Below are 247,329 nucleotides of genomic sequence, written 5' to 3'. Positions count from 1 at the left end.
AAGAAAAATTTTCAGTAATGGATTTTTAATGCAAATTAGATGGTGTGAGGAAAGTGTATTCATTTTAAGAAAGCTCAATCTAAAAAGATTGGACAAAAGACAAATGAACTATTTGTGTGCCTTGCTACTAGTATATTAGATTTTGTGCTCACCCTTCCCACACACACTATGTATATTTGTGATTGTGTGTGATGTTGAAGGGAGGGACAAACATGTTTTGTAGCTACTGTTCTTCCTATGCTGTCTCCTATGTTGTGAAATAATCGTATCTCCTGACTGACTTACTGGTAAAGCTCCTGAGCTATAGTTTTAGGAGTGTGTTACCTACCCTCCCTTTGAGATTGATTTTTAGTGGTTGCTTCTGGAGAAGTATCACAGCTCCAACTTCACCATCTCAAGGTGACATTATCTAGTCTAACACTTATTTTAGGAAGAAACTTAGTTTTAATATAGCATTTAGTCCAGTGCCTGGAACATAGTAGGCATCTAATATATATTGATTGACAAAGGTTTGACAAAGTGTTGAAAGTGTTGGTGATGAGGCAAAATAGGAGTGGTGATGTGTAATTGATTTGGGAGAGCACAATTGTAAAGAACATTACAAAAAGAGTATAATTGAGATTTGGTTGAATTAGATGGCCTCTAACAATCCCTTTGAGCTCTAGAATTACTAGCTTATGATTCCCTATGTCAAATGGAGATACCTGAAAGGGCTATTTCAAGGCTCAAATGAGATGCCACGTAAAGTGCCCAGAGTCAGTCACCAGTAAGTGGCAAGGTCAAGATTTCAATTCAGGTCTTCTAACTCCATATCTATAGTTCTTTCTATTAAAGAAGCTCTTCCCATGTCACCAACAGATCTATCTTCAATAGTTCATTTCTGTTTCTGAAGGTGAACACCAAGAATACATAAATGTCTTTGAGCACTGTCATTATTGTCTATCTTAGTTTTAGGTCTTAAGTCAAACTTTTAGGTCTTTGATGAAGGTCAACCTGTAGACTAGGCTTCAAAATAAAATAAAACTACTGACATCCTTAAAAAAAAAAAAAAAAAACAGAAATACAATCATCTTTAAGTGGAAACTAGCACCTGCCTCTGGCATTGCTCAACAGTATTGCTTCAGGATTGTATCAACATTTTGTCCTTAGGGATGACTAGTGAGCAATTAAGATTTTTTTGTACAAAGAAAACAGGAAAGCAGTGTAGGGACACAGAACATTAGAGCAACCTGCCTACATTCTGGCCAATAACATATCAGGGTCTTAGGCAACAAACTTTCTGGTCACTTTCTTCCCATCCATCAAAGTAGGAGGATGGGAGGCAGACTAGGGGATCTCTGACATCTCTAGGAATTCTGCATGATAAGCAAAGTCCTCCCTGAAATACAAGCTCCTACATTTCAACTAGAAATAAGATGTACAATAATCAAAACATTTAAATTTAGTGATATAAAGAGCATGATTTAAACCCAATTGTCAGATGAACTAAGTTCTAGATTTTTTTCAACCCTAACTAGCAATGTGACTTGGGTAAATCACTTAAATCCCTGAATTTTTTTTCTCCTGTAAAATAGGAGGATTAGATTACATATTCTATCTTATGGTTTAATGTGCTTGATGACCCTAAAACTCCCAAGAATCCTTCCAGTTCTGACATTCTATGAATTTATGAATAACATTTAGGCCCCCATTAAGAGGACTATTTGAATACCCAGAACTTGTATAAAAGAATCAGTGTATTAGACCTAAAGATTTCAGTGTTTATGCTTTTGAAATACTTCCGCCATTCATGATCTAAGGGATATTGTTGAAGTAAATGGATGGAAAATGATAGCTACAGTCAAGTTATTATTTATAACATCTAGATTTAGCTAGTCTGTAAGAGCCAAAAGCACTTTCCCATATTTTATTTATTTTAATAATAACCAGGGAGAGTAATTTGGAGCAGATATTAATATCTGCAGATTTCAAAAAGAGAAATACAAATGCAGGGTGGAAAAATAATTTGCTCAAGGGCATATAATGATTTTTTAGTAGAAGCAATCTTGGCACCCATTTTCATTTGTCATTCAGCAAGAAACTTGGCAAATTCAAACTGAAATTTGTTTTAAAAAGTTTCTTCTATCTAGAATCATAGAATCTCATAGCAAGAAGAGACTTTAGAGGTTATTTATTCAGTCTCTTGACCTTAGTTGAAATCCCCTTCATAACATTCAGACAAGAGTTCATCCAATCTTTGTTCGAACTCAATTAAATTCAATCAGCACTTCTTAAACACCTAATGCATATAAGCACAGTAATGCTAGATTCTGATGACACAAAATATGTACACACATATATAAAATATGCACAAGATAAAAGTAATTTTGATGTGACAGCACACTAACAATTGGAGAGATCAGCTAAAGCCTCATTAACAGAAGATGTAGCACTTATGAAAGCCTCAATTTTGGAGGAGATAGTTGAGTGGAGCTAGGGAGTCCAAAAAGCAGAAGTGTTGGAGAAACTATCACATGTGAAGTACAAACAAACAAAGGAATCAGAGCAGAAGATGGGAGTGTCGTGAACAGACAACATCAAGGAGACCAGTTTAGCTGAAATGGAGACTATGTGAGAGAGAGCCTGTAATGGGAAATCAATCAGGAAAGATAGGTTGGAGCCAGATTATGAAGAGCTTTAAAAACCAAAGAGAGTGAGGTTAACATTTGATCCTAAATGTATTATAGATTGCTTGCCCTCTAAAAGAGGGGATAGTGGGAAGGAGGGGAAAATCTGAAACACAAGGCTATGCAAGGGTCAATGTTAAAAAATTATCCATGCATATGTTTTGAAAATAAAAAGCTTAAAAAAAAAACATTTTATCCCAGAGGCAATATGGAAATACTAAAGTTCCTTGAATAAGGGAATGACATTTGTGCTTTAAAAATATCAAACATTCCAGTGAAAGTAGATCTTTATCTCTCCAGAAAGCAGACTATTGAGCCAGAGGTCAAGGAGATTTCTCAAGAATATGTGACTTAAGATGTTCAGAATAACTGTCAGTAGGATAAATATCATACCTATTCTATTATTCCAGAGGGGCATTTTTTCCCTCTTCTTTCTCTGGTGTCTATTCACCTACTATTTATTATTTGTTACCTCTACTCTCTCAAGACCTGGAGTCGGGAAGTCTCATCTTCCTGAGTTCAAATCTGGCTTTCAGAGGTGTCCTAGCTATGTGATCCTGGGCAAGGCACTTAATTCTGCATCAGTTTCTCATCTGTAAAATGAGCTGGAGAAGGAAATGGAAAACCACTTCATTACCTTTGCCAAGAAAACTCCAAATGAGATCACAAAGAGTTGCACTTGACTGAAAAAATGTTTGACTAACCAATAACCACACTCTTAATATTTTCCTTTCTGAATAATTTCTTCAATCACATTTAGGATCTCATCTTCTTTAATAGAGAATATTTCTAATAATAAAAATAGATAGCATTTATATAGATTTACAAAGCACTTTATCTTCACAATAACCATCAGAAGTAGATGCTATTATTATTATTCCCATTTTAGACTTGAGCCAGATAGAGAATGATTGATTTGACCAAATTAGCCTCTACTAAATGCCTGAGGCTAGATTTGAATTCACTTCTTCGATATTCAAAGTCTCTATTCACTATAGCAGGTGTTCCTAAAACTCTTTTAACTTCTCAATTCACAGAGAAAATATTATAAATGTAGCAGAAATAAATCATCATAGAGCTGATTTGGGCCTTAAAGATCATCCAGTCCAATGCTGCCATTTTATAAATGAGGAATGAGACCCAGACTGAGGAAGAAGCCTGCCAAAAGTATAATCCCAGTTCTACCAATAACTTGCTGTGTGACCCTGGGCAGTTGGCTGTTCCCCATTCCTGACCTCATTTTTCTTCAGAGAATTTGGTATCTAAAGTTCTTTCCACGTCTAAATCCTCAGAAAGAACCTGTGCCTTCAGATTCCTCAAGACTTTTCTGTTACATCACCATAACTGATGACTGCTTATATAAGGCAGAAACAAAAACATAGTATATGTTCTGCTAATCTTTTTTTATAATTCCTTTGCTCCCCTCCTAGAAACTTTCATCGGAACAAATGACAGAAATCGCTTACTTGCACACTTGTTTTGGGAAGGGCCACTTTTGAACCTGTTTAATCCTGCCCTTCTCCAACCTATTTGCTAATTTGTTGTTGCTGACTGATTAGCAATTAAAAAGCAAGTTCACAGGCCTCCTTAGAACAAGCTCACTTAGAACCTAATAGATTTCTTTCTACCCAAAATCCACACTGTAATAAGCAGCACAGGTAGTTTTCTGCCCATCCAGCCGCCCTATTTGTTTCTGTACCTGTTCAAAATGCCCCTAGACCAAGGATCAATTAGAAGGTGACTAATAAGAATTACTTTTTCCTCCCCTAGAAGAGCCAACCCTGGCCCCCCCTATCCCACCCAACCCCTTAGCCAGGGATTCCTGGGTACACTTATTAGAATAAGTGTTCTTCCATATTACTTAGGGCTGAAGAAAAACCAGTAGTTCCACAGCTGCTGTGGACCAGAGATTGTAGAACCCATGTGGAGGTTGAAACAGGCCAGGGCCCTGTAAGTTTAAAGTTAGAGAGGGATATGGGGGAGTCACCAGGAGCTCTGCAAACTTAAGAGCTACAGGTACTAAGGCAAATAAAAGTCATGATGATGATGAATTGTGGTAGGAAAGTAACAAGATGAAGTGTTGAGTGGAAGGCAGAGATTGATGGGGCAAGAAGTTGGAGCCATAGGAATTCGTGACCAGGAAAAAACAGGCGTCAAGGAAAGTTTGAGGAAAAGAAACTCCAACTTCACCCTTTGCTGGGATCCTGCAAAGATCCAAATAGTGGGTCCTGGGATTTGAACGGGCCCCTGGAAGGGTGGGATTCTACTGATTTTCTTTAAGCTAAGCACAGATCTATACTTCATTCTATAAATAAAATCTCCTCCATAGCTAATACCATGTTACCTTGATGGATATAAGGAAAATGCCCACTTTTGCAGGGAGTGTCATACATTAAAGATTCCAGTGTTCTGTACCTATAGGGGCAAATGTTCTATGGAGAAATTTTCAAAGGGGCTTAAACTTCTTTATGTTAAGAGGGAGCTTCTGACGACCCCTTGCAATCTTGACTTCATCATTCAACTGAAACTATTCTCTTCAAAGTTATGTTTTGAAGAATTATAAATCTTTTGCTTTCACTTCCCCTAAATTTCCACTTGAATATTCCTTCCACCTTTCCCAGAGAGCCATTTCATATTCAACGCATAATTTTTAAAGAAAAGAAAAAACAATCAGCAAAAATGATCAATGCATCCAAAAAATCTGAACACGCACTTTGCATTTTATACCTATATCCTTTCTAACTCCTCAAAGAAATGAGAGGAGGTATCTTCTCATATTTCTTTGCTGCCATGCTTGTTACTTAGCTACTTAACTACTAGGAAATGCTTTTGGCATGTATGTATACATATATATCTCTACACACACACACACACACCAGACACACATGCACATTCTATCCTATTTCATCTCACCTCCTCCAAAAGATTGTCCCCTTTGTCACTTTAACTCTATGGCTTTTTTTATCATCTCTATGCTGTTGACTATCAAATCTATCCTAACCTTGATGAGGTTTAGATTTGGGGACTCCAAATAAAATTAGGGTTTCTGGTGGAGAGGGAATTAAATGAGGTCTAGTGGCAGGTTCGGGGTGCAGGGTAGGTTTTGGCGCATGGGTAGGGAGTTTTGGAGACTCCCTTCTGGAGGCGCAGAGATTCTCTGCAAAGGAATTTACAGACCCAAAAACCTAGATAGATAAAAGAGGTTTATTATGGGGATTGGAAGTAAGGTTAAAGTCTGGTTAGGGAAATAGGTGAGGGTAAAGGGAAGATAGCACTGGAAAGAGTATTCCAGTGGGCAGAGGCTCCTTGGTATGCCAAGTATATATTGCTAGCATGTTTGGAACCTCTGCAAAGAGAAGATTTTAGTTTAGCTCTTTTTATAATGAGAGATTTAGCTAAAGGGGGCCTGAGGGTGGAATTTGAATTGAATTCAATGGGTTTAAGGACTGAACCAACTCCACCCAGATAACAAAGATGAAACTGTTTGTCCTTAGGGTAGGGTCCCTCCCTGAGGCAGAGTTGAAGGAGATTTTCTCCTTTAAGGATTTTCAGAGGTCCCCTCTTCATTCCCCCCTCAAGCAGTCAAAACAAATTCATTTAAGGGAAAAAAGACTTGGGGCATCAAGCCAGAATTGAAGGAGATTTTCTCCTTTAAGGATTTTCAGGGGTCCCCTCTTCATTCCCCCCTCAAGCAGTCAAAACTTAAATTCATTTAAGGGAAAAAGGACTTGGGGCATCAAGCCAGAATTGAAGGAGATTTTCTCCTTCAAGGATTTTCAGAGTTCCGGGGTCCCCTCTTCATTCACCCCTCAAGCAGTCACCTCCAAATGCATGTGGGCTAAAAGGGGTAACGCTCTCTTCTTAACTGCTTTGAGCTGGCAGGGGTCGTAGAGATTTTGGGGGGTTCATGCCAAGAGGTGAGGCGTGAGGTGTGGGGTTTGGGGATGGCAGCCAGGGCATCTAAGGGGTGTTTGTCCCAGTCAGTGGTCTCCAGTCAGTCATCCCATGTTCTTCCGGCTAAAGGGCAGTTGAGAATCCAAAGTTTGAAGCCTAGAGAAAACAGATCTTGGGAGAGGATTAAAGGTGGGGCATCATCCAGGGCTGAGATGGCAACATTCAGGAATGGGGCCTTCAGCAGGAAATGCATCAGTCCCTTCTGTGGGCTGCCTTAAGGATGCTGATGGCCCATCTAGCAATATCGAATCTCAAAGATAAGTAAAAGAAAAAATGCTAGGAGCAAAAGATTAGTAAAAGGTGTTGAGTAGCCTAGAGTTTAGCCCCTTCACTCTAAATTTTCAAGAAAGCTAATTTCTCCTGGGGTTGGTTCAGGGTGGCAGGGATTAAGGGTGTAGACTAAGAAGTCAGGGGAAACAGGAGGTCTTGATATCTAGTCAAGATAAGAATGCAGTTTAAGCTCTTAGAAATCTGTCTGTGCTTTTTTTTTTTTTTTTTTTTTTTTAAAATAAGAGAGTTGGTTCCTCAATCTCATCAGAAAAATAAGCAAAGATCCTGGGTCTTCCCTCCTACTATCCCCACTCTTTATAAGGGGGAGGGATGGAAGGGCCAGAGGGAGTGCAAAGTAGCAGCACTGTCTACCCAGTTTACCAGCCCCTAACATACTCGGACTGTGCTGGGATAAAAGAGGAAACAAGGCCAGAGCCCAAAGTCCTACCAGAGAGCAGGACGCGGAGGGGGGGGGGGGGGGGGGGGGGCCCAGTTCAGCGCCTGTGGGGTTCGCTGTCATGGTGGAAAGGCCAGTGTTCCTCCTGTTGGAACTCAGGACAGAGACTGGGGTCTCCTGGGACAGTTCCAGGGCACCTAAGGCCTAAGTCTGGGAAAGATTTGTATTAAAAAGGCACCTCTGCTCTGAGTGTCTTCAGGAGACAGAAGTTGCCCTGAGAAGAAGAGAGTCTCAGGTTTTTTTAGTTTAGGAAAACCAACAGCTGTTAGCAGCAGAGTAGGAGAAACATCCAGGGCTCAGAATGGGTTCCTCTAGTCTTGGCCTTAGTATATTGGCCTTGGAAATTGGGGAGGGGGTGGGGGGGTCCTAGGTCTCTCATCAGGCTGGGAGTTTTTTCAACTGTGAAAGATTCTACTGGGTGTATTTCAGCTCCCCGCTTTTTGGCAGAAATATTGGTCAGTCCCAGGATTAAAAAGAAAAAAAAAAGCATTTTTAAAATGCAAAGGAGTGGTGGATGGAGGGAGCCAGACAAATCTGAACTCCAGTGAGCTAGGGCTCCTGGGACGGTTTTGCCAGTGATCCTCGGGGGATTTGAACTGCCCCCCCCCCCCACTATAGAAGGGTGATGTGGTGGGCTTATCTCAGTGAAAAGGGAAAAACAAATAAATAAATAAACAAACCTCCTGGGAGGGCCACCAATGATGAGGGCAGGGTAGCGAAGGACAAGTATGGCAGGAATGGGTGGGACATTTCTTTGTTCTCCATTCAACAGCCCCTAACTCCAGACTGTATTCATATTCTATAGCCCCTGGGCCTTCTCTAGAGAAGGAAAAAACAAAATGCTCCTTGAGCTGCGATGCCAGAGAAACTGAGGCAGAACTGTGGCACAACAGAGCAAGGGAGAATCTGTCAGGGACCGGCTACAGAACAGAGAACAAGTCTAGAGAGAGGAATCCCCACAAGGGAATTCTGCAAACTTAGAGAAAAAGCAACAGGAAAGACCTCTTTCCTTTAAAGGTGTTCACTGAATTGAAAGCGGTTAAGGAGTTTTCAAATAGTTTCAGTCTCTCTAACTCATTTTCTGCTGCAGTCAGGGAATGAGAAAAGAAAGAAAGAAGCCGTCTCCACTCTCTTAACAATTTAATTTGTCCTGATTTGGAATTTTATTCCCTAGCCATCACTCCAAAAGTCTTTCTTGAAGTTACAACCTGGCCAGGGTTGGAGCCTAGAAAAGAAATCTTTAATTGTTGGCAGGGGCATAGAATGCCAAGCCAGAAAACTAGGAGAGAATGTGCTAAGAGCAAAAGGTCTTGGGACTGAGAAAATTAGGAGCGGAAAAAGTTCCCACCTGTAGGGTTAGGTAGGAAAATGAGAGCGAGAGAGAGACGAGCAGCTGAGGAAAGTTTAAGCAAATGCCCTGAGGTTTTAAGAGCAGTTTGGAATCCCCCGTCTTGGTAAGAGGCTGTGATGGGAGGCATTAGTCTAAGGCGGAATAAGCAAATCAGGTAAAATCCTGTTTTAAAATGTATGGGATGAGCTTTAAAATGTATGGGACTAGCAGGCTTCCTGAGGGCTGGAAGCTGGGCTCGTTTAAGAGCCAGGTAAAGGTCTGGGAGGAGCACGGCCCACTTGTCCAGATTGCCGGCAAAGTTCTGTTTTAAAGGTTAATGGGAAACTTTTCCAGAGATTTGAGAAGATTAAGATTGAATCCCCAATCTCCCCACTGTACAGTAACCCCAAGAAGGGGACAGGATAGGGGCATTTAAATGGCAGGTTGCCAAGCCACATGGGAGAGGTCTGAAATAGGCCTTGAGTTCTGTGATCCCCACTCCGTGGAAGAAGGGGGAGGAAAGGCCAGAGCGAGGGTGGGGGAGGAAGAGATGCCATCTTACCCAAATTGGTTCTGAGTTCCCTGAAAAAATTGGGGTTCCGTTCAGTCACCAAATTATGTCTAGTTTTCGAGGATTTTTCCCAATCAGGGAACCAAATGAAGAGGTTTAGATTTGGGGAACCCAAATAAAATTAGGGTTTCTGGGGGTCAGAGAGTTAAATAAGATCTAGTGGCAGGTTCCGGGTTCAGGGTAGGTTTTGGTGCAAGGGTAGGGAGTTTTGGGGACTCCCTTCTGGCGGCGCAGAAGTTCCCTGTAAATGAATTTACCGAAAACCTAGATTGATAAAAGAGGTTTATTATGGGGATTGGAAGTAAGGTTAAAGTCTGGTTAGGGAAATAGGTGAGGGTAAAGAGAGGAGGGCACTGGAAACAGTATTCCAGTGGACAGAGGCTCCTTGGGATGCCAAGTATATATTGCTAGCATGTTTGGAACCTCTGCAAAGAGAGGATTTTAGTTTAGCTCTTTTTATAATGAGAGATTTAGCTAAAGGGGCCCGTGGGTGGAAACCCAAGTTGGCTCCTCTTTGGTTTCAGCTAGGCTAGAATTTGAATTGAATTCAGTGAATTTCAGGATTGAGCCAACCTCACCCAGATAACAAAGATGAAACTGTCCTTGGAGCAGGATCTCTCTCTGAATTGAAGGAGATTTTCTCCTTCAAGGATTTTCAGAGTTCCAGGGTCCCCTCTTCAATCTCTCTGCTGATCTCTAATTCAATTCTAATGGTCCTGTCTCTTTTCAACTGCAAGGTGATTCAGGCCAGTTCCAATGGTCTTGTGATGGAAAGAGCCATCTGCACCCAGAAAAAAAAATGTGGGGACTGAGAGTGGATCACATCACAACATTTTCACTTTTTTATTATTTGCTTACATTTTGTTTTCTTTCTCATTTTTTTCCTTTTTGATCTGATTTTTCTTGTGTAGAATGATAATTGTGGAAATATGTATAGAAGAATTGCACATGTTGAACCTATATTGGATTACTTGCTGTCTTGGGAAGTAGCAGTAAGGGAGGAAAAAAAATTGAAACACAAGGTTTTGCAAAGGTGAATGTTGAAAACTATGCATATGGTTTTTTAAATTGTTTTTTATGTTTTTCATTTTTTAAATAATTATAACTTTTTATTGATAGAGCCCATGCCTGGGTAATTTTTTACAACATTATCCCTTGCACTCACTTCTGTTCTGACTTTTCCCCTCCCTCCCTCCACCCCCTCCCCCAGATGGCAAGCAATCCTTTACATGTTAAATAGATTACAGTATATCCTAGATACAATATATGTGTGCAGAACCAAACAAGTTCTCTTGTTGCACAGGGAGAATTGGATTCAGAAAGTAAAAATAACCTGGGAAGAAAAACAAAAATGCAAACAGTTTACATTCATTTTCCAGTGTTCTTTCTTTGGGTGTAGCTGCTTCTGTCCATCCTTGATCAATTGAAACTGAATTAGATTTTCTCTTTGTCAAAGAAATCCATTTCCATCAGAATACATCCTCATACAGTATCCTTGTTGAGGTGTATAATGATCTCCTGGTTCTGCTCATTTCACTCAGCATCAGTTCATGTAAGTCTCTCCAAGCCTCTCTGTAGTCATCCTGCTGGTCATTTCTTACAGAACAATAATATTCCATAACATTCATATACCACAATTTACCCAGCCATTCTCCAATTGATGGGCATCCATTCATTTTCCAGCTTCTAGCCACTACAAACAGGGCTGCCACAAACATTTTGGTACATACAGGTCCTTTTCCCTTCTTTAGTATCTCTTTGGGGTATAAGCCTAGTAGTAGCACTTATGCATATGTTTTTAAAATAAAAAGCTTAAAAAAAAAAGAAAGAAAAATACTCTATTGGACATTCAAAGACCTTTAAAACCTAACCCTCTCCCAACCTTTCTTATACCTTTCTCTCCAATGTGTACTCTTCAATCCAGTGATTCAATTCCCCTGACTATTCCATAAATAAGACACTCCATCTTCCTAGTCCCTAAGTCTGGGACTCTTCTCCCTCTTCTTCTCTTACTACTGATCTCCCTGGCTTCCTGTAAGTCTCAGCTAAAATCCCAGCTTCTAGAGGAAGACTTCCTTAACCCCTCTTAATTCCAATGCCTTCCCTGTGTTTAAAGTGATTTCTATTTATTTTCTATATAGCTTGCTTTGTATTTATGTCATCTCCCCCACTGGATCATAAGCACCCCAAGACCAAGAACTGTCTTTTTTGCCTTTTTAAAAAAATCTTCAACACTTAGCAAGAGCCTGGAATATAACAGGCACTTAATAAATGGTCATCGATCAGTTGATTGATATGTCACTCATACTTTTCAATTGTCTATTTATCTAAGATATCAAACCCTTATCTGAAATATTTGATACAAAGTTCTCCCCACCCTGGTAACTGTTTTGTTTCTTATCCTAGATGCATTAATTTTTTTATACAAAAGTTTTTCTCTTTAACGAAATAAAAATGATCTTTCCTACTTAAATCTATCCTTTGTTTGGTTAAGAATATAACTTCTTCCTGTAATTGTGAAAGGCATAGGACCTACTTTTTTTTTTAACTTTATTATGGTATAATCTTTAATATCCAGGATGCATATTCATTTTGACTTTTATTATGCAATATTTCTAATTTCTGCCAGACAGCTTTCCAACTTTCCCAGTAGTTTTGTCAAATAATATTTATGTTTTGGGGTGTATCAAATGCTGGATTATTCAGTTCCATTGTTTTTGATTCTTTCTTGTCTAGATTGTTACTGATAATCCCCTAATTGCCAAAACTGATGATCTTTTTTTACATTTTCATCCTTCTTGACCTCTATTCAGATTTGACTTTGAGCACCTTTTTCCCCTGGATATTCTTTACATTCTGTTTGCAGGGTTTGTTTGTTTTTAATTTGTGAAGATGCTTTCTCTTGATTCTCTACTTACCTGTGTGACCACTGCTTCTCACTGTTTTTTATTGGATCACTCTTTATATAGATTCAGGGTAAAGGCCAATGAAAGTACCCCTTTACATTCTGCACAGAGGGCTCATCTTTTCTCTGGAGCCCAAAACAACTATGACTGTGGTAGCTTCTGATGCTGGAGTGATCCCCTTCTATCTAGTCATTCAAGACCCAGAGCTAAGCAAATGAGATGCTGGGAAAGGGACTGGACAATAATAATATGGTCATTTACTACATCCCAGGCCATCTTGACTTCTGTCTTGTCCCTGAACTTTGATGACTCTGGAAGAGAGACGGATGACTTTGTGCAACTCTGCCTTATTTAAATCCAATTCACAAGTTCCAGAAATCACATCATGATGTCACTGGTTCTCTTTAAAACAAGGGTTGGACAACAACAAAAGGTCCCCACAGATCCAGGATTGCATATTGGTTAGGGATCCAGGATGACTGGACTCTCTTGGTCCAATAAGAAAGAGAATCATGGATTTGGAGTCAAAGGACCCAAGTTAAAATTAAATTCAGGGTCTGCAATTTAGCCACTTTGTGACCTTAGGCAAGTTACTCTTCCTCTGCCTATGTAAATTGAGTTGGAAAGTGTCCACCAACTCTAAATCCAAAAATCTTATGAACTGTTAGATTCTGTGATTCTAGACTCTGGCAAATCTCCTTCTTTCCATTGGCTTCAGGCCCAAGACAGACTGCAGTGGCCTCCATATTTCTTATTTATCTGGATAAAAGCCATACAGACTCATACCTGGCCTAAAACCAGAACTCACTGGCTCTAATAGCAAGAAACTCCAAAGTGATCTGCTCTGGTAGCTTTTACACTAATTTGTTCTGTAAGCATTCATTATTCTCCTTTGAACTAGTCTCATACATTACTCATAGATCAAGGACTCTTAACCTTGGATTTCTTGATAGATTTCAGAACATCCACAAAAGTGAATGGGGCAGAGGGGGAAATCACAATTATTTTTTCACTAAAAATCCATTTCTTTAATAATCCTATGTATCTTCTTCTCTTCTTCCTCCTCCTCCTCCTCTTCCTGCTCCTTTTTTTCCTTCTCTTCTTCCTCCTCTTCCTTTTTCTTCTATTTTTTTCTTCTTCTCCTTTTTCTCCTTCCTCCTTTCTCCTCTTCTTTCTCTTCCTCCTCCCCCTAATTCCTTCTTCTCTTTCATCCTTCTCTTCCTCCTCCTTCTCTTCTCCTTTCTTCTTCTTTCTTCTCCTCCTCCCCCTTCTTTTCTCCTGTTATTTAAAACATTATTTCTGAGATAGAGAAAGAGACCTCTGCCTGTATGCAATCATCTTGAGAGATACACCCACTAGAAGGGACACCTTTCCAACTCTGTGTCCTAGTCTCTCTCTCCCCTCTCTGTGTCTTTACCAAGCTGTATCTTTTGTTTTTGTCATGATCTCTTTGCCTCAGCTATTCACCTTGTCTCTGTCTTATTCTACTATTTATTGTATCTATTTCTCTTGTCTCTGTCTCTTTTTGCCATTTTCTTTGTTTCTTTTTCTCTCAGAGCTTTCCATCTCCATGCTGCTCCTGATATCATCACTGCTCCTATTGCTAAAATTGTAAAATTGCTAAGATAGTAGCTAAGGCTGCTCTACCTCGAGAAGCCAATGAATCTGAACTTCAGGGTTCAACCCATCAAACTGACATGAGGCTATGCTAGCCCCCAGAAAACCTGCCCAGTTTCAGGCTGAGGTACCATTTAGAGTTTATTGTCTGTTATCCCAGAACCCTCTGAGCTATCAAAATCAGCATCTTCTCTTTAAAAAAATGCAAAAATGCCTACCCAGGAGCTTTCTAATGAGACATGGTCTTTTTGGGAAAGAAAAGGGTAGAGGGGACTCCTGCCAGAGTGACTCTGGAGCCTCGTTGGTATTCGATGAGATCCTTTAGGATCTCATGTTCTGAGGCATGGAATATGTACCCTGGCCAAATATCCAAGTTTCCATACCAACCTGAGTCATTATCACACCTGGATCCAGAATGAAATAAAGAAACAACAGTGACACATTTCTTCCAACCCCAGAAAGGTTGCCTAGTCCCACCTGTCCCCAATTCTTCCCTCAGGGACAGATGATCTGAAACTTCAGTCCCAGATGTTCTGATTTCCTCAGGCCCTGATCTCTAATCAACCCATTTGACTTGCCTCTCACCCCAGGGATTTAAACATTCTGTCTCCTCTGAGAACCCATTTCCTCATCCCTATTTACAGCATGGATTCTAATGTATGTAAAGGAAATCAAAGATTTTAAGGATGGAAAGGACTTTAGGGTACAAAATAGCAAGGCCAGAAGAGACCTTTTGGAGAGACCATCTACTCCAATTAATTTTTTTTTCTCAATAGTATTTTATTATTCCAAATACACTTAAAGATTGTTTTCAGCATTCATTAATATTTTATATTCCACATGTTTACCCTCCTTCCCTAATCTTCCCTCTCCCCAAGATAGCAAGCAATCTGATATAGGTTAAATAGGTGCAATCCTTTTAAACATATTTCCATTAGTCATGTTGTCCATGAAAAATCAGACCAAAAAGGAAAAAACCATGATAAAGAAAAAGTAAACAAAGGAAAAAAAAGTGAAAATATTAGGCTTCAATCCACATTAAGTCTCCATAGTTCTCCAATTAATTTTTACAAATAGGGAAATTGAGTCATACCATCACATACCAGGATGTAGCAGAGCCAATTCAAAACAAATCCAGAATAATCAATAACTGAGCTGCGACCTCTGGGCCAGTCCTCCCCACACTCCATATAGTGGATAACAGACTTAAATTAATACAAACCTACCAAACTATATTTTTAAAACCCCATTATTCTGAGAAGGGCACACTTTAAAACAGTTAAGGAGATAAACTGAAGATCAAGGTTGGGTTTTTTTTTTTTTTTTTTTGCAAAAATACTCAACAAAGGTATAGTACCTTGTGATCCTCCATGAAATAATAAAAAAGCTGTGGATGTGTGATATTAGAGCTTTTGGAAGCATTACAGCTTAGTTTGAGGTCTATTTTCCTTAGAAATACTCATCTAACCTTGACATAGTTTAGACCCCACCTGACACAGTTTTGGAACCCGCTAAGGTGAGGTGATACAGGAGGTGGCTGAATTCTGATTTCTGTAGCCTCAGCCAGGAAATGTCACAAGTTTGACCCAATCAATCAGCCTTTAGCATTAAAGAGAGGCAGAATTCTAGGCAAGCATTTTAGTGTTCTGATGCAATCTCTCTGCAGAAGGAGGTGCTTTCAGGGATGTTAAAAGACAACCAGAGCATAAATAAAAACCAGTGGAGCACAGAGTAAAAAGCCAATTAGATTACAGAATTATGAACAACCACACAACACAGGAGGTAAGGGAAGCACCATCTGTGTTAAGGCAGGGGTCTTACTGGACCAGATGTGACATACAAACTTGAAAAGTCAGACCTTGTGGGCTACAGTTGGGGGGCAGAGTATCTCAGAGCACAAGAGCAATGAGAAAGCTGGGTCTCTGTGACTTGGAGATATTTGCAGTCCGAAAACAAAGACAATTTGTCACAAGCAAGTCCAATTGGCCTCTATGGTCAGTATTAGCCAGGTCCTCCATAATGGGCAAAAAGTGGTTAAAAATGAACTCCTAATTTTCCTCACAAACCCTTCTGGATACTAATTTTTGTTGAGGATACTATCATTCTCCCATTCATTCATTCTCCCAGGAACTCTCCTGGATATTAATTTCTGTGGAGGATACTATCATTCTCCCATTTTCCCATTCTCCCAGGAACTCTCCTGGATATTAATTTGTATTGAAAATAGTATGATTTTCTCATTTTCCCATTCTCCCAGGAACTCCTCTGGATATTAATTTCTGTTGAGGATATTATCATTCTCACATTCTCCCAGGAAATCTTCTGGGTAGTAATTTCTGTGGAGGATACTATCATTCTCCCATTCATTCATTCTCCCAGGAACTCTCCTGGATATTAACTTCTGTGGAGGATACTATCATTCTCACATTCTCCCAGAAAATCCTCTGGATAGTAATTTCTGTTGAAGATACTATCATTCTCCCATTTTCCCATTCTTCCAGAAACTCCTCTGGATATTAATTTCTTTTGTGGATATTATCATTCTCCCATTCTTCCAGGAACTCCTCTGGATATTAATTTGAGTCGAAAATAGTATGATTTTCTCATTTTCCCATTCTCCCAGGAACTCCTCTGAATATTTCTGTTGAGGATATTATCATTCTCCCAGGAACTCCTCTGGATATTAATTTCTGTTGAGGATACTAGCATTCTCCCATTTTCCCAGGTTCGATACTCTTATTCACAGCCGTAATTAGAAATTCTTATTTCTTAGGAAAGCCGCAAAAAAGATGACCTCAAATAAACTTTTATAAACAAATTCATTTGCATGGGAGTTAAGAGGAGAGAACTCAGACTGTAGGACATCACCCTGTAGGGAGGAGAGATATTCCAGGAAAGTATGAGGTCACTGCTGGGAAGGGAACACAGTGGGGCTGGAGGGAGCTGGGAAAGATTTCATCTAGGGAACAGCCACCATGGGAGGAAGCGGGCCATCTGGTAACTTCCTATTTTAACAAAATCTTCTTGCTCCTTAAGTGCTAAACTCAGCTGTTTTTACCTGCTGAAAAAATCTAAGTTCTGTCAGTAATCCTCTACATTTCAGTATCCTGGGGCAAAGATACAGTCACCTTCAGAGGATATATTATTGGCAAGAGGAATGATTTGAAGGGTAGTTTTTCCAAACTGGAAGGAGGAACTGAAGGATCATGGCTCTGACAGGGGAAGTCTAGGATTTTCTGCTTTCTACAGAGAACAGACATGTATTAGCAATAAGCTGAGAGGAAGGATATTTAATTTGCTGCTTCAAATTAAATAATTATCCTTCTCTATGTCACTGACCCCTTTACAGAATGATCTGCCGGCACAGAATTTGCCATTTCAGTGGGCATACCTGTGAGGCAAATGGTGAAATTATCTCCTTTCTACTCTCTCTCCATTGCCTAATCAAGAGGAATGAATACACTCAAGAGTGTCCTGTTTTGTTTATAATTTGCTCATTTTCTCTCATTTTTATAAGGGGTTTTGTTTCCATATAAAGATAAACTAATTTTTGTTTTATTCTGAGTCAATGTTTGGATAAAGGAATGGATTCAGGGAAAAAGAGGAACTAAGACAAAATCCTTAGATTTAACTTTGAGTTTGTATTAAGCTTCATTGATAAATAAACAAAAATAGGTCTCATATACAAAATACTTTGCAAATTGTAAAACACTCCATAAATGTTAGCTATTATTATTCCATAATTATGGCTCTGCTTTCATTCCCGTATTTAATCTATTTCCAATTGATATTGGTTTTATTCAGTGCAAGGGCATGATTTTGAACTCCAAAATGACAGAGACTTGACAAGGAGGAGAATGAAGGCAGATTGGGCCCAGTCCTTTCAATAAGTAAGAATATCTGAGAGGCTTTTGATCTGATTTTTCTTGAGCAGCATGACAAATATGGAAATAGGTTTAAAAGAACTGCAAATGTTTAATCCATATCAGGTTGCTTGCTGTCTTGGAGAGGGGTGGGAAGAAAGGAGAAAAATTTGGAACATAAAGTTCTGCAAAGGTGAACGCTGAAAACTATCTTTGCATATATTTGGAAAAATAAAATACTGTTAAGTCTGAAGCATTTATTATATAACATTGGCTCCTTATGACCTTGAGAATAAAATTTAAAATTGTCACACTGACTTGAGCTGTTGCTCGACCAAGACACGCCATCTGAATCAGACCATTGTTACTGGCTGTCCCCTTTGCCCAGAATTCTGTTCCTCCTCCTCTCTGACTCTTGGCTTCCTTGGAGTCTTTCAAATCCCAGCCAAAATCCCACCTACTGGACCTCTCAATAATTATGCCTTCCTTTTCTTGTTTCATTATCTCCAATTTATCATGTATTTGGATTGTTTGTATGCAGTTCTCAGGTAGTGTGTTTTCTCCCCAAGACTGTGAGCTCTTTCAGATCAGGGATTATTTTTTGCTTTTCTTTGTATTCTTAGTTCTTAGCACCATACATACAACATGTATGGCATACAATAGGCAATTAATAAATGCATCTTGACTGGTTGACTATTTTGTATTAAAGATATCTTTACAGGCCCTTCCTACATGGATTGTGATTTATCTAATCCCCTAACTCTCAATGATCACAGTGCATCTATACAGATAAATCATTTTTTGAAAAGATGAATTGGAAGGAGATCTGAACCAATGAGATAGCTATAGGTGGAGATGGATACAAGACATATATATACAGGTGGAAAAACAAGATTTTTTTTTTTTAATACTGGAGACGGAAGAGTTAAACATTTTCTGAATTACATAGAACTCTGTATTAGACTCTGTGATGGCTATAAAGATGAATGAACAATGGATATAAATACCTCTTTCATCTCATGTAGTTCATAATCTGATCGGAGGAGATTGAAGGCGAACAAAAATAACTATAATGCAAAATAAAATATGATACATGCCTAACCTAAGCACAAACTACTGTTGGCAAAGTACTTATTTCCACCTAGGGAAGAAAGACTAAATTACAATATTCATGACCTTCACTAAGCTCAAGATTTAAAATTAGTTGAACAAAGAGGACCTGAATTTGCCGGTGATTCCAGGGTTTTTTCAGATATTGGAGAAGGGAAGCAAGAAACCTGTTGTTTTGTTTTGTTTTATTTTATTTTGGCACTTTATGTATCAATTTTATTGTTAGTTCCTTAGTTCAATCTATTAGGCTTTATCTGATCATCATTATCAAGGGTTGTTTATCTTTCTGCTTTCTCTCCCACTCTTGAATATTTGCCTCTCAGTTCCTTAGCTTCTTTCTCCTTATATAGTCTCTTCTGCTGCTGGAGAGGTAGCAGTTCATGGACTGAGGTAGCTATGAGGGTATCAATTAGCCAGATAGTCTCAGCTTTTCAAAACCCGGTTGAACTCTAATACACAAGAGCTTCCAAACTGGATTCCACAAATCAACATTCTTGCATGTGAACCTTCTGTGAGATGCACACAATATCAAGGTTTTTATTTGATGGATGTTTTCACAGCTCAAAATACAGGCTCTTAATGCATGAGTTTAAAGTAAAAAATTTCCAGAACTGCTATTAATCTTGAGTAGTTTCAGAAAATCTAAATACCCATCACTTCTCTTCTCAATAACCCAATCCCTTAACACACATACACATGCACACACACATCCCTGTATATATATATATATAGATGTATAAAATAGAAGTTTATATTGATTTAATTTTATATAAATATACACATATATACATATATATACATATGTGTATTATGTATATGTATATATTTATATTTATATTACTTCATTCTCCACAATAAATGTTAGGGTCAAAGCTACAATTATTTTTATGGTGATCTTTTTGGAAATACTTATCACAAATACCAAAATACAAGATGACCAAATGTTTCACAAAATAACATTTCTTGCTGTTTTTGGATGCATGCTAATGTAAACTCCATCAATTCTTGTATTTTCTTCTTTAAGGAAAACCTACAAGCCATCCTTCCATTTAGCTACAATTACCTTATTCCTTCTAATTTCATTAATCAAGAGAATATCAATGTTAATGTAGTTCAGTTCTTCCATTACTGTGTCAATTCTTAGTCACTAGACTGATTTCACATTTATGGAAACTATAATGAAATTAATGTCTATAGACAGTCAAAAATTATAATTTTTAAAAACCATCTTCAGCCTCCCCCCTTTTTTTTTTGCCACCTCACTATAAATAGTTATCCACTGTCATTGCCTCCGATTCCTGCCTTGTCATTCTCTCTTAATTTTTTGCGACCAGGTTTCTGACCTTACTATTTAACCAAGACTGCTCTTTCCAAAGTCACCAACAATTTCTTCATTAAGAGATTTTAAAAAGAGGCTTTTACTATTGTAAAGTCTGTGGGTTTTTTTTTTTTTCTCCATCCTAAGCCTTTTTGAACTCTTTGCAGCATTTGAGACTTAACTATCTCCTTACTGTTCCTTTCTATCTGGTTTTTGTGACTTTATTCTTTTTTGCTTCTTTCCTTAGATGGTTGACCATTTCTTCTCAATATCCTTTGCTGGATTCTCATTCACATCATACCTCAACTTCTTCTTTTTAAAATTATACCTTTTTATTTTTTTAATAGATGCAAAGGTAATTTTCAACATTTGTTCTTGCAAAACGTTGTGTTCCAAATACCTTTCTCTCACCCCCTCCTCTGGACAGCAAATAATCCAATATATGTTAAACATGTGCAATTCTTCTATATGTATTTCCACATTTATTATGATGCACAAGAAAAATCAGATCACAAAGAAAAAAAAATGAGAGAAAACAAAAAGCAAGCAAACAACAAAAAGGTGGAAATACTATGTTGTGATCCACATTCAGTCCCCATAGTCCTTTTTCTGGATGCAGATGGTTCTCTACATCACAAGTCTATTGGAATTATGCTTTAACTCCTAATTAAAGATGTACCATTAGACTCTGTCCTGTGCCCTCTTCTTTCTCCCTCTGTGATATCATCTGTTCATATGGGTTCAATGACCATCATTATGCTGATGACTCTTAGATATTTCCATCTTTAGTTTCTCAGGTTCTAGTTCCATAATGCTAACTTCCTACTATTTAAAACTGGATAGCCTGTAGAAATTTTATTTTATTTGCCAATGAAATTAGGATTAAATGACTTGCTAAGGGTCATATAGTTAGTAAGTTCTCTCCTGATTGAATTTCTAAGTTAGACTTTGTCTAAGATCAATGATTACCAGCCCTACTTTTTTTCCCTAGAAAATTCTACTCCTGATCCTTGTGGTAGAATATCTATTTTTTCCTTATTTCCTAACCCTGCTAACTCTTCTACTTGAATTGTGCTCTTTAACTTGCCTTGCTATTATTTGATTTCCCCTCACCCATGGATCCTTCCCTTATCTTCTTACTCTATTCTTCCTTCCCTCTTTTATCCCATTTCCATTAATCTATATACTTTATCCCCTTAATCTAAACACCCTTCTCTATCCCCACCTTAATTTGTGCTTCCCTTCCCTCTTTTATCCCATTCCCATTACTCTACACACTTTATTCCCTTAATCTAAACACCCTTCTTTACTCCCACCTTAATTTATGCTACCTTTCCCTCTTTTATCCCATTCCCATTAATTTATACACCTTATCCCACTACATAACCTTCTGTGTCCCATCATAAATTATCCTTTATCCCTTGTCCATTAATCTACACAACTTGTTCCAGTGCCAAAAATTTACATATCCTTCTATATCTCACCCACCTTATCCTATTCCCTTCTCCCATCTGTTTCCCCTTATTTATTTATATATTTTGGAAGGTGCTATATCCTTCATGGTGTATATATAGATCTACATCTATACCTATATATAGTGCGTGTGCCTATTTAACCCATTCCTGATGTGATTAGGTTTTCAGAACTAGTTCTTCTCCCTACTCTAATGCCTCTGTGAATATTCTTCCTCTGCACTTCATTTGTATAACAATTATTATTTTTAATAATTTTCCTAAACAGTTTACTTTTTAAAGTCAAATCTTAGACAGTTCTGCCCCAATCTTTCTTTTGAGCTACCCAGTTACTATGTCAATCTTAAACATATGGTATACATTTCCATGTAAAAAACATAAACAACTTGTTCATGTTAATTAAGTTCCTTGAAATTAATCTTTGATATTGGTTCTTATATGTTAAATTTCCTATTAAGTTCAGGTTTGGGTGAAAGTTTTGGAAATCTATAAGTTTATGTTCTTTTTTTTCAATCAATAATATGGATAATTTTGGTGGATATGATATTTTTGGCTGCAGGCCTAGTTCTTTTGATTGCTGGTTTATATGATTCCAAGACCTGTAGTCTTTTATTGTGGCTGCTGCCAACTACTGTACAATTGTAATTGTAGCTCCAGCTTATTTGAGTTTTTTTTTCTTGTTTCTTGCAAAATTTTCTCTTTGATCTCTAAATTTGGCAATAATATTCCTATGTTTTCCACAACTGATTTTTTTGAGGTGGTGATTGATGGATTTTTTCTATTTCTACTTTCCCCTCAAGTTCTATCACTCCAGGACAATTTTTTTGGATTATTTCTTGCATTATTGTGTCAAAGTTCTTTATTTTGATCACAGTTTTCAGGTAATCCAATTATTCTTTTATTTCTCTTCTTGATTTGTTCTCCATATCTGTTGTTGTTTTTTAAAGATGTTTCATGTTCTTTTCTATTTTTTTATTCTTTACATTTTATTATTTTTTCCTTGGTATTTTATAGCTTCATTGGCTTCTACTTGCCCAATTCTATTTTCTCTTTCTTTCTTTCTTTAGTGAGTGAAATTTTGGCAATGCATTTATTTATTTTTGTTTTTGAAAATAGCTTATTTTTCTAAATACATGCAGTTTTCAACATTCACCTTTGCAAAATCTTGTATTCCAAATTTTTCTCCCCTTATCCTCACCCTTTCTCACACTTCCTTAAGTCAGCAAGCAATCCAATATAGGTTAAACATTCAATTCTTCTAAACATATTTCCATATTTGTCATACTGCACAAGAAAAAATAGATCAAAAAGTGAAAGAAAAAACACAAGAAAAAGACAACAAAAAGTGAAAATCCTATGCTTTGATCCATATTCAGTTTTCATAGTTCTCTCTCTGGATTCAGATGATTCTTTCCATCACAAGTCTATTGGAATTGCCTTGAACTACCTCAATTCTAAATTTCAAAGAATTATTTTCTTCTTTAAGTCTGTATCTCTTTTTCTAGTTGGTTATCTTTTTTTTTTTTTTCATAATCTTTTTGGGTTTTTTGGGTGGTTTTATTTATTTATTTAGCTTTTCCTCATTATCTCTCATTTGATTTTTAAATTCTTTTTTGAGTTCTATAAATTCTCTCTGGGCAGGGAGCCATGTCATATTACTCTTTGAGGCAGAAGAAGTTTTTTTTTAACTTTACTGTCCTCCTCTAAAGATGAACCCTGGTTTTTCCTATTCCCATAGTAAGTTTCTATGGTTGGGTTCTTTCTTCATTGCTTGTTCATTTTTTAAAAATGAGATGTGTTAGTGTAATCACCTCTAATCTCAGGGTGCAGGGGGATGGTGCCTCTAGCTTCACCTCAGCTCTCCCCTTTGACCTGGAACCCCAAACAAAAAGCTCCCCCCTCCTGCAAGTCCCCACCACCAGCAGCCTTTCTCCCCTCACCCCTCCTGCACTCACCACATGTGCTGGCTCCCAGGATTGCATCTCTGCAGCCCATCTGGGCCTGGTGTTCCTAATCTATTGAAATTCTTTCAGTATCCCCTAATTCCTCACTCTGTCTTGGAGGTGAAAGTTTCTGTGGTTCCTCTGAGGCTGCAGCCAAAGCCAGTTTGTCTCAGGGAACCCTGTTGGCTCAGCAAGAGCTAACCTGGAAGTGTTTACACTTCAGGTGTGTTAATCCTTGGCTTGGGGTCTCTCTTTGGGTCTTCTTGGGTTGTACTGGAGGATACCTGTTCTTCCCCAAGTCTTCTTTATGTTTCACCAGTATATGTTTGCCCTGAAGTGCAAAGTTCTTCTGTCGGTGGGGACTATCTTTTCAGGCATCTGGACCCAAAACCTCGATAATATCTTTCACTGCTCATTTATATTCATGCATACACTCATTCATATACACGTGTGTATGTATGTGTGTGTATATAAAACCTGTTGTCAAATCAATCTCTCCTCTATATCCCAGTTTCTTAAACTTGAGTCTGGGGTCATGTAAAAAATTTTTAGGCAAAAAAACGGTTGCAAGTGGAAAAGATTTAAGAAGGTCTGCCTGCATAATTGCCAAAATTATTTTTCTAAAGTATAACACTGACCACATCAACTAACTGCCTCCTTTCCACTGGTCAATAAGCTTTTGTGGCTCCTCCCTATTATTAGGTTCAAAACCAAATATCTTTACAACCTGATTCTACTTGACTTTTACGATCTTATAGATTTCTCCCACAAACATACACACCCAGAATTGACTTTCTTAAGGTTTCTCATATAAGATATTTCATATTTCACCTCGACTCCATTGCAATATCTATCCCTGAAAGGTGCAAATGGACTCTTAGCTCCCTTCAACTTTTCAGAATCTTTAGTATCTGTCAAGAGTCAGCTGAAGGGAGACTTCATGAAACCTTTCCTAATCCCATCAGCTGCTTAGTGACTCTCTTAAACCCAATTACCAATTGTATAAAGGGGTAAATCAAACATTTACCGATAATGAATCATAAAGAAATTTATTTTAAAACAATTTTTGGAATTCATATAATTTCCCCATTTATTAAAGGTGAAAGCAAATTTACATACTAATGAGACAGATGTTTATTTCTTTTTACATAAAGAATTGAATAAGTGAGTCAGTCAGTGAATAAAAATTTATCAAATACCTACTATAGAGAGCCATCTCTGGATACAAGAGAGTTATCCCTAGCAAACGAACAGACTCCAAGAACAGGGCTTCCAGGTCCTTTGGTCCCAGGAACTGTGAGGTACCTTTGTCACATGTAGCTAGAGATGGGCTTCATTATCATTGTTCTCTAGGTCTGAGTCCATCCTTCACATGGACCCCATTTATTTATGGGAGAATACATCCCAGCTCACCGAGCCCATGTTTTATAACAACTGTTTTTATCATCTATATTACTAAATGTCTTTGTAAGAGCTAATTATGTATGCTAGCTGATTAATAATGGAAAGCACACTGAAGGGAGGCAGTGAGTTGCAGGAAAAATGTGCCCTGAATTTGAAGTTAGAAATTCTGGGTTCAAATCTTAGTTCTTCCATTACTACCTATGTGATGCAGTGGTTAGAGAGTTGGGCCTGGTGTATGGAAGAACTGAGCTCAAATGTGGTCTCAGATACTTAGTAGTATGATCCTGGGCCAGTAACTTTACCCCTGTTTGCCTCAGTTTCCTCATCTCCAAAATAGGGAGAATAATAGCAGCTATTTCCCAGGGTTTTGGTGAGGATCAAATGAGAAAATAATTGGAAAGTGTTTTTCATAGTGCCCCCCACATAGAAATCACTATTCAAATGTTAGTTACTATTATTATTATCTGCTAGATGAGCAGTGGATTTGGAATCAGATAGATTTAATGTTCAACTCCAATCTGAGGCTCATAATAGTTGTGTAACTCTGAGCAAATTACTTAACTCTCTTGCCTCCATTTCTTTATCTGTAAAATGGGAATAATGCTAATACCAAACTCCCAGGACTGTTGTGGGGACCAAATGAGAATATATTTGTGAAGTGCATAGTTCAGTGCTTACTTTTTTGTTTCTCTTGTCTGTGAAAGGAAAGACTAAACTCTTAATTCTTTTCCTATTCTAAATCTAAGTGCAGAGTCCTGTGTTAGATTATAGGGTAGATATAAAGGCCTAGTAGGCTGGAACTTGGTAGTGGGAGAAAACGAATACTTCAGGGACACATTATTTTATCTTTTCACTGATTTAGATAGAAATTTCACTACTCTTTTTATGAGAGGCTGTAGTGGGGAAAAAAATTAATCTTCACATGGCTAAACCTCTAGTCATAAGAGACACCGTTTCCATTACTGATCCTGTGCTTTTTAAGTCTTTTCATATTTGTAGCAGGAAGTTGTGTTCCAAAAGCATTGCTTCTGAGGATCTAGGATTCCCTTTGTGCTGTGATAAGGACTCTAAGGACAAATAACTATAAAGATAATAATAATCAACAAATAATAAATTATATTTATGCAGTGCTTTAGGAGTTTATAAAGCATTTAAAGTAGAAAAGCTATTTTCCTCACCCAGTCCTGTTGGATAGCAAGTAAAAGGATTAGTATCTCCATTTTACAATTGAAGAAAATGAAACTCAGAGATGTTATGACATCTCTGAGTCAGTAAAGTATCAATGTCAGATGTCTAAAACAAAGGTCCTGGGAATCTAAACACAGTGCTTTTTTTTCTAGACTGGGGGACTCCCAACTGGACTCTGAAATCCACAGCCTCATTTCCTGGGTGATTGTGAGGCAGAAATTCAGCTCTAATCCCTATAGGAAGGAAGCCCAAATCAAATAGTAAAGCAGGGAATTGAAACACACTTGTATAACAAATGTCAGGCAAAACCAGGTAGGTAAGTCCTCTACAAACAAATGAGAAGGCTCTTTCTTGAACTTATGAAGGGTCAATAGGGGAAAGAAAAACATTCTCCCTAGGGAATTCGTCATTAAGATCAAGGTGTCAAATACAAGGCCCATGTATGAGTATAGGGGAAACTGATCCAAATGAGTTAGGAAATAACAACAAAAAAGAAAATACAATAAAACTGACAATATTATATTTTAAAACTAAGTCAATATACAGCCCTTCTAGTTGACTCTAATAAGATAGTCAAATACTGGGCCAACTCCTAAGTGCAACTCAGACCAGATTAAAATGTCATTGGAAGGCTCAATGTAATTGAAATCTAAGACAAGGGTGGTGTTCTTAATCTGGAATTCAGAACAATTTATTTCCTTTGTAATGTTATGTCTTTTATTTTATGCATTTAAAAATATAATTCCAAAAAGGGGTCCACAGCTTCATTAGGCTCCAAAGGGGGTCAAGAACCCTATTCCAAGATATGAGAAAGTTGTCTAATCTGTATTGTGTCCCTCAATCTGGGCATCCACAGCTGTCATTGCTGAAGTTCTACTTCCCTTTACCATTGTGGAAGACCCTTCTCTGCTACTGCTACCTCTTTTTTTCCTTCCACTGAAGCTCTGCCCCAAGTTATCATCCCTGTGATAAATTACATTTGTATAATCTTAAACTTTGAAAAGTGCTCTTTATAATGTCATCTTATCTAAGGAATAGATAGATTGATTTTGGGACTCGGTACAACAGATATGTTCTGAAACTGAAATTCATCAGGTTTGAGTGACTTGGCCATGGGCACATAGCAAGTAAATATTTGAGGAAGGAGGGGCCGGTTTGCTCCTGAGATGACCACTCTTGTCATTGTTATTATTGTGACAGTCAGATATCAATCAAATTCTTCCTGCCAACCTTTCATGGACTCAGAGCTCTGCTTCAAAGTAGCTAAAAGGGCTGCTTAGGGTTTATTTCCGTCATGCTCCTTCTAGACAGATGGCTCCCTTTCCCCGGGGCTCACCTCCATCCAGGTGAATGGTTTTCTTTGACTTTACTCCACTCTCAGAGGGAAGGTGTTAGTTGCTTCCTCACACCATCTATGCTCACAGGCCATATCCTTTTTTTTTTTTTTTTTTTTTAATTAAAGCTTTTTATTTTCAAAACATATACATGGATAATTTTCAACATTCGCCCTTGCAAAACTCTGTTCCAATTTTTTTCTCTCTCTTCCCCACACATCCTAGATGGCAAGCAATCCAATATAAACCAATTCTTCTATACATATTTCCACAAATATCATGTTGGAAAAAAAAATCAGATCAAAAAGGAAAAAAAATGAGAAGGAAAACAAAAATGCAAGCAAACAGTAACAAAAAAAGTGAAAATGCTATGTTGGGATTTGCACTCAGTTCCCACAAAGAGATCTGGGTGCATATCTCTATCACAAGATCACTGGAACTGGTCACAAGCCGTATCTCTCTGAGGTTGCGATAAACACATAAATCCCTCCTATCATTTCCTGCGTATATTTCAACAATGGCTCTGCCACATTAAGAAGGCAACAGAATAAAGAGATAGGGAGTGGTGATGGAGAGCATTTGCTTCTACAAGGAGTCCTAATACGGCAGCTTTTAACTCTTTTACACGCTCCTCCCCCCCAAAATACATCAATTAGCCAATCAATAATTGATCACCTCTTTCAAGGCAGGCTACGCTCGAGGATCCAAGAGGAAACGAGTCTCTGCCCTCAATGAGTTTACAATCTAAATAGAAACAAGCTAGCTGCAGGGTAGTGAAGGCAGCAAACCCAGATACTGTGGTACAATGCCTACTCTCCTGTCCCACGTGACACGGGTGCTCGTGCCCATCTCAGTTACACACCCAAGGGCTGGCGCAAAGGCAAGCCTTAATTGTTGCGCTGAATTGGGCTGCTTCCAAACGCAGGAGAGCTTTTTGGGCAGGAAGACTCCGGCTAAAGAACTGCATCCCGCAGGAGTAGACCCGGGTTCCAAGCCTGGTTTTGTGCCAATGCAACTTGTTGAGCCTCAGTTTCCACGGATGTGTGCCCTGGGAACTCCGGCACCAGCCCTAGATGCCTCAGGGGATTATTAGGTGGCCTCGAGCTCTCGGGAGAGAAGGGAGACTTGAAGACAGATTTGGCTTAGTCTCTTCCAGGGGCTGAGGAATAGACAAAATAGACAAAAAGAGTCCCTCTTCACCCGGGTACCTCTTAACCTGTCTTGACGTAGGAGATCGAAGTTCAACCTACATTGGCAGCGGCCAGCGCTACAGTAAGGCTCCGTCCCGGAGGGGGTGGGCGGGGCCTAGACCTGGCTCTCCTCTCTGATTGGTGGCCGCAGTTTCAGCTTCGCTGTCACTCTCCCCGGCGCCCCCTCTCGTCAGTGTCAGTGCCTCCTCCCGGCTCAACCCCGCGCCGAGGGCCGCTTCCCGTCGCGGGGGCTGCCGGGACAGTTCCAAGATGGCGGCGACGCTCCGCGCCGTCCCGGGTCTTTGCCAAGTGTTCCATTCATTTCCCCGCTGCTGACCTGGTCCAGGGAAAGGCGGGAGAGGCTGAGGGTCAGCGGGGAGAGCGCAGGAGCCACGTCGGGCCCGGGGCTGGCGCTGGGAGCTGCGAGGCCTCCCGCTGACCGGCCACCATGGCCACCCTGGAGAAGCTGATGAAGGCATTCGAGTCCCTTAAGTCCTTCCAACAGCAACAGCAGCCCCCGCCGCCGCCGGCGCAGCCTCCACAGCCACCCCAGGCGCAGCCTCCCCAGCAGCCGTCGCAGCAGCAGCCCCAGCAGCCGCCGCCGCCGCCGCCGCCGCCGCAACCCGGGCCGTCCGGGGTGGAGGAGCCGGCTCACCGACCGTGAGTGGCTAGCGCCGGCCGGGCGGGGACAGCGCGGCGCCCCAGCCCCTCCCGGGACCCCTTTGGGGCCGCCCTTTGACCCTCGAGGAAGTGGGACGGGTTAGGGGTTTCCCATCCTGCGTTCCCCTCCCCCCGCTGAGGGGAGGGCGGCCTGAGCACCTGTTGTCTGGGCTCGGGGAGAACTCTGGAACCCCAAAAGAGGGAAAACGGGGAGAAAGTCCTCGTCCCAACATATTACCAATCTGAAGGGGCATCAGGGGGACCCGCCGTCCTGGCCCCGACTGAACAAGGGGATCCTTCACTGGGTCACTCTCTGCCCTGGCTTTGGGGACTTTATAGAGACCCCTTATGTGAACCTTGAGCAAGGGAATAGGAAGTCCCCTCATTCTACCCCCTTCCCTCGCCTTCAATTAAGGGGGAAGCAAGGGCTCCCTTACTTTATTCTCTTTTTGGGCTGGGGCTCCCCTTGTCTTGTGGGAGGAGAAATCCTCACGCCCTCGGATCCCGGAACCGACGTCTTCGAAATGGACCTGTTTCTCTTCCCGTTAATTTCCTAGAAGACTTAAAAGTGTCCACACTTCCCATCCCCCGTCAGCCAGCTCTTCTACTTAAGGCCGGAGTCCTTGTCACTTTTCAGAGTTTGTATGAAATGTAGAAGTTGGGGTCAGTGAAAAAGGGTCATGTGGAGTTAGTTGTTCAAGCATTTAGAAACTCATGCGGTGGGTCCTAGTGGTGGTGGGAGGTGGGGCGAAGGATGCTCAGTAGGGGAAGAGGGATGTAGTGCAAAGAGAAACCTAGCAGTGACTCTTAGACCTGAACATTTCGGCTTCATTAGTAAATGCCATAGTGTCTGGTCAGGTCAATAAGATGATGGTGATGGGGAGTTCCAACTTCTCTCTTTCCGTGTGGATCTGTAAGAATTTGAATAAGTTGTACATAATGATAAAAATGACATTTGAACTAATTCGTAGTCCAGGAATTTTAATTTTGAATAAAGGAGAGAATAGTAGTGATAATATTTAGAAAAATTGTCTAAAGTCCATTACTCTCCCCCTCCCCCCCCCTTGGAAAAGAAAAATACTTCTGGATATCAGTAGTTAAATTGTTACAAGATTAATAAGGTAGTCTTGAATTCATCTTCCCTATCTTATTTGTAACTTGTTTAAACGTGGCACATATGATAATTCTGAGATGCAAACTCCATGTCAATTTGAATGAATGAAAAAGTATTTTAAGTGTTCAGTCTATCAAGCACCTGAGGAAGCAGATAGAAAAGTGACAGTCTCTGTTCCCAATGAGTTCACCTTCTAACATGGGAAGGCAACACATAGAAGAAAAAAATAAATAAGGCTGAACTTCATTAATGTCATTCTTTTATAGACTGTTTGCCTATTTGCTACTCTATTCTTGAAGACTAATTTAATCGAAATAAATGTATAGTCCACAATGAAAACTAAAGACTTGATGTGAAATTTTGGCTGTTTTTATCAGTAAGGATAAAGATGATGTCAGTGAATATTGGCTTAAATATAGTCTTTTAACTTTGTAGTAATATCATTGTAATTAATAAGAAAATAATTTGCTGAAAAATAATTCTGCAGAATTATTTTCATGCTTTTTCATATTGTAAATTTTTGTGTATTCACATAAATCCTCCTTAATAGAATCTGCCCAATATACTGAGAACTTGACTTTGGTTCTTAGTGTCTAAAGATACCAAGGGAGCAGTGTAATTATCATTTTTGGTCTCTCCATTTTGTCATATAATTGGCCCAACTTTTTGTCCTGTTACCTTAAAAAAACTATTTAAGATTATTTTTCCATAGATACAAAACATTTCAATATGGAAAAAAAAAACCCAAGAGATTTGCTTATGAAGTGGAATTTTCATTATGGTCAGTATACTGTGAAAAATAGTATTTATTAACTTTAACAAAATAGTAATAAATTACCCAGCTTGGATCCTAAAGAGTTTTGTTTTCTTCTGTATATTTAAAAATGTTATATTGATCCTCTTTTCTATTTTTGCATCTTTTTTCACCTAGACTTCTGCCTTCAGAAGATGAAGCTAGTCAAGTTTAGAGAAGCCAGCCTAACAATAATTAATTGTCCATAAACCTTTTGTTATATTTTTTGGGAGTAACTTGCAACTTCTTCCCCAAATAAAAGCCCTCACATGTAACAACAACAGACTAGTCAAGTAAAACACATCAACACATTGACCATGTCTAAAATTGACTCATTCTTCACCTCTAGTCCATCACCTCTTTTTTTGTAAATGTGGCATTTTTCTGAAATCATGATCTTTACTTGGTTCAGAGTTCTGAAGTCTTTCATTGTTTTCCTTAATATTATTGTAATAATCATATAAATAGGTTTTGGTTTTACTCATTTCACCCTGTACCAGATTCTAGAACTCTTACCAAGTTTCTCTGAATCTGTCTTATTTGTTTTTTCTCATACCACTGTGTTTTCCTATTATACTCATGTACCATGATGTGATAAATCATTCCCTTCATTTGTGTTTTTCCAGTTTTTTGCTCCAAGGAAAAGTGCTGCAATAATTATTTGTTCATAGGAATTTTTTCCTTCAATCTTTGTCCTATTTAGGGTATATGCCTAATAGTGGCATTGCTAGATTAGAGAATACATATATACATTGGTATGTGTTTTTAGTGATATTTTGAATTGAAGTGAAGGAGGGCTCAATTCATAGTTCCATCAACAATACATAGTGTTCCTGTTCTTCCATAACTCCATCAATGATTTCAATAACTTTGTGTCATTCTTGCTAATCTTATTTATGTGAGGTAGAATCTCCAAGTTTTAAAAATTACTTTTCGTATTGAAGTCATTGCTAGTAATATATTATTATCCCCACCATAAATTTTTCCATTGCTGTTAGGATTACTTAGAATTTGATTCTTCAAAGGTTTTGGCATATCATGATTTATAGACATGAGTTATCATTATTGATGTTAAAGGGAAAGATATTTGTAGTTGTAAGCAATTTGGAATACTTGATAGTATCTCAGATGTGAACTTGGCCAATCTCCTCATGTTCAATTGTGGGCTCAGTCATTTTTTGTCATAATTGGTGTTTCAAGTTCTGCATGTTGATGGGTTGTCAATCTGGCTTCATGCTTTAGACTGAGTAATAGATGTTTTCTATCTACTTTTGTTTTTCTGATATGGATGGTTAGAATAACTTTTTTTTTGCATTTTTTCTAGTTTCCCTATGGAGGCTCTCCCAGGAGGATTCTTTTGACCTTGATATAGTTAGTGTGATGCCATGTACAAAATGATGTTAGAGTGCACAGGTTTAAAAGTAAGATTTTGCCATGCAGAAATATGCCAAATTAAAGGAAACCAAATAAATGATGAAATTTTAGAATGGCAAACTAGAATCTTTTTAATCCTTATCATTATCCTTAATTCTGCAAACATTTAAGCAGTGTAAACTAGACCTATGGGGTGAGGCTTCATCAGAAAGATTAGACCAAAACTTTCCTTGCTTTATGGAAATTTACATGGTTGGGGGTGGGAGAGGTGGGGGGGAGGGGGAATACAGCTGGCATAAAGCTGTACCCCTAGGTATGTGGACTCTTAATTTCAGAAAGCTATGAGGATTAACAGATAATTATTACTTATATACCCTGGGAAAGTCACTTTACCCTGTTTGCCTCTGTTTTTTCACCTGAAAAATGAATTAGGGAAAGATGGCAAATCACTTCAGCATATCTTTTCCAAGGAAAATCTGAAAGAGGCTTGGGATGTGTGTGTACTCCCACCCGCTTCTTTTAAGATTCACCTTGATGTAGGTATAGATAAAGATTATGAGAGGGAGTGCCCATGGTTAGGGGCAAGAAATAGCATTCTGAATTTAGGAAATAACTAGTAGGACAATGTGGCTGAAAAGGAGAGTGTTAGATAAGTGAAATAATGGAAATATTTAGGTTACAAATTCCTTGAAGTAGGATTTAGTTTTAATTTTTGAATTTCAGCTTTGTAGATAGTGCCTTGCTATGCTACAGATGGAACATAATTTGAGATACAGATGAGGATAGAAAGATAGGCTAGAGTGAGATTGTTAAGGGACTTAAAGGCCAGACAAAGGGATTGGTATTTTGCCCTAGAGGCATTATGGGGTGAGCAAAGGTCTTTTGAGCCCAGTAGTGACTTGATCAATCAGATCTGTACTTTAGAAAGATGATTTTGGTAAGCTGTGTTTAGTATTTTTTGGGAGGCGAATAGAATTTTCATTTTATTGATGGAGGCAGTACTCATATTGTTTAAAAATATTTGTTAAGTATTGAAATAAACATGTAGTGGAAGGAATCCTAGATTTGCAGGATGGAGCACCTGGGTTCAAAATCTGGCTTTGCTGCTTAGGACTTAGATGAACTTCATTTAGTTCACTACCATCCTGAACCTCAGTTTCTTCATCCATCAAATCATTCTCATAACAATAACATTTATATAACACTTTAAAGTTTGCAAAGTACGTTATGTTTGACAGAGTGATGTGTAGTTTCCAAAATGGAGGAGGGTGGGAAGATGGGTCCTATTTTAGCCATAATCTTCAATAACTCTTTCTTCTTCTTCATCTGGTACCCCCAACATTATTCTACTCTGCCTCCTCCTACTATTGTGAAAATCATCATCCTTCCATTGACTCTGGCTTCCTTTGACCCTCATTCACTCATTTCATTGGTTATTCAGGTGCTTTCAGGAAAATTACCTTCTTCATGACAGGAAAAGATAATGATGAATGTTGGAGGGGATGGGGGAAAACTGGGACACTAATACAATTGTTGGTGGAATTGTGAGCAGATCCAACCATTCTGGAGAACAATTTGGAACTATGCTCAAAAAGTTATCAAACTGTGCTTACCATTTGATCCAGCAGTATTTCTGCTGGGCTTATATCCTAGAAAGATCTTATGGGGGGAAAGGGACCCACATGTGTAAAAATATTTCTGGCGGCCATTTTTGTAGTGGCTAGGAACTGGAAATTGAATGGATGCCCATCAGTCAGAGAATGGCTGAATAAATTATGGTATATGAATTAATGGAATGTTATTGTTCTGTAAGAAATGACCAACAGGATGATTTCAGAGAGTCCTGGAGAGACTTCCACGAACTGATGCTAAGTGAAATGAGCAGAAGCAGGAGATCATTATACACTTCAACAACAATATTATATGATGATCAATTCTGATGGACATGACTCTCTTCAACAATGAGATGAACCAAATCAGTTCCATTTGTTCAAAAATGAAGAGAACCAGCTACACCCAGCAAAAGAAGTATGGAAATGAATATGAACTACAACATAACATTTCCATTCCCTCTGTTTTTGTCTGCTTGCACTTTTTTATTTCCTTCTCAGGTTATTTTTTACCTTATTTCTAATAATTCAATTCTTCTTGTGCAGCAAAATAACTGTATGGATATGTATACATATATTGTATTTAACATATACTTTAACATATTTAACATGTATTGGTCTACCATCTAGGGGAGGGGGTGGGGGGAAGGAGGGGAAAAGTTGGAACAGAAGGTTTTGCAAGTGTCAGTACTGAAAAATTACCCATGCATATCTCTTGTAAATAAAAAACTATAACAAAAACATAAATAAATAAATCCTACCAAAAAAAAATTATCTTCCTTTTCACATCATATCTGTTACAAGTTCTCCAGACATCCTGAAAGCAAATACTCCCTGGTGTCTCTGTGCCCCTTGGCTGGCTCTGTTAGGGATGTATTGGAAGATCTTTATAATTTTTTTTCTCTCTAAATCCATTGCTTTTCTGAATTCTACTTACTGTTGAAAGTACCACCATGCTTTCAGAAGTCAGCCAAGTTGACAATCTTGTTATCCTCAGATCCTTAACTGTCACTCACATATTCAGTCAGCTACTAAATACATCTCCCACATCTTGCTCCCCTTCTTTATTGACATGATCACCACCATGGTTTAGGCCCTTATTCTTACCAGGATTGTTAGGATAACTTTCTATTTGGTTTTCCTATTTCAAACCTCTCCATTCTTATTCATCTTCTGCACAGCTGCCAAAATGATTGATCTTGTTATTTTGTCACTTCAGAAACTAGTAGCTCTTGATTGACTGCAGAAGAAAATAGTATTTCATCCTTATCCCCTTTAAATTTATATTTTGTGTGTAAGTTATATAATTTATACAAGTATTAATTTAGTATATGTGTGTGTGTGTGTGTGTGTGTGTGTGTGTGTGTGTGTATATATATATAAAAAAAAACTTATGAATAGGTAAATACAGATTGGGAGTGTGATTAAAAAAAGAAACTAATGGATTTAGATGATCTTTAAAGTCTCTTCCTACTCTTAATCTGTGATCCCATTATTTTAAACTGAGGAAGAAAGAGGCCAATGTAGATCAGGCATATTTACTTGCTTTCCCCTCCTTTCTCACTCCCTTAACTAAATTGAAAAAATTTAGAAATTTCTTTTGACTGAAATCTTCCATCAGTGGCTATTTTTTTTTTTTTTTAATTTTATGGCTGGTCTACTGGCAATCACTTCTGTGAGAAACATGCTTTGTTCCAAGTGGAAAGCAGAGTCTGAACAAACTCTGGGGAGGCTGATTTCCCTTTTCACATGCTTGTTACACACTCCTGTGTCTTGGTGATAAGGGGAAGGAGAGATGTTGGAAACTGGAAAAACCGTTGTTACTTCTGCTTCTGAGGAGACTAGTGGGGTTTAGGACATGGTACTAAGAAGAAGGTGGTTTTAGGCTGTTCTCAGATATTTTATGAGTAAGATTTGGGGAAATTGTGGTTTATATTTATACTAGTTAAATATATTTTAACATACTATCTTTTTCCTTTCAATTTGTATTTCATAAACCATTTATTTTTGGACATGATGTGGCTAGTGTCATAATGGCAGTCTTTTTAGAAAGAAGCATATCAGGAGGAACTGAGTTTACTATTGTTTGGCTCTGGCCAAGTCAATAAACCCTGACTGTCTACTCCCTCATCTCTCCCCCCCCCAAAAAAAAAAAAAAAAAAGTACTTCAAAGACCTTTCTTGAATATTGTATTGTGTGGATGTGTGATCCCTCTCTCCCTATTATTACATACAAATTAGAATTTTTCCTGCTGAGTGCTGGCTGAAAAGAATAGAAAACCTTAGAAAAAGAGAACTTTTTTTTTTAAAGGAAATTTGGTGTGTACATTTGCAGTTTGATTAATAAGCTACCTAGTCCATCTCTAAACTTTATTCTATTTCCTTAAAGGAAGTAAAAATCTTCTAGTGCAGAGTAGTCTAATAATGGACCAGAAAGCCTTATCTACTGTATATTCAATAGTTCAGATAAAATGTCTTTTTGATTTGAAAGCCTAACCTAAAAAGGACATCTTTCTTTTCTCCTGTCAATTTGACAAAACGTGAATTTTTTTTTTTTAACCTTTAGATATGGTACAAGAGATTGCCTTAAGGCTGTTTTTCTATAATGGATAGATTTAAATTATTTGAGAACAGATAATAATATTTTTGTAGAGTGTCAATTCATGTTTTAAAGACTCAACATATCCAAGGGGTATTGAATATTAGTTCTGGGAACTGAAATAAAATCAACAGGTTTTTTTTTTTTTAATTAAAGCTTTTTATTTTTTAAAATATATGTGTGGACAATTCTTCAACATTAGCCTTTGTAAAATCCCATGTCCCATTTCCCCCACCTTTCTTCACACTCTACCCTAGATGGCAAGTAGTCCAATATATGTTAAATGTGGTAGAAATATTTGTTCCAATATATGCATACATATTTATACAATTATCATGCTGTGCAAGGAAAAAAAAAAGAGGAGCAAAATAAAATTCCAGCAAACAGTAACAAAAAGAGTGAAAATGCTGTTGTGAACCACATTCAGTTCCCACAGATCTCTCCCTGGGTGTAAAATGGCTCTCTTCATCCCTGAACAATTGGAATTGGTTTGAATCATCTCATTGTTGAAGAGAGTCATGTCCATCAGAATTGATCATCATATAGTATTGTTGTTGAAGCAGATCTCCTGGTTCTGCTCATTTAATTTAGCATCAGTTTGTGGAAATCTCTCCAGGCCTCTCTGAAATCATCCTGTTGGTCATTTCTTACAGAACAGTAATATTCCATAATATTCATATACTATATAATTTATTCAGCCATTCTCTGATTGATGGGCATCCATTCAATTTCCAGTTCCTAGCCACTATAAAAAGGGCCACCACAAATATTCTTGCACATATGGGTTCCTTTTCCCCCATAAGATTTCCCTGGGATATAAGCCCAGCAGAAACACTGCTGGATCAAATGGTAAGCATAGTTTGATAACTTTTTGAGCATAGTTCCAAATTGTTCTCCAGAATGGTTGGATCTGTTCACAATTCCACCAACATTGTATTAGTGTCCCAGTTTCCTCCATCCCCTCCAACATTCATTATTATCTTTTCCTGTCATCTTAGCCAATCTGAGAGTTATGTAGTGGTAGCTCAAACTTGTTTTAATTTGCATTTCTCTTATTAATAATGATTTAGAACACCTTTTCATATGGCTAGAAATAGTTTCAATTTCTTCATCTGAAAGTTGTTGTTCATATCCTTTGACCATTTATCAATTGTAGAAGGGCTTGAATTCTTATAAATTTGAGCCATTTCTTTCTATATTTTAGAAATGAGGCCTTTATCAGAGCTTTTGAATGTAAAAATGCAAAATCAGCAATATTACAGTGGATTTATTTAATGTTTTTTACTGTTTGAAAACACAGACCATCAATAGAACAAACACAGAAATTTCCATCTATGTTCAAAAAGCTTAGAATCCTTAAATGTTTTATTCATCAGAGACCCTAGAAATTATCTAGTTCAACTCTCTTTAGTTGAGAGATATTATTTTCCAGATAGTTAACTTAGACTGTAAGAGGTCAAGTGGCTTGCAATGGTAAAGCAGCTAGCTAGTGGTTTGTTCTACCTTTCTCTAGACCACAACTGAATTCCTTACCTATAGATACCACAGCATTTTTTGTGAGTCACAAACTGATAACTCAATTTTTTTTTTTTTTTTTTTTTTTTTTAGTGTTTGTGTTTCTCTTGAAAGTCTGTCTTTGAAAATAAAATTCATCAAGGCCCTTTTAGAAAACGCCTGTTTTATGGGCTAGTCCTTTCTCTTGTTCAATGGTTGGCCATATGAAGGCCACAATCAGTTTTTTATTTCAAGTGTTTGAATATCAGTAAAAACTTTAACTCTTTACTAAATTTAAAGATATGACAGCTAAAGATATCACTGCTTTAGAATGTAAATTTGTTTGCAAACTCTTTGAGAGGCATGGGGGAAGAGTTTGCCTCATAACTGCCTCAAAGCAACAAGGAACGGGTGGAGGGATAAACAGGTAAATGGAGAGAGTGATGAAAAATTCATTTAAGATGGATTATCTTGGGAACATTTAAGAATAAAACCCAAAGGAGGACTAGAAACAGATGAAACCTGTTCTTCTATGAGTACTTCTATGAGTAACTATTTTTTGTCAGTAATAGGCGTCTGATATCAGAATCCCCAATGTACTGCATGAGAAAGTAGAACTAACACTAAAGAAAACAAAGGTGGAAACAGTAATCTTAATGAGACACTCATATACAGAGAAGATTTATGCTGCTGAGAGGGGGGATATAATTTTGAAGGTGTGAGTGAGTAATAATGATAACCAAAGGAGGGCAGGTATGAAACACTTGGAAACAATTTGAATGAATTATTATTATTGGAAAAAGGTAATCAAGATATTAGTAATTACTAACATATCTTCTTACCTTCCCATCTATATAGAATCTTTAGGGGCACCCATCTTTGATGAAGATATGAAAAAGAAATAGCCAGGCTTTTGCAAATGGTTGGTGCAGTGGATAGACACCTATCCTAGATACTGGAAGATACTTCTTAGTGAGTTCCAATTTGGTCTCAGACACTTCCTAGCTATGACCTTGGGCAGGTCACTTAACCCTGTTTGCCTTAATTTCTTCATCTGTAAAATAAGCAGAAGGAAATAAATAGCAAACTACATCAGGATCTTTACTAAAGAAATCCCAAATAGGATCATAGAATCAGACTTGATTAAACAAAATAGGGCAGCTAGGTGGAGCAATGGATAGAGGGTGGAGTCAGCAATCAGACCTGAGTTCAATTTGGTCTCATGTCTTTAGACTGTGTGACTCGGCAGGTCACCTATTTATCTCTGCTTTCTCTTCTGTAAATAAGCTGGAGAAGAAATATCAAACCACTTCAATATCTTTGGCAAGGAAACCTCACGTGGACCACAGGGGTTAGGACATGACTAAAATGACTAACCAAAAAAAAAAAAAATAAATTAAAAAAAATAAAATGACTAAACAACATTTACAGCCAATTAATTCTTTTCAGTTACATGATTAAATGAAAAGTCTACACTTTCAGATATAAGATCTCACAATGATGTGGGAAGACACTGTGCTTGTTGCTTCTTGATTGTTTATAACAAAGCATTTGATTCAGTAGAGAAAACTCTTTCCCCTAATAAGGAATGAACTTCCATACACATGTCAGAATCCTAGAAGATTCATTGAAGAATACAAAAGAGATTATGTCAAATGAGTCATAAAAAAGGAGCTATCCATGCTCACCAAAGATGTTTGCTGCTGTCAGGGAGGATATCAGGTACAAAGTTCTAATGATAGCAACTCCTATTCAGTGAGGCCCTGTGGATACTTCTGTTTGTGAATTAATGTTGTGCCGATTGCATCACCTGCCTACTGCCAAATATCCTAGAGTCTATTAAGAGAGATCTATCATCACTCAAAAGCCTTTGGTCAGCTAAGACAGATGGATATCTTATTCAGGAGAGAAAACAAGAAATGCTAATTATATCACATATAATAGACTCTACTCTGCATCCTGATAATAGTTTTTTTTTAAATTTGGTCCTACCTTTAAAGACGTTTATAATTTGTGACTAAATAGGACTTTGAATAGAAATCAGAATTTGAATTAAGGGGATTGAATCATGTTTGAATATTGCGATGTGTTTTCCTGACAATCATTACTCTGTATAGTTGAGATATATAATTACAAGTAGTTTATTTTGTTGATATTGAACTTCAGAATCATTGGAACTAATATTTAACCTACATAAAGAATTAACTTCTTATCATCTTTATTTTAAAGTTGAGGAAACTGAACCAAATACAGATTAATTGTAAGTATTTCAGGCTGTATTTGAACTAAGTCTTCTGATTCTAGGAACAGAATTCTAATAAAGAATTAAGTTCTAACAAAACTTATATTCTGAAAAAGTCCCAGTTCGGCTGGAATGCTTCCTTGTAATGTTCTCTGTTTGGGTTTCCTGGAGATCTCTGGGAGCAGCCTTCCTTTCAGTTCAGTAATCACCACACGAGTAGCCAGGGGTTAAAGTCCAAATCCTTTATTGTCTCCTTCAGAGTCCTATCTCCTTCACTTGGGGCTTGGCTAGTTTTCTGGAGGCCTTCTGGAGTCTTGGTTTCAATGGAGAAGCAAAGGAGGAGAGCCTGCCACCCACAATGCTGATGAAGATGGAAATGAATAGTCCAAGGGCCTGGGCTTCAGCCTCCAGCCTTCTGTCTTCTCTGGCCTCTGAATGAACCTAGCTGAGTTTATCTGAGCTTATATGCTCTCTCATCATAGGTGTGAATCTTGTGAAACTATATTAAGTTCTAAGTACCTGTACTGAACTAGAGAACTTATTAAGCACCATGCTAACCAACCGTTGTCTTTATCAAATCCACTGAGTTAGTACCTTGTAAGAATCCTTGTTTCAAATTCAGAGTTCTGGTCCATAACACTTCTTTATCACAAATGTATTTCTTCTAATATTAGTCAAGTAATTGGAGGATTTTCATTTGTTGTCTCAAGTAATCTAGGTTTTTTAACTATAGCACATCCTGTGATTCAAATGTTAGAGATCTATTTTTTACTCTTCTGCTGTTAAAACTTTTTGATGCTAACTTAATGTTGCAGTACCATTGAATAAAAATGACTTGAAGGGAAGGGCTTGATTTTACACATTGAGTGTATCTGTCTCTGTTTTTTGTTCCTTATCAGGAGATTCTTTTTTTCTTTTTTTGCTGAGGCAATTAGGGTTAAGTGACTTGCCCAGGATCACACAGCTAGGAAGTATTAAGTATCTGAGATCAGATTTGAACTCAGGTCCTCCTGAATTCAGGGCTAATGCACTACCTTGCTGCCCCCATGAGGATTCTTATATGATTTTTTTTCCCCTTAAATCTCCCATGTCTTCAGCTTTGAAATTAGGCAACTAGAATGGCATCTTATATAATCCATGGCTTTGAATAGGATAGAATGATGCTTTCTCTTTTGTTCATTGTGTTATTCCTAACAGTTTGCTCACTTTTAGCAGTTTTAAGGCATTTTTATTTTGTAGGGGTCATTGAGAGGTTACTCTCAATTCTAAGACTTGCCTAGGATTAAGTCAATATATGTGTGAGGTGAGGGTATCTTGGCTTTGAGTCTGAATCCATTCATCCACATCGTTACTCATTTTGTTTGACCATAAAGACTGCATTCCTTAGACTTCTACTACTTTGTTAGACACTTGGAGATTTATTAGCACATATAAATAAGATATTGTTCCTGTTCTCAAAATGCTTATAATTTACTAGATCAATAATGTGTTTTTAGAAAATTTTTACATTATTTATGAATTGATGAAAAATCCATAGCATCTTCATAAATAAAAATCTTTGTAATGTTTTTTACTGTTTTTTGCCAGCATCAACACAGACCTTTGTAGTACTTCTGACTTTTTTCGTTCTGTTCTTGTTACTTTCACATTTTTCCTGATACCTTTTTCTTTTAATATAGTCCATACCTTGTACATTTGTGCTATGTTTCATTTTTCTTTGCATAGCTGAGAGAATCATAAATCATGCTAAAATCTGCTTTTAATAAAAAGATGAGGATTACATTGAAAGTTGTCTTAATCAACCTAAACATTTTTTCTTTAATTTCACTTTTGAAATTAAGTTCTTTGGCCTCAGGGTAAGACATTACAAAATCTGTTTAGACTGGAGTTGTTTGATTCTGATGCTCACAGTGTCATTTATGGTAGTGGCTATCCTCCCAAAACAGTTGAGGAAGGGGGAAATTAATAATTAAGAGAAAAATTTTAAGCAGTGGTCATCAGTTTCAAGATAGAAAAATGGATGCATACTTGCAATTTTAGCTTTTTATTAAAATGATTGAACATTGTAAGAATAGAAGTAATTTTTTTTTTTAGTGCAGGCTTTAAAGTAGAAATCAATAGCCTTGTTGAATTATTAGTGGAATGGTGAAAATGGTTTTGTTGGTATTTTTGGTTTTTAAATTTGGGACTTCAGTATACAGTAGTTTTGTTGCATTAATTGATAAATAGAAAGAATTTCTTTCAGTCACATGAATAAAAGCGATGCAAGCCCTACTATTCTTTTCCCTGGCTTTACATCTTCTGAAGTATTTTGTCCATTTCTAGGTATACCTTTTAGGAAAAGAAATTGACAAGTTGGAACATGTCCAGAAGAGGGCAGCCAGGATGGTAAGGGAATGTTAGAACCTGGAGACAAGAAGACTGAGGGGTGACATTACTATCTTCATATATTTAAATATGTTTAAATTAGATTTGATCTTCATGATCCCAGAGGACAGACAATAAGTGAAGATTCAGGAGTCAGATTTGTCTAAATATAGGAAAATGTTTTCTAATTATTTTAGCTATCTAGTAAGAGAATGTGCCACTTGAAAAAGTAGTGGCTTCTAATTTCCTGAATATTTTCAAGTTAGAGGCTAGATGATCACTTGTTAGGTTTTTTTAATTGAATGGATTTGTATTTCAGTTGCAAGCTGAACTGGATGACCCAGCTCTTCCAACTCCAACTTTTTTCATTTTGTGAAATTTTACAAATATGATTTGTAGGGAGCCATTCTTTCAAGTCATATTAATAGTATACAAATAAAAGTTGCCTCAAATGATTTGCCTTACCAAATAAGAAATCTTAGCTCCTTATCTTGCATCTATTATCCAGATAACAATGGTCCTTTTCATAATTAAGCAATCCTATTCCTCTAATTTGTCTAAGGGGCTGGGGAATCTTTTTTCTGCCAAGAACCATTTGGATATTTATAACATCATTTGTGAGCCACACAAAATTATCAACTTATGGAACTCAAGCTGTGGGATATGGTTGTACCTAGCTTTCAGCTTATCTTTGCCAAGGTTGCCTTAGCAAATGATTTTGGGACCTTGTTCAGCCTGAATGTTCCCTATCCTTGCTCTAAATTAAACCTTCTTTTCTTTGCAATGACAGACCCAGCATTGATGACAAGATTGGATATTCTAGTGTGTTTAGATTTGTATGTTGTTTAAAGCATATACTGTTTATATTATGTTTATAAATATACACATATGTTCTATTAACTTACAACAAATAGCACCATTGGCTATGTCTGAAAAATGGATATCTTATATATATATCTTTTGAAACTAAGTGTGCAAAAAAAAAAAAAAAGAAAGAAAGAAACTAAGTGTGCAAGGGGCAGCTAGTTGGTGTAGTGGATAGAGCACCAGCTCTGAAGTCAGGAGGACCTCACACACTTAACACTTCCTAGCTGTGTGACCCTGGACAAGTCACTTGATTTCAATTGCCTCAGCAAAAAAAAACCCAAAATCAAAACAAACAACTAATTGTGCACCACGAAGTTTTACTAAACTTGATTTAGTAAAATTGATAGGAAAAGAAAGCAGTTAAGGGTGATAGTTGTTATTTATGCACCTACAGAACACTCACCTTCTTTTCTCAGTGAATTCAGTGCCTTGCTGACAAATTTTCCACCTCAGCTTTTGCTTCTGTATTGGGGAGTCTTCAACATACAAACTTATGCCCTCTCAACCACCCTAATTTCCTAGCTCCTCAGTCCACTTAGTTCCCATGTAACTACCGTCAATCAATTTTAGCTACATACAGAGATTCTCACATCCTTGAACTTATAACTTACGAGTATTGTATTTTCGTGATCATGAACTCTAAAATAACATTATCTGATGATAGTCTTTTATCATTTTAACTTTTCCTATTCCTTAAACCCCTAAACATTTTTTATCTTCATCAGGACCTCTGGGTCCTCCATTCCTTAATCCTTTTCCAGGTCATTTATCCTGTCTTATGTATATACTCCCCCCTTTTTCTGTATTGACCTCTTGGTGAATCATTTAAAGTCTATACTGTTCCCTACACTTGAATTCCTTGCCCCCTTATCCAGTCTTCATTAGACCTTGTTAACCCTGAATCTTAGGGTAAGTAGTATTCTGTACTCTTTCACTTGGCATCTTACCTGCTTTTGTGGAGTTATCATTTTGGTGCTTATGACTCTTGTTTCTTCCTGTCCCATCCCGATCCTCTGCTGACCTCCAGTCTCACATAAGATCTCTTTGGGATATAAGCCCAGTAGAGACACTCCTGGATCAAAGGGTATGCACAGTTTGATAGTCCTTTAGACATTGTTCCAAATTGCTCTCCAGAACAGTTGGATAATTTCACAACTCTACCAACAATGTATCAGTATCCCAGTTTTTCCATAGTCCCTACAAAACTTTATCATTTTTTTCTGTCATTTTAGCCAATCTGAGAGGTATTTAGTGGTACCTAAGAGTTGTTTTAATTTGCATTTCTCTCATGAATAGTGATTTAGAGCATTTTTTCATATGACTAGAAATGGTTTTAATTTCTTCATCTGAAAATTTTTTGTTTGCATCCTTTGACCATTTATCAATTGGAGAATGGCTTGCATTCTTTTAAGTTTGACTCAATGTAAAAATTGTTTCTCAGTTTTCTCCTTTCCTTCTAATCTTAGCTGGTTTTGTTTGTGTAAAAACTTTACTTTGATGTAATCAAAATTATCCTTTTTGCATTTCATAATATTTTCTATTTTTTGTTTAGTCATAAATTCTTCTCTCCTTCAAAGATCTGACGAACTATTCCTTGCTTTCCTAATTTGATAAGAGTATTATTATATCTAGATAACAAACCCAGTCTCATATCTCTAAAAGCCTTTCAGATGTCTTGAATTGGGTGTCCAATAGACATCTTAAATTAAAAATGTCTGGAAGTCGTTATTTTTCCTTCTGTCTTCGCTATTTCTGTAAGGGCCACATCATTCTCCCAGACTCACGGCCAGGCACATGGCATGCTGGGGTTCTTAGTGTCTTTCATCCCCAGATACAGTCCTTTGCTTAGGCCCATCTATTTCACCTTTGCAGTCTCTCTTGAAAGGGCACCCTTCTCTCTAATACTGCCACCACCTGGTGTAAGCCCTTATCCCTGGGTTATTGTAGTAGCTGCTGGTAGGTCTGCCTGCCTCAGTTCTCTCTCCACTCTCATCTGTTTTGTCCCTTAAGTGATTTCCCTAAAGTATCCGTCTGTTAGCCCCTTGCCATCCTTCTTCCCATAAACTAGTAGCTCCTTGTTACTTTCAGGAGCAAATACAAAACAATCTGTTGAGTATTCTCTCCCTAATTCATACATCTTGCTTTATGATCTCATCAGCTCCCCTAGGTCTACTTATCATCCCTATGCAGATGATGCCCATATCTATGTTTATAGTCCTAGCTTTCCTCCTAAACTTTGGTCCTGCCTCATCAGTTGCCTTTTGGACAAACAGAACTGGATGTCTTATGGTCATTTCATAGTCACATCCAAAACATTTCATTTTTTTTTCTTCTACTCTCATTCCTCTAATCCCCAGCTTTAATTTGTTTTTTAAACTCTGGATCTTTAAAGCCCAGGATGTAAGCATAGAAACAGCTTACAGTATTGATCTTCATGGAAACTTTTACCTGCTTCATTTCTGACTTGGGCTGTCTTGCTATTCATTGGGGATCCTGCATTGATTCAATACACTATAGCTGAGAACTTCAGAGTTCCAGGGAACCATTAGGTCAGCTTTCCTGGGTGCCAGGATTATAGTGTGCACAAGGTCTTCCTTCTTCCTAACTTTGTTATTCTTGAGAGCACTGCTATCTTCCCAGTTACTCAGGCTCAGCCTTGGTCTCATCCTGCAAAATTAACTTGTCAAATCTTAGTTCTGCATTCACATCATCTCTTATATGCACAATCAACTATCCTCATCACTTCTTGCCTGGATTACCAGTAGTCTTCTAGTTGGACTTTGTCTCAAATCTTTCCTTGATACAACCCCTCTATTTATTGTGACAATCATTTGTCCAGTAGGTTTGATCATCCCATCTCCTACTTAATGAACATAGTTATTTGCATATTGTCTCCCCATTTATGATGTGAGCTCTTTAAAGGCCAGAACTGTTTTTGCTTTTCTTTGTATCTCTATAACTCATCATAGTACTTAGCCCATTGTAAAAAGCCTGATTAAATTCTTGTTGAATGATTGTATATCAATCATCCCACTGAAGCACTTAACTCAGAGCTTTGGAAATAATTTGGGTTCAATGAATTTCAAATTAATAAAATGTATTGAGAAACAGTGTGGCTAACAAAGTTTTTTTATTTTATTTTCTTCTCTCTCTCTCTCTCTCTCTCTTTTTTTTTTTTAGAAAGAAAGAACTTTCAACTACTAAGAAAGACCGAGTTAATCATTGCCTGACAATATGTGAAAACATAGTGGCTCAGTCTCTCAGGTAATTAAAAACAATATATTTTTAATCTTTTATTTTCAAAAACTGTTTTGTTTCTTCCAAAGAACTTAAAATCTTCAAGACCTTAGATTTAAATTGAGTTTATCATCGGGAGGAAAAAGCCTTCAAAACATTGATGGCATTCACATTAATCCAACTTGTATTCATTGGCAAAAGTTTTGTTGCTATTTCCTTGTCGTTTTATACTAAACAGGTATAATCATTTTACTATTGTGATATTCAGTTATCTTATTTAAATTTATTCTATTTCAAATTGCTTTCATGTGATGGTAGGCATTGTAGGTACCTGTGTCTTTTTCTATTATAAAAAATGTTGTGAGGATAACATATTAGATAGTACATATTACTTGTGAAATAAAATTATCTTCTATGTGCATAGTTGTCATTTATCCCTAGTTTTTGTGCTTGAGGAACTATTTTCTGATGTACAAGAATTTACATTACAGAAACAGAAATAAAACCATTAACAAAGAAGGTTCTGTAATTGTTGTCCTTGCAGAATAATTCTATACACACATGCACACATGCACACACGCACATACACATACCCGTACCCCTAAAACCTACATACTTACATACACACATATATTTATGCATATATATATATATGTTTCAAGTTGCAGAACTTTTAAAGTGTCTGGCAGTCTATTTTAATTGTCTTTTGCCAAATTTGTAGAAACTAAAAGATGTCTGGATCTTTGAACTTTTGAGTTCTAGGTTTATGTTTGGGAGTTGTTTTATCTAGTTCTGGTTTACAGATTCTCTTAATTTAGAGCATGAAAAGATATTTTGTGCATTGATATGAAGGCTCTAGTGGTGTCTTTTTAATCATTATTTTCCCTTGATTTGACAGAATTTATAGGGTCATCCTACTGTGCTGTCCTAAGTTTGACTTTTTGGAAGGTTTGATTTGTGGAGGATTTCTGCCTCCCCAATATCTAAGGAGTCCCCATGGCATGTTGGGAAACTTGCTAAATGTGAAATCTGGAACATGGAGGTTCAGATTCATCCATGGACACTATTTGTGTGAGCATGCTTGAATCACCTTTGACTTCTCCAAGCCCTAGTTTTTCATCTGTAAAAATGCATATAAAGATAATTATACTGCCTACCTTAGAGTTGTTCTAGAGCTCAGACTAATATATAGTAACAGTTTGCAAGCCTTAAAGTTTTGGTCAAGTTTCGGTTAATATTATTATTATTATTATTATTATTATTTTTAATAACTTTTTTATTGATAGAACGCATGCCAGGGTAATTTTTTACAGCATTATCCCTTGCATTCACTTCTGTTCCGATTTTTCCCCTCCCTCCCTCCACCCCTTCCCCCAGATGGCAAGCAGTCCTTTACATGTTGAATGGGTTGCAGTATATCCTAGATACAACATATGTGTGCAGAACCGAACAGTTTTCTTGTTGCACAGGGAAAATTGAATTCAGAAGGTATAAATAACCCGGGAAGAAAAACAAAAATGCAAGCAGTTTATCGGTTAATATTATTTTTAATCTATTTCTAACTGGGGTCATTAAAGAGTACACTGAAAAATAATAGCCTGAAGCATTTAGCAAACTTTCATGAGACTGACCAGTTATCCATAGGCAAGTAGATGCTGTAATTCTTTAAATTAAAGATAGTTGCAGAAATTTATTGGGGACATAAGTTCATATGATAATAGCTAAATTGTCTTTTAAAAATTCCAAAGTAGAAGGGAACACCAAGATTTTTCTATAGGTTTCTTTTTTGGGAGTTGAGATGGTTTATATTTGTTCCTGATAGGTAGATTGTTTCAACTTTTCCTTTGTTTTCAGGCAAGAGGCCTGTGATTTCATCTTAGTTAGGTGAACTACTATCATGCAAACCATTTTCACTCATATATACATTAGTGCCCTGGGCTGCACTCACATCTGAGTCTCATAACTCTTTGTCAGAAGCAGGACTTGTATTTAGATCTTCCTGAAGCAAGATCATTATATGTCATGCTTGCATCTTTTGTTCTCTAATAAAGTATTACTAGTGAAAATTCTTTTCCATTCATGGGCATATGGTTTTATTTATTTGTTTATTTACCTTTTTTTTTTTTTTTTTTAGGTTAAACATGTACAATACTTTAAAACATATTTACATATTTGTCATGTTATACAAGAAAAATCAGACCAAAAAGGGAAAAAAAAAAACACAAGAAAGAAAAAGCAAACAAACAGAAATGTTGAAAATATTATGTTTCAAGCCACATTCAATCTCCATAGTTGTCTTTCTGGAGGCAGATGGCATTTTCCATCACAAGTTCATAGACACATTGTGAGAATAACATGCAATTTACAATTTTTACTGTAATGACAATTCACATAGTATTTGACAGTTTTTCCTACAATTCCTTGGGATTCTTTAACAATGCTGTAAGACAGATAATGGAAGTATTATTAGCTACATTTTGAAGGTGAAGAAACTGAAACTGAAGTTTGTTGATGACACAAGATTTTGAATTGTTTTCTAGTTCCAAGTCCAGTGGTGGACTTCTATTTTTTTCTATTTTCCTGTCCTGTCATTAATATCAAATATAGAGTTTACATGTAATAATCCCCATTACAGCATCATATTTTTCTTTTCAGTTGCTTTTGGATTAAAAGTTAAAGAAAGATCTTTCTAAAGTTGATATATTCATGAGATAAATTTAAGAGCAAAAAGAGACCTTTTCTCTTTCCTTTGATTACATATCTTTACAATCTAGCTTCTGAAACTGTGGTTTGCAACGCCATATGAGGTCTTGTAACTAAATGTGGGGGATTGTAAAATTATGCTTTATTATCAATAAATGTTTGATGTGTATACCTATTTTACATATTTGTATATTTTATTTACACATATACTTCATATGTATTTATATACATTTGTGTGTATGTGTGTGTGTGTGTGTGTGCGCGCCCAGAGTCATGTAAAGATTTCCTGGATGAAAAGGAGTTTCAAGTGGAAAAAGTTAAAGAAGCCCTGATCTACAGTATTTTATTCAAGTAAATTTTCCATGTAACTGAAATTTCCCTAAGTGCTTTTCTACTTAACTTTTTTAAAAAATCAGTTTTAGTTGAAAATGTTGTCTTATTATCCCTTCCCTTTTAAAATAGAATATCACTTAACATGGTTTGAACCTTTTCATGAAGGCTTATGTCCATCTGATGTACTTGTCATAGTACTTGTACTTGTTGTTGTACTTGGTCATCATTCTTTGTTTTTCTGGCCTGACTGAGTGGAAATGTCTGCTGTCTTTGTGCTGGCCAGCAGCTCTCTTCTGATCAAGAAATGGAGAAACTGAGTTGAATAAAATCAGAGTTGGATAGTTTATAGAATGTCTGACACATAAGTATCTTTAATAAATGATCTTCAGTGATCATTAATCCTCTTTAGGACTTTTAGGGATTTTGGATATCTTATTTGATCACTTTCCCTTTTTGGATTTTAATTTTCTTATCTGAAAAATGAAAAGGTTAGACTGAATGCCATCCAACCTGTTGTAATCCTATGAAACCAAATAACCAATGATATTAGAATTGTATATAAATTAAGACATAAGAAGTTTTGCAGCCCACACATCTTCTCCTACAGAATAAATTTAGAATAGAGATTTTAATATATCAGCTTCTCTGAATTCTTGGTATGTCATTTCTTATAATCAAATTATATTTCATTACGTTAATGTGTCACATTTTGTTCAACCACTGCCCAACGTTGAGCACCTACTCTAGTTCTTGGCTTCTACAAAATTATTTTGTTATTTATGTTTTTATACACACACACACACACACACACACACACACACACACATGCACTTACATATGGAGAGATAGAGAAGAAAAAAGACAGAGCATCTTTCTCCCTATTTTTTGTTTCCTTGGGTTTTATGCCTAATAATATTATTGCCAGCTTAAAAGGTAAGTGTAGTTCTTTTTTGTTGTTGTAGTTCCAAATGTATTTACATAGAATTAGGAGAGAAGCACTTAGTTGAGGAGAAAAACCTTTTCTGCAAATATCTTTTCTAAAACTTTAAAAATATATAGGGAAGTTATATAAATATATAAGAACAGAAGTCAATCCTAGATCAGGCACCTTGTATTTATTAAATTCCTATTAGATGCTAGGCATTGTGATATATAGGAGTACAACTAAGAAACGAAGCAATCTCTTCTAGCAAGAAGTTTATATTGTGACGAGGGAGACAATGAAGACATTGAGTATGTGCATGATAGGTAAAAAGAAAATAAGTATAAACAAATGTAAAAAGATATGGTAGTTAAGATATGACTTGGGCAATATTTAAAAAAAGAAATGGAAGCTTTCAACAACTCCATGAAAGAATATTCCAAGTCACTAATAATAAGAAAAGTAAAAAGTACAGTTGAAGTTTCATTTTATTATTCATCAGATTGACAAAGATGAATATGTAAATTTGGGAGAATTGTGTTAAGATAGACACACTAATGAATACAAATAGAGTTATGAATTTTTCCAGCTTTGCTGGAAAGATTTTGGAATCATATCTTTCCTCTCTTCTCCCCAATTTAAAAAAAAAAATCACTATAGCTTCTTTTGCTACTTTTGGTAGGGCATGATTGAGCTGTGGTTACTGCCAAGATTTAAAGGGAAATAATTCTTTCTTTCTTAGAGTATACTTAGAATTTGAGGCAGCCATTATGACATAATCTGATTTTGGTATTTCATCAGGTTTCGTCATTTTTTAGGGGGCATAATTTTATTCACATTCGACATGCAAAAAAGCCCCTTTCTACATATTTAGGAAATCGTTTCAGGTAGCCAGTTAGGTTCATCCAAATATATAATCAAATAAAGTTTTCAGATTTAAATAAATTGCTATTTTTGCGAGTCAATAATAGTGCTTCTTTCCTCATTGAATTTTGAAGCAATTATGTATGGATAGATTTGCTCATAATCTTACTAAGAACTTACTAAAATAAATATTGTTTAAAAACAAGGAATAAAATGATCATGTTAGGAAATTCTGATTTTCCAACTTTTTAGGAATATTATAGATAAAGTTAAAAGGAGTCTGTTATGAGGGAATATTAAATATTTGGATTTGAAGTTTCTGAGTTTGTTTCTTTAGGCACTATTTTTTATTTTTTAATCAATATGACTTACAACTACATTTTTTTCTTCTTTTATTTAGAAATTCTCCAGAATTTCAGAAACTTTTAGGCATTGCTATGGAACTCTTTCTTCTGTGCAGTGATGATGCAGAATCAGATGTCAGAATGGTAGCTGATGAATGTCTCAATAAAGTTATAAAAGTAAGAACTCTTTGTAATGTGTTTATATGTTCTTGAAGTCCACATAATCAAGAATTCTTAAAAATAGATAAATGAGACAATTCCTAATTTTTTTTGTTGATTTTGTTTGCCTTGGGTATGCCATATTGATGCCATTTATCAGGATATTGTAGGCACAGTGAATTATTGGGTGGTAATTTACCTTCCATAACATTTTTCAAAAGGGTGATTGAGACAGAATGCCCTTATGTTATTTCAAACAGATGTTATTGTATTTGTTGTATTTTTTAGGTTGATTGACCCAGATACAAATATGATGTTGTTCATATGGAATTGATACTATTATATAATTTATTTAATGGATCTCATTTCCTTGTTTTGATCTTTCTAATTTTGTTTACTACTACCATTTTGCTCTTGGTGATAACAATGTGTCTTTGAATTTCTGCAAAAAAAATTGAATTTGAAATCCTTCGATACTTCATATTGAATTTTAAGTTATCTCTTCTTATAAACTAATTTAATTTTTAAATATATTTGCAATGACATAAAGGTTCAGAGAGAATTATGAGCAAATTGATATACCTTTGCTACTGTTAAACAATTTTGTTGACATAATTTGAAATTCTCAGTTAAGACTAATTGCTTTTCCAAACAAGCATCATGTCTTGCAACTGAATACCATCTTAGTGATTTCTTTGGATGCTGGTTTTGAATGGGAAGATGGAAATATCTCATATTCTGCTATTACTATCCAGTTCCCAGTTATGTCTTGTGCTGAAGCTTACTATAGGACCTTTAGAATTGTTTTGCAGTATATATTTCATGTGAGAATGACATGAAGTATATCTGGTTTAACTAATAAAAAGAGAATGTTTTTTTTCCTTTTTCATCTTTCACTTACATAGATGATTTTGTGATAGTTTGGCAAATATCTGTTTACTCTTATTTTTTTCTAAATTGTTCCTTAAATATTTGTTGTTTCTTTCATGAAAAAGATTAACCCTTTTAATTATCTTTTTAGTTGTGTTCTCTGTAGCAGTTAATAAAACCCATCTTCTATATGTAGTTTAAATGTTATTTCTTTTATTTTTTTTAGGCTTTGATGGAATCCAATCTTCCCAGGTTACAGTTAGAACTCTACAAGGAAATAAAAAAGGTAAGGCTGTGGTTTTTTTTGGAGAGATTAAAATCAAGAATTCCTACAAATATGTGGACTCATATGTAGAAAGAAGAGCTTTGACCAAAAGGAAAAACTAGAAATTAAAACATATTTGTATATATTTAATTTGATAGTTGCCACTAATTTGTAATCTATATTTTACTTGTTAAATTTCATAGAATGGTGCTTCTCGCAGCCTGAGAGCTGCCCTTTGGAGGTTTGCTGAACTTGCCCATCTGGTTCGACCTCAAAAATGCAGGTAAACTTTTTCATTTTTTCATTTTAGTGTTCAATTTAGTTTATTTTGGCTTACTGTATTTCTCGTCAGAATTTATTTGGATGAATCCATGATTCAACATGGCTCTTCTTTCCACTACATCTTTTCATCCTATGTAATTCTTGTCCATGTCTCTGTAGAAATACTTATAACATTTTGTAGGGACTCAGCACTGTTAGCTTATAGAGGGCTGGAACTCTGGAAAAGTATACTTGAAACAAGGTGTTAACTCAGTAGAATTGATGAGTTGATGATTCTCTAGTTCACATATATACTTAGTAATTAGTATGGTGATATAATGGTTCTCTAGTTCACACATATTCAGTGTGCTGTAATGATATAATTATACTAAGGTATTTAAGGGCTGAGAAGGACTGGAAATGGGACATTCTGTTTTTGACCATCCTGCTGTTGGCTCTTCTGCCTCCTATACTCCTTAATTCCAGAAAGGTAGTCTGAACATTACATTAGCTTGTCTATATCTTATTATCATTTACTTCTACTAGATGAATTGCCTTCTTCTAGTTCTACATATCCTTGGTGATAACTTTTATGTCCTTTCTCTTAGATATAATATTGCAAAACTTAATTTATTTTATTTTTTAAAAAATTATTTTTCCTTTTTTTTTTTTTTTTTTTAAACATTTCCTTATGAATCATATTGGGAGAGAAAAATTAGAATAAAGGAAAAAAACCATGAGAAAAAAAACAAGAAAAAGAAAATAAAAGTGAACTTAACATGTATTAATTTACATTTAGTTTCCATATTTCTCTCTGTGGCTGAGGAAGGCATTTTCGGTCGAAAGTTTATTGACATTGCCTTGAATCACTCAGTCACTGAGAGGAATCAAGTCTATCATAGTTGATCATCTCATAAACTTGCTGTTGCTTTATACAATGTTTTCTTGGTTCTGCTTGTTTTGCTCAGTATCAATTCATGTAAATCTTTTCAGGCCTTTTTAAAATTATAATCTATTCATCGTTTTTTACAGAACAATAATATTCCATTGCTTTCATATACCATAGCTTATTCAGCCATTCCCCAAGTGATGGACATCTGTTTATTTTTCTAATTCTTTGCTACCATAAAAAGACCTGCTACAAAATTTTTGCTCATTTTCTCTCTTTATGATTTCTTTGGGATATAGACCCAGTAGTGGCACTGTTGGACCAGTTCTCTAGTCCTTTGGGCTTTGTTTCAAATTGCTCTCCAGAATGGTTGAATCAGTTCACAACTCTACCAACAATGCCCCATTGTTTTCCTTTACCACTCCAAAATTCTTCATTATCTTTTTCTATAATCTTAACCAATCTGAGAGGTGTGAGGTAGTACCTCAGAGTTGTTTTAATTTGCATTTCTCTAATCAATAGTGATTTAGAGCAGATGGTTTTAATTTCTTCATTGAAAATTGTCTGTTCTGTTCATATACTTTGATCATTTATCAATTGGGAAATGACTTGTATTCTTATAAATTTGACCCAGTTTTTTACATGTTTTAGAAATGAGGCCTTTATCAAAAAAACTGGCTGTAAAAAATTTTCTCCAGCTTTCTGCTTTTTTATTTTTTTTATTTTATTAAAGCTTTTTATTTACAAAACAAATGCATGGGTAATTTTTCAACACTGACTTTTGCAAAACTTTATATTCCAAATTTTCTCTTCCTTCCTCCCACTCTTCCCCTAGATGGCAGGTAGTCCAATACATGTTAAATATGTTAAAATATATGTTAAATCCAGTACATGTATACATATTTATACAGTTATCTTGCTGCACAAGAAAAATCAGATTGAGATGGGGGGGGGGGGAACCTGAGAAAGAAAACAAAATTAAAGCAAACAACAATAAAAAGAGTGAAAATTCTATGTTGTGGTCCACAATCAGTTTTCATGGTCCTCTCTGTGGGTGTAGATGGGCTCTCTTCATCACTGAACAATTGGAACTGGTTTGAATCATCTCATTGTTGAAGAGAACCACGTCTATCAGAACTGATCATTGTATAGTCTTCTTGTTGCTATGTATAATGATCTGCTGGTTCTGCTCATTTCATGTAAGTTCATATATAAGTCTGCTCAGTAAATATAAATCTCTCCAAGTCTCTCTGAAATCATCCTGTTGGTTGTTTCTTACAGAACAATAATATTCCATAACATTCATATACCATAATTTATTCAGCCATTCTCCAGTTGATGGAACATCCATTCAGTTTCCAGTTTCTTTCCACTGCAAAAAGGGCTGCCACAAACATTTTTTTGCTTTTTTTCTAATCTTTGTTGCATTGGTTTTGTTTGTACAAAAACTTTAATTTAATGCAAGCAGAGTTATCCATTTTGCATTTCAAAATGTTCTCTAGTTCTTCTTTGACCATACAGTGCTCCCTTCTCAAAGATCTGATAGGTAAACTATCCTTTGCTCTCCTAATTTGCTTAAAATATCACCCATTACATTTAAAGCATATACTTGTTTTGACTTTATTTTGGTATGGAGTGTGAGATGTAGGTCTATGCTGAGTTTCTGACATATTATTTTCCTTTTTTCCCAGTAGTTTTTGTGAAATAGTGAATACTTATTTGTCTCAGAAACTGGAGTTTTGGGTTTATCAAACACTAGATTATTATAGTTATTGATTATTGTGTCATGTTTATCTGATCTATTTAATTGATCCATTACTATTTGTATCATATGATTTTGATGACTAATAGTTTTAAGTTTGGTACATGAGGCCACTGTCCTTTGTATTTTTGTTATTGTTGTTAATTCCCTTGATATTCTTGACCTTTTGTTATTGTAGATGAATTTTGTTAATATTTTTTCTAATTCTATAAAACGGTTTTTTGGCAGTTTGATATGGCACTGGACAAGTAGACTAATTTAGGTTGAATTGTTATTTTGCAAAACTTACTTTAATTCTACTCTTTGCATTGTCTCCTAAATCAGTTGGAATCATGAACATAATATCTCCAGGAAAGTTTTTTTATTTGTATATTTTTTGGCTTAGACTTTCAAGATTTCATCAGTAAGGGAAAATCCCTCCATGTACATTTTAGTAGATTAGCACCTTGTTTTTTTTTTTTTTTTTAGTTATTTTGATCTTTATTTAACTCCAACAAAATATGCAGCATGACTCAGGATGATAAGTAATCATACCTCCTGTTGACTGAACAAATATTTCACATATGTATGTATTACTAATTTGTTTTCAAGTATTCAAGAAACTTTTGTAATTAAGATAAGGATAGAACTAGAAGGGAGATTTCATTTCTAAAGAGAATTCTTAGATGAGCAAATTCCCTCAAGAAATGCAAGTTTACACTTTAGAAACTTCTAAGACTTTGCAGATTAGTCTACATGATTAGATGGTAAGAATTTTGCCTACCCAGCTTCATATGGCTATTGTATGTGAGGTCAAACTCATGTCTTCCTGATTCCAAAGCCAGATGTAGCACCTTGTTTTTAACCATAGTCATTGAGCTATCTCAGGTACTTAGGACTTAATTATCTAATATCTGTCACAGAGCTACTGTGTATGAAAGACAGAACTTAAACTCATGTCTTCTTGACTCCCAGGCTAGCCTCTTTTTAATAGACCACATCACATCTCTCCAGGAGAACGTACAGTGGCCTGAAAGAAAAAAAAAACCAAGATAAAAATGCTATGTCTGTTTTTTAAGGGCAACCAAATACTCAGAATAGATAAGAAAACCCAATAGGAGTATTTTTAAAATCAATTAATTAATTTGCAAAGCATGTGCATGGGTAATTTTTCCAGCATTGGCCCTTGTAAAACCTTTTGTTCCAAACTTTCTCTTCTTTACTCTCATCCCTCCCTTGGCTGGCAGGAAGTCCAATACATGTTAAATATGTTAAAATACATCTTAAATCTAATATATGTATATATATTTATACATTTATAATGCTGCAAAAATAAGATCAAAAAGGAAGGAAAAGAAAAACAGAAAGCAAACAAAATGCAAGCAAATAACAGAGAAAGTGAGAATGCTATGCTGTGTTCCACAGTCAGTTCCCACGGTTCTCTCTCCGGGTGTAGATGGCTCTCTTCATCACTGAGCAAATGAAACTGGTTTGAATCATTTCATTGTTGAAAAGAGCCACGTCCATCAGAATTGATCATCATATAATCTTGTTGTTGCTGTGTATGATGATCTCCTGGTTCTACTCAGTTCATGTAAGTCTCTACAGGCTTCTCGGAAATCGTCCTGTTGGTCATTTCTTATAGAATAATAATATTCCATTCTCCAGTTGATGAGTATCCACTCAGTTTCCAGTTTCTTGCCACTACAAAGAGGGCTGCCACAAACATTTTGTACATGTGGGTCCTTTTCCCTCCTTTAAGATCTCTTTGGGATATAATCCCAATAGATTAAAGGATATGCACAGTTTGATAACTTTTTGAGCATAATTCCAGATTGCTCTCCAGAATGGTTGAATCCATTCACAATTCCACCAACAATGTATCAGTGTCCTAGTTTTCCCACATCCCCTCCAATATTCGTCATTATCATTTCCTGTCATCTTAGCCAATCTGACAGGTGTGTAGTGGCATCTCAGAGTTGTCTTAATTTGCATTTCTCTGGTCAATAGTGATTTGGAGCACCTTTTCATGTGACTACAATAGTTTCAGTTTCTTTATCTGAAAATTGTCTGTTCATTTTCTTTGACCACTTATCAGTTGGAGAATGGGTTAAACTATTATAAAATTTAGTCAATTCTCTATATATTTTAGAAATGAGGTCTTTATCAGAACCTTTGACTGTAAAAATGTTTTCCCAGTTTATTGCTTCCCTTCTAATCTTGTTTACATTAGTTTTATTTATACAAAACTTTTAAACTTAATATAATCAAAATTATCTATTTTGTGATCAATAGAGATAGCTAGTTCTTCTTTGGTCACAAATTCTTCCTCCTCCACTGGTCTGAGAGGTAAACTATCCTATGTTCTTCTAATTTGTTTATAATATCATTCTTTATGTCTAGATCATGAACCCATTTCAACCTTATCTTGGTATACAGTATTAGGTTTGGGTCAATGCCTAGTTTTTGCCATACTAGTTTCTAATTTCCCAGCAGTTTTTGTCAAAAGCGAATTCTTATTCTAAAAACTGGGGTTTTTGGATTTGTAAAACATTAGATTGCTATAGTTATTGACTGTTTAGTTCTGTGAACCTAACCTATTCCACTGATCAACTTCTCTATTTCTTAACCAGTACCAAATGGTTTTGATGACCGCTGCTTTAGTTTTAGATCTGGTACAGCTAAGCCACCTTCATTTGCTTTTCTTTTCATTAATTCCCTTGGAATTCTTGATCTTTTGTTCTTCCAGATGAATTTTGTTATTATTTTTCTAGGTCAGTAAAATAGTTTCTTGGGAATCTGATTGGTATAGCACTAAATAAATAGATTAATTTAGGTAGTATTGTCATCTTTATTATATTTGCTCTACCTATCCAAGAGTACTTGACATTTTTCCAATTGTTTAGCTCTGACTTTTGTTTTGCTTATATAGTTTTGTAAGTTTTGCTTATATAGTTCCTGACCTTCCCTTAGCAGATAGTGTTTTGTAGTTTTGCTTATATAGTTCCTGACCTTCCTTTAGCAGATAGATTCCCAAACATTTTATTCTGTCGACATGGAATTTCTCTTTGTATCTCTTGCTGTTGGATTTTATTAGAGATGCATATGAATGCTGATGGATTTATTTTGTATCCCGGAACTTTGCTATAGTTGTGGATTACTTCTGATAGTCTTTTAGTTGATTCTCTGGGGTTCTCTAAGCATACCATCTCATCTGCAAAGAGTGCAAATTTGGTTTCCTCATTATCTACTTTAATTCCTTTAAATATTTTCTTTTAATGGTTAACTTCTCTTTCTATTGCTTATATGGTATCAGTGTGAGATCCTTAGTTAATCTGATTGCTTTACTCTGGAAACTCTTCCATTTATCAATGGTTCTTACAAGGTAGTATCCAGGACAGATATTTTCTGAATGTTCCAGAATCCAGTAGTAGAATTGTTTCCTTGTTTCTGGAAGCTATGTGTTTCTTAATGTATCTGATTGAATGTGATTTTCAGGGGGGGGGAGGAGGAAGGGCTGCCATATCACACAGTTGACTCATTCTGAATTTGTAGTACATGCAAACGTTCATGTCTTCTAACTCTCCAACCAGGATTTTCCTATCTTGTACTTGTTGAGTTAATTAAATTTTTTTTAATTTTCTATTCCAAATTCTCTCCCTCTTCTTAACTTTTTCCCCACTCATTGAGAAGACAAGAAATAAAATAACTTCCATGAAGTTATGCAAAACATTTCTCCATTAGCCTTGTTTCCAAAAGCAAAAAATAAGAAAAATAAAGGGAAAAAATATACTTCGGTCCATACTCTAAATCTGTCAGTTCTCTATCTGATGGTGGATATCGTGGAATTAATTTTTTTTCCTTTTAAAAATTGTAATGTTTTATTTCCCCCAGTACATGAAAAACAATTTTAAACATTCTTTTTTCTTTTAATATTTTAGAATTTTAATTTTCTCCACTTAGACATTAATTTTTTTCATTTGCTTATTAAAACTTTGAGTTCCAGATTCACTCCCCTTCTCCTCACCTTCCATTAAGTCTTGTTGTAAAAGAAAGCAAGATTTCCCCCTCCTCCTCAAGAAAAATAAGGTTTAAAAAAAAGAGTATACATCAATCTGTATTCAGACATAATCAATTCTTTCTCTGGGTATGGATAGCATTTTTCATCAGAAGTTCTTCAGAGTAGTCAGGGATCATTGTATGGCTGAGAATAGCAAAGACATTCACAGCTAATCATCCCACAACATTGCTATTATTTTTCACTTTGCTTGAGTTCTTGGAGGACTTTTCACAGTTTTTTGAGAACATCCTGCTCATCATTTTTCATAGAAGAGTAATATTCCACCATAATTACATACTATCATTTATTCAGCATTCCTCAATTGATGGGCATTCCCCCATTTTCCAGTTTTTTGCCCTGAGAGGAAAGCTGCTATAAATATTTTTGCATAAGTTAGAATTCATGCCTAGTAGTGGTAATGTTAGGTTGAAGGATATGCATGATTTTTTACCTTTTATACACTCCTTTGGACATAGTTCATATCTTTTGATCATTTATCATTTGGAGAATGACTTTTTTTTTCCTTTTAAAATAAATTTCACAGGACAGTTAGGTGGTACAGTGGAGAGCACCAGCCCTGAAAGCAGGAAGAGCTGAGTTCAAATCTGGCCTCGGACACTTAACACTTCCTAGCTATGTGTTTGTGGGCAAGTCACTTAACCCCAATTACCTCAGCAAAAATAAAATAAAGTAAAAGAAATTTCACTCAAGTCTGTATACATTTGAGAAATGAGGTTTTCATCAGAGAAACTTGCTTCAGAATTCGTTTTCCCATGCTGTTTGTATTTCCCTCATTGTTTATTCTATTCTCTCTCTCCTTTTACCTTGATCCTTCTCAAAAGTATTTTGCTACTGACCACCCTTTCCCTTAGTATGCCCTCTCTTCTGTCATCCTCTCCCTTCCCATATTACCTTCCCCTCCTACTTTTCTGCAGGGTCAGGATAGATTTCTATATCCATACTGAGTGTGTATATTATTTCCTCTTTGAGCCAATTCTCATGAGAGACTTCTGTTCTTCTCCCCTCCTCCTTCCTTCTCCAGTACAAAAGCTTTTTCTTGCTTCTTTTTTGGCAGATAATTTGTATAGTTAATTTTTTGAATTCAATTGTAAGACTATATTTATCCTTGTTATACTTAATCTCATTAGATTTGATCTAACTTTTAAGCTTGTTGAGATATTTTTGGGTTCTGTTTATCATTCACTGAGTTAGTTTTGTCTTTTAGATTTGTGTCATATTCAGTTTTCTTAAACATATCTTCTATATGTTTACAGAAGTCATTGATAAAGATGTGAAGGAAGCATAAGATCAAGTAGAGATTAGTGGAATACTTCACTAGACACTGAACCATTAACCATTGGGTTCTGACTTTTCAGGCAATTCTAAATCAATGTAATTATGTTGTCTATAATGTAACAGTGTTGTCTAGTCAACATTGCTTCTTGTTTTCTTGAGACTTTGTGAAGTATTTTGTTAAAATCCAGACAAATTCTATCGGCAGCATCTTTGTGTTTCCTATTTAATTTGATCACAAAAGGAAAGTTGACATGATTTGTTTTGGATACATCCTTGCTGTCTCTTTGTAGTCCTTATTCCTTTTCTAGATATTCACCAACCACTCTCAGGAAGAATCAGGATCAGGCTAACAATTGGCCTACAATTTGCTTTTTCTAAGCTAACTTGTGTAAAATGAGAAATTTATCCTTATTCAATCTGGAGAATAGCATTTTGCCTCCTCTCCACAGTGTTTCAAAAATCACTGATGATGGCTGCATGATTATAAGTGCCTGTTCTTTGATTCCACTGGGTTGTAGTTCATTTAGTTCTGATGAAGAGCCAAGGGCCTCCTTATCCTCCTATTTATCTTTGTTACCAGCTTTCTTTTAATCATGTTTATTCTTTCATTTCCATCATTCTCCTTGGATAAAACAGAAGCATAATATAGATTAAGTAGATGTCTTTTTTTCCATCATCCATTATTTTGATCTTGTATACATGGTCACTGATGCTTTGAGCCTCTTTTTTAAATCTTGAAAATTAAAAAAAAATTTTTTTTATATTGTTTTGCCAGCTCAACTCATTCTGATTCTAAGTGTTCCTTATAATTTTTTTGTAGGATCCTGCTATATTTTTAAATTTGTTTTTCATTACCCATCTTTTGTTTATTTATTACTATTTTTAGGCTTTCTTGAAATGGAAATTTATTGCCTTATATTTTGAGTTCTCTTTCTTATAATAGCTTTTTATTTTTAAAATTCATGCAAAGATTGTTTTCAGCTTTCATCCCTACAAAACTTTGTGTTCCAAATTTTTTTCCCTCTCTTCTCACTTCACCCCTACCCTATATAGCAGATAATTCAATAGATTAAACATATAAAATTCTTCTATACATATTTCTACATTTATCATGCTGCACAATAAAAATCAAATGAAAAGGCGAAAAAATGAGAAAGAACCAAACTAAGTAAACATCAAAAAGGTAAAAATTCTATATTTCTAATTTTTTTTAATTTTATTTTTAAAATACACATTGCTTTATCAATCATTCTGGGAGAGAAAGAGCAGTACAATTTGGTTTCCTCATTTAGATTTTTTAAATCTAAATTTATTTAGATTATTCAATCTAAAATTTATTCAATCCAAAGGGATTGCTTTAGATCAGTGAATCATTTCGAAGATCCAAGTCTTTAATAGTTGATTATTGCACATTTGTTGTTACTGTGCACAATGTATTCCTGGTTCTGCTTGTTTTGGTCAGCATCAGTTCATCTAAATCTTTCCAGGCCTTTCTAAAATCAACTTGTTTATCATTTTTTATAGAACAGTAGTATTTCCTTATCTTCATATACCATAACTGATTCAGCCATTCCCCAATTGATGCGCATCTACACATTTTCTAATTCTTTGCTACCACAAAAAGAGCTGCTACAGATATTTTTGCACATGTGAGTCCTTTTCTCTCCTTTATGGGAAAATGGTATGTTGTGTTCCACACTCAGTTCCCACATTCCTCTCTCTGGGTGTAGATGTCTCTCTTCATCACAAGATCATTGAAACTGGCCTCAATCATCTCATTATTGGAAAGAGTTCCGTCCATTAGAATTGAATATGGTATAGCCTTGTCGTTGCTGTATATAATGGTTTCCTGGTTCTGCTCATTTCATATCAGTTCATGTAATAATAAAAAAAATAATAAAAATAATAAAAAATAATAATATTACCTTATCTTCATATACCATAACTTATTTAGCCGTTCCTCAACTGATGGGCATCCACTCAGCTTGTACTTTCTTGTACATGTGTGTCCCTTTCCCTCCTTTAAGATCTCTTTGGGATACAAGCCCAATAGAAACACTACTGGATCAAAAGATTTGCATCTTTTGGGCTCTTTGGGCATAGCTCTAAATTACTCTCCAGAATGGTTGGATCAATTCACTATTTCACCAACAATGTATCAGTTGGTCATTATCCTTTCCTGTCATTTTAACCAATCTGAGAGGTGTGAAGTTCATTACTCATCTTTAAAAAATCTAAATTGATTGATGTATCTACATGTGTATTCACCAATATCTTAGTCCTTTTAGATAATTAGCAGAATTTTGAGAATATTGGAAAATAGTTCCTTTCCTGCTCCTTGAAAAAGGACTAGACCTGGAGTTAGGAAGACTTCAGTTTGGATGTGGCCATGGATACTTACTAGCCGCATGGCTGAGGAAATTATTATCCAATTCAAGACATTATTAGTGTTTTTTGTTTTGGAGAGAAATGGAACTAGCAGATAAATAGATAATTGATTTGCCATTACTATGTTAGGCTTCTGTCCTCATCTGTTTCTCTTTTGTTTTGGAGGTGGGCAAGGGCCCATGTGATTCTGAAGACTACTCTAAAGACAATATTGCTTTTCTTCATGTCTCCTTTTATTTTTACTCAAATGTCCTCTATCATGCTTCACTCCTCTGTTTTTTTACATATGTATATCCTCAAAGCATATAATTTTGATTGTTCCTTTTTCTCTTTTTGTCTGTCCTTTTTCTTTTGAGTAATTTACAGCCTTTCAGAGATACATTCTAGTTATGGATCTCATATGACAGAATACATTATAATCTGGTGAAGGCAAATTTGTTTTCTTACATTAGAATCTCTAGCTATAAATAAATATCATAGAAGGCATTGTCTTTTTCCCAATTATGATGTGTTAAGATTTTTTCTTGTCAAAATTGTGCAGAAGGAATAATCCATATACTTTTCATGTTTACAGACCATATTTGGTAAATCTTTTGCCTTGTCTGACTCGAATAAGCAAGAGAACAGAAGAATCTGTACAAGAAACTTTGGCAGCTGCTATACCCAAAATTATGGCATCTTTTGGCAACTTTGCAAATGACAATGAAATTAAGGTACGCTTACTTTTTTCAAGTGCATGAACTTGAGACAAATTCTGTATAACGTTTTAGTTTGTAAGTAAGCAGCCTTTTGAGATTTGCTGCTAATGAATGTCTTAAGTTAAATAAAGTTGCTGGTGAAATTTCAAATTGTTTCCAAATTTTGTTAGTTTGAATTGAACTGATGGGAGCCTCATTAGAGCAGGAGCTTTTCACCTCTAAAATGTATATTTTTTTTAAGTATTACTCAAGTGTGCCATTTTAAGGCACAAAATGTGAAGGATATGTGATTTTTTTGTTTTATTTTGTTTTTAGCATTGAAGCACTTTTAATTAGTTAAGGATATTTCAATATCATATTAACCTCCCGTGTGGAGGATTTTTGAATTAGAGGACTTGAATTTGAATCCATGTTTGCTATCTTATTTAAGGTGATCATTTATTCTTTTTCCAACTTAGTTTCTGCAAAATAGAGAATTGAACTAGATTACTTGGTGGGTCATTTCTAGCTTTGATTATTATAACTTTTTAAAGGTATTTGACAACTCCTTTGTACGTGTAAGTACTGATTAATACTGGTCTTAGAGTCAGTTCTTCTAAAACTGATTGAAAATGTGGCCAAGGATTTGTGTTTGGATTCTGGGTCTGCTACAAGTACCATGTTCAATGAGTTGCTTTACCTTTCCCAGTTTTTTCATCTGTAAAATGGGAACCTAGAGAACATATTTTTTAGAGTTGTTATAATGAATAAGAGGAGATAATTTACAAACTTTAAAACATAGAAATGTCAGTTATTAATTGTCATTGTCTTTATCATCATCCTCATGATTCAAAGACTTTCTGACTTATGTGTTAATGTCTACCTAGATTTCTTGTTAGATCCCTTAAAAAGACTCTGAATTCTTCTTTATTTCTGATGCATAATATCTAGCAGAGAAAACATTTTGAATTCTTTGTTTCTTATTCTGATATTATTTCTTCTACTGGGTGTGTGTGTGTGTGTGTGTGTGTGTGTGTAAGTAAAATTTAGAGTCAAAGAGGAACTTAATGATGACATTTTTATCTTTGTGGGGAAGTGAATGGAGACCAATGGGAACTCCTGGGTCTTATTGTCCTTGGAGAACATATAATTTTCAGACATTTTTAAAGAATTATATTGTAGGAGCTTTGATAACAGGGAATTTAATTACTAAACCATTAGTTTATTTGGAATGGATAGTCAGGGATTATTCTCTGGTGGGGGCAGTTAAGAGTACTGGACTGGGAGCTGGGAGAACTTGGTGTCTGTTTCCTGCTCTAGTAGCAGTCTGTTTGGTCAGTCAGTTCTTTTTCCTTTTCTTTAGTGTTCTCATCTGTAAATAGGAGTGAATTGTGTATTAGATGATCTGTCAAGTCTCCTATAATGGTAACAATTTAGTTCTTATTCTTGCTAACTATTGATTGTGGAGAATTTAGTCTTTATTTTTTTGTCTTTCTGTTTTATTACCTTGAAGCATCTAGCCAAAAGTCTTTCATATAATAGGCACTCAGTGCACGTTTTCTGAACAAAGAGATGGCTTGGATGGTTTGGGACAGGGACATTTTAACCATAATTCATCTTTCTTATAGTGATTATTTCTTCTGTAGAACTTTTCGTTCTCAGTAGCCTTAGCACAGTTTGTTAATAGCCCCATTGTTTTCATTGTTATCAATAGCATGCATTTATAGAATCATGCTGTAGAAGCAGAGAGTTGGAAGAAAACTCTAGGGATCCTTTTGTCTGACTCTCTTATTTCATTAATGTACCCATTTGACTGTTTTGAGTTTTGGAGAGAGTAAGTGTCTTACCCTGTATTGTGATGACAGAGCTGGAACTTAATTCTAAGAATCACTTTTTTGGAAAGGAAATCAGCATGGTGAAGAATTTTAAATCCTTAATGTCCCTGGGATTGTTGAAGAAACAAAGGGCTTTTTCTAGAGGCAAGGAAACCTAGGAAATTATATGATAGCATTCTATTTATTTAAAATTTCCAATACTGTTTTATTTTTCCAAATACATATAAAGATGATATAGGTTAAATATATGCAGTTCTTTTAAACATATTTCCATATTTATCATGTACAAGAAAAATCAGACCAAAATGGAAAAAAAAGTAATAATACTATGCTTTTATCCATATTCGGGCTCCATAGTTCTCTCTCTGAATGCAGATCACATTTTCCATTCCCAAGTCTTTTGGAATTGCCTTCTAAAACCACATTGTTGAGAAGACCCAAGTCCATCATCTAATCTTGTTTTTAATGTATACAATGTTCTCTTCATTCTGCTTCCATCAGTCAACAGCAGTTCATATACCGTATATACTTGAGTATAAGCCGAGTTTTTCTGCCCAATTTTTGGGTAGAAAATCCCCTCCTCGGCTTATACTCGAGTCACTAGATAAAACATGTGTAAATATCCCTTTGAATGTCCCCCTGCTGTGTAGTATACAGCGCGAGTGCTGACTGTGATACTACAGGGCCGCCCGTTGCTATGGTGATGCGGCTGTTCCTGTAGTATCACAGTGGGTAACCGGACTGTATACTAATGCTGGCAACTGCTCTATATACGTATACCGGCACCCGCTCTCCTCCTCTGCGGGCACCGGTGCGCTACCTAAACCTACTGATATAATAAGTTTTCCCGGGTTTTTGGTTTAAAATTAGGGCCTCAGCTTATATTCGTGTCGGCTTATACTCGAGTATATACGGTAAGTCTTTCCAGGCTTTTCTGAAAATATGATACCATTCTTTATGTTGGTAATTGTTGAGAAGGATCACTTTTTTTTTTTTTTTTTAAACTTTGGCTCTAGAGAGCACTGAGTAGAATTAGGTGTGGTAGTTAAAGACTTTGAAAAAGCAGAGTTTGACTCAGTATAAGTATTATATCAGTGTGATCCTGGAGAAGTTACTTAACCATTAGTTTGGAAACCTTAATTTCCTCATTTGGAAAATGAACTGAATAAGGAAGTGGCAAACCCCTCTAGGATTTTTGCCAAGAAAGTTGGACATGCTGAACTGAACAACAACAACAACAACATATACTAGTAGAGATATAAAGACAGAAATGAAACAGATCTTGGCATTGAGATGATATGTTACTAGAGTAAACAACATCTACAATTAAAAGTTGTGCAAAAAAACCATACATGAATACACATATACATAAAACACACAATAAATACAAGACAACTTTGAGAATGGAGGTCACACAAGTTGTGAAGATTAGGAAGAGCTTCATATAGCAGGGGATCTTTGAACTCAATTTGAAAGGAAAAAAGGGATTCTAGTAGGTGGAGATGAAGAGAGAGGCCATTTCAGTCATGATGAAACAAAATGTTCAGTTGGTGTACAGGTTGTTTTTAGATGAGAAAGCCAATTAATCAACAAGCATTTATTAAATGGCATGTGTGTGTGTGCGCATGCGTGCGCCAGATTCTGTAAATATAAAATGTAAAGAATGTAATAATTCCTTTTAAGGAGTTTGCATTTCGATGGAGGAGATAACAAATACATATTGTACATGTATGTACAAAAGAAGAAATATTCCCCAATGTGTGTGTATTTATGTATATGTGTGTGTGTGTATACACACACACACACACACACACACACACACACACACACAAGCCTGCCAGAAACAATTTTATTTAATTGTCATTATCCTGTATTCCAACCACTTCTAGTTTAGAGAGAGAAAGATAGAGAGAGAAAGAGAGAAGTCCAAATTGATTAAATTCCCTCTCCCTAGCCTTATTTTATCTTCTGCCTTCCCTCATACATGGCTTGATTTGAAGTAATGGAGGAATCTTGAACAAGGTAAAGAGGCATAATGTCTTAAAATACATTTCTTTCAACATTTCAAAAGAATACCTGTTCCTTTCTTGGCCATTACAGTCAAGTCATTCAGATGTTTTCCTGGAACAAACAGGACTTGCTCCCTGAGATCATTAATTCTTTCTCAGTGGAGAAGGATGTTTCATAGAGCCTTAGCTTCAGGGGTTGGGAAGAAGAGACTGTTCCCAGACGGATCAATAACCCAGTCACTTTAAGGGTTTGAAAGGAAATGATCTTAACAAGATAAGATATATTTTTTGCTCAAGGTTTGGTTTATTACACTTACTATATTTCCTTAAGAAGAAGTCTTTTTACCTAATCTTTTCAAATCTGGAAGTTTGGAAAGGGTATTTTTAGACCAGGGAAATTTCTTAATATTTCTACATGACATTAAAAAAATGTTTTTAATGTTTCCATAGGGACATCTAGTTTGAAATGTTTAATAGTAATTATTTATGTGTGGCTGAAACTCAAATTATCTGCATTGAGATAATAGCCCAATAAAAGAGTTAAACCCATAGACTAAAATAAGGTAATTAGTGCCTTGAGGAATACTCACAGATGAGCATGACATATAGGTGATTAACCAGAAAAGAAAACTTAAGACAGACAGTTCACACAGGTAAGGTGCAAACTATGTGAAGAAAAAATGTCATGAAAACCAAGAGAGGCGAGAGTATTTTGGAGGAGTAGGTGATTATCAGTATCAAATGAAGCAAAATAGGTTGAAAAGTATTAGGAATTGAGTTAAGATCATCAGGTTTGGTAATTAAGTAATTAGTGATAATTTTGGAGAGTCCCTGCATATTGCAGACTAATTTTTGTTGGTTTTTTAAGCACTTTTTTTCTTGAATGAATTTAGATTTGTATTTGAGGCATTCATAATTTTAGGCTCAGGTTGCCTTCTGCCATTTTCTCTTCCCTCAGCCACATGACATATATAGAAACAACCCTTTCCTTTACTCTCTCTGCAGACAAGTTTGTCCATTCCATCCTGTCTTTTCCATCAAATTGCTCCTATCATCCCTGCTTTCTTTCTTATCCCTAATTCCTCCCTATCTACTAGCAGTTACCTGCTTCTTACAAACATGCCTATGTCTACTCTATTCTCAAAAAATCCCGACTTGATGGAATCTTCTTGCCAGATAGCTGTTGTCCCCTATTACTCCTGTCTTTTGAGAAAAACTTCTTGAGAAGGCTGTATACAAGAGGGACCTCCTGTCTTGGTCTCTTCTTTACACTGCAGTCTGGCTCCTAGCCTAATCATTAAACTAAAACCACTCTTTATGGTTGCTAATGGTCTCTTAATTGCTAAATCCAAGGTCTTTTTCCAGTCCTAATCTTTGTTGGCTTTTGTGTAGCCTTTGCTTTTTGTTTAGTTGCCCTCTTCTCTTTTGTGCTGTCTTCTCTCTAGATTTCTGTAACACTAGTTCTCTGGTTCTCTTGCCTGTCTGACAGAACCTTCTTAGTCTCTTTTCCTGGATTTGCATCTAGGTCAAATCTATTAACTGTAGATGTCCTTTTGAGATCTTTTCTGGAGCCTCTTCTCTGGCAGTACTTTTTTTTTTTTTTAAATAACTTTTAATTGACAGAACCCATGCCAGGGTAATTTTTTTAAATAACTTTTTATTGATAGAATGCATGGCAGGGTAATTTTTTACAGCATTATCCCTTGCATTCACTTCTGTTCCGATTTTTCCCCTCCCTCCCTCCACCCCTTCCCCCAGATGGCAAGCAGTCCTTTACATGTTGAAGGGGTTGCAGTATATCCTATATACAATATATGTGTGCAGAACCGAACAGTTTTCTTGTTGCACAGGGAGAATTGAATTCAGAAGGTATAAATAACCCGGGAAGAAAAACAAAACTGCAAGCAGTTTATATTCATTTCCCAGTGTTCTTTCTCTGGGTATAGCTGCTTCTGTCCATCTTTGATCAATTAAGGCTCTCTTTATCAAAGAGATCCACTTCCATCAGAATACATCTTCAAACAGTATTGTTGTTGAGGTATATAATGATCTCCTGGTTCTGCTCATTTCACTTAGCATCAGTTCATGTAAGTCTCTCCAGTCCTCTCTGTATTCATCCTGCTGGTCATTTCTTACAGAACAATAATATTCCATAATGTTCATATACCACAATTTACTCAACCATTCTCCAATTGATGGGCATCCATTCATTTTCCAGTTTCTAGCTACTATAAACAGGGCTGCCACAAACATTTTGGCACATACAGGTCCCTTTCCCTCCTTTAGTATCTCTTTGGGGTATAAGCCCAGTAGAAACACTGCTGGATCAAAGGGTATGCACAGTTTGATAACTTTTTGAGCATAGTTCCAAATTGCTCTTCAGAATGGCTGGATGTGTTCACAATTCCACCAACAATGTATCAGTGTCCCTGTTTTCCCACGTCCCCTCCAACATTGCACATTATCTTTCCCTGTCACTCTAGCCAATCTGACAGGTGCGTAGTGGTATCTCAGAGTTGTCTTAATTTGCATTTCTCTGATTAATAATGATTTGGAGCATATTTTCATATGTCTATAAATAGTTTCAATTTCTTCATCTGAGAATTGTCTGTTCATATCCTTTGACCATTTATCAATTGGAGAATGGTTTGATTTCTTATAAATTAGAGTCAATTCTCTATATATTTTGGAAATGAGGCCTTTATCAGAACCTTTGACTGTAAAAATGTTTTCCCAGTTTATTGTTTCTCTTCTAATCTTGTCTGCATTTGTTTTGTTTGTACAAAACCTTTTCAATTTGATATAATCAAAATTTTCTATTTTGTAGTCAATAGTGATCTCTAGTTCTTCTTTGGTCATAAATTCCTCCCTCTTCCACAGGTCTGAGAGGTAAACTATCCTATGCTCTTCCAACTTATTTATAATCTCATTCTTTATGCCTAGATCATGAACCCATTTTGACCTTATCTTGGTGTTCGGTGTTAAGTGTGGGTCAATGTCTGGCAGCACTCTTTTACTTGGTGATCTTATCACTTTGTATTGATTCATTTCTTTATCCTTATAGAGATGATTTTCAGATTTTTTTTGTCCAGCTCAAACCTTTTTTCTGACTTCTAGTGTTGAAGTGTCTACTGGTAACTGCCTTTTGGACATCTTAAATTGAATGCCTCATAAACAACAAAAACTTACCTTATCCAAAATAAAATTCATTACATGCCTTGCTAAACTTTCCTCCTAATTTTTCTTCTATTATTGAAGGCACTAAATCTTCCGAGGCCCCTAGGCTCTCAACTTACATGTTATCATTAACATTAATTTTTTCTTACTCTGTTCTTCCTGCCTCATATCCCCTCAGTTGCAGCCTCTTATCATTTCCATCTTCTTTCACACCTTTTCTGTACCTTCCTTTGATATGGCACAATTCCTGTCCAGACCCTCTTCAGCTTGGACCTGGATTGTTGCAATAGACTGCTGATTAGTTTCCCTGCCTCAAGTTAGTACCTACTCCAGTTCATCCTCCCCTTATTTGTCAGGGTCATCTTCCTAAAAGACAAATATGACCATATCATTTTCCTGTATACACTCAATTTCAATGCCTTTCTATTACATCCAAGATCAAAAATAAAATTCTCTGTTTGGTTTGGGCTTTATCATCTAGTCCCTTTTTTTGTTTTTAGTTTTCTTATGCTTTACTTCGCACTATGTACTTTGAGATCTAGTGACACCAACCTCTTTGTTGTTTCTTGAACAAATCCCAGTTTGGATCATTTTGATCCTGTTTCTGTCTGGTCCCTATGCCTGAAACTTTCCCTCCCTAGATTTCCTGTCTTCCTTCAAGTCTCAGCTAAAATTTTGTCTTCTGTGAGAAACCCTTCCTGATCCCACTTCCTTTTGAGAGCATTTCCACTTTATCCTGTATATTTCTTTTTTGTACAGTGTATAGACTGTGAATTCCTTGAGCTTCTCTTTGTGCTTTTCTTTACATTCCTAACATTTATCATAGATCCTGGTATGTGGTAGAGACTTAATGAACGGCAGCAGGCTGATTGCAATTCCTATTGCATAATATAGATGGTATCCTGAGTTGCCATGTCCAAAAGAAGTCTCCATATTAATGTCAGTTGATTATCTCCCTTGTTGACAAATCTCTTTGTAGGTATTTTAGATAGGCCTCAGTTGACTGACTTTCAATTTGTCCCTTGAACCTTGAGAGTTTAGTACATCCTGCTGGAGGTAGAGTAGATTAAACAAACAAACAAAAACAACAAAAAACCCAGGATCAGCTCTCTCCTATGATGAAGCACTTAGCAGCGATTTGATTGAATATACTTAGAGATATCTAGGTGTTGCAATGGATGGAGAACTTTATTTGCCTTGAATCAAGATGACCTGAGTTCAAATATAACTTCAGATACTCACTAGTTGTATGAATTTGGACAACTCATTTAACTGATATCTCCATATAAAATTGGAATAATAATAAAAGCTATTTTCCAGGATTGCTGTGAAAACTAATTGAAATAATATTAATAAAGTGCTTAGCACATAATGGTGTTTAATAAATACTTATTTCCTTACCCACATCCTTTAAAAAATTGCTTGACTTCAACATTTTCAATTAACGATACCAAGGTGGTTAGTGGCTATTATTATATAGATGGATGCTATTTTGACTCATTTTTCAAATGCATTTATCTCTTTACAACTGTTTAAATTCAGAATTGCTTGGATTTACAAACTTTTAACTTTTATTATATTCTCAAAGTAATGGTTATATTGTAAAATTATGATTATTTGTTTATATTTCAAATGCAGTACTGGTTTTATGAAAGTAAGAAAGGAGAGTATGTCAAAAAAGAATACTCCAGTGTCAAATGCTAAAGAAAGATGTTTAGTGAAGATTGTCAAAGCTTGATAGTGAATAAGGAAAGTCGAGATAATGAGTTTTTTTACCTTTTGATCTGATTGTTTTTGTTCAGCATGATTAATGTGGATATGTTTACAATAATTGCACACATTTAACCCATATCATATTCCTGGCTCTCTTGGGGGGGACAGGTTGAGGGGAGGAGAGAGAGAAAAATTTGGAACAAAGGCTGAAGATGAATGTTGAAAATTATCTTTGTATGTACTTGGAAAAATAAAATACCATTAAAAAAAGTGAGATAGAATAGTGATGATTGTTGTGGAGGTGGTATTATGGCCACTATTTTTTTTTAAATTTATGAAACAAATTCTTTAATTTATGAATATGGAGTACTTATCTGTTTCTCCACTTATATCCTCTCCTTTCCTGCTCCTTATGTCGTCATTTATACTCTTCCAATTGTTATTTTAAGCTTCAAAATACAAATTAGTTTGGAAAATGCTAAGATAAATAAAGAAACTTATATCTTTGGTAATAACTATGCAAACTGAATTTAAAACAAAACTTCTGAATCACATTTCCCCTTGCTTCAGTGCATAAGAATAAACAGCTTTAGTAGCAATTTTTTTTTTTTTTTGCTTTTCAATATTTTATTGAAAGGTCCCTTTCTCAGTACCACAACATAATAATATTCAATAATAAATCTTAAAAAAAAATAACAATCCAAAAGAACAAAAGAGAGTAATGTTTTTGAGTGAATTTTGATGGGCTTAAATTCTGAATACATCATTATTTTCTCTTTTTTTTCTGTCACTAATTTGCCTTGGCATTAAATATTCTTCCTTCCTTTTCTCTCCTTTCCTCATATGAAAAATAAAGGTGGTTAGACCAAGTACCACCTATGGCATTTTTAAGCTTTAATTGTTAATATAGAAAAATATAGAAATGCATTTTACATTATTAACTTAATAAAAAAGTTACAATTACAATTGTGTTGTGAATTGTATTGATGTTATAAATTCAAGAAAAGACAAAATAGATTCATCAAGTTTCAGGAAAATTTCAAATACATAAAAATATTCCTTTGTCTTGGTATGATTTTTTCTAATTTCTCTTAATTTTGTCATCATAGGTTTTATTAAAAGCTTTCATAGCTAATCTCAAGTCAAGTTCTCCTACAATACGGCGAACAGCAGCTGGATCAGCAGTGAGCATCTGCCAGCATTCAAGGAGGACACAGTATTTTTATACCTGGTTACTTAATGTACTTTTAGGTAAGGTGGAAATAAAATTTCAAGGTATGATAGAGGCTCTGTAGTTTTTACATGGAGGGAAGAAAAAAAAATTAGTGAAAGAGTGGGAGGAAAAAACCAATTGAAAGTGACACTCTTAAAAACAGGATTTTATGAAAACTTTGCTAGATTTGTGTATCATAGTGCTTGCCATTTCCTGAATGGTTATAGTAAATCTGGTAATATCTTAGGATGGAGAAACAGAGCTGGCTTTGGATCCAGGAAACATGGGTACACGCCTGGCACTGAAACTGGCTGGGTGACTATGGGAAAATCCTGTCATTTCTCCTCATTGCTGGCTACTTTTTAAAACTAGAGGGATCAAAGAAAAATCTGACCTCTCTGTTGGGGGCTTTGTCATGGGAATGCCCTCTGCTATTGAAATCATGGGCATAGTTGCTATCCTTGTAGATGCTGCATTGTAAAATTCACAAGGGCTTAATGATGCCTCTGGCTTCCCTAGCATCACTTAAAGGTGGTTTTTTCCTGCTTGAAGACACTGCTTGTAATCCTTTTTTCTTATAGTTTTCTTTCAGTACTCAACTCAGGTGTCACCTGCTCTGTGAAAGGTTTCCTTGTCCCCAGGTTTCCAAATGTCCCCAGCTGAGAATAATTTCTTTCTCCTTCAGTTTTTCTAGCACACTTTGTCCAGATCTCTCTTTTGTTCTAATTGTATTCTACTTCTCTGTGTTCCTGTTATCTCTTACCTCATAGATGTAACCTCCTTGCAGGCAGGTATTTTTATTTTATCTTTATCACTCCAGTACCTAACAAAATTTTTAAAAATGTTTGTTGAATTGAATTTGTATAGTCATATATAGTGGCAACAGAAAATCCCAAATGGGAGAATGGAGATTTTAATTCTTTAATTAAAAATGTTTTTTGTTCAAGACCATATGCTATGCTTAGAACTCGTATTCAAAGAAGAATGAGGCATAGTCCTTAGCCTTATGGAGATTAAGGTCTAATTGGAAATATAAGATATATACACAATAAGCTACATTATAAGCAAGATTAGAAAGACTTAAGGTACAGAATTTTCATCTAGTTGTGGAGATGGAGAGATCACTTTCAGCTGGGGGAACTGGAAAACCTTTATAAAAATGGGATGATGTTTCATATAGGTCTTGAAGAATGGGGAGGAATTGAATAGTCAGTTGGTGGGGAAGGGCATAATAGTTGGAGAAAATTATGTATATATGTATATATAATATGAAAAGTTTTGTTCAGTTTACGAGCATGGTAAAACCCCTTTATGAAAAATCTAGACCCATACTATTAATGTGTTTTATGGTGAATCTAGTAATAATTCACATGTATATCAGAGATGTCAATTTGTAGAGAGGCCTGTAAAACTTTCAAGTCCCAACCAGAGTAAAATGTAATTGTGAAATATGTAGCAAAATAAGTAAATACAGAACACACCATAGATATTGTTAATTTATGCTTTTCTAAATCAATGTGAGGCTGTAAGGGATCCATTTCTATTTGAGTTTGACAGCACTCTCTTTTCAATGATAGGGATATTATTTTTATTGAATAATACCCTCCTTTAAATAGAATATTTCTGTATTTTAAGTCATTTAAAGTCACTCTCCTCTTGAAAGAGACATAGAACTGTTTGATAGTTAAACTATGAAGGAGATGCTAATAACTTTGCTTGCTATTTTATAGGCTTACTAGTTCCTGTTGAGGAGGAGCATTCTACTCTTTTTATTCTTGGAGTTTTGCTCACATTGAGGTATTTAATTCCCTTGCTCCAACAGCAAGTCAAGGACATGAGTTTGAAAGGGAGCTTTGGTGTCACTAGAAAAGAAACTGAAGTCTCACCTTCTGCAGACCAGCTCATCCAGGTAAAACATTAAAATTCCAAAATAACTATGAAAATTCAAAGTATTGACAGTCTGAATGACCAAGTAAAGAAAGACTTGAGTTATGTGACTAAGATTAAGGAACAATCAATCAAAAAGTATTTATTTGTATATAATTGTGTGTGTATGTGTGTGTGTGTATGTGTGTACACACTCATACTCACCCACCCACCCACTCTTCTAAATTCCTTCCTTTTCCATCTATGTCCCTATTGAGTGAAATGTATTTTTGTGGGATAATTTTCCCTAATCTTCTTTTCTCTTTCCTTCCAATGTATTCCTCTTTCTCTCCTTTTTTTTCTTAAAATTTTCAAGATTTAACTGAACGACCCATGGTTCATTTGTCTAATTAGACTTCCTCATGTCCCTTGAGGATGATAGAGTTAAGAGGAATCTTCCCCTCTTCTCCTTTGAATGTGAATAGTTTGTCCTTGTTTATTCTCATTTCATTATTTTTGTTTACCATTTTGCTTTCCAAATTCCTGTACTTCGGAGTTTCTACTTAGTTCTTGTTTTTTCATCTAGAATGCTTGGAAGTTCTTTTTTATTAAAGGTCCTTCTCTTACCTCCTTCCCCTCCCCAGTAAAGTTAGCACAGCATAATGACCATAGAAAGTCCTTAATAAATTGCTTTATTTGTTAATCTGTCAGCCTTTGTGTGTCTATCTCCCTCCTTTTCTTTCTGCTACATCTTCTCCCCGCCCGCGCGACATCCCCCCCCCCCCCCCCCCCCCGACTTAATCTGCAAAGCAAGTGGTGATCACAAAGAAGGGGTTACCTGACTCTATCCAAAATGTGATAGAAATATCTAATTTACCAGAAAGGGTTATAATTCAGAGTACCCTAACTCACTGAAAAACTACAGGATCTGTCAAATCATTGGATTTGAAATTGAATGTGAAATGGTGGGACAGTACAATTGGGCCCAATTACAACCAAAAAAAGATAGTTTGTTTTGTTTTTGTTTTTATACAACTTATGAAATATGACTTTTTTTTTTGACAAGTTTACTGAGCTGGTAGATCAAAGCATTGTATACTTATAGTTTATCTAGATTTTAATAAAGTTTTTGACAAAGTCTTTTTGTGTACAGATGTAGAGATGAATAATGAATTCTAAATAGATTTGGGAATATTAAAAAAAATTTTAAATTCTTAATTAAACAAGCCTTAGTTAAAAACAGCATTTCCCTTTATAAAAGATAGCTGATGATTGTATATGAAACAATAAGCCTGTGTAAGCTATTTTATTAGCAGTTTGCTTTTTTAAAAACATTTAATAAATGTGTTATCTTCAAAATGTTTACTTATTTATTGTCTGATTCCTTCTGAAATTTGTCTTTTTTCATTAGCATTTTTGAAGTGCTTCAGTGTCTATCCTTTTTTCTTATTTCTAATTTTCCTTTCATTTATGCTCAAATACTTCTTCCTTCCCTCCACATTTTGGAAAAAAGAAAATCCTTGTAATAAATATGAATTGGAAAACTTTCTTTACTTGTTGAGAGACGCAAACATGTCAGCAAAGGACCAGATGACTGTGGGTTAAAGATAGGCCACACTGAAGATAAAAAATTTTATTAGGGAATCTGTTCTACATAATAAAGCATTTCATAGCAGGGGAGGGCGATAGACTTAAGAGGTGGATTATTCACCAGAGAAATGGGGAGTAGTTATAATTTGAGTAGCAGAATTCATTGTAAGATTAATAGAATTCCTTCTTCTTCCCCAAAAAAGGCATGGAGAAGAGACCAGAGATAATAAAATTATAGTGTTCTTTTAGCCAAAGATGGCAAGTAATTGTACAGTAGTGGATAAGACTATCTTCTTTACTCCTTATTCTTGCATAGTGGGTGGATTTCCACATTAATAGTCCATTAAAATGTCACAAAATAATTGTAGAAAACTTTTCTCCCCTATATTCATAGTCGAGCAAAACAAATCCACATCTTGGCTGTGCTTGAAATTTTTCATTTTTCACCTTGAGACCATGTTTGTTATGAAGTTATATTTCATCAGGGTTCCCTGTAGATGTGGTTAGTTGACCAAATTTCTTAAATTTTTCCGATTTGCTTTTTAAAAATTACATTATCATTGTAAAAATAGGTTTTTTGCTTCTTTTCACTTTAATCTCCATCATTTCTTACAAATATTCTTTGATGCTATTGGAACTATTTTAATGGCCATATCCAAAATGTAATTATTAATGAACCTATGTCAGCTGGAAGGAGCTGTCCATTGGGGGTATCCAAGGAATCCATGCTTAGCTTTTTATTGTTTAACACTATTATCATTAAGGGCAAGTACAAGGACAGGACCTCTTATTTCATTAGTATAGGCAACTCTGGCAAGGAAACTTTCTTTACTAAGACAGGTCACATTTTTATGTTACTTACAGTCTTAGAGAATTTTCTAGAACATGGAGAGATTAAGTTACTTGCCCATGAGTCCAGATGGGTCAGAGGGTGGAACTTTTACCCAGACCTTCTTTTCAACTAAGTTTATCCATTGGGCTGTTATGCTTTTGTCATTATCAGTGACTTGGATAATATGTATGGTTTGTGTGTTTACCAAATTTAGAAATGATCTAATACTGGGAGGGACACACTGGATGAAAGTCAAGATTTAATAAACTTTTGACAGCCTGGAATGTTGGACTATATCAAACATTACATTTAAGAGGGATAAACATAAAGGCATCTAACAAGCAAATGATGAGGTATATCTGTTTAGATAATAATTTGTCTTTAAAATATATGTGGGTTTTAGATCATGGTGACTTATATGAATAAACAGTTTGTTGGGGTATCTAAGAAAACTAATGTGATCTTAGATTTTTGCAAAAAAGTGGTAGTATACTGTTTTATTCAGACCACACTGGAAATTTATGTTCAGTTTTGGGCATTGTATTCTAGAAAGGAATTTGGTATGATAACATCCAAAGGAGAAGGACCAGGGTAATGAATGGCTTTTTGCTCATTCTTTCAGAATGAATGAATGACAGAATATTAGGTCATTATGTGCCAAAGCATTGTACTGAATCCTGAGGTTACAAATAGAAAAAGTGAGACAGAGCCTACTATCTAGGCTGTTATCCTCTCATTTCAGGGAGACAGCCAGTAAAGCAAAGTCCTGTTTCAGAGCAGATGGATAGCCTTAAAGATCTTAAGGAAGGTGCAATAGAGTAGGTGGAAAGACTCAGAAATCTTAGAGGAGCAGCTGAGGATAAATAAGGCGTGGTGATTCAGCTTTGGAAAGAGAAGTGTTGACTTATCTTATCCAACCCCTGGGAAAATTGCCTGGAAAAAAAGAAATAAAGGTGGTCTAGTTTTCTCCTTTCTGGAGAAAGGGACCTTAAGGTAGGATTGTAAAAGGGAGGAGAACCTGGGAATATTTATCTTGGAGCAGAGATTTGCCTAGAGATTTGTGTTTGCTATCTTCAAGTATTTAAATTTGAAAGGCCACTGTGGAAAAGACTTCTGGAAAATTTTATTTGTCCCCCAGAGCAGAACTTGTAGCTATAGGTGGAAGTGCAAAGAGATAGAGATTCACTGAATGGAAACCATTCCTAAATGTTAGAGAAATCTGTTAATATTGTGGGTGCAATTTCTAATGAAGTGAGATGCCTCCTTCCTTCAAATTAAGCTTGGATGACTACTTTTTGCTTATGTTGTAAAGAAAATTCTTTTACTAGTAGAATTTGAACTAAATAATTACTAAGATTCCTTACAACTTTGAAATACTGTAGTTTTGTGATTTCTGGGATTGAACTATATAATCTTTAAAGATACACTCATAAAAATCTGATTCCTTTTTTCTATATTACAGGATATTAGGAACAAAATACTTAATTTTTTTGAGCTACATATTTTTCTTCATATAATTTTATTTAACAAATCATGCTCATAGTAATAATAAATAAGGTAATACCATTTCTAATTGAAGTGGTAGTATCTGAATGAAATCCTAATATTAATTTATATGACAAGAAGTCACTCCAAGTTAAGGGTTTTTGATTATCCGTGTTGCTTTCAGCTCTTAATAAAGTTTAGTTAACTGAAATTCCTGAATATAAGATTAACCTTCTTCTTTCAGGTCCTCCCTTCACCCCCACCCTTATCTCCTAATGAATGAATGAATATTCCAGGGTGGCTTTTTTGGTTCTTAGGTATATGAATTGACTTTGCATTACACCCAGCACCAAGATCACAATGTTGTAACTGGAGCATTAGAATTATTGCAACAACTTTTTAAAACACCTCCAGCTGAGCTTCTTCAAGCCCTGACCACTTCGGGTGGTATTGGACAGGTCAATGTGACCAAAGAAGAGTTTACTAGCAGAAGTCGCAGTGGAAGTATTGTGGAACTTATAGGTAAGTTATTTAGAATGCTAAGATTTTTAGTTAATATCTATATGCACAGTGCATTTTCCAATATTTCTTAATATGTATCAAGTACATCTCATTTTGTTAAGATTCTTTTAACTTGAAATCACAAGCACTTATATACTTTAATAATCATCAAAATTCCAATAAAATTGTCTTGCCACTCTGCCTGTTAATTGTTCTGACACACTCTTAATGATTTATATACTTTGGAAAAAATAATTCCAGAAGACTGGAGTTTTACTGGTAATTGTAATTCCTGTCTTTATAAAAATTTCAACTAAACAAAATTGTCGTCCTTATTATTCTTCTGCTCAATAAAACCCATTGTTTTTCCCTATTACCACTAAACATAAACGTACTCTTCTGTCACTTGGATGCTTTCACAATGTAGCTCCAGCTTACCTTTCTAGCCTTATTGTATTTTATTTCCTTTTAACATACTCTAGCTGGTAGCCAAACTGAACTTGCTATTCATTAAACATGACTTTTATCTCAGATCTTGTACTTTGAGCATTCTTAATGATAGAATATGATTGCTTTTTATGTCTGTTTCTTAGAATCTCTTACTTCCTTGACAGCTCAGCTTAAATGTTATTTCTTATATAAGAAATAAATATTTCTTATATTTCTTCATTCCCCTCAGCCTTCCTTTCAAAGTACTTTGTATTTATTTTGTATATTCTATATTCTTAAATGTATTCAATATAATATAAATTCCTTGAGGAGTGGGACTTTCATTTTTATATTCCAGTGTTAAGGCTTGTTGATTGATGGGTATATGTTGGTATCATTAATTTATGCTGTATTATCATCAGTTACCTGTGAAATAACTTCCAACTCTTAACACTTATTTAGGTATTGCTGACATTTGTATACCTTATTCACAGTGTTATCAGAATATTTCATTTTAGAAGTAGCAATTCTTTTAATCTATTTAGATTTATATAGTTATTCCTGTGGTCATTGTATCTGACTCTGGCCATCCATGAGAAGCCAGGCCCTTTGGTAAATGGCATATAGTCAAGGGCTATAGAAACAGGATTACATTCCCTTTGTAGTTTGGTTCTTTGTATTTATTTTGGGACCCTGTTTTACAAAGTTATTAAATGTTTTTTATTTAATCCCTATGAACTGGAGACAGGCCCAGTGTTGTCCAATATTTCAGTTTTCCTTTGTGACTTTACCATTTCCTTTTCTGTGCTTTAATATCATCTCTCTTTTTTTTTAAATCATCTTACTTTCTAACCCTTAAATCTATTTGCATTCTAAAATTATCTTGTTTTTCTCCCAAAAGAAAGTTATTATATGTTCTTACTAAAGTGGATCTCAGCTTGGTGCTGGGGAAAAGCAATCTGATGAAATGAATTTATTCAAGGATATTAGTAATTAATAACTTTTCACATATTTCATTCCATTTTACATTCCAAAAGGTGTTTTTAATTTTGCTTGTTGGAATTTTTGGGGTCTGTGACTTACTAAAGAATTTTGTATAATATAGATTAAACATTTTGTTGTTTAACCATTGCAAGGGAAGGAGTATCACTTTGAGTTATAGGGTTCTAGGAGTGTTGAGATGTTCAATAGTTGTGAAAACAAATGCACACTATTTTTGTAGTTGAGTACCTTCATTCATATCCTAGATCTACCATTTCCTTCTTGACTATGGGAAATGACTTTTCCTTAGGCTTCAATTTCTTTTCCTATAAAACTGATTTAGACTAAATAATCTGCCTCCTAGCCTTAAATCTTATCCTATCCTATCCACTCAATAATTCAGTGCAATTCAGTAAAAATTAATTTACCTTATTATGAACAAAGCATTGTGCTACAAATTTGGGATTCAACTACAAAAAGTTGGTTTCAGTCCTTAAGAAATTTGTATTTTGCTTGTATGTTCTCCTTTATCTCTTTTTTTTCCTCCCTGTTTTACCCGAAGTTCTTATTGTGTCTTGTTTGTTTTCTTGAATTTTGGCCTCAGGTCTCTGCTGTCTAGTTAAGTTCCAGGGTGATAGTCCTATCTTTGGGACATAAGTATAAAAACTCTCTCTAATCTGAAAATGCTTATCTCTTGGGTTCTGGCTATTGCCTTAACTATGTCTATCCACCTTATGTACCATCCTCAATAGCAACTACACTTTGTTCATTTATACTCGTCATTTTTTATTGTTCTGACAAGTTTAGGCAAATGAGAAGAAAATAGATTTGAATCCTAATAATTGCCAAATTTGAATGTACAGATCATTGTTCATTCTTCATTATAGTGGTGAATCATATAACAACAACAATAATAATAATAGCTAATATTTATATAGCACTTACAATGTATGGTCTGGGAATATGTTTTTATGTATGGAATGTTTATTTGCATGAACAATTAATTTGGAAGATTGTTAGAATTTGTGGGGTTTTTTTTAATCAAAGAAGATTTATTCTCCAGCTAATTATTCATATTGTATTTACCTGTTGGAGGTCAGACAAATACCTGACATTTCTGATATTTTATGAAATGGTCCTGTCATGTAATTAATTAGCTGGGTTTATATTTTGGGTCGCACCTTATTCATGTTCAGTACTTTGTTATGTTTTTATAAATAATCTTGGGATTCTCAAAATAGAGAACAATAATATTGATTATATCCTTGATTACAGTTTATGGATTATATTTGCTATATTCAAGTTTGCATGAAATTCAGCTTTTTTTGAAGCTATTGAAAATTCCTTCTTGATTTCAGCAGCCCATTTTCTTACTTTTGATCTTTTGCTCTCTATGATTTGCAGCTGGAGGGGGGTCTTCATGCAGCCCTGTTCTTTCAAGAAAACAAAAAGGTGATTATTTTTAAAAATCAGAGTCTTGTGTGATCTTATTATTTTCTTTTTTTTCCCATAACATATTGGACTCTATTTCCATCACTTATTTTCTTTCTCTATTTTCATAATACATTGGACTCTGTTTCTATGTCTGTTCTCAGGAATATTTTTTACCATTAAAAATATTGCTGAAACTCTTAATAATCGGGCCATAATTATGTAAATTTGCTTTTATTTTTGATTGCTTATGTTTATAGGTAATCTCCTTAATTTTATGTTGCACAGGTGTACCTGGCATAATTTGTGCCTATAGATTTGACCAAAGTAGTTAAACAATAACTAATTTAAGGTATCTTAAGTAGACAACTATCTTAAATTAGTTCTACTCAGCCCCAGTTAATTTCTGGGTGCTTCTGTCCCCCTGACCAAAATACCGTATCCAGTCTAATGTTCTTTGTCCTTTAACTTTGGCCTGGAATTTTGATTCCCTCTTTTAGTCTCAGGTGGCTGTACAAGTTTATTTGGAGTTTTTATAGTCTGAACTTTGTATTCCCAGGAACATTATTTCCCATTTGCAGAGCAGTTTTGCTTTGAAAATAACTGTTCTGTAATATCATTTCTCTTAAGGTAATGTTCTTGTGGAACTGATTATAATGTTAAGAAGATACCCTTCTGTGCTCTTAATTTCATTTTGTTTAGACAAATAACTTGAAATTTTTTTCCCCATTTAGAACACTCTATGCATTTACTTTTAAACTAGAGCCCTGTTATCTTTTTTTCAGTCATATTTTGGATACCAGATACCAAATCTTGTGCAGAATGTTAATTTAACTATGTCAACTAATGTACATCTAATCTATTGATTTGCTTGTACATTTTATAAATCTTTGAAATGCCATTCTCAGTTTCTTGTTCAGACTGAATGTCCTTTTATTTGAAGGGCATTCTGTCATCGTCTATTCTGAAATCTTGAAAGAATGACATTCCTTTTTTTTTCTCTTTCATTCATTTATTAATTAAAAACATTTATTAGGTAACTGTTGTGTGTAGTGGAGGATTCTTTTCATATGATATTTTTTAAGTCTTATTTTTCAGAGAAGGAGGTTATTTTAAATAAACGGTCTATGTATGGTAGGATGTGTATGGATTCTGAAAAGTTTTTTCCATTAGTAATCCAGATATTTCATAACCGTTGTACAAAGTCCTTGAGATTCATAATTTAATAGCTAACTTTAATATGCCACTTATTATGTGCCAATCATGCTAAAAAATTTATAATTATTATCTCTAAATCAAATCCTCACAACAATGCTGAGGTAGATATTATTATTATCTCTTTTACTGTTGAGGAAATTGAGACAAACAGGGTAAGTGTTTAGAATCATATAGTTAATGAGTGTTTAAGGTTGAATTTGAACTCGGATCTTCCTGACTCCAAGCCTGGCATTCTGTCTATTGTACCATCTAACAGTCAATTTAAAAGAATTTTAAACTCCTTGGCATATCTTAAGAATACTAGCACCCCTTCATTTTTTAAATATATATTTTATATTTTCTTTATTTACTAGGACATTGAAATTTTTTGTCTCCTAGTGAAACCAAATCATTTTGTTTGTCATTTGTTTATGTCTGAATTGATTAACTTTTTCCTGTCATGAAGAGCTGCAAAGTTAGCTAGAAAATAATGAGTAATTAGCAAACCTGTTACTAGTATTTGTTTGACTAATAGTATTTGAACTTGTTTAGGTTCATTGTTCTTGTCAGAAAGATTAGGATAAAAGAAGTTGTCCTAACCGTTTTCTTCGGAGGAATTAAAAAAAAAAATATATAATATGATTATCTTTTTTGGTTTCTGCTTTAGCAGTTCCCCCAGTTTGGCAAATTAAATGATTTATACTTTTCATAGGCACAAAGCCAATCATAACTACGTTTAATTAACTTTCATTTCTTTAATCACCTGAGTTGGGACTTCTCTACATTCTCCTCTCTAATAATGCCTTATTAAGAGCCTTATCACCAGGTTGCCAAAGGATAACAACTCTTTTTTGGCCTCAGCAGTCCTCAATGAAGGAAGTGTGCATATTGATTAAATCACGGGCCCCTTGGGGCAGCTAGGTGGTGCAGTGGATAGAGATCCAGTCCTGAAGTCAGGAGGACCTGAGTTCAAATGTGGCCTCAGACACTTAACACTTCCTAGCTGTGTGACCCTGGGCAAGTCATATAACCCCAATTGCCTCAGCAAAAAAATTTTTAAAAATCATAGGCCTCTGAAGTATTGAGAATTTTAAAATGTTTATTCTAACTCTAAATGATCTAAGCAAGTAAAGCTACATTTGCACTTATTTTCTCTTGAAAGTTAATTTCTACATCTATGACATCTTCTGTATTATTCCTGTCTTCCCCCTCTCTTTTTATTCATTTCTTTGTGTATATATGTATATGCATTTTTTGCTTATTAAGATTTTATAAAGCAGTTTTAAAGAAAGGAATTCTCACAATTATTTGGACAGTATCTGTTAAGGACATTGTAATGTATTATAATTATTAATATGGAATCTGTATAAAATTGATGAATTCATAGTATATAAAAGTATCTTGCAAACCTTAAGGATCTATATAAATATCAGATTTTATTATTATCATTATTATTATTTTATTCCTTGGGGATAGTAACGATAATGCACATAGTTTTGAGTATGTTTTTTGGATTCATGTTTTTTCCTGAAAAATAATTCATTGTCATGATTTATCTGAAAAATATTTTTAAATACTTTATGAAATCTGAAATCACATTTTATAATTTCACATTTCAGTTTTGAAGATATGTAGGTTCTGGCTGTTGTGGCTTAATACTTGGCAGAAATCAACTTAATTTATGGAGGTTACATTTTTATTTAGTGAAGAGAACTCTTAAAAAGTGACATTTTTAGGGCTAAGAGAATTGTATTTTTATCAGTGAATCCACATTTTATTATTTTAAAAAATTAAAAAAAATTATTGATGTCTTTTGTTTACATGTGACATACTCTTGTCTTCTCTTTTTTCACATCATTCCTTTGATCTTTTACTTGTAGCAAAGGATTCTTCATTCTTAGTTACCCAATTTTTCAAACAAAGTTGAGAGATGTATTACATCGTTTGATTATATCATCTCTGTGGCCAGCATTGGTCATTACACAGAAATTTAATTTAACAGTAATTTAGGTATTTTTCTAAGATAGCATACTCCATTAGTTGGGCACTATGGTATAAAACTGTTTTCTCAAATTGAATGGTATTCTACGATATTCCTTAAATGTCTTAGGTATATTCTTTTCACTACCAGTAGTAACAGTGGCTTAATTTTTTTAGTGCTCTAAAGTTTAAGAATTTTTTTTCCACAACAATTTGGTAATGCTATAAATATAATTATTCCCATTTTACAGAAAAGGAAATTCACCTCAGGGTCCCTTGTTGCTGTCTTCTTGTTTAATGGTAAAGGGGAAGAGATATGTTTACATTCTCATAGGAAATCTAAAATTAAACATATGCATTTAAGTTTTCCTGTCTCCAGTCTCAATGTAGTTTTTCAAATGTAGTTTTAATTGTAAATAGTGGTATTCATGGTGTCCTATGAGGAAATCATAAGCTCTCAAATTCTGTTTAAATATTAACTGTTTGAACGAAGGTAGTATGAAGAAGTGATTTAGATCTTCCTGTGATTTGACATTTAGAAAATTTTTTTTTTGTTTCAGAAAGCCTATTATATTTTTTAGGAAAACTAAAAAATAAACTATTACTATGAGGAAACCAAATTTCCAGTTTATAGTATATTGTGCTTAACACTTAGATACTTAATAAGTAATTGTTGAATTTAGTTGATTTTAATTACTACATTGTTTATCAGGTAAAGTGCTCTTAGGAGAAGAAGAAGGTTTAGAAGATGACCCAGAATCAAGGTCTGAAGTTAGCAGCACAGCATTTGCAGGTAATTCAGTATAGTTTTATTTAGAAGTTGGTTATCATTTTAATCTCCTACTGTTATTGCTGCATATTGATTTTATCAATTGTTACACTTGCTGTTAGAAAGAAATAATAAATCATTTTTCCCCAAAATATTCATTCATGTTTTCTTTCTTTTGGTTTAAATCTTCTGGGGAAGGATTTGTTAAATGCATGTGCTTATATATACCTTTCTCTAAAAATGTGAATTTTGAGGAAAAGTTTCAATAGTTAGTGGAGATCCTGCTTTTTTTTTTTTCCACCTTGAGATTCTGTGTTTCTGTCTTCCTGTTTAATATTTCCCTTTCTCCTAATGGTTGATATATACCTATTTCAGAATGACTTTGCCTTTCCAGAGTACGTCTTTGAATGGAAGGGTGATAAGTAATGATTGAAGGCTTTCTGGTAACAATGAAATTAAAATACAATTTCATGTAATTTACATAAAGTAGCATCCCTTGATACTTCTGTCATTCTGCATATCATTCAACTTATTCTCCTTCAATCAGCCAGCATGTTGACAGTAATGAAACCCTTACTATGTGCCAGTTATTAAACAAATGTTTATTAACATGTTCCTCTGGATCAGACACCATAGTAAGTCCTAGAGATACAAAGAAAAACAGCCTTCAAGGAGCTAACATTCTGGGGCAAAAAGGATGAAGTGACTTGCTCTGGGTCACATAATTAAGAAGTGTCTATGGCCCGATGAATCTTCTCCTTCTTCTTCTTCTTCTTCTTTTTTTATTTAATAACTTTTTATTGACAGAACCCATGCCAGGGTAATTTTTTACAACATTATCCCTTGCACTCACTTCTGTTCCGATTTTTCCCCGCCCTCCCTCCACCCCTCCCCCAGATGGCAAGCAGTCCTTTATATGTTAAATAGGTTACAGTATATCCTAGATACAATATATGTGTGCAGAACCGAACAGTTCTCTTGTTGCACAGGGATAATTGGATACAGAAGGTATAAATAACCTGGGAAGAAAAACAAAAATGCAAGCAGTTTATATTCATCTCCCAGTGTTCTTTCTCTGGGTGTAGCTGTTTCTGTCCATCTTTGATCAAATTAAGGCTCTCTTTATCAAAGAGATCCACTTCCATCAGAATACATCCTCATACAGTATCGTTGTTGAGGTATATAATGATCTCCCGGTTCTGCTCATTTCACTTAGCATCAGTTCATGTAAGTCTCGTCAATACTCTCTGTATTCATCCTGCTGGTCATTCCTTACAGAACAATAATATTCCATAACATTCATATACCACAATTTACTCAATCATTCTTTAATTGATGGACATCCACTCAGTTTCCAGCTTCTAGCCACTACAAACAGGGCTGCCACAAACATTTTGGCACATACAGGTCCCTTTCCCTTCTTTAGTATCTCTTTGGGGTATAAGCCCAGTAGAAACACTGCTGGATCAAAGAGTATGCACAGTTTGATAACTTTTTGAGCATAGTTCCAAATTGCTCTCCAGAATGGCTGGATGTGTTCACCATTCCACCAACAATGTATCAGTGACCCAGTTTTCCCACATTCCCTCCAACATTCCCATTATCTTTCCCTGTCATTCTAGCCAATCTGACAGGTGTGTAGTGGTATCTCAGAGTTGTCTTAATTTGCATTTCTCTGATTAATAATGATTTGGAGCATATTTTCATATGGCTAGAAATAGTTTCAATTTCTTTGAGAATTGTCTGTTCATATCTTTGACCATTTATCAATTGGAGAATGGCTTGATTTCTTATAGATTAGAGTCAATTCTCTGTATAGTTTGGAAATGAGGCCTTTATCAGAACCTTTGACTGTAAAAATGTTTTCCCAGTTTATTGTTTCCCTTCTAATCTTGTCTGCATTAGTTTTGTTTGTACAAAAACTTTTCAATTTGATATAATCAAAATTTTCTATTTTGTAGTCAATAGTGATCTCTAGTTCTTCTTTGGTCATAAATTCCTTCCTCTTCCACAGGTCTGAGAGGTAAACTATTCTATGCTCTTCCAATTTATTTATAACCTATGAGTCTTCTTGACTGGCACTTTATCACTACACCACCTACCTACCCTAACAACAACAGCAAAATGTGCCAGTTATTAAACTTTTATTTATGAGCATTTTATTTTTTTTCAATTCCATTAAAAAAAATCTAAATATTCATTTAAAAAAATGTGGGAGTTTCTCGTTCTTTCCCTTCTTCTTCCTTGTCTACCTTCCTGAGGTAGAAAATTAGATATAGATTATATATGCATAGTCATGCAATTAATTATGTGAAAAAAAATTAAAAATAAAGTAAAAAAAAAGTATGCTTTGATCTGCATTAAGATTACCATCAGTTCTTATGCTGGGTATAATTTTTCATCATAAGTGAGTTTGTGGTGCCAGTTGGACAGCCTTTTAAAGTATCCACAAGGCAGTTGGTGGGGAGGACCTGTGCTCAGAAGAAAGGTCAAGATTGGAAGTTCAGACCTGGGAGTCATCTTCATGGATGGAGGTGATGAGGTCTCTGACGTGGAAGAACAGACATTCTTCACTTTTTTTCATAGTCCCTTCTTCTGTCTAGTCAAACTTATCTTCCCCTTTGCACAATAATGTTTTAAAGTATATAAAATAACCTTCACAGAGTTACAGGGATGAGGCCAGAGCCTCGATAACACTAGGGTTAGTTCAGGAAACATGGGTCAAGAATCAACAACAGACTGAGCAATAGTGACAGGACAGCATCAGCTAAGATTTGTTAAAACACTTAATTATGCCCATGGGATATAAAGTAAAAGCTTTCAAGTATCTGACTTCATGATGAGGAAGAGAATGGTGTGTGTGGTACTAAAAATACCTTAAGTAGATACAAATTAACCTTGGATTTAAATAGCTCTGGCAGAAGGTTGCCTGGAGGCCTCCTTTAGAAACTTGTGCTTGTAGCTGCATGTGGCTTGAAAGAAGCCAAAGTCTGCAAAGTGAAATTGTGTAAGGAGAGCCTGCACTTTAGGAAGAATGTGGCCAGTGCAAAGAGAGGAGATGGAGCATCTCTTGTGGATCAGCAGAGAGGCCATGTTGTCCAGCCTACAGACTTGTAGAGCATGGTATAGCGTGAGAAGACAGAAGAGTAGGAAAAGGACAGCCTGGGAAGAGCTTTAAATGTCGCAGGAATTGAGACACTGGTTTGAGTAGAAGGGATCACATAAGTAGACTTAAGACTGGCATCTGTGGGTAGGATTGATCGAGGTGAGGAGACCAGATTGGGAGACTGATTCAGAATCTCTTGCCAGCAGTCCATCCATGAGATGGTGAGTACCTAAGCTAGACTAATGGTCTGTGCATGGAGAAAAGTAGACAAATATTGCAATATTTCATAAATAAAAAAGATGAAATTTGATCTATGGTTGGATATATGGGGTGAGGAGTCCTGGATAATATAAAGCTTGTTAATGTAGGTTCCTGGAAGGATGATGGTGCCCTCGGTAGAAATAAGGAAGTTATGAAGAAGAGAGGTGTTTTGGAAAGATTATTTTACTTTGAACATACTGAGTTTGAAATGTTTATAGGACATCCAATTCAAAAAATCCAAAAGGCATTTGAGGAGGTGATACTGAGGCTTAGATATGTGGACCTGGAAAAAATCCATATAAAAATGACGATTATATCCATAGAAGCTAATCAGCTAACCAACCACCTTAGAGAATATAGAGAGAAAAGAACTCAAAGTGGAGCCCAGGGAGGGGGCTGATACGTTAGAGATTTGGAATGAGCAATCAGTTATTTGCAGGAGAATCAAGGTAAAACAGTGTCAGAAAAACCTCATATAGCATTCTTTTCTTTCAGCCTCAATGAAGAGTGAAATTACAGGTGAATTGGCTTCTTCATCAGGTGTATCTACTCCTGTCTCCACAAGTTCTGCTGCTGATTCCACAGGTCATGATATCATCACTGAGCAGCCCAGGTCACAACATACTTTACAGTCAGATCCTGTTGATCTGGCTGGCTGTGACTTGACAAGTGCAGCCACAGATGGGGATGAAGAGGATATGCTTAGTCGCAGTTCAAGCCAAATCAGTGCTGTCCCTTCTGATCCTACTATGGACATGAATGATGGGACCCAGGCTTCATCACCAATTAGTGATAGTTCACAGACAACTACAGAAGGTCCAGATTCGGCTGTGACTCCTTCAGACAGTTCTGAAATTGTAAGTGTGCAGTGGACAAAGGTCTGAAGACCTAGTCTTTTGTGGGGTTTCACATGTCTCACACCTCCTTCATGGAGGCCAATAACAGTGAAGATGTCGGTCAGTTATACCTTTTATTTTATTTTATTTTTTTAATTTTTAATAGATTTTATTTACAAGTTATATGCATGGGTAATTTTATAGCATTGACAAACCAACTTTTTGTTCCAATTTTCCCCTCCTTCCCCCACCCCCCTACCCTAGATGGCAGAATGACCAATACATGTTAAATATATTAAAGTATAAATTAAATACAAAATAAGTATACATGTCCAAACCGTTATTTTGCTGTACAAAAAGAATTGGGCTCTGAAATATTGTACAATTAACCTCTGAAGGAAATCCAAAAATGGAAGCGGGCAAAAATATAGGGATTGGGAATTCAATATAATGGTTCTTAGTCATCTCCCAGAGTTCTTTTGCTGGGTGTAGCTGGTTCAGTTCATTACTGCTCCATTGGAACTGATTTGGTTCACCTCATTGTTGAGGATGGCCGGATCCATCAGAATTGATCATCATATAGTATTGTTGTTGAAATATATAATGATCTCCTGGTCCTGCTCATTTCACTCAGCATCAGTTTGTCTAAGGTTCTCCAGGCCTTTCTGAAATCATCCTATGGGTCATTTCTTACTGAACAATAATATTCCATAATATTCATATACCACAATTTATTCAGTCATTCTCCAATTGATGGGCATCTTCTCAGTTTCCAATTTCTTGCCACTACAAAGAGGGCTGCCACAAACATTCTTGCACATACAGGTCCCTTTCCCTTCTTCAGATCTCTTTGAGATATAAGTCTAGTAGTAACACTGCTAGATCAAAGTTTGATAACTTTTTGAGCATAGTTCCAAATTGCTCTCTAGAATGGTTGGTTGTATTCACAATTTCAGCAATAAAATATTAGTGTCTCTGTTTTCCCACATCCCCTCCAACATTCCGCATTATCTTTCCCTGTCATTCTAGCCAGTCTGACAGGTGTGTAGTGGTATCTCAGAGTTGTTTTAATTTGCATATCTCTGATTAATAATGACTTGGAGCATCTTTTCATATGGCTAGAAATAGTTTTAATTTCTTCGTCTGAGAATTGTCTGTTCATATCCTTTGACCATTTATTAATTGGAGGAGAATGGCTTGATTTCTTATAAATTAAGAGTCAATTCTCTATATATTTTGGAAATGAGGCCTTTATCAGAGTCTTTGACTGTATAAAAATGTTTTCCCAGTTTATTGCTTTCCTTCTAATCAGTTATACCTTTTAGAACTTGTCCTTATTTTTTACCTTCACTGTAGAAATCAGCTCATTTTTGATCTGTAGATAATGAACTTCTAATAGCCTGTCATAATAATTTGAATTGGATGAATGCTATTAAAAATGGAATGTATTATATATTAATAGGAATATACTCTTTAGACCTTCGTGGATCTAAGTTAAGTGAAAAAAAAATTGTCAATACAATCTACAAATTGTCATTTGCATATTGCTTTTTTTTTTTAAGAGTGCTTTTAAATATTTTCTTTTATAAAACTGTTACAAGTGACAGTAACCTGTAAGTGTGAAAGCAAAATGAATACACTTACATTTGATAGCACAGTGGAAACAGTTACCCAAAGTCTGATGTTGAGTGAATCAGACTTAGAAACCATAGACTTCTAGCCCTTAGAAGCTGCATAAACCTTGAGCCAGAACCATCATTTAGTTTACTTTATTCATTCTTATGATGTAGTTAGAATATGAGGTAGTACAATATATTGAGAAGGCTGACATTTTTAGTGTAATGATCTAGGAACCTTGCTTTGAATCCTGACTTTGCTGCCTAATATCTATGATTCAAATGAGTGTATCTTACTGAATTTTTTCATTTTATAACAATTTGTAAGTGGGAGTAAGGAATATAGGTATGGCTATGTGTCTTACCAAAGCTGTTGGTCCTGTTGGAGGCCAACTGAATAACAATAATCATAGCTAGCATTGATATAGAACTTCAAGGTTTGCATAGGGCTTTACAAATGTTTTTTTTTTTTATCCTCAGGAGTCAAATGCTATTTATTGTCCCTATTTTATAAGTAGAGAGACAAATAGAATTAAGTGATTTGTTGTTGAATAAAAGCTTGATCTTATAGTTTCAATAATATTTTTTAAAAGTTGAGTTAAACTTATCTACTGAATTATTCTGAGGAAAACCCTCATTAATTGTAATAACATAGTGATAAAGAGTGCTTTAATATTTGAATTTCAGCCAATCACTTTATTTCTTTAAATGCTAGTCCATTACTTTTTAGGGGAAATGCTGAAGTTAGAAGAAAATGTTTTCTTTTTTTTTCTTTAAATTCTGTCAATATTGCAGATAACATTTAGAAATACGTATTTCATTTTGTTTTAATTTTAATTAGATGTTAGAAGAATTTTACAGATTTTAAATTAAATAATAGAAAACAATTTTATAGTAATAACTGGCTGCAGATTTCAAGATAACATCATTCAACTTCATTGTTAACACTGTTAAATGTTATTTTACATTGTGCTAGATATCTAGGGAAATATGCTTAAATAAGATGTGGTCCTTGTCCTGGTGAAGCTAGTGTGAAGAGTCAGAGTCTCAAGGTTGTAAGGGATTTCATTGGGTATCTAATCTTCCCCATTAGTAGAATTTCCTTGTGTGATTTCCTTAACAAGTGGTACTAACCTTTACTTGAAGATCTTTTGTAAATATTAACCTCTTATAGCAACCCACTTAATTTCTTAACACTTCCATAGTTAGGAAGTTTTTTTTTTATTCAGAAGATGACTCGGGTTAAACCACCCTAAAAAGCTGAATGTTTTAATAAACTAAATTTAACTGATCATGAGACCCATAAGAAGAAAAAGTAACATCAGCTCATATATGTACAACAATTTGTACATTATGTCACAGAGTTGGTGAAATAGGCTGTCCATAAAGTATTAGTCTTATTTTGTAAATTAGAAAATTGAGGTTCACAAAAAGGGATTGTGCTTTACATTATATTAAAGCTAATCAGAAATGGAAACAGAACTTAAACCCTGGTTTTCTGCCTCCAAGTCACTTTCCATACTGTCATTCAGATGTCCTTAAGAATCAATAAGTACCCAATCCCTATATTTTTGCCTGCCTGAATTTTGGATTTCCTTCACAGGCTAATTGTACAATATTTCAGAGTCCGATTCTTTTTGTACAGCAAAATAACAGTTTGGTCATGTGTACTTATTTTGTATCTAATTTATACTTTAATATATTTAACATCTACTCGTCATCCTGCCATCTAGGAGAGGGGGTGGGGGGAAGAAAGGGAAAAATTAGAACAAAAGGTTTGGCAATTGTCAATGTTGTAAAATTACCCATGCATATAACTTGTAAATAAAAAGCTATTTAAAAAAAAATACTCTTTGCAAAAAAAAAAAAAAAAAAGGATCAATAAGTATTTATCATGCTCTTAGTATATTCTTGACATTGTATGTGTCTCTGGGGATACAAACACAGTGAATGAAACAATTTCTTCTACTTTTTTTTTTTTAAATTTGGCGAAGCTGTTGGGGGTATTGCCAAACCTTTTGTTCTAATTTTTCCCTTTCTTCCCCCCACCCCCTCTCCTAGATGGCAGGATGACGAGTAGATGTTAAATATATTAAAGTATAAATTAGATACACAATAAGTACACATGACCAAACCATTATTTTGCTGTACAAAAAGAATCGGACTCTGAAATATTGTACAATTAGCCTGTGAAGGAAATCCAAAATGCAGGCAGGCAAAAATATAGGGATTGGGTACTTATTAATTCTTAAGGACATCTGAATGACAATATGGAAAGTGACTTGGAGGCAGAAAACCAGGGTTCAAGTTCTGTTTCCATTTCTCATTAGCTTTAATATAATGTAAATTGCCCACGATTACACAACTGGGAGCTGGATTTGAACTCAGGTCTTTTTGACTCCAGAGCTAGTACTCTATCTAGTGCACCATCTACCTGCTCTGAAATAAATGAGTTTCCAGTAAAATGCCTTTTACTGAAAGGAGCTTATATCTTCCTGAGAGACAAGAACTTAAATGAACATATACAGAATACATGTAAATAGATAAAATATAAAGTTTTTTAGTTAATAAGTTAGTTCAGAACCTTGGTCTATTAAAGAGAGATTTCATGTAGACAATGACATTTAAAGTTAGAAAAGAAGCTTATGAAGTGGAGATGAGAAAGGAGAGTACTATATCTGGGTCACAAATGCAGGAGGAGGAGCCAGTGAGTCTGGGCAAATAGCGCAAATTCAGTAAAACTTTTAAAGCTAAAGAGAGGAATTTGTTATTTGAACATATAAGCAGTAAGGAACTTCTGTAATTTATTATGTACGGGAGTAATATGGTCAGGATTACATTCTATAAAAATTACTTTGGCAGCAGTATGCATTTGGGGAGAGGCTTGAGGAAATTTGGCTGTGACGACCTCGCTAGCACCCAGCATACCTTAGAATCAGCCGGAGTCAGGAGTGAAGGGGATCTTCCACAACCTCCTCCTTCCTAGTCCACCGCAAAAGTGACTCTGGCTAGTCTTACTCCAACCCACAATCCTCTGTATACACCAATCATTGAGCCAGCACAGGATAATGGGAAGAGCCATTTTCCAAGCATATGCCCATAGAGTATTGTCCAATCAGTAGTTAGCCTCAGGTGCTTGGCTGTCCTGACCTCAGTGCATCGACTCAAGAGTTTCAGCCCTCTACATTTAGTGATGAGGAGATGATCACCTCACCCAAGGTAGTTGAATGCATAGGAAGAAACAATTGTTTGAAATTGAAATTAGTCATTATAAAGTCTTCCTTTAAAAATTAGCTGGCTTATTAAAAAGCTTTATGTATATTCATCTAGAGATGAATTGCAAATAGGCTATGTTATAGTTTCAGTAAACTTGTAAGTTGGTGGGTTTTCCATTTCACTTGTAAAGTACACCTAAAGTCTTTTTTTTTGTGTGTGTGTGATTTTTTTTGCCTTTTAAAGAAAATAATAGTCTTTTATTTTCAAAATATATGAAAAGATAGCTTTTAACATTCACCCCTGGAAAACTCTGTGTTCCATATTTCTCTTCTTTCCTCTTTTTCTCCTCCTAGACAGTAAGCAGTCCCATATATGTTAAACATATGTAATTCTTCCACACCTACCTCCACACTCATCATGCTACACAAGAAAAGTCAGATCAAAAAGGAAAAAAGAAATGAGAAAGAAAACAAAAAGCAAGCAAACAACAACAAAAAAAGTGGAAATACTATGTCGTGATCCACATTCAATCCCCACAGTCCTCTTTCTGGATGCAAATGGCTCTCTCCATCTTTTTTGTGTTTTTGTATTTTGTGCTTTTGTGTAATGCTTTAAAAAATATTTTTGATTCATAATATATGAAGTGATTTTTTCTCCCCTTTTAAATAGAAGTATTTTTTGGTTTGGTGATATCCCCAACTGTAGAAGTTCAAATGTAGTCAAACTTATATTCATAATATCTCACAATTTTAAAGATTTTGACTTCTAGCTGATTGGTGGCAATAGCACAAGTATAATGGTTGTGGAAAGAGCACCAAATTCAGAGTCAGTATTTAGAAAAATAAATTTGGTGTTCTTTTTCACCTTAACTTTATTCATTTTATGTCACAAAATCTTATGAATTTGTATTTGTATAGTAGGTATACTCATTTTACACATGAGGAAATAGAGATTCCAATAGGTTAAGTGACTTGTTCAGTGTTACATAGTTATTTAATGGTAGAACTGTATCTAGACCTTGAATCACCTGTGTGTTCTTGTCACTACTCCACATTATATTACATATTAGATGAACATTCAAACTGGTTTGTCTTTGTGGCTATTCATGAGATATTTGATTTTTCGTTAGGATCCATAATATTGAATTCTGAAGTTATCTTCTTGAACATTATAGGTATTAGATGGAACTGAAAGCCAGTATTCAGGAATGCAAATTGGACAATTACAGGATGAAGATGATGAATCATCAAATGTTCTTCCTGATGAGACTGCAGACAATTTCAGAAACTCTACTATTGGTATGTTAATTTCATCTGATAGAAAAGTGAAAACAGCAACCTATACATTTTGTATCATCTTTCAGGTTTCAGGAAGAAATCTTTTGGAATTAATGTTTCATAACTTATTTATTATTCTTTGGTCAATAAATCAACAAATAGAACATATTGTTTACTAGACATTTTAATTGTCAGGGATACATAGTCAAAAATGAAATAATCTCAGCCCTCAAGGGCTTCTAGGACAAGCCGTATATTTACACATACATGGGCACACACACAAATATATATACAAAATAAACACAAGGTAGTTTGGTTAGGAGCCACTAGAACCTGAAGGGTAGGAAAATTCTCATATGGCAGCTCCTTTTACTCAAGCTATTGGTATAGTGGAATCATTAAAAAAATCAACATGGTCTAATTTCTGAGTGTCAGTGAAAATTAGTACTTATATATTTTTCCACCATTTTTTTCTATGTTATTTTTTCTTTTAAAAAAAATATTTTTTTCCCAATTACATTTGAACAAAATTTTTTTTACATTTTTTTTACATTTGTTTTTTATAATTTTTGAGTTCTAGGTTCTCTTCCTTATCCTCACCCACAATTAAGAAACCATATGTAAAGTTATGCAAAACATTTCCATAAAAGTCAAGTTGTAAAAGTAAACATGGATCTCCTGCCTAATGAAAATAAAAATCCTCAAGAAAGATTAAATGTAAAAGGGGAGGGGGGAGGAGAGGGAGAGAGAGAAAAAAAAAAGAGTGAGAGAAAAGGAAGGAGAGAGGAAGAAAAAAGGAGAGCTTCAATCTGCATTCAGGTACAATCAGTTAAATGGATAGGATTTTTCAACATAAGTTCTTCAAAATAGTCTTGGATGATTCTGAGTAATACTTAAGAGTACTACTAAGAATAGCAACGTCATTTATAGCTGGTCATCCCAGAATATTATTGTTACTTTGTTTATAGTACATTTCACTTTGCTTTAGTTCATGATGGACTTTCTAATTTGTTTGATTTTTTTTTTGTCCTTGTTTTTGTTTTTTTGTTCGTCCTTGTTTTTGTTTTTTTGTTCTGAGAACATCCTGCTCATCATTTCCCATAGAACAATAATATAACATCACAAACACATACCACAGTTTATTGAACCATTCCCCAATTGATGGGCATCATCAATTCCAATTTTTTGTCTTGAGAGCTGCTATGAATGTTTTTTTTTTTTTAACTGGGTAAAAGAATCTTATTTTTTGTCTCATTTCTTTCTTATCCTTAATCAGTGAATGGATGTTGCCTCAGACAAATTGAGATCTGGAAAAAACCCTAGTTTAAAAAGGCCAAGGGTCCTCCCTTTAATTCAGGGCTATATCCTATTGTCCTGATATATATCTTGCTATTGGACCCGATGCTCTAGATGAAATAGTGAGGCAGTTCTGCTTCATTTAAATCCAATTCGTTTGCTAGTGAAGACAATCTTCCTGATGTCGTTGGTCCTTTTTGAGAATGAAGGATAAACATCAACAATGTAGGAGCTGAGCTTGAAGGAACTAGAGATTCTCTTTTAGATTTCATACATCCACACATATATATACATATATATATATTTACACACACATATATACACACACACGCACACATGTATATACATACATATAATGTGTGTGTATATATTTATGTGTTAGGTATACTTTTGTTTTACTTGTAAGTCACTGGTAAGGTTATTAGTTAATCATTATCTTTCTTTGAAGCACTTCAGCAGCCCCATCTCCTGAAAAACACAGGTCATAGCAGACAACCATCTGACAGCAGTGTTGACAGATTTTTGTCAAAAGATGAAACTGTGGAGCCGGGTGATCATGAAAATAAGGTGAGATATATTTTTTACTTTAAAATATGTAAATTATAATTTCAAACTGTTGAAAGGTGGATAGGTTTCTAACATTTTCATTAATTTATTTTCTTATTTTTTATTTTTAAAATTTCTTTAAAAATTGAATTTTATTATTTTTCTTAACAAATTTTTATTTTCATTCCCCTTTCCCCTCACTCTCTTGATTGAACAACAGCACCAGGAACAACAAAATGAAATCCTTATATAATAAAGATATATTATCAAGTGAGTCTTCCTTCATTGGCCATGTTTAAAAATTTATATCTCGTTCCACTTTCTAAGACTATCACTTCTGCCTAGAAGTAGGTAGTATGCTTTATTTTCATTCCTTTATAATATCAATTTCATTGATTGATCAGAGTTCTAAAATATTTCAGAGTTGTTTCCTTTTATATTGATGTTTAAATTGTTCTCTTGGTTTGGTTCATTTCTCTTTGTATTGGTTCTTAGAGGTCTTTCCAATTTCTTTTGAAATTCTTTTTTGTCATTTCTTATAATGCAGTGAAATTCCATTGCATTCAAGTACAATTTATACCTTCACTAGTTCAAGCAAATATTCTATGTTTTCTGCCACTTTCTTTTGTTTGTATCATTCTTCAATCTAGAAAATTTTTCATTTTGTCATTTCTTATAATGCACTGAAATTCCATTTCATTCAAGTACAATTTATACCTTTACTAGTTCACAGCAAGTATTCTATGTTTTCTGACACTTTCTTTTGTTTGTATCATTTTTCAATATAGAAAATTTTTCTCTTTTCTTTCTGCCTAATCAACTATTTCCCATTTTTTAGAAGTAAAAACATAGCCTTCCTACTCTACCATTTCTCTCTAGAATACTCCCAAGTGATCTTTCTCTTTTCTATACTATGGCAATTAGTCATGTATAATCTTGTGTTTTTTTTCTTATTTTATTTAATCAACAGCCATTTATTAAATATATATTATTTTTTAGGCACTGTACTTAAATGATTGATAGAAATTGAATCTATCAATTATACTTTTGAATGACCTTTTCAGATACTTTTACTGTATGTTGAACCAATTTGTAGAAATCCATTGAAGATATAATTTTTTATTTTTCTTTTCTACACAGTACTGAAAATATTTACTGGTTGGTTTGCTTTATAGAGTAGATTAAAAGTGATATTTTTTTCTTTGTTATAGCCTTCTAGAATAAAAGGAGATATCGGACACTTTACTGATGCTGATTTGCCACCTCTAGTCCATTGTGTTCGGTTGTTATCTGCTTCCTTTTTGCTGACTGGAGAAAAAGGTGGTAAGTTTAATTATAAATTGCTACAGAATCTTTCTGTAGTCCTTCTTTTGGTGGAGCTACCCTGGAAAAGGCTAAGCTAGTACAGCAGAAACTCTGGCAGGTACCGTGATGCTGGAAGGGTTTGAAGCGTGGTCTTGGCAGAAGACTGCTGCTTTCCAAAAGCCAGCCTTGGAAGGCACAGAGAGGATCATTAAGACATAGATCATGACAGCCCATAAAATAAAGGACAATACAAAATTCTGTGTTCTGTGTAGTCCCTTAAATGTTTTCATGGTGGTAGTAATTTTACAGGGAAAAGGAAAGAAGGCTTTTTGGACTATCATCAACTTGAACCTCATTAACTTGACACTCAACACATAAGCTCTTAGTAAGATGACCACTAAGTAGACATATTATTGGAGAAAGCTCAGTCATATCAATCTACATTCTTGCCACAAATGAAACCAGAAGAACAAAAGACATTGTGACTCCAAGGGAGCACAGCTCAGAGATAATATTTTTAGAAGCAAAGAAAGGAGATATTTTTATTATGTGCCCAAAGGCAACAAAAAATGATTTAATGGGATATTTGATTATCATGTGAACAAATTAACGATAATGTTTTGGAAAAAGAGTGCTACAAAAACAGTTGTAGCTTATGCACCAATTTTAGTTGCTGAGAATGAAGAGGTAGAAAAATTTTATGAAGATCTTGTTAAGACTCTCCAAATTAGAATTCATAATTTTTTTGAGTCATGTACTTTGACATTTTTATGGTCTTTTTCTCACAATAATTTTTTTAGATAATTGGAGGGAAAATTGTTAGAATATTAAGCTGTTTACAAAATCTTTTATTATTGTGAGAAAGGAAGCAAAACCAGTTTAAAAGAAACTTTGCAAGACATTCAACTAATAAAAAAAAACTCTGTTAAAAATAAAAAGATATTCAACTAGTATAAGTAATCCTAAGAGCAATGTAGCACAAAAATGTAGTGGACAAAAATAGAATTTAAATGGAAAAGATTTTCAAAAATCATTGTAGCAAAGTGTTTTTTATGCTTCAGACAGTGGATCCAAAACTCTTTATCTGTAATTTTATAGTCCTAGATATGTTTATACCCAAAGTAAAATGTCTGTTGAGACAAAAAAATAGAAAAAAACCTGAATTTGGACCAGGTGTATTGTAGAGTGCTACTGTGCTAGAAGGGTTAAAACTTTTAAGTTGTGAGTTATCTGAAGTATGGGAAGATACCAAAGATAGGGAAAAAATCTTAGAAATTATTGATATTTAGAGAGGACATCAGTCACTACTGATTGATATGCCTACTTTCTCATCTATGCAAAATCTTTATGGGTAGTCATTTATTGAGGATCTCTTAGATCAGAAAATGTTGAGGGAACTACATAGCTTTCTTAAATGATATTCAGCAGGCTCTTGTTAAGAATATAAGCTCCTTGGCGAAACTTACATGAACTGATGCTAAGTGAAATGAGCAGAACCAGGAAATCATTACATACCTCAACAATGATACTGTTTGAGGATGTATTCTGATGGAAGTGGATCTCTTCGATACAGAGAGCTAATTCAGTTTCAATTGATCAAGCTACAGAAGCTTGCTACAGCTACACCCAAAGAAAGAACACTGGGAAATGAATATAAACTGCTTGCATTTTTGTTTTTCTTCCTGGATTATTTCTACCTTCTGAATCCAATTCTCCCTGTGCAACAAGAGAACTGTTCGGTTCTGCACACATATATTGTATCTAGGATATACTGTAACCTATTCAACATGTATAGGACTGCTTGCCATCTGGGGGAGGGGATGGAGAGAGGGAGGAGAAAAATCGGAACAGAAGTGAGTGCAAGGGATAATGCTGTAAAAAATTACCCTGGCTTGGGTTCTGTCAATAAAAAGTAAAAAAAAAAAAAAAAGAATATAAGCTCTTATGTTAATTGTTATTATAAAAAAGGATTTGATTTATTATTTAAAATATGATACAGATCTCTCATTCACATATTAAAATCATTTAGAGTTCTTAAAAGATATAATTTATGAAATAACCCTGTTCAATTACTACTGATGATCAATATCAGGCAATGCATAAAACATGGAGATGTATGCTTGGTAGTGATATTAGCAACTGTAGAATATTCAATATAGAATGATTTCCTGCAGCTGCTGAGGTTCTCTAGGTGCTCCTATTTTTAGGTACCTTTGTTCTGGTCACTCCAGTTCCCAGAATGTTACAGAGCCTCCTCTGAGAAATCTATAATCTCTCAAAGGGGATTAGTTTGAATGCCCAACAAGAAAAAGATCAGATGCATAAATGTTATAATTTTTTAATGTGTCTTTGTATGGGTAACTTGTAAAGTTTGTCTGTTAGTAGAGTGCATCTGGAACAATTCAGGTAGACAATTTGCTTCACAGTTTAATAATATTAGATGAAGAGTTGCAAAACCTCTTTATTATCCTCAGCTTTTTGATAAAAGCAAAGGTCGAGGGTTTTTTTTTGTAATTACATTTTTAATTTTTATTCAATTACATGTTGAAGCAATTTTTAACATTTTTATTTTTCTTTTTTCAAATTTTAACCTGTTTTATTTCTCTCTCCCATTTCCCTTGCTTAAAAAAGGAAGCATTTGATATAAATTAAATATTTGCAGTAATGCTAAACATATTTTTTAAAATTTTAGTATTTTATTTTTTCCCAGTTTCATGTAAAAACAGTTTTCAACATTCGTTTCCAAAATTTTGAGCTCTAGCTTTTCTCTCCTTTTCCCTCCTTTTCTCTCTCCCCCTAAGAATGCAGGTAACACAGTATAGATTATACATGTATAGTCATGCAAAACATCTCCATTAACAGTCATATTGTGAAATTAAACACAGACTAAGGAAAAAAGCCTTCAAGAAAAATAAAGTTTAAAAAAATGTATGCTTCAGTCTGCATTTAGACATTTATCAGTTTCTTCTTTGAGTATGTATAGCATTTTTTCATAATAAATCTTGGATCATTGTATTACTGAGAATAGTTCATTTATAGCTGATTATCTTACAGTGTTTCTACAAAATATATATTCTTGTTAGCCATGTTGCAAAAAAAAAAAAAACAGACCAAAAAACCTCCAAAACCTTCAGGAAAAATGAAGCTTAAAAAAATATGCTTTAATTTACATTCAGACTCCAACAGCTTTTTCTTTATTGATGATGGCATTTTTCATAAGTTCTTTGGAATTTTCTTGGAACATTATATTGATGAAAATAGCTGAGTCACTCTTAGTTGATCATCTTACAATATTACTATTACTGTATACAATGTTCTCCTAGTTTTGCTCACTTCACTTTATATAAGTTCATATAAGTCTTTTAGATTTATGTAAGTTTCCAGATTTTTCTAAATTCATCTTAATTTTTTATAGCATAATAGAATTCCATTGCAATCCATAATTTGTTCAGTCATTCCTTGTTTGATCTCCTCAATTTCCAGTTCTTTGTCCCCACCAAAAGAACTGCTATAAATATTTTTATACACATAGATCCTTTTTCTTTTCTTTTTTTAAAAATCTCTTAGGGAGACAGATCCAGTAGTACTATGTGGGGTTAAAGAGCATACAGTTTTATGGCTTTTTGAGCATAGTTCCATAGTCTCCAGAATTATTGGATCAGTTCACAATTCTACCAGTAGAGTCTACCATTAGAGTCTCTATTTTTCCATAACCCCTCCTACATTTGTCATTTCCCTTTTCTGTCATATTAGCCAATCTGATAGGCATGAAGTAATACCTTGGAGTTGTTTTAATTTTGCATTTCTCTAATCATTTGATTTAGAGCATTTTTTTCATATGAGTATAGAGAACATTGGTTATGTGTATTCATATCTTTTGACCTTTTATCAATTCGGGATTGATTTATATTTTTAAAATTTAACTCAGTTTTATATATTTTTGAGAAATGAGACTCAAGGTCTGTCTTTTGAATACCTGAATTCCATTGATATTGCTGTATTGCAGGCAAATAGAATTCAGTAGTTTTTAGAAAATCATAAATATCACACAGGTCAATTAAAAATCATATGGTGGGTTGTCAACATGTTGCAAATTGGAACCACGGAGGCATTTTTAAGAATTGGAGTAAAAGATGTAAGGCAATTGTACCCTAGGAAGAGAAAAGACATTGGTCACATACTGACAGATGACAAGATGATTAGCCAGAGTTGCTTTGTTTTGTACCGTTATAAAGTGAGGAGAAAGCACAGCGTGCCTAGGAACTGGGCAGATCTAACTGTGGGAAACTTATGGAAGAACCAGCAAGAATCATCCAGCCTGGGCAAACATAAATAGGTTATGATCACTGGGAAACTTCCATATCAGTGAGATGACATCTATTTAAATATTTGAGATGAGGAACATGGTAGAGATGAGGGGAAATAAACATTAGCTTCTCTTAGCAGTCATTTACTGGGCAGTCATTCTTCATTCCCAATCCTTAAAAAGTGAATATGTAGGATCAGAGGGACTAGATTTTGTGACTGAGTTTTGTTTCAATAGATGTTGCTACTAAGGCTAGTTGTCATAGGTTTGGGCAGGGAGAAAATGCTAGAATAAAATGGTAATTTAGTGACAATAGTTTTGTTTCTTAAAATTAACATTTTAAGAAAGTCTTCTTAAATTGAATAAGGTTCATTTTGTCCTTTTGCAGCATTAGTTCCAGATAGAGAGGTAAGGGTAAGTGTGAAGGCTTTGGCAGTAAGTTGTGTTGGAGCAGCTGTGGCCCTTCATCCAGAATCTTTCTTCAGCAAACTTTACAAAACGCCTCTTGAGACCATGGAGCACCCCGGTATGTAAAGAGTTCCTTTTTTTATTTTAATCCTTATTTTGTAAAACATTTTAAGCATTCTGTTTCTATAAAACATTGTTGTATTTGGACAATTGGTACCTTACAGTTTGTATCCAAATACTTATAGTAACAGTGATAGGAATATTTTTAGTAACTTGTAACTGGGTATTATTCTAGCAGTCACATCGCTTTGTGAAAAATGTAAATGGAGTGGTCTTGAATTTTTGCATTTATCCAAAGTATTACTTGGAATATTGGGAAAATTTTTAAAAAGGAAATATAGTAACAAATTTTACACAATTGCCTTAAAAATAATAAGACTTTTTGAACAAAAAGCTAGGAAGATTCTGTATTATGTTTGAAATATCTAGAGTTTGGAACAAGGTAGTTCAGAGAAATGTGTGCCACTTTTGTGTGGTATATTCTAATAGCTTTTTATAACTTAAAATCATCAATTATTATAATTCTTCAAGTTTACATGCCTTTCTTATTCAAGTTTTCTTTGGTTTAGCTAATGTTCAATTTGTGTGTTTTAAAAAATGCTTTCTTTGAATATAAAAGCTTTAACTAGATTTAAAAAATTGATGATAAAGAAACTCCTATATAATAGTTATATATTTTATTTCTACAGAGGATCAGTATGTTTCAGATATTTTGAACTATATTGATCATGGAGACCCACAGATTCGAGGAGCTACTGCTATCCTTTGTGGGACCATTATCTATTCCATTCTTAATAAATCTCGTTTCAGTGTGGAAAACTGGTTAGCAGTTGTCAGGAGTTCAACAGGTAATAGTTGATTTCTAAAGTTGTTATCTATACCAAATGTCTCATTTTAAAATAACCTTGAATCTTTCATATTTATTTTCATCTTTTTTGTTTGTGTGTTGGTTTTGTTTTGTTTAGGTAATACCTTTTCACTAGTAGACTGCATCCCTTTATTGCAGAAAACTTTGAAAGATGAGTCTTCTGTTACCTGCAAGCTGGCTTGCACTGCTGTGAAGGTGAGCATTGCTCTTACTTCCCCTATTCTTTGAATATGCTCCATTGTCTACAGTAGGGTCTCATCATTCCAATGTTTCTCAGTGCTTGATCATTTCTTGCTATCTTTGGTATGTAGTATTGTTTATTAGAAAGAGCATTAGTTTGGATCCCAAAAGACAGAGTTTTGATTCTGATTCTGTCCTTTCTTAGCTGTGACTCTGAATAAATCACTTATATCTTTATATCTCTCTTCTGAAAAAAATGAGAATCTATGAAAATAATTGTTGTGATGTCCAAATGACATTGTTTTCTAGTACAGAAGTGTCAAATTGATTAAAATGTGATTGGGAAATGTTTAATAAAATAAAAATACAACATAATGTTATTTGTGCTTTCTAAGTCAGCATTTGGCAGAGATCTATTTCTTTTTGATATGAAACTGCTCTAGAGCATTGGTTATTAACCTGTTTAATATCACGGGCCTCATTTAGTCTTGTAAAACCTATGGACCTTTTCTCAGAATACTATTTTTATGTGCATAAAATACAATTACAGAGCAAACCAATTACATTGAACTACAGTTATCAAAATATTAAAATAACAAGATCATTGACTCCAGGTTAAGAACTTTTGGTCTAAAGGATTCTTAGTTATTGTAAAACCTTGTACAAATGTGAAGGTATGGTTGTTGGCCAGGGTTAATCCAGATGGGATGGAGTAGAAAAATCTTTATGGAGATAGCATAATTATAAAAAATACTTCAATTACTAAATATATTTGCCAATGTTAATTCTTAATAGATATTTTATTTATCCAATAGTGTACTACAAAAGTTATCCCAAACCATTGCTATTTGAACTGATTGTTTTAGAAATATTGTAGTGTTGTAAGTGGTGTTCTGTAAACATTGAAAACTCCTGTTTTTCAGCATTGTGTCATGAGTTTATGCAACAGTTGCTATAGTGAATTAGGATTACAATTGATCATTGATGTCTTGACTCTGAGAAATAGTTCCTACTGGTTGGTAAGAACAGAACTTTTGGAAACTCTTGCAGAAATTGACTTTAGGTAAGTGATTATGTTTTATGTAGTCTATTGATTTGCTCACTGATATACAGTGAGTGCACTTCTCCAGTAATTCTGGCATAAAAATGTGGAGTCTGTTTATTAAACCAACATTAAGAGCTGTTATAATTCTATGAGTATGTCAGGTTTATGTTTAGCTTTATATTTCACTAAAATTTTTGTAGTATTCCTTTTTCTTCTTCTACCAAAATGCCATGCCACATGACAAATAGTATTTTTTTTAAAGACAGAAAAGAGGAAAAAAAAATCAACATAATTGATTAATGAATAGTAAAAGTCGGAAAATATGTGCAACATTAAAACTTGGCACAGAGTCGATTGACAGTGTCTTGTCATATTTTTTCTTCATTTTTTTTTAAGAATTCAAACTTTTGTTTTTTTATTCCAATATCTCTCCTTTTCCTGCTGAACTTGAGAACTAAAGAAAATCAGATTGCATTACAAACATGTAAAATGAAACTGATATATAATGAAACAAATTTCTGCATTGGCTTTGCCCAAAAATTTTTTTTCTGATTTTATAGGAGTCCTTTATATAGGATTTATATAGGAGTCCTTTAACTTTTCTATGAAGAAGGGATAGTATATTTCCTTATTAGTCCTCTGGCACTGTGGTTGGTCATTATACTCATAAGAGATCCTATTTCTTTCAGAGATTTTTGCATTTGCCATATTGATATCATTGTGTAAACTGTTATGCTACTTCTATTCTATTCAATTACCATCTCTTCACAGAAGCCTTCCCAGGTTTCTTTGAAACCATTCCCTTCATCAGATCCTGTATCACATCTGTCTTCCATAATATTTCCATATCATAATCTTTTCACCTATTCATCAGTTTCTGGATAGTGCTTCAAATTCTTGTTCCTTGCCACCGCAGAAAGGCTATACCTATTTTTGTACATCCTTTCAGTTATGTTGGAATTTTTTTGTATGTTGTTTTTTGCTTAGAACTAATCCCTCTTTTAATTTCTCCCTCTTTTTTTTTTCCTACTTCCTGGGAGACTAAATGAGATATTAATCAAAAGCAAAAAACAAACAAATCCCAAAACAAAACATAACTCTAATGTGTTTTTTCTTTGACTTGGAAACTGGATTTTTTCTATAATATTCTTGAAAGTTTAAATTTTGGGGTTTCTTTCAAAAGATGAATCTGTTCAGTCCATTTTGCCCTTTTTTAAGAGATCTAGGATCTGAGAGATCTTCTTTTATGATAATTCATTTGAAATAGTGTATCAAGGTTCTTTTTTTTTTTTTTGTCTTGCTATTCAGATTGTCTATTGATTCTTAATTTTTTTCTTCTCAATCTGTTTTCCATGTCAGTTGTTTTTGCTGTAAGACATCTCACATTTTCTATTATATTTTCTGTCTTGTGGCTTTGTTCTATATTTTTGTTGCATCATGGAATCATTGCCTTCTATTTGTTTCATTCTGATTTTGCTTGGGAAGGATGTTCTACCTTTTGTGTCCAGTTGTTAATTCCTTTTCCAATTCTTTCTTTTAAAGCTCTCATTTCTTTTCCAATTTTCCCCTCAATTTGTCTCATTCCACTTAAAAAAATATTTTAAAACTTTCTTTTAATCCTTGCTTCATCTTTTCCATGTATTCTGTTTGAGTTTGTGCCTAAGCTGTGTTTTTTTTTTTTTCTGAAATTGCTTCTAAATGTTTTAGAGTTATTCTGTTCTGTATTTTGTCTTGAGTGTTCCTGTCAGTGTAATAAATTTATTATTATGTGATTCGTTTTTTATTTTCCCATTCTTCTGGCCTACTTCCTGCCTTAAGATTTGGTGCTTCTAGAAGTGCTAAGTGTTATTTTAAAAGGATTGCTCCCCTGCTCTGAACTCTGCAAATTCCTGACCTGGGTTTGGGGTCTGAGCAAGAGTAGATGCTGTTGGATTCAATTCTTGTTAGCCAACAAGGAAATTCTAATAATTCAGAGTAACAGAATTGAAGGCTTTCCTTTGGGCAGGGCTTCCTGCCGGGATTATTCTTCTGCTGGCATGTCTAGGTTCTAGAAATAAGATTTCATTGTGTACCCAAATTGCTGCTGATGCTGCCTTCTGAACTTCCTACTTTCTCAGTGAACCACCCAGGGCCTCCCTTACTGGGAACTATTTGCTGTGTGGGCTTGTGACTCAGAACCAGAGAGAGGGCAATAAAACTGCCAGTTGGCACTTGCCTGCATTGCAGGATCCTCAGTTGTCTCTGGTGGTTCTCTGCCGTGGTTGTTGGACCTCCTTTTGTCTTGGTGCATAGCCTTTTCCTGAATTCCATGATGCTCTGTGCTTGGCCTGTTCCCACCTCAATCTAGTCTTCTACATCAGCAGATCTATCTGTTTTCTCCTTATGTTAATCTGGTCTTGACAAAACACATTCTGTGACTTTTTTTGGATTTCTGCATCAGGATCTGTTTTGGTGCATTTTCTACATGTGTAGAGAAGAGTTTTGTGGTCAATAGCTTGGCTACTCTGTTTCTTGTTACTGTGCCATCTCTGAACCTCATAACTTTTATTTCTAGACTACTTGATATTTATAATTTTCTAATATTCACTTTTGATTGTTTTTTATATGGTTGTTCTTTCCATTCACATTTTTGTAATCATTCCTTAAGTTTTAGTTCTCCTTACTTCACTTTATATCAGTTCATATAGACTTCTCTGTATTCTCTGTTTATCCCATTTGTCATTTCTTGTATGTAGAACAGTAAATCTCCCAGTATTCAGTATTGTAATCCAATTATTGGGTATCTACTTTGTTTCTAATTGCTTTCACAAAAACTGCTACTATAAATATTTTGTTGTATGTGAGGATTTTTTTTTTTTAATCAATGGGGTATAAACTGCGTCAAGGGGTATGATTATTAAAACCACTTTATTTTCATAATTCTAAATTGATTTCCACAATGGTTGTGCGGATTCACAGCTTCATCAGCATTGCACTGCTGTGCCTATCTTCCTGCAATCCCTCTAACATCTTTTGTCATCTTTGTTACATGTTATGGCTTTCTTTACAGGAGATTTAATATTTTTGAGCAAAAGTAGGTATACTCAGTTGATTTTTCATAACTTTAAAAATTTAAATTTCTAATAAAAAGGGGAAAAAGACTAATTCTGTTTGCCCACTTTTCCTTTAATGAAATTATTTTTCTTCATTTAATTAATTTAATGCTATGAGAGTATCTCAGTTCTTATATTTAAAAAAATTCCCCTTAAGAAATTTCCTCTCGAATTGGAAATTGAGAGGATACCCATACATTGAGGAATGGCTGAATAACTTATGGTATAAAACTGTTATGGAATATTATTGTGCTATAAGAAATGATGAGCAGGCTCATTGATTGGAAAGACTTACATGAATTGATGCTGAGTGAAGTGAGCAGAATCCAGGAGAACATTGTACACAATAATAGCAAGATTGTGTGATAAGTTGTGTTATAAACAACTATGATAGACTTAGCTCTTCTTAGCAATACAGTGATCTAAGACAATTCCAATGGATTTAGGATGGAAAATGTCTTCCAGATTGATAGAGAACTTTGGAGGCTGAATATGGATTGAAGCAAACTAATTTCGTGTGTGTGTGTGTGTGTGTGTGTGTGTGTGTGTGTGTGTGCGCATTTTTTTTCTTGTGTTTTTTCCCTCTTTGGTTTGATTTTTCTTGTGCAATAGGACAAATATGGAAGTATGTTTAAAAGTATTGTACATGTGTAATCTATATCAGATTGCTTGTCTTGGGGAGGAAGAAGTAAGGGATAGAGGGAGAAAAAATTTGGATTACAAAATGGAATACAAAAATGAATGTTGAAAACTATTTGTACATGTAATTTGGAAAAATAAAATAGTATTGGGTGAAAAAAGAAATTTCCTTTCTCTTGAGAAAGAAAACCCTTTATTTTGCAAATGCTCTTCTTTTGTCCAGTTTTGTAAAGATTTAGAGCATATTTTTGAATAGTTCCAAAGAGATTGCCTCTGGGATTGTGGAAGCAGTTTGATATAAGGAATAATTTTTTATTAGTTGGAGCTCTCCATAAGTGAAATGAATTCTATTTAGAAGTTAGTAGGTTAAAAAAAAAAAGGTTATCTCTTACTACAGGTCTTCCAGTATAGGATAGATGCCCACATTGTGGAAGGATTATTCTTTGCGATAGGTTGGACTTGATAATCTCTAAAATCTCTTCTATCTCTAATTCTGAGTTAGGTTTTTAAAAAAATTATTATAGCTTTTTATTGACAGAACATATGCATGGGTAATTTTTCAACACTGATCCTTGCAAACACTTCTATTCCAATTTTTCCCTTCCTACTCTCTACTCCCTCCCTTAGATGGTAGACAGCCTCATGCATGTAAACATGTTAAAGTATATCTTAAATACAATATATGTGTACAGAATTTATCCAGTTCTCTTGTTGTACAAGAAAAATTGGATTTAGAAAGGTAAAAATAACCTGGGAAGAAAAACAAAAATATAAGCAGCCCACACTCATTTCATGTTTTGCTGGGTGTAGCTGGTTCTGTTCATCACTTATCAATTGGCACTGAATTGGATCTTCTTGTTGCTGAAGATAGCCACTTCCATCAAAGTTGATCCTCATATAGTATTGTTGTACTGTATATAATGATCTCCTGGTTCTGTTTATTTCATTTAGCATCAGTTCATGTAAGTCTCTCCAGGCCTCTCTGTTTTCATCCTGCTGATCGTTTCTTACAGAAAAATAATATTGCATAACATCCATATACCATAATTTACTCAGCCATTCTCCAGTTGATAGACATACATTCAGTTTCTAGTTTCTAGCTATTACAAAAAGGCTGCCACAAATATTTTTGTACATGTGGGTCCCTTTTCCTCCTTTAGTATCTCTTTGGGATATAAGCCGAGTAGAAACACTGCTGGATCAAAGGACATGCATAGTTTGATAACTTTTTGAGCATAGTTCCAAATTGCTCTCCAGAATGATTGGATCCGTTTACAACCCCACCAACAATGCATCAGTGTCCCAGTTTTCCCTCATCCTCTCCAACATTTGTCATTATCTTTTCCTGTCATCTTAGCCAATCTGACAGGTGTGTAGTGGTATCTCAGAGTTGTCTTAATTTGCATTTCTGAGTTAGGTTTTGAAAACAAGGAGTCTTATTTTCATTTTAAGTTGCTACCTGCAATTGTTTAATTGTTGAATCTTCTGTTCCTTATTAACTCTGTTATTCTTTCCTTTTTTAAGGTTAGTGAGCTTTTTGGAGGCAAGAGCAGACCATTTACACAAGGGATCTCATCATTATACTGGGGTAAGCAGACTATTTTTTGATGTGGTAGATTATTCATTTTACAAGAATTGGAATCATATGGTTTATCTTTAGTGTTTAAATTCTTTGAGTTACATACATACATACATTATTTGAATTTTATTTGAAAAGTGTCATCTTGTTTTCATTATTGAAACTATTTGATATTTAGAAAGTGTAGAATTTAGAGCACTGAGTTTGAAGTCAAGAAACCTTGAGTTTGAAAGCTGCTTCAAAAACTAGCTAAGTGATCCTAGATAAGTCTTTAACCTTAACCTCCATTTCCTCTTTTAAAATGGGGATAATTAATACCATTTACCCCCATAGGATTGTTGTGAGGGTAAAATGAGGTAACATTTGTAAAACGTTTTACAGATCTTAATAATAGCTATACGTGTGTGTGTGTGTGTGTGTGTGTGTAAGTAAAATCATAGTTTGTTATGGGGATTTTTTGCATGGTAATACATAATGCCCTGAATAATTAATTTAACAGTAATTTCATTAACATGCGACAAAATGTCCTCATCTCATTGTATTGCTATGAAACAATGTTTTAACTTTATCTAGCTGATTGTCTCTTAATAACAATAGCATTATTCACAGGAAACTGAAGTGATCCTTAGTAAAATTACTTACTATTACCATGTAATTTTAACATTTTTAAACATAATTAAAAATTAAAAATGTTTAATTTTAAAAATTGTTAAAATATTACGTATTTTGTATGTGCTTTGTCTAGATTTATGTCAGCCAGCAAGTCATTTATCCCCTGGAATTTCGAGGACTGGGATGTTTGGATTTTTCTTTTTCCAAACTATTATGAAAAGCATATTTTGTAAATATTGAAGTATGATTATTGCTTAATATTTCCTATCCTTTCCCTAAAGCTTTTAAAACTGCAGGATCGAGTGCTCAATAATGTTGTCATCTACTTACTTGGAGATGAAGATCCCCGGGTGAGGCATGTTGCTGCATCTTCATTAATAAGGTATGAGTTTCAAAGATGTGAGTCATAATCGAAATGGATTTAAATGTTCAATTCATGGGAACATCTGTGGACCATATATGGGCTTTTTTTGGGCTGAACTACTACTAATCCATCTAATTCAGATAGTGATTTATCCAGCATCTCAAGTAATTTTTAGAAATATATATGAAAAACTCATTTGGTTCCTTTGTTGGTAGTATATACAAAATTTTATCTCTTTCTAATCTGTCATGTTTATAGTTTGGCAAAATTTTCTTCTCAGTGCACAGTTATGGCAGTGTCATTCCTCTATAAAAAAACCCTCAGTGGTCCCTATTTTTTAGAGGAAAAAATATTTGTGTTCTGTAGCCTAGTATTCAGTGTCCCTCCTTATCTGTTTTGACCTGCCTTTGTAATTTGATCCAGTATTACTTCATTTTTGTACTCTATTCCACTGGATTACTGTTTCTAAATCATCTTTTTCTATTTTATATGTTTAGGAACGGGAGTGCCCTGTTCTTAATGTTCTTTCTTTATTCTTTATCTCTGCTTGTTTTTAGCTTTCTCTTCCTTAAAACTTTATAATATGCCATGCTCCATGCCTTTTTCTCTGAACTCTCAACTGAAAATGATCTCATGATCTTCCAGATTTCCTCAAGAACTTTATTTGAATTTTTTCTTTTTCCTTATGTTTGTCTCTTTTAATATATATTTCTTTTTTCTAGATGCTATATCTCCCTCAATATATTGATAATTCCTTGATGTCAAAATTTTCATTATTTTAATGTTTGTTACACAGTATTTTGCATACACCTTACATTTTTATTTGCCTTGATAGTGATTTTGATTTTTTTAAATTTTAAAATGTAAATAGAAAGTGGAAAAAAGCAAAAGAAAAAAAAAGCAGAAAAAGAAAAAAAATTGTTATGTGTGCAGGAGAACATACAAGAGGATTCAAAATATGTAAATACAATAAGTTTCCATTTCATGAAAGTATATATAATAATAAAACATGTTGTATTCTGAACTGTATCTTTTCTTTTCTACTTTGTGGGTTTTCTTTTGTTCTGTGTTGTGTATTTTTTATTTTATTCACTCTACTTCCCCCCTTCCCTTCTTGCACCTCTTATGAACAGGTTACAGTTAAGCATGGATATATTTATGTTTATGCTCCCTGACGTGTTCATATACCCACACAATACACACATATATTCACATATATTTTTACATATATATATATATATCTTGATAACTAAATCATTCTCTTATTGGATATAAATAAATATCTCCTGAAAGAATTTGAAAGTATTAACGATATGAAAGAATCCTTCACATTACTAACAATAATGATTTTAATAATTAGTACAAATATAATGCTTACAGTATGCTAGGCAACACATCAAGGAGTTTGTAATTATTATTTCATTTGATCTCCATAATGCCCTGAAAGATCAATTCCATTATTATCCCCATTTAAGGATGGGTAAACAGATTTAGTTATCCTGGGTTACATAACTAGTAAGTAACTCAGATTATATTTCAACTCATATTTTCCTGACTCTAGGCTGAGAGATCTATGCACAACACCAGCTTGCTGACCCTGTAAAAATAGTGTAAATCAAAATAACCTTGTGGCTTTAACTCATATACAGGAAATTGACAAAATTATCAAATTATAGTAAAAACATTGAAAAGGTTTTGGGAAAATAGATACATTAATGACTTGTTCATGGAACTATGGATGGGTATAAACATTTTAGAAAACAGTTTGAATATATGCAAATAAAATCATTACAATATTCATATTCTTTGACCCAGAAATTCCACTGCAAGGCATATGCCCCAAGGATGTTATTGGCAAAAGGAAATATTTGATATATACCCAAATATTTAGAGCAGCATCTTTGTGTAATAAAGTACTGGAAATGTAGTGGATGCTATTGACATAGAAATGGCTACACAAATTGTGGTACATAAATGTTGTAGAGTATGACTCTAGGGGAAGAAATGATGAATTCATGATGAAAAGTAAATTAAAGCCAAAAAACCAATATACACAATGATTGCACACATATAATAGAAAGAACATCAGTCACAAAGCAGTTGAATCATAAGACAATTGAACTTAAATGTTGTAAAATTCCAAAGAACACATTTATCTCTAAGTCAAAAATATACGAAGATACCTCTTCCTTTCATTCTTTTGCAGAACTGTTGCGATGTAATTTTGGAACATTGCATAAATTCTCAGATTTTTCTAATTTTTTTTCCCCCTCTTTTTTAAAGAAAACATTCTTTTGTTATAAGTGATGGCTCTCTGGAAGGATGCAAAAAACAGAAAAGTTTAGGCAATGTTTAAAAGATCGCAGTAGAAGCTTATTTTACAAATACACTGTATAAATATAACTAATAATAAAAGAATATATGAAGTAGTTAATCATGTTTAGTTTTGGGAAAGTCTTTGAAATGATCAGGAATTTCTTGTAGAAGATAGAATCTTAGCTGTATCTTAGAGAAGAGAGGACATAAAATGTGAGATGGACATAAAAAGGCAGTGTATTCCCGAAGAACATTGGCCAGTGTTAGCGGTATTAATGGACACTGGATTATTGTGTGTTAGAAAAAGAATGAGAAAATTGGGCAATAGAAAGTGGAAGAAATATCCAGTAAAGTTAGATAGGGAACTAGCTTCTGTATAGCTTTAGTCAGAGAAATTTTTATTTTATTGTAGAAGCAACAAGAAATCATTGGAGTTGGTTAAATTAGAAATCACATAGTCTAAGATGCTCTTACAAAAAATTAGTTTGGTAGCAATGTGTAGAACATATTGAATTGGTGATAGATGTCCCATATACTAGTGTGTTTATCTTTCCTGATTGCTAGGCATGTGCTTTTTTCCCCCCCTAACTCTTTGCTTCCATGAAAAATGTAACTATAAATATTTAGTGTATATCAATCTTTTCTTTTTTTTTTGTTACTTCCTTGGTGTATATGCCCAACAATGGAATCTCTGATTAAAGGTATGGGTATTTTGATTACTTTCTTTCCATAATTTGAAATTGCTTTCCAGAATGTTTGTATCAGTTTATTGCTCTCTGCCAAAAAACCATTCATACTTAATTGCGTTGTTATACTGAGAATATACAGAAATAGCATATGAATTTTGTTCTCATTAAGTGAGTGAATGAAATAATGAATGAATGATCATTTAGTATGCCAACCATTCTATTAATTGCTAGATAATAGATATCAAAAATGTGCGAGTTTGTTCCTGCTCTCAAGGAACTTCCTCATATTCTTATTGAAGGAGGCAATACCTGAAGAAAGTTTGACTTTAAAAATGGCAAACACCTAAAAAAACATTGGTGAGACAAATAGTAGGTCCAGCACTTCGTAGGTTATGTCATATGTAAGAGGACCCTGGGGAGATCATTGGTTGCAGGGATAGCAAGGCAGGAAAGGTATCTTCAGGAGTGGCTAGTTTTCATGGAATTAGGTAGGAGATAAAATATACATGAATACCATACAGGTTATAATATCCTAAATATTGAAAAGGAATATAAAGTATGTGAGATTAGTTAAGAAAAAAAGTCCTTTCTAGCTGTAAGGACTGAAGAAGTTTTCATGGAGGAGCTGTCATTTGAAATAGAGAAGGTGACCTAGAAAGGTGGTCAACAAATCAGAAACTGAAAGAGAGCTGATATGAGGGATAGTTTTAAATGAGAAACTTTATTAATGGAAGTGTAGAGGAAGAAGACTGATGATTAGAAGTAACTGTTGATGATTTTTAAATGAATAATATGTTAAGCTAAATGGGGATTTAATGATTCATTTATTTCATCAAATACTTAATTTTACATGTGCAGAAAATAGTTCTTGACTGTTTGGAGCTAAAGAATTAAGTAATTTTTCCCTGTCCTCATTGAAGTAAAAGGTTAGAACAAAACAACTAATTTCATAAGACAGTAAGATACAAGCCTTTGACTCTTTTATAAGAATGGAATCTGGTGGAAAGGGGGCTCTTGGTAGAGCTTTAGGAACCTCAATCAGTTTTTATAAAATGTATTATTATAACAACCTTAATTTGTTTTTATATTTTCAGTCTGTTTAAGAAGTCCATTGGTGAACAGTCTGGAAACTCATAGTCAACTTTATATGCATGAGTTCATAAGTGGTCTCAAGTCAGACAACATTAATGCATATTTTATTTAATAAGTGGTTTTGCTTTTTTCATGATTTTCATTTCCTTGTTGTATTCAAGGCTTGTTCCAAAGTTATTTTATAATTGTGACCAAGGACAGACCGATCCAGTTGTGGCAGTGGCAAGGGACCAAAGCAGTGTTTACCTGAAACTTCTAATGCATGAGACTCAGCCTCCCTCTCACTTTTCAGTCAGCACTATCACAAGGTATGGTATTTGACATTTGTTTTGTCTATAGTATACCTACCCTTACTGAATGATAATATTTGAAACTTTTTAATAAAGACAGTTTTTGGAAGAAAAAGACATTAATTTGAAGTGCAGCATGAAAAGAACACTGGATTTAGAGTCAGATGGCTTGGGCTTATGTTCTGTTGTGTAGCTCACTGATTCTTGTGTAGTTTTGAGCGTGCCACTTACTTCTTTTAACCTTTATTTCATCACATATAAAATGGGGATAGTAATACTTGAATTAAGCTCTAATACAGTATGTTAATATCAAGGACTTTTTTTTTTAAGTCTTCTTATAGAGCCTCTGAATTGTTAAATCAGTGAGCTTTTTACCTTTTTGGTAATCTGTTGCCACATTGACAGTTATGTTCTCTGTAGTAGAAGCATTTCCAGCTCTCTTTGAGTTATACCAGAGTGGGTGATTCTGGAGCTGATGAATCCAAAATTTCTGGGATTTTGAAATAGAGGTTGGTTGACCACTTGGGGTGTTGTCTAAATGGTTCTTAATCAGGGTAGGTTAGGTGACCTTTGGGGTTCCTTCCAAATATAAAGTCATGGAATTTGACCAAAAAAAAAAGTGGATGTACCTCCTTTGAAGAGGTAGTCCTAATGCACAGATTGATGATTATCAATGGGGCAGCCAGGTAGCATAGTGGATCGAGTTCTGGATTTGGAGTCAGGAAAATGTGAATTTGGAAGCTTTGAGTCCTAACAAATCATTTATATTCTTTGTTTCCTTTTCTTCACATATGAAATGGAATGATGATAACACCTATCTCACAGAGTTGTTGTGAGACTAGACTGAAATAATATGTAAAGAAAGAATTTTTTATAAATCTAAAAGTACTATTTAGATATAAGCTTATTATTGTTGTTATTTTTAGCACAGATTTAGAACAGTATAGATATTTTCATTATTATTCAGAGGGTAGTCATCCGTAATTCAAAATGTCAAGCAGATTATATTAACCAATTAACCCAGTTTGCTTTTTTCAGAAGAGTATTTGTAGAAAAAAGTATAGCAAGAATTGAAGTTCAGCACTCTCTCAATGTCTCAGGCACAGTCTTTGTAAATACAGATTCAAAAGGAGAGAGCGCTCGGACTGAGAACTCATGTGGCCAAAAGATAAAACCCATGGCTTCTAATTTCTGAAAGTCTTTTTGACTTTCCCTTGATGTCTCAGTCTTGGTCAGCCTCTAGAGTATAGTTCTGGAGCTTCTTTTCTTGTATCTACTTTGTTTTTTGCTGCTTATCCAAATGCACCTGGCATAAAGCTGTAACTTAAGACTGCAGAGTGATATTTTTTATGAAGTTCCACATTTCTGTTCAAAAGCTTAATTTTTTCAAAGAAATACTTGCAAAATTATTTTTTAAATCTCTCCCTTTAAAAAGCTATATTTTATTTCTCTAGCATAATGGCCTGCTACCAAGTGATAAGTTTTTTATTTAAAAAATTGACCAATAAAATGACTTGCATGCTTAAATAATTAAGTAATTATTGCAATAATTACTTGTAATTCTCTCTTGATTGAATAAAACCTTTGCCATATGGAGTGACAGGCATGATTCTTAAGTGGATTTTATTCTAATTTAAAAGGGTCAGTTAAAAATCTTGTACAAAAATTTCTTTGCCGTCTTCACATTTTCATTAAAGGTAGCTTTCTTTTTTTCCATTTTCCCAATTGTATTTTATTATTCCAAATACATGTAAAGAGTTTTCAACATTCATTTTTATAAGATTTGGTGTTGCAACTTTTTCTTCTTATTCCCTTACTTCCCCTTCCCCAAGACAGCAAGCAATCTGATAAAAATTAAATATAAGCAATCCCTTTAAACATATTTCCATGTTTGTCATGTTGTGTCAGAAAGGTCAGACCAAAAGGGGAAAAATCATGAGAAAGTAAAAAACAAACAAACAAACAAACAAAAAAAGGTGAAACTACTATGCTTCAATCCACATTCAGTCTCCATAGTTCTCTCTCTGGGTGCATATGGCACCCAGGTCTATTAGAATTGTCTTGAGGCACCGTATTGCTTAGAAGAGCCAGATTCATCATAGTTGACCATCATATAATCTTGCTGATACCATGTACAATGTTCTTCTGGTTCTGCTCACTTCACTCAGTATAAAGATAACTTTCTTTCAAATCAGTTGTATTTTCTCATTTTTTTTAGCAACTTGTTTTTCTTAAAGAGTATGTTCTTATCAGAAAAAAAAATTTATCAAAGATACTGGCTGAATACTGTTGTGAAATCAGAAATTAAATATTAAAGTGTTTATGATTTTCAAATAGAACCTTTTGATGTTTAGAATATAATTGCTCTTAAACATCAGGTTCTAAAGTGAAACTACTGAATACTTTTGTGTAATTTAACTTGGTTTTCAGCTGATAATTGATTTTTTTTTGTTATGTTAAGTTTTTAATCTCCTAAAAACCTCAATTCCTCATTTTGAATCTCTTTCTCTTGTCAAGTTGCATCAATTTGTGTCAAAATTACGTCAAACTTTGCATATAGTCTCAGTTATAGATGATTTCTCAGATTAGCTTGGCTAAATACAGAGAACTTTGTCAATAGATATCAGTTTTATAAGAGATCCATTTTTTTTTCTCTTTAGAAATTTCTGAAAGCAATGTAGAACTTTGACTTTTTTCAGCTTAATTTTGTTTACTCCCTGAAGTCAGTGTATTATGGTAGTGCATAGGTAGTAAAATCTGGCTTTTCAAGCAGACTTTGACATTCCTCAACTGATGTTTAGCAAGTCATATCTTTCATTTATAAAATGGTGATAATAAAATTTGTCCTGTCTTTCTCATAAGGTGGGGAGGGCCAAATGAGGGGAAGCCTTTTAAGTGTAATTTGCATATTTGTGAATTTAATCTGTATATTTTGAATTTAGTTGACTGCTTTCCAACAAGGGACATGAGACAGTGGAATATTATCTGAGATACCTACTATGAGCTATGATACTTCAGTTCTTATGCCATAGAATTGTTCAGATATTTTTGTAAGCAAATTAACCATTTGCAATATAGACAAATAGGAGCCACCAATATCCCTGAGTCATAAATACCATTATCAGAATGCATTTATAATTTTAACTTATAAGCAGATATTCATTTTGGTTTTTTACTTTTTAGAATATACAGAGGCTACAACTTGCTACCAAACATAACTGATGTAACTATGGAGAATAATCTTTCTAGAGTTATTGCAGCAGTTTCGCATGCCCTGACAATATCAACTACACGAGCACTTACAGTAAGTATTTTTTTAATTCAGTCATAATCTACTAATATAATTTATGGCATCTTGTAGAGTCCACTATTTCCTGTTAATTTGTTAATATCACAGCTTGTTTTCAAGTTTATATTGATCTATTTAAGTGTTTTCTTGGCAAATTTGATAATAAATTTGATGACAAAATCAATAAGAATTGGACCTTATTTAAAAAATATATTTATGTATATATATTTGCCCAAGATAAACTAATCACAACTACCGACAAACTCTTCCACTTTACAGTGAACATTGCCCTAGTATGTTTGGGTGATAATAGATAAGAGGGAAATATATTCTTTGTCTTTAATAGCATGGTGCTAATATTGACTTCAATTTGAAAAGAACTATTCATTGCCACTTAGTGTTGACTTCTTCATACAGAATTAAACATTGTAATTTTTCTGGGCTTCAGTTTCCTTATCTGTCAAATAAGAATATTGTCCTTCCCCACTAAAATGCCTTGGAGCTGGTGGTCATCATTTAAATAGACTTCTCCATTCTCCCATGTGAGAACTTGAAAATCTTGAAAGGAGTCTGTGAAATTGGTACTTTACATGATTTATTAATATTGTATGCAATAATGTAATATGAAGTGGGGAGGGAAAAAAAAAGAAAAGCTGGATAATTGTTGAGGTACACCTCAGTCAGCTTCATTTTAGTGCATATTATTAAGGGAGAGTAACGAGAGTCATGGTCCAAAAGAAAAATTGATATCTAGATTCTAACATAAGGGTCTTCTGTTAACTATCAGCAAGTTGTTACATTAGGTGATTCACTTCTTTGGTTCTTAGTTTCCTTTGTTAGACCTGGAAAGGATCTTAGGCATAATTGAGTTTAAGGTCTCCGTTTTCTAGATGAGACAACCAGGATCTCTTAAGGGGGTGAAATCATTTGCCACAGGTAGCACAGTTAAGCAAGTGACAGGGCTGTGCTTCAAGCTCATCTTTTCTGATTCCATATATAATGTTTGATGCACTAGAATAAAGCTGGCATTTATTCATGCTCTTTCTCAAAGTTTCTATAAAGAAGATCAAATGGAATCTTTGAAAATTCAAATGGCACACCATTGCAAGCTAGTTTTCTTTATTTTTTTTTTTTTGTTAAACTGTTGTTCATTGTCAGTTAAATATAGAGTTTTGCAAACAAGTTAAGAACCATTTTTCTAATATTAGTAATGTTGTATGGTTCTGCTTTATCTGCCCTATCTTGTATCGCCATTGGGATAATAATTTATTTTGAAAACTAGTTCTTTTGATTAGCTTTTGCTTCCAAAATGAATACACATATTAAGGCAGAAAATAATTCTTCAGGATAGATTTTTTTCATGTCTGTAATTTTCATTGTATCTAGGGATTTATTTGAATAAAAAATGAAAGAAAAGTTCATTTCATATTTTGTGATTGGTTCAATTCTTTGGTCCAGTATTTGATAGACATATTTTCTCTCTTTTCTCCCCCCAGTTTGGCTGTTGTGAAGCTTTGTGTATTCTTTCTACTGCCTTTCCAGTCTGCATTTGGAGTCTAGGGTGGCATTGTGGGTATGTTTCTTCTTTTGTTTCACAGACTATTAGATTTCATGCTTACAAAAGCAGTGCATTTTTACTTATATATTGGAGTCTATATTTGTCTGCTGTTAAATTTGTAAGCCATTTGAAATTTTAAAAGATCTACCTGTCTGAAATGAATTATTGAAAACTACCTATTTGATAGTTTGACAGAGATGCAGCTAATTTGAAGATTGGTGTCTATTGACTATTTATTCTGGGATAGACTTGAAGCATATTCTTAAGTGTCAGATGACCTGGGTTCAAATATTGACCACAATACTTAGCTGATCTGTGACCATAGGGAGATCATTTGATTTCTCTGAGTTTCACTCAGTTTCCTCATCTTTAAAATGAAGATATTAGTCATCCTACTTGGTAAATCTTATTTTATTTATTTATTTTTGCTGAGGCAATTGGGGCCAAGTGACTTGCCCAGGGCCACATAGCTGGGACTTATTAAGTATCTGAGACCAGATTTGAACTCAGGTCCTCCTGACTTCAGGGCTGGTGCTCTATCCACTGTGCCACCTAGATGCCCCTACTTGGTAAATCTTAAAGGTATTTTTAATCTTGTTTTTATTTTAGAATATGAAATAATTTATTCTGGGTATGCATGGTGCTCTCACATGTGATTCTCAAGTTTTTTATTTCATTTACTTGATGCGATTTACACTTTGAATTTGGGGAATCATTTCTCTCTTGTATGGAGAATGACTTTTCTAATTGAAAGAGTTTTATCCATTGTAAACCTTAATACAATAGTGATCTATTCTTTTGTTTGTTTTGGATTTTCTTGCTGATGCAAATCCTATTCCCTCAATAATTTTGCAGATGGGTCTCCTCCAAAAATGAATGATCCAGTGGCCAGCCTTGTGCTGATTACCTTTGTGCTTAGTTAGGCCTTCTTTTGGATGACAAGTACATTCTCTTTTCTAGCTTATATTTAAATAAAATCTTTTCAACCTAGTAGTTTGTATCAGAACTTGGGCTTGAATTTCTTAAGATCTTAAAATCCCAAACTACAGTGAGACATTACTGGGGAATTCATTTTATCATGCATACAAATTAAAAGTGTTTTAAGCTGTTATTAAATCTGAATTAGGACAATAAGCATTATTAGCTTCAGATACCTAAGTAAAGTTTGAGACCTGTTGGAGAGTTCTTCGTAGAATCTGTATTACTATGTGACTTGTACAGAATGTGGATTAATAATTGCTTATTCTTATAACTATTATTAGATGATTGGCTAGACATGTTTTACTAGATGAATATATTAAAATAATTACTAACATTCATTCCCCCTTATGAAATCATAATGACCTAATTCTGATTAGAATTTGAGTAGGGGTCCTCAATGAATCATTTCTCTCAAACCTTTTATAGTTTTTAATAGTTAGCATTCATTTTGTATTTTCATATCAATTTATTTGGTTGAGGGAAGACTTTTATGTGGGAAAATGTTCTTTTAGTGAAATATAAAGCTATACATTATGGTATTTTATGTTTGTAGGAATGTGTTTTCTTACCTGTAATTTTAAGTTTTACATGAAATGACTAATTGCTGTGTTTTTAAACTTGACTTTATTTGGTTAAAATAATTGTTTTATTTTAAGTATTTATACCACAGAAGTAATATGTGGTAACTTAAAAATTAAAAATGTGGCAACATAAAAGGTAAAGATATTAGTAGTATCTGTATTTTGAATTAAATTTGATCTTTTATTTTTAAATGTTATTATAGTGCTGTGTTTTATAGAAAAATATTTGACATATCATATATATGTACACATATATATTACATTTCTCTGTTTTGAAAAGAGAAGGAAATCTTACTGTTTTAGAAGACATTTTGGTGACTCTAATTTGTCATTTCAGGGTTCCTGTAGCGAGTCCCTCAGATGACTCGAGGAAGAGCTGTACAGTTGGAATGGCTACAACCATTCTTACCCTGTTGTCCTCAGCCTGGTTTCCCCTGGATTTGTCAGCACATCAAGATGCGATCATTTTAGCTGGGAATTTGCTTGCAGGTATTTCAAAATGATGCTAGACAGTCATTTTATATTTCTCCAAAGTAATTTTATCCATTGTATGAGTTTTCAGAGTTTTTTGTGTATTAAAAAAAGTAGTTCTGAAGTTATGCTGGAATAAGTCACTCCCTTAACTTATTTCTAATCTCCACAAATCTTATATGTTTGCACGTATTATTGTATCCATTTTGCAAGGGTAGTTTTAACCTGTTCCCTTTTTCCTATTCCTTTAACCACAAGTGTGTACTTCCAGTGTAGAATAGTGACTAGAAGACTAGCTTGAGAATTGGGAAAACCTGCGTTTAAGTCCCTCCCCTGACGTATATTAGCTGTGTGATAACTTTCTGGGACTACGGACAGAATAAATGCCTCTCTAGATTGGTGCTGAGAATTTTCTTCTCAGAAGCTCCTTAATTGATAAACTTACTTGTATGAATAATTATACTAATTTAAAAAAAGACAACACAAATTTAAACAGCTAGTATTCAAGACTTTATATAAATGGTATCTTTCCTTCTCTCCAGCCTTACTTTTTTTTTCTACTTTACTTGCATTAGATTCCAGCCGAATTAGATTATTCACTGTTCTCTATAAACATATTATACTTGCCCATGTCTGTGCTTTGTTTCACACTGGGTTCCTAAACCTGGAATACTTCCTCTCCTCCACTATCTTTTTTCCTGTGTTTTGAAATCTTCCCTATCCTTCATGATCCAATTTAAGTGTCATTTCTTGCAGAAAACCTTTGATCTCTGTTCCTACTCCCTATTTCCTTACCTCTTGCTTCAGTAGAAACTGTCTTTCTTTCCAATCATCTCCCATGGTACTTTCTGTTATATATAACATAATGACTTTATGTTATTACCTTATTCTATTTTTCTCTATTGGTATTATATAATTGCTATCTATTTAATGAATAGTGTTCAATAATTGCCATTTACTGAATCACCTTTAAATTTCATCTGGGAGGAGATCTTATCTTAATTGTCTTTTTCAATGATTAGTACTATTTGTGTATGAGTGTTTAGTGATGACTTGTAATGAGTAAACATTTATTAAAATTAAGTGACTACTTTGTCCCAGGTATCCAGCTCAATACTTGGGATACAATTGAAAATAGGTAGTCCCTGCCCTGAAGGAGTTTACAATCTAATAGGATAATCTCCTATTACATTACAATCTAACAGAAGAAGTCAGTGGTCCAAGGGAAGCTGAAAAACAGTGAGGTGGGGAAGGGCAGGAAGATAACCTAGTATGGGGATATAATGGAGAGTTTCTTGGAAGCCCCAAAGAAATGTAGCTGTTGAGAGATGGGGATTTAAAAAAAACTGCTAAATTACTTCCTTAAACTAAGGCCGTCGAGCCCCTGACCCTGCTCTCCGAATCAGATTCCCATTAGAAGGGCTGAGAGTACTGCTGAAAGGGGAGAACTAGCCAAATTCAATCTTGCAGCATGATGAAATTTCCCAGTGATGAGTTTCCTGAGGAAATAAGGGAAGTTGGAGAGTTCCATAGAAGTCCAGAAGCAGTGTAGATTGTGGGAAATGGAGAGAAAAACAGTGCTGGGCCTCTCCTTCAAGAAATATCCTGCAATTCCTGGCCCTGTCTTCCAGTTAAGTGAATGAATATGTATTCAAATTCCACTACCGTAAACATTGCTTTTATTTGTGAAGTAACAAGGCTGATGTGCTTGCAGCTAGTGCCCCCAAATCTTTGAAAAGTCCATGGACTACAGAAGATGAAACCAATCCAGGAGCTATGAAACAAGAAGAGCCATGGCCAGCTTTGGCAGATAGAACATTGGTTACAATGGTAGAGCAGCTCTTCTCTCATTTGCTGAAAGCCATTAACATCTGTGCCCATGTTTTGGATGATGTTACTCCTGGGCCAGCAATAAAGGTATATTTCTTGCAGTGTTGAATATAATGACAGACTTAATTGTTTTAATTATCAATAAATCATAAACATGATTTATTCCTTCTGTTCCAGTGTTGTAAAGTAGAAAAAACTGAGGGTTTGAAATTAGTTCAAATCTCAGATTTTCCACTGTATGTGGCCTTCAATTAGTCATCTTGCCTCTCTGGACTCCAGATTCTCTGTAGGTATAATGACCTTTTAAGTTTCTTTCAGCTTTAGATCTTTGGTACTATTTTAAATACATTTAATCAGAAATTAATTTGATAAAATGGTAAATTTAATAACTCTCTAATATTACTTTCTTTTTAAAAATTTCATCAATTTTATATTTTCTATTTAATACTATGGTCATTTTCTTCTACACACCTTTTCTTTTCCCCATCAAAACTTTCCTTGTAAAAATTAAAAATTGTTAAGCATGAGTGCCTTAGCAATTGAGTTTGAAAGACATCATTAACATTTTGTACTTAACAGATCTCTATGTCTTATAGCAAGAGGACAAAAGTATCCACAATTTAAACAATTTTTTTCAATTCATACATTTTGTTTTTACATCAATTGAATTTCCCATTGTATTTCTTTTCCCAACTTCTATCATTGATCCATTTTGTATAATAAAGAATAAAAAAGTGAATTCAGCAAAGCTAAGTAACATATGAAAAAAGTCTTAGTCTTCTGTATTCAAACTTTGTTTAATACTTAATACCATCACTACTTCAAAGAGGCAGAGGAACATGCAGAAATTATCTCTTTTTATGACCTGTGATTCTTACTTGAAATGTCTCCTGTTTATTGGAGGCTTTGTTAATTGCAAAGTACTCTCTTTGTAATAATCCAGGGATAGAGGTAATGTGGAATAATACACAGGATCATTGAGCTAGAGCTATAAACCTTGGACCTTGAGCTAGAACTATAGACCTTGGGAAATAATCTCCTCCAGACTCCTCATATTAGAAAACTGAGAATCAGGATGATGAAATGATTTTCTGAATGGCATGCTTTTTAAAAAGATCATTAACTGTTTAAATGTAACAGTAGAAAATTTTTTATATTTGTGAATGAGAATTTTTTTCTTCCTCTCATTAGTTTCTCTGAGTATTCTTTAGTCAACATTTCCCAATATATTTCATAGAACAATTGTGATTTTTAAAAGATGAATTTTAACTCGTCATTGGGTATAGAATTTTTGCAAAATAAATACTAGATTTTGAAAACTTAATGTTTGATTATAGATTATATAAAGTTGGCATAATATTTTTTGTTTTTCTGTTTTAGGCAGCCTTACCATCTCTAACCAACCCACCTTCTTTAAGTCCAATCCGTCGGAAAGGAAAAGAAAAAGAATCAGGAGAGCAGACTGTACCATTGAGTCCCAAAAAAGGCAATGAAGCTAGTCCAGGTATGGAGAAAGGTTTTGGGTTTGAAAGTATGACTTGTAAAAATTTAAGTTGTTCATCATAGTAATTTATGATATATTTATTTAAACTATAATGTGGAAATTAATTTTAAATAGTATTCAAATTAGGAACTTTCATATTTATGGTTTGGGGAAATAGCAGCAGTATTTTTTAAAAGTCTCTTTAGTTATTCTACTTGGACTCTTTAAGTAAATCTCATGTCCATTCTACCACTGTTTCCCAATATTCATTAAACTTTACATTATTAAAATAAATGTTATCTTTGAGAAAACTACCTGAATGTATATTTTTGTGTAGTGCAACTTTATATTTAACAATAATAATTACAATGATAATTATTATTTATATAGCTCCTATATCTATATCTATCTATCTATCTATATACTGTTAGGCACTGTGGTAGAGTTTTACAAATGTTATCTCTTTTGAGCCTCAAAATATCCTTGGAAGTAGGTACTATTATTCTTCTTCTCATTTTATAGTTGAGGAATGAGAGGAAATGAGATAGTATTTCTTGCCCAGGGTCATATCTAATGTCTGAGGCCCGATTTGAACTCAGGTCTTTCTGACTCTGGGACTGGCATTTAATTCACTGCTCTACTTCTCTTATATAATAATGTATAAATAAAGTAAATAATGATATTAATAATATAACATCAACTTTATTTACAGTATGCTGAGGCATCATCAAAGCCCTATGGCCTGGTTGGACAAAGGATTAATGAATTATTTGTATTTATGGAAACAGTAAAGGTCTTTATATGATTCAGCTTAGAATTTATTTGTTCATTTTTTTTTCTTTCATAACTTATCTTAGGTTTTAAATTAGCCACATTATTTTAGTTAATGTTTGTTTTCTAAAATTAAATTTAATGTCTAGCACATAGCATTTTACATGAGTACTTAATGAATAAATTTGTCATAAGTATGAAATGTGGGGCCCAAAGTTTAATCTTTGAAATTAATTTTAGATGGCAATATATGTTTTTGTGTTCTTTATTTTTTTTAATTCCTTTAGTTCTGTTTGCATTATTATTTCACGAATATATCATTTCATGAGGAGATGTGTGAGTGTATGTGTGTGTGTGTGAGATTACTTGTTTGGATCTTGCTACTTGTTTGATCATTACTCTTTTTGTCTTAACTAATGATTTCATAAGTTGTTGAGGCTAGAACAATTTATCCACACACCTCATGTGTGACATTCCTTTCTCTGCTATGATTTTGAGAAAAAAAGACCCATCACGTATCCCTCGACCTACAGAAGAAGTCTTTCCACCATGAACTTTGCTGGCATAAACGTCTAGAAGCCAGCTATTAACCTCCCTTAAGAGTTGGTCTTCCAAAAAAGGGACTGATCATCATTTGTGTTAACTCAGCAAATTAAAATAATGGCTTTAATTTTCATTTCACTCTCTACTTGAGCTTTACTTCATGTTGCATTATTTTTAATAGCTTCTAGGTCTTCTGATCCCTCTGGTCCTGCCATAACAAGTAAATCATCATCATTGGGAAGTTTCTATCATCTTCCTTCTTATCTCAAGTTATATGACGTTCTAAAAGCTACACATGCTAATTATAAGGTATAGTGTGCATGGCTTTTTTTCTGATTTGTGCTTCAAAGTATGAGAATCTTATTGTTGTATTCAGTTTTAAATCCCAGGAGTAATACGGTCATCATCATCATCATCATCATCATCATCATCATCGCTTCAATTTAATAGAGCTTTAGGTTTTTCAAAGCTCATTTCTTAAAGTCTTGTGAGATAGAACAGATGTTACTAATCCATTTTTACCAGTTGTTAAAACTTGAACTGCAGACATGTGGTGACTTTTCTAAAGATAAATGACTAGTATTCAGATTAGAATTCTGCTCTTCTGACCTTTGGTCTAGTGATCTTAAAAGCACTATATTGTAAATGTAAAAATAAATAGTAACATATGCAGAGATCAATTTTCTAATAACTGGGAAATAAGTAGAAAACTCTTAAATGCCAGGGTAACTGTCATAAAGTCTTTTCACTACTGTCCCAGTTACTCTTTCTCACTCAGACCTTTACCGTCTCTTGATAGAAAATTCTGTCACTTTTTTTTGGATGTTTATGCATGTTGTCATCTTAAAATTGTAAAAAAAATTTTGCCTTGTAGCTGATTAACATGAGATCTGCCTTATAATCTGAATGCAAAATCCTTAATCTTAACTTTGAGGTTTTGAAAATGATGTAATTCTTTAAAAAAAAGTGGGGGGGACCCTATATTAGCAATAGTGAATAAAAAAAACTTTCCGCCAAGACTTAACATGTCTAGACTTCGTAAAGGTTGCTAATATATTGGTTATATTTTTGTATCAGTTACAACCTGTGTCATGATACCTACAAAATGATGTTTAGGGTCTATTTGTAAGAACCTTGCTTTGTAATAAAAAAAAAAAAAAGCAGGGAGAAGGAAGAACTTCTTTAAAATAAAAATATTCTTGTATTATCCCCCTTAATATTTAAGAAATTTTATCAAAAACTTTTACTACAGAGATATAGAAGTTATATATGGGAAGGTAAGTTTATGTATCCAGCATTGAGCTTGGAATGGAAGGACATAGGTTTTGGTCCCACTTTTATTTAAAAGTTTTGTGACCTTTAGCAAGTCATTGATAGGATTTCCTAGTCTGACAGCTTAATTTTACAAGTGATGGATGGCTCTCAGGCCAGAATAATGATGTTATTTGTCTAGGATTATATAAAGAGCTTTAAGTCTCTTTTTTGAATCATTGATGGAAGGATTTGAATATTAGGGATAGGGATGTGTGGTGTTACTTACATAGAAAACTCCTACTACCAAATCTTACAGGTTAGCATCTTCTCTAGCTTAATATCTTAAAGAGTGAACCACCCAGCCAACATATGTCAGAAGTAGTATGTGATGCCCTGTTGCTTGTTAGTTTTAATATTTCCCTATAAATAATAGTATGTTCTTCCTACCTCCTAAGGTTACATTGGATCTTCAGAATAGCAATGAAAAATTTGGGGGGTTTCTTCGGGCTGCCTTGGATGTCCTTTCACAGATTCTTGAACTAGCAACTCTGCAGGATATTGGCAAGGTATGTACCCAGTTTCTTCTTTCCTTCCTCCCTCTCTCCTTCACTCCTTTGTTCTTGCTGCTTTTAGTACTCTGGGGTCAGCCTCATAGAAATAAAGAACACTGGAAGAAGGTATTTCCCACCCCCAAAAATGCCCTGGAGGAGAGTAAGGCTGCCTGGGGAGGAAGAATGCACAGAAGGAGCTCCCTATAGACACAGGGCGAAAGAAATGCCATCAGTTCTGGGACCTATTAGGGCTCCTGGAGGAGGTGAGAGTGTGACAAGACTGGCTGCAGAGCCATGGTTGAAGGCCAAGAGAGATGGGCCTGAACCATAGAATTGCTAGGGCTCTTTCTTCTTATTGGCCTTTTTCTGCTTCTGTTGCATCATCGCGAGTCCCTCTACTTTTGGGTAGTGGCCCACAATCCTGGCATTTTCCTTTGCCTGAGTCACTTTGCTTTTTCATGTTCTTCTAGTGGTTAAGCTCATGCTGGAATTCAGCCTTCTAGATGAATAAAAAATTTAGAAAAAAAAATGGAGAGAAAACAGACTCCTCTTCTATATGGTCAGTCATATATGAACAGACCAAGCCATTTTTTCATTACAACAATGTTTTGTCAGCTGGATTTATGCTTTATATCAATATTTAATTTAGATCTTAGGGGATTTCAATTTAATATATAGATTAAAATTTTTCTTAGAGATATAGGGAGTATCCTTATTTCCAATAACTCTCCTATAAACATCTTACCACTTTTCCAACCAATTCTTTTTTTATGTTACTTTCTAGTCGTTTAAATTAGCTTCTTAATTGAGCCCTGATATATTACTTTTAAATTTAACCTGTTGACTCTTTTCTTAATATCACTCATTACATAAAAATCTCAATTTTATTACATTATTTACATTTTTTTCGGACTGGTTAGGGTCCTACAACAGGATATTGCTGATGTCTTCCTGACTCTTTTTCCATTAGCATAGAAATTTGACACTGCATTTCCACACCAAAACTCAATATTATACGGTTCAAATGAGCATCTGAATCTCAAATACCTGAATCCTTGGAGAGGAGGGTACTTCAGTGCCATGATTAGTATGTGTAAAAATCTTTACAGGAACAAAGAGTAAATTAGAACTTGTGATTTCATTGATATAGGACTTCTCCCTCCATGAGTGTAGGTTGCCATTTTCTGAATATCTTAGTGTCTGAAAGGATTGCCTAGGAATTCAGGGGTTCACGATTATACAGCCAGCCAATCAGGAATAAGAATTTAAAATAGATTAGTATCACGAGGTTTATTTATGAGAGCAGTTATAATCAGAAAATCTCTTGCTTAATGCAGTCCAAAAAAAAGAAGTCTTTAAGCAGTCATTCATATCTGTGGGCAGTCGGATCATGAATTTTTAAGCCAAAACAATATTTAATTTTTGGATTCATAAAATTACATTGAAAAATGTATAACAGCTTTGAGTTTTTGATTAGTTGATTAGTGTGGTAGAGTTAGGTGAATGGACAAAAAGTGAACAGGTATGAAAGTTCAAGTCTATTAGGTTATTTTAAAAATCTTTGGAATTATGCTTATTCATTTCCTTTTTTGGTTTTCTTACATGGTCAAAAAAATGTATTGGAAAAATAATGTAACCAAATCAATAGCAAAGCCTTCTGAGTGTTAAAATCCAAAGTATTATCATCATTCAGTCAGCAGATGTTAAAAAACTTAACTATGCACAAGGTGCTTTCTCTATTGTGGTTTACTGTTAATCTTTTTGGTCTGTTGAAGTAATCACCATTTCTCATTTTTCTGCATTTAATATAGCAGCTAAATTTCACTTTTGCAATTTGTTATTCAGTAGACCGCTCAGTCCGGCAGGTTAATTGGGTAGCTTGCCTGTGGTAACTCATTGAGATTAATACAAATAAAATATATTTTGCCCTTGGTTCTTGTTGAATATTTTAACAGCAGATACTAGTCATTAGTATATGTTATGCTTTTTTTTGGGGATATGTAGTGTGTTGAAGAAATCTTGGGATACCTGAAATCCTGTTTCAATCGAGAACCTACAATGGCTACTGTTTGTGTTCAACAGGTAAGGAAATATATACTTTTTTCACCATCACATTCTTCCTTGTTCTTCTACTTCCATGACTGGGATGATGACTATAGTAGGCCAGCTATGATGCATAGATGTGCGAAGCCGTATCATTAATGTTCATAGGAGGGTGTTTTCCTGCTGTTAGCTACATGAATGATATGCTGCTTGATTAGAGGGCTGGGCTTGGAAGGACCAAGTTCAAATCCTGCACCAGAGATTTCAAAGCTATGTGATCCAGTCATATGATCTTTTTGAGTTTCATTTTCTTTTGTAAAATTTGTTGTGAAGATCAGAAGAGATAATTCACATAAAGCAATTTGCAGTCCTTAAAGCGTTATAAAAATATTAGTGATTATGATTCACTTAAAGCTAAGCCCCCTAAAAGATTGTGGCCTTAGTAGTGGTTACATTTGTTCCAAGGACAAATATTCTTTCAATTAGTGATATTTAATTACTACTGTTTACTCATTCACTCCAAGATGCTTTCTTAAGCTTGAATAGTCACCATTTCACATTTTTTTTCCCTCTGTGATTGGATGTATATTTATGACATTCATTTATTTTCTAATTCTATAGTAATAATCATAATAAACCTTTACTAGTTAATTGGTAGGCATTCATGTGATCTTTCCCCTCCTCCCTTTTCCCTTCCTCTTCATCCCTTCTCCTCTTTTCCTTCTTCCTACTTTTTTTCCTTTCTTTCTATTCATCTTCTCATTTTAGTTGTTTTTCCAGTAAACACTAGTCTTGTTGGCCTTAACAAGGCATCTGAACCATTAAAATCACATATCATCTTTTCTTCATTCTCCCATGACATTCTTAAGTTAAAATGGTAGTTTACCTGAATCCCTTTATTGATAATTTTTTCTCCATCATGTGTTGTTTTCAGCAGATCCCATCATTATACCTGCTTAAAAACTTCCCACAATATATCCTACCATTTATGAATTGCCTGGAAAGTAATCCCTGATTTTTCTTTTGCCCCTCTTTTCTTCCTTGTTTGTGTCATACTTATATACATATCATATTAAATTATAAACTTGCTAAGTAAAGATTGTGTTGTTTTTCATTTTTATATATCTAGTGCAAGTCCTTGCATCTAGATTCTTAATAGTTTATATTTGTTATGGAATTGGTCTCACCTCAGAGACCAGTGACCTATCTTCTTGAAGCTGCTGATTAGGGGTGGTGATGATTTATAGGCAGTTGGCTTGGAACACAGCAAAGCTTTGATCTTCAAGGAAGAAAACTCCTGAACTTGATCTTCTTAATACTATCTAAATACCTAAATATCCATAAACTCTTCTAGAATATAAACCTAAACAAGGTTACACACAGAGGTTAAACTCAGATCCAAAACATCCTAGATGTTCATAGTTTTAGATATGCTGTGGACCTTGGATAGCATTGAATCCAATACTTTACCCTCATTTTACAGATGAAGAAACTGAATTACAAAGCTTGCCTAGGGTCATAACTAGTTCTTCTTGACTTCAGTATCAATGCTCAAGCCTTATTGCCTCCCCCAAATTTTGTTGTCCTGTAATAATCCTGATTTGGATCATATGCTTATAAAATATTCAGATGATGCAAAGCTGGAAGGGATATATTGTTTATTGTATAAATCAGAATCCAAAAACATGGCAGGCTGCATCTAATAAAATGAGATTTAAAAGTAGATTCTACAGTATTGTTCAAATAAATCAGTGCTTCAATAGAATGGTTAAATAATAGTTTGGATGGAAAAGCTCTGGGGAATTTCAAGGCTATACTCATTTTGAATCAGCAGTTGGATGTGGTAGCCAAAAAAGTTACTGTGATCATTAGACTTCATTCAAGGAGATACTGTATCCATAACAAGGGAAGTCATAATCTTCCTTTCTTTTGTCATGATCAGATCATATTATGTTCAATTCTATCTGGCACATTTTAGGAAGGACATTGATGAGTTTGAGAGCATGAATGCATTAGGTGACCAGAATGGCAAAGGACCTGGAGATCATGCTATTTGAGGATTGGTTGAATGAAATACTGAAATCTAGCTTGGTAGAGAGAAAACTTAGGGCATATGTGCTTTAAAATCTTAAATGTTTTCAATTAAAATGGAAGATAAATTAGACTTGTTCTGCTGAACTTTAGAATGTAGAAGTAGGATTAATGAGTAAAGATTGCAATAAGGTAATTTTAAGCTTGTAATAAGCACAACTAATGAATTGATCTTTCTTAATTTGACACTTTTCTCCCCTTTGCCCTGTACTATTTTCAGTGTTGATTCTTCTTTTTCTTCTTATTGTCCTTTTAAAAAAATATCTCTTCTCATCATCTACTTTAATTCCCATCCTTTCTTTTTCTCACTTTTGAGCTCTTCTTTGCCATCAACTTTCTGATTACTGTTAGCTTTGAGAGAGTTAAAAAGAGCTGCAACTTCTTTTCTTTATCCTTCTACCCCATTATGTCCAAAACACTTTAGTCTGTGTTATGCAATATTTTATCAAAAGGCTGGTAGTAAAATTGCTTTAAATTCTACTATGTTTGGGAAATCATGATCACATGAAGAGATTTGTTGTCAGATGGGTTACAAAGGAGATAGTTTTCCAACAGCTTTTGGTTGGAAAGCTTTGGCTTACAACCAGTTTTCATTAGTGGAATGGGAGTAGGAAAGTTCATGATTCAGAACTAGACTGGTGGGATGTGTATATTATGGAAATAAAGGTAGTTTGGAAAAGATGTAAAGCTTGGACAAGATCCTTGACAAGACTCGCTAATTAAAATAGGATAAATGAGTTTGCTTTTATTCACTAGTCAAGATAGTCTTTTCCCAGGGCAGGAGTTCAAACGCCAAGTAAATTAATTTCTTCTGGCCATGATCTTTGAAAGTTCAGTAGTCTTAAGTGTATAACTACAGGGCATTTGGCACAAAGATGGCTGAGATAGACAGCTAAATGTCAGACTTGAATTATGTTTAGTATGAATCGGTTGTGTTAAACCATTTTAAGCATATATATAAATCCTAAAGCTTTATTAAGGAGATTAATCAAGGCTTAACTGAAGCTGAGCAAGTGATACTATGTGGGAGACTCTAGCCTAGAAATTAACAAAAACCTTAATTTGCTAATACCTTCCCTCCTAAAACCTAGTACTTTTATTTCTGTTTGTACATGTTGTCTCCTCAATAAAGTATAAGCTTCTTCAGGTCACAGATTGTTTTACTTTTATCTTTGTGTTTTTAGTGTTTAGCATAGTCCCTAATAAATGCTTACTGATAGATCAGTGTTTATAGATCCCTAAGAAAATCAACACAGCTAATTTGGGTTAAAAATGAATGCTCTATATATTTCCTCTGTGACCTTCACACTTTGCAGTAAAGTAAGGCTGCATCAACGCCTGATAACATAAAAATTTTGGTGGAAAGAAAGAGTCCTTACATTTACGTTTAGATTTAAGATGAAATTGAAATCTTCTCTGCAGTTTTACTACTCAGTTTAAGGTTTGAGTAGTCCTTTTTTTTTTGTTTTTGTTTTTGTTTTTGAAAAGAGGCTTAATAACTAGGTAAATGATCCTTTAGTATATAATATACTCAGGGGTAACTTGTATACTTTTAGAATGGGTTTCATGCTTGAGGATATTATAGAAAGTATTAATTGTGGTTTCTATTATTTTCCTTTAGTTGTTGAAGACTCTGTTTGGGACAAATCTGGCATCACAGTATGATGGCTTATCATCCAAACCCAGCAAATCTCAAGGAAAAGCCCAGCGTTTGGGTTCTTCTAGTTTGCGTCCTGGCCTTTATCATTATTGCTTCATGGCACCATATACACATTTTACACAGGCCTTGGCTGATGCTAGTTTGAGGAATATGGTCCAGGCAGAACAAGAACATGATACTTCTGGGTAATTTTTTTCAAAATAAACTATAAGTATTATAGAAAAATAACTTAGATTTTCTGGGGGGGAAAAACCTAATCCTCTAAGGTAAGTAGTACAAGTATCTTTATTCCCATTTTCTCAGTGCAGGAAACTGATCCTTAAAGATGGGGTGAATTTCTTAAGGTCACATAGCTAGTAATTGTTAGAGTTGAGACTTGAATGCTAAAATTTATGATTCCAAGTACATTTTATGTCTTCTGTGCAGTTATTGTCATATTTCAAGAATCCATGATTTTATTGGTGAATTTACTTCTTCTGTGATAGAAATTGCATTGGATTCATGGTCTTCATGGATTACTTTGGCTAAAAAATTTCCCATCAGATTTCGGCCAACTCTTTCTTTGCTAAAAAGCTTCTTCAAACTTTGCCTGATCTTCAGATGATTTTTGTCATGTGTATGTGGTTTTAAAAAAAAAAAAAAGGTTTTATTCTCTTTTTTATCTCTGTCATTTCCTAATTTCCTGCCTTCTTTCCCATATAGAACCTTTACCCCTACCAATTAAGTGTAGTCAGGCAAGGCAACCGATACACTGTCCATGTTTGAAAACATCCTTCATCCCATAGCTGAAGTGTACCAGTATCCCTCTTGAAATCGTGATTGAATATTGTATTTATCATAGTTCCAAAGTTCTTGTATATTTTTCTTTATGTTATTGTGGTCCTTTACATTATTGTGATCAATTGTTTTTTCCTGTTCTGCTTACTTTTGACTATATCAATTCATACAAGTCTTCTCAAATTTCTTAGAATTCTTCATATTCATTGTTTCTTATGGTGCAATAATATTTTGTTATATTCATATACCAAAATCATTTGGCACACTCTTTCCATTCTTTGCTTCCATAAGAATTGCTGCTATAAAGTTTTTATATAAATAGGACTTTTATCTCTGTCTTACATCGTACTTTATGCTACCTAGTGGTATCACAGGATCAAAGGATATATACAATTTAATGACTTCTATAGTATAATCACAAAGTATGCCCAGAATGATTGATCTAATTCAGTTCTCTACCAGCATTTCATTAGTATACCTGTTTATTTTCATAGTTTTCTCCAATGCCCCACCCCATCCAAACAGCTACTATTTTTATTGTCTTTTCTACTCTAATAGGTGTCTGAAAGTCTTTCTAGGTTGCTAGAAACAACCAGAGTTTGGGGTTTGTTGTCAAAGCCTAATGAATCATCTCCATGCCACAGAATGTTTTTAGATTAGCACTGTGGTAGAACTATTGTCATGTTCTTTATTAAAAACTGGCAAGATCATCAGAGAGCAAATAATATTTAAATATTTATTGTATGACTGATAGTAATCAATAGTATTAGAAAGCTGTTTAATATATTGAAGTTACATGAACATTTCAATTTCCAGACTATTACATTTTCCTTTATTTCTGTGTGATGTTGTGTGGTCTTATACTGGTTTCATGTTTTTGATAAATAAAGCTAGATAGAAATTCCAAGGAATACAACATTAAATAAATTATAGAGACATTTAAAGGAACTCTGTGTTTCGTAACTATGATGTTGTTTTATCATCATAAATGATATACGGGTTTTATTTTTCTCTCTTTTATTTGTGATCCTTCTTTATAGCCCTAGTGTCTTAACAATGCCTTTTACATAGGAGGTATCCTAAAAAAAAAATCTACCACCATCATATGTTCATAACAGCAGCTAACAATATATGGAACGTTAGCTTGTGATTCATTCATATTGGCAACTTCTAGATATAATATAACCTCCACCCATTCAGATTGGCATCTGGATTGAAGTTGATACTCTTAAAGAGCTTCTTGTGTGTAATGAGATACTAAACAAACTGCCCAGAGTCACATAGCTAGTATGTGTCAGAGCTCCTATGTTTGTGCCTGTCCTTTGTGGCTAAGGCCAGCATTCTCTCTTTGTCATATTGTCTCTTCATAGTGAGTTATAATTTACAAATAGTTTTCTTCACAATAACCTTGTGAACAACTAGTGTTGGAAATATGATATTTATGTTTAAAAAATGAGGAAGGACTCTCCCCTGAGATGTTCACTTACTTGCTATGTTCAACTGACTAGTGACAGGGTCCAACACCTAATCTGATCTAATGACACTGACTTCATTAATCTCACCACTTAAGTGTCCTGTATTTTTATTTATTGGGAGCTTATATATGGTATAAATGAAGTTTTTTAGTTGTATTTAATAATTAAATTATTAAAATAAACAGAACTAGACTAGGATATTCATGTAAATTGAGTTTTAGTATAACCCATAGTCCAGTTTTGCCTTGGAATTCATTATAGATTTGAAAAGCAAATCAAATTAATGTCAATCATTAAACATTTATTAAACTACTACAAGCTTAGGCACTGTTTTAAGTTATGGGTCTACAAAAAGTTTTAAGAAATAGTTCCTGCCCTCAAGGAGCTTCACAATCTTATGGGGGGTAGATTGATAAAAAAAATTATTATTTGATTTTTTTCAATGGTTTGATGAAAAAAGGGCATTGAAGTAGGAGTTAAGTCATCTTGAACCTAATTCTGTCAAATATGTTTTATAATTAACATAATTAACAGTTAATATATACATATAATATGTATGTCATGTTATATTCATAATACAATAACAAGTTTTATAATTCACATAATTCAGAAATCATACCAATTTTAGTCATTATAAAAATTATTCTTTTAGTGTGGTGGCAGGATGATACACTGGATAATTGACGTTGGAGGCAGGAAGATGTGTTTTTAATTCTCCCCTCTGATAGTAATTTAATCTTTAATTTTACTTAAAGGGGAAACTAGGTGTAATAGTGGAGGTCTGGAGTCTCAGATATGTTTTTAGACCCTAGCTGTGTGACCTGTGACAAATCACTTAAACCTCCTTTCTTCAGTTTCCTCATCTGTAAAATGAACTGGAGAAGGAAATGGCCAAGAAAACAGCAAATGAGGTTATGAAAAATGAGGAGGCTGAAATAAATGAACAAATTATTTAAATTCTTTTAGACTGTAAGTTGCAGGGTAGATGCTGATTTATGTTGGGGGAAGGAGGAAGAGGGAGATTTCTCCCTGGGAATTACCTATGCCAATGAAACCATAAGTCTAGTTTTAAAAAATAAAATTCTGTCACTGTGATACTGAATCCAAAATTGGTATGTGGGAAAGGAAGTAATATGAAATAGAAAAAGCATTGAACATGTATTAGAGGATTTGAATGGGAATAGTATTAGACCAGTCGCTTTTTAGTTGCATCACCTTATTTTCCTTATCTCTCTAATGGTGACAATAATCTTTGCATTTATTTTTCAGGATTTTTGTGAAAATTAGCTACATACCTGAATAGTCTCTACAAATATGGGCTTTTTAATGTATTGCTTGATGAGTTAAGAAATAGCTTCTTTATGAATGTTTCTTGGTTCAAATTTTTTTTAACAGGTGGTTTGATGTGCTCCAGAAAGTGTCTACGCAGTTGAAAACCAATCTTACAAATGTAACAAAACACCGTGCAGATAAGGTAAATACACAGTGCTATTTTTTTGATGGTACATGAGGAAATAGTGAGGTTTCTTAATACTAGATGTCATAATTGGATTAACAACTCTAAGCTTTGGAGAATCCCTGCCTCAAACTATCATTGTTTAGTTTCCATTAAAAACTGGATGATTACTCTAGTATAGGCCCCTTTTCTGCCTGAGATAACTCTATGGTATTCATGGTAACACTCTCATGGTAGATCAGTGGAGCAGTGACTAAAGCTCTGGACTTGGAGTTAGTGAGACTTGACTTCAAATTTGGTCTCAGACCCTTACTAATAAGGGAAATAACCTCTGTCTTAATGTATTCATCTGTAAAAATGAAGCTAAAAATAGCACTTATTTCCCAAAGTAAAGAGCAATTAAGATGATAATTGTAAATTATTTTACAAATCTTAAAGCATCACATAAATGCCAGTTATTGTGTGGTGGTTGTTGTTATTATTTTATTATTAGTTTGATACTTGATCCCATTAACCCGTTTTCAAGAGTCATTGATCAAGTACCATTTACAATGATCTTTAATGTCTACAGGGTTCATAAAGTCATCTTACCTTGATGGTCTGCTTTTTCTGTTGTCCACTCTATCATCTTCCTTTCCATCTGCTATGCAGCTAAAACTCCCTTTTATGTGTTGACTCACCTAATTATTAAATGAGCTTCCTGAAAGGTAGTTTTGATTTTCTAAATTGTAGCTCCCATGCTTGGTCAATGCTATTCATTTGTGCAGGAATTCTTTTTTTTATCCACCTATTTATCCGTTCATCTATTTATTCTAAGGACTTAATACTTTACTCTTTCCTTACAGTATATTTAAAGGAAAAATGTTTTTGAACTTAAAATAATTTAAGTATGGCTGTTCATTGCTTGGATTTGAAAGGTCCAATATAAATAATATGTTTGGTTTTTTTTTTTTTAACTAGAATGCTATTCACAATCATATTCGTTTGTTTGAGCCTCTTGTCATCAAGGCTTTAAAACAGTACACCACAACAACATCTGTGCAATTGCAGAGGCAGGTTCTAGATTTACTGGCGCAACTGGTTCAATTACGAGTTAACTACTGTCTTCTGGATTCTGATCAGGTTGGTCCATTTTATATACTAAAGTTCTTCACTTTGTACCTGTTTTTTATCATTCAGTAAAAATGATTTTTATAAAACACTAAAAATGTCTTTCGAAGAATTGTAAGTTATTTCTTCACCAATTGAATCCTTTAATTGCTTGTGTAACTAGACTGATAAGCTTTGGATGACTTTTATTTGACCATTTCTAATTTTTTTCAAAGTTAGGACTTATAAATATTACTAGATGTTTTCATTATACGCTTCAGATAAATTCTCTTAAAATTTGGGATGTATTTGCAAGATAAGATCAAGATTTTTCCTGTTGGTTATTATAATTTTTCAAAATATAAAGATATCTTTCTCAAGTACAGAATGAGTATTTTCATTTAAAAAATATTTGTTAAATACCTATTATATGCTGAGTACTGTGCTTGAAACTGCAGGAGATATGAAGTATAGTTAAGACCAGTCCTTGCCTTTGTGTAGCTTGTTACTTTTTTTTTTTTCGAAGTTTTTAAAAAAAAAACTTAACCTAGAGAGAGTAAATATGCAGGAGGAAAAGGTAGTCAATAGTGTCAGATTCCCTTTATAGTTCTTACATATATTCAGACTGAGGAAAGACCTAGAAATTTAAAAATTAAGAGTATAATGAGTCCTTATCATAATACTTGTGGTCTGAGTTTATTGAATAATTTTTCTTTTTAAAAAGTTTTACTGCTGTTTTATTTTTGTATTAAAAATATTTACAGATTACCTTTATTTTGTAAGAGGACTTATGTAACAAAATAAAACAGTTAAATAAACCTAATAATACAGTGAGTTTATTTGAGATTGCATGCACTATTCCACATTTGTGGAAAAAAGGAAAACAAATTCCTTATAACCAGTAGGCATAGTCAAGCAAAATAAATTTCCTAACTGTATGTAAAAATGCATGTGTCTTATTCCCCATTCTAAATCTAGCTACACTCTGTCAGGAGGCAAACAGTATGTTTCATCAATGATCCTTTGGGAACCATGGGTGGCACTTAGTAGTTTTTAAATGGAAATATGAAGTGGTTTAACAATTCTGGAATATAATTTGGGACTCTTTCTGAAAAATTATTAAATTGTTTATACCCTTTGATTCAGTGATACCATAAGAAGGAGGAAAAAGACCTATATATACAAAAATATTTTTAAAAGTTCTTTTCATGGTGGCAAAGAATTTGAAACTGAGGGGATGGTCATCTTGTATTGGGGAATTGGAAAACAAGTTATGTTATGGATATGATGGAATGTTATTGTATAATAAGAAATGGTAAAGAAGATGATTTTAGAAAAACCTGGGAAAACTCATGAACTGATGCAAAATGAAGTTAATAGAACCAGAAATTGAATTATTTATTTAGTGACAATAATGCTCTAAAGACTGGAAACTTTGAAAAACTAAGTGTCAGTGGTGAAACAACCACAGTTTTAGAGGCCTTATGGGAAGTATGTTACCCATTTTCAGATGAGGAAGAGATTGGGTCAGAAGGCATACTGAAGTGCATGGATATTTTTGGACTTGGCTAATGTGGGAATTTGTTTTGCATGATTGTATATTGTAATAGGGCATTTTTTTTTTTAATTTTCAGTTCAAATTTCTTCAAGTGTGTAGAAGGGGATATGAGAGAGAGAATTCAGAACTAAGATTAAAGTAGTATTTTTAAAGAGAGATATTGTAAATAGGAGAGCCAGGAAAATAGGTCTTATAATGGAGGGAAGGAAACATTACAAATCATTTCAAGTAAACTAGTTCAGGGCCTAAATGACTCAACTAGTGGGGTACTAGCTTGTAATGGCTGTAATGTAATGTCAGAGTTAGAGCAATGCTGTGTTTGGCCTTTGTGAAGCCAGAACTAGATGACTGCCATATTGTGTTCTTCACAAATATTGTTCCATATTCACTTGTCAGTGATGCAAGGAGCCAGGTTAGGCTCCTTCTTAGTCTCTGGAGCTACTTTTGCGGGGTGCAAATAGTAGGCATCCAAATCATAAGCCATCATAATTTGTCTCTCCAAGCCATTTGCTCTTTAACAGAAGAGATACTTTCTCCATTGATCTTGAAGTAAACAGCATTCTAAGCAGGGCCATAGGCTTTGCAGTTGTACAGTTAGGTAATTTGCTGTTAATTTTTTGTGTATAAATCTAGGTTGCTTTTCAGAATGGTTATATCCATTCTCAAGTCCATTTGTAATACATTATTTTGCTGTTTTTCCACAACCCCTCTAACATTTATCATTTTATGTTTTTGTCATTTTTAGGACTCTGATAAGTGTGAGGTAGAATCTCAGAATTTCTTTAATTTGCATTCCTCTAATAAGTAATGATTTGGAGCATTTTTTTCATATGACTTTAGAATGGATGCGTTTTTTCCTCTTAAGAACTATCTATTCTTATGCTTAAATCTTATGTCAAATGGGAATAGCTCTTATTCAACTAAATTTGAATCAATTCCTTATATGTTTTAGAAATGAGATTTTTATCAGAGAAATATTTTACAGATGTTTTCTCAGTTAATTCTTTTTCTTTTAATCTTATATTTGTGCAACAATTTAAAAAAAAAAATTATATAATCAAATTGTCCTGTGTCTGGTCATAAGTTTTTGTTCTTTACTTAAGTTTTCCAGATTATTTTTTTCCCTTGTTTTTATAATTTGTTTTTTGATGTGACCTTTTATATTTAGGTCAGATAGCCATCTGTAGCTCTAGTATAAGATATGAATTTTTGGTTAGAATCTAATCCCATGTGACTCTTTTGTTTTCCCAGAAGTTTTTGTCAAATAATAAGTCAGTAGTTTGGGTGTTTGTGTTTAATAAATATTAAGACAGAAGATGACATATTATTCTTTAAAATTTTATTTTACTTTAGTCTATTACTTAAATTAAAAAAAATAATAGCCTTTTATTTTCAAAATACATACAAAGATAATTTCAACATTCACCCATGCAAAACCTTGTGTTCTAAATTTTCCTCCCTTCCTTTCCCCCACTTAGACAGCAAGTAATCCAAAATAGATACATATTATTCTTTATGCTGTATATCTCTCAGTTTATCAATCAGATCAATATCGCTGTTTTAAAAACAATATCAAATTGTTTTGAGAATTCCTTCTTTATAATGTAGTTTGACATCTGTTACTACTGCAAGGCCCCTTTGGTTTTCACTTTTTATTTCTATTGAGGTTGTTGACCTTTTCTGCTTATATATGAATTTTGTTATTTTCTTTACTTTTATAAAGTAATTCCTTGACATTTGGTGTATATGTCAATTAATAAGTAAATTCATTTATGTACTGTTGTCATTTTTGTAATATTAACTTGTTCTGCTCTCACAAGCAATGAAAGTTTCCCCCATTATTTAACTCAGTATTTCTGCAAGCAGTGTTTTGTAGTTGTATTTATAAAGCTCTTATGTTTTCTTGGTAGCTAGACTCCCACATGTTTTATACATTCTGTAATTATTTGAAGTGGAATTTTCATGTTTTTTTTCTTCCTACTATTCTGTATTAAATAATAAAGGGTTGATAATGGATAAATACTTTATTTTGATCTTGTTGAAAAGGTATTTATCTAGTAATCTCCATTACATGTTGGCTCTTGGTTTTATATAGATACTATTGACTGTATTAAGGAAAAATGGGTATTTGTAATATTTTTAATGGAAGTAGAGCAGAATAATTCTTGTATTATGTCAGAAACTTTTTCATTTATTGATATGGTCATGTGACTTGTCTTATTATTAGCATGGTCATAATAATATTTACAATTTTCTTAACTATGTTCTTGATAATTGACTCTTTGCATTTCTGGTTTAAAAATCTGATCTGGCCATTGTGTAAAACATTTTTGAAATTCTAGGTAATTAAGTTTTCATTGATATTCATTAAAAATCTTGACTTATCATTCTCTTTCTTTGCTTTATTGTTAGTTTCAGAATCAAGATTATAGTTACGTAACAAGGAATTTGATAGGATCTTTTTTTTTTCCCCTTGCTTTTGCAAAGAGTTTATTTAATATCAGAGACAGCTAGGAGATGCAGTGGAAGGAGTACTGGGCCTTTAATCAAGAAAAGATGAATTCAAGCATGACCTCAGACATTTACTACCAATGTGACCTTAGGTAAAAGGTCTTAAACTCTTGTCTCACTTTCCTCAACCATAAAATGGGGAGAGTAACATTACCTACTTTCTAGGGTTCTTGGGACAATTGGATCAAATGAAATAATATTTGTAAAGATCTTAGCACAGTTTGGCAAATTATAGTCACTTAATAGTCATTCTCTTCTTGCTTTCCTAGTGGGAAATAAGTAATCTTCTGATATTACAATTAATTTTCAAATCCATCTAATAATTAATTTAAATTTTTTTTTTCCTTTGGAAGTTTCTTTATGCCATGTTTAATTTTATTTTCCTAATATTGGGCTATTTAAAATCTTGTTTTTTGTTTTGTTGATCTGGATATTTTATATTTTCTTAGATATTCATCCATTTTAATTAAGCTGTTGTTTTTATTAGCATATAATTGGACAAAATATTTTCTAATAACATTCTTTGTTTCTTATTAATTTGTTGTGAAAGAAGCAGTGGTGCTGACCTGGGTCACTTGGAGTTAAATTTGCTTCTGGATATATTGACCTGGGACCCATTTTGAGGCCTTTTTGGGCAAGAAAAATATAAAAGAAGACTTTAGGACTTCATTAGGAATGCTCAACACCCTAGGAAACTCACTTGTTAACTACTTTTAATCTCTTTGATGGTGGTTTTTATTTTCTTGAATTGCTTTTAACCTCCTTGGAAATTTATTCTTTTTGAGAGCGTTAGAATTTGTTATAAAACTGTTTGAACTTTTGTTGTTTTTTTTTCTCCTACTGGATCAGCTACTGGTCATAGAGACCAAGGCAATTCTTTATACCATATGCGGTTTTGCATTTCTGCTATCCCAGAGTTTGCAGTTCTGCTATAATAGTGTTTAGGAAACTTCTGCCATTTATGATACAGACTTCATTATTTTTACCTATTAATCTTTAACCACATGTTGTTTTTGAACTTTAATTCAAATATTTTCTGAAAAATACTCAACTCTCAGTATTAGTTTTAAACAAGTAGTTCTACACTCAAAAAATATTTTGCTAAATGAAATTAACATAGATATGTCAAAATAAGTACAAATGATTTATTTTCTGATTACTTAAGTTAAAATATTATGACATTATTGCTTGATATGTTTAACCTTTTATCTTTGTGCCCTTAGGTGTTTATTGGATTTGTGTTAAAGCAGTTTGAATACATTGAAGTTGGCCAGTTTAGGTAATAACAGTATTTTGGGGTTTCAGATTTAATTTCTGTTTACTAATGTCTAAAGCTCTATGCAGATGTCGTTTATTCTGATTATATATTTTTGGATTGGCAATTTCTTTTAAAAGCCAGTTGGTAATTAACCATTTTGTTATATAATTAGAAAATTTTTTTCCTAGCATGCTTTTATTTTTGAAAGAATGATCTTGGCCTTATTTGGAAGCAGTTCTGCATACTATAATTATATGCATTGTCAGTTTTTTATTTTCATATTTCTAAGCATATAATTATACTACCAAATTCTGAGGTACATTATTTGTGAGTGGTAGTTTTGGGTTTGTTTTTTTTTTTTCCAGAAAAAGAATTTTTTGTGAAGTTGTCTCTGTTGAAATTGAAACATTTTATTTTTACTGGTATTAGCAACAATTATTGATACTTAGAAATAGGGATAAGGGATTAGGTCTCTGATTCCATTGGTATAGAAAGTTCCCTTGAGAAAACTTCCTATCCAAAAGCATATTGGCACCTTTTCAGCAACCTAAAGTTATAGATTGCTCATTAGCTCAAACAGCAAGAGGTAAATGACTTGCCAAAGAGACACACAACTATTTTATGTAATAGGACTTGAATATAGCTCTTTTTGATTTTGAGGATAGCTATATCTTCTGTCTTGCCTCTTAATACATACTACTTTTATTATTTAGATAATATTCTATCTTTAGGAGGAATATTTTATTATATTTGTTAAAATTTGTAGGTAGTAGAATTTCAGTAACATTTGTATTGCCAATCACTAATTTACATAAATTATTAAACATGCATAACTCCCCAAATAAGTGAATATGACACAACTAAAGTCACATTTATAATTTTCTCCTGAAGAATAAGTTATTTTGTGTTTTACTTTTGGATATTTTTTTCTTCATTTGAAAAGGTCTACAATGACTGTCTTTTGTTTTTAGGGAATCAGAGGCAATTATTCCGAACATCTTTTTCTTCTTAGTATTGTTGTCTTATGAGCGCTATCACTCAAAGCAGATCATTGGAATTCCTAAAATCATTCAACTTTGTGATGGCATCATGGCCAGTGGGCGAAAAGCTGTAACACACGGTAACTGGAAAAACACTTTAAAGGGATAGTCTGTTCCAGTCATGATCTACTTTTGCAGCATTACTCTTTCTATATACTTAACATCAGAGGTTTATTAGGAATAACCTCAATTTAGTCAGTTTAATGAGTCTTGTTATTCTCAAACAAAGCTTATATATCAATGTTATTATGTATATAGTACATATAGCAAACACTTGGAAAAATCCATTATCTAATATAATAGTATGTTTAAATAATGATAGTTGTAATATAGTGGTGTTTTATTGAATCTGAATATGGCCTCCATTCTTTTGACTTAAAACTTTAAGTAAGTAATGCAAAAATCACAGAAACTTGTTTTTATTATGTTTTTTCCCCCCAGAGGATTTGGGTTTAAATTTACTTTCAAAAAGACCACTTATATGTACTTTCCATGTTTTATATCTTTATTTTCTCAGCCATACCAGCTCTGCAGCCCATAGTTCATGATCTCTTTGTATTAAGAGGAACAAACAAAGCAGATGCTGGAAAAGAGCTCGAGACACAAAAAGAGGTGGCTGTGTCCATGTTATTAAGACTTATTCAGTACCATCAGGTGAGAGAAGTGTACCATGTGGTGTTATTCTTTTTTTTAAAAAATTATCCATTTGGTTATTTGGATATCAATGATATTTAATTTTGAACCTATTATGATTTACATAGTCCATAAAAGTGTACCTATGTATGGCCCTTGTCAGTTTAGCAAACTATCATTGAATGTCTATTACATTCTAGGCCCTCTGAATAAGAAATATAATGATAAATGAGAATTGTTTCATGTGAGCATAATTATGGCCTATTAGGTAGTTTGAGGAATGTGTACAAAAAACTATAATACCAGAAATATTATGTGACTGGTAAGAAAAAAGATTTGGAAATTCTGAGAAGGAAAAAAAATTACTTTTCAGTGGGAATATTCAAAGAGTCTTTATGTTTCTTGCTAGGCATTACGCTTAAACAAGATGTTATTAAGCTGGGGAGAGTTTAAAATTAGACCTCTATAATGTGTCATAGAAAGGTTCCTTGAAAGAAGCAGAGATTAGTCCTAGTCAGTACAATGACCACCCATGATTCCAGAGAAATGCTCCCTGATACCTCCTAATAAAAAGGCGGTGGACCTAAGGTACAGAATGGAACACATGTTTTTTGGATATGATCAATACAGAAATTTGTGTTGGTTGCCTATATAAAGATTTTGTTATGGTAGTTTTTTCCCCCATTTAAATGACTTTTGATAATTGAAAAACAATTAAATTTTTTAACGTATCAGAGTTAAAAAAAATTACTTTAGAAAGAATTCCTTTTTTATATGAAGTAGTAAAACAATGGTGTGAAGTCCAAAAAATTAATGGCTCATCTGACCCCCATCTGACTGTAGAATTTCTGAGCAGAATTCTCCAGTGGAGAAAAAGTGGCAGAGTATTGGGGTGGAGGAAGAAGAGGAGGAAATGGTGAGAGTGTACATATGAGAGAGAGAGAGGAAAGAGTGCATGTGGTGAAAATGTAGCCTTATAATTTTAGATGGGAAATCACTTTGAGTCTAGTTTGTCTTCAGTTTTGATTACACAGAAGGGAGTAATATGAAACAGATCTGGCTGAGTGTGAGGGTTATTTTGTGGAGGGCCATTAGTGCCATGGGAATGAGTCTGTAAGAAGCAGCACAGTGCAGTGAGTGAGCAATGATTCAGGCCCTCTTAATGGTACATGCTTGCCTGTAACTGAGGGCAAGCCTTTAACCTCCCAGTACCTGGGACAACTCTAAAACTGTCAGTTGAAGAATAAAGATTAATATGCATTGATTATATCAAAAAAGTCACAAGGATTTTATATTTTATCCCAAAGGCAGTAATAAAGTTTTTCATTATGGAAGTGAGTTGGTCATAGTTTTTATTTAAATTAGTTGAACAGGTACAAGTGATGAGTTAGAGAAGTTACAATATAAAATCTGGATGTGTAGAATGGAGGGAATGGGGTGGTAGTGGGGAATGTATTCCAGTTAGGTTCTGCAGAAGTGCATCTAGGTTCCAGTCTTTCCTCTGATGTTTACTTCTTATATAATTTTAGATAAGTGAAGTAGGCTCCCTGGGCTGTGATTTCCTTAGGTAAGAATTTGGAGGTTAGACTCAGTGACCTTCAAAGTTTTTTCAGCTCTAAAGCTGTGACCCATATTATGTAGAAGAGTATTGAGTTGAAGGAGAATGTGTGTGTTAGCAGTTCAGCTAGCAATGTCTGGAATTTAATTTCAATTGGTGCTTCTGTAGTCCATTTGAATAGTTTTTCAATAGTTATGATTGGTTGGTTATTCTTATTTGTGTACATTAGCTTCGAATACCTTTACCAATGTGATGTTTTTATAAAACAGCTGAATAAGACTGACATCTATGGCTAGTGGTCAGGTTGAATCATAGCTATTTGATAGTGCATTGAATATTCCCTAGAGTTCACATAATATAAATGGAATGAATATTCTGTAGGGTATGGCATATGTTTGTAAATTTGAATTATTACTGAAACATATGCTGCTATAATTTCTTCAGTATTTCAGGGTATCCATGATTTGATCAGTATTCATACTGATCTTTATTGGGGCAGGTTTCAGCCCTTTCATGGCTTTTCTTTTTGGTCAATTCATCTTTCTTTAAATCCTTGATTGAATATGAATATTGACCCTATATTACCAACCTTTCTCTAGTTCTTTAAATATTTCATAGATACTACTCCGACACTCAGATTGTCTATTTGTTATGATTTAGCCACATCCTTTTCCTGTCAAAAATGTCCTTGATATATTTTAAACCAATTTTTGAGTGCAAGTCATTGTTGATAATCTGCTACTACCTTCTTGGTTCTTTGGGATTCTTTCCATTGCTCTTTGAACTACATGCATTTTTGAAGTTTTGATATCTTGATGTTTCTTTCTTCATTGTTATTAATAATGCACAAAAATGTAATGGTAAATTATGTGTACTAATACAATATTTGTATTATCCAGATATTTTTAACAGTACAAAAATACTTTTTAAGGTATTAGAGATGTTCATCCTGGTCCTACAGCAGTGTCACAAGGAGAATGAAGACAAATGGAAGAGATTATCTCGACAAGTAGCTGACATCATTCTCCCAATGTTAGCAAAACAACAGGTTTGTTCAAAATGTTTTAATTTTTAGGAGCTAATAATAGAATATTTGCATATATATTTTATAATCATACTTTATTTTAACTTCATTTAAAAATTTTTCAGTTCTTAATTCCTTTAGCCCCTCCCTCAGTCTATTGAGAAGGCAGTCATGTACAATGTATTTTCATATTAACCATATAATGTCATATATTTTGAGTTGAAGGCTTTCACTTGTAAAAGGTGATTGATTATCATTAGCTTTTATATTGACTAATCAATCTGTCAGTCAATCATTAAGCACTATGTTTCAGGCTCTGCTTAGGAATAGATAGGAGTACAGATAGTGAAATAATCCCTTTCTACTAAGGAATTTACCTTTTAATGGAGAAGACAACAAATACATATTCACACCATAAATACAGAGTGGATAAAAACATATAAAGAAAAAAAGTTAAATACAGAATAGTTTTAGAGGGAGGACACTAGCAGTATGAGGATAAGGAAAGGCTTTGAATAGAAGAAATTGCTAAATTTTTAAGGAAGCAAAGGACCTTATAAGAAAAAAGGAGAGAATGTATTCCAAGCATGTAGAAAATTTGATGTAAAAGTACAGATAGGAGATGGAGTGTTGTATTTGGAAAATAAAAACATGTCTAGATTCATGCTGACCGTTCTGTTACTTCCATTAGAATATTGGGTTCCTTTCTTCTGCCTCAGGTAGATGCTTGTTTAAAAGGAAAATATACTGCTTAACCTTCTTTAGCTTTGTGGAGGAGATGACATTTGAGTTAGACTTACTGGTATGGGTAAAGGAAAAGAACTTCCAGGGCATTGCAGGCAGGAAATCCCAAAATAACAACTCTTCTTAATAAAAATAGGATAAATACCATCTCAATATAGCAAGTATAGCAGCTCACACTGTGATCTTGTTCATAGTAAAGTGTGATATGTTAGGCTATAATTAAATAGAGAAAGAGATGACCACGTCTTCATTTTCTCTTCCAGTCTGGCTTTTATAATGCAACCATTCAAGTAAAATTTTATGTTGCACATAGAATGAAGGGTTCTATCAATAATCTTAATTGAATTATTATTATCTGTGATGACAGAAGAAATAAGAATTCTTATAGCATGAACAATAGATGAGCATTTGGATTAACTCAAAAGCTCCTCTTTACTTAGCCTCATGCATGAACCAAGCTAACAAGTAGTATTCTTGTCTTAAGTCCACTTAGGCAAGAAGGGAGAAAAGCCCTGTTTTGTGGTGAATAATTGATTACAAATTTTTGAGCTGATTATTTGAAATAGATTTCTGATAGCAGATCAGTAACTATTTTACAAAATTTTATTTCCTTTGTTATGTAACATTTTTTTCACAGTTGGAAGGAATATTTGAATTAAAGAATTGAATTTATGGTGGGTTGTCAAATTTCAAATTAGAAAACAGATTTTTTGACACAAGTTTATTTTTATTTTTATTTTTTTTTTTAAATTTAAATTTTATTTTATTTAATAATAACTTTGTATTGACAGAATCCATGCCAGACTAATTTTTTACAACATTATCCCTTGCACTCGCTTATATTTCGATTTTTCCCTTCCCTCCCTCCACCCCCCCCCCAAGATGGCAAGCAGTCCTATATATATTAAATATGTTGCAGTATATCCTAGATACAATACATATTTGCAGAACTGAACAGTTCTCCTGTTGCACAGGGAGAATTGGATTCAGAAGGTAAAAATAACTTGGGAAGAAAATCAAAAATGCAAATAGTTCACATTCGTTTCCCAGTGTTCCTTCTTTGGGTGTAGCTGTTTCTGTCCATCATTTATCCATTGAAACTCAGTTAGGTCTCTTTGTCATAGAAATCAACTTCCATCAGAATACATCCTCATACAATATCGTTGTCGAAGTGTATAATGATCTCCTGGTTCTGCTCATCTCACTTAGCATCAGTCCATGTAGGTTTGACACAAGTTTAATGTTTAAAATACTTATTTTAGTGTTGTTATTTTACCCTTGCAGATCACTAGGTTGAAAATCTCACTTTCAGAGGATGTCTTGATAAATTACTCAATTTACCTATTATGCTCAATATTCTACATGCATTATTGTTATGCTCTTGATCTTACTATAGCCTACATTTTTGCTCTAGATGTACCTCATAAAATTTGAATATAATGTTTGATCAGATTATTTTTACTCATTGATTTATTTATCTCTGAATTTCATGGAAGTTTCATTTCAGGAATATAGCTGATATTCAGGCATGACCTATATTGGAGTTGATGCAATAATAAGAAAATTGAAAACTTGAAGAATAGAGGTGTTGAAATGTTCTTCCCTTTATTTGATGTGATTGCTTTTTTTTTTTTTTTTGTAGACTGATTTTTGTAGCATTGCCACTTGACATATAAAAAAAATCTTATAAAAGTATTGATTTTTGCAGATGCATATTGATTCTCATGAAGCCCTTGGAGTATTGAACACTTTATTTGAAATATTAGCTCCTTCATCCCTCCGTCCTGTTGACATGCTTTTACGAAGTATGTTTATTACTCCCAATACAATGGTGAGTATACAAGTTACTGCATTTTTGCCATGTTGAAATACTTCTAAGATAGGTGATTAGGGTCAGATTCTCTTTCTAAAGTTTATTGGATATGTGACCTTGAGCAGGTCACTTCCCTGCATTGAAGTTCTGTCCTCATCTGTAAGGAGGATACATATTACCTATTTCACTGTGATATTGTGATGGAAGTGCAGTAAAATGCTAAAGTGAGTTTGTTGTTGGTTCAGTATAAATTATAATTATTGTGAAAATGTAAGTAGCTATTTGAAAATAGTATAAAAGCAAGCAATTTCTCTTAGAAGAAGAAACATTCTTCATAATATAGTAGAAGAGAAAAACCTACAAATTTACTTCATCTTTTTTCCTTGCTTTTCATAATGTTTTATTGTAATATTTCTATTCTTTTCTCTTTAGGCATCAGTGAGTACTGTTCAATTGTGGATATCAGGCATCTTAGCTATTCTGAGAGTGCTTATATCCCAGTCAACTGAAGACATTGTTCTTTCCCGGATTCAGGAACTCTCTTTTTCTCCTTATTTAATCTCATGTCAAGTAATTAAAAAATTAAGAGATGGAGGTAGTAGCTTGCCAACACCAGATGATCAAAGTGAAGTGAAACAAGTCAAATGTTTGCCAGAAGAAACATTTTCTAGGTAAGTGTTCAAGTCATGTAAGTATTATAAATGTGCCAGTGAAAGATAGTGTACTTATTAAGCAACACTTGAGTTCTGATTTCTATGCTTACTGCTATCAAAGAGGCCAAAATTTAGTAACATGCATTCCTTGCCCTCTCTAGGACTCTATGAGGGTTTGTTAGGTTATAGAGATCACTTAACTGAAATGGATCTTCTAGAGTAGAAGAACCAGTCTTTTAATTAATTCTTAGTATGAATTAATCTATAAAGATTTAAAATATTGATTTAATTATAATCAGTAGTCTCATACAAAGGCTTTCATTTCCTGTTTATATAAATCATGCTCTTTAGTTAAAAATACACAGAACTACCTTATTGTGTGCCATCTACTAAATAGCTCTGCAGTTGCTAATTTGCTGTGAAAATAAGAATTGTGGAGATAAGGTTATGAGAAGGAACCAAATATAGCTGAGTTGTTGATCAGGTACCTTTCAGATCTCCTCATTTTTCCTCTACTAAACTTACATATATAAATAAAATTCACAAGCATGTGTTCAGGAGCTTGTTCGACCTATTCTTCTTCTTGATATCATTTTTATTAGGGACACCATTATTCTTCTAGTGTCTTTCACTTGAAATCTCTGTAACACCTTGGATTTTTACTTTTCATTTTACTGCCACATCCAATGTGTGACCAAATACTGCCTCTTCTCCTTGTGTTCAGGCCCATGTCCCTTACTTTTGGTCAGGTCTGGATTCTTGTATTAACCTCCTCAGTACATACTCATTTGGGGGAAAGTGGGTTGTCTGTAATTTCCACATGATTTGGTAATAACCTTCTGGCCTAATCCACTCACTGTTCTTTCAAGATTCCTTTTACAGCTGGTGGGCATTCTTCTGGAGGATATTGTCACAAAGCAGCTTAAAGTGGAGATGACTGAACAACAGCACACGTTCTATTGCCAAGAACTGGGCACCCTGCTGATGTGCCTGATACACATCTTCAAGTCAGGTAGGGACCCCAGAGCAGCCCTTTGGTTGGCGCTCTTCTATGCACTCTCTCACATCATAGACTTCCTGGAGGCTGCACTGCAGATGGTAGTGCCTAACACTAGACATGCACAAGGAAACAATAATAATGAGAGAGCTTCCATTTTTATAGTATCTACCATGTGCCAGACACTGGGGTAAGTGTTTCACAAACATATCTCATGTAATCCTATGATTCTGTGGGAGGCAGGAGCTGGTATTACCTGCATTTTACAAATTGAGAGACTTGAGACAGCGATGAAATGACTCTGCCATGGTCACACAGCTTATAAATATCTTAGAGCAGATTTGCATTTAGGTTTTCTAATCAATGGACCCAGCTGTCTCCTAAGCACTTAGGAAATATTTGGCTGTTGCTAACATTGATGGCGGAATTCTTTATCTTCCATGCCAAAATGGAGAGTGTCTTACCATGAAGAGATGATAAGATTTCAAAAGACTGGAGTTTATTTTCTGACTCTGTCATTGACTACCTATTTCACTGAAGGCAAGGTATTTTGCCTTCTGTGCTTCAGGTTCCTCATCTGTAAAATGAGACTACTAATCCCCAAAGCACTGGCTATGCAAAATAGGCATTGTAAATGCAGTTGCAAAGAATTGTAGAAATATAAACTATTATAATTTGAATAATTTACCTATTTCTTGTTTGTAATAGTATTGAAAAATTAGAATGATTTAATAATGTATCTAATCCAGAATTGCTAATGATTAATTATTATATCCTTTACTTTGTAATCTTACGGGGTAAAATAAAAGTTTTTCATTATTTTTGCTTATAGTTCAATAATTGTATTGATGATTTCTCTCCCTCTCCTTTATACTTTTCAAACTTATAAAGTTATTTTTTTTTTTATCAAATTTACTAAAGATTTGTTTTCCAATAGGAATCCGTGAGGTTGGCACAAATTAAAAAAAAAAAGTTACATGCTCCATTTTTGTTTGAAAAACAAGAAACTGTCTGGAATTTTAGCTGTAGGTTAAATTATATAGAGGAGCAATGGATATAAAATTTGAAATGTTAGAGATTGACTTATAAAGGATTTTAAATGCTAAGCTGAGAGATTCCGATTCTATCTAGCAGGCTTGGGGAACTTTTGATGGTTTTTTAAATCCTGAATTGTGTTTTAAGAAGTTGAGTCTGGAAAAACCTATAGGATGATTTGGAAGAGAGAGACTATCCTATAAGTTGATTTGATAGACTAGGTAAAAGTTAATATGCACTTGAAAGAGGGTCTTGCCTATTGCTATGTGAGTGCAATGTCTATATCTACTGACAATGGTGCTCTGGTTTTGAAGTTCAGGTCTTATTTCTTGAAGTCTGGTAACTTCTTAAGTAGGTTGCTAAACCCTTAGATCAAAATTCTGTCCTTTTCTACTTTTTGTGTATTAAAAAATGAGAGCATTTTTCAAAAAGTACTGAGGTTATCATTAAGGACTGTTTTGATTTTTAAAAAATCCTTAAATAGGTATTTGTATAACTTTTTTAGGGGATATTGCTAAATATAAAAACCCTAAAATAAATCAGGGCCTGAGAGTTTTTTGAATACTTCAGAAGATATTTGTGAAATTGGAGTAATTTTTTTTATGCTTTTATATTTGTTTTATAAATTCTAGAATGTCTCTTCTGCAGAACACTAGATGGCAGAATTATTACAGACTTATAAAAAGTTGTCATAAATCTTGTTACACTTTCATATTCATGGGGTTCATTTGAGATGAGCTGTTGTTACAGAGGCTTCTGTTTCTCTCTTACAACCCTCTATCTATATATACATGTTTGAATCTGCCCTGCTTTACTTCTTTTGAAGCAGGGGCTGAGTTATTTATTTATTTATTTTTGGTCTTTGTTTCTTTAGTGCCTAGTGCAATGCTTCATTTGTAGTAGATATGTAATAAGTGCCTTGTTAAATGATCACCTTGCAAGGGGTTGCAGGATACAGTAGAAATTTAGAAGCATCAGCTATCAATAGCTTTTTCATAATTTCATAATTTACTCAAGTTTAGTTTCTGACCCCTTGGGCAAGAGACCTACAATATTGAAGAAAAAGACTTTTTGATCATATTCAAAGGATTAAAGAGCAATCATTTTATTGAGTTGGGTGAATAGTCATTCCATCCCAATCTTACCCTTACTTAGGTTATATGGTATGTGAGAGTTGTAGTAACTTCAGGACAAGAACTATTTGATGCCATAGCTGGGAGAACTAAAAACATTATTTAAACTGCATTTGTACTTTTGACAAAAAAGAGGACAAATGAAATCATTTAGTCCCTAGACGGGTTTTACCCCAAACACAGAGAAATCTGGCATGAAGTCTTGTTGAAATGGTTATTAGACACATTGCTCCAGTGCTGTTACTTTTCTGTTTTCTTAGGATGACTCATTGTTTGCCAAAGAGTTTTGAAGGGAACAGAAAATATTCTGGTAGCATGTCTTAAAAACTCATGTGCCCATGGCATGATGTTGGCCGCCATGTTTTTATTTTCTCTACTCTAGGGAATTTGTTATTTTGAACTATGTGGCTTTTGGGGAAATTTTTCTTCCTTTATTTTCATCAAGAATAGGATCTACCTATTATGAAAGGATTTCAGGGCATGGTGACCATGAATGGCACATGTGTTCTTTAACCAAGTGGCTTGCTTTATGTTGAGGAAGGGGTTGGCAAGGTTGGTATAAAATGTCATACTGTTCTCGGGGTTAGCCGAAATTAATGGCTGTTGTCCCGAGGCTCTTTAGGATCTTTAAGCCTTAGTGTGTTGGTGGTGTGGAGACAGAAGGATGAGGGGAGGAATAAGTTCTTTCTTTGGCTAGAAGAAGGCCAGTGTGCCGGTCTTGTTTTTAGCACTTCACTAATTATCATCATCATCACCATCACCATCATCATAATTGGCAATTTTATAGTACTTTAAAGTTTGCAAAGGACTTTAGATTTTATCTTAAATTAACCTCACAACAACATATGACATAGGTGCCACAGATCTGTCCCCATTTTATAGGTGAGTTGACTGAGACTCAGAGAGTTTGTCAGTTACTCACTCACATAGTTACTAGTATGTCTGAGGTGAGATTTGAGTCTTTGTAACTCTAAGACCAAATTTGTCTTTTACATTCAAATTTAGAATCCTTCATATAATATGTATAATATGACACCTCTGTTGATCAGTCACCAGTTTTCCCCAACAGGCATGCACAATCCCCCTCCCTGACACCCTCTCCATTCTTTAGTTCTGATCTCTGCACTGTCTTTTGCCTGTACTTCCAACTTTTCCAGCTGTGCTTGGCTAGCAAGAGGCTAGACTCAGAGCCTTTACAAATTGATGAACATCTTCATTGCATAGTAAAGTCTAAGAGGAAGATTTTAATAGAAATATAAATAAATGTTGATTAAGGATTCTGGAATCCTTTTATTGAAGTTCCATGTCCTTAAATACCTTGAATTTTTCAATGAAAGGAAATCTATCTTTTTTTTTTTTTTTAACCAACTTTTCTTTAGGTAGTTAGAAATTGAATTGCAATGAATATATAAGGGATCTCTTCCCCTAAATTGTTTAATTTTACTTTGGTTTCCAGGAATGTTCAGGAGAATCACTGCAGCTGCAACTAGACTCTTTACAGGAGATGGTTCTGATGGCAGTTTTTATACCTTGGAAAGCCTGAGTGAACTGGTCCGGTCTATGATTCCTACACATCCTTCTTTAGTGCTCCTGTGGTGTCAGATTCTCCTCCTTGTCAACTATACCAACTATAACTGGTGGTCCGAAGTGCATCAGACACCAAAGTAAGAATTTAAAACTAATTGTTGTTCTAGGTGATAGGTAGGCAGTTAGCATATAAAGCACTAGCATTTCAAAATATTCCTACACCCAGGTATGCCTATTTCAGGATTTGGGGAACTTTGTTGATTTCTACTTTACATGAATCTTTTACCATATAGTAGTTGGATCCTGTATATGCAATAGAACATGTCTTATGACAAGGTATTCAATGTAGCAGTTCCTTTTAAAGGGGGCTTTCATTTCTGAGGCTTTGTTTTGTGTGGTTTTTGACATTTTTCCATTAAATAGTTATTTTTGTAATGATGTTGCCATAATATCCCTCCTACTATGTTCTAGTTCTTAAATTGATTCCATAGTTAGGATATTTCACAATATCATAACTTCATTACTAGTTAAATGTTTAAGTATGGGGCTTGTTATGCTTAATAAAATAATTAGGTAGAAAACTTTTAAATAGTTTAGGAAAACTTCTTGTCAACATTGAAGAGCACAGGTTATATGGGCTACCTCAATTTATATTGATAGGTAGAAAGAAATCTAGACATGATAGGGTGATAGATCACCCACAATAGCACTCTTTTACTTAAAGTTACAGAATCTTCATGCATTAAATTTTAGAAGTTCAAGAATGAAAAGTCATCTCAATTTTTTTTTTGTCTCACTTTTATATTCAAAACTCTCCTTCCTTGCCTGTGGTCTGACATTCATACCAAAATTAAGTAGCTTGCCCAGGATTACACAGTTGGTAATTCTCTGAGCCAGATTTGATTTCAAGTCTTTCTGACTTGAGACTCGGTATTCTTGTGTGCTCAAAAAGGTGAGAGAATTTCTATCTCCTTAGAGAGTATTATACCTACTATTTTTTACAAAGGATATTGATTGCTCATAAAGAGATTTTAGGTATTATTACTTATTCTTTTACAAAAGAACTGAAAAGCAGTGCCAGTTATTTTCCTCTTGGTAAGTGGAACACTTCTCTCATCTTTTCTTTAAGAATCAGCAACAATAACACACTTCGCTCCCCAGAAGTGTTCCCAAATGAGAGCTTTGCTCAGCATGCTTATGAACTGGTCAGGTAAATACTGTTTGGAGCACTTTCTCTTATACCAGCTGGGAATTATGAATTCTGAAAATATTAATTAAGGCTCTTTGCATTTCTGTGCATGATCTTGGATAACTCACTTGCTTTCCCTCAGTTTTCTCCCCTTCCCCCACCCCGAAGATGCCCTTTTATGTTTTTGCATGCTTTGAGTTTTCTCTCACAATCATATTAGCCAAGCTAATTTTCTTAGATGTTCAGGTCACTGCATTTCAATTTCTAATACAAACTTAAATTCTCTTCCCTTTTCCTATTTCTTCTTCTTTTCCTCCTCTGTTCTCCATCCCCACCCCACCCCCAATCATGGGCTTTACTTTATAGTATATACATGTCTTGACTTAAGTGCTTATGTGCTTTCTGCTTTCTACCACCGGCTTTGTGGATGAGTTCACAGTTCTTTGTTCTTCATCCCTTTTGACTTTTAAATTCGTCTATAATCTCATTTTTTTGTCTGTTCCAGTGTTTTCTCATCCTAATGTATTGAAGTTCAGATAAAATGTGTTTTCAGAGGAAAGGTGATCTCATAGAGAGGGCATAGATTTAGAATGAGCAGTCTGGTGTTTCAATCATAATTCTACCATGCCCTAGCTGGTACCAACTCACTTTATCTTTCTATGATTCAGTTTCCTTATTTGTAAAATGGAAAAATCCCTTTTTTGATTTCTTTGACAAGGCAGAGAGTTAAAACATATGAAAAAACTTCTAAACAAAAAGTACCATACAAATGGTTTATTATTCCCTAATGAAGTCATTGACGTCTGTTTGATCTATTCTAATTTTCAAGGAGGTTTTGCTTGGGCAAAGCTGTATACCATTTGTACTAAGCCTTTAAATTTCCTTTCTTCCAAAGCCTTTGTTTCCTTTCTTTCCAAACTCTTATTCCTTTTTCTTTCTTTCTTTCTTTCTTTTTTTTTGGTTGAAATACTCTCATTCTACTTATATAAACATTTTTAAAACTCTTTCTTCATTTCTTCCAGGAATTCTTATTGTGTTTGTGCTCAGGCTGTGGTTTTCTCTAAGGTTTTACTTGTCAATGTTTTGGAGTTAATCTTTTTTTCTGCCTTTATGTCTTGTCCTTTCCTCATTATGGAGGACTTCCTTTTTGATTTGCTCATTATTTTAATTTACTTCCTGACTTTGGACTTGATGTTATAGCTGAGCTCTGCAGCACTTCTAGAAGGAATGTCTAGCTTGGTTTTGTTGTCTCTTCTTTGGATATCAAATATTGTGTTTTTCCAGAGTCTTGGTGACATTTTGGGGATCTTCAAACTTTCCGTTTTTTTAAGTGATCTAACCCAGGGCATATTTTGATTGCTGCTCCTTTGGTCTGAACTCTGTGAATTCATAACCTTATTTTGTGTCTGCACAAAGTAGGTTACTAATGGATTCCATCCCTAAAAGGAAGCTGGAAATCTCAGTTGGGTCAAAGAGCCAGGATTATAAGGTCTTCAACTGTTGCTTTGATTATTCCTTTGCAGGCTAGGCTAGATGGTAGAATTGAATTCCTACTCTGAGCTTGATGTTTGAGCCACACCTTTTCTGCTGCTGGCTTCTAAACCCAGGATCTCCTTACTTGGAACTTTTCTTTCAGTTCTAAATCTATGATCCTTTGACCAGGATGGTAAAAGCCACAGCAAACTCAGGGGTGCTTTGAGGTATTTAAATTTTTGAGGGAAAGACAGCAATACTTGAAATTTGCCAGACACTGCCTGAACTGTTAGTTCAATTTCACAGTTTCAGCTTAAAGTATGCTGCATTTCTTTTAGTGATGTTTTTGAATGTTTGAAATATATTTTTATTTATTTGTACTTTTGGCTTTGCCAGTAATTTCTCAAACTATTTTTTTTTATTTTGTATGTAATTGCCTATTAATTCTCTGGGTCTGTTAGTGATCAAAATGTTTAACCAAGTTACAATGTAAACTTGAATAATATAGAATTTGATCGAGTGTGAATTATAAAATGATACCAGGTCATATGCAAGCTACAGTTCAGTTAATATGATATGTATGAGCTAGTTGCAGGTTTTAATATGCCATTCCGTACATGGCTTAGCAATAGTTTAATTTTTTTTTTTTTTAAGAACCCTTAGCAAAATGGACAAAAGGAAGAGTACTTCCTAGAGAATCACTTTCAGCTGGAGAAAAGAAGAAACTTTGTTATTGCATGAGAAAAGAAACTTTGTTACATTAAAATAGTTTGATGCAATTGAATGGCATGAATGTGTTCATAGTAACTCTAAAATCGGAGATATCAGAACTCAGTGCCTGAATCTACTAAATGGAATAGAATAAAATACCCAGCAAAACAAAAGAAAAAGTCAATTCCATTTGGTTTTTTGGTGATTTTTAACAACTATAAGAAATAGAAATATTACAGTGCTAGAAGTGGAGAAACTTGTAGTTAAATTAAGTGAAGTAATCAGAAGTAATTCCTCTTAGCAGAGCAGCTATTAATAGAAAAGCTTCAAGTTTATTTAAGGCAGTGAAAGAAAATGGAAATGAAGTGGATAGTGAAGAAACTTTTATGACAAACATTGATTGCTTTAATAATTGTTTTAAAAATAGAGTTCAGTTGCATAATATTAAAATTACCAGAAAGGCAGCCAGTATGACTGGCTGCTAAATAGTCTGATATTTTGAATCCAAGAATCAAAGAAGGTGGATACATCAGCAAATTTGTAATATGGATGAAGCAGGCCTCTAGAACATATATTTCTAAGAAAACTCAACATTAAAAGTGTCTAAGCAAGGATTGCCTAACAATTTTATTGAGAGATAATACAGAAAGGGATTTTAAATTAAAGTCATTCCTTCTTAATTGGTCTCTGAGAGGTTACAATCATTGTTCAATTCTAGTTCTTTGTCACTTAATATGAGAAAGTATGTGCTACTTAAATTTTTTTGAAGAGTGGTGTTCAAGATATTTTAGCCCAGCTTTTGAAAATATTACAAAGACAAATGTGTTCCATTGAAGGAATTATTGATTTTTAGTTAAGGTCCCAGATCATCTAATAATACTTGGTTCATTTTATGAGAATGTGGGCATACAAATTCACTGTGATGTTTATAAAACTCTGCACCTAATAGTGTATATACAAAGACTTAAGAGAGAACATTTCAGTCTATCATGCTAAGATATTTAAATGACCATAATCATGTTAGGTATGATATTTGGTCATTTTTATTCTTTAAAGTTTGCTTTCTATAGTTTTCCTTTTTATGATAAACTTGAATCCAAAAATATTTTTCTTATGCTTTCCTTTTATACATTAAATGGATGAAAAACTTATTTTTAAGCATTTTCATTGAATATTTCCACTGAGCTGAACTAGTAACCATATTTTGTAGATTGTTATGAGTGCTATTTAAATAATGTGATTACTTTACCAGATTCATTATTTGTACTATTATGAATTTAGCTATATTGTGGACTTAAATATTTAATAATTTTTTTTAATCTAAATCTGTAATAAGGATTTTCCTTTAGCCTATGGCTACCTAGAAAAATTTATTGAGACCTGCATCTCACTGACCTGAAAGTTTTGGGAACCTCAGGTCAAGTTGTTAGAATTCACTCTTTCTTCATATTAAAATTTGACTTATCACTTTGCTTGTTGAAAATTTCTAGTTGGATACAGTCTTCTTTAACAGAGAAAGATCCCTCATACTATATCTTGATTTTAAAAAGATATGTATAAAACATGAAAGAAAAATGTGGCACATAAGATAGAAAGAATTATAGAGTTGTATGAATCCCCTGATGAGGGTGTTAATTGACTATCAGCTAAGTATGCATTCTGGTTTCTGAAAATACTAAATCAGTGTCCTGTATCTTTTGCAAGTTATTCCCTGGATAATGCGTTCAGTGTCATTGTGTAGATGTTACCATTGGAAATGTTCTATAGTCAGTAGCCACCATATGTCATTCTGGTGTCCCATAGGTCACTGGCAATTTTAATGATTTGGAGCTATGGCAGTCCCCAATTCAATACAGTATAACATCATTGGTGTTTAAAAGATAGAATGATGGTGGTGGGTGGGTGGGTTGAATTGTTGTTGTTGTTTTGTCTCGGAAATTTGAAATTTTGTGGAATTGTTCAAGTTATTCTTTAGTTCCAGAATGCAGTTTAGCCTCTCTTCATTCCTATTTAGTTGGTTGCCTAGTTAATTTTCTTATTTCCAGTTCTTGCCGAACATAAATTTTGTTGAGTAATTTTTACAGTTGTGTCTGACTCTTTTTGACCTCATGTGGGATTCTCTAAGCAAAGATACTGAAGTGGTTCACCACTTCCTTCTATAGCTCATTTTACAGATAAGGAAACTGAGGCAAACATGATTAAATGACTTACCCAGGGTCACAAAGCTAGTGTCTGAGATCAAATTTGAACTCATGAAGATGAATCTTTCTGACATTTGTATCCCCTGTGCCATCTAGCTGTCCTTGAACTCAGTGGTTCACCCATCCAACTGCATTATGTAATTTGTTTAAATCTTCATCTATTTGTTTTTCTTAAATGGATTAACTGGCTTCTATTTTTTAAGTGATTGTTGAACTTTATTGTGGATTTGTCTTTAGCCTACCTTGTAGCTCAGATTTGATGTGGGAGAATATAAAATACTATACTTAGTGTTTATTTTGTCCTAAAATAGAAAGGTTGTACAACAAAGACACAGTGGTACTACATCTTTATCTGAAAATGCATCTGATTGGTACATCATCAAGATTTGATGACTTGAATGGTCTCAGGTGTCCATCAACTCTGAAAGGCCCAGACTGCAGGAAGCTGAGATCTCTTTTATCCCAGTTTAGGAAGTTACATTAGGGAACCTGGGACCAACAAGGTCCTGTGGAGGAAGGAATCTTTATCAGAGAAGTTGCAACAAAAAGTGCTAGTCCTATCACAAAGTTCTTTCTTTAATTAAAAAAAATTTTTTTAATAATAACCTTTTATTTTCAAAAATACAAGCAAGGATAATTTTCAACATTTATCCTTACAAAACTCTGTGTTCCGCATTTTTCTCCTGGCCTTCTCCTTACCCCACTTACCTAGACAGTAAATAATCTAATGTAAGCTTAAACATGTGCAATTCTTTTAAGCATATTTTCACATTTATCATGCTGCACAAGAAAAATGTGATTAAAAAGGAAAAAAGTGAGAAAGAAAGAAAAAACAAGCAAACAACAAAAAAGATGAAAATACTATGTGATGATTCACATTCAATCCCCACAGTTCTCTCTTTGTATGCAGATGGCTCTCTTCATCACAAGTCTGTTGGAATTGACTTGAATTACCTTACTGCTGAAAAGAGCCACATTCATCAGAATTGATCATTGCACAATCTTGTTGCAATGTACCATTTTTTTCTTGGTTTTCCTCACTTAGCTTCTAGTTCCTTGCCACTACAGAAAGGGACTACTACAAGCATTTTTGTGCATATGGGTACTTTTCCTTTTTTGATGATCTCTTTGGGATACAATAGAGACACTACTGGATCAAAGAGTATGCCTTTTGTTTGCCCTAAGTTTTGAGGATGTTCTCAATGCTTTTAAAAGAAAAACCAAGTCTGAGTTGCATGGTGCCAAGGTCTAGTCAAGTCAATACACATTTATTAAGTGCCCACTGTGTTCCAGACTCTGATAAGCATTAAGGAAAGAAAGACAAAAATAATTCCCATACTCTAAAAATTCAGTCTTATTTGGAGAGAACATACAAACAGGAAGTTTGTGGAATAAATGTTAGAAATTACAGAGAAAGACATATTAAAACAGATTTAAAGAAGCTTCTTGCAGAAAGCGGATCTTAGCTGAGATTTGAAAGAAGCTGAGGAAGCTAGGAGGAATGGACAAGAAGGGAATGAATTTCATTAATGAAGTGCAGTCCAGTAAATACTTAGACATCGAAGATGGAATATCTTGTTGGAAAAAGAGCAAAGAGGTCAGTATCATTGGATGTAGAATATGTGTAAAAATAATTTTAGCTAGAATTTATATAATGTTATAACGTTTTCACACTACTTTCACAAATACTCTATCCTTTTATCCTCACAGCAATCCTGTGAGATAGGTGCTATTATGATTCCCATATTACTGCTGAAGCAGTCCTGTGTTAAGTGACTTGCTCAAGGTCATAAAGTGTCTGAGGCCACATTTGAACTGAAGTCTTCTTGACTCTAATTTTGTGCACTGTGATGTCCCTTAGCCAACTTGGGAGTAAGGTAGAAAGGTTGGAAGGGACCGATTTATGAAGGGCTTAAAAAGCCAAACAAAGCAGTTTATATTTGATTCTAGAAATGATAAATTAGCCTATTGCTTCCAGCACTGCAGGTTTTAAAATATAAAAGCATTTTACTTTACATATACCGTTACAGTTTATTTTATAAATAGTTACAAACTGTAATTGCTTGTTATTTTTATTATAACTTAAAGCTATTTTAAGACTTATGGGACACTCATATTATTACAAAATGTTCAAAAAAAAAACAAAAAAAACAAACTTGTGTCTTTTGCAAGTCTTGGTGTCAAAGCACCATTTCGTTTTCAGTATTCAGGTCAGTCCATACTTTATAGTATTCATGTTGATACATGACAGTATTTTTGAGAAAATATAAGATGTAATTGCTTATCCTTAATATATTATCACAGTTCCTTTCTTTTGTTTAAGTAGAGACTAGGCAATATAATTCATATTGCATCATCACAGGTTTTCACATCGTAGAAACTTACTTCATAAAAAGATCTAACCCTCTTCTCTTTGAAGAAATATCTTGGGAGCAGTTGTTGTCAGTGTTAACACTTACATTCCTCTTATAAGTTACTATTTGAAGTTACTTTTTTGTGTCCCTGAAATATGTTTAGTCATGCTCACTGTGAACAATATTGTACTTTCCAGAAGGCACAGTCTTTCCAGTACAAAGCTCCTCAGCCCTCAGATGTCTAGTGATGGCGAGGATTCCCACGTGGCATCTACACTTGGCGTGTGCAATAGAGAAATAGTACGAAGAGGCGCACTCATTCTTTTCTGTGATTATGTTGTAAGTTTTAGTTGAATGAATGATTGTTAAAACACCTGACTGTACCTACAATCAACTTTTATGTTATCTAGTTACAAATTCTCTGGTTTTGAGATCATATAATCTTTGAGCAATATTTAATTCTAGATTGTCTTTACTCTTCTGGTTTTTATGAGGGACAACTTTTTTTGTTGCTTATTTGGTATGTCCTTGGTCCCTGAATATTTGTTTTTGTACTTGTCCTAAAATAAAATTTATCTGGTAAGTATTTGCTCCCAAATAGTTCCTAAATAAGAAGGATTAGGGGAGTATTTGTTGAGTTGGATTATTACGGCATTTTCTCCCTCCACTGGTTTGGATAATAGAGAGTTGACTGTAGTGTACCTCCTTTTTATTTATTTATTTTTCCATCAGCAAAATAGATTCATGGTGCTTTGTTAAATATTGATAGCAAGTTAAGCAAATTTATTTAACTTGAAAAGTTTTTTTCATTGGTATGATTGGTGCCTTTTGATTTTGCTTTATACTTAGTTTTCATTCAGGTTAATATGTTTTCTTTCTAGCCTGTTCCACTCTCAAAACCCTTTCACTATCATTCTTTTAGATTTCCTATTCATAAAAATGTATTTAAAAAATACATAGAATGACAAATAAATTTAAGGAACACAAAAGATGGGGATTGGACAAACCACTTTTTACAATTTTATATAAATAGGTAGTTTTAAAATCTTAAAGGTCTAATTTTATAGTATCATATAAATATTGTTAAATGAAATAAGATCATGGATAACCTTTTATTTGTAGGTTATATTATCAAGCTAGTTTAGCAAATTGATTATTAAACTATCCCATTTTCTCTTAAATTCCCTTCATATAGATTGTGTCAAAAACTTGGCTATAAAAGTCTTAAGATGCTACTAGGCTTTTGGGCAGGGTAATTCTGGTCTTCTGAAGGACTATTGTCCTTAAGTTCTTTCAGCAAACTTTGTTTAAAAAGATTAAAAGAATTGTGAGCTCTGGGCTAGAATTCAGTGATGAAAAGCATAACATTTCTTGCCTTCAAGTAGCTTATAGTTTGATAAAGGGAATATTTCTTTTATACAGATGTAAGGCAGAATTTAATTGGGGCAAAGGAAAAATATAAAAAAATACATCGTTTTATCTGATAACATTTTTTTTTTCTGAATTGGAAAATTTACTTGAGAAACAAAATTAATTAACTCTTGCTGACAGTTTTCCAGCTTTCTAGGAAGCACAACTTATGCACTGTTTCTTGGTGATAATAGTGGGGAGAGACCATTGGATTTGGAATCCAGAGACTTGGGTTTAGATGGTACCCTCTTCCTTTCTCCCCTAATAACTTTGTGACCTTGATCAAGCTGTTTTAGCCTCTCTGAGCCTTACTCTTCATCATAACGTTGTAGTGATACAACTTAGCAGTTTCTATCTGCTTCACAAGGTTGTAATTAGCAAAGTGTTTGATAACTATAAAGTATTGAAACAGTGGGACTTATTTTAGCTCAGGGCTTCTTAAACTTTTTCCACTTGCTACTTCTTTTCACCTGGGAAATTTTTACATGACCCTGAATATATAGGTACATAAAATAGGTATGCAAATCAAACATTTACTGATAATAAATCATAATTGCTTGACCCCCGCATTCAATTATGAGACCCCATGTGGGATCAAGAACCATAGTTTAAGAGTCTGGACTCTATATCCAGAAGAAAAAGCATTGAAGGACTTGAAGGATTTAGATTTCTAATTTAAACCTTTTGAGGCTCTCTTTTCCATCCACACAATTTGTGGTCCAGGTGTGCTTGTTCCTCCTAGACAAAACCAAAGAGCCATGAATTTATTCTACTTAGAACCTATTTTGCATGAACCACAAGTTTGTCAGTCCAGCAAATAGTTACTGCCTTTTAACACGATCCTGTGACGCTTGTTTAGCTTCAAAATTGTTTGACCTTGAAACTTTAGATTTTGTAATTCTGTAACCCTGAAATCTTTTTGTTTTGTACTTAAGTGTTACTCATTAATAAAAATCTTCATTGTAATCCACAGTAAGTTTTTAAGAAATATAGTATTATAAATATGATCATTTTTGCTTTCATAATGAGTGAATTATTATTGTGCTCTTTCTTTAGTGTCAGAACCTTTATGATTCAGAACATTTAACTTGGCTTATTGTGAATCATATTCAAGATTTGATCAGTCTCTCCCATGAGCCTCCAGTACAAGACTTTATTAGTGCAGTCCACAGGAATTCAGCTGCTAGTGGACTTTTCATCCAGGCCATTCAGTCTCGCTGTGAAAACCTTTCATCTGTAAGTCTGTACTCGATATACTTATAACAAGAATAATGACATCACAGAACCAGAGGTTCTCACTAGAGATAATAAGAATGTATTTTTTTTTAAATTTCAGTTCTAATTGAATTCAGCAAACACTTATAAAATACTTTCTGAAAAGATATTATTGTGTTAGGATGATAAAGGAAAAGCAGGTTTAAAATGGAACATGGTCCCTGCCTTTATGAAACTTATAGCCTAGTTTGAAACATGGAATATATAAACAGATAATTATAATATATTAAAACCTGTGATAAATTGTTAGATATATTCAGAGCATAAAGCTAAATGAAGAGCAGTAGGGTGGGCTTGCCATATGTCTAGGGAGTTGAGGGACATCTTGGAGGAAGTGGCTTTAGAGTTATACTTGAGAGAATTGATAAGAATTTATCAGGCAAACAGTAGGGATGGGACGTGGGTGAGGGTGGACATTTTAGGGTCAGTGGAAAATGGGAGCAAAGACATTAAAGAGAGAGAACATATTGGGAACACAGAACATCCAACTCAGCTGGAACATGGAGTAGAAATAAAATATACAGTTGTAGAGGGCCCTGATCCCCTTAGGCCAAGCAGTAGAAAGCTGGTTATGACTTTTAACCAGTCATAATAACAAAATAATAAACAATAACAGTATTGGAGCAGTGGTGAAGTGTTTACCAAATGCGTACACAAGAAAAATCCTCTGTGGTCTTTTCTTCTTCCACAATTTAGCCAACAACGCTGAAGAAGACCCTGCAGTGCTTAGAGGGCATTCATCTCAGCCAGTCGGGGGCTGTGCTCATGTTGTATGTGGACAAGCTTTTGTGTACGCCATTCCGCGTGCTGGCTCGAATGGTAGACACGCTTGCTTGTCGGCGAGTAGAAATGCTTTTGGCTGCCAATTTACAGGTACAGAAACAAACCCTTGGTTTTAATAACTAATTTAAACTTGCCAGTGTAGTCAGTATGATTGCATGTTTTTATCCAGAGTATTTTCTTATTAATGGATAAACTACTAGCTGGGAAAAAGAAGTGTGTACTTTTCATTTCTCTTATGTTGGTTGTGTGTGTCGCTTCTGTTTTGGCCTGCCTTTTAAAAGATATCTCATGTAATGTTTTATTTGATCCTCTTAAAAGTAGAGGCATTTTGGTTCATGTATGTCCTTGTTTTCTACAGAATAGCATGTCACAGTTACCTGTGGAAGAGCTGAATAGAATTCAAGAGTATCTTCAAAAAAGTGGATTAGCTCAGAGGTAATACTTTTCAATGCAAGTGAATGCTTTAAGAAAAACCCAGGCTCTAAGCATAAAAAGCATTTAATTTGGATGGGGGGTGTTTAAGTAATTGTTGAAATGAAGGAGGACTATTTGTTTTGCAAAAGGTTCATTGTAGCATCTAATTCTATTTAAATTGTGTAGTCTCCAATTTAGTATCAGATTTACAAAAACATTCATTTAAAACTTAGAGAACTAGAAGAAAATTGTGTTAGAAGTGTTAGCTCATCTGGTTATTTCCTCTTCCCTATCCCTTTTCTCTTTCTTAGCCTCTCTCTTTCTCTTTGTTTCTCTCCCTGTTTCTTACTCCTTCTCCCACTCCTACTGTAATCTTTCCTTCTCCCTTAATCTCTCTCTTATCTTCTTCCTTTCCTCTCAGTTTCTTCATCTATAAACTATTGGAGGGAAATGACCTCTTTTCTGCCTCATCGTATTTTGTTTTAGAAACCTTAAAACACTATATAAATGTGAGAAGTTGTCGTTGATAGTATTTTTTAAAAAAAAAATTACTTTTTAAGAACAGCTATTGTACAAAGTGAGGAAGAAGACTTGGTCTTTTGATAAATATTTGATAACAGATGAAGCTACTCATTGTCAAAAAGTTGGATGAGAATTTGGAAATTATTTTTATCTTTCTGATAATTTGGAGTGATTGTCATCTAATTAATTACTACAGTAGTGAAATAGGAGTCAGAAAAACCAGACTTAGATGTTCTTGATAAATCTATTATTCAGTTTCTTGTAGAGTCCCTCAGCTAAATAGAAAAACTGTAAACAGTAAGGAAAACTACCCTATGCTTTCATTGAATTGTCTTTACAGAGTCCAATATAAAATATGTCATTCATATAAAAGTCAGCATTTTCAGACTTTAAAAAATACATTTACAATAACTTTTATTCATTTTCTTGAATATTTGCTTATATTTTGATACCATTAGCAAGTTTGTAAGTAGAGTATACTTGACTTCTAAAAACAATAGAAACAGCAGCAGCAGTAGTAGCAACAACAATAATAATTGTTATAACATAATAATAATAAATTTTTACACATTTTACATTTTACACAGTATTTTGCAAATATAAATAGAGCATTTGTTAAACCTTATTGTGTAGCAATCACTGAGTTAAGCCCTGGGAATTCAGACACAGGTAAGCAAGACCATCCCAGTTCCCCTGAAGCTTGCACTAGAATGTCAGTCAGCAAGTATTTATTAGGTACCTACTATGTGCCAAGCACTATGCTGGGTAATGGTGATACAAATAAAGGTCACTCCCCATAACAAAAATAACCTTAGCTCCTGCTTTTAAAGTTCACAGTCTGATAGAGATGACAAATGCTAAACAATCATGTACACAGAAAACATCCAATATAAAATGCAGATCAGAGAGAGAAGGATTAAAGGACCTTAGAAAAGGTTTCCTGTAAAAGGTGCATTTTAGTTTGTACTTGAAGAAAAATAAAGAATACTTGAGACTGAGGTAAGGAATGAAAAAATTGCAGGCATGGGTCCCTGCCTGTGAAAAAGTTGGGACTTGGGAGCTGACTTTTATGGAGAGAGGAACTGCAAGGCCAGTCTTACTTACAGAGGACAGAACTGTATAGTAAGTGGGACTGGGGAAGAGTGAGCAAAAGAAGGAGGGAGAAAGAAAAAGAGAGAGGGATAGAAGGAGAGAGAGAGAAAGAGAGTGAAAGAGGAGAAAGAGACAGACAGCTTATATATCAGAGGCTTGTATTCTGGAGGTAGAGACCAAGATTCTTATAGTAGGGCAGTGAAGATAATAGCTAGGATATAAATCTAGGAATTGAACATGCTTGGTCTTATTAATTTAATCTGAATAATTCAGTGATTCAAGTACTCTACATATTATTATTTATGTTTCACAGATTAGGAAACTGAGTCTAACCATTTGTAGTTTGTATATATTCACCTCAGCTTGTCTGATTCTTTAAGTCCTGTGTTGAGTTTATGCCACAGCCTTGGCGAACAGTTGAGGACAACTGCTAAAATTTTTGCTTTTTTGTTCTGAATTAGATTTTATTGTAATCTTTGAATTTGACATTCTTCTGGGCGTTGGTGAACTTGGACATTAGTCTGTTTCTTACTCCAAGGACATGAACCTTTCAGGACCTTGCAGTGTCCTGAAATTTTAGATTATGTTCAAATAGAAAATAGTTAAGAAAAGTCAAGCTTTCTGAACTTGTGATAGGCTGTCTATTTTTTGTGTCTGCATCTTTTTAATATTGCATAATAATGTACCGCATCTAAAATTTCAAGAGTTTTGGTGTTTCTTCCACCAGTGCAGTCCCAAACCCCTACATCTCTTTCTAAATGGTCTTAGTAAGCTGCTGTGTAGACGAGTGGATTCTGATGTCCAGACTCCTGCTTAAGAGTTTCTTGGAAATTAGGGATGCTAACCATTGAGTGATTCCAACAATTTGCTGCTAGACTTTATTAGTTTCTTTGGTATTGCAATAGGACTGTGATTTTTATTATGTCCCCCAGTCATCCTCTGAGACAAATAACACAATTCTTCTTATCCTTATTATTCAGATGAGGAAACTGAGGCCCATCAAGGTCAAGTGACTTTTCCAGAGTTAAATAGCTGAGAATCAACAGATGTCAGACCTTCCAGCTTCAGAGTTCATAGAATCATTTACATTGTCTGTTACAAACGTTCACTGAGAATATATTGTTAGAAAATTGTTCATTCTAATGGGAGTAAAAGATATAGTTATGATTTGGAATTGAAACCAGCATCAATTTCTATAATTGTGTTGTTTTTTAATCTGACTTGTCTCATTCTGATGGTATCTTAAATGCCACCTATATTCATAAGGTTACATGCTTATTCTCATTCTGTCCATGCTTTTACCATTTCACATAACTGTAGTCTGTTAATAATTTTCAGAATCCCTTATTTCTGTGTTCAAAACTACAATCTTCAAAAGATTGTTATTGGTAGACAGTCTTTAGGATCACTTGTACTCCAAGTTCCTGTGTTTTTATTTCAGACATCAAAGACTCTATTCCCTGCTGGACAGGTTTCGTCGTACAGTAGCACCAGAGACAGCTAGTCCTTCTCCTGTAGTCACTTCACACCCCCTGGATGGGGAAAATCATTTATCACTAGAGATGATAAATCCAGACCAAGTAAGTGAATGGAGCTTTTATTGACAAGTCTACACTGTCTTATCAAACAGTCTATATTGTAATATCCATGGGTACAGAGGAACATAGCAGAGCTAAAAAATCTTCTTGGGTTTTTAGAGCATATTCTCCTAAGCTTGTTTTAGATACCAGAATGTTGTGGTATAGGGAGAAGGAGGCTTAGAGATTTGACCAGTTAAAGCCTTAGAATTGTTTAGCTTTTTACTCTCTCAGTTAAAATGAGGTAGAAGAAGGCACAGTGATCTTCATTTTAAAAAAGAAAGTAGGATAGTCACTCTCCTGCTTTTTCCTACTTTTCGGTCTCGGATTAGGTTAGAAATACTTGGGAGGAAATGGAGGAGCTTTTCCTTGTGCAAAAAAATATTGGATGGTAACTCATTTGTTAGGATGCAAATTTAACTCAGAATTGGAAATGTGAGGCTATGAACTGAGAAGATGGCTAAATGGAGACAACAGTAGGATGAGTTACCTTCCAGCAGAGGCTATTGAAAATTAACAGAATGGTTTGGTTTTATGAGTGTTTTGTCCACATCCAGGGCTCATATCTCTTCTTTGATCCTTTGTGCATTATATTCTTTTACCTGGCTCTTTTCACCCTCATTAGCATCAGAGATTACTTTCTAACAATCATCTTCACTCTTCTCTGCTTATTTAATGGCATTGGGCATTTTGCCAATTACTATGTATGATGACAGTAGAACTCTCACTGAAGACCCAGCCCAAGTTGCTGTCATTATCTTCTAAAGGGAGCTCATTGGGAAGGGCACTTTCAGACAGAGCCTTGGCTAAAGGAGTTCAGGTTTTTTCTCTTTTTCTTTTGGAGAAAAAAGGAATTTACTGTCCCCCATGGACTCCAGACTTCTGGATGGGCATCTCTCCTTCCAGTGTTGGTTTAGCTGTTTGGTGATTGTCCCAGCCCTAAAGAAGTGAGCTGGTGATTGATGAGAGCAGGGGCCCTGCAGAGGATTCTACAATCCTCATGGAGAAACTTACTCTATAAGGGAGCTTGATTAGATAGCAATTCAGGCACTCACTATGAAGCTGTGTGGCTCTGGAGAAGTCACTTAAAATCTTTCGGTCTCAGTTTCTTTATCTGTAAAATGGAAGTGATCATAGCCCCCATCTTCCTGGATTGTCTAAAGTGTCAAATGAGATAACTCATGTAAAGTGCTTTGCAAATCTCATAGTGCAATATGAATGTTTAAAAATGTTAGTTATTGTTGTTGTTATTATTTCACTATCATCATTATTGTTTTGAAGATTTTTTGTGAAAAGGGATTTGCTACCTTTCACTTTCAATTAACACTTATTTTTAGATTGGGACAAAATGAATGTTTGTGATACTGCTTAATGATAATAGTTTTGTAGTTTGAATGAATGAATCTTGAAAGCATTTTCTTTATGCAAAGCACTGTGCTAAGTCCCAGTAGAAAAGTAAGACAATTTCTGCTCTTCAGGAGTTCACATTCTAATGGGGAATAGAACACATGGAAGGTTTTAGCAGCAAGTCAGATGGAAAAGTCCCTTGTTCCCTCCTACAGTGGCAAAACAGATGTAATTGCCTCTTCTTTAATGTCATTTATAGGAAAACAAATCTTTGGTTCAGATGTTGACTCATTTGGCCAAGGATTTTGGTGGCAAGAACTTTGATTTCTGGGTCACCAGTAGCTGTGGTTGTAGTCCCAAAGGAACAGTGGTCAGGGATTGATTCCCAGAATGAGGCCATTTGTCTAGAAGCATTTCTACTTCCTACTCTCTTGATTTGAGGACCTGAGGCTACCCCGCTCAGGGTCTGAGGGGAGATGGTGGTCAGAGATGTGGTTGTGGTGATATGTCTGTTTTGCCTGACATGTAGTGTGTTGTTCCTTCATCTCAAATGGCAACATGCCCTGTTAGTTGGCATTTAATGGAGGTAATGTTTGTTAAACTTTAAAATCAATTAATTCTTCATGGAATTAATTGAAATAGGAGTTAACTTCTACTTGGCAAAGGAAAAATTATTCTTGAGCATAGGAGAAATTGAGTGAATTTTAAAAGAAAGGATTTGTCTTTCAAACTGTCTTTTATACAGACCATTAAAATAAAAGTTAATCATTTTTTCTTTTAGGACTGGTATGTATCTCTGGTTAAATCTCAGTGTTGCACTAAGTCAGACTCAGCACTGCTGGAAGGTGCAGAGCTGGTAAATAGGATTCCTCCAGATGAACTGGCCCCCTTCATGATGAGTAAGGTAAGTATTCTTTGGCAGTACAAAGAAGGGGTAATCTGCTGCTCCATTTAGTTCCATTCACATTTGGTTCCATTTATTTAGTAGATAATATGCTATACTTGAAATATCTTTTCTAGTAGGCAATATACTATTCTTGCATTGTATAAAGAATATAACTGTTCTGTGTAAGAGTATTTCTTGTGGGAAGATTTATTATATCTTAAATACATATAAGGAATTTTACTAATCATATCAACATTAGCATATCATTGAATTATATTCAGCCATTCATATAATTAAAGAAAAATAAAGATTTTTCCAGAGCATCATGATTTTTTTGAGTGTCACCTATAGTGAAAACGAGTGAATCTTTAACATGACAAATTACATAAAAATCCAGATTAATGCTTGTCTTTAAAAAGTCTTTCACTTGATATGGATGTTTTGTGATGTATTTGGAGAATTCCCAAATATATAAAGGCAAAATAATGAAATATTCATTGAGCAAGATCATTGATTTTTTTTCTTGTTAAGTTTTTGAAGGAAAATAATATTTAGTGTCTTGGGATTTCATTTAAAAAATAGTAATAGATTTTTCTCAGGTGAATGTCATCTTAGAGATATACTTAAGTCCCATCCCTCATTCAGAAATCCCTTCTACAGTAACCAGTAAGGCTGGAATGTGATGATACAATTCATAAGGACTTGAGAGTATCTGGTTTGACTGTTATTTCTCTGTTTCCTGCAGTCACTTCCTACAGTTAATAGATTGTCCTTCCTTAGCTGTCTTTTAGGGTTCACCCAAACAAACTGCTCTCAATCTTTAATCTTGAAATCGCTGGAATATGGATATTTTAAGGAACTACCCCAAGTTATACAGATCAAAAACAAATATAACTTGTAGATTGTTAGCAAAGGCAGATATCAATATTTCAAGTAATTGTTATGTATTATAGATGTGAACTAATGATAAGCTTAAGAACAAAAGTTCCCTTGAATTACTTGATTTGGCTATATTGTAATGACTATTCCACATTTTGGTTCCAACTTACACAGTGTATAAATAAGAAAGCCTAAAATGACTGACAAGAATTTTTGAGATATGGAAATTGTTTTGTTCTTATCTGGATATGCAAAGAAAATATCAAGAACTTCCAGAAAAAGGCATGTGAGTTTTCAGGATCTTCTGGAGAAGAGAACATTGGTTCTGGTGGTCAAGGACTTCTAATTCAGATCCCCTCTCTGACATTAATGGAGTGACTGTAGTCAAGTCATTTGGCTCCTGAGGCTCCATTTCTTCAAATGTAGAATGATGTGGTTTGCCTAGTTGGTCTCCAGATCCCTTTATATGATCTATATAAATGATCCATTGCAATGAAATTGAGGAAGTAAAGAGGGAGATGAAGCATTTTTATTTGGGGTAGAGAGAATCCTTTATAATTAGCATTTTGATAATTTGTTACCCAAATATGTCTCAGGCTTGTTTTCTGTCACCCATTCTATTTGCTTTTCTTCTAGATATATCCTCATTTTTTACTTTTGACATTTTGTGATTTCAGGAGTTCAACTTATCCCTCTTAGCTCCTTGTTTAAGTCTTGGCATCCGTGAGATCTCTAGTGGTCAGAAAAGCAGCCTATTTGAGACAGCCCGGTCAGTGACCCTGGACCGTGTGGCCAGCCTGGTGAAGGAGCTTCCACCCAACCATCATGTTTTTGAGCCTCTTTTACCCATTGAGACTTCAGCCTATTGGAATCAACTAAGTGATCTCTTTGGTAATCATAAAAAAGCCACACTTGTTTAGCCCTTATTTGAAGTGCCTCCTTTAAGGTCCTGTGTTGTATGGGGAACAGCGATTCAGTTGGAAGGACAAAACCCTGCTTCAAGCTTGCCTTCCTAATCGTGGAATCCTTAGCCCAATTGTTCATCTTTTCTGAGTTCACATTTTCTTATATGTGAGATGAATGTAAGATGACACAATCTTTGCATGAGAGGATCAAAATAGATTACATAAAATGTGTCTCTACATTACAAAGCAGATGCAAATGTTTGGTGAATGTTCTTTGACTCATAGATTTTTAACTATTAATTGTTCTAGCTTGAGCAGCACTTCTAAACATTTTAATTAAAACTTAATATTTTTGGCACTTTTTTTTCTTTCTTTTTTTAATTATAATAAATTTTTATTGACAGAACCCATGCCAGGGTAATTTTTTACAATATTATCCCTTGCACTCACTTCTGTTCCGATTTTTCCCCTCTCTCCCTCCACTCCCTCCCCTAAATGGCAAGCAGTCCTATATATGTTAACTATGTCACAATATATCCTAGATACAATATATGTGTGCAGAACCGGCACTTGTTTTTTTCAAACTTGTTAACACTGTAATTGCATTTTTGTTAACCCTCTAGATTTCTCTGCCAATTAATTTTTCTTTTCAGGAAATGCTGTGATTTATCACTCAATTACTACACTGGCCTGTGCCCTTGCTCAGTACTTAGTACTCTTTTCTAAGTTACCAAGTCATCTTCAACTTCCCCCTGAGAAAGAGAGTGATGTTCTAAAATTTGTCGTTGTGGCACTTGAGGTAAGAGCATAGGAATGGTGAGAGACTTGGGAACCTATTTGCATTTCCTATTTCAAGATGTCATTGGATGAGGAAGTAGGAACTGGGCTGGATAATTATATGTAACTTGAAATAGAAAGATACATCAGTTTAAAAGACGTAGTAGGTTAGGATTTATTTCATAGAGTTCTTTCTCCATTTTGTCAATGGTTTATTTGGGGTAATTTTCAACAGTTGTACTTTTGTGGCGAGAAAAGCTCAAAATAATTTAATAGAGATAAGGATATGTTCTTCATTTCAAAAATGTCCCTTTAAATAGTCACTATGTTAGTTTGAAAAAGACATGGGCATTTTTCAGCAAGTGGAAGCAGACCATTCAGGAAAACACTATGTAGGGAGTAGAAGTTTGTCTTCCTGTGATATACATGTATATTGCCTGCTGTGAAGCATTTAGGGAGATGATGGTTCATAATAGGCAGATGTTATATTCTGACAGTGAAAACAAGAGGCAGATGCACAAATGACAGTTGAAGCTTAGAGACCCTGTAAAAGTTTGGTAAGGAAAAATTCTTAGAGTGAGTAGAATTTCTTATTAAATCTTTTTGGTTTTTAAACAGTTCACATCGTAGAAGTCATTAGAGTGTGAAGAATATTGTCTGAATACTTCAGGGAACGTCACTTCTACTGACTTATAATGGTAGATGAAAGGGACAAATGCCATTTGGGTCCAGACTATAAGTATTTTACTTTTAGGATTTCTCTGGCCCTGGTCAAGCAACTTACTTTAGAGTTTCCTATTCTCAGAGTAAATCCTGGGCTTTATTTATTTATTTTTATTTAAGCTTTTTTATTTTTCAAAATATGTGTGGACAATTCTTCAACATTAACCCTTGCAAAACCTTGTGTTCCAATTTTCCCCCCTTCCCCTGCCCCCAAATGCAAGTAGTCCAATACATGTTAAACATGGAAGAAGTATATGTTAATTCCAATATATATATTTATATTTATACAATTGTGCTGCATAAGAAAAATCAAATGAGAGAAGCAAAATAAAATGTAAGCAAACAACCACCAAAAGATTGAAAATGCTATATTGTTGTCTACACTCAGTTCCTACAGTTCTCTCTCTCAGTCATGGTGTAGGTGACTTTCTTCCTGACTGAACAATTGAAACTGGTTTGAATCATTTCAATGCTGAAGAGAGCCATGTCCATCAGACTTGATCATCATGTAATGCTGTTGCCATGTACAATGATCTCCTGGTTTTGCTCATTTCACTCAGCATCAGTTCATGGAAGTCTCTTCAGGCCTCTCTGAAATCATCCTGCTGGTCGTTTCTTACAGAACAATAATATTCCATAATATTCATATATTATTATTTATTCAGCCATTCTCCAATTGATAGGCATCCGTTCGGTTTCCAGTTTCTTGCCACTACAAAAAGGGTGCCACAAAATCTGGGTTTTAATAAAAGGCAAGATGGAATTTTTAAACTGTCTTTGATTTTCTTTAGTTAACAATAACCTTTCTTTTCCCATGTGTTTCCCATGTCTACAACATTTAATATTGTAGTTTAGAGTTTTATATTTATATCTTATAGTTTTATCTTTTTGACTTATCCTTGTCTTGAACTGTTCATTGTCATAAGGGTAGGGATGGTCTCTTCTCTCGACTTGATCTCCTTTCCTTGCACAGGACAGGGTCCCTTGTACACAGTGCTTTCATTATAAATGGTCATTGAATCAACAGTTCATACTAATACTCATATGTGACATGTTTTAAGCTTTACATAGAACAAAATTTAATGGAATTTTAAATTTACATTTTCCTATTTTAGGCCCTATCTTGGCACTTAATACATGAACAGATGCCATTAAGTATGGATCTACAGGCAGTTCTGGATTGTTGCTGTCTAACTTTGCATCTACCTGGTCTTTGGAATATGTTGTCATCAATAGAGTATGTCACCCACGTGTGTTCCCTAATACACTGTATTCGTTTTATTCTAGAAGCAAGTGAGTAAAACATATATCATTGGCTTTTTTCCTCTAATTTTTTCAGAAAAGATCTGGTATTGTTTAGTATTTTAGCAGTTAGGCCAGAAGTTGTACATTTCCTAGTATTGATTTAAAATTATAGTTAGATTTTTGATCCCTTTCTCTTCTTGGGTGTTTGGAGTTCCTAGTCTTAAATGAATATTAGATTAATAAAATCATATTTAAAAAATTACCTTTCCTCTACCTTCATTTATCACTAATGTTTCCAAATCATATTTTAATACTACTATATTATGAAAATAAAACAGCTTTTTTCTTTAAATAAAAAAATTTTTAAAAAAAAAAGCCCACTGAGAATCATTGGCCTACATTTTTAAGAATTGAATATTATTTAGTGGAACTTAGAGAATGCTTTAAATTTTACTTTCTAAAAGATTGAACTTTATAATAGTATTATTTTGAACTTTAATTGTATAAATTGTTTTAATTTGAGTATTTGTGATGCATAATTTGGAAATAAAGATTCAGGGATTATTATTCAAAGCTAAAATTTCCAGATCTTATAAATTGTGAAGGATATAGCCAGAATTTAAAATTCTGAAGAGTTTAAAGAATTCAGCTTTGTGTGGTCAACTCAAAGAAGTGCTGGTGTATGATTGGGACTTAATTGCTCATTGAGAAATCGATTTTGTTGCTTAGTCAAGTTATTGTTTTACCTAAGAACAGCAAATCTATACTATTATATTGACAGAAGATAGAGCCACTGCTTTGAATTCTCAAGGCTAAGAAAGTATGATAATTTATATAATTGTTAAACTGTATTGAAAAACATTTTCTGGTCTTTATGTAATTTTAGTTGCAGTTCAACCTGGAGACCAACTTCTTAGTCCAGAAAGAAGGAAGAATACTCCAAGAGGAATCAGTGAAGATGAAGTTGATTCAGATGTGCAAGGTGAGTTTTATAGCAGTTTTTTTTTCCTTACTCAAAAAATTTTTTCCATGTAAGAAGAAATTTCCTATTTTGGATCTTTGTTGGTGTGAAGCTTACTGGAAGGGAGGGATCATGAAATCTCACAGTTAACTGAAGTATCAAAAGTCATCTCGTCCAACCTACACTAGAATAAAAATTCTTTCTTATACAAAACTATCTTTTCTCAAAGACTTTTAGTAAAGTCATCTCTCTCCCTTTCTTAATCTCCTCTCTAATCCATTGAAAGGGCAAAAAATACAATACCCGTTATATATAAAAAGCCATGCAAAATGCATTTCCATATTAGTCATGGGAGGAAGGGAGTACGGAGTAGCAGAGGAGCAGAGAGGAATGTATTAAGAATAAAGAAAGGAGGAAAAGTGCTGCATTCTGCACCCTAATCTTTCAGTTCTCCATCTAGAGGTGGGTGACATTTTAACATCATGAGCTCTTTAAATACAATGAATCTCTGTATGATGTATGTTGCTATGTCAGACTACATAGTCTTAACTACATATTCCTCTTTCTGTTCTGGTCTTACTTTCGATTTTTCAGAGGTGAAAGTAACATTTCTGTGCTAGCTGAAGTCTGCAGCATTTTTTTTTGGGGGGGGGGGCGGTTGTTCCTTCTGTTTCTGTTGTGTTTTTCTTTCTGATAAGATTTTTTGTATTTGAATCAATAGAAATAGACATCTTTGGAACTTTACATGTATATCTTAGATACCTGCACCAGGACACCTTATTTTTAATTTCATGATAACATATTAATGGCTGCTATTTCTGTACTTTTCAGTGGACATCAAGCACAACTATTCAGTTCATCCTAGAATCCCAGAATATCAGTTCTAATGGACCAAAAGGGCATTCTATTTTAATCCAATGTATTTCTGAAAAAGAATCCCTTCTACAACATACCTAAAATTGATCATTCAACCTCTGCTTGAAAACATTGAATAAGGAAACGTAACACTTCCTAAAACTGTCTGTTCTGCTTTTGGAAAACTCAGATTGTTAGGAAATTTTCAGCTATCACAGACTTTTATTTAGCTCTCTGACTTCTTTCCATTGCACCTAGTTCTATTTTCTGGGCCCAAGTAGAACAAGTTTAATTGATTTTTCATATGTCAGCTCTTCAGGAGAGCCCAAAACATTTCATATATTATATTTTCTACAAGTGAAGCTTCCATGATTTTTTTAGTCATTACTCACATGTCATAATTTCACAGCCTTTCATCATCCTACTTGTCTTTTTCTGCATATTTTTTTCCTTAACAGCAGCTTTCCTTAACCATAGTGCTCCAGGCTGAGAACAATCATCTAGATGTGATCTGGACAGGTCAATATACAATATCATTTTCATCTCTCTGGTATATTCTTTCTTAATGCTGCAATGTCAAGCTTGTAATGCATATTGAATATAGTTTGGTAAGATCCTTTTGGGCTTTATTATCATCTGCCAATTGGATAACTGTGATGGCCTTTATCTAAATTTTTATTTATCTAGGTCATTGATTAAAATGTTAAGCAGTACAGAAGTCAAGCACAATTCCTAGGAAACATCACTAGAATTTCTTATCTGAATTGATATTAGACCCCTTTTTGGGTCTAGCCATTCAGCTCATTTTGAACTTACCTAATTCAGATAAAGACCACTACACTTATCTAATTGGCAGATGATTCAAAACCCCAAAAGAATAAATGGAAAGGCTTTTATATGGGTTTTAAAAAACCAGCTTCCAAAATAAAAGATGGGAAAAGCTAGTCAGAAACCATCTCATTTGGAAAAAATTTGGGGATTTTATCAGACTGCATATTCAATATGCCTCACAAGCATGATATAAGAGCTTTAAGAAGGAGTGTTGTCAGCATGAGAACATTGAGATACTTATGAAATATGAAATACTATTAATATAAATGGTAAGATGAAGTGGCAGCATAGGTAAGTAAATTTTAGACTCTCCAGATTTCTTCCACAAACAGAATAATTTTGTGCCTCAGGATAAACAAAGAGTAGTTAAAAATCAAGAACTCTTGGAGAAGAACAGGGATCCTCCTGGTACAATCCAAGAAGATCCAAAGAAAGATCTCAGGCCTGGATTAATTAGTGTAAAATGCAATGTAAACACCTCAGGACTAGTTCCAAAGAAATACTGGGAAGGAGGGATAAATGCTGCTGGCTGTAGGCATTTGCAGGAGGGAAGAGTTTTTGGTTTAGGGTTCCAGGTCAGAGGGGAGAACTGAAATGAAGCTAGAGGCACCATATTCTCACCTTGAGATTAGAGGTGCTTAACCTAATACTTCTCATTTTAAAAAAAATGAACAGGCAAAGAAGAAAGAAGCCAACCATAGAAACTTACTATGGGATCAGGGAAGATTGGGATTTATCTTCAAAGGAAGACACTGAAGTAAAAAAAAAAAAAAAGCTACCCCAAAGAGTAATGTTAAATGGTTCCCTGCCCAGAGAGAATTTATGGAAGAATTTAAAAATCAAATGAGACACATTGAGTAAAAACTTAAAAAAAAAAAAAAAAGTAAAAGCCAGCCAAGAAAAACAAGATTATGAAAAAAAGTTAATCAACTAGAAAAGGAGGTAGAGTCTTAAAGATGAAAGTAACTCTTTAAAAATAGAATTGGGCAAGGGGGAACCAGTGAAACTATGAGCAATCAAGAAAGAACAAAACAGATTATAAAGAATGAAAAAATAGGAAACCAACAGATCAAGAAGGAAAAAGTATAAGAATAATTGAACTAATGAAATGTGACCAAAACCAAAACAAACTAACAAAAAACCCTGACACAGTAATGCCAGAAATCATCCAAGAAAATTGTTCTGGAGTGATAAAGCATGAGGGGAAAGTAGAAATAGAAAAAAAAATCCACTGATTTTTTGATCTCCTCAGAGATCCTTTGTGGAAAACACATAGGAATATTATTGCTAAATTTCAAAATTCCCAGGTCAAAGAGAAAATTTTGCAAGAAGTAAGGAAAAAAAAAATTCAAATACACTAAATACAAGCTAAAATTAGAATTATACAGGAATTATTAGCAGCCACAATAAAAGACTGCAGGTACTGAAATCATATCATTGAGCAATCAAAATTACTAGACTTGTGATTAAAAAACATCATATCCAGCAAAATTATTCATAATATTGGATGAAAAAATGGACATTCAGCTAATTTGCACATTTTCAAAACTTTCAACCAAACCTGAACTCAATAGAAAATTTTACATCTAAGATTCAATATCAAAGATTAATTTCAATGAACTTACATTGACAAATTATTTGTTTTTTACATGGAAATATATACCATATCTTTAAGATTGATATTGTTAATTAGGTAGCTAAAAATTAAGATTGGAGCAGAGTTGAATATGATCTGACTGTAAGCAGCAAAACTGTCTAGGAAAAAGTAAAAATAGTAATTATGCTATACACATGAGTTACAGAGGTAGAATAGACCCAGAAGCATTAAAGGGGGGAGATGGGTTCATAGTTCTGAAAACCTAATGAACATAGGAATGGGTTAAAAAGGCAATACTGCATATATACCATGAAGAGGATAGCACCCTCCAAAATCTATAAAGAAATAAGGGAGGAAGGCGGGGAGAGAGTCAAGGGAGGGATTCCTGAATGAAGGATCCGTGCTAAGTAATAGCAGGCAAATTAAGGAGCAGAATAAAGTAAGAAGAGTTAACAGGGATAGGAAAGAAGAAATATGTGCATTCACTACAACAAGGATTAGGGGTAGAATTTATCAGAAAAAAATATATAACTAGTCATCATTGATCTTAGACAAAGTCAAACTTAAATATTTAATCAAGAGAGAAATCTATATTATATATCAGCCATACTAATACTGTTTTAGATGCATGTTTACATATGGATGGATGCATGTAAATATATATGTGTGAGTATATATAGATATGTATGTATGTAGCTCTACGTATGTATCTGTATAGCTATATATGAGTGTGTGTGTGTGTGTGTGTGTGTGTGTGTGTAAATATATCTTTGCTTAACTATAGCCTGCTTGGGAGATATGGGGGGATTAAAAGGGGGGAAAAAGGAATAAAAGTAAAAAAGTACACAGCAAAGAATTAAAATACAACTTTCAAGGAAGTAAACAAAAGATGGACACTTATGAATATAATTTCTTCTACCTACTATATATCCTTTCTTGAAATGGAAACTTATTGTTACAGATTTTGAATCTTCCCTCCTGTTCTTCTGGGCACATGACAATGTTTTGTTCTGTTTTATTTTTATTTTCCTTTTTTGTTTTTCTTTATTTTTTTCTTATTTTTTTATCTCATCTAAAATAAATAGAATTTTTTTTAAAAAGAAAAAAAATAAGTAAGTTAGTTTTATAAGATCTATTCTTGATGAAAATGGGGTTGCCCTTAGTGATTTCTTCTTATTTTCTTAGATATTCACTAACCTAACTATTGTAAGGAGAACAGTGTATGTATGGATTGCAATAACATTAAGAAAAATAATACAAAATAGAATTTGAACTCTTGAATAATTATAGAAATCGGTTTTGGTTCAGAAGAACTATTAATGAAACATGTTCATTTTCTGCAGATGCAGAATGCCTTTTTCATTCTCTTTCCTTTATGAAAATCCAGATAACATTTACCCTTTTATCATCATCTGGTAGTTTCCCTTTACTCAAGGTCCTTCCAATATTATGGACAAACTCTGCCCTGATATAGTCTAAATCTTTCAGGCTGTGAGTGTGTAGCTCATCCTCAACCTGATAAATGGAGCTTATCCAGTAGAGGAGAAGGTCATCTTAGTATCCTCCTGCTTCTCTTGCCTGGCAGCTCCTTGTTAAGTGTTTTGGTTCATTCTCATTCTCCTTAGCTGTGAGAGATGTCAAGAGGAATAAGGCAGCTTTGCCTGTTCTTTTTTTCTTGTTTCAGTCTCCCGCTGGCAGTGGTTATGGCCATTCTTTTCTCTAGTTTTTTAAAAACTTCATGGTTTTTTAAAACTTTCATTTTGTTGGGTGATAGTCTCCTTATGAATCCATCAGAAGCCTGGATAATTGGGATTTTTAACCGTTTATTATATCATGCCTCTTAGTCTTATGATTTGTTTCCAAAACTCCCAATTTATTTCCACTTTTTGTAGTATTCTGGATTATTCTGTAATGATTGTTTCTTTTGTTCCTGCTCCTGGAGATCTCCCATGGAATGTATGATGTTGTTCCATCCTCTTTTCCTCTCTATCTGTGGAAGGAGCCTCACGTGTATTATTTCATGCCAGTGGCTCTGCAGGTTCTATGTTACACTTGTCTGACTTCCTCATGTCATGATTTCCTTTTACCTCTTTATTCTTACTCTGTTTTGTTTTTGCCCTGAAGCTCCCTCACTTTTTAAAGGAACTACACTTTATTCTTCCCACTAACTGGGACAGTAAAAAGCAGTTTCGTAATTTATTTTTTCTTTTAGAAGAGAGAACACTTTGCTCTCTGACCTTACATATCAATTAGTTAATGTGTCAGCAAGACAAGCATGATACACCAGTGCTTTGTTGGCATCTTAAGCCAGATGTCACATGTGCATCTCAAATTCAACTCTTTCTCTTCTCAACTTTCCTATTAAAATTGGGGTCCCTGCCATTCTGCCAGTCACACAGACTCATAACTCCACATACTCAGTCTGTTGAGAAGTCTTTTCCTTTCTACCTTCACTCTACCTCTTTTATTTGTCTCATTCTCTCCAATCACAGCTGCCCCTGCCCCGGCACAAAGCTCTTCTTACTTCACACTGGTCTATTGCATTTTCTTATGCTCAAGGCCTCTGCCTTGGGTCTATTCGCACTCTCATCTCCTCAAAGTCCATTTTCCAAGGGCAGGGATCATGTCTCAAGCCTCCTCCCAACCAGATCTCCCTTCTCCATCTGCCACCCAGATCTCCTTCAAATTCAGCTTACACCTTCTCCAAGAAGTCTTTCCCAGAAATATAGCCCTCAACCCCTATCCTCCTCCTTCCTCCTGATGGTCCCTTCCATATGTATTATATAAATCGTTTTTACATATTTTTTTTTTAATTTTAAGCTTAAATACAACATGGAAAAGGGGGAAAAAATTGCCATGTACATGCCAGACATAAGAGAGGATTTAATATATTTAATATAAAACAATGACTTCATTTTCATAACTGCCCAACTTTTCTTTGCTTCCTTTTTGGTTTTTTGTTTGTTTGTTTTCTGCTGTGTACTTTTAAATTTTTTTCACTTTCCCTTCCTCCCTGCCCCCAAAGGCTAAAATTAAGTGTGGATATATATACTTATAAATAGATATCTATAAACTTACACACATATATACACACATATACTCATACACATATATGTACTATACTTTGCTTATTTCTACCAGTCATCTGTTTCTCTGAAGATGGACAACTTCCTTTATAAGTCTTAAGTCTTTCCAGATTTTTCTAATTTGACCAGCTCATCATTTACTACAATCATAGCATTATTCCAGCTTAATCACATCCTGCCTGAGAGATTGTCTATAAAAGGTTTCTGTTCCTCCAATTTTTTGCATTCCTTCTATTTTTGATTACATAGGTTTTATTTATCCAGGAAAATTTTATTTTATTTTTTTAATAGCTTTTTATTTACAAGATATATGCATGGATAATTTTTCAGCATTGACATTTGCAAAACCTTTTGTTCCAATTTCCCCCTCTTTCCCCCCACCCTCGCCTAGATGGCAGGTAGACCAATACATATTAAAGTATATTGCTTCTCAAGAAGAATTGGACTTTAAAATAATGTATAATTGACCTGTGAAGGAAATCAAAAATGCAGGTGGACAAAAACAGAGGGATTGGGAATTCTGTGTAGTGCTTCACACTCGTTTCCCAGAGTTCTTTCACTGGGTGTAGCTGGTTCTATTCATTATGGCTCTATTGGAACTGATTTGGTTCATCTCATTGTTGAAAAGAGCCATGTCCATCAGAATTGATCTTCATAATGATCTCCTGGTCCTCCTCTGTTCACTCAACATCAGTTAGTGTAAGTCTCTCCAGGTCTTTCTGAAATCATCCTGCTGGTCATTTCTTACAGAACAATAATACTCCATAATATTCATATACCACAGTTTATTTAGCCATTCTCCAATTGATGGTCATCTACTAACTTCTCAGTTTCTAGCCACTACAAAGAGGGCTGCCACAAACATTCTTGCACATACAGGTCCCTTTCCCTCCTTTAAGATCTCTTTGGGATATAAGCCCAGTAGTAACACTGCTGGATCAAAGGATATGCACAGTTTGATAACTTTTTGAGCATAGTTCCCAATCACTCTCCAGAATTGATGGATGTATTCACAGTTCCACCAACAATGTATCAATGTCCCAGTTTTCTCACATTGCTTCCAATAATCGTCATTATCTTTCCCTGTCTTTCTAGCCAATCTGACAGGTGTGTAGTGGTATCTCAGAGTTGGCTTTAGAGAAATTTGCATTTCTCTAATTAATAATGACTTGGAGCATCTTTTCATATGGTTAGAAATAGTTTCAATTTCTTCATTTGAGAATTATCTGTTCATATCCTTTGACCACTTATCAATTGGAAAATGGCTTGATTTCTTATAGAGTCAATTCTCTATATATTTTATCTAAGAAAATTTTAATTTAAAATAATCAAAATTATTGTTTTTCTACTTCAACAGAGCTCTTTCTTGTAATTTAAGTCCTACTACTTCTGAATCTATTTACTTTCCATCTTTTTTCTTTGAAATTCTTGACCTTTTGATCTTTCAAATGAACTTTATTATAATTTTTTCTAACTCAGTAAAATAATTTTTTAGTAATTTAATTCGGATGACAGTGAATAAATAGATTAAGTAAAGTTGTCATTTTAAAAATGATATTGGCTTTACTGACCCATGAACAATAAAATTACTTCAGTTATTTGAGCTTATTGGTATAAAATTTTTTTTTTTACATTTATGTTCGTGTAGTTAAATTCGCCCTATTCACATTCTGAACTACAATTACTTGTGTATTTTCCTCTTTCCCATTTTTCCTCATTATTCTTCTTTCCTCACTCTTCTGCTTGACTCTACCCACTACCTTGCCCTCTTCCTATTCCTTAACCTCTAAAGTTCTTCTCTTTGCCTTTCCCCCCACTTTCTCCCTTTGCTGTCTTATTTATTTCTAAATTCTAATGACTTTTATGGCCTTCTGGATTTAAATAGGTATAGATATGGAGATAGATATATTCCCCTTTTAGCAATTTCCAATGAAAATAAAGTTCCAGCACTACCCACCTTCCTATTAGTAAAGGTGCCTTGCTTCTGCCTTGCTTTTTCCCTTTATGCCTCATTTATGAGATAATTACTCTTTTTTTATCTCTCCCTATACAGTTTTATTTTAGAATCACTTCATCCTACTCAGCTCAGCCCAGAATCTTTCTCTCCAACCACCCAAATAATGATGACAATCATAAATACTGCTAATATTTTCACATATATGAAATAAACAATTTGACTTTATTTAGTCCCTTATAATTGTTCTTTCATCTTTACTTTGTATTTCTCTTAGGCATTATATCATATTTTCCCTTAAATGAAGTTTTTGTCACAAAGACCCTAAAGTCTTTGAGTTGATTAAATGTCCATTTTTTTTTAATCCACTCAGGATTATACTTAACTTTGCTGGGTAAGTTACCCTTAGTCATATCCTCAACTCTTGCTCTGTGGAATGTAATATTCTAAACATCTAGAGTACTTTAACATAGTAGTTGCTAGGTTTTGGATAATCCTTATTGTAGCCCCATGACATTTAAATTGTTGTTTCTTGTTTCTTCCAATATCTTCTTCTTAACCTGTGAGCTTTGAATTTCTCTTTTGTTTAAATCTTGTTTGTACCTTGTTGTTTGCATGTTTCCTTCTGTTTTAGAATTTGAGCCTCTTGAAACAGAGACTATGTTTTTGCCTTTTTCTGAATCTGTCCTCAGTGCTTAAAGCATAATGCTTTGTACATGATAAATGCATAATAAATTTCAGTTTACCTAATTAAATGAATATTTGTGGATGCCAAAAGTATCCATCATATTATTTTTTCTCACAGTATAATAATATTCTATTACAGCCATTTATTATAACTTGCTTCCTCCTTAATTGATGGGCACTTAGTTTTCAGTTCTTTGCCAACAGAAAAACTTGCTGTTCTAAATATTTGTTACCAAATATTATTTTACTGTATTGCTGCTACTACTTAGCTTGTTTCCTAGTGTGGGATTTGAAAATCTTAAGTCTGATAAGATAGTTGATAGGCTAGACTGTCATTCTTAGTAGAAAATGAATTATGTCTTTTCTCATCCTTATGCATGAATTTGTGAATAAAATTGTTTTGTACCAACTGTACTTGTTTCTTTCTTTAAGTTCCCAAGTATATTACCACTGCTTGTGAAATGATCGCAGAAATGGTGGCAGCATTACAGACTGTGTTGGCTTTGGGTCACAAGAGAAACAGTGGAATTCCAGCTTTCCTTACTCCTGTACTGAAAAACATTATCATCAGCCTTGCTAGGCTGCCACTGGTCAATAGCTATACTAGAGTGCCTCCGTTGGTGAGTAAAGTCTGTTTTCCACTTCCATGGGAGTACAATATCATGTATTTTGAAGTTTTGTGGCAGTTTCCTCAACTGAATAGTAACAGCACTGAACCTCCTGGGTTTGTTGTGAGGATTAAATGAGATAATGTTGGTAAAACATTTAGCACAAACCTAGTAAACCACAGGCCTTTAATCTTAACAAATGCTTGTTCGTTTCCCTGATCCCAAGACTCCTTTACTTCATTGGGTTGTTTTGTAGTTAATGCTTTAGAAGCTACAAATCAAAATGCAAATATAATTTGTTTTTAAAGCCCACTTCAGGTGCCATCTCCTCCCTTATATCTTCTGATTTTCCCAACTGTAGGCACATTCTCCATCATCTTAAATTTCTTATATCATTCAGTATATTTGGAACTCATATATGTACTCTTCACTTGTATTATATGTATCTTCTTATTGGAATGTCATCATCTTTAGGGAAAGGAATGTGTTTCATTTGAATTTTTTTATCCCCTTTGACTAATTCAGGTATATAGTCACATTTTAGGTGCTTAATAAACATGTGTTAAAGTTATTTGAATTATTAATGTTGCTAAATTTCATGGTGTAGTGACATAAATGCTTTATAAATTTAGGGCAGGTATGCCAATAGAACTGAGCCTAGTAGATTAGGTAGTGTTAACCTAGCTTGATATAATTTATCCATCAAGAACACAAGTAGGTTTTATCAAGACTTGATTATCATTATTGAAATCTCAAACCCTCTGAGTTCTTCTGTTCTCTCTGCGAAAAGCAGCAACAGTTTTATAAGATAATTTTATTTCATGTATTCCAACAGGTATGGAAATTAGGATGGTCACCTAAACCCGGAGGAGATTTTGGCACAACACTTCCTGAAATACCTGTAGAATTTCTTCAAGAAAAGGAGATCTTTAAAGAGTTCATCTATCGTATTAATACCTTAGGTATGTATCTTGGTAAAACATTTTGATTAAAATGATGAGATAATTTTGATTTTCAAGAATAGGAGCAGAAATGAGACACATTGATTCATATTTTGTAACATAGTTTTTCTTTTTACAGTTTTCCATAGGTAAGAATTAATTTAGCAAGTATTTATTGGTCTTCTACTATGGATGGATTATTATATTAAGTGCTCAAAAAAATAATTCCTAATTTCTTATAATATTCCCTTTTGTATATGAAACCTGAACGTTCCTTCACTTAGGGTTAATTAATTTAGCTTGAGTTTATTAGTTGTATAAAATTCTGCTTTTAACATTTTTAGGTTGGACAAGTCGTACGCAGTTTGAAGAAACCTGGGCTACTCTCCTTGGTGTCCTTGTAACTCAGCCTATTGTGATGGATCAGGAAGAAAGTCAACAGGAAGTAAGGCTACAGAGAAGCTATCTCCATTACATAAATATGATTCTTGACTTTGAGTTTGTTTTTAAGTTAAAGTTTGATAGATATTCAAAATTATAAATGTTTTAATAAATATTGGCAGGAAGCATAAAGCTGTGTTTTTGATGATATTACTCAGTTTCTAAAATGAGCAGATAATTTCTCCGTTTGTATTATAAATATGCACATTGGAGGAATATGGTCAATCCCATTCATTCTTCATGCAATACCACTGAAATTAAAGATTTTAAAATGTTATAGAAATCATAAAGATGTTAATATTGTTCTGCATATTCACATCTCTGAGTTTTGCATATTGTTCAAAATGAGAATTGTATAGAAGTTATTATGATAATGAAGATCAGTTAGAAAAAAGTTAAGAAAATACTTCTATGGTTTACTTTTCACAAGTCATTAAACTTCCTAACTGTGTCTATGAAATTTAACATGTTTAAGCATCTGTTATGTGCAATGTACTGTATTTGATGTTTTTAGAAGACATAATAGATATTCATGTTTGCTGGTCTCTACCTTCATGGAGCCTGTAGTCTAGTATGGGGATGTAACATATATGCAGAGAATCTTAAATGTACTACTAGTAAGAATGCATGAAGTGTATGAGAAATGTACAAATGATACTTTTAGAGTTTGAGAAAGGAAAGAGCAACTTTTGATTGGGGGATAAGGAAATGATCCATATAGAAAATGGTCTTTGAGAGAGATCTTTACTGGTAGATTTGAACGATTAGAGAGGATTTTAGTTAAGTTATAGTTAGGGGATAAGAAGGCATGCAGAGCAGCTTTAACAAAGGCCAACAAGTAGTAAATATCAGAAAGTCAGTGCATTGAAGTATTGATTATGTGCAAGTATGAAAAAATCAGAAAAGGATGGATGTTGCCCTATTGTGAAGGGTCCTAAATGTCAAAATAAGGAGTCATGATTATTTGATAGGCAGTTAGGAATTAATGAAAGGTTTTGAGCAGAAGAATACCATTATCAGAAATTATAGTATTCTGAGTCAGTTTCTAAGACTGTAGTCAGGCAAAGCAAAAAGGTATTAAAATGGGGAAACTTAAATATAATTAAAGATGAAAAAATAAAATATTGCAGTGTATAGACATATCCAAGCCTATCCTGGCATCTCTGATTTTAGTTATGTAGATTAATAATTAAACAGAGAAACCCAATAAAAGCATGTTTAGTAATGAGGGAATAGTACCTGTAAAGGCTATTTTACATTTTGTCATACTTGAGCAATCTTCGCTCTGAAAAATAGAGATAGTTATTAAATGGGGTTGTATATAAGTGGAAGCTTAATTGTGATGTCCTGTTCTTACTTGGACAAAATAAAAATAAATCTTACCCTTTCACAGTGAGATTGTTCTTTTCTTCTAAGTATAGTTCAAAGACCACTAGGGGACTCTGAGATCCTTTTAAAGGGGTTTATAAAGTAAGAATTCTTCATAATAATACTAAGACATTTTAATTTCTAATAGGATAAGTATCAATAGGTAACACCTACATAAAAATAAGCTTTTGAAAAAAAAAGCCCCCAGACATGTGAAGGAGTCCTGGACAATCACTGTTCTGAGTCACATCATTGTAGTCAGATCCCAGAATTCCTTGATGTTCCTGTTTTCAAGGCAAGCATGTCTTAGTCTCTCCTTTGTCTTCATTTATAACACAGACTCCTTCTTTTACAGGAAGATACTGAGAGGACCCAGATCAATGTTCTTGCAGTTCAAGCTATCACATCCTTGGTGCTGAGTGCAATGACCCTTCCTGTCGCAGGCAATCCCGCTGTGAGCTGTTTGGAGCAACAGCCCCGGAACAAAGCCCTTAAAGCCCTGGATACAAGGTACTGAGAGCCCCTGGAACAGGGGAGAGGTGAGGCCAGGCAAACTGGTAGAAATATCGCTGTTCTCATCCTAGGACTGGGAATTGGGGTACAAGAGGGATTAGAAGGATCACCTGGGCCAGCCCTCTCATCTACCTGCAGGGTCCTTTAAAGGGTTTACCTGAGGTGGCACAGGTGATAAAGAACAGAGCTGAAATTTGCATGCTGGCCCTCCTCATTGTTCTTTTATCTCACAGCCTCCTATGATCAAGGGCAGATCTTACAACTTCTCTGAACTTCTGCTTCCTTATCTTTAATGCAAATAATAAGTACTTTACAGGGTTACTGTGGGAAAGGCATTTCTAAACCTTAAAAAAACCATAGAGATGAGAATTTTTACAGTTTATATTTAAAGTCTGGGTGGGTTATTTTTTTTATTTTTTTTTAAATCGTAAACTTAATAATTGTTCATAAAAACAAGTAATTGGCAATGCATGGGTCAAAACCTTACCCCAACTTTCAGCATATACTTTGTATCTCCAGTACCAAACATGATAAAAAGAATGAAAAATAATATTATCCCTATCATAAGGAAACATATTCATAAGTGAGACAAGACATATAGTGGTTTTCTTTTTTAGTTCTCCCACCATTGATTGGCTTTCCTTTTTTCTTTTTTTTTCTTCTCTTATTAAAAATAGTTGTCAGTATTACACAATTCTGCTGCACGCATACTGATTTTGATGATTTCTCTTTGTATTATCTAATATAGGTTTCCTTATTTTCTTTATTTATACTCACCATGATATTCTATTACACTTATTTGCCATAATATTTTAGCTTTTTTACCATAATTATTCAGCATTTTTACAGTTGTTGGAGAATAAAGTTTTCCTCCAGGTTTTTGCTCTAATGAATAATGTAGCTATAAATATTTTCATATGGCTAGCTCCATGTTTCTTTTTATGTTTTTTTGCTTTTAAAACCCAGGCTTTATTTATTTGTTTGTTTGTTTATTTATTTATTTATTTTTATCATACTAGCATGAAATTTCAAGGAAATAGATTACTTTTGGCTCTGAAGGTGAGGGATAAAGTCGGTAGGAATAGGTAAAAGTTCAAAGAAACTTTGCATGTTTTCATTTCTATTTAGGGGAAATAAAATAATGGCTAATCTTGATGCTAAAAAATTCTTTTAGGTTTGGGAGGAAACTGAGTGTTATTAGGGGAATTGTTGAACAAGAAATTCAAGCAATGGTTTCAAAGAGAGACAACATTCCCACACATCACTTGTACCAGGCTTGGGATCCTGTCCCATCTCTGTCTCCAGCTATGTCAGGTATGTGTATAATAAATCTATTTCTCTGTGTGACCACTGTAATTTCTTACTAGCTGTATTTATTAAAGTTTTGCAAGTGTTAAACCTAATAATTTCCTCTGTGACTGAAAAACATTAGCTACAAGACTCTTCTGCATAGAAATTCTAAGAGTGGCCCATCAGAAATAATAAATAACTCTTCACTACCATTAATTCAGAAATATTGCTTAATCACACATAAGCCAAGATTTCCTTTATGCTTGAAATCTGGCTTTGCAAAGATTATTTTGTAAATAGTGAATATACATACACTCCTACCCACCTACTCTACCCCTGCCTCCATGGTGTTCCAAAACCCTCATTATAGTGCTTAAAACTTTGGGATACCATATGTGTATATTTATATACTGACACATATGCATGTGTATGCATATATATCCATATGTAGTGAGAGAGATCTATATACACACACTTCTATACACACAGACACATACAAATACAGAATATGTGTATTCCTAATACACACACATGCATGTACACTTTTTATGATTGTAATGGGACAAATACCAGAGACTTGCTAACCCTATTACAGCACCTCATGATCAAAAACTTAATGACTACTGAACATTATCTTCACTTTGCCTATCATGTGGCTAAGATTAAGTAGTTCGCTGACCATTTACCATGATATGTGCTTATCTTTGAATATAGAGTGTGTGTTTAAATTTTGTAAATTTAGAGTAACTCAGAAATTTGTAAATTTGGAATAACTCAAAATAATAATAAAGGAATAAATATGTTTTTTAAATGTTTCAAGGTTTATAAAGTGCTATATTTATAGCATTCTGTAACATGTTATCAACTATGATTTCTCAAATTTTACAATTGCAGAAGGAAAGAAATCAAGGTGGGTAGTGGACGGGGGATAAACTTAGGTTGACATAGGCGGACTCAATGTTGCAAGAAGAAATCAGAGCCTAAAGGACTGATGATAGAGCAACCAAACTGCTTTTAAACCACTTAGAGTCAGACATAGATGAGAGAAAAGGGAAAGGCTAAATTATATTGACCAAAATCAATGAAAATGATTTTCTATTTTTCTTGTCAGCTTTGGGAAGCGGTGTCATTTATACATCTGAGAAATGAGTAGGCAATAAATCATTATTGCTTTTCTTCATTCTTCTCCATGCTCTGATTCCATTTCTCTTCTAACCTGATAGTTATCAAAGATTTCAAAGGAATCGGATTAATCATATATATTATTTACATACTCTCCCAGAGAAGAGAGGAACTGTATAATCACATAATATATATATTCAGTGTTTTAAGTATCTAGAATTGATACATATGAATGATTATATTGAAATGTTATTTCAGATTGAATCTGTTATGTGTTAAGCAGAAAAGCTAGAAGAAGATAATGAATTTTTTTTTTAGGTACTCTTATCAGCCATGAAAAACTTCTGCTGCAGATCAACACTGAACGAGAAATGGGGAACATGAGTTATAATCTAGGACAGGTTAGTTGACATCCATACCATAAATTCAATTTTTTTTTCTCTTTTTTTTTCTCTCCAACTAATAATGACAATAAAAGCAACAATATTAATAGGTTGCATTATAAAATCACTTTAAGTTTGTAAAATTCTGTATTATATAATTTCATTTGCTCCTTACAATAACCTTTAGGGGTAGGTACTGTTATATTTATCCTCATTTTGCAGGTGAGAAAACTGCCCAGGATCACACAGGTGTTGGGTCTGGGATTTAAACTTAGGTCTTCCAGACTTCACCTTCAGTATGCTATGTACTGTCTACCTCATTGTCTATAACTTTGTTGTCTGTAATCAAACTTTAATTTCATTAACATTAAACTATAAACATAAACATAAAAAATGAACCAGATAAGCATATCTTTTAATATGGAAGGTCCATTACTTTACGACCTAGATGTTTATTTCCTTTCTTAAAAAACTGAATTTTCACTCAGAAAAATTTGTCTATGAGTAAACCTGTTCTGTTTTTTCAAGTATTTTTCATAAAAAATTGCAAGGGGCCTCATTTAACCTGCACCTCTGTCTAATAGAGGAATTCCTTCTATAGTGCCCCTGAAGAGGATTATCTAGCCTCTGTATGAAGAGAATGCATTCTATTTTTAGACAACTTAAATTTTTACAGAGTTTTTTACATTGTGCTAAAAGTTCCTTCCTATAAATTATACCCTGTGGTCCTAGTTCTTTGTTTAGGCCTGTACAGACTGCCTAATGCCTCAGAGAGTATTCCCTCTCCCTCCTAAATCCACCGGTGACTTCTACTTTGGAATGCTTACTCTATGTCCTTCTTTTGTTGATTGTTGTTAAATAATTACAACCTGCCTTCTGGGGTCCACCCCACCCCTCCTTACAATGCTCCCAATGACAAATGAGTTCAGATGTTCTCCACTACCTTTGTAAATGGGGCCATGTAGAAGTGTCCACAATGATTCTGATTAGCATTTTTGGCTGCCATGTCATAGCTTCAAGTCCTACCGGGAAAAAGAAAATAATATAATGGTGGTTAGGAGGAGAGTGAGATAAGGAAGAAGAAGGTCTGAGGACAGCAACAAGTACAGGGATGGGAATGGAGACTGCTATGTCCTGTGTACATCAGAGGCCTTAGTAAATGTTGGAATTTAAAAATTATTGATTTTTGAATTAGTTGCATTTTTGTGTTTATTAATTTTTTAGCAGGTAACTTTTGGCAATTAAAAATGTGTTTGCCTTTCAAATAGCAATAAAGACATTAGTACATACATTTATTTCGTGTGTGCATTTACACGCATATTAGTGAGCAAAATTGGATTGCAAACAATTATACAAATACCATAACAAGCATCGTCAAATAACATAATTGGAGCGAGTGTCATAAGCATATTGGTGGAACTGGTAAGGACAAATCATGGAACAGGACTGCAACCCATAGTACTTTTCTTTTTAGCAAATCAAAACTCATGATGGCACCATAGATAGGTAAATCGTGTCTTGAGGTATTCGAGAATGGAAGAGCCTGGTATACTTTGGTGCAAGGGCTCATAAAGAGTTGGATATGACAATGACTAAACAACAAAAATAAAACAAAAAGTTTATTTGTAAATATAAAAAAAAAGAAAATTGGCTCAAAAGAATTTTATGAAGTTTTGCTGCTGCTGTTATCCAGAATGGAACTTTCTTTTTTTCCCCCCTAGAATTTGTTATTGCTTTAGAAGTGCTATTTCCTTTTTTGATTTATTTTGTATACTCCCACTTTATTGAAGTTATCTTTGTTGTCTCAATTTGATTCTTTGTGGATTCACTAAGATTTTCTAAGTAAACTTTTGGGCTGTCAAAAAAATACTTAAAATAACATAGAACATATGAACATTTTTACTATTTTTTTTAACCACTTGCTTTGAATTTAAGTGAATTAGGCAGGAAAGTTAACACTGCATTCATTTTGACAAGTATCAACTTTTTTGTAAATAAAAGTTAAAGAAAATAAAGCTGGATATACTGGGAAGTTGCCTTTTCTTCCTTTGCTAACACTGCACTGTGCCTTGATTCATTGGGAGTGTGTTTGACAAACTGCTGTTACAAACACATTGTCCCCTAAAGCTTGAATGAGCCTGGTGTTTTTCATCATCCTTCAGCAATAAGAATTACGTGTTTCCCTATCTACCCCAGTCATTTTGGGTTCTGTAGTTTTTCTTTAGAATCCAAGGTGGCCAAAGAGGATGTTTTGGAAAACAACACGATAAAATCTTCAGATAACAGACACTTTTAAAACCCTGTGTATTCTAGAGGCATCAAGAGTCAGCACATTCTCCCCCTTAATGAAAGAAGTCAATATTTCTTTTAAATGATTATGAACCAATGCTAGTCCCCTTGTGCCCTCTAACATGCTCTGTGATTTTAGGCAAGTCATCTCTCCTGACTGGAGTTCTGTTTCCTCATCTGTAAAGTAAGGCTCATTCCCCCCTGAAAAAAGTGGGGGTGGCCACTCGGACTGCAGACCCCGAACAATGCACATACTGGTGTCCATCAGTTTTGTTTTATCTCTTTCTTTTCTTTCTTAAAAGGATGGGTTTTACTGGATATAGTAGTGGGATGAGCTGATTGTGGTGTAAAATACAGAAGACATAGTCAATACAACTTTTAAAAATGTTAAAACAAGGAGATTGAATTGATTAATTAATTTTTTAATCCCTTAAAGTTCCAAATTTAAACTCAAATATTTTCCTCATAACTAGTGAAGAAAGCTTTGCATTTGGAACCAGAATGAGAGTCTACTGGAAATAAAATTATCAGAGCTTACTATATAATTCATCTTAGAGATTTTGGTATAGTTATTGATGGATCATTAGTTTAAGAAATAATAGGATCTTAGAACTAAAAGCTGGAAGGGGCTTTAGACATCATGCCATTTTCTGAATAAGTGGTATCATCTTGAAAATTAAATTGTTAAGGTTGTTGGTATTTTTTAAATTTAGAACTATTTCTTTTCAAGTTGAAGGCCCAAGAAAAAAGTTTTGTTCAAAAAGACTTTAATATAGTAATTAGATCTGTGATTTATTAGTCTGTAGATCTTCCAAGAGAAAAGTTTAAACTTTTTCTGCAACTCATAGAATTAGTGGGTTGCTGAGGGTACCCAAATTAAGTGGCTGTCCTAGAGTCATCTGGCTATTATGTGAGGAGTTGGGGAAGATGTAAACTGGGATCTTCCTGTCCTCCAGGTGTGTTCTCAAACTATGCCTTTTGTACTTAGCATAGAACCAGGTAGTTAATAGATTATTGGAACCAGGAGAACATAAAGGCCTTTGGACTTAAGTATTTTTTTTCAACTTAGTTACTAAATCATAGTGTCCTCCGTGCCTGGAAATGTCCCTCCTCATCTCTGCCTCTTGACTTCAAGGCTAGCTAAAATCTCACCCTCCTCAGGAAACACTTCCTTATCCCTCTTAAAGCTAATGTCTTCCTGCTGTCAGTTATTTCCTGTTTATTCTATATACAACTTTGTTAGCACATATCTGTTTGCATGTTGTCTCCTCCATTGAATTATGAGTTCCTCAAAGACAGAAACTGTTTTTTGCCTTTCTTTCTATTTTCAGCAGTTTAGCATATTGCCTGGCAGTATATGTGCTTGATCAATGTTTATTGACTGACTGACTCACCCATCAGCACGGTCATACTTTGTATCCATCTCATCAACTAAATGTGTTCTACCTCTAAAATTATGAACTCTGAAATTCACTTCTACTTTCTCTCTTATTCCTTCTGAGCTTTTGAATTTTCACTGATTTCTAGTACCTATTTCTACTTTCCCAGGTTTTTAGCTTTATTCTCTATTCAGTTTGGACCTAGCGGCCTACTATTTTAATCATGCCTTTTCCATAGAATCCCTTTGCCTCTTGATTTCCATTTATGTTGCCATCTGCTAACTCAGGACCAGTTAGCTGGTACAGTAGATACAATAATGGACTTGAAATCAGAAACACTCATTTTCTTGAATTCACATGTGGTCTCAGACACTTACTTAGCTGTGTGACCCTGAGAAAGTGACTTCACCCTGTTCACCTGTTTCCTGTCTGTAAAATGAATAAGAAGAAAATGATCAACCACTCCAGTATCTTTGCAAAGAAAACCCCAAAGGGGTTTACAAAGAGTCAGACTGAAATGACTCCACAAAAACAGTAACAACAACAACTCCCGATTAACCACGATTAACTCCCTCTCAGCCTCTTTTTCCTCAGGTAATTTAGCATTATCATAGAAAGTCATGAATTTTTATTGTCTTAAGTCCTGTAAATCCATACTCAGTAACTATGTTCTGGGAAAGGTGGAGAGAGGAAATATACATTTTTTAATTTTAATTTTTTATTCATTTTGAACTTAAATTCTAAAGGACAAAAAAAAAAAAAAAGAACATCTCTATGTACACAGAACAACATAAAAAGATGATTTGTTATAAAACTGTGAATTTCTATTTCACAGTTTCCATTTTTTTGAAAATTATATAATAAAGTACTATATATTTTCAAAGCTGCTTTGCTTTTTTGTGCTTCCTTCTTTTCTCCCTCCCTCCCTCTCCTGCCCTAGAAAAGGCTACCATTACAAAAATGTGTGTGTGTGTGTGTGTGTGTGTGTGTAGTAAATGAATTGTCCAAGTTTTTTCATACCCTCTTCAACATTTGTCACTTTTTTCCTTTCTATCATTTTAGCCAATCTGATAGGTGTAAAATGATATCTCAAAGTTGTTTTAATTTGCAGTTTTGTAATCAATAGTGATTTAAAACATTTTTATAACTATAAAGTTTTGATTTCTTAAAAACTCTTCATATCCTTTGACCATTTATCATTTGGGAAATGACTTATATTATAAATTTGACAAAGTTCTTTAATATATTTTAAGATATGAACTTTTATTTGAAAAACTATGTTTAAAAATTTTTCCCAGTTTTAAAGTTTTTATACCCTTATGTATGGTCAGTTTTTATAAAGGTACTATGGACCACTGAGAAAAAAAGATGTATTTACTCCTATTGCTGCTCATTTCTCTTCACATATATATTATATCTAGATTTTGTTCACCTGCTTAACTTCTTTCTTATTTTTTTTGTTGTTGTATTTATCTAGTTCTGAGAGGAGAAGGTTAAGGTCCCCCACTGTTGTATCTTTCTATTTTCTTTCTATTTCTATTTCTTTTACTTTCTATTACTTTCTATTTTCACTTGTAATTCATTTAATTTGACCTTTAAAAATTTAGATGCTATAGCATTTAATGCATGTAAGTTTAGTTCTATTACTTCATTTTCCATGACAACTTTTATCATTGTGTAGTTTCTCTATTCATCACTTTTAATTAAATTTATTCAGGCTATGACTTTATCCAACATCATGATTGCTATCTCTGCTTTTTTTTTTTTTTTAAATCTTTAGCTGAAGTGTAACAAGTAAGTTAATTTGTTGGATCCTGGTTTTTAATCCATTCTACTATTCATTTCCATTTTATGGGTGAGTTAATCCCATTTACATTATTACTAATTGTATATCATTACCTCCCTTATCCACATCTTTAAGATTTCCTTCCTTATCATCTCCCCTTACTCTTCTATTTCTTAATCTAACCCCCCTCTAAAAATCCCTCTCTTTTTCTCTCCTTCCATTCTCCAACTTTTTGATTTATAACTCCTTCTAAAAGTCCTTCAGGTATCCTTTCTTCTTACCCTCTTATTTCATTGTAAACATTGAAGTCTTTTCAATTCTTCCCTCTTTAACTTAGTTCTGATGAGAATAAGGTTCCAACACTATCAGCTCTCCTTCCGTCTGCTCACATTGTAACAGTTCTTCCATCCATGCATCCTTTGTGTGAGATAAATAATCATAAGCATAATTTTACCTCTCCTTACTCAGTTTTATTTTTTAGAATCATCACATCATACTTAACCTCATACATGTATGTATGCTGTTTTAAACTACCCAACTTATAATATTTTTAATAGTACAGACATAATTTTCCCATATAAGAAGTAAACAGTTTGACCTTATTGAGTCCCTTATAATTATTTTTAGTGTTTGTCTTATATTTCTTCTAGATCTTATATGTCAGAATTTCCATTGAGTTTTGGTCTTTTTGCCACAAATACTTGAAAGTCTTTCAATTCATTAATATCCCCTTTTTTCCCCACTCAGCTTTGCTGGGTAAGTTATTTTTAGTTAGAGACCCAGCTGTTTTGCTCTTCAAAATATAATGCTCCAAATGCTTTGGTCTTTCAACATAGAACTTGCTAAATCTTGTGTTATGTGGATTGTAGCTCCACAATATTTATATAGATTTTTTTTTCCCTCATTGTTTGTAGTATTTACTTTTCAACCTAGGAACTTTGAAACTTGGCTGTGATGTTTCTGTGAGTTTTCAATTTTTTTTTTTGTTTTATTTTCTCATTCTAGAGCTTCAAGTCAATTTTCCTTAATAATTTTTATAATGCTGTTTCCAAACTTTTTTTTAAAATCATAGTTTTCAGGTAGGCCAACCCTTCTTAAATCTATCTCTGTCTATACTATTGTTCAATTGTTTTGCTAAAAAAGATGTTTCACATTCTCTTCTATTTATTAATTCTTACTATTGTGTTTTATTATTTCTTGGTGTCTTTTAATGTCATTAGCTTTTCCTTGCCCAGGTCTGCTTTTTAAGAAGTTAGTTTCTCCTCTAAGTTTTTGGGATCTCTTTTTTTTTTTCATAAGTTACTTGGTTTTCTTCAGCCTCTCTTTATTTGATTTTTAAAGTTCTTCCAAAAACTCTGTTTAGGCTTATGACCATCTGACATTTTTCTTGAACATTGGAATAGCTTTTAACATCACTGTCCTTTTTTTGATTATGAACCCAAATCTTCTGTTTCCATACTGGCCAGGTTCTTTCTCCTTTTCTTTTTTTAATTGTATTATTATTATATTTATATGTTTATTATATTATAATTATTTCTTATTATATTATTATCATCATTATCATTTATTTTTATTATTTTAGCAACTTATTATAATCAGGGACTAGTCCCAAGGTATGAGGGATCATGGCTTAGACTTTTAGGCATTATATAATTTTAAGCACTGTTTGGGGGCCAATCTTGGGTACTCTTCTTGCCCCTGCCACAGCTGGAGCCCCCAGCAGCACTGTCCTGCAATGCTCTTGCTCTCTGCCATCCCTCCTGGGGCTGCAAATTTCAGCTCTCTTCTCTGATCTGGAATTGAAACCAAGGACTCAGCTCTCCTGGCCCCTCTGCTGCTCCCTGTGGCCCGGGACCATATCTGGTTAGCACAGCTGAGCTTGTCTTCCGCTGCTCAGCTGTCAAACCCCCATTGTGTCTGGGGTTCCTGAGACCTGATCCAGCACCCTCTGGGCTTGTTATTTGTTGATTGGTGGATTCTGCCTAGAGGTTTTTGCCCTTCACTTGGGTAAAACTTCTGTTTCTGGAGGTCACATTTTCCTAAGGTCCTCCCAGCCTGTCAAGACAGGACAGTTTTTACTTGTTTCTGCCAAGTTTACCTTGAGGTGATATGTTGTCTTGTTAATGGGAAAGAGTTGAAGAGCCTGGTATTTTCTGCCATTTTCCCAAAACTCCTTCTGAGGTTATACTTTCTTGAGACCACCCTGACTAGAACAGAGCTTTTATATTGTAGAATGCCATGAAATGAGATCTTTCACTATTGTATAAGGATCCCTACAGAGAAACTAATCTCTAAACACTTGGCTAAAAATGACACATTTTCTCTGGTCAAAACTTCAGAAGAGTTGTGTCCTACAGTAGGGAAGAAGGTTGTCATTTATTTCCCTGGAAGGAAGGCTTATATTCAACATATTATGATGCTTCAAAAGTTATTCATCTGATCTTCTTGAAAATTGAGAGTTATTCAGGAAGTCTAAAACAAAATTGAATCACTATTAGCTCTAAAGCAATTTAATTTAGTATGATTTTTTTTAAATATGTAAATATCTTTTGCTTTCATGTCACTTTTATGTCTGTATATCTCTTCTCCTCCTTCTCTCAGTAAAGCATCCCCTGTAACAAACTGATGAGATTAGATTCAGGGAACCAAAATGATAAGATTAGGGTTCCTGGTAATCAGGGAGTTAAATGATGAGGTTAGTGATAGGTTCAGGGTTCAGGGAACCATATGAAGGGGTTTGGTTCCCATAAATCCCCTTGGAATTCTGTGCAAGGTAGGAGTTGTGGCAACCCCTTTCTGGCGGTGCAGAAGTAAAGGAATTTATAACCCAGAAAAGCTAGACTGTTAAAAAGAAGTTTATTATTAGCATTGGAAGTCAGCCTGTGCTGTGCTATGCATGAATAGAAAGACTGAATTCCTTAGTGGCTAGGTCCCAGCAGAAAAGTAAAGTTTCTAGTAGAGAAATCCCGACAGAGAGGTATAAAGTTTTATTAAGGAAAGAGGTGAGGGAGATAAAGAGAGGGTAACTCTGAAAGAGATTATCATTTCAGAAATTGCTGCTATGCCAGGGATGGCATATTAGGTCCTCTGCAAGGACTGAGTTTAAAATTGGCTCTTTTTATAATAGAAATCTTGGCTATAAGCTGGGATTTTTGCTCTTGATGGGGGCTGGGTTTCAGCTTGAGCTGGAATTTGAATAAAATTGAATGAATACCTTCAATTCAGTGGAAAGCTTAATCAGTAGTGAGTGTTGTGAGTGGGGATAGTGTTCATCTCTCAGGAAAACAGAATGAAGCTTTTAGGATATTTCCCTGTTGTGGGGTCCCCAACTGAGTCAGGATTCAAGGAGACTTTCTCCTTGCCAGAGTTTTCAGAGAGTTTTCCGAGAGTGTCAGGGTCCTATGCTTCATCAAAACTATTAATTAAAAAGTAAGAAGTAACTTTCCTCCTACCTTCCAACATAACAACTCTATCATACTGTAATATAATCTTCCATATTCAAATCCACTTCCACACAAAAAAGGGAAAGTACATTTTCTCAGCTCTTCTCTAAGACCAAACGTTTTGGTCATTACAATTAAATGACATTCTCTTTTTTTGTTTGTTTGCTTTGTTTCTTTGATTTTGGGTGGGGAGAGGGATTTTTATTTATATAATTTTCATTGTGGGGTTTTTTCTGGTTCTTTTATTTTACCTTTCTTTAGTTGATGTAAATCTTCCCATGAGTCCCTGATTTTTTTTTTTCATTATGTTATGGTACAGTAATATTCTGTGATTATTGTATAAAACAATGAATTTAACTATTCTCAGATCATAAACATCTACTTTGTTTTCAACTGTTTACTAACATCAAAAATGCTACTGTGAATATTTTGGAGTACATCAGGTATTTCTCTCTATCTTTGCGCTTTCTCATGTATACTCCAGCACTGAAAACCCATTTCTTCAACATGATTCCAAATCACTTTTCAGAGTAATTGGAGTTTTGAATTGTGGGATAGGTTTTAAAATATGTAGGATTCTATTATTTTAAGTGCTTTTTTACACAAGATTTTTCAGGAGTGAATGTTGAAAACCATCTCTGCATGTATTTCGATAAATAAAAAGCTGTTATTATTTTAAGAAATGTTTTTCCTGAATTTGTGGGGAAATTTCTTTTATTGAAGGTAGTGTGTTCTTATCATTTTTTATTTGTTAAAAAAAACAAAAAACAAACCAGCAAAATTTTTGAGTCTTGTATTTATGTTGTTTTAGTTTCAAAATAAATAAAAAATAAAAACACCTATGAATATGCCTGTCTTCCCACAACCTTTTAAATATCAGCCATTGTAAATGGCTTGCACAGAATTCCAAGGGGATTTATGGGAACCAAATGTAAAGACACTTCAGAGTTGTTTTGATTTACATTTCATTATTAATAACTTGGAGCAGTGTTTCACATGACATTGATGGACCTTATCAGAATTCCTTTGAGCACTTACTTTTTGAGGAATGGCTCTTGATCTTGTATATCTGCATTAATTCCCTCAGGGTCTCAAACCTCAGACTCTTCTTACCGTGTTTTCCCGATAATAAGACACTGTCTTATTAAAAAAAAATTTTGGACAGAAAACCACCAGAGGGCTTATTTTCAGGGGAAGGCTTATTTTAATGAACATTGACAGCAATTTTAATAAACAGGTAAATGTGAACCAAAAAAAGTACCTTTATTCAATAATGATCATGTCATCTTCTTCAACAACATCGTCATAAGTGTCCATACCCTGAATTCCGTCCTGGATGTCTTGCGCTTCTATTTCCTTCAGAAGAAGTGGACCCAATCTGTCATGTCCAGCAATATAGCTCTCTTTAAATGAACATGTCTTGTCCAGGTAACCTGCTCATAGTGCCTTGGCAACACAGCTGTCAGTAATTTTATCCCATGACTTCTTCACCAAGTCACGACTTCTTGCAGACAGGGCTTCACAAAGTTTCCACACTGATTTCTTTCCATTCTATTTACAATGTAGTCATTGACTTCCATGTGCAAATGGTCCTTGAATGGCTTGTTTATTGCAATATCAAGGGTCTAGAGATAGGCAGTCATTCCTGCAGGAATCATTACTTGATCTATTCTTCTCTCTGCAAGGAAGTTCTTCATTTCTTTAGCGTGGTGAGTGCTGGCTGAGTTCTTCTTTTATCCTCCATCATGCCCCCTGAGTTCTTCTTTTATCCTCCATCATGCCCCCTCAGTCCTGCTTACATATCGGGTTTTTATGTTGTCCTGCCTCAGCTCTCCTCCGCGGCACTGCTTTCAATGGCGCCAGCCAGCAAATCACTGGGGAAGAACAGGATGACGCGCTCACTGCTGCAGCTCTGATTGGATGCAGCTCGGAGCGCGGCGTGCGTTTCACTCGGGGGTATGGGGGAGGGAGAGACGGTGCATACAGAGGGTACCGTAATGTAGAGTGTAGCGCCGGGGATCACCTTCACTACAGTAGCAATCTCAATAGGGCTTATTTTCGGGGGAGGACTTATTTTCAGGATAGGTCTTATCAGGGAAACACGGTAGATATTTGATATAAAGTTCTCCTACAACAATTTCTTTTATTTTTAATTTTTAATAATAGTTTTTATTTTCAAAATATATTCAAAGACAGTTTTCAACATTCACCCTTGCAAAACCTTGTGTTCCACATTTTTCTCTCTCCTTTTCTCCTCCCCCCTTTTCTAGACCCTAAGTAATCCAATATATAGGTTAAATATTCCTGTAACAATCTTATCCCAGCCTCACTGGTTTTATTTGTGCAAAAGCAATATTCTTCTCTTGAAATTACCTGTTAATTTCCTTTGGTTAAAAAAATTTTTTTAATCAACTGCTTTCTAAATTTTCCTACTAAATTAACATAATTTTTTTAAAAATCCAAGTTTATTTTTCTTTAGAGTTCCAATTCTGTCCTTCCTTTTATCTTTTCCCCACCCATTGAGAATGTAAGAATTACAATATCTATTATAAATAATTTTTATTTTATAGAGAAATTTCTCTAATATTAAAGTTAACTTTTCTGAAAATTTTGCCTTGTGAAAATAGTACCTTTTTCATGGGAAATATGTACTTTTTAAAAATTCACTACCTTAATGAAGATTCATTGTTTGTACATCACACTTCAGGTACAGAATATTTTAGTTAAAATGTAGCTTTCTCATTCAATAAAAAGCCACAGGAAAGTAGACCAAAAAATAATTGGAAACTAAATAATCTCATACTAAAGAATGATTGGGTGAAACAGCAAATTATAGACATAATTAATAACTTCATCCAAGAAAACGATAATAATGAGACATCATACCAAAATGTATGGGATGCAGCCAAAGCGGTGATAAGGGGAAATTTCATATCTCTAGAGGCCTATTTGTATAAAATAGAGAAAGAGAAGGTCAATGAATTGGGCTTGCAACTAAAAATGCTAGAAAAGGAACAAATTAAAAACCCTCAATCAAACACTAAACTTGAAATTCTAAAAATAAAAGGAGAGATCAATAAAATTGAAAGTAAAAAAACTATTGAATTAATTAATAAAACTAAGAGTTGGTTCTATGAAAAAACCAACAAAATAGACAAACCCTTAGTAAATCTGATTTAAAAAAGGAAAGAGTAAAATGTAGCTTTCTTTTTTTTTTTTTTTTTTAATAACTTTTTATTGATGGAACCCATGCCAGGGTAATTTTTTACAGCATTATCCCTTGCATTCACTTCTGTTCCGATTTTCCCCTCCCTCCCTTCACCCCCTCCCCTAGATGGCAAGCAGTCCTTTACATGTTGAATAGGTTACAGTATATCCTAGATACAATATATGTGTGCAGAACCGAACAGTTTTCTCATTGCACAGGGAGAATTGGATTCAGAAAGTATAAATAACCCGGGAAGAAAAACAAAAATGCGAGCAGTTTATATTCATTTCCCAGTGTTCTTTCTTTGGGTGTAGCTGCTTCTGTCCATCTTTGATCAGTTGAAACTGAATTAGCTCTCATTATCGAAGAGATCCACTTCCATCAGAATACATCCTCAAACAGTATCGTTGTTGAGGTATATAATGATCTCTTGGTTCTGCTCATTTCACTTAGCATCAGTTCATGTAAGTCTCGCCAGTCCTCTCTGTATTCATCCTGCTGGTCATTCCTTACAGAACAATAATATTCCATAACGTTCATATACCACATTTACTCAACCATTCTCCAATTAATAGGCATCCATTCATAAAATGTAGCTTTCAAAGTATACTTTCATTAACCTGGGATCTCATTGATGTGACTGTCTGTGTCATACAGTTCAGTTTATCTTTCAAGGACTTAATCTTTGCAATAACAGAATTAATGTGGAGTTGGAGTCTGGAAAACTGTGTTTAAATCTCTACTCCAGGAATTTACCAGGTGTGGGGTCATGGCCTAGTCACTTCCCCCAAATTTTCTCACCGGTAAACAGGAAATAATAATATTTAGAATAGAGTTTGAGGCCTAGGTTTGAACTAAGGTCTTCCTGACTCCAGACCAGTGCTCTATGTACCTTGTGAGCTAGCTGCCTTGGGAAATCATCCAATGCCTAGTGAATCTTGATAGATCCACTTCCTAACATTTTATTGCTTCTGAAATTATTTTGAATGAAACTCTTATTCTTCCTTCTGGGCTCTTTTGGTATTATACAGGAATGCTTATGATTTATATGGATTTATTTGGTATCCTGCAACTTTGTTAGAATTATTGTTTCTAACTGTATACCAGCATTCTAAATCTATACCAACATATCTACCAGAAGTGATCATTTTATTTCTTCTTTACTCATTCTTATTTCTAAATTGTCCTATTTTAGTAAAAAGAATACATATAAATTTTTTTCAAGTGCTTAGTATTTTCTTTTTCACATTATTTTGAGATCAATCAAACAACCTTCAAATTATCTCACCTCTGATATGAATCTATTTTATATATTTATAACCTAGTCCAGATGTTCTTCCTATCTTTGGGTTATTGTATGTGTGTGTATATGTTCTTTTTCTGCTTTTTTGCAGCATGTACATTAAGAAATAGTAGCTATACTTTTATTAATGAAGAGAACAGTTGGTTATAGTATATATAGTATATAGTTGCTGAAGTGTTATGAGATCCTTTACTGTTGGGTGGCACGGGGATAAAGGAAAGAACTGATGTGAGAGATGCCCCAGAGGTCTGCTTAAAGAACAGCTGTCTGCTGTAGATGAGTTTGTCTTGAGGCTCAAATTGCATTCCAGGGATGCTAAAAGTATAGATTTGGTTGCAGATCTAGTATTAGTAATTTTTGAGAATCATAAAGAGAACAGTAGATGTGCCAGAAAATCAATAAATACTTTAATTGTTTTTTTAAAAAGTGAACAAAGACATATGCATACACCATAAGATTCTAGAAACTCCAGATTTGCTAGCTTGAATGATGCTCTCTGGCAAAACTATTATTAAATTACTAGACAAATATGAGAATTTGGCAAGGAAATCAATGAAGTCTAACTAACTTTAAACTAACTTTATTCCTTTGCTTTTAGTATGTCAGGCAGGATTTGCCCTGTATTGTCAGGGGTGATTGCACGCTTTCATCTTCTCCTTGTAGCAGTCAAGTAAAGTCTTTCCTCATAGATAACTATTAATATTATGTGCAAGGAAGATCTAAGATGATTTATTCTTGCTAGAATTTTTGTTTATTTCTGTCTAGAAGATAAAACAAAGAGATTTTAGCTTAAGAAAAGGCTTAATTTTCTAAAATTTAATGTTTTATTACATCATAATTAATTAATGAGGCCTTTTTACCTGATAATTTTCATCCAGAAGATGGATGACTCTAGCTTTGCTTGCCTTGAGATAGGATGCAAGCAACTTGAATTTTTTTTCCTTTTAAGAATTTGAGATTGTGTTTTGTAATTTATTCTTTCCCTTGGCATCTGCTTTCACACAGATATTAGAGTGCAGGTAATCTAAAAGAACGGATGCTATATATATAGCTTTGGAGGTGGAGGTCTAGCATTTCGGAAGATACAGAATGTATTTGTGCCTCTTCACTTGTATATACCTAAAAGCTTGGGAATTTGAATTAGGATCTTGAAGATTCCTTAGCCTCTTATTTGTTTTCTAGTTAGGTGGCTTCTCCCTAGAAATCACTATTTAGATGGAGAATAGGGCTTGGCATAACCACAGATGGTGGGCTTGGGGCATAAAAACCATGTGTCTTCTCTTTTTTTATTTTCCTATTGGTAGGTTTTTATAGCTGAGGAAAAATAGAAATGAGGCTAGAGTTTTTTAAAAGGCATTGTTTTACAGAATGCCCATTCAGAGGCCTGCAGGTGATCATCTTGGCCTATATTTTCCATCCTTGATTCCTACTCGAGCAGTTCTGAAAACTAGGGTCTAGAATTTTGCAGAAAACAGGTATCATACATCATCTTTCAAGAAATTTATCTTGGCTAAGATGACAGCAAAAGATAATGATGAATGTTGGAGGAAAACTGGGACACTAATACATTCTTGGTGGAATTGTGAATATATCCAGCCATTCTGGAGACCAATTTGGAACTGTGCCCGAAAAGTTATCAAACTGTGCATACTCTTTGATCCAACAGTGTTTCTACTGGGCTTATATCCCAAAGAGATCTTAAAGGAGGGAAAGGGATTCACATATGCAAAAAATGTTTGTGGCAGCCCTTTCTGTAGTGGCAAGAAACTGGAAGCTGAGTGAATGCCCATTAACTGGAGAATGGCTGAATAAATTGTGGTATATGAATGTTATGGAATATTATTGTTTGGTAAGAAACGACCAGCAGGATGATTTCAAAAAGGCCTAAAGAGACTTACATGAACTGATGCTAAGTGAAATGAGCAGAACCAGGAGATCATTATACACTTCAACAACAATACTATATGGGGATCAATTCTGATGGACGTGGCTCTCTTCAACAATGAGAAGATCCAACCCAGGTCCAATTCATCTGTGATGAACAGAACTAGCTACACCCAGTGAAAGAACACTGGGAAATGAGTGTGGGCTGCTTACATTTTTGCTTTTCTCCCCAGCTTATTTTTACCTTTCTAAATCCGATTTTTCTTGTACAACAAGAGAATTATATAAATATGTAACACATATATTGTATTTGAGATATACTTTAACATGTTTAACATATATGAGACTGCCTGCCATTTGGAGAAGGGGGTGTAGGGAAGGAAAGGAAAAGAAGTGGGGCAGAAGTGTTTGCAAGGGTCAGTGTTGAAAAATTACCCATACATATGTTGTCAGTAAAAAGCTATAATAAAAAAAATTATCAAGGAAAATATTCCTGGTATTCTAGAACCAGAAGATAAAATAGAAATTGAAAGAATCCACTAATTATCTCCAGAAAGAGATCCCAAAATGAAAACTCCCAGGAATGGTATAGCCATGTGAACTCCCATGTGAAGCAAAAAATATTGCACCCAGAAAGAAGTATAGTGGAGCCACAGTCAGAATCACACAAGATTTAGTGGCTTCTACTTTAAAGGATTGGAAAGCTTGGAATATGATATTCTGAAGAGCAGTGGAAGTAGGATTACAACCAAGAATCTTGTACCCAGCAAAACTGAGTATAATCTTTCTAGGGAAAAGGTGGAAATTTACTGAAATAGTATTTTCAAACATTTGTGATTAAAAAGTCCAGAACTGGTTGGAAAATTTGATTTTCAAATACAGGTCTCATGATAAGCATAAAGAGGTAATCAGGAAAGTGATATAAGGGACTTAATAAGGTTTCTTTATTTACATTCCTACATGAGTGTATGATACTTGTAAATCATTAGAATTTTCTCATTATTGTGGCTGTTTGAAGAAGTGTATGTAGACAGAGGGCATAGGTGTGAGTTGAATATGAAGATATAATATCTTTTTTTAAAATGATGAAACTAAGGAATGAGAGGAATGTACTGGGAAAAAGGGAAAGAGAGAAGTGGAACAGTGTAAATTATCTGCCATAAAAAAGAGGCAAGAAAAAGCTTTTACAGTCGAGGGAGAGAAGAGGATGAATGAGTGAACCTTATTCTTATCTTAATTGGCTCAAAGAGGAAATAACATTTACACTCAGTATGGGCATATAGAAATGTATCTTACCCTGCAGGAAAATAGGAAGGGAATGGGATATAGGAAGAGTGGAGGGTGACAAAAGAGAAGGCATATTAGAGTCAGCAAAACACTTGAAGATGGACAGAGTGAAAGGAGAGAGAGAATAGAAAGAATACAGTTAGCCGTAGTAATTGTATAAAGAATTTTGAAGCAAGTAAGACCTCATTTCTCAAATTTAGAGGGAACTGAATCAAATTTATAAAAATAAGAGCCATACTCCAATTGATAAATGATCAAAAGATATGATCTATGTCCAAAGGGCTATAAATTGATGCATATATTTTGACCTAATATCATGACTAGGCATGAATACCAAAAGAGATTTAAAAAGAAAAGAAAAGAAAAAAATATTTATTTTTGGTTTTTGGTTTTTATTTATTTAATATTTTCCTCCAGATACATTCAGAATTTTTTTAAAAAGTTTACATTTGTTTCTAAAGTTTTTGAGTTCTAGTTCTCTCCCTCATCCCCACTCACAATTAAGAAACTTCTAATGAATTTATGCAAAATATTTTCATAAAAGTCAAGTTGTTGGGGCAAAAAAACAGCTCTTCTACCCAATGAAAATAAAAACCCTCAAGAAAAATTAAGTTAAACAAGAGAGAGAGAATGTTTCCATCTGTATTCAGTCATAATCAGTTCCTTCTCTGGATATAGCTAGGATTTTTCATTATAAGTCCTTCAGAGTAGTTATGGATGATTTATATAAAAATATTTGTAGCAGCTCTCTTCTCAAGGCAAAAATTTGGAAATTGGGGGGATACCCATCTATTGGGGAATGGCTGAATAAATTGTGGTATGTGATTGTCATGGAATATTCTTGTTCTTTGGGAAATGATAAGCAGAATGTTCTCAGAAAAAAACTGGAAAGTCCTCTGTGAACTCAAGCAAAGTGAAATGTAGTGTATACAAAATAATAACAGTGTTTTGGGATGATCAGCTATAAATGACTTTACTATTCTCATATAGTGATTCAGGACTATTGTAAAGGACGTATGATGAAAAGTCCTATCCGTACCCAGAGAAGAAACTGATTGTGTTTGCATACAGATTGAAAACACACACACACACACACAATTTTTCTTGAGGATTTTTTTTTAATTAGGGTGGGAGATCTAGGTTTTCTTTTACAACATTACTTTTATGGAAATGTTTTGCATAATTTCACATGTGGTTTCTTTGTAGGAGTTGGGAGGGGGGATAAGGGAGAGAATCTGGAACTCAAATGTTTTAAAAACAAATGTTTAAAAATTGTTTTAAATTTAATGGGGGCAAATATTAAATAAATTAAAAAGATGTCATAAAAAGATAAGGAAGAAAATGGGTATTATTTTGAGCAAAATATTAATCTCTGTCTTTCATCATGGGCTGTATAGATGTCAGCTACAGAGTTTAACTACTCTGGTCCTTGTGTATCAGTTAGAAAGCAGATTCTTGAGGTTCATTATCTTTTAAAATATATATTGATTTTAATTTTTAAAATCATTTTCTATTTTTAGAATATTGTTTCCCTTTTTGCTCATAGATATTCTTCATCTTTTAAAGCCTAACCTAAATATGACTTTCTCCATGAAGCCCTTCTTGTTCCTGCCCCCCAACCTTACTTGATTTAATAATTCTCTACTGTGTCTGTCAAATAATATCATTCATTTTAATTAGCTATTTAGGTGTGGTCTCCCTTTACTAGATTTTAGGGCCTTCAGTGACCTACAGTTTAGAGACCATGTCTTCTCCAAATTTCATGTCTGCCACAGAGCTGAGCACAGTGCTCTACATGTAGTAATGCTCTGTTTAAATGCTTTTCATATTTTTCTGTTCAGGGAAAAAAACATTTTTCACTGTTACTTTATGTATTTTTAGGTCTCTATACACTCTGTGTGGCTGGGAAATAATATTACCCCATTGAGAGAAGAAGAATGGGATGAAGATGAAGAAGATGAGAGTGATCTTCCTGCCCCTTCTTCACCCCCAACATCTCCAATAAACTCCAGGTTTTCAACACAATTTTATTTTGTTTGAATATCAATTTCCTTAAACTGTGAGGACATCCATTTGTATGTAATTTGGCTGGGGGAGAAAGGGGAAGAGAAACAAACTCCCAAAACAAGATTTGGTAACATATTTAGAATTTGAGAGAATACTTAGAGTCTTGCTCTTTGCAGGAAACACCGGGCTGGAGTTGATATACATTCTTGTTCGCAGTTTTTGCTTGAATTATACAGTCAGTGGATACTCCCTTCAAGTTCAGCCAAAAGAACCCCAGTCATTTTGATCAGTGAAGTAGTGAGATCTGTAAGTTTTTTTTTTTCCTGAACATTTTCCCTAAATGTGACTCTCTTATTCCTGTCCTGGAACAGCAACAAAATGTAAACCTAAAAGAACAGCCAACCCTATCTTTTAATCTGGTGGGAAGAGCTCTGGATCAGGAGTAAGAAGGCTTCTTTGATTTCCATTTCTGTATTTGAGAGCTTAGCTTTGTGACTCTGGACAAGCCACATATCCTTGCTGACCTTTCATGTTTTCAAGGGTAAAATGTCTGCCAAACCTCTCTCATCAGGACAATCACATGCATCTAATGAAACCCAGCATGGGAAAACATCTTCTAAATTTTAAAGCATTCATTTGATTGCTATAGTTATTGCTATTAATATTGCTAACTCCTTGATTTTAGGATTCTTGATCTATAGGTTCAAATATTTGCTACCTTTTTCCTATTCTAATGGGCTTTCCCATTAATGGGGCAATTCTTTAATTATACTCAGCTACTTATGAAATACCATTGCTAGAATTGATGTATTGCACACCATTGTGCTAAATTGGTGTATTAAATATTATTAATACAAATGAGACTTTCTCCTTGGTGTAGTCAGAAGGATTGAAAAAAAAAATCATTTGAAAAGAGCTTTGCAGTGATTTTGAGCAGTTATCTAGTAGATAGGTCCTCTTTCCACATGAGGAAGATTTCCTGCTCCTGATAAAGCTCACTTTCTTCTTGCAGTGTTTCTATAGCCAAAATATAGATTTTTCTAACCTTTCAATCAATAGCTAAGGAAATATGAACTTAAAGATATTTTGAGAGATGACAGTAATAAGAGCTCATAGTTTCATGACACAATATAGTTCACAAAGTACTTGTAAAAAACTGTCTACAAAAAAAAAATTTAAAAAAAAATTGTCTACATTATCATTGTTCAGAGAATAGTATTTAGAGCTGAAAGAACATTTTAAAAATCACTTTACCCAGTCACTTCATTTTACAGATGAGAAACTGAGGCTTGGAGAAGAAGTGACATGTTCGGTATCATACTGAATGCCAAAAGCAGGGTTCAAGACTTCTGACTACAATCCAGCCTTCTTCCTTCTGTTTCCTGCTGGTCCTAACTACACCAAAAACTTCACAGTAGTTTGGTCTAGAAGATTTGTTTCATTTCTAAATCCTGAAAGCCCCCTTAGGCTTTGTTGTTCCCTCTATATTACCACTTGCAGATGAACATTTGTTCTCATTGGCAATATTTGTAGCTCTTGTTTTATATTCCTGATAACCTAATTCTCCCTCTGTGGGCATGGTATCTGTTTGTGTCCAGCTCCTGGCAGTCTCAGACTTGTTTACGGAGAGGAATCAATTTGAAATGATGTACTTAACACTGACAGAGCTTCGAAGGGTGCATCCTTCTGAAGATGAAATCCTCCTTCAGTATTTAGTACCAGCTACTTGTAAAGCAGCTGCTGTTCTGGGAATGGTAAGATATAAATACTTCTGGGTCCAGCCCTTTTTTAAAAAATTTTAAAATATGTAACAGCTTCCATGTATTTAATAATACTTTGGTGACTTTCTTAACTTGATCATGGCAGAAGAATGCTGAGTGAATTGCCAGTTCCTGGATCAGGAGTTAAATCAGAGTCAATGAAATAAGAAGCGTACTTTATTCTGCAGGTTCTGGGGAGCTACAAGGCTTTTGAGTAGGGGAATGACAAGGTCAGAGCTGGGAACTGGGAAGATTACTCAGGCAGCATGTGAAGGATATATTGAATAAGAGATATTATGGAGGCAGGAAGACCAATTAGGATACTGTTGTGAGCAAGACAAGAGGTAATGAAGTAGGGCCTGCATTTGGTGATGGGAGTAAAAGTGAGGAAATGCATATGTGTGAAAGCTGTGGGGAGATGAAGGAAACCAGAAAGCTATGGAACCCTCAGCAGAATTGGGAAAGTGGAGGAACAGGAAAAAGAGGAGGAATGCATGGCAAAGGGGGAAATGAGTTGAGTTAGACACAGGATCCTCTCATTCAGGGCTTCAGTGACAGAATGAGTAGTGTTACTCTCAGGAAGTCTGATCTGACTGAACAAATGCTCCTTATAAAGGCAGTTAATTTTATTGCCTCTCCAATCTTCACAGAATTATTGGCTTTTTGAACAGAAAGGGCTTGCAGAAGTCACTTAGCCTGTCATAAAGTCCAGGATTGCTCCACCACTGGAGCACTTCTAATTCAGCTTTTTGTTTTCCACCCATTGAGATGCTTTGAAGAAGCATCCTTGACTATTCGTAGAGCTGCAGAATGCTGGAGTTCAAAGAGACCTTAGGTCCCATCTAGACCTCCTCATACTTCATCTAATTTAAAACCTTTAGTCAGCCTTGGGAGGCCAGAATAGTGTATACTGTTCTCCCTACATCGTGACTGTCTACATGTCATTATTCTCTTAACTGGCAGTCCGTGATGACTTTTTTCCCTTCGTCTTCTGCCCTAAAGATTCAAAAGACTTACTGAATCCCCCATTTTTTTCCCTGATGTGATCCAGATCCCCTTTTGTTTCTCACTGCCCCCCTGATAGCAGTTCCCCTTCCTCGGACCATCCACATCATAGTCTCTGGCTGTGTCAGCTCCGTTTTCCTGCTTTCCAAGTCCAGAAGCTACAGTGTCTCTTTGTCATAAGATTCAGGCTGTTCCTCCTTTGAAGCTTTTCCCAATTCTGCTTCTTGTTTAACTCGGGATCCAATTTTGTCCATTTTTTTGCCTATATTTCTCCTCATGGAACATTATTAAATGAACACACAAAAAATGTACAATGTGGTGCCCTAGTTTTTTTTTTTTTTTTTGAAAGAAGATGAAGTAAACCCAGTCCTTGCCATCAGCATAGAGATTCAGCTGTTTTCAAACCCTTGTAGTTGGTGCCCTTCCTAATTTTAATTCATTAGCCATTTATTAACTGCCTCATTCGTACAAAACCCTATTCAAGGCCCTGGGAAGGATAAAAAGATTAAGAAAACATGGTCTCTGCCCATGTGAAGTTAACAGTCTGATTGAGAATCTAGTATCTAGACAGGTTCCATAAGCATACAATAGAGAGTACTGTTTTGTGTATGATAAAAGTGCTGTTCAAGGTCTGAGAAATGAGTTATTTCTAGCTAGACAAATCTGAGAAAGCTTCATGAAAATGATGTTGGACCTAGGCTTCAAAGCAGATGAATAGAATAAAAAGAGGTAGTGGTAGCAAAAAGGGAAGGGAGTTATTATCTATCCCATGATAATAGAACAGTTTGAAGTTCCAGGGGCAGGATGGTGCTGATGGTAGAGTAGCCCATTTTGTTTGGCATGTGTCCTGTGCTGGATAGAGTTGTGTGAGAGAAGGATGAAAAGCTTTGGATTTGGAGTTATCTGTGGCGTTCCTTCCACAAACTTGTATTAATTGCCAACTCCGTGCACTGCAATATGTTAGGTACTGGGGTTGATTTTTAAGACATGAACTTTGTATTATTGGAATATAGTTTGGTAAGGACAGAAAAAATACAATCACTTGTTTTTTCAATTTGAACTAGGTTTGGGGGTTAATAAAATAAAAAGTTCAAACTTCTCCCCTTCTACCTAGCATTCACAGGTTCTACAGTGACACCTTTCCAGCTGTTTTTCCATAAACTATCTTATATCCCAGCATTAACAGCATTTTGTCTCCTGAATAGACATTGTGCTCTGATGCCACTGTGCTTTAGCTCGGGTTGCTCTTGGTGCTTGGAGCACTTCCTACCCCTGTTTATGTATGGTGGGTGCCTCTAATCCTTTAAAATCCATCTCAGATACACCCTTTTCTTCCAGAAAGCCCTCCCTAGTTTTTCCTTGGTTAGTGATAAACATTCCCCTCAGACTTTTGTTGTAATGACTTATAGAATATTGCATGTGGTAATTATCTTTTCATGTGTCCTCCCCCTCCAAGTTCTCCTTGGGGTTTTGGACTGTGACTCAATTAAACTTGGACAAAGAATCACATTTTTTTGTACAGGGTAGATCCTTAATTGATATTTTTTGCTTTATAGATAAATATAATTCCTGCTTTAATAGAGTTTATCATCAATTTCTCTATTATTCTTTATCTAGTATCAATATAAAGGTACTACATCTTATCTATAAGTCTATATGTTCATCTATTTATATCTATTCATTCATCTATTCTTTCATTCAACAAATGTTTTTCTTCTATTTTAAAAACCCTGATCTTATTTTTGCAAGAGATAGGAATTTTAAATAAGGTCAAGTTCCAATGCTATTGTTTAGTAATGACTCATATGTCTCCCAGATTCCATTTGTTTTATGACAGCCCCAGAAGTTATTGGTGATTTTTGGATTGTGAATGTTGAAAACCCTTTTGTTTGTATTTTCCTTCTTTTCTCTCCAGAAGAAGATGGAGTCTATTAGATATTTCAAATATAAAATCAATTTTGTGTCAAGTACATGTATGTCTTCATTTTCCTATATGAACTATCCTTACATCTATATCAAGAATTTTGAGCAGAAGGTTTTTTAAAATTATTTCATTTATCTTCCGGCTGGGATAGCTTGTAGTTTCATAGCCACACTAATGTTTTTAGAAATTATTTAGAGAATAGACAGATAAATATAATAGCTTTTCTTTTGTAACCACAATTGCTCGAAGTTGCTACCCTCGGGGTCTTGTATGAACCATGTAAAAAGCAACTAAGACTTGTAAGGGGGCCCTTTTTCTTTGCAGAGACTTTCAGCTGTTAGATTAAATTTAATTGTAATTTTTTTTGTGTGCCCAGGCCTAAATATCCCTCAAGCAAATGCAGCATTGTCAATAAAGGGGGAAAAGCCATACAGACAAAAATGATCTTAAAGCAAGATGATTTATTATCACTTGACCACCCAATTTTTTTGTACATATGTATATACACATTATTCCTTAGCGATGAACATTTGTAGAGATTTTTGGCACCCTGCATTTGAACAGCATTAAGTTTTACTAATTTATGAATAAACATACCACAATTGAGTAGTGCATCTTAAGACCATAGATTTAGAGCTGAAAAGGACTATAGAAAGGGATACCTATTGTTCCAAATGGGGTCAGTTCTTCAAAGACTAAAACTGTCATAGGAGCCAAGGCAGTAGAGTACAAGGACAGTACAAAAGAGGGGAAGAAATATTCTCTTTATCCTTGAAATTAATAAAGCAAAAGATTCAGCATATTCATGCATTTTGGCACTGTGGCCATATTGATGAGTATTTTTCATTAAACAAAAAGAAAATTGTTACATCCAGGGATTCTTTATTTGTAGACTTTCCAGAATAGTCAGAAAGATTGCTGGTTTTTTTACTCTCTGGAATCTATATTTTGTATTTTCTGTGAACATCTAGGTTCCTAATCTTTTTTGTGTCATCAACCCTCTTGACTATCTGGTGATGGCTATGGTCCCTTCTGATAATATTGTCTTTAAATAAATAAAATAAAATATGTAAGAATTATTAAAATATTTTTAAGACCCAGTTTCATAGATCTCAGGTTAACTACCTCTTATGTAGAAGGACTTTCTTGAAGATGGGGAAGAAAGCCCTTATTAAAGAAACATTTTACTAATTTATGTCTGCCTCTCTACTTGAAGTATTTTGGGGTACCTTGTGAATCGATATGTATATTTAGTTCTGATTCTGATAGAATCAGTTAGATAGAAAACTAACTGACAGTTCCTCCTTGTAGATTCTAGATTAAATAGGTAGAACATGTCTTCTATATAATGCAGTGTTCATCTCTTCTGCAAATGATATGAAGCTTTAGATGGTAACTCAGTTTGGCGTGACATTCTCTTTTGTTGCTATTTTTTGTGCCTCAGGATAAAGCTGTGGCGGAGCCAGTGAGCAGACTGTTGGAGACCACACTCCGAAGCACCCATTTGCCAAGCAAGATTGGAGCACTGCATGGCATCCTCTATGTGCTCGAATGTGACTTACTTGATGAAACAGCAAAGCAGCTCATTCCAATTATCAGTGATTACCTCCTTTCTAATCTGAGAGGAATTGCTCAGTAAGTTACCAGAGGGAGTCCATTCAAGTCCTTTCTTGTTATGGGAAACATGTCTTTCTAATGACAAGCTAGCTTATGGTTACTTTGTTTTTCCAGGAGGGTTGATATGATTTTTTTTAATTAAAGATTTTATTTTCAAAATATATGCATGGAAAAGGGTTGATATTGTATTGGTATAATTTTTAAAGCAGTTTTCCTATAACTCTTAAGAGAAGAAGTGCAGGAATCAAAGGCTCAAGGAAGACTAGACAGGACCATGATTCAACTCTTCCCACTCTGCTACACTGTCTCTCCCAATAAATTAGGTAGAATAAACTGGAGCATTTCAAAATATTGAAGTTGACATTCTTATGCTTAGATAAATGGATTGCTTCAGGTGGGATATCCAGACTAAAATGAAGGCAGAAAAATTTCTCTTAGCAAGCCTCTCTTAACATCAGTTTCACACTCATAAAATTGGGGTCATGATGTTCAAACTCCCCATCATAGAAAGTTGTCAGGACCTTTTGGGCCTGTGGGACTGTGAAGTTCAATTAAAATGTGATCTATTATTTTCACTTTAATTCCACTATGAAATTTTGGGCCATTACTAGGGTTTGCTTTTTCAGCCTAATTAGTAAGGGTTTTCAAGCCAGTCACACACAGACGAAATTGTGCTCTAATGGGGTCCATCCTTTGGGTAATCATCACACTGAGGTCAGAGCACTTAAGATCTTTATCTAGCTAATCATAGTTTCGCCAAATGTAATGCTTCTCTAGTAAACATGAACTTTATTCTCTCTCATTGTTTAATTGCTTTGTCTCCTTAGAGAAGGGAAAATTTATCTATTTTGCCCTTGTCCTCAGCTAAAAAAAGTAGATTTTGGCCTTATAAAAAAGGCTCCAGTTGACTCAGTTGTACTCGAGTAAGTTAATCTCTCTGAAGGGTTGGAGGCATGTGGCAATAAACCTACAAGGAATACCACTCTGAAAATAAGTGAAATCATTAAAAGTTTCAAAAGTCTTGAGAGACATGGCCACCAGTTCTGCTTACCCAAATCAGGAAAACAGCACCTGTGCTTATCTCATCTTCTGGAAGTATGACTTTTGTCACTGTGGTTGTTTAGTTGTAATTTGGGGGGTGGGGGTGGAAGAGAGGAGACCTAGCATGTGTTCAGGGAAAACTAGTAACTGGTACAAGAGTCAAGCCCTTTTCAGGGCTGCTTTCCACCTTGGTGTCTCCCTGATGTACCTAACTCTTCCTTATGACTCCAAGAAGATGTTGCACGTACAGTGGCCATGGCCTAATCCAGGTTGAGGGTAATCAAGTGGTCTCAAACTCTTTGGTGAGTTAGTGGGGATGTCCTCTCAAACCTGTGAAACATTTCCCTGGTGGAAGAGGTTGAAGAGAACAGTTTGTTCCAGTGCCTAGAAGGCAGCAAAAGCAAGTACTGTGGAGTGCTTAGAGCTTGGTTAAACACTGAAGCCACCAGGGTCGGCTAGTGTGTCCTGAGCCGTCACCTGTCACCTTGACTTCATCTTGTCACTAGACATTTTTGGCTGTGGGAGAGAGAGTGAGTGAGGCTGATGGGTCTGAGCAACTGTGTGCAAATAAAAACACAAACCATAGCTTTTCTTCTTTTTACCTGTCTCAAACACCTGGCTACAGGCAAGTGATAAAGTAACAGAGATGGATACCCTGGGAGCTGAGTCACAAGTTACACTCAGAGTGACCCAGGCCACAAGTTTGTCTTCTCACTGGAAGCAGCAAGGGATTTGGGAGCCCCCTGGGAGTCTCAGCAGCCTTTTAAGAACCATAGGGCTTCAGCCCTAAAGTTGTCTGCATTACCCACCCCTGGCCTGCTTACTAAGACAGACAGGAACTCCACTGAGCGGGTGAAACACAAAAAAGGTACAGAGACTTCTACCAAGATGATCCCAGGCACCGCTGGTGCACAGAGTAGGGGCACGTTTATGGACAATGTGGATTCGGAAGACCTGGAAGACAAAGTAGTTCTTGTTACAGCAGCCTTGGGTGAAGCAGGCCTGGCAAATGAAGGCCAGCTGACTGGAGAGTGGCACAAAGCTGAAGCAGTCACAGTTAATGTAGTTAACAAGCTTGTTTCCGTACCAAGAGGAGTGAGCAACAGGCTTGTGACAATGTGGCGGCCACTTTGAGGAAAGTGCCCTGCCACTGTTTTCAGATTTTATGAGTAGCACAGAGTGCTGCACTGACCATAGACTTATTCACCCCGAGCTAAATACTTTTGTCCAACACAAGTGGTGGCCCCAAAGCAGACTACTGCCAGAAGACCCGAGGTTTAGTGTGCAGCTCTGCACTTGCTCCTCTGGGTCAGAACATTCACACGCATCAAGAAGATTGGTGTGATGAAAATGCTGAGGAAACTCAAAAGCTGTCGCATGAAAAACAAGAACTCCACAGGATTTACCAGCAGGGTAGTCGCCTATCTCAAAAACAGTAGTGTTGCACTCCAAAAGGAAAGTGCTGAGAGATTCAGGATTCTTGGCTCTGTGAGGAGGCTGTTGAGAGTCCCTTTGATGCTGATAGTAACAATCCAAAGTTCTTTTATGATGCCCTGAAGGCAGGATCAGAGACAGAAAAAGAGAAGATTGGAGGGGTGGGGAGGGCAGGACTTTTTTCTGCTAAGGGCTACTTGGAAATTTGAGGCCACACAAAATCATCCACTTAGGTACTCAAGCCTAGCCTTCAGCTGTTCCTGGCCTGCAGGTGCCAGAGGCCTTACGTGGCCTGTGGGGGTGGGAGTATTCTCCACCCCTGCGCCAGGGCTTGAGCCTTGGAGTAGGGTGGGTGAGACCAGCAGGACCAGAGGCTATGGGCTGGTGGCTGTGGGGGGAGGGGAGGGCAGCCAGAAAGATCTCCACGGCATCAGTTGATTGACAATACCAGGCTGAGGCATTGTGGGCCCATGTGGGAGAAGATAGAGTCCCTGGATGTTCTTAAGAGTCAAGGGATAAACTATCAGAATATACACAGGTGGGTCTGTGAGTGTAAAATCCTTTGACCCACTTTTGTTAGTACTGCCGCTCAGAATCGCTGCTCACCATGAGAAAGACTATCAGAATGGCCATTATTCAGAACTAAAGTGGCACTTTTAGAATTGTAGAGATGCTTAGAAATTTATTATCCTAAGTGTAGTTATCACAGAGAGAAACCGGTCTCAGCCCTTATGTAACAGTTGCCTGTTTGGTTGGTATTCGCAGTTGTGTGAATCTGCACAGCCAGCAGCATGTCCTGGTGACCTGTGCTGCTGCCTTCTACCTTATGGAGAATTATCCCCTGGATGTAGGCCCAGAGTTTTCTGCTGCAGTGATACAGGTGAGCTGAGACTGTGGAGCCAAAGGCTGAAGAGAATCCTTCTTTTAGGAAACTTCAGCATACAAAATAGCCCCTTTGTTTTTTTCTTTCCCATAAACTTTTTGTTAGTTGTATCATGTATGAGTTTTGATTTGTCTTCTGTCAAATTGGGAAAGAAGAGTTGACAAGAATTCAAATTGAGAGAGTGTGGACTATTTCCTGATCACCTTTCTTCCTGTTGTTTCAGATGTGTGGGGTGATGCTCTCTGCCAGTGAAGAATCCACTCCAGCCATTATTTATCATTGTGTCCTGAGAGGTTTGGAACGACTTCTTCTTTCAGAGCAGCTCTCCAGGCTGGATGGAGAATCCTTAGTTAAACTCAGCGTTGACCGAGTGAATGTGCACAGTCCTCACCGAGCCATGGCAGCCCTGGGCTTGATGTTAACTTGCATGTACACAGGTGTGGAGTTCATGATGAGCTTGCATGATTAATGTCTATCAAAGTAAGAGAGAGAGACCCTGAGGGAAAACTGAGTCTGGCTGAACTTTGCTGCTTCTTGAAGCTGATTTGCACAAAGCTCAGGTTCAGAGCTGAGGGGCTTTCTTTTTTTTACTTTTTTCTAAATTTCATTGATTTTTTTTTAAAACTCCAGCCTGACTACTTAACTTCTGGTTTTTTGGTCCCCAGTCCTTTTTGTATTCCTGGGAACATACAACTTATCATATATGATCCTTGATTACCATGAAGATCTAGATCTTGGGTTTGTTTATGAAGAAAAAAAGAAATAGTTAAATAGTAAAAATAAGGATTTCAGGATCTGAACATATATATAAAAGAAAACTACATGGCCCACATAAGCAGGGTGATACTTGTTCTTCCTAAGCTTCCTTTAGTTAATATTTCCTGAGGCCTGCCTGGGCCACTGTTTTCCTGGAACCAGACACACCATGCTATGGGATACTTGATGCTCTTCTGATCTTGGACAGGTTAACGTCTTTTAGTTCAGAATACTCATCCTTCCCCAATTGCTGTTGGCTTATTCAGGACCTCTAGACTAAGGGTCCTCAAACTTTTAAAATAGGGGGCCAGTTTACTGTTCCTCAGACAGTTGGAGGGCCAGACTATAGTAAAAACAAAAACTTTTTGTGGGCTTTTAAATAAATAAACTTTATAGCCCTGGGTGAGGGGGATGAACGTCCTCAGCTGCTGAATCTGGCCCGCGGGCCATAGTTTGAGGACCCCTGCTCTAGACTATGTTAGATCATAGAAGCTCATTTGTTTTTTTAGTCTATCTCAGCCAACCAGAAATTTTTGTGATTGCTGTTAGGTTTAGTGTGACCCTTCTGCTCAATCATTGATGAATTAAGTATTTCTCTTTTTTCAATGCAATGAGGAGAAAGGAAAAATAATTTTGTGCTCATTGACCCAGAATGAAGAAAAATTCATTGCCACTTCATTCCTCATGTTCCTTGTTGTGGTTCTATGTTGATTAGAAAAAAGAATGCTGGGCTTGAATTTGAAAAGCAAAAATTCTTGGCTCCTGTGATCTCAGTTTAACTTTTAGCATTGATACTTTCTAGCTTAGTTCTTCAGGCTCTAGTTCCTTCATTTGTGAAAAAAGGAAAATCTGCTCCCTGTACTTATCCCACTGTTGTGAGGAGCACATAAAAGAATGCACATCAACATTAGCTGCCCTCCATGTATTGGTATAAATGTGAAAATTTTCACATTCTCAACCACTTTATCTAAGTTCATTTAATAGATTTTGACTTGAGTACTTACTATGAACAAGGTCCTATAGGCAGGTCTACTTGGTTTTTCTTATTAATTAAGCTTATTCTGGAATAATTTTATTCTAGGGAAGGAGAAAATAAGCCCTGGCAGACCCTCCGATCCCAACCCCACTGCCCCAGACAGTGAGTCGGTTATTGTTGCAATGGAGCGGGTATCTGTTCTCTTTGATAGGTAAGCCATTCTAATGTGAATTTTGCCTTTTAATATATCTTTTATTCTTAAAGGCCCTGTCAGTTTAGCTAAGGAACGATGGCATTTGAATGTATTTATTCTTCTTGTTAGCATTTCTGTTGTAATAATGCTAATTCCTACTTGTATTCTGATTAGTCACTACTGTTTTCATGACCACCCACAGTATGCTTCCTCTGTCATAGAACTGTTAGTTGACAGGCCAGTTCTTGGGGCAGTTCAAAGGAAATCCCAAGGTTTCACCAAAACAAGCTTTATGACTAGTGTCTTAACTTGGTCGTCGTGTAATGCTGAGTGCTCAGTGCATCACTCATAGTGAGAGAGTTTGTACCCCATAATTGGGTGCCATGCCATCCTAGAGTGACACCATGCAGCAACTCACTTGACCTCATTCCAATAATAAAAATATTGGTTAAACAATTCTGTATTTCCTGAGAGAGAAAACCACACTGCATCAACAGCCTAGAATCCATCCCATATTTTTTTCTTATTGCTGGACATCTTCTAAAACCAAGGAGGAAATGCAGTGGAGCTTTTGAGACTGAGAAGGCAGCATTAATTATGTGAAGGAAGGTGTGCTAGGGGAGACTTCATTCACATTCCACCTCTGGTGCCGATTGACTGTTTGACCTTGGACAAGGTACTTCGCAGGCGTTTTCTAACTCAGTTTCCTCATCTGTCTGATGAGCATAGTCACGCTTGTGTTAGACACTTCCAGAGACTCTTGTGAAGAAAGCCCTTTGTAAACTCTGAAGTGCTCCGGGAGTTCAAGCTGTTTGGAAAGATCTTCGTTAGATGGAGGTAAAAGGCACAGTCCTGTCTGCACTTGAGCATTGTTCTTGGTTTTAAAGAATTTATTCTAAAAGACCTTGGATGCCAGTGCTGAGATGTCCATCAGCTCTCTCAGGTCACCGCTGTCCTCCGTGGAGCACAGTCCCGTATTATGCTATTCCGAGGTGGAACAGAGCCTTCAACACCTTCGACGTCATCTGGCGTACCCTCCTTTGTACGGAGGAGGAAGTGGGTTTGGTCACCCAGCTGGGGATCTGCTCTGCTGCTCTTTCCACTGCCTTGGGAGAACTAACCAGCCCCAGTGGCTGCCTTATTGAAGATGGATTTTGTAAAGCTGAAAGAAGCCTGAAGTTTTTCAAGGTACTGTAGGGTTGTTCATACTGTCTGGGTGTGCTCTGGTCATATTGAAGCCAAATCACAGTGTTGTCTAGGTAAGTAGCCAGATCTATACAGAGAATGTCTACTGACAATGTTAAACAAGTAACTTGAAGTTTACTGGGGAAATTGAACCTCGTAGAAGACTTCATTCTGGGGGAAGTATCCATATCTTCTTTGGACTGCTGTCTTTTACTCATTCCTTAGCCTTACTAAAGTGGCCCTGCCCTAGGTTGTAGAGCCCTGAAAGAGAAAGCTTTATAAGCATTTATTAAAGTTTGGGATGAGAGGGACAGCCAGGACATGCACCAGAACAGGTTAGGGCCTAATCCCAATCTAGAAGAATGAAAGTGGTAGCTGGGACAAGAGGATGACAGATAAACCCCCTTTCTGTGTCTGTTGTTTTGTTTTCCTTGGGACAAGATACATTATTCACTGATGAAAACTGTTACCTCCTTGATGCTTAAGAATTCTTGTGTTCTTTGCTGATGACAAATCCCCAGAGCTGGCTGTTGCCAATATTTTTAGTATCCGTAAACAGAAAGTGATGGAATGAACATCTGGGAGCTAGGAAACATATACTAGTCCAGGTTATGTTCCAACAAATTCTCTGGGTGATTTGGGGGTCCTTCCTCTCTCTGGGCCTTAGGTTCATCATCATGGGCATGGTTTAATATTCTTTCTAGTTCCTGAGCTCTGTGATTTTATGTTAACTATAAAGAGTTCATTTACCAGGTTTCTCTCATGGTCATTGCTTGATATTTAATTCTTTTCAGCTCAGTATTTGGCCAACCAGAAAAATGAATAATTACATTGTTGACGTTCCCAAAGGCATAGAAGAAAGTGAATATACTGAAAGTAGTTGCCATTTTTTTTCCAGTGTAGTCATCCTACTACACTTTGAGAGTATGAAATACACTGAGGGAGCTTATATTTGCTCTCCAGACCTTTTTGAGTATGGATATTCCCAACAAAGATAGAAGTTGGACTTTTGGAGTAAAATCGGACTTAACCAGACCTATTTTCTTTGAAGAAAGTTGTTGCATGTACTGTTGGTTTATAAGTAATTTCATAATATTGTAAAGAGAAAAAGATTGTCTTCTACCAGCATTTTTTTCATGTAACTCTTAGACACATCACATGAAACATCAGGATTCCATAGAGTACAATTTGAGAAATGCATTAGCAAATGGCTGCGTGTGTGTGTGTGTGTGTGTGTATGTGTGTATGTGTGTAAGTGTGTGTCTATGTCTATGTATTTCATCCCTAAATTATCCATATGTGGAAATATATCCTGTAACCCTAATTTTATGATGAACATGGTTTTCAGCCTTGTAGGTATTATACTTTATATTAAATTACTTGTGCACAAGCCATGCGTCTCACTGCTAGACTGTGATGAGTTCAAATAAATCTGTTGTAGCTCATGAAAACACATTTGGTAGTTCCTCGTCATATAGGTCCTCCGAAGGACAAGGACTCTTTCAACTTTGTACTTACAGATCAGGGTAAAATCCTGCCAGATGAGCTAGGATTATGAGCTGAATCATGCCATATTCCAAAAATCGATCTTCTGATTAGAATTTCATTTCCTCTCCACAACCCTGAAATCTCTTCTCTTCCTTCACTTAGGATCAGGAAAGGATTTCCCTGTGAAGCCAGAGTGGTGGCACGGATCCTGCCTCAGTTTCTAGATGATTTTTTCCCTCCCCAGGATGTAATGAATAAAGTTATTGGAGAATTTCTGTCAAACCAGCAGCCATACCCACAATTCATGGCAACTGTTGTATATAAGGTACTGTATTCTTAGTTATTTTCACAAGTCCAAAATTTAAATTTTTTTGAAAAATAGTTTTAAGAAATAAGTACCTTATATTATCCTGGTAAATGTACTAGAAAGGAAAAGCCTGTTTTCCATTCATGTAGAATAAATCCTGATATCTCTCTCCAGTGCATCACGATGTGGGAGTTTTGAGTTCTCAGAAGCTGTCAGGGGCACAAACTCTGGCAGTCCTCCTACCAAGCCAGAGGAGTTTTAAAAACAGGCTTCACAATATGCTTGTCTTAGGTCAACCTAGCTAAATGGAATGAGGTTCATCATCAGAGAGTTGGCTGCCAACAAATGAATTCTTTGGCTCTAGAAGTGTTTTAAGAGGGAAAGAGCTGCAGTCTGGATCAGTGGAGGAGGAACATCTCCCTTCCCCCACCCCACAATTAATGAAACCAAGTGTTCTGGAAAAGCTGAAAGGATGTTAAATCAGTCCAACTCATTAGAAGCAATGTGCAAGATTCTATTTGAACAGATCTTTTTCTTTTTTTTTATTTGGTTTTATTTCATGTCACTTATTTTATGTCTAAATCATTTGAGCTTATTTTGACATATGGTGATAAATGTTGGTCTATGCCTACTTTCTACCAGACTGCTTTCCAATTTTCCCAAGTTTTTGTCAAATAGTGCCTTCTTGCCGCAATAGCTAGAATCCTAGGTTTATCAGACACTGTGCTGTGCTCGTTTTTTCTGCATATTATATATCCAGCCCTAACAGGGTTTTTCCAGCACTTGTCTTTTAAGTATTCTCTCTTCTTTGGTTGTTCAGTTTTCCACTGAACTGTGTCGGATGCGTTGTTTTTCAGGTGTTTCAGACGTTGCACACCACAGGACAATCATCTATGGTCCGAGACTGGGTGATGCTCTCCCTCTCAAACTTCACTCAGAGGACCCCAGTGGCAATGGCTATGTGGAGTCTCTCCTGCTTTTTCGTCAGTGCTTCCACTAGTCAGTGGGTCTCAGCAATGTATCCTCTGCTCGGTTTCTACATTCATGTCATCAACTTCCACACTGATTTGCCCTCTTTCTGGTCCTCTCTTAGTACTCAGGGACCTGAAACACACATGGTTTCAGTATTTGAAGGGCTGGATCATTAGTGTTTAATCTCTCTTCTCCCTGGCTCCCTCCTCTCCTCTCTCAACCAAAGGAAAACCTGCACTCATTTTGAAGATGTTTGTTTTTTGTTAAGAAGATAAATGCTCTAAATGTCAGAAAAGAGGAAAGAGCACTTAGGATTGTTATATTAAAAGGAGTACCAATTTTGGAGCAGGTTTTAAAGCTCTAGTCTCCAAAGACAATTTTCAGTGCTTAGGATAGTGGGTTTGGTTTTTTTTTAACTGATGCTGCTTTTCATTATTTTTTTTGTCAGTGTGCCCCATTCTGCTTTCTTGGCCAAGATGCCAAGAAAAGAGTATTTGCTGGAATTCCCACCCTAAAAGCCAGAGTCGTCCTCCTGGCACCCTTCCCCTTCAGACAAACCACAATAGTCTTAAAGTAGTTGAGCTGCTCTAGCGATGACAGGGTGACATCACCCAGAGCAGTTGGAGTAGCCAACGGACTGAGGCCATGGCACTGCCCAGCACACATCCCACACGGAAAAAGTCAGAGCACCGAGAGGAAGCTCTGCTGAGGGAAGACGGGCCCTGGTAAGTCATCTCCCGGGGGGGCTTGTCCCGGCGCAGCTCGGGCTCTCTCAGAGCCTGCCTCCTAGTGCCCTCCCGACCTCTGACCTGGGAGCCCACATCAGGGCTCCCAGAGAGCAGAAAGTTTCCTTTGTAAAGGGAGAGATGTAGATTTTTCAGCTTAGCTTTGGTTGAACTTTGGTGGACTCTAAAGACATTTCTTCACTGAATATATTTTCCTTCTCGTTGATTAGTGGACATTTCCCTGCATAATCTGCTGCCCGAGGGAATCCACTATTGGCTCTCATGGTTGGAAAACAATCCCAGTGGGTCAAGAATGCCAGACTTTAAACCTTAGCATTGGTTTCCTTTTTTTCCCAGTAATTTGCCCTTAACTCTTTTCCCAGCCTTCCGCACATCATCAGCAGGATGGGGAAGTCGGAACAAGTGGACATTAATCTTTTCTGTCTGGTGGCCATAGACTTTTACAGACATCAAATAGATGAGGAGCTAGATCGGAGGGCCTTTCAGTCTGTGTTTGAGGTGGTAGCATCTCCAGGAAATCCCTACCACCGACTGCTGACTTGTTTGCAAAATGTCCACAAGATTGCAACATGTTGAAAGTTCGATGGCGCTGGACATTGCGGGGATTGGTAGCTTGGGCTGGAGTCCAGTGTGGACATAAGGCAAAACGGGAGGACCCTGATTTCACCTTGGATGGGAGTTGGGGAGAGGTCAAGTAAAAAAAAGTGGATCTGTGGGTTTCATGATTCTCCCATGCCAGTGTTTGCGTCTCTTTCACATTATAACAGAAGTGCTTGTTTGCAATGGGGTGGCCATGATAAAGGGACATCATTCACACGTCTTGGGTAATATTTGGGATTGAGATAGAGTTTTTACAAAAACAAAAAGCAAAGCCACAACAGCTGTTTTTGTTAATTCTGTATGATATGGGCTAGTACTCCATGCAAAGTAACCAGGTATCTCTATATTTTTCTAAGTGTTCAACCTGTTCAGTGTCAGTGGTTTGCAACTGATCCTGAATCTTTGACAGAAGTACTTCCTTCATGCAGGTTACTGACACTGGACACTTTCACATTTTTATGTAGCTATTATCTGGTATAATCAAGCTTTAGAAAGTGTTTCCTAATGTCTCTCTCAAGCAGAAAGGAAAAGGAAATCCCATTTCCATGATTAATACTCCCAGCATGTAATCCCCTTCTCTTGGACTTTGGTAGACTGTGGTGTGGGGAGGTATAAGGGAGGGGGATTTGACCCACACACACAGCCATGATATTTTTTTTCCTTTTTTCTTCTCAGGATTTAAAATTTGAGTATATCAGTAAAGAGATTAATTTTAACTTAAATATTTCTATATCCATGTAAAAAGTATGTACAATTGTAAAATCTGTACTGCATGATGGGCTGATTAGAAGCCACTTGCCTGAATGTTGTTACTGCTCCTGTATTGTCCTTGCTTTCTCCCTGGGTGCATCATCTCCCCTTCATTTTTCAGCCATCCTAACGTACGAGTCACATTTTGTTTCAGCTAGACACAAGTGGAACCTCAAGAGTTTGTGTTTGGAGGACTGCATTCAGATCATCCAAAATCGTTTTCCTCACAGCTCATGAAAACCTGCCCTCACACACAGATGAAGTCCCAGAGCTTAGTGGAACTTTCTGTTCATAGCAGCTGCTCTTGATGGTTTTCTTTGACCCAGTTTTCTTTAGGCAAAGATGTCTCCAACCCTCTCCTCCTGGTCCCCTGGCCCCCCGGCTTTCCAATGACTGACAAATTCTGTTGCTCTTTAAGAGTAGTGGCAAAGGTCCATTTGTATAGAAGCAGCCAAGAAACAATCTCCTTGGTCTGTTGAGTTAACAGTTCAAGCCCACTCAGGATTAGGGCTTTGCCTTCTTAGCTTTGATTACTTAATTAATGATCTGTTTTCCATCTCAGGGTGTGGGGTACCCACAAAGGCTCCACCAGTATCTAGGCTATCTCATTTCTTTAGTATAAGTCTGTCTTGTCTCCTGGTGTCTTTGCTATATTTAACTCTTTATTACACTTTTTCTGAGCATCTTTAGGGAAGGAGCAAACTTTGTTTTTTTACTACTTCCTGTCATCAACATCTATACACATTTCGGATCTGGTCCAAATGTAACCACAAGCATATTCTCATTTTATTTTGTATGGTTTAAAGAATAAAGTAGGGGTTTGGACTTTATTAAAAGCAGCACCAAAGTCATGAGCCAAAGAGGTTATCCACAAAGACTGGACACAGTAATTGTTCATAAATGTTTTGAGATTTTGGGGATGGGGGAAATGTTAATCTGTCTGGCTGTTTATTAGGATAATTCCATTTCATCTTACTTGGATCAGATTTCTCTTTGTGGCCATAATAGCCATATTGTTTTATTAAAGTGCATCTAGGAAGGATTTACTGACCTGGCATAGAGTTGTAGGTTTAGAATTGTGGTGTTATTTGTTTTTTTTATTGTTATTTTTATTTGTAAGGATCAGTGGTGTATTTGATTGAATGACTGACGAATATACTGATTTTTCCTCCATTTGAGGCAAAGAATTCCTCATGGCTGTTCCTACTCATTCCTGCTATGGTAGCGAGTTGTCCTGAACTCCAGACTTCAGTTAGTTCTTTCACATTTATGACAGTTTAAATGGAACTAGTAGTATCATAATCTCTTCCATAGTTTTGAGGAAGAACTTAGAGTACCTTGCTTTTAGTTAACCTTACAATAATATACCCTGAAATAACACTTAATAGGTTTCTTTTTTTTTTTTTTTTTGCTGAGGCAATTGAGTTTAAGTGACTTAGCTAGGGTCACACAGGCAGGAAATGTTAAGTGTACTCTATGCAAAGTAACCAGGAAGTAACCTGAAGTCATGCTCTATCCACTGCACCACCTAGCTGCCCTACTTAATAGGTTTCTAGGCCATATAAGGGGCTCTACTTCAAGCTGATTTTAGAAGCTGAGAGACCTTCAGACTGAAACTATCTCAAATATGCACAAAACTGACTCCTGCTCTGGGATGTCAGGCTCTGAGTGATGGCCCTACGACCCACCTCATCCTCCCTTCAATCATTTCCCTACTAAAAGAGCCTCCTTCTATTTGGCATACCAGTAGTACCAGCTGTCCCTTGCCCTGTTCTAACATTTAAAGAAGGAAAGTCTCTTCTAAGAGTCTAAAAAGAAAAACACTCAAGCTTTTGAGTAGTTCATATCAGGCCTTTTCCCCTCCCAGTGAAACATCTTTATCAAATCAAGACTCATGTTGTTTTCCTGTGTGTGGTAACTGGAGAATGATGGTGGTGCACACTATTAAGTATTGTGTGGGGCTTTTTTTTCCCCTTTTAATTTTAACAGCAGCCCTTAAGGCAGGAGAATAACTTCTCCCCTGTTAGTTTTGGTCTCCCACTTGGCAGACATGCTTTCCCCATAAAAAACCAACGTTAAGTAGTTGTGAAAAGTCATAATAATTATGAATATTGGCAAAGTTTTAGGAAAGAAGGCTTATGAATCTTTGGGGCCCTTCATGTTTGGTCACTGCTTTCTCATTTAAAAAGTATAGAACTCAACATTTATGCTGACTTAAATATTTAAATTCTCCCATAATAATATTGGCGATTTTTGAAGTAATGCAATTTAGAAATTTCCCCCTAACTGGAATTAAAATTATATGTGCCCATTCTGGATAGTAAGTGATTTTGTCCTTTTATTTTCTCCTGACAGAATTAAGAATAAAACCATTCACGTTGGTTCTTGAACCACGTTTTTCACCAGTAGCACTAAAAACATCAGGAAAAAACCCATAAGTATCATGACTGAAGTCCATGGGAAGAAATTTACTTTTTGAATATCCTAAACACACACAGAAAGATGAGTCCAACTAGCCATACACACTGTTGTTTATCTTAGAGTTATGAAGCAGAATCTCTTTTTATCTGCTGTGTCAAACTTGGTTATATATAATTGAGCAGCTGTTAGAAAAGTGGGACTTAATTTCATATTAAAAACCTACTTGGGGGAAAACAGCCTGACAAATCAAATTTCTGGAAGGAAAAATACACCTGGATTTATTAAGTTCCAGATATTTAAAGCAGATATTCAATCAAAATAAGTTTCAATAAAAATCATTTACCTCATAATATCCTCACTTTTTTTCCTATGGAAAATAATGAGAAATAGAGTGTATTGAGAATTAGGTAGAATGTTGCAGAAGTAAATTAAATATACCTGTTTGCAAAGGACATTCCTTCCTTTCCAATGTGATCTGGCTAATTTCTGAGGTTTCTTACTACCAGGACTAAAGAGCTTTCTCCTACTAATTGCAAATACATTCTCCCTTCCACCACCTCCCTCATCCTCCACTCATTTTACCTTTATGTTGGCAAATCCATTCTTTATAGAGAATAGAATTAACATGAAAAGCTTCCTGTCATTGTCAACAGGAATACAGAGCAGAGCAAAGCACCATGACTAAACTCAGAATCTACCTAACAAGAAGTCATTTAATTAGTCATCTCATAGCCTTCAAAATCATTTGTATTGAGTAAGCCCTTCCTGCCAGGGCATCAAAATGAACTTTATTTCATGCCAGATTATAAGACACAATGGCCCTGGTAAAAACCATTTTGTTTGCTGAACTGAGAAATGTGCTCAGGTGTGATGAATTATAAATATAGCAATATCTTTTCACTCACAATCCTCTACAAATTTCAGATCTTTTCTGTTTTGACAGACACCTCTTTCTTCTCCCACCTCCACCCCCCCCCCCCCCAACTATGACTAAAACGCCCTAGGCTTTGAAAGTCCTTACTGTGCAACACAGCTGGAAAAAAAAAAATCACCCTGACTGAGTGAGCTGAATGTGACTCTGGGAGGTACTAATTTTTGTATAATAGGAAAATGCTGGGGGGGAGATGGCAGGCTGGGATGAGGCCATTTTGTTGGCTGCCATTTTGAATTTGGGCTATTGATAGTTGTTAAGGTGGGAAAGGGAAATGTTGGCAACTCCCAGCTGGTGGACTCAGCAGTCTGATGAAGCAGGAGTTCCCACCAGATCCCTGAAGTTGACTTGAAGAAGGTAGATTCTACAAAGACCACTTTGTAAGCTCCTCTTCAGGCAGGCTCTGTTGCTTACCAGCTATTCTTACCCTGGAAGGAAGCTGTGGGTGAATTATTGGGTGAGTTTCAGCCGGAATTAGAATGAGCTGGGACGCCTCCCCCTATCCTTCCTCCCCCCCACTCCTTGAGAATGGAGTCAGCCAGTATCTTTCATGTGGGAAGGCAGTTTCTTTGGGGTATTTTACCCCCTCCTCTGCTTGTATGGATGGGCTTCTCTGTATTTCCATCAGCTCTTGCCCACAGAACAAGCCACTTGATGGGCAGGAGCTCGGTCGTCTGATCATCAGTGTCCTGTGACATCCCCATCCTTAGAACCAAGAGGGCTGTGATGGGTGAGACCTGGAGCCCCTACATGTGTAGCTGTGCCCATTGAATAGAGAAAATATTTAATTTAGACATATGTTCACATTTTGAAAACCGCTGAAAATATTGCACATTTAAGTGAAAGAGAATAAAATTTAAATTGTTGCTGTAAGAGGCTCGTTCCAGTTATTTCAAATCAATGCAGACCCTGGCTTCCCAGCAGTATTTTTCTTGAAATGGTGTTTTTGTAGAAGTGAATTTGGGCAATAAATTTTATTAGGAACTTTTAGGAAATCATTTTTTATTGGAATGATTTGGCACCAAAATAGAACCTAAACAATTTCTATTTCAACAACATAAAGTATATGTTTGCAGGTAAAGACAGCCTGATTTTTGCAGTAAGGAAGTTTGAAGATTGTTCCAAGGCTAATTTGCCAGCTGTTATGCTTTTCATTAGATTAATTGAAAATTAAACTGTGGGTGGTCTTACTGCCCAACAGACACAAGTTGCAAAAGCTCTTATGGTTAAGTGACATCTTAATTTAATTATATGGAGAGCCCAAGTCTTTTTAGCACTTTTTTTTTTCGTTGCCATATTTGATCCATGTTGTGCATATGGGAGGAAGGCCGAGGGGGTCTGAAAGGGCTGGGCAGATTGTACTAGCACCCACACAGGAACGCAGGCTGGAGCCACCCTTGCGTTTCAGGGTGAGATGGGTACTGTCAGGAAAGAAAGCCTGGGGAAATGGGAGCATGGGACTAGTGTGCATAATTACTTGTGTGGACTGTGTTTAGTTCAGGCGGGAGACCATTCTGAGGAGATGTTTGATGTCATTCACCCTCTCTGGTCCCGTCGCTTCTTCAAGCAGATGAGGGGTTTGAACAAGAATGAGACAATCTCTTAGGACCCATCCACCTCCAAATTCTTTGGCTGGGTGAGAATCACCAAATGACAGGTGAAATAATCCCAACTCTGGTTCTACCTCCAAATTGCAGGTGTATTTTCAAGTTTTAAGGGGTTTGATTTGTTTGAGGAAACAAAATTCTATGTGATCCAGGGAGATCAGAAAGACTTTTTAAGGAAACAACGTATGAGAATAGATATTCTGCCTCAGTTTCACCTTATTTTGTGCTCGAGTAACTTCAGTACCCTCTAACACCACTTATGGCAGCTTCTGCCAAAAAAGGATATTTTGTCCAGAAGTTACAACCAGTGAACCTTAATGTCACATTTTTCTATGGTATCTTCCTGGTATCTTCCTGCTTTGGCCATCTGGTTCTACCCAGAATTGGGAAATGATTCCCAGCAAGTCACCTGAATGATTGACAGGAATATACCAATAATAATGACAGAGTACATACTTCCTACAACAGAAGATGCTCATGGTCTGTAGGATATGCCTTTTGAAGTATTTTTCTAGCAGTGGTCTTGAGTTCTTTTGGGTTGTTGGCTTTGGAAATGACATTTTTCTCTCTTTAGAGACTTTCTGAGTATTAAATCTATAGCCCTGGTTTATTCAGGTGCCCTCCTCTAAGCAAGAATAAAGGGTTTTCCACTGCAGTAAAATGTAGGCAACTAGACCTTGAATGTCCGTCACAACACGCTGTGTCACTATTTAGTTGGTTCTGCTTTACTGGTTTGGGATAGTGACCATAGGTAAGTCACTTAACCACTCAAGCCTTTACATTATCTAATAATGAGGTTAATAGATAATTCCTAAAGTTCCTTCCTGTTCTGAAAGTAGGATTTTATGCAGCTAAAAGTGTTTATTCAGTTCAGCAAACACTTACTGAGCACTTGTTCTATAAAAGGCCCTGGGCAAAGGTTTCAGAGACCAGAAAGAAACAGACCCAGCATCAAGAAGCTTGCAGTTTGTGGAGAGGATAGATATAAAAAGTGCACAAATAGATACAACGTGATTTCAAGCAAAAGAGAAATCTAATAATGGGACCTCAGGGAAGGCCTCTTGGAGGAGGTGGTATCTACAACAAGCCTTGGCAGTTGAATGGATGTGGAGAAGAAAGTGAAACAAGAGTAAGAAACCTTGTTGATTCTAGGGATGGTGGCGACATCCACAGAAATGGGTAAAGTTAGAGAAACTTTGGATGGATTTGGGGAAAACAGCTCTATTTTGGAGATGTTGAGTTTAAGATACTTGTAGGATATTCAGGTAGAGATATCCAGCTTGCAGGGCTGGAATTCTAGTTACAGGATATGTAGAATTAAGAGTCATCTGTGTGGAGGTAATTGAACCCATGAGAGGATGAAATTACCTGGAGAACGAGAAGGGAAGCAACCCAATACAGAGACTTGGAAGATGTCACGCTTAGGAGGCAAGAGGTCAGTGATAATTTATTTATCAGGAGATTTTCTTCATGTAGTCTAAGATTGCATTAACTTCAAGGACCATTATATCAGCATTTCAGTTCAAATGTCTTGAACTTGTAGTCCATTAACAGTTGCAGAACTTGTTCAAATGGCAACTTAGCTGAGTCTTCTCCATCTCATTCTTGTAAAGTTGATTTTTTTTAACCAAAGGTTAAGATTTTACATTTATTACATTTTTTTAGTTTTGATCCAGTATTCTGTCTCAGAGCTTTTTAAAACTTTTCCCACTAATGATCCCTTTTCATCCAAGAAATTTTTACGTGAACCCAGGTATATAAAACAAGGTTAATAAATCAAATATTTATTGATAATAAATCATACTTTCGTGACCCCCTCTCCACATTCAGTTATAAGACCCCATATGGGGTCATGAACCACAGTTTAAGAAACTTTCTGAATCTGTCTGAACTCTTGTTATCCAGTGTGATCAAATGATATATATGTAAAGCAATTTGTAAAAGTTCAAAAGAATTATATAAATGTGAACTTTTATTATTTACCATCCCTAATTTCTGTCAACTTCAAATCTGATAAAGCCTTCTATCTGAAAAGTTAAAGGACAGATCCCTGGAACTCTATTGCACATTGCCTTCCAAGTTGACACTGAACCAGTAATGTCTACTCTTTGAATTTGGTCATTTATGTCTTCTAAATCCACTTTATTGTACTATTCCCATATCTTCAACTTTTTTCACATGAAAATAGTTTGAGGCTTTGTTAAAAGCCTCATCAAAGTTTAGATAAGTTCTATCTACAACATTTTCCTGATCCCATAGTCTGACATGAGAACCTGTGGTTTCTTAAGCAATACTGACAGCAGCCCATCTATGATTTAGTAATAAGTCTTAGGTGGGTATCTGTGTCACATTTAAGAGAATTACTCTACCCTACTAGTCCTACTGGCTCATGAGAATCAGATGAAATGTGCTAAAGTGCTTTTTTAACTACAAGTGCTTCATAAGCGGCAACTGTTAATGTATGTAAAGTGCTTTGTAATTACTACATAAATAGAAGCTATTAATGTGCATAAAGTGCTTTGTAACTATAAGTACTACATAAACAGCAGCTGGATAATTTCAATCTCGGTTTTAAAGCTATAGTTTTGGAATCCCCCCCATCCTTCTCCGTTGGGACCCTCTGATTTGTCAAGGAAAATTCATAAGTATCATAGTGACCCTGAAGTCCTGCAAGGGTTCAGTAGCACAAGTTTCCACCATGGTCACTAGATAGGACTCATTCAGGATTCTCAGATACTTAAAATGTTAGTCCCACTTCACCAAAAAATTCAGTTAACCTTCTTAGTGAAAAAGGGTTTTATCATGCTGTCTCCTTAGAATATTGGGTGTGGAGACAGAAGAAATAGATCAAAATTTCATTGGAGACACTAGCTATATGATGGGGCAAATCCCTTAACCTCCCAGATCCTGTTTATTTATAAAACAGATTATATCATGTATTAACTAATCCACCTTATGGTAGTTATGAGATTGTTCTGGCTAAAAGCACCATATAACTGAATGACCAGTTTAACATTTATGAAGTGTTTATTTGCATTTAATTGCAAAGTATTGTGTTTTTTTAATGGAGAAAAGAAAAAGTTTGGATAAACACCAGCAGGAAGCTTATAGTGTAGACGGAGTTAACAAACAAAACTGGATGGCTATGGTACACGCTAAATATATCTAAGTGCAAAAGTAATTGGGGAAGGCTTCCTAGAGGAGGTGAATTTTGAAGGAGGATTTTAAAGAGTGGGCAGAATTTCAATATAAAGAACCCCAGAGAGTCAAGGAGAGGAAAGGGTGGATGGGCATCCCTGGCCTACGAGAAATATGAAGAAAGACCCCTCTCAGGACACCTATGAGGAGCAGAGAATGCTCTGATTTATCTTGCGCTTGGAGAGCATGAAGTGAAGTGATATGAATTAAGAGCACCACGCTGGCGGCTCCAGGGGTTACGTTGGCCCGCCAGAGGCCAGCATCGGTCACTGAGGAAGGAAGGTAGCATTTTGTGCCCAGGTGAGACTGGGGCAGTCCCCGAATCATGCTGTGCGAGGACAACCTGCGTGAGTTCCTGCGGAGACAAAGCGGATGACGCTCTCCCTGTTTTCCAGATGGGGAGACTGAGGCTCAGAAAGGTGCCGTCCCTTCTTCCGGTCATTAGCAGCAGGACGGTGCTCCGACCGGGCGGTGTGGAGACGGGCATCTCTGCTGGGTGATTACCTGTGCTTCTCCCAATCAGGTCCTGCCTGAGGCACGAGCCCAGAGACCTCCGTCTTCCAGTTGATTAGCGGTGGTGGGAGCCTCGGTCATGCAGCTGTGCCAAGGTAAGGTGGTCCTCTCTGTGCATGCGACTGGGAGGAGCGCTCACCGCCAGGTTCTGCTGCGAGTGTGGGAGGAGTGGGGCACCGGCGGCCTCCCTCCGGGTCCGGCTGAGTCCTCCCCATCCGATTCCCATTTCCGTGGCCCGTTGGACGTCTGGGTGCCCCTTAGGCATCTCACCTCGACATGTCCGAGCTAGAACCCATCTTCCTTCTGCCCTGACCCCCTTTCTTCTCCCAGACTCCCTGTTTCTGTCGTTACACCACCCCCTTCCCAGGCGGGCAGCTCAGGACCCCACACCGCCCGTTCTCTTGCCCTGCCCATCAGTTGCCAGACTCATCCCTGGCACCTTGACATTGCCCCTCCTCTCCCACAGAGTGTCCTTGCCATCATGCAGACTGTGATAGCAATAGCCTTTTCGCTCCCATCTCCAGGCCCTTGTCCTGGGCTGCGTTGTGGACTTCTTGGGTTGTGTCCGGCTCTCTGGGACCCTGTAGAGACCAGAGTGCCCCAGTTCTGCCCGGGGTTTTCTTGGCAAGGATGCCATGTCCTTCTCCGATAGAATGAGGCAAACAGAGGTACGTAAGTGACCCGACCAGGGTCACGCCGCTAGTGTCTGAGGCCAGATTTGGACTTAATCTGACTCTGGGCCCAGGGCTCTTTCCCCTAAGCTGCCCCAGGTCCCTCCGATTGCCCCAAAGTTTTTTCTGTCACTTCTCTGCTTAATACACTTCATTGGCTTCCTGTGAGTGGAATCGAATCAAATAGTTGAGAATTTACCGCCTGACTCCAGCCTGCCTTTTAAATATATCATAATCCACCCTGCACGGAACACTCCTTCCAAATGGCTCCTCTAACAGTCAGCAAGCACTGTGCTGAAGACTAGGGATATGATACAGAGTTTGTTAGTGAATTGGCAAGTGGCCGATACTACAAATGTCTCGATTTGTTTGTTATTAGTATTTTTTTCCACGTTATACACTAGCAGCTTTTGTCAAAGTGTTTGATTTAATGGAAATTTATAACTAAAACTTAGATCACTCAGAAAAAAAAAATACTAGGGATATAAAAAAAGGCAAAAACATGGTCTGCTCCCCCCAAAGTCTGTATTCTAATATGAGAGCAACATGCATCATTCTTCAGATTCTCAGAGATAGAAAGGGGTTGGACATCATCTGGTCCCTCCTATAGCTGGACCAAAGCCTTCTGCAGCATCCTTGACAAGGGAGGCCCTATCTCCCGAGATTAGCCTTTCAATTCCATTAAGTCCAAGTCTATGTCCCCACTTTATTCCAAGTTCTGTACACAAGAGAACAAATCCAAGTTCCCTCCTGCATCACCGCCCTTCAAAGTCTCTTGAAGATGGTGAGGATGTCTCTGCCTTCTTGGCCCCTCTCTCCAATCTTGGGGTTAACTATACCTAGTTCTTTCACCATCCTCATATGAATAGAACTTGAGGCCCTTCACCCTTCTCTGAACACTGAACAGACTACATCCTTCATCTGCTGTGACGCCCAGAACTGAACCTGATATTCCCAGTGAGAGCAGACCGGAACCAGGATTATCATCTCTTGAAATGAAGTCTGAAATCACATTTTCCTTTTTACTTGTCTCATCATGCGCAAATTTGAGGCCTGCTAAAATTCTAAGATTTTTCAAAGAAATGATCCAGTTATATCTTCCCCAAGTTAAGTGATTTTTTTTTTTAAACCAAGTATTCAACCTTAAATAACCCTATTAATTTTCTTCTTATTAGCCTTGGCTCACTGCTGAGATCATTTTGCACCCTGACTCTGTGATCCTAACACATTAGCTCTTCCTCCTAGTGTTTTATGCCTTCCACAAATTTGATAAACATGCTATGCTTTTATGCAGATGAAAATGTTAGGTAGCACAGGACCATGGAGATATCCCTGGGGCACTGCCCTAGAGATCACTTTTCAAGTAAATCTCAAATCTTTAATGAATGATCCCACTTTGGGTTTGGCCATTCAGCTAGCAGCATGTAATCATACTTATATAGCCCTTGCTGCTCCCTCTTGTCCAAAAGAGTGTGATGAAAGACTGTATGAAATGCTTTGGGAACAACTCTATTAAGCCTTTTCCACAGCGTGCCAGTTGAGCCCTGACCAAAGGATGTAGGCGGGTATTCATTTAAAATAGAGCTAAATTCCAATTCTGACAAAAATGAAACAGTGCCTACTTTCAAGGAGCCAATGTTCTATCAAGAATATATGATATGTGAAATATAAGTAAATACAAATGACAGTATTTCCTACATGGTTTTTTTAATATTCAGAGTTCAAAATTTTATAACTTTTTTCTTGACATCCTGATAAATGAATATCTTTTCCAGTTAGTCACTTTCCTTTCTGTTAATTGCCATTTCCCTCCCTGAAAAGCTTTATCAGGCAGTTCTAAGATTTTCTCCACCATCACAAATCTTGCCTTGTAGTTAAAGTAATTAAACAGACTAGAAAATCCTCGGGCTATTTATTATTTTCACAATAAATGTGGAAGGAAGATCACAAGGCCTCATCATTTCCTTCTATCCAGGGAAAGGTTCAAACCACCATGCTTCCAGCGGGTCCAGTTCCTCCAGAATCAGCTCTCTGCACTGGGACTTCAGTTTCTAATGTTGAGTGTAGTTAATTCAAGAACACCAAACACTCGTCTCCCACTCAGTATAAAAACATGCAGGAAGCCCTTGGGAAATGTTTGTTAAATGATCCCTATCCCGGCTTCCCTTCCATTAAGGCCCCGACTTAGCTCAGATGTTGGTGATTTGGGACTTGTGTCTCAGTGTGATTCACAGTTCTGGGCTCTTTGCTATCATTCGGATTGTGTGTTCAGGGTGTCATTGACTTGGAACCACAAGAAATCATAGAGTTTCTGGAGTCCCAGTTTACAGATAAGGAAACTGAGTTCCAGTGAGGACAGGTGGCAGACCCAGGCTCACCTTGTAAGTGTCCGAGGCGGGATCTGAATCCAGTCCTCCTTGACCTGATGCCCAGTTTCCTGTTCATTCTATCCCTTTGTCTCTTGCTTGCCTGGGATGACTCTTGTCTCCTCGGGGAGGTCCCCCCTGTGCCCCTTCCTCCCCTTGCACGGCTGGCTCGGGATCGGGCACCCCCAAGGGCTCGGCGCTCCCTGCCTTACCAGCCGCAGCCCCACTGCCCAATTCAGCCGAGGCTGGTGCAGAGCACTGCCCGGTGTCCCAGACACTGAACGGCTCCTGGCGTCTGGGCGGGAGCCAGCAACGCTCCAGCCCCAGGTCCCAGGGAAAGGAGCCCCCCAGGTCCCAGGGAAAGGAGTCCCCCAAGGTCCATAAGCTCCTCACTCGCCCAGTACTGACAGAGGCTCTCCTCTTCACTCTGCACGGCAGAACAGGGGTGGAAAAGGAAAGAAACTTAGTTCCTGCCATTGGGGCTCTGCTGAGTTAGTCGCTCCCTCCTCCATTCTTGGCTGCCTTCAGAAGCTAGGCGGGACCCTGATCCCCTCAGGCCCCTGACCCCCAACCGCCCTCCCCTCGGAGCCCCCTCCGGCCACTGCCCTGCTCCCCACGCTGCGGGGGGCTCGATTACACAGGGACTCCATTCCGACTTCCTCAGCCTGGCGATGTAGGCCCACTGTGATAAAGCTACATTATGTGTGTGTGAGAAAGAGAGAGACAGAGAAAGAGAGGAAGATAGATGTTGAGAGGGTGAGGGGAGAGACAGAAAGAAGGACAGGGAGGGAGGCCGGTAGAAAATGTATCATCATTTTACAAATGAGGAGCCTGAGCTTCGGAGTGAATTGCTCTGGTTCCCGCAGCCGGTGAATATTCAGAAC

The 247,329-nt window shown here is 35.1% G+C and overlaps 1 protein-coding gene across 1 annotated transcript; it reads left to right on the top strand.

The window, feature by feature from the left end:
- Positions 1–24,565: 24,565 nt before the first annotated feature.
- HTT (huntingtin) lies at positions 24,566–238,963 on the top strand. The gene is made up of 67 exons (XM_051965781.1): positions 24,566–29,253; positions 46,893–46,976; positions 52,172–52,292; positions 53,371–53,430; positions 53,613–53,692; positions 64,619–64,757; positions 74,565–74,706; positions 76,399–76,577; positions 80,759–80,963; positions 83,757–83,804; positions 87,673–87,753; positions 91,592–91,953; positions 97,939–98,062; positions 99,786–99,904; positions 101,095–101,206; positions 105,883–106,020; positions 106,652–106,810; positions 106,928–107,025; positions 107,934–108,073; positions 113,311–113,374; positions 114,259–114,359; positions 118,600–118,746; positions 121,912–122,032; positions 123,514–123,590; positions 125,475–125,626; positions 127,323–127,525; positions 128,819–128,942; positions 130,417–130,544; positions 131,945–132,055; positions 134,045–134,122; positions 137,796–138,019; positions 141,482–141,560; positions 142,503–142,664; positions 147,924–147,979; positions 148,930–149,078; positions 149,516–149,652; positions 152,121–152,237; positions 154,666–154,788; positions 155,203–155,441; positions 156,293–156,435; positions 160,045–160,252; positions 168,241–168,382; positions 170,510–170,689; positions 171,425–171,601; positions 171,870–171,946; positions 174,981–175,119; positions 177,245–177,367; positions 178,906–179,119; positions 179,787–179,932; positions 181,749–181,926; positions 182,765–182,860; positions 192,282–192,469; positions 193,293–193,419; positions 193,743–193,843; positions 195,563–195,717; positions 196,895–197,034; positions 198,451–198,533; positions 216,976–217,106; positions 217,278–217,407; positions 218,700–218,855; positions 223,235–223,425; positions 226,648–226,762; positions 226,989–227,202; positions 228,603–228,708; positions 231,526–231,688; positions 232,528–232,688; positions 233,751–238,963. The coding sequence occupies exons 1-67, from the start codon at positions 29,042–29,044 to the stop codon at positions 233,962–233,964; spliced, it is 9,393 nt and encodes a 3,130-aa protein (XP_051821741.1). The 5' UTR covers positions 24,566–29,041; the 3' UTR covers positions 233,965–238,963.
- The last annotated feature ends 8,366 nt before the right edge of the window (positions 238,964–247,329 follow it).

This window comes from Antechinus flavipes, chromosome 6, assembly GCF_016432865.1.
Source record: "Antechinus flavipes isolate AdamAnt ecotype Samford, QLD, Australia chromosome 6, AdamAnt_v2, whole genome shotgun sequence".
Classification (NCBI taxonomy): Eukaryota; Metazoa; Chordata; class Mammalia; order Dasyuromorphia; family Dasyuridae; genus Antechinus; species Antechinus flavipes.
Note: the sequence above shows the minus strand (reverse complement) of the source record. Positions and strands in the feature narration are given on the sequence as shown.

Excerpts from the sequence above, each read along its gene's own strand:
- HTT (XM_051965781.1), top strand. The coding sequence starts at position 29,042 with ATGGCCACCCTGGAGAAGCTGATGAAGGCATTCGAGTCCCTTAAGTCC. Across the intron at positions 171,947-174,980 it reads AAAAGTGGATTAGCTCAGAG|ACATCAAAGACTCTATTCCC; the intron begins GTAATACTTTTC and ends TTTTTATTTCAG. Across the intron at positions 226,763-226,988 it reads TTTCTGCTGCAGTGATACAG|ATGTGTGGGGTGATGCTCTC; the intron begins GTGAGCTGAGAC and ends CTGTTGTTTCAG.